Source organism: Lissotriton helveticus, chromosome 7 (genome assembly GCF_964261635.1).
Source record: "Lissotriton helveticus chromosome 7, aLisHel1.1, whole genome shotgun sequence".
NCBI lineage: Eukaryota > Metazoa > Chordata > Amphibia > Caudata > Salamandridae > Lissotriton > Lissotriton helveticus.
In genome coordinates this window covers 728876056-729164413 of record NC_136068.1, presented here as the reverse complement: position 1 = coordinate 729164413, position 288358 = coordinate 728876056, and the positions used below count along the sequence as shown (strand labels likewise).

Genomic DNA, 288358 nt, shown 5'->3' with positions numbered 1-288358 from the left:
AAACTAAGAATGCACTGAACTGACTGAGTAAAATAAGTTGTCTTTTGTTTTCACACGACTCTAGAGATACACTCTTGATTAGGGGAGAGCAAAGTTGTCATGTTCTATGGTTGTCAGAAACTAAATCCCTTCTTGTCTATCCAGGGAGGTTAAACTCCTCCTTGCCTATTCGAGAAAGTTTCTAGTGAACTCTGAGCTAGCTGGCAAAACCAAAAACTTTAAGTCTAATATCGTCAGTAGAAGACCTAGTTAACCTCTGTCCTAGGTCTATACTATTGAAGGTATTATTCCAATGCGCAGAGCCTATTGGGATAATAGGAACTACACTACATGGCGCCCAAACGTTTGGATAGGCGATAAAACTAACGCAAGACATTAGAGTAACTCAGTCGTGCTTTTTCACATAGAACCCCTTTTTTCCCATAATACTCCAAAGACGTCTGGAGTGGGTGAAAGGTCATATCCGCCAAACCTCGCAGGAGGAGACTCCTATGTATGGTTCTTGGTTTAGTCAACGTTGAAGGATACACTGTTCCAAAATATTGTGCATCTAATCTTTGTTTCCATAGAAACCTGATCTGCAAACAAACAGAATAACCTTCCTGTCGGTAAAATGATAGACAGTGATGAAGAAAGGGAGACAGCTAGAATAGCAGCTGAACTCCTAGTAGCAGACAATACTCTGCTGGAAAATGACCCAAATGCAATACTCATCCCAGGTCAACATAAGGAAATCTATAACCTTAAAACTTATAGAAAATGGACTGACACCAAGAGGTGGTACAGTCATATTCGTAATTGAGGCACACGAATATCGGCAGACAGAGGTATTGTATTCATGGATAAACTTTCCAGCAGCAAACGCTGTAACAAAAGAATTCCACTATTATAAAATAGAGGAACCACCGGATATCTACACTCCTTTCGAGGAGGTGGAAATACCACTCAAATTCCAAGAGCACCTGCTCTTGTTTCATGGCGCCCTAAAACATAATAATCACATCACCAGGCTTGGTCCACTAGGTAGACCAGGAGCAACGTGGCCGGTCCTAGCCGGATATACACCACATCCAGACATTGAAGAAATGCCTGCAGCAGAGCTTTTAATACAGCTAAAACAACTAATCAAAATACATAGACAATTAGTCCAATATGTAATGCGGACTTCAATAGTCCAACCAGCAGTTAAAATTCCACAGCTGAACCCTCATCAGGGTAACACAAATAAAATTACACCACAGAACATACAGTCCTGTCTGGGTAAAGTACCCGCAAAACGGGAACAAATACCCTTCTGGCTAGCACAAAAAATCACTCAAATAGAGGCGGTGTTTCCAGACACCACCCCGGTAGAAAAACACAGGATTCTGACTATCTGTCTTCCAATGGGAATCGCACCACACGTGGAAGACTGTGACACTTGGGGTACAGTCTTTGCTTCCATATACACAAAAACACATGGTGTACCATCCATGTCAGTAATACCAGATGTGCTAAAACAAATTCAAGATGAATACGGTCCAGAACCCGCTTTAACTCTCGGTATGAAATTACTGAAGGACTTCAAGCAGGTCTCGGCTATATTATTAGCCAACATAAAGGGAGAAGCAGCAAACGTGGCGATCCGCCAAAGGTTAAAAGAGACAGATATAGCAGACCAACCAACTGAAATTGCCAGAATCATAGAGAAATCCTATGAAGAACTAGGAAGAGATAGTCTGGGTGGAATACCGGTAAAACCTCAACTGATTGAAAGTCCTGAAAAGATATTTATTAAAAATAATTTAAACACTCAAAAAAAGAGCTGGGATGGAAACAAACAATCCAATCCTAAAGAAAAAAGATTCCAGTCCAGAGGAAGGTCTCCTCGGCGGAGAGAAAGATCTCCGAACCAAGAACGCAGGTCTCCCCAAAGTGAGCCCTCTGGGAAAAAATACAACCTTAGAAATAGGGATATATAAAGAAACCTGATAGATATCAAGATATTGATACAGGTCCCTCTCAATCTTTTCAGACTTCCTCACAGAAATCGGAAAGAAGAGGACGATCAGAACACAGGGAAGAGCACGTCAAGTCCAAAGACAAGGAACCTGCTCATCCAAATAAAAAGTTACAATTTCCAAAAAAGAAGGTAGCCAGTATTAAAGTAATCAAAGATGCCGAGAATACTGAGAACACAGCTGAAAAACGGAGAATGTATTTACAACAAGGGGTGGTGAGGGACAGAGTCTCTGAATTAAGCAGAATACTCTCACCCTGTCAAGAGATCAGGGCTAGATCCAACACTGTTTTTTAGCTCACTGCACCATCCCAGTTTCAGAACCTGACTGTATGCAAATTAGTCTGTTCCTGTCCCAGTGCATGATGGGAACAGGGCAAACCAAACTACAAAAGCCAATTCTTACACTGGGAAGGAAACAAGCTTCCGGGGACCGGTTTCTGGCATTACAGCCGTCTTCGGCCCGGCTTGCTTGAATCCTGATGGTGCAGTGAGCAAGGGACTCATGTCTGAGTATACCCTTCCACGCTTAGGGTGGAAAAAAATATTTACAACAAGGGGTGGTGAGGGACAGAGTCTCTGAATTAAGCAGAATACTCTCACCCTGTCAAGAGATCAGGGCTAGATCCAACACCGTTTTTTAGCTCACTGCACCATCCCAGTTTCAGAACCTGGCTGTATGCAAATTAGTCTGTTCCTGTCCCAGTGCATGATGGGAACAGGGCAAACCAAACTACAAAAGCCAATTCTTACACTGGGAAGGAAACAAGCTTCCGGGGACCGGTTTCTGGCATTACAGCCGTCTTCGGCCCGGCTTGCTTGAATCCTGATGGTGCAATTAGCAAGGGACTCATGTCTGAGTATACCCTTCCACGCTTAGGGTGGACAAAAATATTTACAACAAGGGGTGGTGAGGGACAGAGTCTCTGAATTAAGCAGAAAACTCTCACCCTGTCAAGAGATCAGGGCTAGATCCAACACCGTTTTTTAGCTCACTGCACCATCCCAGTTTCAGAACCTGGCTGTATGCAAATTAGTCTGTTCCTGTCCCAGTGCATGATGGGAACAGGGCAAACCAAACTACAAAAGCCAATTCTTACACTGGGAAGGAAACAAGCTTCCGGGGACCGGTTTCTGGCATTACAGCCGTCTTCGGCCCGGCTTGCTTGAATCCTGATGGTGCAGTGAGCAAGGGACTCATGTCTGAGTATACCCTTCCACGCTTAGGGTGGACAAAAATATTTACAACAAGGGGTGGTGAGGGACAGAGTCTCTGAATTAAGCAGAATACTCTCACCCTGTCAAGAGATCAGGGCTAGATCCAACACCGTTTTTTAGCTCACTGCACCATCCCAGTTTCAGTACCTGGCTGTATGCAAATTAGTCTGTTCCTGTCCCAGTGCATGATGGGAACAGGGCAAACCAAACTACAAAAGCCAATTCTTACACTGGGAAGGAAACAAGCTTCCGGGGACCGGTTTCTGGCATTACAGCCGTCTTCGGCCCGGCTTGCTTGAATCCTGATGGTGCAATGAGCAAGGGACTCATGTCTGAGTATACCCTTCCACGCTTAGGGTGGACAAAAATATTTACAACAAGGGGTGGTGAGGGACAGAGTCTCTGAATTAAGCAGAATACTCTCACCCTGTCAAGAGATCAGGGCTAGATCGAACACCGTTTTTTAGCTCACTGCACCATCCCAGTTTCAGAACCTGGCTGTATGCAAATTAGTCTGTTCCTGTCCCAGTGCATGATGGGAACAGGGCAAACCAAACTACAAAAGCCAATTCTTACACTGGGAAGGAAACAAGCTTCCGGGGACCGGTTTCTGGCATTACAGCCGTCTTCGCCCCGGCTTGCTTGAATCCTGATGGTGCAATGAGCAAGGGACTCATGTCTGAGTATACCCTTCCACGCTTAGGGTGGACAAAAATATTTACAACAAGGGGTGGTGAGGGACAGAGTCTCTGAATTAAGCAGAATACTCTCACCCTGTCAAGAGATCAGGGCTAGATCCAACACCGTTTTTTAGCTCACTGCACCATCCCAGTTTCAGAACCTGGCTGTATGCAAATTAGTCTGTTCCTGTCCCAGTGCATGATGGGAACAGGGCAAACCAAACTACAAAAGCCAATTCTTACACTGGGAAGGAAACAAGCTTCCGGGGACCGGTTTCTGGCATTACAGCCGTCTTCGGCCCGGCTTGCTTGAATCCTGATGGTGCAATGAGCAAGGGACTCATGTCTGAGTATACCCTTCCACGCTTAGGGTGGACAAAAATATTTACAACAAGGGGTGGTGAGGGACAGAGTCTCTGAATTAAGCAGAATACTCTCACCCTGTCAAGAGATCAGGGCTAGATCCAACACCGTTTTTTAGCTCACTGCACCATCCCAGTTTCAGAACCTGGCTGTATGCAAATTAGTCTGTTCCTGTCCCAGTGCATGATGGGAACAGGGCAAACCAAACTACAAAAGCCAATTCTTACACTGGGAAGGAAACAAGCTTCCGGGGACCGGTTTCTAGCATTACAGCCGTCTTCGGCCCGGCTTGCTTGAATCCTGATGGTGCAATGAGCACGGGACTCATGTCTGAGTATACCCTTCCACGCTTAGGGTGGACAAAAATATTTACAACAAGGGGTGGTGAGGGACAGAGTCTCTGAATTAAGCAGAATACTCTCACCCTGTCAAGAGATCAGGGCTAGATCCAACACCGTTTTTTAGCTCACTGCACCATCCCAGTTTCAGAACCTGGCTGTATGCAAATTAGTCTGTTCCTGTCCCAGTGCATGATGGGAACAGGGCAAACCAAACTACAAAAGCCAATTCTTACACTGGGAAGGAAACAAGCTTCCGGGGACCGGTTTCTGGCATTACAGCCGTCTTCGGCCCGGCTTGCTTGAATCCTGATGGTGCAATGAGCAAGGGACTCATGTCTGAGTATACCCTTCCACGCTTAGGGTGGACAAAAATATTTACAACAAGGGGTGGTGAGGGGCAGAGTCTCTGAATTAAGCAGAATACTCTCACCCTGTCAAGAGATCAGGGCTAGATCCAACACCGTTTTTTAGCTCACTGCACCATCCCAGTTTCAGAACCTGGCTGTATGCAAATTAGTCTGTTCCTGTCCCAGTGCATGATGGGAACAGGGCAAACCAAACTACAAAAGCCAATTCTTACACTGGGAAGGAAACAAGCTTCCGGGGACCGGTTTCTGGCATTACAGCCGTCTTCGGCCCGGCTTGCTTGAATCCTGATGGTGCAATGAGCAAGGGACTCATGTCTGAGTATACCCTTCAACGCTTAGGGTGGACAAAAATATTTACAACAAGGGGTGGTGAGGGACAGAGTCTCTGAATTAAGCAGAATACTCTCACCCTGTCAAGAGATCAGGGCTAGATCCAACACCGTTTTTTAGCTCACTGCACCATCCCAGTTTCAGAACCTGGGTGTATGCAAATTAGTCTGTTCCTGTCCCAGTGCATGATGGGAACAGGGCAAACCAAACTACAAAAGCCAATTCTTACACTGGGAAGGAAACAAGCTTCCGGGGACCGGTTTCCTGCATTACAGCCGTCTTCGGCCCGGCTTGCTTGAATCCTGATGGTGCAATGAGCAAGGGACTCATGTCTGAGTATACCCTTCCACGCTTAGGGTGGACAAAAATATTTACAACAAGGGGTGGTGAGGGACAGAGTCTCTGAATTAAGCAGAATACTCTCACCCTGTCAAGAGATCAGGGCTAGATCCAACACCGTTTTTTAGCTCACTGCACCATCCCAGTTTCAGAACCTGGCTGTATGCAAATTAGTCTGTTCCTGTCCCAGTGCATGATGGGAACAGGGCAAACCAAACTACAAAAGCCAATTCTTACACTGGGAAGGAAACAAGCTTCCGGGGACCGGTTTCTGGCATTACAGCCGCCTTCGGCCCGGCTTGCTTGAATCCTGATGGTGCAATGAGCAAGGGACTCATGTCTGAGTATACCCTTCCACGCTTAGGGTGGACAAAAATATTTACAACAAGGGGTGGTGAGGGACAGAGTCTCTGAATTAAGCAGAATACTCTCACCCTGTCAAGAGATCAGGGCTAGATCCAACACCGTTTTTTAGCTCACTGCACCATCCCAGTTTCAGAACCTGGCTGTATGCAAATTAGTCTGTTCCTGTCCCAGTGCATGATGGGAACAGGGCAAACCAAACTACAAAAGCCAATTCTTACACTGGGAAGGAAACAAGCTTCCGGGGACCGGTTTCTGGCATTACAGCCGTCTTCGGCCCGGCTTGCTTGAATCCTGATGGTGCAATGAGCAAGGGACTCATGTCTGAGTATACCCTTCCACGCTTAGGGTGGACAAAAATATTTACAACAAGGGGTGGTGAGGGACAGAGTCTCTGAATTAAGCAGAATACTCTCACCCTGTCAAGAGATCAGGGCTAGATCCAACACCGTTTTTTAGCTCACTGCACCATCCCAGTTTCAGAACCTGGCTGTATGCAAATTAGTCTGTTCCTGTCCCAGTGCATGATGGGAACAGGGCAAACCAAACTACAAAAGCCAATTCTTACACTGGGAAGGAAACAAGCTTCCGGGGACCGGTTTCTGGCATTACAGCCGTCTTCGGCCCGGCTACCCTTCCACGCTTAGGGTGGACAAAAATATTTACAACAAGGGGTGGTGAGGGACAGAGTCTCTGAATTAAGCAGAATACTCTCACCCTGTCAAGAGATCAGGGCTAGATCCAACACCGTTTTTTAGCTCACTGCACCATCCCAGTTTCAGAACCTGGCTGTATGCAAATTAGTCTGTTCCTGTCCCAGTGCATGATGGGAACAGGGCAAACCAAACTACAAAAGCCAATTCTTACACTGGGAAGGAAACAAGCTTCCGGGGACCGGTTTCTGGCATTACAGCCGTCTTCGGCCCGGCTTGCTTGAATCCTGATGGTGCAATGAGCAAGGGACTCATGTCTGAGTATACCCTTCCAGGCTTAGGGAGGACAAAAATATTTACAACAAGGGGTGGTGAGGGACAGAGTCTCTGAATTAAGCAGAATACTCTCACCCTGTCAAGAGATCAGGGCTAGATCCAACACCGTTTTTTAGCTCACTGCACCATCCCAGTTTCAGAACCTGGCTGTATGCAAATTAGTCTGTTCCTGTCCCAGTGCATGATGGGAACAGGGCAAACCAAACTACAAAAGCCAATTCTTACACTGGGAAGGAAACAAGCTTCCGGGGACAGGTTTCTGGCATTACAGCCGTCTTCGGCCCGGCTTGCTTGAATCCTGATGGTGCAATGAGCAAGGGACTCATGTCTGAGTATACCCTTCCACGCTTAGGGTGGACAAAAATATTTACAACAAGGGGTGGTGAGGGACAGAGTCTCTGAATTAAGCAGAATACTCTCACCCTGTCAAGAGATCAGGGCTAGATCCAACACCGTTTTTTAGCTCACTGCACCATCCCAGTTTCAGAACCTGGCTGTATGCAAATTAGTCTGTTCCTGTCCCAGTGCATGATGGGAACAGGGCAAACCAAACTATAAAAGCCAATTCTTACACTGGGAAGGAAACAAGCTTCCGGGGACCGGTTTCTGGCATTACAGCCGTCTTCGGCCCGGCTTGCTTGAATCCTGATGGTGCAATGAGCAAGGGACTCATGTCTGAGTATACCCTTCCACGCTTAGGGTGGACAAAAATATTTACAACAAGGGGTGGTGAGGGACAGAGTCTCTGAATTAAGCAGAATACTCTCACCCTGTCAAGAGATCAGGGCTAGATCCAACACCGTTTTTTAGCTCACTGCACCATCCCAGTTTCAGAACCTGGCTGTATGCAAATTAGTCTGTTCCTGTCCCAGTGCATGATGGGAACAGGGCAAACCAAACTACAAAAGCCAATTCTTACACTGGGAAGGAAACAAGCTTCCGGGGACCGGTTTCTGGCATTATAGCCGTCTTCGGCCCGGCTTGCTTGAATCCTGATGGTGCAATGAGCAAGGGACTCATGTCTGAGTATACCCTTCCACGCTTAGGGTGGACAAAAATATTTACAACAAGGGGTGGTGAGGGACAGAGTCTCTGAATTAAGCAGAATACTCTCACCCTGTCAAGAGATCAGGGCTAGATCCAACACCGTTTTTTAGCTCACTGCACCATCCCAGTTTCAGAACCTGGCTGTATGCAAATTAGTCTGTTCCTGTCCCAGTGCATGATGGGAACAGGGCAAACCAAACTACAAAAGCCAATTCTTACACTGGGAAGGAAACAAGCTTCAGGGGACCGGTTTCTGGCATTACAGCCGTCTTCGGCCCGGCTTGCTTGAATCCTAATGGTGCAATGAGCAAGGGACTCATGTCTGAGTATACCCTTCCACGCTTAGGGTGGACAAAAATATTTACAACAAGGGGTGGTGAGGGACAGAGTCTCTGAATTAAGCAGAATACTCTCACCCTGTCAAGAGATCAGGGCTAGATCCAACACCGTTTTTTAGCTCACTGCACCATCCCAGTTTCAGAACCTGGCTGTATGCAAATTAGTCTGTTCCTGTCCCAGTGCATGATGGGAACAGGGCAAACCAAACTACAAAAGCCAATTCTTACACTGGGAAGGAAACAAGCTTCCGGGGACCGGTTTCTGGCATTACAGCCGTCTTCGGCCCGGCTTGCTTGAATCCTGATGGTGCAATGAGCAAGGGACTCATGTCTGAGTATACCCTTCCACGCTTAGGGTGGACAAAAATATTTACAACAAGGGGTGGTGAGGGACAGAGTCTCTGAATTAAGCAGAATACTCTCACCCTGTCAAGAGAACAGGGCTAGATCCAACACCGTTTTTTAGCTCACTGCACCATCCCAGTTTCAGAACCTGGATGTATGCAAATTAGTCTGTTCCTGTCCCAGTGCATGATGGGAACAGGGCAAACCAAACTACAAAAGCCAATTCTTACACTGGGAAGGAAACAAGCTTCCGGGGACCGGTTTCTGGCATTACAGCCGTCTTCGGCCCGGCTTGCTTGAATCCTGATGGTGCAATGAGCAAGGGACTCATGTCTGAGTATACCCTTCCACGCTTAGGGTGGACAAAAATATTTACAACAAGGGGTGGTGAGGGACAGAGTCTCTGAATTAAGCAGAATACTCTCACCCTGTCAAGAGATCAGGGCTAGATCCAACACCGTTTTTTAGCTCACTGCACCATCCCAGTTTCAGAACCTGGCTGTATGCAAATTAGTCTGTTCCTGTCCCAGTGCATGATGGGAACAGGGCAAACCAAACTACAAAAGCCAATTCTTACACTGGGAAGGAAACAAGCTTCCGGGGACCGGTTTCTGGCATTACAGCCGTCTTCGGCCCGGCTTGCTTGAATCCTGATGGTGCAATGAGCAAGGGACTCATTTCTGAGTATACCCTTCCACGCTTAGGGTGGACAAAAATATTTACAACAAGGGGTGGTGAGGGACAGAGTCTCTGAATTAAGCAGAATACTCTCACCCTGTCAAGAGATCAGGGCTAGATCCAACACCGTTTTTTAGCTCACTGCACCATCCCAGTTTCAGAACCTGGCTGTATGCAAATTAGGCTGTTCCTGTCCCAGTGCATGATGGGAACAGGGCAAACCAAACTACAAAAGCCAATTCTTACACTGGGAAGGAAACAAGCTTCCGGGGACCGGTTTCTGGCATTACAGCCGTCTTCGGCCCGGCTTGCTTGAATCCTGATGGTGCAATGAGCAAGGGACTCATGTCTGAGTATACCCTTCCACGCTTAGGGTGGACAAAAATATTTACAACAAGGGGTGGTGAGGGACAGAGTCTCTGAATTAAGCAGAATACTCTCACCCTGTCAAGAGATCAGGGCTAGATCCAACACCGTTTTTTAGCTCACTGCACCATCCCAGTTTCAGAACCTGGCTGTATGCAAATTAGTCTGTTCCTGTCCCAGTGCATGATGGGAACAGGGCAAACCAAACTACAAAAGCCAATTCTTACACTGGGAAGGAAACAAGCTTCCGGGGACCGGTTTCTGGCATTACAGCCGTCTTCGGCCCGGCTTGCTTGAATCCTGATGGTGCAATGAGCAAGGGACTCATGTCTGAGTATACCCTTCCATGCTTAGGGTGGATAAAAATATTTACAACAAGGGGTGGTGAGGGACAGAGTCTCTGAATTAAGCAGAATACTCTCACCCTGTCAAGAGATCAGGGCTAGATCCAACACCGTTTTTTAGCTCACTGCACCATCCCAGTTTCAGAACCTGGCTGTATGCAAATTAGTCTGTTCCTGTCCCAGTGCATGATGGGAACAGGGCAAACCAAACTACAAAAGCCAATTCTTACACTGGGAAGGAAACAAGCTTCCGGGGACCGGTTTCTGGCATTACAGCCGTCTTCGGCCCGGCTTGCTTGAATCCTGATGGTGCAATGAGCAAGGGACTCATGTCTGAGTATACCCTTCCACGCTTAGGGTGGACAAAAATATTTACAACAAGGGGTGGTGAGGGACAGAGTCTCTGAATTAAGCAGAATACTCTCACCCTGTCAAGAGATCAGGGCTAGATCCAACACCGTTTTTTAGCTCACTGCACCATCCCAGTTTCAGAACCTGGCTGTATGCAAATTAGTCTGTTCCTGTCCCAGTGCATGATGGGAACAGGGCAAACCAAACTACAAAAGCCAATTCTTACACTGGGAAGGAAACAAGCTTCCGGGGACCAGTTTCTGGCATTACAGCCGTCTTCGGCCCGGCTTGCTTGAATCCTGATGGTGCAATGAGCAAGGGACTTATGTCTGAGTATACCCTTCCACGCTTAGGGTGGACAAAAATATTTACAACAAGGGGTGGTGAGGGACAGAGTCTCTGAATTAAGCAGAATACTCTCACCCTGTCAAGAGATCAGGGCTAGATCCAACACCGTTTTTTAGCTCACTGCACCATCCCAGTTTCAGAACCTGGCTGTATGCAAATTAGTCTGTTCCTGTCCCAGTGCATGATGGGAACAGGGCAAACCAAACTACAAAAGCCAATTCTTACACTGGGAAGGAAACAAGCTTCCGGGGACCGGTTTCTGGCATTACAGCCGTCTTCGGCCCGGCTTGCTTGAATCCTGATGGTGCAATGAGCAAGGGACTCATGTCTGAGTATACCGTTCCAAGCTTGTTTCCTTCCCAGTGTAAGAATTGGCTTTTGTAGTCTGGTCTGCCCTGTTCCCATGATGCACTGGGCCAGGGACAGACTAATTTGCATACAGCCAGGTTCTGAAACTGGGATGGTGCAATGAGCTAAAAAACGGTGTTGGATCTAGCCCTGATCTCTTGACTGGGTGAGAGTACTCTGCTTAATTCAGAGACTCTGTCCATCACCACCCCTTGTTGTAAATAATTTTGTCCACCCTAAGCGTGGAAGGGTATACTCAGATGTGAGTCCCTTGCTCATTGCACCATCAGGATTCAAGCAAGCCGGGCCGAAGACGGCTGAAATGCCAGAAACCGGTCCCCGGAAGCTTGTTTCCTTCCCAGTGTAAGAATTGGCTTTTGTAGTCTGGTCTGCCCTGTTCCCATGATGCACTGGGCCAGGGACAGACTAATTTGCATACAGCCAGGTTCTGAAACTGGGATGGTGCAATGAGCTAAAAAACGGTGTTGGATCTAGCCCTGATCTCTTGACTGGGTGAGAGTACTCTGCTTAATTCAGAGACTCTGTCCATCACCACCCCTTGTTGTAAATAATTTTGTCCACCCTAAGCGTGGAAGGGTATACTCAGATGTGAGTCCCTTGCTCATTGCACCATCAGGATTAAAGCAAGCCGGGCCAAAGACGGCTGAAATGCCAGAAACCGGTCCCCGGAAGCTTGTTTCCTTCCCAGTGTAAGAATTGGCTTTTGTAGTCTGGTCTGCCCTGTTCCCACGATGCACTGGGCCAGGGACAGACTAATTTGCATACAGCCAGGTTCTGAAACTGGGATGGTGCAATGAGCTAAAAAACGGTGTTGGATCTTGCCCTGATCTCTTGACTGGGTGAGAGTACTCTGCTTAATTCAGAGACTCTGTCCATCACCACCCCTTGTTGTAAATAATTTTGTCCACCCTAAGCGTGGAAGGGTATACTCAGATGTGAGTCCCTTGCTCATTGCACCATCAGGATTCAAGCAAGCCGGGCCGAAGACGGCTAAAATGCCAGAAACCGGTCCCCGGAAGCTTGTTTCCTTCCCAGTGTAAGAATTGGCTTTTGTAGTCTGGTCTGCCCTGTTCCCATGATGCACTGGGCCAGGGACAGACTAATTTGCATACAGCCAGGTTCTGAAACTGGGATGGTGCAATGAGCTAAAAAACGGTGTTGGATCTAACCCTGATCTCTTGACTGGGTGAGAGTACTCTGCTTAATTCAGAGACTCTGTCCATCACCACCCCTTGTTGTAAATAATTTTGTCCACCCTAAGCGTGGAAGGGTATACTCAGATGTGAGTCCCTTGCTCATTGCACCATCAGGATTCAAGCAAGCCGGGCCGAAGACGGCTGAAATGCCAGAAACCGGTCCCCGGAAGCTTGTTTCCTTCCCAGTGTAAGAATTGGCTTTTGTAGTCTGGTCTGCCCTGTTCCCATGATGCACTGGGCCAGGGACAGACTAATTTGCATACAGCCAGGTTCTGAAACTGGGATGGTGCAATGAGCTAAAAAACGGTGTTGGATCTAGCCCTGATCTCTTGACTGGGTGAGAGTACTCTGCTTAATTCAGAGACTCTGTCCATCACCACCCCTTGTTGTAAATAATTTTGTCCACCCTAAGCGTGGAAGGGTATACTCAGATGTGAGTCCCTTGCTCATTGCACCATCAGGATTCAAGCAAGCCGGGCCGAAGACGGCTGAAATGCCAGAAACCGGTCCCGGGAAGCTTGTTTCCTTCCCAGTGTAAGAATTGGCTTTTGTAGTCTGGTCTGCCCTGTTCCCATGATGCACTGGGCCAGGGCCAGACTAATTTGCATACAGCCAGGTTCTGAAACTGGGATGGTGCAATGAGCTAAAAAACGGTGTTGGATCTAGCCCTGATCTCTTGACTGGGTGAGAGTACTCTGCTTAATTCAGAGACTCTGTCCATCACCACCCCTTGTTGTAAATAATTTTGTCCACCCTAAGCGTGGAAGGGTATACTCAGATGTGAGTCCCTTGCTCATTGCACCATCAGGATTCAAGCAAGCCGGGCCGAAGACGGCTGAAATGCCAGAAACCGGTCCCCGGAAGCTTGTTTCCTTCCCAGTGTAAGAATTGGCTTTTGTAGTCTGGTCTGCCCTGTTCCCATGATGCACTGGGCCAGGGACAGACTAATTTGTATACAGCCAGGTTCTGAAACTGGGATGGTGCAATGAGCTAAAAAACGGTGTTGGATCTAGCTCTGATCTCTTGACTGGGTGAGAGTACTCTGCTTAATTCAGAGACTCTGTCCATCACCACCCCTTGTTGTAAATAATTTTGTCCACCCTAAGCGTGGAAGGGTATACTCAGATGTGAGTCCATTGCTCATTGCACCATCAGGATTCAAGCAAGCCGGGCCGAAGACGGCTGAAATGCCAGAAACCGGTCCCCGGAAGCTTGTTTCCTTCCCAGTGTAAGAATTGGCTTTTGTAGTCTGGTCTGCCCTGTTCCCATGATGCACTGGGCCAGGGACAGACTAATTTGCATACAGCCAGGTTCTGAAACTGGGATGGTGCAATGAGCTAAAAAACGGTGTTGGATCTAGCCCTGATCTCTTGACTGGGTGAGAGTACTCTGCTTAATTCAGAGACTCTGTCCATCACCACCCCTTGTTGTAAATAATTTTGTCCACCCTAAGCGTGGAAGGGTATACTCAGATGTGAGTCCCTTGCTCATTGCACCATCAGGATTAAAGCAAGCCGGGCCAAAGACGGCTGAAATGCCAGAAACCGGTCCCCGGAAGCTTGTTTCCTTCCCAGTGTAAGAATTGGCTTTTGTAGTCTGGTCTGCCCTGTTCCCACGATGCACTGGGCCAGGGACAGACTAATTTGCATACAGCCAGGTTCTGAAACTGGGATGGTGCAATGAGCTAAAAAACGGTGTTGGATCTAGCCCTGATCTCTTGACTGGGTGAGAGTACTCTGCTTAATTCAGAGACTCTGTCCATCACCACCCCTTGTTGTAAATAATTTTGTCCACCCTAAGCGTGGAAGGGTATACTCAGATGTGAGTCCCTTGCTCATTGCACCATCAGGATTCAAGCAAGCCGGGCCGAAGACGGCTGAAATGCCAGAAACCGGTCCCCGGAAGCTTGTTTCCTTCCCAGTGTAAGAATTGGCTTTTGTAGTCTGGTCTGCCCTGTTCCCATGATGCACTGGGCCAGGGACAGACTAATTTGCATACAGCCAGGTTCTGAAACTGGGATGGTGCAATGAGCTAAAAAACGGTGTTGGATCTAGCCCTGATCTCTTGACTGGGTGAGAGTACTCTGCTTAATTCAGAGACTCTGTCCATCACCACCCCTTGTTGTAAATAATTTTGTCCACCCTAAGCGTGGAAGGGTATACTCAGATGTGAGTCCCTTGCTCATTGCACCATCAGGATTCAAGCAAGCCGGGCCGAAGACGGCTAAAATGCCAGAAACCGGTCCCCGGAAGCTTGTTTCCTTCCCAGTGTAAGAATTGGCTTTTGTAGTCTGGTCTGCCCTGTTCCCATGATGCACTGGGCCAGGGACAGACTAATTTGCATACAGCCAGGTTCTGAAACTGGGATGGTGCAATGAGCTAAAAAACGGTGTTGGATCTAACCCTGATCTCTTGACTGGGTGAGAGTACTCTGCTTAATTCAGAGACTCTGTCCATCACCACCCCTTGTTGTAAATAATTTTGTCCACCCTAAGCGTGGAAGGGTATACTCAGATGTGAGTCCCTTGCTCATTGCACCATCAGGATTCAAGCAAGCCGGGCCGAAGACGGCTGAAATGCCAGAAACCGGTCCCCGGAAGCTTGTTTCCTTCCCAGTGTAAGAATTGGCTTTTGTAGTCTGGTCTGCCCTGTTCCCATGATGCACTGGGCCAGGGACAGACTAATTTGCATACAGCCAGGTTCTGAAACTGGGATGGTGCAATGAGCTAAAAAACGGTGTTGGATCTAGCCCTGATCTCTTGACTGGGTGAGAGTACTCTGCTTAATTCAGAGACTCTGTCCATCACCACCCCTTGTTGTAAATAATTTTGTCCACCCTAAGCGTGGAAGGGTATACTCAGATGTGAGTCCCTTGCTCATTGCACCATCAGGATTCAAGCAAGCCGGGCCGAAGACGGCTGAAATGCCAGAAACCGGTCCCGGGAAGCTTGTTTCCTTCCCAGTGTAAGAATTGGCTTTTGTAGTCTGGTCTGCCCTGTTCCCATGATGCACTGGGCCAGGGCCAGACTAATTTGCATACAGCCAGGTTCTGAAACTGGGATGGTGCAATGAGCTAAAAAACGGTGTTGGATCTAGCCCTGATCTCTTGACTGGGTGAGAGTACTCTGCTTAATTCAGAGACTCTGTCCATCACCACCCCTTGTTGTAAATAATTTTGTCCACCCTAAGCGTGGAAGGGTATACTCAGATGTGAGTCCCTTGCTCATTGCACCATCAGGATTCAAGCAAGCCGGGCCGAAGACGGCTGAAATGCCAGAAACCGGTCCCCGGAAGCTTGTTTCCTTCCCAGTGTAAGAATTGGCTTTTGTAGTCTGGTCTGCCCTGTTCCCATGATGCACTGGGCCAGGGACAGACTAATTTGTATACAGCCAGGTTCTGAAACTGGGATGGTGCAATGAGCTAAAAAACGGTGTTGGATCTAGCTCTGATCTCTTGACTGGGTGAGAGTACTCTGCTTAATTCAGAGACTCTGTCCATCACCACCCCTTGTTGTAAATAATTTTGTCCACCCTAAGCGTGGAAGGGTATACTCAGATGTGAGTCCATTGCTCATTGCACCATCAGGATTCAAGCAAGCCGGGCCGAAGACGGCTGAAATGCCAGAAACCGGTCCCCGGAAGCTTGTTTCCTTCCCAGTGTAAGAATTGGCTTTTGTAGTCTGGTCTGCCCTGTTCCCATGATGCACTGGGCCAGGGACAGACTAATTTGCATACAGCCAGGTTCTGAAACTGGGATGGTGCAATGAGCTAAAAAACGGTGTTGGATCTAGCCCTGATCTCTTGACTGGGTGAGAGTACTCTGCTTAATTCAGAGACTCTGTCCATCACCACCCCTTGTTGTAAATAATTTTGTCCACCCTAAGCGTGGAAGGGTATACTCAGATGTGAGTCCCTTGCTCATTGCACCATCAGGATTCAAGCAAGCCGGGCCAAAGACGGCTGAAATGCCAGAAACCGGTCCCCGGAAGCTTGTTTCCTTCCCAGTGTAAGAATTGGCTTTTGTAGTCTGGTCTGCCCTGTTCCCACGATGCACTGGGCCAGGGACAGACTAATTTGCATACAGCCAGGTTCTGAAACTGGGATGGTGCAATGAGCTAAAAAACGGTGTTGGATCTAGCCCTGATCTCTTGACTGGGTGAGAGTACTCTGCTTAATTCAGAGACTCTGTCCATCACCACCCCTTGTTGTAAATAATTTTGTCCACCCTAAGCGTGGAAGGGTATACTCAGATGTGAGTCCCTTGCTCATTGCACCATCAGGATTCAAGCAAGCCGGGCCGAAGACGGCTGAAATGCCAGAAACCGGTCCCCGGAAGCTTGTTTCCTTCCCAGTGTAAGAATTGGCTTTTGTAGTCTGGTCTGCCCTGTTCCCATGATGCACTGGGCCAGGGACAGACTAATTTGCATACAGCCAGGTTCTGAAACTGGGATGGTGCAATGAGCTAAAAAACGGTGTTGGATCTAGCCCTGATCTCTTGACTGGGTGAGAGTACTCTGCTTAATTCAGAGACTCTGTCCATCACCACCCCTTGTTGTAAATAATTTTGTCCACCCTAAGCGTGGAAGGGTATACTCAGATGTGAGTCCCTTGCTCATTGCACCATCAGGATTCAAGCAAGCCGGGCCGAAGACGGCTGAAATGCCAGAAACCGGTCCCCGGAAGCTTGTTTCCTTCCCAGTGTAAGAATTGGCTTTTGTAGTCTGGTCTGCCCTGTTCCCATGATGCACTGGGCCAGGGACAGACTAATTTGCATACAGCCAGGTTCTGAAACTGGGATGGTGCAATGAGCTAAAAAACGGTGTTGGATCTAGCCCTGATCTCTTGACTGGGTGAGAGTACTCTGCTTAATTCAGAGACTCTGTCCATCACCACCCCTTGTTGTAAATAATTTTGTCCACCCTAAGCGTGGAAGGGTATACTCAGATGTGAGTCCCTTGCTCATTGCACCATCAGGATTCAAGCAAGCCGGGCCGAAGACGGCTGAAATGCCAGAAACCGGTCCCGGGAAGCTTGTTTCCTTCCCAGTGTAAGAATTGGCTTTTGTAGTCTGGTCTGCCCTGTTCCCATGATGCACTGGGCCAGGGACAGACTAATTTGCATACAGCCAGGTTCTGAAACTGGGATGGTGCAATGAGCTAAAAAACGGTGTTGGATCTAGCCCTGATCTCTTGACTGGGTGAGAGTACTCTGCTTAATTCAGAGACTCTGTCCATCACCACCCCTTGTTGTAAATAATTTTGTCCACCCTAAGCGTGGAAGGGTATACTCAGATGTGAGTCCCTTGCTCATTGCACCATCAGGATTCAAGCAAGCCGGGCCGAAGACGGCTGAAATGCCAGAAACCGGTCCCCGGAAGCTTGTTTCCTTCCCAGTGTAAGAATTGGCTTTTGTAGTCTGGTCTGCCCTGTTCCCATGATGCACTGGGCCAGGGACAGACTAATTTGTATACAGCCAGGTTCTGAAACTGGGATGGTGCAATGAGCTAAAAAACATTGTTGGATCTAGCCCTGATCTCTTGACTGGGTGAGAGTACTCTGCTTAATTCAGAGACTCTGTCCATCACCACCCCTTGTTGTAAATAATTTTGTCCACCCTAAGCGTGGAAGGGTATACTCAGATGTGAGTCCCTTGCTCATTGCACCATCAGGATTCAAGCAAGCCGGGCCGAAGACGGCTGAAATGCCAGAAACCGGTCCCCGGAAGCTTGTTTCCTTCCCAGTGTAAGAATTGGCTTTTGTAGTCTGGTCTGCCCTGTTCCCATGATGCACTGGGCCAGGGACAGACTAATTTGCATACAGCCAGGTTCTCAAACTGGGATGGTGCAATGAGCTAAAAAACGGTGTTGGATCTAGCCCTGATCTCTTGACTGGGTGAGAGTACTCTGCTTAATTCAGAGACTCTGTCCATCACCACCCCTTGTTGTAAATAATGAAAAACGGAGAATGGGCTCAGACAATGCTAGACAGCGCAGCAGAAGTGAGCATAGCTCGCAAAGTCCTTATGAATCATCTGGAGACAGTGGACACGAATGAATACATTCAGGTGGAAACTGCAGACACCAGAGTTAGCAAACCTCATAAAATATATGAAATTACATTGCGTATAGAGGGGGATAAGACTAGAAAAATAAGGGGACTATTTTGGGATAATCTGTCCAAGGGCTATGACATCCTTCTAGCTGAACGAGACTGGCCACCAGAGTTTGTCAGGGAGTGTCCTCATGGCGAAGAAATAATTATGCCTGCCTTCTCAAATCACATTCCAATTCATAAAAAATATACACTTGCTAGAAAGTGGGCAGTAGCTCAAGCTCCTGCTTTATATAAAAATCATGTAGGATGGGATGAGGACTCTCCTCCCCACAAAATCCAGTTAAAATCACAACCTACTGCACAGAGGCAGTACCCAATTAAGCAAGAAGCTAAAAAACAGGTAAAAGAGATCCTAGATCAACTTGAATACCAGGGGGTGATTGAAACTTGCACCTCACAAATGAACAATCCTTTGTTTCCTGTCTCCAAACCAGACAACTCATATCGTCTAGTTTTGGATTACAGACACCTTAACTCATGTTGCAAAACCTTTGCAGTGCAAAACTCGCATAGTGCTGCACTAATGAATAACATAGTGCGCAAAAAATACAAAACAACATTAGACATCTCTAATGGGTTCTTTTGTCAAAATATAGCACCAGAGAGCAGATATTTGACTGCGTTCTCGGTAAATGGCTCGCAAAAAAGCTTCTGCCGTTTACCCCAGGGGCACAAGAACAGCCCAGGATTATTCTCAAAGAGAGTAACAGAATTACTACAAACATACGATGACGAGGCATTATCATATGTCGACGACATTTACCTAACAGATGATGACTTGGATACTCACTTGAAGAGAGTGAACACCATAATACTTGGGTTCGCAGCAGAGGGTTACAAATTCAACTTTAAAAAATCAAGAATTGCCCATCTAACAGTCCTGTTTTTAGGATATGAATTATCAAGTGAAGTCAAGTCTGGCTGACAATTTCCTAGAGAAATGTGCGGTACTCCAAGCTCCTAGAACACTAAAAAACTTACAATCAATTCTAGGCTTCCTAAATTTCGGAAGAACATACATTGCAAATTACGCAGAAAGGATCAAACCCCTTTATGATCTAATAAAACCAGATTTTAAAAGAATCAATTGGACTCAAAAACACACAGAAATTTTGAGATCTTTACAAACAGACATGTTAATTAAAACAAAATTAGAAACACGTGACAACACACGCAATCTTTAGATTCGAGTCATCCCAGGAAGATGCGGATTCACATACCTGACCTCTAATGAGGGAGAAAAGGTACCAATTGCATACAATTCACACTTGTACACAGAAGCTGAAAAGAAGTTCAGTATTAAAGACAACATTGTTCATGCAGTTCAAACTGCTATAGCAAGAGAAAAAGACAACGCTGACGGTAGACGTATCACAGTCAGAACAGCGGAGTCAGCCTTTGAGGCATTAACAACCCCATGTAATTTACCAACAACAACGTTGAATCCAGAATGGATACAATGGGTGAATTCAATTACAACGGACAGAGTAAAATACTACTTTGATCCAGAATTAAAGGAATTAAAATATCTAGAATATGAAATGACATACCCTCTGCCAATCGACATTCTGCCTTTACGACAGTACGCCTGTGTAATACATACAGACGGGCATGCTCAACCCTCAGTTTGGGGAGAGCTGGCTTACAAGGCCACATGCGAAATTGTAAAAGAAGTGTGGCGCGGAGGTAAATTAAGACCTCTACTTACAAAAACACACTCAGTGGAAAATAATTCAGAACAACAAACTGAAATAATAGCGTTAAAAATGGCGCTAGATAATGCCGATCGCGAATTCCCGACACTTATTGTGTGCGATTCGTATTACTGCGTCAAATCCTACAATAACGATTTACAGAAATGGATTCAAAACGGTTACAAAGATGACACAGGTGCAACAATAAAGCAAAAAGTGCTTTGGGAACAAGTAGTTCTATTACAGAAAGAACTACCAAAAACTCACGTGATACACTCACTGAGTCATCAGCATGATGGCGTTCACGTTGCAGGGAATTCATTGGCTGAGAAAGCCACAACGGCAGCAACTGAATCGGCTTCCGTAGTCAAGAAAAAGCATACAGTAAAACACATTGACGGTGAAACTTTGCTGGCGGTAAAAACGTCATCAAAAGGCGACTGCTCAGCACTACCGATCAATTATCCACTCAATTATACATACATAATCGATGCAAACTCAGTCCCTTTTGCTCGAATCCCTGGAGTGGGGGATAGAGTAATTCCAAACACGGACAGGAGAGGCTTGTTAATAGCAGACGCACATATGGGTGAGGGTCTCAGACACCTCAAACTAAAAGATTCTCTGGAAGAATTACAATCAGTGTACTGGTGGCCAGGTATGAGCCTGCATCATCACATCTTTGTAAAGAACTGCCCAGACTGCAATAGAGATTGCAGTGGCGAGAGAAACGGTATATTAGCATGGCGTTTCACTCCAGAATTGATCAACAATAAAAATTAATGCGTCCAATTAACATATAAAGACTAGTTTCCACTTGTGATGTAGACCCCAGCACTCGGCTGACGTCTGGACTGTTATAAAAAGATTGCTAGTCTATAATGGCATATACGCTAGAAGCATGCTACGTTTGGCTGAATGTTTTTTCTTCTTGCCCTAAAGCGTATGAAAAACATGGCCAAATGAGCATAGCATAGCGGGACTCTTCTCACTTCCTACCTGAGGGAACGGGATGGTGTAAAGAAAAAACCAAAGGCATAAAGCAATCTATAACAGCAAAGGTATTAGGTTCGGGAGCTGGGTGGGTCAAACATCTAATAAGTGTCCAACGTAGTCTAAATAACCTGCCAAGAAATTCTCTGAGGGGATTCAGTCCGTACGAATTATTGTTTGGAACTAGAATGATGGTCTTAGATCTTGACAGTCAGACTTCAGTGGTTAAAGAAAAAAGCTTTGATATCAAAGATCGTTTGGCTATTTTGCAGGACTTAAACGAAACAAGGAAAGACCAGGGAGTGGTGATCACGGCTCTTAAATCAGCCACAATAGTGCCCATTTTAAAGAAGCCTGGCGCTGACCCCTCTATCTCAGCAAACTACCGCCCCATCTCCTTGCTACCCTTCTTGGGTAAGGTGCTTGAGCGCCATGTCACCTCGGTACTCAGCGCCCATGTAGAGGCTAATGGAGGCTTAGCTTCTCGCCAGGCCGGCTTCCGTCCCAGGCACTCTACCGAATCGGTCGTGGTGTCGGTCCTGGACAACCTCAGGGAGGGTATGGATCACGACAATCGTCAGGCGCTGGTGCTCCTCGATCTCTCCGCCGCCTTTGACACGGTGGACCATACCATCTTACTTTCACGTGTCAGGGCGGCGGGGATAGAGGGCTCAGCCCTGGTCTGGATCTCCTCCTTCCTGAGGGACCGCACCCAGGCGGTTCGGCTGGGGGATTTCACTACTACACCTCTACAAGTCACGTGTGGTGTTCCCCAGGGTTCTTCTCTTTCTCCCTTACTGTTTAACCTCTATATTTTTCCTTTAATCTTTGCTCTCCAGCAGCTGGAGGTCACCGTGTACAATTACGCGGATGACCTCCAGCTCATCTTCAATCTTTCTTCTTCACCCCTTTCTATCTTAAATTTCCAATCTATTATGATTTTCATCAGGGACTGGTTGAACCACAACCATCTCAAACTGAACCCGGACAAAACCGAGTTGGTTCTCACTGGTGGTTCTTCAAGTCCCTGGAATTCTCTTTTCTGGTCTTCCTCTTTTGGTACCTCCCCCACTCCTTCTTCTACAGTTAAAACCCTGGGTGTTAAAATGAATAACCAACTTACTCTCCACTCACAAATCAGTTCAGTTGTCTCCTCTTGTTTCCTCACTCTTCGAACCATTCGCACTGTCTCCCGTTTCTTTTCCCCCCAAGCACTTAAGCTGATCATGTCCGCACTGGTGATTTCGCGGCTGGACTATGCCAATGCCATATACAACGGCATCCTTGCATACAGCCTGCGGAAGCTCCAGATGATCCAGAACCAAGCGGCCCGGTTGGTGTATGGTCTCCCCCGCTTTCACCATTCTACACCCCTCCTAAAGGAGCTTCATTGGCTCCCGGTCAAAGAACGCTCCCTTTTTAAAACTGGCTGCATGGTATTTCAGGCTCGCCAGGGCACTGCCCCCGCTTTTATTTCCTCTCTGATCCACGATTATGTCCCGATCAGAGAGCTCCGCTCCTCCTCTAAGTCCCTCCTGCAAATTCCACGCTTCAAGCGTAAAAAGTGGGGTGGAACCAACTTTTCAACCTTGGCTCCCACTTTCTGGAACTCCCTCCCTGATCACCTGCGCTTGGCCACACAATATTCATCTTTCCGCAAAGATTTAAAAACGTTCCTGTTTCGACAGGCTTTTCCCTTGTAACCTGTCCATTCTCTTTTGCGCCTGGTTACTCTACCCTCAGTTGCTGGTCCCACTACTATAGCGCCAAGAAACCGTATGGTGAACGCTGCGCTCTACAAATGTTTTAAATTCCAAATTCCATACCTGAGCAACATAAAGTTGAAACAACAGCCAACGACCACTGAAGAAAAACCACCTGTCCCAGCAAGAACTGTCTGGATTCCAAAAGTCGGGGATCTAGTCAGAGAAAAGATCGCGGTAAAGAAGGAATTTGGGCCTTCTTACAGAAAAGCAGTTCCTGTCTTGTTTATCAACGGGACAAGATCAGTAGTACTACCGCCCCTTGCTGGTAAAAAGGAGAACAGAGTTGTATCAATCGACCTGATAAAACCACAATCATGTGGCCGATAACGAACAGTAGTCCGAGTGGACTCCCGATAAGTAGTAGAACACCAAGGTTTGCTACAAACACAGAGGTTCAATCTAAGAGGCTACTCACATTTGAAATGCCAACAGAACAACAACAAGGACTATGCAACAATGCTATGGAACTTAAACCTCTAAAAACCCAAATAAAAACATTTAGCAGAGACACACCAATCTACAATGAAGTAACAAATGACTATGCTGCTGCAACAAAACACAATAATAAAGCAAACAGCAATCCTGAAACAATAGGAACAATAGACAGAACGGCATCGGGTTACTTCATCAACTTCAATGATTCATCTGAAAACCTGAGTGAATCAAAGGAACAAACATCAACAAAAACCTTTAAAGAAAAAGCTAAGGAACTTTTTCAACATCTGAAAGAAACCTATCTGATTTCTCCGTGGATTGAATTCTGGGTGGCCTTAGGTGCACTTATCCTCATACTTTGGCTCATCATGGTACTATGTTTGGGACACTTCATTGAGGGAAAATATGCTAAAATGGACACAGCAAGCCAGAAAATCAACTTGGTCCTCAAACCACACACGTCTTCACACGTCGAGAAAAGAGAACTTTCTTCAGTCAACTTCACAGCCAATCCTATACCCGGTGGGGTAGCATGGGACAATACTGATTATGAAATCTATGGTCCGGTTGAAATCCTGAAGTATCCACATCAAATCAAGATCTCATTGAGTGACTTTGTAAAACCAAGCTCAGTTGCTGATGATTGGGACGTTGAAAGCATTAATAATATGATGTCTGACCTAGTGATGTCTGCTAAATTTACAAAACATGATTATTTGCAGGGTTCGTCTAATTATGATAAAATGTTCTGCTATAATCACTATAGTAATCATTATCTGCATAAATCTGCACAACCAAGAAATGTTTTAAATTATAATCAATGGGAACACTGTGCAACCCCTCCAAAAGGTAGCTCAAGAACTTTTTATGACAAATATTCATATTTTTCAGGGTTCAACACAAGTAATGCAGAAACATTTTATTTCAAATTATCAAATAAGACAGGTACAAAGACCATGCTTACAAACACTAAATTGATATATTCAGACTCATTTTTTGAGCAAATGAGTACATTTGGTTTTGATTACTGGGACAAAAATGTTGAAGTAAAAAGTGTTTGGGGTACAAAGGAATGGCAAGTACAAGGTATAGAATCATTGTTTAGAGCCTGCATGATCCCAGAACAAATTATATTTTTGAATGACACTGTTCAACAAACTACCTGTCTTGGCCTAGCCAAAATCAAAGACTTAAACAAACCGTCTATTCCAAAGCCAATAATGAACGGTAATATATCTTTAGATGAGGAGATAGACGTAAAACATATATTAAACCAAAACAGAACACATCCTGATTGGAAACAGTGGTTGATCTGGCCCACAGATACTAATAACTGTCAAGACAGATTCCTGAACAAAATCCAGGGGTTCAAATTGACAAGGCCAGACCCTAGATATTCCCAAAGACAACACCCAGGGATAATTACCACGTACAGTGTGGGCAAGCTCTGCTTTCAATGGCTACAAACATCCACACTGGCAGAAATTAAGCAACACCTGACTTTACTTACTGATGGTGCTGACTTGCGTGATTTCATTATGGGACCGCGCAAACAGCGTCAAAAACGCTTCATAGCAGCCTCTGTATATGCAGCTTATAACGAAGCCTGGAAAATAACTCAAATTGAAACATCAGAGAGAATACGGGAAATTGACCGTATTAATTTGGAAAAATCACTTTCTGTAGTGGACAATGGGTTAATGACTCTGTCCTCCAGAATATACTCTTTGGACAGCATTGTGTCTTCAGCAATCGACATAATATCGCAAGACTTACTGTTGTTACAACACGGTCAGTCCCAATTGCGTTCTATTGTACAGCTTGGCTGGACGTTACAAAATCTGCGTTCAGGCTATGTGCCTTGGCGTTTAATCAACACAACGTCACTATTCAATATCTTTAACCTCACTGATAAACAAATCAGTATGGCACAGAAGGGTGCTGATTATACAATCCTGAGCATTGAGAAACTCGAGAGATTACCATTGACAATGTCAGAACGACCTGTCAGTGAATGGATAATACATGGAATAATTAATATTCCAATATCTACTTTCAGGTTTCAATACTGCCAAAAATATATACAGGCTGGCATGTACGAAAAATTGGGTAAAGGGTACATTAAGTCAACATGGAACTTGCCCTATTCACATGCTTGTGTCAGTAATAAAGGCCGGAAAGTGTTTCTTAGTGGCAATAATTGTGCCATGTCACTAAGCGGTACACTTCTGTGTAATGGTATTAGTTTACACGGAGCCTGTGAAGGGTCCTCGAATAACCTTTCATGTCACCAGCTAGGCACACCTGCGACACAAATAGAACCATTCTTTAGGAGACTATCGAACGGGAGTTACATTATAATTGTAGACCGCAGATGTTGTAGCTTGGTGCCCGGAATACCTTATCTCATAAGTACGACTGCGAAGGTCATGTGCTGTGAACGAGTATTGTTCCCCAGCGCAATGCCAGACAGGGAGGCAAGGTTATGGCCGAATTTGAAAATTGCTTCCATTCGAGTTGATACTTTAAGCAGAATGAAAACAGTGCTCCTTGAGACGCCGACCAGGCTCACGTCATCAAAAGAAACGTATGATCTCCAAGTTGCAAGGACAACGGCAGAGTTTCATTCATTGTTATCAACTAATTCCCCCATACATTTCGCAGAAATCCTGAACGAAATCTTAAATATTTCTGATACCAGTGGAGTCTCAAATGTATTTAAGACAGTGTTTTCGGGGGCTTTAACACCATTTAAAGCCATTCTGGGTATTTTTCCGGACTTTGTCCATTCCATCTTTGGTGGACTTCCTCTCCTTTTGGGACTAGTGCCAGGAATCCTATTTTTGATTCTGTTATTTCGCTATGGCAAACCGTGTCACAGACAAAACACCTGCGACAAGGGAAGAAACAATCCTAGCCATTGGATACCGGGACCGGATATCTAAAATCCTTGGACTGTCCCGGCTTAGAGACCTGAACATGACTTGGTTTCTTTCATTTAGACCAATGTGGCAAAGCTGTGTTTTACCTGTATTAAGGTGCTTGCTATGCGGAGAAGAATGCGTGTTGGACACCTGTCTGACGCTACAATCGGATGCACCAATGGATGCAGAAACTTTGTTGGGTCCGGTCACGGCTCATGCATTGTGCTGTCCCCAGCGGCTACCAATCCTGATGACGGCATTCGTGGAGACTTCACCACTACGATTGAGGGGTAGTGAGGTTCAAGATGAAAGCAGCATCGATCAGGTACGACCTTCTGTCAGCTATGCTGATCGAAACATCAATGAAGGCAATCATGCTCATGAATGCATGGTAACATCTTTTTCCGAGTTAATGGAACTTTCACAGGAAGCTGTTGACAGCTTTTTCGAGAGTCTAAATGATATGATGTTCTCACCAGAGCAGAAATAATGGCTTTTGAGCAAGCTAGCACACGGCGTTCCCAACACCCTGAATTTGGCCTTCAACTTTGATAATAAAGTATTGTGAACAATTTTTCTCCAGTTTACGGACAGCGGAACATAATTTTTTCAGCGGCCCCAAAATATGTTGCAATTTTTCGGGACACTTATCTTCTGCTTAAAGTAGAAACTATTCTTAGAGAACTAAAATTCTATTTTAGGAACTTTAGAGACATTAGCTGCCCTCTGGCATGTTCAAATATATTTTATTTTGTGATGAAATGGTCTCGCATTTTTTTTCTTCTGTCTTAAGAGCCATTTCATGTGTAATTTTCATATTTTATTAATAATGATGTATGAATATGCGTAATTTATTTAGCATTGTTATACTGCTTGAGTGCATATAATGCATATATATATCTTTTCGTATATTTCATGGTTTCAAAATGCATATGGATGTATTTTGGGGTGGTACGGTATACACGTGCTCTACTAGTATATTTACTATGCCTAGATCTTGTAAATATGGACATAGTCTGCGTGGAGTGGGTGTGATGTATTCCTATAGGTTCTGTATCGATCCCCCTATTCCTGACCCTGTTCTGGTTAATAATTAACTAGCAGCCATCCCACGGTACAAAAAACCGTTATCTGATTAAGCCACACCACGGCACAGGAACGTGTTATCTGATTAGGTCATAACGCTTGCCATCTAATTAGGCAAGCACTATTCCTCCAGCCCCTGATAAGGCATACGGAGTTCTCAAAACAAATCAAACCTATGACAACCTGGGAAAATCCCTGCGGCCATTGTTTTGATTTCACAGAGAACTTCAGCAAAAGAATGTGCGAACGAGCCCGTTCATATGACATCCTTATTGACGTATCCATGTCCATCCTTACGTCAATCTCGGCACCTTACAGGTATAAATATTACCGACATTGCCTTAAGCAAACACACGCGGTGGTGACGAGATCGGAGCAGCGAGACTTGCCGAAGAGGCCAGCACAGAGCGGACCCCACTGGCGCTGCCCCGCCTTCCTGACACGCTGAGAACGAGACGCTGCTTTTCTCCTGCCGAGAAATCCAGCTCCGGCGCTTCCAAGCAGCCCTCGCAGGCAGCTGGAATATCAAGACCAGAGACGAGAGATACCAGCCCTCAACCATTCTAGATCTCAGGTACAGAACTGAATAACCCCTTGCAGAGAATTCTTGAGTCAGTCACTTGGCAAAACAAACTTAACTTAAACTGCTACTTATCTTCTCCCGCCCACGTATTAGGCTTAGGTCAGGTACACTGGGGTAGGCGTGGTTAGAAGCACCAGTTGAGTACGATTAGTCAAATGTATATATGTATGTATCTATTTTATCAGTTTTAAATATCATATGGCTTAGAAACCATATCAATGCTTCTGCAGTATTATTTTATACTTCTGCTTTTATTGTATGCACTTTACTTAACCATAAGTATCTCAATAATATCGATTCATTTCTCTTGTACGAGAAAAGAGACTGATCAATAAATAACATCTTTTATTGAACACGCCCGTCTCTTCCTTTTCTCTACAATCTGGTGAAACTAAGAATGCACTGAACTGACTGAGTAAAATAAGTTGTCTTTTGTTTTCACACGACTCTAGAGATACACTCTTGATTAGGGGAGAGCAAAGTTGTCATGTTCTATGGTTGTCAGAAACTAAATCCCTTCTTGTCTATCCAGGGAGGTTAAACTCCTCCTTGCCTATTCGAGAAAGTTTCTAGTGAACTCTGAGCTAGCTGGCAAAACCAAAAACTTTAAGTCTAATATCGTCATTAGAAGACCTAGTTAACCTCTGTCCTAGGTCTATACTACTACAATGCGCAGAGCCTATTGGGATAATAGGAACTACACTACAGTGCTAAAGTCGCATAATGCAATGAATGCCTTGTTAGTTACAGTTTATGTACTGGCAACTGAAACATTCAAGGTTTCAGTAGGTTAATAGGAGTCTCTGCAGGATAGGACTGCAGAAGCGGAGCTTCTTTTGCAAAATAATAAGTGCTGGTAGGATGATGGAGCTTGAGTCCACCATATGCCTTTTATCCAACAACATGCACTCCCTGCTCCTTTATTGCGTCATTGCAGGTTCTTTTTCATCCGTGTTTTCTTCCTCTGTCACTGTTTTTCTGCCATTCTCTTATTTCATTCTCCTGGCCTTCACTCAGTGCAGGTGAGGCCCACCTGCTACCACTAGCTCAAATTAAGCACAGTGCAAAGGCAACATAAGATTAGAGCGAAGAAATAAATCAAGGCTGGAAAAAATTAAACATGTTGCAGTGAAAGAAAGAAGGAAAAAAGACAAACATAGTATATTGTAAAACCTAGAAGGTACAACGAAAATAAATAGCTGTCCCATTTCATCTCTACCATAACAAATAATGATTCTAAAAATATTTTGCATGTGTAAATGCATGGCTAGAAATGCGGAGCATGCGGAGGGTGTTGAAGCAGGAGGAGGAGATGGCGTTGACTTGCTTCGTCATTGAGAGCGTTAAGTCAAGGATGATTCCCAGGTTGCGTGCATGTTGGTGGGTGTCGGGCTGCCCCCAGTGCCATCGGCCACCAGGTGTCGTCCCAGGCTGAAGGGTTGGAGCCGAGGATGAGGACCTCCATCTTGTCTGAGTTCAGCTTCAGGCGGCTGGTCTTCATCCAGCCGGCGACGGCCTTCATGCTTTCGTGGAGGTTGGCTTTGGCGGTGATGGGGTCCTTGGTGAGGGAGAGGATCAGCTGAGTGTCATCAGCATAGGAAATTATGTTGAGGTCCTGCTGTCGGGCTACGTGTGCGAGCGGGGCCATGTAAATGTTGAACAGCGTCGGGCTGAGGGAGGATCCCTGGGGTACGCCGCAGATGATCTCTGAGGCTTTGGAACGGAATGGTGGGAGGCGGATGCTCCGGGTTCTGCCGGAGAGGAAGGAGATGTCCAATCCAGAGCCTTGTCTCAGATCCCTGCGGCGTGGAGGCTTGCCCGTAGAGTGCGTGGCAGAGAGGTCTAGGAGGATGAGTGCTGCAGTCTCGCCGTTGTCCAGCAGGGTCCTGATGTCATCGGTGGCGGCGATGAGGGCAGTCTCAGTGCTGTGGTTGCTGCGGAACCCTGACTGGGAAGAGTCCAGGATTCTGTTTTCTTCGAGGTATCGGGTTAGCTGTCTGTTGACAGTTTTCTCGATGACCTTGGCCGGGAAGGGGAGCAGAGAGATGGGCTGGAAGTTCTTGAGGTCTCTTGGGTCTGCCTTAGGATTTTTTTAGTAGGGCGTTGATCTGGGCGTGTTTCCAGATCTCTGGGAAGGTCGCAGTCTCGAGGGAGAGATTGATGATGTTGCACAAGTGGGGTGCGATGGAGCTACTTGCTCTTTTCAAGACGTGGTGCGGGAATGGGTCTGACGGAGAGCCGGAGTGGATTGTGCGCATGGTCTCGATGGTGTCATCGATGCTCACGCTGGCCCAGGCTAGCAGGGGGTCATGGTACATGGTGTGCGGAGGGTCTGTTGTGTTGCTGTCTGTTGGGGCTGTCTGGGTGTTGAAGCTGTCGTGGATGTCTGCTAACTTGCGGTCGAAGAAGGTGGTGAGGGAGGCGCACAGGGCTTGCGACGGCAGGATGTCATTGGTGTTGGAGCTGGGTTTGGAGAGTTCCTTCACAATGTTGAAGAGATCCTTGCTATTGTGTGCGTTGTTGTCGAGCCGGTCTATGAAGAAGGTCCTCTTGGCCGCTCTGATGAGGTGGTGGTGGTTGCGGATGGCATCCTTGTGAGCTGCGTGGCTGTCCGGTGTTTGTTCACTGTGCCATTTCTTCTCTGGTTTCCAGCAGGCTTGCTTGGAGGCTAGGAGTTCTGGGGTTAACCAGCTGGCCCTCTTGCTGGTGTTTCTGTGGTGAGGTTTCTTCAGCGGGGCGAGGGTGTTGGCTCAGTCCTCGATCCAGCGTCTGAGGCTGTGGGCAGCGTCCTCGGTGTTGGAGGGTTCGGTGGGTGGGCTGAGAGCGAGGTTTGCATGTAGCTGGTCTTCGGTGATTTTGCTCTAGCAGCGGCTGGGGATCTGTTGGGTGCGGTGGTCTGTGGTGGGCTTCTGGAAGGCGAAGTGGATGCAGCGGTGGTCGGTCCAGAGGAGTTCAGTGGTGTGGCTGACGGACACGTACAGGCTTGAGGAGAAGACGGGGTTGAGCGTGTGGCCGGTGGAGTGGGTGGGCGTTGTGAGAATTGCTTCAGTCCGAGGTTGGCGAGGTTATCGATCAGGGTTGTGGAGTTGTTGTCATTGTTGTTCTCAAGGTGAAAGTTCAGGTCTCCGAGGAGGATGTAGTCGGTGGAGGTCAGGGTGTGCGTGCTGATCAAGTAGGCGATGGAGTCGCTGAACTGGGGGCGGGGTCCTTGGGGTAGGCAGACGACGGTGCCTTTGAGGGTGGAGTTAGGGTCTGTGTGGATCTGGAAATGCATGTGTTTGGCGGTGCTGAGCATGTTGTCGGTGCTAGTCGAGACCCTCATGCTGTTCTTGTTGAAAATGGCGATTCCTCCACCGACTCCATTGGTGCAGTCTCTGCGGGTGATCTTGTTGCTGTCTGGGATGGCTATAGCGATGTCGGGTGTGGAGGAGTTGTTAAACCAGGTCTCTGTCAGGAAGGCGACATCCGGGGATGTTGTGTCAAGCAGGTCCCAGAGCTCGATGGCATGCTTGCGTGCGGAGCGGGTGTTCAGTAGTATGAATCAGAGGTGGTTGGGGTCTTTCTTGGCAGGTGGTTTGTCGGCTCTGAGGCTGGTGTAGCTGCAGTTCCAGCAGGTGAAGGGGCCCTGTGTGCGTTTTGGGGCGGCCTTGAAGCAGGTGTGGCTCCGTCCGGAGTTGAGAGCGTGCAGAGTGCTGGCGTCGTAGTGGCGGCGGTCATCGTGGCGGGTGTGGGGGCCAGGGGTTCTGGCGCAGGGTGCGGTCCGGGCTCGGACGGGCGCAGACTGGCTTGTCTTAGGAACGCCTTTGGCTTGCCAGCTGCGCAGGGGCCGGCATATATGGGGAGGTGGGATTGAGGAGCAGCTGGGAGGCGGGAGGTGGGGGCAGCGAATGGGCAGTGGGCCGTCAGGGGGCGGGGCCGTAGGGGATGCAGCGGTGAGGGACAACGAAAGTAACAGAATGCAAAAGGGGCACAAAAATAAGGGAAAAACGAGTGGCACAGAGGGCAGAAGGGCTTAAAAAACGAGTGGAACAGAGGGCAGAAGGGCATGAAAAATGACTGGAACAGAAGGCAAAAGGGGCACAAAAACAAGGGAAAAAACGAGTGGCACAGAAGGCAGAAGGGAAAAACGGGCAGAGACATGGGGGCAGCAAGGGGTACAGAAGGAAAGACCAGGCAGAGAGAGCACGGGGACAGCGAGGGGAACAGAGGGAAGAAAAAGAGGCACGGACCACGTACAGGCAGCGGGGGAAGACAGACAACAGCAGCCACAGACACAAAATGAAAATACAGACATGATAATAAAAGCAATAAAGCGGAGGATGAGCAAACCTACCTACGGCCTACCACTGGCCACCAGGGATGAGGTGCAGGTGGTAGCCTGCGGGTGGTCAGGTCCTCAAACTTCCTCAGCAGCGGCAGCTTGGGCAGGGAGACACAGGCGGTGCTGTGCAGAGGGGGAGTGACCTACCTGGTCCGGTCAAGGGTCGCTCCCCCTTTTTTCTTTTTAGAATAATTTAAACAAATCTTTGACGTAATCGGTGATTGTATTCACTTCTTGATCGATGGTTTGTTGGCCACGGTTTGCCTACCAGTCTTCACACTGCTTTTGAGGAGTAGCATGGATTTCATCTCCCTTTGTTGAGTAAGTTTACCTTTCAACTACTATGGGGCCCCCAAATCCAGAGATCCTTGATTCATTTAAGGCTTTTTGACAGACGCCGTATTTCTACAGGTGTTCATCACTCTCTCCCCCATCCTACCTTTCTCGGAGCCTCTGAAGCCCCATCGTCATTGACGACACGTTGCGCCTACAAGGCCTTTCCTTTAATGAGATATGATAAATATAGGGACTCATACCTGCTTGTGTCCTCGCCTTTATTAATTTTGGACCTGACAATCCCTCATTTTATTGTACCCTTAGGTGCCCCTCTTCTTTCATTCTCACATTTGTCCTGAGTAAGACCCCGCTAGTAAGGATTCGAAGAAACCTACAGAGTTTCAGGGGTCGAAACGTCGACACGTTACCGATGCCAGTCCCTTGCTCATTGCACCATCAGGATTCAAGCAAGCCGGGCTGACGACAACCTGAAATGGCAGAAACCGGCCCCGGAAGCTTGTTTCCTTCCCAGTATAAGAATTGGCTTGGTAGTTTGGTTTGCCCTGTTCCCATCATGCACTGGGACAGGAACAGACTAATTTGCATATAGCCAAGTTCTGAGCTGGGATGGTGCAGTGAGCTAAAAAACGGGGATGGATCAAGCCCTGATCTTTGGACTGGGTAAGAGTGGTCTGCTTAATTCAGGCACTCTGTTCATCACCACCCCCTTTTCTGAATCAGTATCGCCAACAGCGCATGCCGCACTGTGACTTTCTACTTTACATGGCTACGTAATTGATTGCAATCTATCTGATATGGACTGTGTTAGGAATGTGTGGCATTGAATAACATGCCCAACAATTTGATTGTGATACCCACTAGCATTGTTTGTCACTTGGCTCACTACCTCACTTAAGTCACCTTCCTCCCTCCCCTTCCACTTAGCCGGGCACACCAATGATGGTTTTTAGTGTTTTCTGTAAAATGTTTATTTGAAAAAGTTACATCATATGCTCAGTGTGATTAAATAACACTTGAGCACCATTTAACTTCTATTTGATTCATTGTTTTTGATATGATTTTATTGTTTTTATTTTCACAGTTTTGATGTAATAGTACTGGGACCACCACGTTCTATACTGTTCTACACCCAGGTGCCAGTGATTTTGGGTATCCTTCTCTATAACCACACGATGTACAAGGCGGAGTACAAATGCAGCTAATAGCAGTTCCAGGCTTCTAGAATTACCCTGCATTGGTTTTGCCTACCTTTGCAAAGTGAGGGCAAAAGAACAAAAGCTATTTGGAGATTTTGCTTCCATCGCATAGCAAGTTTCCAATTTTAAATGTTGAGGCAAGACTCTTTCAGGGGCCGGACCTCTCCCTGCTCAGCGGGTATAAAACATAAGGCATGAAGAAAAGAAATATACATCTCAAGCATTCAGCCTTCTCGGAAGTGTGAAAGGAAACGGAAATAATATAAGAACGCTCTTCGAGGCTTGCCATTCTTGCAGAGAAAAGAGAGTGTTGTATCACAGACCAGTATTAGCTGACTCTGTGGAGGCCATAGGGACATTTAGTCAGTCTCTCGTGGACTGGACTCAGGAGTGACTTTAGAATTGGACTAGATTACTTCAATCTTTTTGCTGACTGCAGGAAATTAGGGTATTAAAAATGTCCTTTAGGTGTCAGCAGCCTAATTTGAGGAGGAATCTTTGATGTTGTTAATAGAAGTGAGCCAAGACAATTACATTTTTTATGAGAACTATATAAATGGTCAATAATAAAGTAATGATGTATGGAGCTGCGTTACAAAATATCTAACCATAAATGATTGTGTGCTGGTATAGTGCCCAATCTGAATCCACTCACAACTAGGTGCTCACAATTTTAGCACCCAAAGAAAATTAGATAAATAAACCTCTGACTCTACAAGGTCAAAGACTGAGCTCAGCTGGATCCGCTGGTGGAGGGGCTTAGCAGTGGGCATGGCTAATGATCACTTTAAGGATCCACAGCTCGCAAGCATAGATGAAGGCCATAACCTGGGGGCTCTGTGGGAACAGGGACTTGACACTTGATGTGACCTGAGACCTTAATCAACACAGGGCACGAATAAAAAACCCCCACTACCCTCCTTCTCAAGGTTAGTGTCATGGCCAGGATCTGTGGCCTGAGCCTGCTTGGCAAGGCAGGAAATGGGAGAATGAGTAACAAGAACAGCGCCAGGCCAAGGTTGGACCCTGCACTTGAGTAAGACTATGGCAGGAATTACTGCATGCCAATACCTGTTGGCTTTTGAGGGTGAGTAATAAAGAGTAGGGCTTTCATCCTGTGTACAAGCTGGACATGGCCTAAGATTGAATCCAGTTGACTTTTTGAGGTAGGGTGTAGGGTTGGCTCAGTCTTGCCGGTGAAAATATCAATTGCAATGTGACATGTGATGTTATCGACCAGCCGCAGTCTGTGCAGGTAACATCGGTGAGGGGGTAGGGCCTGGTAAGGGGAGATTTCGAGGGATGATGCAGAGGGAAAATTAAATGAATAAATAATGTTCCCTCTGCATCGTCCCTCGAAATCCCCCTTTACATGGCCCCTCCGGCCCACCGATGTTACCTGCACAGACCGCAGCTATTTTGGACGATTTCATCTGTGATGTAAAGTGTGAGTAAATGATTAGTGTATTGGTTTATGGTTGTGTAGCTTACTATATTTGGCATATGTTTCTGGATTTTAGGTTTTAGACCATAACACTCTTCTACTACCAGGTTGTATGGACTAATCTAAGTATATATGTTTATTAATAGGAAATCACTCTGCATTTGCACGACTCATATAGTCTACATTTATTCAGAAGTAACTTCCAGACCTGGTCTCTTGGAAGTTGGAACTCGATTACAGACCAAGATATGGAGGATAGTGCGAAGGGCATCATTAGTGGAATAGCCTAATCCTTCCACTCTGCAGTCTTCACTTCATGTGCTGAGTGTAAGAAAAGCTATTTTGAAACCATATTATGCATAATTAATCATTCTGCGAACTACCTGATGAGTTGATGTCTGTGCCACCTCTCCAAAATGAATCAACTAGATATGCAAGGTAAGCCTAATTAGTCTAGCTCACAAAAAAATGCAATATCCGATTTTTAGAACCCAACGTGCGAAAGACAGGATCTGAGCTTTTAAATGTATTAGGGGAACAATTCTGTATTTAATTAGGCTTCATTTAAAGCAGGTAATCATTTTAATTTTCTTGCATAAACACAGGACACTGTGCTCCATCAGCAGACAATGTTCCTGATTAAGTCAGAGTGAGAACTTTAGACACAGGGGCAGAGATAAACTCTGAGGAAAGTCAGAACTGTGCCACATAACCCTTGGAATGAGATTACTTTTTAGGCAAAAGCGCACAAGGTGTCTAAAAATCACATTTATTACAATTCTTAGGTTACTGACAACTGCTTTACAATGTAGACGATACAAGGCAGGATTACATACTTTGCTCTAGATGTGGAAAAGGCTTCTGAAGGTGCTAAACAGTAATATCATTTGGCATGTAATATCATTTGGCATGGCTGCGTTTTTGCACATATTGCAAATGATTGCTGTATTATTGCAACGTGGACATACAGGTCGTTAGCTAAGGTGACATGGCCGTCGGTCTAAATAGAAACGCATTTGCAACATTCAAAGCAACGCTGAACTATTTGACCTTCAGAGAAGGTCAAGCGGATTTACACTTTAGTTGCAAGTTAAAAACACATAGCATTTGCAAGACTCCCTCTTTTCATCAATCTTCTTTTAGCCTCTCTGTGTGATCCCTTCAGTTGCCTTTCTCAAGATTTCCCTCGAATTATGAAATTCCCTCAATTTACAACTTTTTTGTGTAAGAACTTGTTTTAGGCCTTAATTGCAGAAATAGTGTTATCATTGAGATTGCCAGTTGCGGAAAGAAATAAAAATGAATGGAGTAAAAAAGTCAAAACTTTAATTCTGGACAACAGTGGCATTACTTTGGGCATGTTTTATACAGAATAAGAAGTTCAAATGAGCAACATTAGACCATTAGACATCAACAATATCACAACTTTCGGAGGAGGATAACATTTCATGTAAGGTAGAGAGACACATTTGACACCTTGGCTAGGACCTCTATAATCAGCGATCTTTTGTCATGTATATTTTGAGCACTACCAAGGTGTTTACAAATTCTTGCGTTCCTTATCATGACGGATCCATTTGATACCTAAATGCTACCTTTTTCAGGATAACCAAACAAACAACAAAATAGCAGAGTTTAGTGAGAGTTCCTCTCAAGTGTTGGACTTAATGTATGCTAAGATATCCTTCCAATAGGAGTAAATGTGTTTACCAGACCACCACAAAGGAACAGGAGCACTGCACTCACCCTTACCTTTACCCTTCCAACACCAGTCTGTGATGCTTAGCATCACATTTAGCCCAGATGGAGTAAGGTACCACCTAGTCATTATCTAATAAGCATTGCGATCGTGTGGAGTACAAATGGATGAGTATGCAATCCTTACCAAGTTTTGGCAAAGATTTAGATTTTTAGAACCCTGTCCTGATTAAGCATATAATTATGCTTCTAATTAGGTTGTGGAATACTGACATTGTGACTTAGACAAGAGATTCCCTTTTTTGTTTACTACAAAATAAAGTTTCCATTGGGGCCTTCTCTATTCTTGCTGCTTCTCCAACCAGCCTCACATTTGCCCTGTTCAGTAATTGTGTTAATGGTAATCGTCTAAATAGAGAAGGTTAAAGGACTAATGCAAGATTCTCTCCATAGCAATTACCATTGGTGAATATACTGCCCAACAGTTGTCACAACGTCTTTACAGTGATGCACATACAAAATTGACTGTATAAATCTATTCTCCGAAATCTCTTATTACTAAAACATCATCCAGAAAACAGAATTTCCAGATTTAGGTTATACCCGTGACAGCGAATGATCTGTCAGCGAAACCTTTGATGTACAAAAAAAAAATCTTAAAATGGGCTTAGAGCCCACTCATTACTTATCATTGGTTGGTTTCGACGTCATTCTTGTTCACTTGCTTTTGATTGGTCATTGTAGCTTTCTATCTGCAGACAGTTTCCTTCCACTGGCCACGCTCTCCTGCAGGTACTATTTTTATGCACTTGATTGGAGGGCATCTGTCTACAGCCCTTACCCACTACCCTAACTGTATGTCATATTGCTTGCTCCCTCTCACCTCCCAGCACCCTTGCTCTTGCCCCTCTCTCCTCCTCCCTACCAACCTTGTGTCGCTTGGCCCCCGCTCTCCTCCTGCTGTCCATTGTGTAGCTGCTCCCTCCCTCGGCACCCCAACCTCCTACATGTGGCTTGCTTCCAACCCTCCTCCCGCTGCCAGTTTTGGTGCAGCTGCCTACCTCATCCACTGTGCTCATCCCTCATGTTGATTGCCCCTCCACCCTCCACCCTCCTCCCGCTGTCTGTTATATTACTGCCACCCACCCCAACCACGTTTATCCCTGTCCCCTCAACACTACCATCTGCAACAAAAAACATTTATAAAGCGCATTGTCAAAAACCAATACATCTCGCATAGACGAAACTAAGGCAATGCATGTTTCCCTTATAATTTTTTTTTCAACACCTTATGCTTTTCTCTGCACTAAGACTTACAAACTACAAGGAACCCTACAATAGATGTATAAAAACCTGTCTCTAACCTTCTTGTTATATCTGGCTTCCATTTAAAGTTGTTTCCAAGAACACAGTGGAAGAATCAAGAAAATTCACTGCTTTGACATCAGGGCAAAGACAAATCGAGCCCCAAAACAATCAGCTACTTTCTCAAGAAAGAAGAGACCCAGGGTAAGAGGGGTAATGCAGTTGCCAACCCTGCTGCTCCACCATCTGACATCTCCCTGACTAATGCGGCTATGCACTGGTCTTGACAAGACATTCTAAACAGGTTGTATGACGGTGCAACGCTAGTAAAAACATTGCATGCCTCTAAAATGCATTTGTTACCCTGCACTTGTTTAGCACACATATGCTCTAATCTCGCATGCCATTACCACGCATTACTAAGGTAAGTTTAAATATGTATATAAATGTTTAAATCACAATACTGGGATGCTACAACATACAAACAATGACGGAAAATCTTGCGCTGTTTCTTTTAACTTCTTTATTTTTTTTCTTTAGCTGATTATATAAACACAGAATACAGCCTTGATGCCTCAGCGATTACAGCACAACAGCCAACACGTGTTTCTCGCACATTTGCGCTTCTTCAAGGGCTGTTAGACACAGAAAATCATATATCAAATTCAACACTCCCAGTGTTAACACATTAACATCAAATTTATTGAAATATAAAACATAATGTTTATTTTACGTGCAAATTACACACTGTTTACATATATCTCTAGATGCAGAGAAATTCTTTATTACATTCCTTACACAGGGAACCTTATAATAATCATACATACAAAATATACTCTTTTTACCTCGTCCCCAGAAGCAGAGTAATTCTATATGTACAAACTGTATACTGGGACCTTACATCCCTCGTTTAATTAAAAAACATTGTGTCCCCTTCATTGGTATCTATGTTGTTTATCGGTTTTATTAGGTTAATTTTCAGAGTCCTCCTCTTTACTTCAATGATTTTCTACAAGTTAGGATCATATAGATATTTACCTATTGAGTCACTCTACTTGTTATTTCATCCTCGGTTTTCTCTTCTCAATCTTATTCAATCAAATCTCGCTGTGTTCTCAACACTGTCTGGAGCGCATGAACATTGATTTAATTGAACCGTTGGTCATTCTACAGACAATTTTATTTGTGATTGGGTATTTTTATTATGGTAGACCCCTACTGACATATTTAAGACAAAATATTTGTCAAGTACCCCATGTTAAGAGGACATTTTTAGGAGTCAGGTAAGGAATTTAAGGAAAAGTATCAATTGTAGTTAATTTATCTTACCAAATTTCAAATAAAATGCAAGTTCTCTAATATTTTAAATCATTTGAACCTTCAGTATGGATTCTCACCTGTAGTGAAATTGCTTAACTCTGCTTATTCAAATATCCATTCTGGCATTCACTTGTCACACTGAATTGTATGCAGTAATCCTGAACTCCCCTTGATACAGGTCTGCAAATGAATGAGAGAAAAAAATATATATAACAAGGTTGGGATTGGCAGTAAATGACGTACCATTAATGCAGGATATGGATGCATTGAGATTAGAACAATCCATCTCACAAAGTGTACAGGATATACCAATCACCAATCTAAGCTGCCAAACCAAGTTCAAACCTCGTTCCACCTTCACACCACTGATGACATTTGATAACATTGATATTTTTCATGAGGCAACGACCAAGGAGATAAAGGACCTGTATGTTAAGACGCTTAAAATCAACAAACATAAATACAGACAAAACCAGAAATATTCTGATTTCGTGAATAAAATCCAAAAAGATGGCAACATGATTGTTCGACAATCGGACAAAGGCGGCAACGTCGTTTTGTGGCCAAGAAGTTTGTATACGGAGGAAGCACTCCATCAACTAAATGACACTAACTGCTACAAACATTGTGACGTAGGGGTGGTCAGAAAAGCTCAATCTGAGTTTTATTCCTTGCTGATGGGTTGGCGGTCATCAGGTCTTATCAGCATGGATGAACTAAAGTTTTTGAAGAATGATCACCCCATTACCCCAGTCCTATACCTCATCCCTAAAGTCCACAAGGACGCCATCAAGCCCCCGGGGAGACCTATTATTTCAGCATGTGGGGGGCTGTTAGAAAAGACTACAGTCTATGTGGACTCGTTCTTACAGGAGTACGTCTGTGGAATTCCATCATATATCCAGGATTCCAGCGATTTTCTAAGAAAGATCAGGGAAATTAAGTGGAATCCGGAATATTGGTTGATAACTTTAGACGTTACATCTTTGTATACGAGTATAGTACATGCGGATGGGGTACGAGCAATCCAGTTTTATCTGGGACAGAGACCGATTGAACTGCTAGAACATAACAAAATGTTGATTTCCATGATTAGTTTCTGCCTACATAACAACTATTTTATGTTCCATAATCAACACTACCAGCAGGTTAGGGGTGTCGCCATGGGGGACTGTTTTTCTCCCAGTTATGCCTGTATGCATATGGGCTACTGGGAGAGACAGGTCCTCTATGGCGAACACCATGACATCCGTAAGAGGCACATCATACGGTGGTATAGATACATCGATGATGTGTTTTTAATCTGGCAGGGGACACAGGCAGAAGCTATCCAGTTTATTGAAAAGCTAAATTGCAACAATTACAACCTGGCTTTTACCTCAGATATTAGTCAGAGCCAAGCTCATTTTTTGGATGTCACGATCGAGATCATTGAGAGCCATCTGGAAACAACTCTGTACAGGAAACCTACGGCTGGCAATACGGTGCTTCACGCTATGAGCCATCATCCGCCACACCTGATAAGGAGCGTCCCCTATGGGGAGATGCTCAGGATCAGGCGTGTGTGTAGCACAGAAGCCCAGTGCAAACTAGCTCAGGAGGCCAGTAAACAAAGTTTCCTAGCTAGAGGATATAGGGAAAGCATATTAGATGCGGCAATGGCGAAAGCAAATGCCCTATCCCGAGAGGCCGCCCTGGTTCATAAAAAGATGCTGAAACCCACTGTCAATGAGAACAAGCAACCAACCAGATTGATCTGGACCTTTAACAGGCAGCATGGGGCATTGAGAAAAATTGTGAACAAATACTGGGATCTAGTAAGATTTGATCCAGTTATTGGTGAGCATATGCTAAAGAAACCTGTGATCACATTCAGGAAAGCATACTCTATGCAGGATGCATTAGTAAAATCTAGTCTTGAAGTGATTGCGCCAAAAAATTGGCTAACAGGCAGTAAAGGTTTCAGGAAGTGGTCTAGCTGCAAGGCTTGCTTACATGGAGTTAGTAAGACCGAATATATTACTCCATTTTCTCCTATGCCCCGTAAAATCACAAAACAGCTGACCTGCAAGAGTGAGTAAGTGGTATATGTGCTGGAGTGTCCATGTGGCCTGCGATATGTTGGGAGTACCAAATTGCAGGTCCACAAGAGGGTGCTCCAGCACATAAGAGCAATCAATACAAGTGATGCCACGTACCCAGTTGCTAGGCATTTCAGGGAGTGTCATGGTAACAACAGTGCTCTCCTTAGATATTATGCGATTAACACAGTGGGTCCCCTGAGAAGAGGCGGCGACAGGGAGGGCATTCTCAGAGCTTTAGAGACAAAGTACATACTAGAATTGAACAGTAAGACCCCTTGGGGTCTGAATTCTACAGAAGATCTTTATACTTGTCTATAATTCCCCCTATGTAGCTCACAGGGCCTCGAACATATAGCGCACCTTTATTTTGCCTTATCATTCCATCACTGTTCTGGGCAGGTTTCTATGACGGATGTATGACGTTATAACGCATACTTTAACAACGCATACCTTTACAACGCTATTTTTACAACGCAGGAACCATTACACCGAATTACCATTACAACGCATTTTTTTACAACGCAATACTTTTACAACGCAATACCTTTACAACGTAAGTATTGGTAAGTATATAATATTTTTTTAATGTAATTAATTACATTTAATATAATTTATTTTAATTTATTATTATTTTTATTTTATTTGTACCCTGTATCCTTGTATTGGTAATTATATAATATTTTTTTAAAAATGTAATTAATTAAAATTAATATAATTTATTTTAATTTAATGTTATTTTTAATTTATTTTTACCCTGTATCCATGTACCCCAAAACCCAAACCTGGCCCTGAACCCTAAAAATACCCCTTTACCCAAAAACCCAAACTTAGCCCTGAACCCTAAAAATACCCCTTTACCCAAAAACCCAAAACTGACCCTGAACCCTAAAAATACCCCTTTACCCAAAAACTCAAAACTGACCCTGAACCCTAAAAATACCCCTTTACCCAAAAACCCAAAAGTGACCCTGAACCCTAAAAATACCCCTTTACCCAAAAACCCAAAACTGATCCTGAACCCTAAAAATACCCCTTTACCCAAAAACCCAAAACTGACCCTGAACCCTAAAAATATCCCTTTACCCAAATACCCAAAACTGACCCTGAACCCTAAAAATACCCCTTTTCCCAAAAACCCCAAACTGACCCTGAACCCTAAAAATACCCCTTTACCCAAAAACCCAAAAGTGACCCTGAACCCTAAAAATACCCCTTTACCCAAAAACCCAAAACTGACCCTGAACCCTAAAAATACCCCTTTACCCAAAAACCCAAAGCTGACCCTGAACCCTAAAAATACCCTTTTACCCAAAAACCCAAAACTGACCCTGAACCCTAAAAATACCCCTTTACCCAAAAACCCAAAACTGACCCTGAACCCTAAAAATACCCCTTTACCCAAAAACCCAAAACTGACCCTGAACCCTAAAAATACCCCTTTACCAAAAAACCCAAAACTGACCCTGAACCCTAAAAATACCCCTTTACCCAAAAACCCAAAACTGACCCTGAACCCTAAAAATACCCCTTTACCCAAAAACCCAAAACTGACCCTGAACCCTAAAAATATCCCTTTACCCAAATACCCAAAACTGACCCTGAACCCTAAAAATACCCCTTTACCCAAAAACCCAAAACTGACCCTGAACCCTAAAAATACCCCTTTACCCAAAAACCCAAAACTGACCCTGAACCCTAAAAATACCCCTTTACCCAAAAACTTAAAACTTACCCTGAACCCTAAAAATACCCCTTTACCCAAAAACCCAAACCTTGCCCTGAACCCTAAAAATACCCCTTTACCCAAAAACCCAAACTTATAACATTTTTACTATAATAATATACTTACCAATACTTACGTTGTAAAGGTATTGCGTTGTAAAAGTATTGCGTTGTAAAAAAATACGTTGTAATGGTAGTTCGTTGTAATGGTTCCTGCGTTGTAAAAGTTGCGTTGTAAAAGTAGTCCGTTGTAAAAGTTTCGTTGTAATGGTAACATACCTTCTATGACAGTCTCTGACTACATGTCCCAACCAAAATAGTATTCTCAGTAGGTTGGGTTGCAGCTTGTCAATCTTTAATCTGGTTCCTGGTCTTATATTAGGTCACCAACATCAAATGTGTAGGTTGGGAGCAGCCTACAATAAGACCATAAATCATTTGTATGTTTTTTAACTTTTTGTATTTTCATTCATTCACTTATCACGCATGAAATTGGACATAGAAAGTGTGTTTATTAGATTTTTTAGAAGATTTAGGCACATTAAGGAAAAAAGCAGATGTGTTGTTTGTATTTATACAGTCATTGAATGTTGGGGAACAAGGGAGTGGGGGGAAGAAATAATATAATATTTGTCTTTTCTCATTACTTCATCCCCTTTCTGCTTACACATCTGATGATAGCATGCCAATCATGTGCCATGAGGGGTTGGATTAGCTGGTGGCAGCTGATTGTTCATTTATGGTATATGGGCTTATCCACAAATTGTGTTATTTGTATTCACCTTGAAAATATTATCAGGGAATGAGCTTCCAAACTGCAATTTTTCATATCTTAAATTGTTAATGATGTGAATCAAAACGGATTTAACTAACTAGGCATGTGTCACTCAAATTAGAATGATGTGTTTTAGTTACTGGGATTATCCCAATATGTGCCTTGACAAGTCTGTCTTCCATGGTATTTTCCTATTCACGCTGCTGTCCAAACAAATGTTTTAAAATTCAAGCACTTGCACTTTAAATTTTGCCCACGCTCTCCATTGCGTCATGTGTCCAAGGCCTCTGTGCAGGCCGAAACGTTATGCTGGCGAAGGTGCTATTAAATTAACAAGCTCACCTGATTCTTGGGTCTCGTGTTGGTGCTCCGGAGATTGTGGACCTGACCTATGGTTTTGAACTTTTTGAACACATATATATATATAGGCGGGGTAACAAATGCGTGGTAAAGGCACTGCGATGTAAAAATCATGTTGCAGAGACCATGTCCCTTCTAAACATTGCTGAAAAGCAGCTCTTACAGTCAGTGTCACACCTACTGGTTCTTCGCTCTATATGTCAGTACATAGAGAGGGGTTTTGTGTTGGGACTGAAAAGGAATGTGCGAGGTCTGAAGGGTGAGTACTCTACCCATTACTTTTTTTTAAATATTGGAATTGGGTGTTGGAGGAACATTTCTGTGAGTGGCTATATTTCTTTTATAATTGATTTGGGGATGGTGTGATAACAAGAGTGCTGCAGGAAGGTTACAGGACAAGAGGCATTATTTTTGTACCTGAGGGAAGGTAGGGTTCCTAGAAGCGTCAGTGGATGCCTGGAAAGGGGGTTGGTGGGGTAGATGGGGAATGGATAAAAAAAAAATAATAACCTTACCTTCTCTACCGCACACCTCTCCTCCGTCCTATTCAGATCTGCTGCAAGCACCAGAAGCCCCCAGGCTTTCGGACTCTCCCAGCCTCTCCCTACCTCTGCACAGATGATCCATGAGTTCAGAGGGAGATTACAAGAACTGGAAACCCATGTACAGTGTGGGTTTCCAACTCATGTTTGGAGGCTGGTCACTGATGATGTTAATGCTGCTTTTGCTATTGTGCAACCTAGCCAGGACATTAGCAGCCGCCTCTGAAGCTTTTGTTTTTGGAGGGGAATCGGGGATCAGTTCTTGGCTCAAAGCCTGACTTCCTCCCCATGACCTCGCCCCCTTATGCCTTCTAAAAACAGTGAGCTTACATTCCCATCCCCTCCACAGACTCCACCCCCCTTAAGCCCTCCAAATCCTCTCACAAAGTGAAATGTATTCGAATGTTGGCAAACCTGCTCTCTGCAATGGGTTGCAGAGAGCCACTGCTGACAGTGTGGCCCCAGGCCGTGCTGAAACTACTCTCAAAAATGATGTCAGGACGGTAGCTGCTCTAGAACTCTGCTTTAGATGCAGAGTGGAGAGGAGGCACACGGGGCTGCTGGAGTGCGTAGAGAATACCTGGTACACATTTTCATATTTAGATATTGAGGATGGGCAATAAAGAGAGGAGTTACTTTTTATCTACCTTCTTTCACCTCTCTCTCTCTAGTCTCTGAAAACCTAGGCGAGGCAAGGGAATAAAGGCAGTGCTCTGCTGCCACCAATCACCGTTTCCTGTCCAACCGCTCTCTCTCCTGTCCGCTGCAGGGTACATAGACCCACTGCCAACAAGAGAATTCCAGGCCCAGAGGGAGATTGGGGTGAGAGGCAGGACACCTGATATTTAGGTATGGGGGTGGGGCAATAAAGAGATGTTGGTGGTTGCCAAGATACCACATATTTAAGCTTGAAATATTTGGAAGGGGAAATTATGAGGTGATGTAGGGAGATGGCAGGATTGCTGAGGTATATATTTTGTTTGTTGGCTGCTGTAGAGGAATAGATGAGCTGAGGTAAATGGTTGGGGGGCAAAAAAGTAGATATTCTGAGGCTTGGGGTGGAGCCAGTTAAGACTATATTTTGTGTGGTCTCTTAATGACTCTTCAGCTCCAACACTGTTAATCTGAGCCATGAGAGAGAAACAGAGGGGGGGGGGGGGGCATACATACCGACACTGTAGATGCTCATCTATGAATCGAGGGGATGTTTTCACTTTGGGGTGCTGATTGAACTAAAAGACAACTCTAGCTTTGTTCTTGCTATGAAGTTGATTTTACCCAAAACCACTTGGTGAAAGGTATTCCTGTCAGTTACAGTGATTTATATATAAATATCTTTATCATATATGGGATTCTGCAATCCCTGTTTAAAAATGAATCTCTATTTTCTTTATAATAGGCGACTTGTGACACACTCAGCTGCCTACTTTAAGGAAATTAAAAACCCACTCACTCTTCCTGTTGCCACAGAGACTGCAGCCCGGGGGAAAGGCAGGTCAGGTCACAAAGCCTAATTAAAGCAGCTGTTAAAAGAGTAAAAACGAAAACTGGCTTTTCTTTAATTTTCTCCATTTTTCTAGATGTACAGTGACAAGCAAAAGGGATATATTTATGGCAACATGTTTATTTTTCGAACTCCTTAGGTAATTACAGAAAAATGTAAATCTTTCTGCACGTTACCTCATATTTTGAGTAACCCTGGGCGTAGTTCGCGTAGCCGCACTCCGCGAAGCTACGCGAAGACGCACTTGCACTCCGCGAGCTACGTGTAGCTCCGCGGACATGCGTAGTAGGTTGCTAGACCCGTTCGCGCGCCGTTTTTCGTCTTCGGGAGCGCGGTGCGCGTGTTCGGGGCGCTGCCTGCATGCTCGCGATAGCTAGCGCGCTAAGTTACTCAATGAGGTTTGTCCCGCCCGCTTGCGTTCCCTTATTTCCGGTTCCGGGTCACAAGTAACGTGTTCGCGTTGTGTTAGACATGTTCGGGAACTCATCTTCTCGTTCGCACTGCCAAAGTGCGTGATCGCGTCAAATATCGCGCGAACTTACCGCGGCGGTCGCGACGGGCAGAGCCATCTTCGATTTCACACTCTGGCTATGGTTTTGGGCCTACTTCAGCATCTCACTCCTATCTCTTCCATCCTGGTCTTTTCCCTCAGTTTTTCTAACTTTCTTTACTTCTTACCTATTTCTGTCTGTGCCTAGGTTTATATTTCTCATTTTATTTTTACTTTTACCACTTTTTTTGCAACTTTTCTCTTGTTTTATATTACTTCCTTCTTTTATCTTTCTTCTTTCTTCCCCTAACCTTTTTGTCTTCAACTTTCCTTCTCCCCTCCACCCAGAACCATGGTGAAGGGTGCCAGCAGAATCGGCGGCTCAAAGGGCAAGGCGGCTGTGCCTAAAAAAAACAGGCTGCCTTGCGGCAGAATGCGCCCGGCAGGAGTGACGCCCCGCCAACTTTTTGGGGAGGAGGAGTTGGCCGCCCTGGTCTTTTTTATCCAACGTCACCTCCCCTTGACTTTGGCAGCAGGCGGCAGGCCCGGTCCGGATACCAGCACATTGAAGAGCGTCTCCGGCGGTGGGCGAAGGTGCGCCGTGCAGTCTTCCGCTGCTCCGGTATCCGGCGTACCCACCATCAGCTGTCCCACCGCTGGGCCGACATTTTGGACCGGGAGCAGGACCTGTTGGACCTGCTTGGTGTGGAGGTTGTGGGTCTTGGTGAGTGGCTACCCCAAAAATAAAGTGTGTATATATATATATATATATATATATATATATATATATATATATATATATATATATATATATATACATATAGATTATATATATATATATATATATATATACATATATAGATATATAGTTGTCTAAATATTGTTATTGTATCTTTGTAAATATTGGCTGAATAAGTAACGCGATGACTGTTGCCCCTAGTTACATTTGCGATGTATTCCGGTATATCTACTGTCATTGTATGACAGTGTTCTTCTTCTTCACTGGCTCTTGCGTGTTGTTTCAACTTGGCGCTAGCTGTTGCTGTTTATTGATGTGAGATTTTCTTTATTGCTGAGAACTGGAGTTAGTTAATGCTATTAATAGAGTCTTGTCCTTCCTTTGTCCGTCAGTGAAATAGCGGTGGATGGATAATTATTAATTGTACGTTGTTTGCATATTGTAGCATTTTTTTCACGGCCTTCTCTTCTGCATGAATGGAATCCTTTTCTTGCAAAGAATGCTAACGTTACTTTGTTCTTCTTACCTCAGCCAGGGCCGGCTCTAGGGGGCATGTGCAAGCTGTGCAACTGCACAGGGGCACCAAACTTCAGGGGCCACCGCACCAATAGATATCCTTAATGTAATAATACTCTAAGGATGGATACATATTTGCGTTGCGGCCCCTGGCATGGATTTGTTGCCTCCGGCTCTGTTCCACTGTAGCAGTGTGATTTGCAATTATGTCTATGTTTCACATCACTCAATGTATTTATCTATGTTTATTATTTTAATTTTTACATGAACCACAGAATCCAGGGGCAAGCAGAATACAGGGACCGAGTCGGCGGGTGAACCACCAGTTACACAGAGCTCCTCTACTGAGGATCCTGCTGCTGTCCCCAGTAAGTCCAACAGTGCTTGTTTTTTCCTCTGTAATGTGTCTGCAGTGCTTTGTCAATTGACAGCAACCAAGTAGGCATCCAGAATGATGTTTGTCTAGTATTTTTGTAAACGTTAGTATACCACTACTAGTCTTGTGGGTATTCTTCTATCTCCTATGGAGTTATATACATATTACACAACTATGTAACTATGCACACGAAAATTGGATGTTGTTGGTACTGATAGGCAGGTTGGACCTTACTTACACCTCAGTCACAGAACTCTGAGGAACGCACAATTCACTGAACGTCAGCCTATATGGCCTGAGTCATTGGTCTATTGTTCAAATCACACTCCTGAACCCCAATACCAAGATGCCGAATGCTTTTAGGACACAAACCGTTACCTAAGAAACCCCCTTTTGCTCACTCACTCGTGTGAGTCTCTAAGACAACAGACACTGAAAATAAACTTCAGAGTCAAAGTGGTCATTCAAAAGCTTTATTTTGTTAGAAGTAAGTAAGTAACATCAATGTTTTTAAGTGCTTCCGTCCAATACGTTGAAGGGCCCACCAGAAAAAATCCAGAGTTAAAACAGGCATAATAAAGTAATCAACATTTGTACAGCTACTAGTGCACAATAGGGAAATGTGGCAACTATCGGAGACCTCTCACCAACGTATACTGGTCAGATATTCCTCTTTTTTTGTAAGCTATGGAAATGTCCGCTTCGTAGAAGGCAATCTTCTCACCTGCCGAAAAATAATGACAAAAGTGGTGCACGTTAGACAGTATTAAATACATTTATGCCAGTTTTATGCAGCCATGCTAAAAAGAAGTTGTGTAACCTGTAAGCAAACTGTATCCCACAATCCACATAGAAAACTTAAATACGGGCCCTTTTACTTTCCCACCTCTTCAGGTGTATGCATTGAACAATGATGTGTTGCCCCAGAGCGTCTTCTCGTACTGCGCAACAAGCTGCGAGTTAACACATGCGCAAAACTGGATACATTGATGTACAAAGGTTACATAGTTCACTTCCAATTTCCAAGGACTAGAGTAGCAGGACAGATGAGATGAGCTTGGGTACCATACCATAACAATGAATGCTAATAATATGTGTAGTGACTCTGCTGTACTATGCAATGTGGACTCATACTGATTACGTACGTTGGACTTAACTGTTTTGAAGAACTCCATTCTTGGTGAACAAGTACAAAGGGGGCTGTGCATCCATCTAAAAAGGCGTACTTATTTTTATAGGTGCAGAACCCTTACCATCGACCAGTGCCGACGGGGACAGCGGCGCTGCTTCAGCGCTCCCGGCGGGGACAGGAGGAACAGAGGCACCTACACCAGCAGCAGTGGGGGGGGAGCCAACAGCGGCGGGCGATGGTAAGTTACATTCAATAGTGATCTGCATTACTTGGTGGGAGGGGAAAACTTTCTCACTGTACTCTACTGGAAAATATATGTTACCTTTACTTGTCATTAGCATGCTAAGCATTACCACTACAGTAATGCAAGTGCCTGATAGCAGTCGGATGCATGGGTTGTTGTTAAAGCATGTAAAGGGGAAAACACAGCTGCCAGCGTGGTTGGGAGACACACCCAATACCGGTGGTTAGTGGATAGTCTCAGCAGCTGCGGTGTTTTGGGCAAACCCAAAGGCAAGGGAAGGAGGGGACGACTGGGTGCATGGGTCGTTGCTGGTGAAACACAAACCAAATAAGGTTTGTTGCGCGGTATAAAGTATTATAGTCTTTACTAGACATGTGCTACTAGCTGCCCCCTGTTAATTAATGTTACTTTGAGAGTGTTCCCGCCTTCCCGGAACAAAAGGAGATATGTAAAAGACAGGTGTTCGTTCTAATGTGTGTGACCGTTGAAGTACACCCATGCTAATAGGGCAGACATAAAGCCGTGACAAAAAGTCCGAAAAATTAATAGAGGCTGTAGAATGTTCAAGATAGACGCAACACTATTTCTGGTACTCAGCTTGCTTGCTAGTGCTACTGTGCCGCCCACTATGTGTTGAATCAATGTTGTGTTCTTGATTTGCGGGGAGTTTGGATTAACAATTCTGTTTCTTTCTTTATAGTTACTCCTTCCCAAAAACCAACCAGGAAGGAGTTGGCAGTCCGGGCCCGGCAGCGGAAACTGCAGGCAATTGTAGAGGCCTACCGCCGGCTGGTGGATCAGGCCGAGGAGGAGGAGGAGGAGGCGGCGGCAGCAGCTGCTGCCTCTTCCAATGCCCCGGGCCCCAAGCCTGCAGGACTACGTCGCCGTGGTCAGGCAGCCGCCCGCCGCCGCATTGTTACATCTTCGGCGGCCCCCCCACAACAACAACAACAACCACATGCATGCAAGTGTAGGTGCCGTGCTTTCAAAGCAAAGATTCTCCGCCGGGTAGCGAAGTTGGAGGATGAGCGGAAGAAGCAGGAGGACGGTCTAGAGGAGCGTGTCAAAATACTGGTGGACAAACACCTGAAAGCCCGCCGGCTTTGAAATGGACCCTGTTTTTTGCCCCTTTTTTAATCCTTTTGTTGGTGGGTGGGATGTGGGAGTTGGGGTGTACATTTGGGTTGAAATTTGGTTGGGGTTAGGGGAGGGTAGGGAGGGACAGCTCTGGGTCAGGGGGTTACATTTGTTATATATTTTATTTTTCTATTATCATTATTAAAATATAAAAATAAAACAAAGATATTATTTTCACAAGAAAACATTTGAAGTTCATTTGTGTTTGTTGGGGGGGTGGAGGGGGGACTGTTTCACCAAATAATGTACGTTGTGCAACATGAACATGCACTACGAACGATAAATTAAGTACTGACTGCACCTGTAGTAGTAGGGTCACAAGTGCATAAATAATTTATATTATTAAATAACATGGGAAAATTGCCCATCACGTGAGTCTGAAGTTACTACTAGCATACTTTAATTCCATGCACATTTGCTCAGAGTCGGCTAAACAATCCTATGCAATGCATTGCATCATTCCTTTAACATACCTGTCCTAGTTGTCAGGGAAGAGGAGCTCGTCCTCAAACTCTGTGCGTTCAGACAGAAGTAGGTCATGTAACCCAGTAGTGAGGACGTCTTCTTCACACTCGCTTTCTTCATCCGGCGGTGATTCACGTACTTGATAGTCTGGTGGTATGAAGCGTTGATTCATTTTTATCATTGTCAGCCGCTCCACGCTTTTGGGGGAGAGACTAGTCCTTTTCGATGTGACAATGGCACCAGCAGCACTGAAAACCCGCTCAGAGGAGACACTGGCTACAGGACAAGCCAGATACTTTATCGCCAGCCTGCTCAGCACTGGCCACTGTCTCCTTCTTTCATACCAATAGACCAATGGGCTTTGCTCCATGAACACCTCTGTTGTGTCATCCAGATAGGCCTGAACCATCCGCTCAATGTTCATTGGTGCTCGGCTTTGCTGGTCCTCTTTTCCCTTTGCAACAGCAACGGACTTACCCATCCCTTTCTGTATAAAAAAAGCAGTTATGCTTTTGGTTGGGTCTGCTGAATCAGATCGTGTAGGTGCTGCTTTTGGTACTGTTGGTGCCTGCTGGAAAGCAGACGCACTGCTCTCACGCTGTGAAGAACTTGCGTCAGGAGTACTTGGACTGGCCTGGGCTGGCAGTGGCAGGCCTTTAAGTAACAGCCGTTCAGTTTCTAACTCATTAGCTTCCGCAGCTATGGAAGTTTTGTACTTGTCAACATCCTCATCTGAAAATGGAATTACTTCGTTACTGCTGACAAATAATTTGTACCGTGGATCCAAGATTGTTGCAGTTATGTAATGTTCACCTGACACAATATTGTTGAGCCTTACATTTTCACACAAGCGGTTGACTAAGCCCTTGGCTAAGGTATATGCATCAACTTTTTGTTCGTCACCTTCGTATGTTTCACAGACCTCCTTCACCTGTTGCTCAAGCATGTACAACAATGGGATGGCTTGGCCCATAGTACAGTCCTCCCTGCTAACTGCACGTGTGAAGACCTCAAAGGGTTGTAGCATCTCTGTGATGCATTTAATGAGGTCCCACTGCCACATCTCAATGGTCAGGGCTTTAAGATTAACAGTAGGATCCCCTAATCTTCTTGACATGACATAAGCATTCAGTGGGATGTACTGCTCAAAGAGACGCTCAAGCATGAAATAAGTTGAGTTCCAACGTGTTGGGACCTCCTGTATCAGTGCTTTGACTGGCAACCTATGCTCTTGCTGAATGACCCGTAGCAGCTTCCGTCCTTTGAAAGAATGGTTAAAGTGCGTGCATATTCTTCTGCAGATGGCCATTATGTTGCTGACTTTGGCTTCATTTTTCAGAAAGTCTTGCACGACTAAGTTTATGCAGTGTGCCAAACAGGGTACCCTGAAATAATGTCCTTCTCTCATTGCCTTCACTACATTACTGCCATTGTCGGTGGAAACAAAACCAATCTTAAGGCCTCTTGGTTTCAGCCATTCAAAGACCTTGTCATTAAAGTCAGACAAAATGTTTTCAGCAGTATGACTTTTGTCCATACCAAACATGGCTATAGTTGCATGTCTGCGCGTATCATTAAAAATTCCAGCAACGTCACGGAGGCCTGAAGTTAACTTGTCTTTAACACCTGCAAAAGAGATCCAGTGTGCGGTGATGCACATGAAATCTGTAGCATCGCAACTGCTCCACATGTCTGTTGTCAGGTGGATACAATGGACAACACTCTGTTGTAAGGCTTTCCCAATCAATTCCAGCACATCGTGGTGTAGTGCTGGAACAGCCACTCGGGCAAAATAGTAGCGACTGGGAACGTTCCATTTTGGGCAGAGGGTTGCCACTAATTCCAGAAATCCAACAGCCTCAACAAATGAAAATGGGAGAAGGTCCAGTGCTAACATTTTCGCAAGTTTGGCATTGTATAAACGTGCTACTGGGTGGTTCCGCTCGTACTTTCCCTCCTGCCTTAACATGCTAGGAATGGTAAGCTGCTTTGCATGTCTTTGAGTTGTGCTAGACGGACCACCTTGCATCGCAGACTTTGCACTCCTTGGTGTTTCCAGCTGACTCTGGTGCCACTGAGAAGTTGCAGATGCGGAGGATGTGGTCTTTACCACTCCAGTGCTGGCGACAGGGGTCGATTGTGTACCACTCCTAGATAGAAGGTCATCGTCTCCCTCTTCTTCTACCTCCTGATCAACCATGAGTGGACCTTGTACCACTGTATCCCCACCAACACGAGTGCTAACATTTTTTAAGCTTGCAAGGTGGTTCTCCCACCTGATCACGTGTGTTTTTTTCAAATGGGTCGTTTGGCCTCCAGTCCCATAGTTTGTACCAAGCTTACCACGACTAACATTGGCATGACAAATGGTGCATACAGCAATGTTCTCCTGAACTGGGTGAACCGTAAAGAAGTCCCACACTGGGGAGGTAAACTTTTGTCTCCTGCCATAGGAAGAGGAGGACCCACTGCCAATGCCGGATGGACTGGAGGATTGTGGAATTTGACTATGGGACAGCTCAGTCCTAGTACTGCCACTACCTCCTTCTGTTGAAGTGGCGCTTCTGCTGGATGTCGGATGCTGCCGGGCCTTCGCTGTTGAAAAAATTGGAGCTGGTGTTACTGTGGGTGTTGAGTGTGTAGGAGTTATGCGTGGTACCTGCTCATCAGTCATTGCAGCATTTCTGGATAGGGTGAAAATGTTTGTCTCTACATCCTCTGCACCAGGAATAACGCTTGTGATGATGACAGTGTCAGACCCGTCTTTATCACCAGCAGTATCCTGCTCACCTACATCGACCTCCATAAGTTCAAGCCTGCCTGGAAACTTCCTTTTTCCTAGCATGGTCTTCTTGGGATGTCTCTCCTTTGAATGCGCAGATAGTTGTGGCTGCCAATCCGTATCAAGGTCATCGGAAGGGATGCTTTGCGAAGAACTCGATGCACTAACCCTCCTTTCCCTTGGTGAATTCGAAGGAAATAGATCACCTACAGAAGTGGCTTCCTCTTCTTCTTGCTCGGAAGGAGGCTCTACTTCCTGAACTGCCCCGACTTCGGGAGGAACAACTACTACTATTTGGTGCGGAGATGGTGGTTGTTGTTCTTGAGGAAGTACTATTGCGGGCTGGGGTTTTTCAACAACAACTGTTGCGGGCGGTGGTTGTGGTTGTTCAACAACTGTTGCGGGAAGTGGTTGTGGTTGTGGGTGAACAACTCCTATTGCGGGCGGTGGTTGTGGTTGTTGAACATCTACTGCTGGCGGTGGTTGTTGAGCACTTCCATCTTGCGTGGATTGTGTACTACTTTGAGACAGCGATAAGTTTAGTTCTGGCTCAGTATCACTGCTCGCAAGCAGAAGGCTGGCTACCTCTTCGACCCTCATCATGTGCTTGGCCCTGGGATGCTGGCTTGCCCCCACTAATGCAGATGTGCTGGTCCCAGCTTGCACCCCAGACCCCGCTGCTGCAGGCGTACCTTTTGGGGTGCCAAAAAAGGTTTTGGGGTCCATACCAGACTTAAGTGACACTTCCTTCTGCTGTTCCTTCTTCGCAGCAACTTTCTTTGTGGTGGAGGACCTGGTAGCTTTCTTAGGGCCCATCTTCTTCTGATGTCAGTCAGCTCACAGCAGCACAAATTGCAGAGATGTCTGGTCAGATGAGTCACACACCACACGTGGCGTCCAACTGAAGGACGTCCGTCTGGCGGTAGAACGAGCGATGGATGAAAAAACAACCAGCACCTCCTCAGTCTTTTTTGTGCACCTACAAGTAAAGAAGGCAGAACAACATCAGTCAAACAAGCAGTAAGGCAACATGAACAATTGAAAGACACACAGGTCAATGTATAAAAGACAAAACAGAAGACTAATAATACCAGTCCAGCAGCACCACAGCTCAAAGGCCACATGAAGTCCAGAAAGAACCAATAAAGTGAAGCAGGCCTATAGATACCAATATGGACAGAAAAACGAGGATGCCTGCTGCACATGACAGGTTAATGTGCAAGGAATAAATAATAGCCCATGGCTAAGACAGAGGTTGTAAACATAACACCGCAAAAACACATACAAAGAAACCCCTGCCCAGGCTCCCAAAACAACAACCAAATGACAAATTCTGTTTTTTTGGGTGCACAAGAAAGACCTGCAACATTTTTGAGAAACTTTTATGCAACTCGGGACATATTGTCCGCGAGAATGCTAAATCGGCATGTTCGGCAGCGCGAACGGAATAAAAAGTCGTGTTCGCGTTCCCGAGCAAGTACATTGAGTGCGCGAACACGACAAAAAATGTACGTTCACGTGCTCACATGGTGCGAAGTTACCAAAACTACCCAAGCTGTATTCCTAGGGTTACCTAATGGCAGAAATTGACAGAGTATTTAAAGTTTAAACACACCCAAAACCAGAAATACCCCACACATAAAAATAAGATTTTCTATATCAATCCAAGCCATCCATGATTTTCACATTTAAGGGTACACCACAAAAACAGTTGATTAACTTTCATGACCCTATGAGTAGTACCTATGGCCTACTGCCAGAGTAGGCCACAAGGTTGGAGGCCTATGCCTATGGCAAAAGCACAAAGGAAGGACACACAAAATGGCCGCCGACATAGGGCCTGGCCACCAACAACAACATGGCAAAATATATCACAAAGGAAGCATACACAAAATGGCCGCCACCACGTGGCCTGGCCACCAACAACAACATGGCAAAATCACAAAGGATGTAGATACAAAATGGCCTCCACCACATGGCCTGGCCACCAACAACAACATGGCAAAATATATCACAAAGGAAGCATACACAAAATGGCCGCCACCACATGGCCTGGCCACCAACAACAACATGGCAAAATCACAAAGGATGTATATACAAAATGGCCTCCACCACATGGCCTGGCCACCAACAACAACATGGCAAAATAAATCACAAAGGAAGCATACACAAAAAGATCACCACCATAGGGCCTGGCCACCAACAACAACATGGACAACTTTACAAAATGGCCTCCACCACATGGCCTGGCCACCAACAACAACATGGCAAAATAAATCACAAAGGAAGCATACACAAAATGGCCGCCACCACATGGCCTGGCCACCAACAACAACATGACAAGAAAGAGAAGACAGACAATAATGCCTATGGCAAAGGGACAATGCTTTGCTTCAGAAAATGGACACACCACACCACCGCCCAAATTGGTCACCCCACCCCAAAAAAAATAAATAAATAACAGAGGAGAGAAAATGGAAGTGGTCCATGCTCCAAAAAGAGAAAAGTACTACCAAAATGAGAACATAACATAAATGAGGAATTTTTAGGTGCACAAGAAAGACCTGCAACATTTTTGAGAAACTTTTATGCAACTCGGGACATATTGTCCGCGAGAATGCTAAATCGGCATGTTCGGCAGCGCGAACGGAATAAAAAGTCGTGTTCGCGTTCCCGAGCAAGTACATTGAGTGCGCGAACACGACAAAAAATGTAAGTTCACGTGCTCACATGGTGCGAAGTTACCAAAACTACCCAAGCTGTATTCCTAGGGTTACCTAATGGCAGAAATTGACAGAGTATTTAAAGTTTAAACACACCCAAAACCAGAAATACCCCACACATAAAAATAAGATTTTCTATATCAATCCAAGCCATCCATGTTTTTCACATTAAGGGTACACCACAAAAACAGTTGATTAACTTTCATGACTCTATGAGTAGTACCTATGGCCTACTGCCAGAGTAGGCCACAAGGTTGGAGGCCTATGGCAAGAGCAAAGTGGCTGGAAACATTAAATGGCCGCCAACACATGGCCAGGCCAACCACAGAAAGTTAATAAAATGAACTCATGCATGCCTACACACTAACTACATGGGGTACTAGCTACTAGGGTCACATATTGGCTTAAAAATTAGAAACATTTTAAATTCCACAAAATGCAATGTTAGAAAAAATTTACAATTTGGGACCTCATGAAAGTACAGGCCTCCATCAATAATTTAATTCCAGGATTGAATACTGTTGTTAAAAAAAAATCAAATCAAACAAGCACAAGTCTACATCACTCATACATTACACAAACTTACTTGAAAAAGAGAATTCCAATTCAAAAAGTCCTCATTAAATCCAAGGTAAATCAGTAATGCAGCCAACACAGACAGAAAGTGATCCTTCCAGCTCAAAATCCAAAGGAAAGTGAGCACCACATGGACAAAGCACTGGGAGGAGCCTGGTGGACAGGAACAGGAAGTTGTAAACTCAAGAGCCCTTCCTCCTTACTCTGCAAAACAAGAGTAGAAACAAAAAGAGGGGTCCTTCCCCCCTAAAAATAAAGCCAAAGGTACAACTTTAAGGTTTTTTGCCTTTTTTTTCCTAACCAAAATGGTAATTTATTATGGTTTTAACATGCTCGCGAGTTATTCTGTGCAAGAATGCAGTTTCTGCGTGTTCGGCAACTCGATCTTACCAAAAAGCATCCTCGCGCGTCCTTATGACGCTATCTCGCATCAAAATGACGTTATCGCGTTCGCACAGTCGCACGGGACTGTGCGAGAGTGTTTCCAAACATGGTGGCACAAGCGACCAGGAAAAAACGAACGCAGAACGAAGGTAAGCCATTGCCGCGCACGCGATAATGTTATTCAGCGCGCGAGAACTACGCTACGCACCGGATCGCGGAGTTATCGACAGCTACGCGTTCTCCGCGGAACGCGGAGCTGCCGAAACTCCGCAAGCTCCGCGAACGGAGCGTAGTTCTTCGCCCAGGGTTAATTTTGAGATACTTGTATTAAACAGATTCTAATATCTCTTTGCATCAAATATCTAACTGTGTTTTTGATGTGTTTAATTTAGCACTAGAGATATTTTTATTCTTTAACGTTTGCAAACATGCTTTCATATGAAAGAGCTATGCACCAAGGATATTAATGGTGTGTGGTGATGGAGTGACCGTATGTTCTACACAATAAGGTACCCTCATACATCACAAGGATATAGCAAGTCACCTTCAAGTGCAACTCTGCCTTCTTCCTCATTTCTCTATGTGGTCCTGGAACTAATCAGTGACTTGCAATATCTATAAAATTTACAGCAGGGGGTACTTTATCCCATATTTTTCTCTCTAGTTGTAGGATCAGTGGCCACCTTTAATAATAAATTGACTTGGCTATTTTTCTGCAGTAAGTCATCACAATTGTTTTGTGAATCAATATTGCCTTCTGCAAGTGCCACCAGGCATTCTCCAGGATAGATCACAGAGTAGAATTACATCTCCTGTTTAACCACTTATACCCTGAATATTCATGAATGCCATTGTTCTAGAACAGAAATATACTATGGGCTGCCCTGCTATGATCTATATTTCCATGAAATTCAAAAGTCACCAGTGGACAAGGAACCATATGTGCAAGTGAGTTCTTTTTTGCACTGCTGGAGTTTATTTCAGGGAAGTAGGAATCTCTCCTCATCTTACCAACCAATCTCTTCTACACTCGTTTTCCAAAGAGACTTACATCAAAATGCTTAAAATGTTTTGCAATGAATTTTAAACTTCATTATGGAGTGGCTATTATCGTACAAACATTCCATCTCTTTTGCATGAAAGATCGTGAGGCCAATGATTTGATAGATTTTGGAAAAAGTGACCATGTATTTTCAAGTAATGGGGAATGCTGGGAGATAACGGTATTTGAAGTCACCTCAGAGTACTATGACCTTAAAAAAGAAATCGTTGCACTTTTTTTATTTTATGTGATTTTACACCTCAATCACTTTGAAATAGGACTTTCCATATCCATATAATGTACAGTAGGTCGTGCTTTCGGCCATATATAATTGCTTATAACATTTTCAAAACGTTGTACGTTGACTAATCATTATAAGAATTACATTAGTAAGATTAATTTTCCTCTTTGTTCAATAAAAAATATATTTTGTAAACATTATGGGCTGGATAACATAACATGGGTAAAGTCAACTATAAACCCTACACGTGTATGCCTTTCTGAGAAACTCAAAGGTGGGAAATCGTCTGACAAATGTATGTTGACAAATCAAACATTATCAAAATGCAACAAAAAAGTGTTTTGTAGATGCACAATTACTCAGAAACAGTATTTTTACCGACAGGGAGGGGGGCGTGGCCAGCCGGCTAAGATGGTGGGAGCGAGCTTCTAATGCTCCGTGAACGCACCCGCAATTATCCTGTTTAAAGCCGAGTAACCCCACCACATTAACCTATAACCTATATCCTACCTCTTTTCCTGATCGCAGAGAGCCCACCTGCGTCAAAGACCTTGAATGTGCCCAAGCTCAAGCAGGTGAACACCCAATGAAAAGCAGCTGAGGAGACAATGAAGGAGCTGGCGACAGGCCCGAGAGCACAGCAGGAGATGCCTGCCCAGAATTGGTGGAGGCTTCAGAGCGAGTCTGGGGCAGCGATGTCATGAGTGAACTAACCCTGGGCGTAGGACTACGCTATGCTCGTGGAGCATGCGTAGTTTGCGCAACATCTCGCTACGCGATTTGCACGTAGCACAGTGCAAAAACGCATAGCGGGTATTTTCTGCTTCCTCGCGGTCCTCAACGTCAAGTTGGCGACCACGAGCGAGCAAAATACCATCCCGGCGAGACTTTTTCCTCGTTCGCGATCAGCAACATCAAGTTGCCAATCACGAGCGTGGAAAATAAACCTCCTGGCTAGATTCTCAACGCGGGGAGGTCAGGTTTCTCATTGCGAGTGGTCGTGTATGCTCCCGACCTCTCGAAATGAGAAACTATCAGTCTGCGTTGAGAAAGCTGTAGCTCGAGTACAAATCTACTCGAGCGGCAGAAAACCACTGCTTGCACTGTGCAAGATGTGGTTTGTAATTATTGCACAGTGCGGTCAAGCATCTGGCACTGAGCAATCAGTGAGAACAGCATTTAACCCTACCGCACTAAGCAGTTCGTGTAGCTTGCGTAGTGCGAAGTGCACTTCGCTTGGCTACCCATAGCGCTACTACGCGAACTACGCCCAGGATTAGAGTGAATGCTGCCCCTGTGTCACTGGGGAAGAGTCAGATGACCGGGCCTGTTGCATTGACAGTCCTGAATGCAGATACTCCACTCGCTGCAGAGGCCATGGACACACTTGGGCTCGAGCAGGTGGTAAATTAACACATAGTTGGAGTGGAGTAGGGTTTAGAGCCAGACAGGCCAGAGAATGCAGCAGGAGAGACCAGAGGCTAGAGATCAGGGACACTGCCCAGAGCTGGCGGGAGCTTGAGAGTGGACTTGGATCCATGTGGTGGCAAAAGTGCGCTACCCCTGTGCCTCTGGAGAGGGATTGGTGTCACTCGTCTGCCGCGCCAATGGACCCAGAAAAAAAATGAGGAAGTGAAGACATGGGAGGCGGCGATAGGCTCAAAGGCGCAGAGGAGAGGACGAAGAAACCAGCGACGGGCCCTGGTACACAAATGGAGAGGCCTAAAACAAACAGAACTGCCCAGATCAGGTACAGGATTCAGAATGGGACCGCGCAGTGAAGCTGAGGGCACACCTGAGCTCAAATGGGTGGAAGCTCAATGGAAAATTGGAGCAGAGGAGATGCGGGAGTCAGAGACGGGCCCATAAATACAGAAGGAGAGACCAGAGGCTGGAGGCTAAGGATACTGCTCAGATTCGGCTGAAGCTTAAGATCGGGACCAGAACCGCATGGCTGCAAGTGAAGGATCAGCCTTGCAGGCCTGCCACATCGGCGGCCCCAATCATGGTAAGCCCGCTTGTTTTGGAGGCCATGACTGCACCCTCCATGAGGGGCATCATCCTCCTAATGACCGGTGAGAGGGGAGGGGCTTTACATCGGCCCATGAGGATTCTTATGGATGTGGGGGGGAGGGCTGCACAGAGTTAATGGCAAATGGTTACCGGATGTTTCTAACTCTGGATCTACCTACAAGGTCAGAATCCCTTGCCTGACCCCAAGATGGCTCCCACAATTTTCCCTACCACCGAAATCTGACCAGACCTTGAGCCCATCGGCCTATATGGTAGCCCCAGCTCCCTCTCTGGCTTGTTTTTACTCCCTTCCTCTCCCACCTCCATCTTCTACTTCTATCATTGTAGCATATGGATCGATTCAAAACTGTTTCTCCAAAACTTTGAGATTTGAGCAACATGGCTGATGCCCGGTGGAGTTGCTAGACAACTAATGAGACGATTAACCCTGGTTTACCCCTCGACCGTTCACCTACCCAGCTGGACATTGGACACAGTTCTTCCACGTCTCCTTGCTATGGCTCCCTCCTCCCCTCCTTTCATAACAAATTCTCTCAACCTCATTGTTTGGTTACTGTAACTTACTACGCTATTATAATTGATGTAATCTGTAATGCAATGTCCCTTTGTTATAGCACTCTGATACCTCTTGTTCTAGCTAGCACTATATAATCCTTTTCATGTACCGTTTAATGCAACGATCCTCTGGTTAAGCGCTCTGATACCTCCGGGTCTAGATAGCGCTATATAACCTTCGCAATTCAATTAACTAAAACTAGTTTCCTGAAAGCTGAGACCTGAGCATTATGGCTGATGACCGGTGGAGTTGCTAGACAGCTAATGAGGAGATTGGCCCTGGTTTCACCCTTGACCGTCATCCACCCAGCCGGACATTGGGCACAGTTCCTCATCTCCCTGCTATTACTCCTCCCCCCTGCAAATTCCTGAAACTTTGTTGTTGTGTACTGTACCTTACTACACTCTTGTTTCTGATGTAACTGTAATGCAACGTTCCTAATGTAAAGCGCTCTGATACCCTTGGGGTCAAGTTCGCAATATATAAAACTTTATAAATAAAATAAATACTCCAACGGGGGAAATCTCAGCAAAAACCGGGGAGGAGAAGATGCAGGAGATAACGGCAGGCCCAAAAGCACGATAGGAGAGGTCTCTAATCAGCGGCCTTGCCCAGAGTTGGTGGAAACTCCGGAATGGAGGCCGGGTCGGGCACATGGTGGTGAGTGGACGTTACCCCTGTGCAGTCGGGGCATTACTTGCACAGAATGGCCATAGAAGATTCGTGAGCGAGCACAACTGGGCCACATAAAGAAGCACGCACATGTACAGACAAGCGACCACCGGCTGGACAGCCCTGCACCTAAATGAAGCCTGAAAAATCCCAAAAGACAAGCTCCGGTGCCAGAACATAAGTTAAGATATGAACACTGTGGAAGAGATAGGCCTCGCTGTAGGAAGCTGACCCTGTATATACTATACCAACATGAGGTATAGTGTGGACAGAGTCTAGTGGAACCCCAAAGGTAGGCAGAGGTAAAAGTAGACAGTACCTTACTCTCTATTTGTGGTAGTGGGGGCGACCAGTAAGGGTTTATCAGAGTGTAGTGTTAAGCATTTGTTGTACACACTCAAAGACTGAGCTCAGACCAATTTTGTTTGTATAAAAATATTATGTCATTTTATTTCTAGAACCATGCCAAGCCTTGCACAGGTAAGTGAAATAAATGATGTGCAAAATATTATGCAGTGTTTAAATGTGAATGAAAGTTCAAATGCAGTTGTTTGAGATACAGGTAAGTCAAGGTACTGAAATTACTGTACAGATTACTTTTAAGTTACTTTTTCTACTCAGTGTGATATGTCTAGAAATCACACTGGGACATTTCCTAGAGAAAAGGTAAACTTATGGGCCTTCCACTTGAACTTCTAGAGCTGGTTAGGCGTCTACACGAGGATAATTTTGCCCGTGTAAGATGGGGGAAGCAGGGTCAGGTAACCGCCAACTTCCCTGTCGAACGCGGGGTTCGGCAGGGTTGTGTGTTGGCACCCACGCTGTTCCTCCTATTCATTAATCGGGTGGTTGCCTTCTTCAATGAAACTCAAACTGATGCACCCACCCTGGGGGGGGCCAAGTACCCCATGTTAATATTCGCCGATGATACCCTGCTCCTCTCTAGGACTCGGAGTGGCCTCCAGGCAGCTTTAAATAGATTTGCAGAATTTTGTTCCGAAAATGACCTTCAGATTAACGCTGATAAAACGAAATTTATGGTTTTTAACAAAAGCAAACAAATTACAAGTTCATTTTTATTAGAAGGTGTCCCTATTGAACAGGTCAAAGTCATGTCCTATTTAGGCGTGACTCTTGACCATCAACTTAACTGGAATCCCCAGCTGGAGGTTTTAATTCTAAAATTTGTCCGCCTCACTGGCTGCTTGCTAAAGGAACAAAAAAAAACCTTGACAAAACGCATTACACCAGCTTTAAAAATTTATGAGGGCAAGGTTAACGCAGCCATTTTGTACGGTGCGGACATTTGGGGTTACAAAAGCTTGACAGCATTGACCATAGCACAGAATAGGTTCCTTCGGAGCCTAGTTGGACTTCCGCAATCGACACCCATAAAACCCTTGCTTTTGGATTTGGGCTGTAGACCTCTGGATGAGATGGCACAGTACCGGCTTGTCGCCTTTTGGCGACGACTCTGGACTACTCATGAGCTTAGCCTTTTTGCCCACGAATTGTGTGAAATTAGATCATTGTGGGGTGCCATGAAAATCCCTTGGTTGCGGGAGGTCAAACAGATTCTGCACTCCATGGGCCTTTCTGAATTATGGTTGCATCCGGAATGTGCTAGGTTTCCCTCCAAAGTGGAGTTTAAAGAGCTATTTTGGGCAGCTAAGAAATCTGCTTTGGTTTCACTCTCATCAGAAAATAGCCTAACGGGATTGTTCTTATCACATAAGATTATACCATCCCTTGAGCCTTTTTGGGATTTGATATGCAAAGCTCTTGACCGCAAGCTGTACTTTCAGTTTCGGGTGGGAACGTTGCCGATCAATTCCTTTACTGCAAGATGGACAAAGTCTTCTACCTCCAAGTGTCCTTTTTGCTCTGATCAGGTTGAGAGTATTGGCCATATATTTTTTGCGTGCCCAGCATATCGATTGCCCCGACTAAAATGGCTGCAACCAATTTGTAAAACTTTAAATTGTGTAGAGAATCGCACTGCCCTGTTGAAACTACGCGACATGCGCACTGAAAAATCTGTGATTTGTGTTGCTAAATTTCTGGGGTGGATGTGGCTGATACGTGCAAAGAATGTGTAACCCTGCTTTGATTAACTTGTATTCTTCTTCTTAACTTGTGTTTTTAAATTTTGTATGTTGCCTACGGGCAACCTTTCTTTTTATATTTGGGGTTCCTTGGAATATGCAAAAATGTTGATATCTTGTAAATATTTTTACTTCGTGGTCTTTTATGAATTTTATTCGAAATAAAGACTTATGAACTTAAATGATGTGCAAAATATTATGCAGTGTTTAAATGTGAATGAAAGTTCAAATGCAGTTGTTTGAGATACAGGTAAGTCAAGGTACTGAAATTACTGTACAGATTACTTTTAAGTTACTTTTTCTACTCAGTGTGATATGTCTAGAAATCACACTGGGACATTTCCTAGAGAAAAGGTAAAAAAATCAGTTTAGCACAATTGTAATTTTTCAGGTTTCCATACAAATCAACAATACACTTAGAACTTTTTTTTAGAGAAAAACAGTCAATGTTTTCCTATGGAGAGAAATTAAGTTATCGGTTACCAGGTACGTTTTGGCATTTGGGGTTGAGTTTTTGTGGGTAGAACAAGGGTTCCCCCAGGGTCTAGGATGCACTCTCAAAACACCCTCAGAGCCACTAGGGCGGCCGGAAGCAGAGTGCTGTGGGAGATAGGGGGGCTTCAGTTGGTGGCTGCTTACGAGCAGGCTACTGGGTTGTGGGAGCAAAGCTCCTGGTGTTAGGCTCAGGGCAAAGGGGGATCCAGTTTAGCATACAAAGTGCACACAAAGTGCACACGCAGTGGTCCAAGGGACGCTGGGTGCAGGGTGCTGTTTTGGCGTTGTGTGCCCTGTTGGTTTCAATGGGGATTCTCCGGTTTCAACAAAGACTGCAGGCTCGGAGACATAGATCTTCTGGAGGTGACCACCGGTTAGAGAGGTAAGTTGGGATGCCTGGGGATGCTGGGACACCGTCGGTTGGGCCACCCAAGGCCGTGGTGTTTCGGGTACAGGGGTGTCTTTAGGTGTCAGGTTTCTCTTACCAGCTCCAGTCACGTCGGGGGAATCTTCCGAAAGAGGCAGCAGGCTTTGCTGGGGGATTCAATGCAGGTCAGAGACCACCGATCCCGAGTCAGAATCGGCGGGGAGACCTTCTCGTGGTGATGGGCCACTCGAACTGTGGGAAACGGGTAAAGAGTGGTGAAAACTCACTGATTTGGCTGGTGCTAAAGTCTGTGGGTGAACAAATCAGGTGTTCACCCGGAGACAAAGTCTTTTCTTTGGAAGTCAAGGCAGGTCCTCGGGGTACTTTAGGTTGCTGCCTGCAGGAAACACCCGAGTTTCGCTTCTGCAGGTTCAAGGTGGGGATAGGTCAGTAGGGCTGGGGCCAAGTCAGTGGGCATCCTCCTTAGCTTCAGCATGGCTGTTTGGCACTTCTTTTCTTTTCTTCTTGGTCGTTTCTTTTCTGAGGAGGCAAGGTTCAGGGCTGCCCCTAAATACTATATTTAGGGGCATTACAGGTAAGTAAAGGTTGGGACCAATGGGTCCCTTCCTTGGGTGGGTTCACCCCCTATTTTGCCACCCTCCAGTGGGAGGGAGGCATATGCCTGACTCTGGTTGGCTGGGTTCCCCCATCTGCAAGATTGCGGGGACTGAGAGTTGTGCTTCACCTCGCCTCCCCCACCTGAGGGAGTTGGCAAAGGTGGGCACACCTCCCTTCCTCACTTAGTTTTCCCGCAGGTTCTCCTGCCAAAAGTTGGGGTCAGATCTGGTGGGGAACAGTTGCTGGAAGCAGCAAAAGGCCTAGGGAAGCTCACAAAGGCAGCAATCCTTTGAAGCTTCACCTTCGTGGACCCTGCCCATCATGGGGGAGGAGGCCTGGTACCACATCCCAGCATGTGCATTATTTCAGATCCCCAAGAGCAGCAGGCTCTCAACCCAGGGGTCCAGAATACATGTCTGGTGGTAGCAGCTGGCGAGCAGCCACTCAGCCTGGACACTATTGTTAAGTCGTTTTTCAAGGGGCATCTGTCAGGTTCAGATTGCGAACTCCCCAGGAACAGACGCTAAATCCCAAAACCCTGTAACCAAATCAGTGACAACTGATAGACATCTGTCTCTAGATTCAGCCAGGGGGGAAAGGGCAGGTGGAAGACAAAACAAGAGAGACTGACGCTGGATGCTGTTGCTTCGTATGGAATTTTCTACTCTGGTTCTATTCCTGTAATAAATAAACAACAATTAAATCAACCCTACTCTACCCTGCTTAGCTGTTGTTACTATTATCCAGTATTATTTCACTCTACCTTTCAATACCATATAACTAGCCCCTCTCAATAAGTTTTGTTGTTTTAATTTATTTGAACAGTTGGTAAGACATCGTTTAAGATAAATATTGAAGACAGTTTGAATTTCGTTTGGTCACTGTAAAGTCATTAATTCACTTGTCCAGATAAATAACAATTCAATAGATGGAGTTACTTCACAATTTCAAATTTAAAGTCTTTTCTTCACTTGCTCTGGTAACTCTCTGGCTGACTGACTTCTTTTGCTTGTACTCTGCCTTACATTGTCACACCTTGCAAGCGCTGATTCTGGATATCACTGCTGCTCCTCACAACTGCTGTTAAAGGCACTTGCAGGCATAAAGAAATAAATACCCTTGTACACTGCTCTCAATGTCACCAAATTACAAACGCTTATCCTGGAATTCGCTACTGCTCCTCACAACTGCTATTCAAAGCGCTTGCAGTCAAAAGAAATAAATATGCTTACTTGTTCTAATATATGAGAAGGCTTCTCTTCACAGAAGGCGCTTCTCCACTTCTTATGTTCCACGAGTTATTCTGCATTCACTTCACACGCCACCAACGAAAGACTTACTGTAACAAACTGGAACTGGCACTGTGAAGTGAACGGAAGGCAAAAGTTAAAGAAAGTTCCTGCGAGCGGTAATGTCTAACTCCGAATACATTCCTCAAGAAGCTGAACTAGGATCACAAGACGCGCTGGAATTTCTCCTCAGCAATAATTCTACAGCGCAGCAAGAAAACGTCCGTTGATGGCTTTTTTCTCAGTTGAAGTGCGCCGCGCGATACTCGCGCATGCGCATTATGCACTTGAAGAGTCTCGAGTCTTAGAACAACTAGACCGAGAACTCTCATAAAGACTGCAATGTCGATCTGCCTGAAAGGTGGAAGAAACTCTTAATCCAAGCAAAATGAGAGTTGTCTTCCAAGCTGGACCCAATTTGATCCAGCGTGGATATAAAAGAGGGGACAAATTATTAATTAAGCATTGTTCCTTATTCGTTTCAATGTAAGTGCTGGATAGGGGGGTCTTGACAGCATCTCTAAGATGCCCTCTGTGTGCATTTTTCATTTAATCCACACTGGCATCAATGTGGGTTGATGTGCTGAGAAGTTTGATACAAAACTTCCCGGTTTTCATTGAAGCTATTATGGTACTGTGGAGTTCGAGATGATAAACTCCCAGCACCATATACTCCTAATGGCATTACTGAACTTACAATGTCTACGAAATGGCTTAGACACTGTAGGGGTACAGGGCTCATGCACCTGTATGTTCACCACTGGTATAGTGCACCCAGCTAGAGGGGTGACTAACTTATGCCAAGGCATTGGGTTGTAGGCAGGGCACACAGGGATGTGTGCCATGTCGGCTCTTCACTATGTTCTGCACCAAAACAGGCAGCCTGCAAAGGAAGTGTGTGAGTGTGTGTAAAGATACAGGGCCTCTAAGGGTGGCACAATAAGTGCTGCAACCCTTAGGGGCCTTCCATGGCCACAGTGCCCTTGGTACCTGTGGTACCATTTACGAGGGACTGCCCTGTGGCCAAAGAGTGCCAATTGGGTTTTGACTTCAATGCAGTTAAGGGAAAGAACATAGGCCCTGGATACCTGTTTGGCAGGAGCCCAGGGCACACTCAGTCAAAGTACATCAGCAGTTTAGCAAAAAGTGGGGGAAACCATGCAGAAAGAGGGCACTTCCCTGCACTCGTGAGAAGCTGATAAAATACGCTCATGGACAAATGTACAAGCTGTGCCATCTCAGCCTAGGGAAACCCAGCCTACAGCACAGTAATTAGTCTGAGCCGCATACAAACATTAATTTGTCGAGATTAGACTGAAGGGTCTGAGGAACGCCCAAAAACGCGCCTGGTAGTAAATTTGCCCGTGGCATCCATATAGGCCGTTAGCTGCATTGCCCCATCAGCTCAAGAGATCTGGAGACCAGGCTGGATACAGTGAAATGAAAATATACTGAGCCCCACCATACTGCACCAAGTAGGAACAAGAACCTTAGGTACGAGAAGCCAGGGTGCAACTGCGACAGATCAGTGGAGCCTCAATGTAGCCCCAGAAGGGGATTGACACAAACTTCCTAGGTACCGAATTGGACCGGATAGAGGGGCCTCCACTGTACGACATCGAAGATACAAACAGTGAGGTACTGGAAGCATTGTCCCTCGTTAATGACTGAAGACGCACCTTACAATCAGGAGCTTAATAGCAAAGCAACAACTGTTAATAAACACCTCGCCTTCTCTTAGTTCCCAACCCAAAGATCCCAACAAGTTCACCAGCTCTGAAAAAACAGAACTAAGCACCTCTGCATGTCCTCCGCACAAAAGTTTGTCATGGGCAGACCACACACAAACACAGTCATCAATCACATGCCCGGAAGCGCAAAACAGCCCCCATTCAAAGAACGACACAACATCTGAAGTTGCACACATGATGGTTGCCACTAAACTGGATTCTGATTGGTCGCAGTAGAAAAATCGGAACTGTGCTAGAGCAAACGCGGACGTCATCAGAGTCCAGAATAGACTAAGTCACCTTGGATTTCAGGCTAGTGCGAGCTGAGCACTGCAACCTAATAGAGAAAGTCAAAGCTAACAAACTAAATATTTCAGAGCTGAAGCAATCATCCGCAGCCATGCAGACACTTTTCAGGACCTCCTGGACCACGTGAATACACTAGAAGACAAGTGCAAAGATGCAGAGGGATGTTCACGTTTCAACAATATCCACGCAGTGTGCCGCCCGGAAGGGGAAGAAGGACAAGACCGCATAACATACACCGAGGGGTGGCTGCAGGAGCTGCTCCTGAAAGGCACACTGTCCCCCCATTTTGTGGTAGAGCGAGCACACCGGGTGCCGGCCCGTAAACCAACTTCAGGAGCCAGAACAAGACTGTTCCTTTTTAAAGTGCTGAACTACAGAGACAGGGACGCAATACTGAGAGAAGTGCGCAAAATGCCGGATGTTAAGATACAAAACAGACACATAATGCTATTCCCAGACTACAACACGCTGGTACAAAGACAGAGAGGATCCTTCAAAGAAGTGAAACTCCAACTTAGAGAACTAGACATCTGCTACTCTCTGATGTTCCCTGCCAAGCTCAGAGTAACAATGAAGGGTAACACCCGTTTCTTCGACATGCCTACTGATGTCTGGGACTGGCTGGAAGAGTCAGGCCTTCTCACAAGAGCCAAGCTACCCGCAGACAGTGTGGCACCTTGGCAGAGTAGGAGGGCCAGTCGTCGCAGAAGGAGAAGAGGCCCTAGTCATGTAAAGTCATTGACGGTGGTCCCAGACCTAAAGCAAAGATTAATAGAAAGACAGGAAGCAATCCAAGTGGCTGCAAATATCCAATCCACATCTCAGAACTCTGATCACGAAGTAAGATCCACGCATTCATTATGCACAGCTGGGTCGACACCTGCCAGATCAGAAGACCTAGGGCCAGATGTAGGAGCCCTAATACCGGTCGGAAACGGCCGATTTCGGCCGTTTCCGACCGGTATTAGGTTTTCAGATATAGGGGGCTGAAAATTACAGAATCGGTATATTTACCGATTCGGTAAAATTACCGATTCGGTAAATTACCGAATCGATAAATATACAGATTCTGTAATTCCAAATGTAGGTGGCACAGTTTACAGTGCCACAGGCCCTTAAGAGTCGGTATTTTACCACACAATCCTATTGTGTGGTAAAATACCGAATTCAGGTGTGCATGCACATCTGTGCATGCACACCTGTGCAATGTGACACACAGACATGCCCTTAGGGCATGTATGTGTGCCACATGTCACACAAGCCTGTACTTGGGGTGCTAGAGGGTGTCAAAGTGACACCCCCTGCACTCTTGCAGGAATCAATGGGCAATACCGATTCGGTATTTACCTACATCTGCCCCCTTCCCATTTACAGACTCTTAAATACCGAATCGGTAAAATTCGGTATTTAAGAGTCTGTAAACGGGAATTACCTACATCTAGCCCCTAGACTCTATACACCAACCATATGTTATCCCGCAGACAACGGATGACATTATATAAACATTTATAGAAAAACAACTGAGGTGGCAGCTATGGGATATTATACACATGACACAGGGCCGGATGTAGGTCGGTCGGTAACGGCCGAAAATCGGTATTTTCGGCCGTTACCGACCGGTATTAACGAAATGGTATGTAGGGCCACATATTTTACAGATTCGGTAAATTTACCGATCGGTAAATTTACGGAATCTGTAAAATACCGAATCGGTATTTTTACCTATTCGATAATTTTGATATGTAGGTGGGACTCTTCTGAGTCCCACAACCCTTACCGAATCTGTATTTTACCATCAAATATATTTGATGGTAAAATACCGAATCCGGTGTGCATGCACATGTGTGCATGCACACCTGTGCCATATGACAGGCAGACCTGCCCTTAGGGCAGGTATGCCTGCCACATGGCACCCGAGCCTCTTTTGGGGGTGCCAGAAGGTGTCAAAGTGACACCCCCTGCACCCTTGTGGAAATCTGTATTTACCGATTCGGTAAATACCGAATCGGTAATGCCCATTCATTCCTATGGGCTGCAAAGCCCATAGGAATTAATGGCCATTACCGGTCAGTATTTACCGAATCGGTAAATACAGATTTTTACCGATTCGGTAAAAGGAACATCTGGATGTTCCTACATGTCCCCCATTCTTATTTACCGATTTTTAATTACCGAATCGGTAAAATTTGGTAATTAAAAATCGGTAAATAAGTCCTACCTACATCTGGCCCCAAGTGTTTAATCTGTATTTGTTGCCGCTATAGACACACGCTTGACGAACAGACAGATAAGTTAGCTCTCTGCCAGTCAGGAGGACCATGTGGGGCCCACCATCCCCATGGCCCGGGCTGAACACGCACTCATGTCTGTAAAGCAAGTGGGAATGCCAGAGCGCTACTTCCACTTTTCACAGTACACCGAGGGAGGGACAAAACTAACCCTGGGCGAAGCACTACGCTACGCTCGCGGAGTTTGCGAAGTTTTCGCAACGTCGCACTACGCGAGCTGCACGTAGCACAGTGCAAACATGCGTAGTGCAGCGTACCGTAGTGCAGCGGTCATTTTTTGCTTGTTCGCGGTCCTGAACGTCATGTTCGCGACCGCGAGCAAGCAAAATGACATCCCGGCGAGATTCTCAACGCGAGGAGGTCAGCTTTCTCATTGTGAGTGGTTGTGCATGCTCACGACCGCTCTCAATGAGAAACTACCTGTTCGCGTTGAGAAAGCTGCCGCTCGAGTAATAATGTACTCGAGCAGCAGAAAACTACAGCTCGCACTGTGCAAGATGTCGTTTTCAATGCTTGCACAGTGCCGGATGCTTGTCCGCACTGTGCAATCATTGAAAACGCATCTTGCACAGTGCGAACATGCTACTACGCAGCTCGCGTAGTGCTACGTGAAGTTTGCGTAGTGCGAAGTGCACTTCGCGTAGCGCTACTTCGCGAACTACGCCCACCCTTAGACAAAACCACATAAGGCCACACCGCGCACACACACAAACAAAGATGCGCTAACATAACAGTTGCCACAGTTAGGCATCTTACTTTGAACAAATCTCAACTTTGAATTCGTCCTCATACAGTTATGAATAACATAGTTAAACCCCTTACATTACCCCTAGGTGCTATAGTTGACCTACTGTTCCCCCTCCCCAATTAGCCAAACTCCAAGGTAAAGGCAACGTAACTTAACCATGACACAGACAAACATACTTACGTGGAATGTGAGAGGAATGCACACACCAACACGCAGATACTCCATCTACTCCTACCTGCAGTGCAGATCTACAAGCATAGCCCTCTTGCAGGAAAAACACCTGACCCAGATGGAAACTAAGCGACTTCGTCAACGATGGAGGGGGCAGGTATATGGTACTACTTACTCTTCCAGACATAAGGGACATTAATATGGATAACAGCTGGGGTCCCTTATGTGAAAGAAGAGGTGATAACTGATATGTGTTTGTTAAAGGTAGGTTAAATGGCCTAACGCTGCTCATAGGCTGCATATATGCTCCTAATGTGGAGCAAACACTATTCCTCAACAAGTTAACCAGGGTGTTGGCGAGGTTGAGCAGAATGCAGTCGCATCTAGGCGGAGATTTTAATTCTGTGCTAGATGTAGCTCTAAACAAGTCCTTCCCACCTCTGACGAGATCCACAACGAATTGTAACGTGCAGGCACTAACGGAATGGCTTACTCACTGATCGTTGACCGGCATTTGGTGCGCCCTCAACCCTAACACTCGTATTTACTCATTCTACTCCCCTCTTCGTGGATTACATGTGAGGCTAGACCGTATAGTGGGGGTCACAAGATCTCTCACCGCTCATCAAAAGGGTTGAATACCTAGGGCGCACACACTCCGATCATAACCTTCAATTGCTACAACTTACATGGGAGGCGGCCCCCCCGCCTCCCCCCCCAATCCCTACACGGCAACTCCAGCCAGCAACACGGGAGGACCGGTGTTCCATTCCTCCATGGGAACAGCCATCCTACAATTCTTTGAGGTAAATGAAAGTACCACGGATGACACATGCTAGAATGGGATGCCTTCAAAGTAACCATATGAGGGCACTGCTTGGGGGCCACCTGGAACATACACAAACAGCTGAATGAAACACTGAGTAAGGTAGAGAGATAACTACTATGCCATGAGACAAAGGGAGAGGGAGACTCTGAGGATGCCCAGCATCTAGAGGACCTGTGCACAGAACACACTGACTTACTGGAAAGGCTTCAGTGTCATAACTATGCAGCATATTCTGCAAGCACACATACCACAGCAGACCAGGAGGGACGGATGTTGGCATGGCTCCTGCGTCAGGAACATCCATGCCAGCCTATATGCGCTTTACAAACAGAGATGGGGAACACACTATATACACAACATGAAGTACACGCGGCTATGATGCTTCACTAGGCTAAGCTTTGTCAGTCATCTAGACAATGCCACAAACACCACCTAGCCGATTTCCTACACTCAGTACATCTGCTGAGAGCAACCCCAGAGCAGAGAGAAATCCTAAATGAGCCCATTTCACTGGAGGATATTCTAAGCGTGATAGCAGCCCTAGCAATGGGGAAAACACCGGGACCGGATGGGTTCCCCGCTGAGTATTACAAGGCATATCCCACGCTGTTGATCTCACAGCGATTCAGAAAAGGGGGTGGTGATGAACAGAGTGTCTGAATTAAGCAGACCACTCTTACCCAGTCCAAAGATCAGGGCTTGATCCATCACCGTTTTTTAGCTCACTGCACCATCCCAGCTCAGAACCTGGCTACATGCAAATTAGTCTGTTCCTGTCCCAGTGCATGATGGGAACAGGGCAAACCAAACTACCAAGCCAATTCTTATACTGGGAAGGAAACAAGCTTCCGGGGACCGGTTTCTGGCATTTCAGCCGTCGTCGGCCCGGCTTGCTTGAATCCTGATGGTGCAATGAGCAAGGGACTCACATCTGAGTATACCCTTCCACGCTTATGGTGGACAAAATGATTCAGAAAAGGGGGTGGTGATGAACAGAGTGTCTGAATTAAGCAGATCACTCTTACCCAGTCCAAAGATCAGGGCTTGATCCATCACCGTTTTTTAGCTCACTGCACCATCCCAGCTCAGAACCTGGCTACATGCAAATTAGTGTGTTCCTGTCCCAGTGCATGATGGGAACAGGGCAAACCAAACTACCAAGCCAATTCTTATACTGGGAAGGAAACAAGCTTCCGGGGACCGGTTTCTGGCATTTCAGCCGTCGTCGGCCCGGCTTGCTTGTATCCTGATGGTGCAATGAGCAAGGGACTCACATCTGAGTATACCCTTCCTCGCTTATGGTGGACAAAATGATTCAGAAAAGGGGGTGGTGATGAACAGAGTGTCTGAATTAAGCAGACCACTCTTACCCAGTCCAAAGATCAGGGCTTGATCCATCACGCGTAGTGCAGCGTAGCGTAGTGCAGCGGTCATTTTTTGCTTGTTCGCGGTCCTGAACGTCATGTTCGTGACCGCAAGCAAGCAAAATGACATCCCGGCGAGATTCTCAACGCGAGGAGGTCAGGTTTCTCATTGTGAGTGGTTGTGCATGCTCGCGACCGCTCTCAATGAGAAACTACCTGTTCGCGTTGAGAAAGCTGCCGCTCGAGTAATAATCTACTCGAGCAGCAGAAAACTACAGCTCGCACTGTGCAAGATGTCGTTTTCAATGCTTGCACAGTGCCGGATGCTTGTCCGCACTGTGCAATCATTGAAAACGCATCTTGCACAGTGCGAACATGCTACTACGCAGCTCGCGTAGTGCTACGTGAAGTTTGCGTAGTGCGAAGTGCACTTCGCGTAGCGCTACTTCGCGAACTATGCCCACCCTTAGACAAAACCACATAAGGCCTCACCGCGCACACACACAAACAAAGATGCGCTAACATAACAGTTGCCACAGTTAGGCATCTTACTTTGAACAAATCTCAACTTTGAATTCGTCCTCATACAGTTATGAATAAGGTAGTTAAACCCCTTATATTACCCCTAGGTGCTATAGTTGACCTACTGTTCCCCCTTCCCAATTAGCCAAACTCCAAGGTAAAGGCAACGTAACTTAACCATGACACAGACAAACATACTTACGTGGAATGTGAGAGGAATGCACACACCAACACGCAGATACTCCATCTACTCCTACCTGCAGTGCAGATCTACAAGCATAGCCCTCTTGCAGGAAAAACACCTGACCCAGATGGAAACTAAGCGACTTCGCCAACGATGGAGGGGGCAGGTATATGGTACTACTTACTCTTCCAGACATAAGGGACATTAATATGGATAACAGCTGGGGTCCCTTATGTGAAAGAAGAGGTGATGACAGATACGTGTTTGTTAAAGGTAGGTTAAATGGCCTAACGCTGCTCATAGGCTGCATATATGCTCCTAATGTGGAGCAAACACTATTCCTCAACAAGTTAACCAGGGTGTTGGCGAGGTTGAGCAGAATGCAGTCGCATCTAGGCGGAGATTTTAATTCTGTGCTAGATGTAGCTCTAAACAAGTCCTTCCCACCTCTGACGAGATCCACAACGAATTGTAACGTGCAGGCAGTAACGTAATGGCTTACTCACTGATCGTTGACCGGCATTTGGTGCGCTCTCAACCCTAACACTCGTATTTACTCATTCTACTCCCCTCTTCGTGGATTACATGTGAGGCTAGACCGTATAGTGGGGGTCACAAGATCTCTCACCGCTCATCAAAAGGGTTGAATACCTAGGGCGCACACACTCCGATCATAACCTTCAATTGCTACAACTTACATGGGAGGCGGCCCCGCCTCCCCCCCCCAATCCCTACATGGCAACTCCAGCCAGCAACACGGGAGGACCGGTGTTCCATTCCTCCCTGGGAACAGCCATCCTACAATTCTTTGAGGTAAATGAAAGTACCACAGATGACACATGCTAGAATGGGATGCCTTCAAAGTAACCATATGAGGGCACTGCTTGGGGGCCACCTGGAACATACACAAACAGCTGAATGAAACACTGAGTAAGGTAGAGAGATAACTACTATGCCATGAGACAAAGGGGTAGGGAGACTCTGAGGATGCCCAGCATCTAGAGGACCTGTGCACAGAACACACTGACTTACTGGAAAGGCTTCAGTGTCATAACTATGCAGCATATTCTGCAAGCACACATACCACAGCAGACCAGGAGGGACGGATGTTGGCATGGCTCCTGCGTCAGGAACATCCATGCCAGCCTATATGCGCTTTACAAACAGAGATGGGGAACACACTATATACACAACATGAAATACACGCTGCTATGATGCTTCACTAGGCTAAGCTTTGTCAGTCATCTAGACAATGCAACAAACACCACCTAGCCGATTTCCTACACTCAGTACATCTGCTGAGAGCAACCCCAGGGCAGAGAGAAATCCTAAATGAGCCCATTTCACTGGAGGATATTCTAAGCGTGATAGCAGCCCTAGCAATGGGGAAAACACCGGGACCGGATGGGTTCCCCGCTGAGTATTACAAGGCATATCCCACGCTGTTGATCTCACAGCTGCACGTACTTTATGCCAAAGCCCTGACTGTGCGAAAACTCCCCCCGTCGATGAGTGAAGTGAACTTGGTGTCCCTACTCACAGCTAACAAAGACCCCATGGATCAAACCTACTACGGACCGATAGCCCTTGATTGTGTGGACTATAAAATATTAGCTACAATTTTGGCAGACAGATTTGTGCAAATAGTCCCGGCCTTGGTTCATGCGGACCAAAATGGGTTTGTGCCTTCCCAAAGCACCTTCTTGAATCTGAGACGCTTTTTCAGAGTCGCAACTTACTCTGTGACTAACTGGCCACAGTCCGGCTGCCTCATATTAGACCTCAAAAAAGCCTTTGACTCCCTGGAATGGGTCATCCTATTCACTGCTCTGGCAAGATATGACCTAGGAGACGGGTTTATACACATGGTCCGACTACCATACACTGCACCAACAGTTCGAGTGAGAGTAGGCCATTATATAGATCTGACCCAATCCTAGTGGGAAGAGGGACAAGACAGGGATGCCCTCTCTCCCCCCTCCTTTTCCTGCTGGCAATAGAACCGGTAGCAGTAATAATTCGCTCTCAGATAAGCCATGGCATCCCACTGTGAAATACCACACATACGATATCGCTATATGCAGATGAACTGTTGGTATACATTAGAGACACTGGTCAGATTCCTCAACAACTGGCACATATCCTGAGAGACTTTTTCTCCTTTTCAGTGCTGAAGGTCAATGCCGCTAAATCCTGTCTTCACCCATTTAATGAAGCAAGTAGAGACCCGGGCTATGTCCTCAATGTGGTGCGTGTAAACTGGCACGCTGACACAATCAGATATTTATGCATAAGGATATATAGGCAATCAACGGACCTACCTGAAGGTAACCTAAGCAGGGCACCAACTGGAGTAAGCTTCCACTGTCGATTACAGGTAGAGTTGCTCTCACTACAATGGTGATACTTCACGGTTCCTTTACTTCTTCACGAACCTGCCATTATATATCCCCCCTTCTTTCTTCTGTCCACTGGACAAATTGATTAGAGACTTTATATGGGCAGACACCCAGCACTGAGTAGCGTTTAAAAACTCTGCCTGCCCACAGATGGGGAGGCCTAGCAGCTCCGTACTTGGAGCAGTATTACCTGGCTGCCCAACTGCAGTGGGTGGCCAGATAGATGGCAGATTGTTATAGTGAAGACACCGCAACTACACACCTGCCCAATACCCTGGCAAAATTGCGGCAAGTGTTCCACCCTTGTGCGAAGACTAAGCCGCCGGAATCATTGTTGCTTAATGTAGCATAAAGATGCTCTCGCAGGAGCCTATTTCTTACCTGAAATGTTACACCATATGCACGTGCGTTACCATTGGAGGGCACAGAATCACACTCAAAAAAGGGGGAAGAGGAACTTTGACCTCCACTCTAAATATCCAACAACACACAAAAAGAAGTAGTAGTAAACAATGTATTGCGCTAAGAAACTAGCGGCAAAGGTAAAGTAAAGTCCACATTTGTAAAGCGCACAATCACCCGTAAGGGTCTCTAGGCGCTGGGGGGCCGTCGGGAAGATTAAGCGAGCTATTGCCCAGAGTCACATGGTGCTGGGCTAACCTGCCGCCGGAGCCGGGGATCGAACCGTGGTCCCCAGATTCCAGCGTCAGTCGCCCTGGCCGCGGCGCCACACCTCTCCCACCAGTAATATGTTTGAAAAACAGCCCTCACCCACAAAATTGTGAACTCCCAATGCACCTCACTGTACAATATGTGCATGTTATGGGACAGGGAGGTGATGTAAATTCTGTGGCTCACCGATTCACTGCAACACCATACAGCAGTCAGCCTAACACCCCTTCAACTCTGCTGAAAAGGAGATAGCAACGCCAATTCACAGATTCTGAGTGGACCTCAGTGCTCCAAAGTCTTGTGCACATCCCCAGAAATATGCACTTACGTCAAATACAGTATTATGGCATAGATGCATCAAGTGAATCTGCGATCACAATCGCTGCGAAACATTGATTGCTATCGCAAATTCCACTTCCGCAATGCAATAAGTGGAAAAGGAACAATTCGCGAATTCGCAAAACAAAGAATTACTAAACCCATAGAAACCCCCACTGCGATTCCTTAAAAGCGATTCTACACATATTCTGTGACTTTAATAGCGAATTCGCAGTCAAATAGCGAATTAGCAAACAAATCGCTATCCACATGCATCAGCAATCGCAAATAGCGAAAACACCATATTTCGCAAAATACGAGTCACAATTTAAGGAGAAGCTAAACCAGATGGTAACCATGAAGTCAAAGTGGCAAAAAAAAAAATATGTTGTATATAACAAATAGGTGTTGGCCAAATCAAACACACTTAAGGAGACTCATTAGGAGCATGAGGAAAGTCACAATGGCAGGTGTATACATCGTGCCAAGGCGGCTGAGGCTCCAGGCTGCAGCCCAGAACAGACACAGGATCCATGAACGCATCTTCCGGCTGCGGATTACACTACTGGGACAGACTGAAGATGAGATCTACTCCAAATACAGGCTCAATGGGGCAATGATCCTGAAGCTCATCAGAGACCTTGAGCCCCTGATGCAGCACCCAACACTGAGGACCAATGGCGTGCCCACCCATGTCCAGGTCCTGTGCAGCCTGCACCTCCTGGCCTCCGGCAGCTACCAGGGGATAGTTGGCAGTTGCAGGGGGTGTATCCCAGAGTACACTTTCACGCTGCCTACAGAGTTTCCTGGACGCCATCCTGAGCCGGATCCATCACCACATCACCTTCCCAACAACCCAACAGGACTTAATGCAAACTAAACAGGACTTCTATCAAACCGCCCATTTCCCCAATGTAATTGACTGCATCGACTGCACCCACATACACATCTGTCCACCCGCAGAGACCGAATACACGTACCGGAACCGCGAGTCATATCACTACCTCAACATTCAGGTGGTCTGCTATGCGAAGACCATCATTACAGACATTGTGGCACAATACCCAGGGACCATGCATGATTCATTTATCTTCCGGCACAGTGGCATACACACCCGCTTGGTCAGGGGTGAATTTCGGAAGGGACATCTCCTAGGTAAGTACACATGCCCACATACAGTATGTTAAGACCATGTTGCCGAGCCCAACAGGCACTGACTCTCTGCTCCTCCCTTCAGGTGACAGCACCTATGCCCTCCGTGAATACCTCCTCACCCCATACCTCAACCCAGCAACACCACAGGAACGGAGGTACAATGGTGCGCATATGCACACCAGAAATGTGATTGAGCGAACATTTGGCATGGTAAAGAGTAGATTCCGCCTCTTCCACAAGACTGGCAGGGCCTTCAAATACCGGCCCGAGATCTGCTGCTGCATCATGGCCGTGTGCCCCATGCTGCACAATATTGCTACCAAGAGGTGGATACCTCTTGAGGTGTCTCGTAGTGAGTCGTAGGGGGGCGATCTGCCACCTGCACATGCGCATCATGCACACGGGTAGAATCCTGCTGAAGGTCACAGGCGCCGTGCGCACATCACACAGAACTATTTCTAGTGCATCCATACCCCTCACACAACACTGCACTCATGCAAGCCACATCAGTGAATGACAGGAGGAAGATTTGTTGTCAAAATAAAGCTTTTGTTTATTTCACAAGGTCTCAATGGGCTTCCATCAGCAACAAATAAGGGTACGGCTTTTAAACATCATGTAACCTGAGCTGGCGTGCATGGTTGCCTCACCACGGCACAGCCTGAAATGTAATGCAACTAGCGCCTCCTGCCGCACGCACCCTGTCGCCTCTCACCCTCCACGTTAGGCTGGTTCTGTCAGGATGCAGTGTTGGGCCGGGCACTGCGCCTCCTGTCTGTTTGCACCGGCACAGGCTGCTGAGGCTAGATGCCCCTTCGCAGGCATCATCTCCCCTTGCATTGCTATGGTCTGCCGCCTGTTGGTGCTCCACAGCATTGGTGACCTGCTCCAGGGCCCTTGCTACGTCAGCACAGCATTGGACCATCTGAATTTGCATGGCCAATAATCTTGGCGAGAGCTGGGATGTGGCGTTCCCGATTAGGTGATTGGAACGGGTGTAGGCTGACAGCCGTGTGAGCAGCTGCCTGTGGCGTCTGCGGGTGACGTCCTGCTGCACTACCATACGCTGGTTGCTCTCCTTCACCGCCGTGGTCAGTTCCTGCACACTCTCTGTGAGGAGACTGATGTTGCGTGCTGTTTTGTATAGCTGCCATGTGCTGTGCCTATTTGCGGTGCACACGCATCATCTGAGCCTCAATGCCCAGGCCCACGTTTAGTGCGAGTTGCTACATGGCTGCTGTGGTGGGCACGGAGCGCTGCTGCGTTAACCTGCTGCTGGCGTAGGCCCACACACTTGCTGTGATTCATGTCTGCCTCCTGGGTGGGGGTGGGGTCTGCTCCACTGCCATATGTACCGAGACGTGATGTTGTGCTCCGCCGGTAGCTGTAGGGGTGGCCCTGGATCTCGGTGCAGGCTGCCTCTCCCCCTCCGTCTCTTCAGGTGTCTCCGCGATGTGGAGGATGTCACTGTCGGACGTGTCAGTATCCGCAGCACCTGTGATGTGGATGAGTGCAAGACTACTGATATGATTCAGGCACCTGGGATGTTGCAACATGCATGTAGGCTCACTATTGGTTAATGTCTGCATTCCCTGGCTGGCTTTAGGGGTCTGTGTATCTTGACTATTCTGGCTGTGTGTGGCTATCAAGGCACATTTACACACTACAGGTTCCCCAGTGCATTTGGTCGTTTGGGAGGAGCAGGGACTGGAATACTGTGGTCACAAATATGGATTGCCCTGGGGGCATTGGCATTGTTAGGGTACGGGGTCGCAGTAGCATGCCTCTTACCTTGAGTTCGGTGTGTGGTGCGGGAAGTGTCCAGTTGGGTAACACCCACGCAGGCTTTAGGGTGTCTGGTGTCCTCCACTAAGTCCTCCATGGGGGTGTTTTCAGGGACTGTGGAGTGTCCCCCTCCCGTAACCCTTGTCTCCCCCAGTCTCTCAGCTATTCTCTCCTTGGCACGGCCTCTGAGGTTGTACCACCTCTATTTTAAGTCATTGATGGTCCGGTGGGTGACTCCCACCGCGTTCACCTTTGCCTTGATGCGCACCCAGATGCGCCTCTTGGTTGCCTCGGGCACCTTCCGGGACAGCTTCCCGAAGAGTTGATCGTGGTCCCTGCTCACTCCTTCAATCAGGTACTCAAGTTCTTTTTTACTGAACTTGATTTTGCTCCGGCTGGGTTTTTCACTTGGTCCTGCAGCTTCCTGGGACATTGTGGTTTGATTTCCACTCCTGTAAGGGCACTGCAGCGTGTGGCTCCTGGAGCTCAGTGCACTGCCTCCTCCTGTATCCAGCTCTGTGGTACGAATGACGCATGGAGCAGGCTACTTCCTGGTAGTGATGTCATCATTGGCCTCCAAATGCAACTTCACATTTTTGCGAACTCGCAATGTGCAAGATCGCTATTTGCGAAATTGGTAATTGCGGATTCGCAATTAGGGTGGTTGGAACAGCCGACTGCGATTTTGTAGGGATTTTTGCGGAGTCGCATTTGTCGATTGCGGGAGGGTGCAAATCGCAGATATTTTGCGATTTGGATGATGCATCCCATTCTGCGATTTCTAAATAGCGATTCATTATTTTTCGCTATTTAGGATTCTCAGAATGGATGCTTGATGCATCTATAGATATGTCACAAAAAGGGCATATCTTACACACGCTAAAATCAATAGATATTTGAACCGTACGGATGCTGCCTGCCCCCGCTGCTCCCTTAGAGACGCAGAGCTAATAAATATGCTGTGGGGCTGCCCACGCTGGGTGCCTACTGGGAGGAAGTCGCAGATATACTGACTCTTTGCACAGACCGCACTGACTGGCACATCTACATCCTGCATCTCTATTGCAGAAGCCGAAATAATAAAGTGACCTCCAGGTTTTTAGACTTGGGAATGGCTTTCTCAAAGAGCCTGATCACAAAAAGATGGGATAAAACAGACCCATCTCATAACTGGCATGGAGCCGATCCATGCACACATGGGCCAAGGCCGAAAGCATTGCACTTCACCGAGAAGACACTATGGGTATACGCCAGATCCCACTTGCTGCAAGCTGGGATGTGATGCTAATTGCGCTGCTACACATTAACAACACCAATATAGAAACAACATCCTCAGAAAGTCCTATAGCATAAGGAAGCAGACTCTCAGTGCAGGAAAAGAATGAACCAGGACATGGAGTGAACAGACACAGCAATAAAAGGGAGCATGCATCACCTAACACTATTCCATATACACATAGTGAAGTATTCGCTGCGTAAAACAATATACGAAACATGCCAAACAGGGGACTTGGTGGAATGCTTCAACATAGTTACGCACCCAACTTTTTTAATATTTTGAGTTGCCCTGCTACCTTATCAACCGTTTCCAAAATACATTAGAGAATATGTAACGAAGACCCATCGTACCAATACACACTGTATAAATGAGCACTACTGGCAGCAAGTGGAAACTAATAACCATTGTCAAGGACCTCTATATAACCATTTCAGCCCTATATATGTTGGAAATGACTGTTTCGGTCACATTTGCGAGTATGTTTGATATGGAATGCTCGCTGACACAATTTCCACTGCATGTCAACTACATAATGATCTGTTTACAATGTATGTGTATGCGGTTGCAGAAATTTTGAAAATTAAAAAATTTATAGAAACAGATTGCAAGAAAAAATAAGCATTGGCATAGCCAATAGGTCTCGCCTTGGGGACCTTATAAGTGCTTAGCCATGCAGCACATTATCACCAACAGGGCAGATTTCAATAATGGAATTAGTAAGTTTGAAAAGTGCTTTGATACCTTCATTCGCGCTACATAATGCAAAAACTAAAAAGGAATGAAAGGAGAAGTGCTTGCAGATTTCTGAGGTGGGGGAGCGAAAAGATGCACTCTGTAGAGTTACGCAGTGCCTATCTGCTGCAGATGTTTGCTTTTTCTCCACAACAATTAGGGTAAAATGCATAAGCTTTAAACAAGTTGCAGTTGAGTGGAGCCACTACATCAGCGAGGGGAATCAGGGCAAACGTTCCCAGCCAAGTGAACATTATTTCGAGACAAAATGAATGCCATTTGGATATAGTCAAGAATGAAGAGACATAGGCCAAGGGTATATGCATTTCTGGTCTTTGTTGCCATGGAAAAAACTCAACTTTTTTCCGCCAGAGAGAAGTGACAAATAGGTAGACGTGATACAGCTACTGGGGTGTTTTCTCAAGTTTAAGTAAGATCTGACTAGAAAGTCACAGAGGTCTCATTGATAATAAATAGATGTTTTCATATACATTCTAATGCTTATAGCTTATGCGAAAGGGCTATCGACATGTAGCAACAAGCATTTACAATGCAATGGTCTCGTCTTTGTTAACGTTAGAGCTATTGGCATTGCTCATGACATTATTTTTGTTTTTAAAACATATAAATAAATGGCAGTGTCATTTACAATGCCAATAGCTTAATCTCTCGCAAATGCGAGACCTATTGCATTTGCACCCACACACACAGAGCCACACACAGAGCCACACGCACCCAAACACACACAGAGCCACACACAGAGCCACACGCACCCACCCCACACACAGAGCCACACACACAGAGCCACAGCCACACACACAGAGCCACACACACAGAGCCACACACACAGAGCCACACACACAGAGCCACACACAAACAGAGCCACACACAGACAGAGCCACACACACACAGACAGAGCCACACACACACAGACAGAGCAACACACACACACACACAGACAGAGCCACACACACACACAGACAGACAGGGCCACACAAACACACAGACAGAGCCACACACACAGACAGAGCCACACACAGAGCCCAACACACACAGAGCCCAACACACACAGAGCCCAACACACACACACACAGAGCCCAACACACACACACACAGAGCCCAACACACACACACACACAGCCCAACACACACACACAGAGCCCAACACACACACACACACAGAGCCCAACACACACACACACACACAGAGCCCAACACACACACACACACACAGAGCCCAACACACACACAGAGCCCAACACACACACACACAGAGCCCAACACACACACACACACACACACAGCCACACACACACAGAGCCACACACACACACACACACACACAGAGCCACACACACACACACAGAGCCACACACACACAGAGCCACAAACACACAGAGCCACACACACAGAGCCACACACACAGAGCCATACACACAGAGCCACACACACAAAGCCACAGAGACACACACCCTCACCCCGGGGAGTCTCCTTATTTACAAATAGGTTATTCGAGGCCCCCACCAACTCCCAGAGCTCACCCGTTGCTTCCCTCAGTCTAGGTCAGCCACATGCCCATCTCTGCCCAATAACACCCCAGGGAACAGAGGCAAGAAAAAACGATCACAAGCAGGGAACAGAGGCATGTTATTGGAACAACATTCCAATGTCTATCCCACTACGTGGGGGGCTCATGTCAAGTTCAAAAGCTAATAAAAACATGGCTGCTTAATGTCTCTAAGTCTAGTGACTGTTCGTGCTAACCTGCTGTGCCTAGAGCCAAAATTCTCCCATGCAGGATTGCAAGTTTACATAAATAAAATAAGTGAGTCGGTCCCCATTTTTCAGACTCAGCAATTATCAAACAAAGAGTAACCTTTCTTAACCCCCCCCCCCTCAATCAATACAAGGACTTATTTTAATCTCAAAATGCTTCTCAACTACGATTGAGAGAAAACACTTCAGGTGCCCCCTGCCGGTGAGGCAAGTCCTGTTTACATTTACTTCCGAATATTTGATTCACACAGGATATTGCGTTTGTAGCTTTAACGCAGCTTGTCTGGTATTGTTCTCACTGACCCTGGTCCTCCATGCGAGTTCAGCTGCCAGTGGGTCTTTAACAGGTCATGAAAAGTGACCTACAGTTAAGGCAGGGACATTGCGAGGTTCAGCTCATAATGAAGCCTACCTACACAACCGACCCTTGGCCTCTCTGCTGCATGCACAGTGATGCACTCATGTACCTCGTCACTGCGAGCGTATGTTAGAGGGTGAAGAAGTTGGAAGCTCTTTAAATATTGACAGGATGAAAGTAGAAGAAAACGTAGTGCTCACAAGAAGCACATTCAAGGTGGGAGCTGCAGAAGATCAAACATGCAGATTGAGAATCAAACGCGGAGAAAAACATGTGTGAATGAAATACCCCAAAGACTACTTACTACCAATTCCACAGACCTTAGTAAAGTTTAATCCACAGTCACTACTATTAAAAAACGTGTTTCTGTTCTAGCTACTCGATACTGTTCCTCGTCTGATACTGCCAACAAACATTGGCAAAGCTAATCGGCCTGGCTTGCTGTGGCAGTGATGCTAGAACAGTTTTCAGAGTGCGGGTGCGGCCGCGGCCATCAGTGTAAATTCATTGAAGTCATAGGTCAGGAGTGTGACAAATCCCAAAACACAGAACAAGGGCAGCCAGTGAGCCATGCCCACTCAGCAGGACGCTGGTGCTTTTGGGAGCACGCCGTTGCCAATATAGATTACTGAAGCATCGTGCGGTAGCGCATCATTTACGGATGCGCATTTTTTTAAAAATGGGAACTAAATTTACACAGACCTACAGTTTAACTCCTACAATCTTACGCATCACACAATTGTGTGAGGACCTCGTTTCAGCGAATATTCATCATTTGCACACCTGACCACAATGGGTCATGATCAGAGCATAGGATTTACATCCCTCATCAGAATTACAAAAATATGCGTTTCATTTCTGCTCCCCCGACTGGGGATATATTTTGCAGATAGTCACATTTTGTTGTAGGCTAGAACAAACTAAATCCTAGAGCTGTTCCTTTCACACCCCCTGTACCCAGCAAGAGTGTCGTCCTTCACTTTAAAATCGCCCCACACTTTAAAGCTGGAAATAAAAGTGAGCACAATCCCAAAATAAGGGGGTGGGGGGTGGCGCCCTAGTTTACTAGATTTGGTCACGTTAGGGTTTGAAAAATAAGGCGCTTGTGTAGCACCTCAGCTGCGCGGCGCTTTAAGTGAAAAGTTGACGGCCACGTGAATGGTTGGTGCTCGCTATCCACGAAAGGGTGAAAATAGGCTTTGAGGGCAGGTTCAGCAGAAGGCACTTTAACTCACTACAACAGCTTTCTGCGCGTGAAAAGGCACCTTACATTTTACACATCTTGATGGCCGGCTAAAGGTGCATTACCTACTGAGCTAAGACAAGTGTTTGCCCTTTATCGAGCCATAGAGTAATGCATTTTACACAGAAAAGACGGATAAACCGGAATAAATGACCCCCCTGCTTTAGTCCAGGGTGGGGAGCTATTGAACTCCAACATCGCCCGAGGAAGGAGAAGCAGGGAAGTGTGTCCAAACCAGGAACCATCCAGCGTTTGTCGAAAGGAAGCAGGCATCACCCACAGGAGTGACCGCTGGCTCTCGCGTGGGTGATGGTACCCCACTGCAGTCAGAGGGATAGCTACATAGATTAATGGGGGGGGGGCAACAGGTCTCACACTCCACATCTGAACTCTGAGGGGGTGACTAGAATGTTGTCATGTTCCGCTGCGGCCGCAGGGCCTGAAGCCATCTTTCGTCCACAAACACAAGACACACACCGCTCGAGACCTGATAAACCCACAAGAGCGCAGATAGCGCCCAGATGCCGGCACTCACCTGCAGAGTGTTGCCACAGTCCTGCAGCGCACTCTGGAAGGTGACAGTGTTGTTTGCATTAACAGACTTGTATCTACAGAAAGCGCCCCCAGCAGGAGATCCCCCGGCTGGACCAACCGGCCTGTCCCGAAGAGATCCCGCTGCACGGTCACCACCATGTCGGCTTCCAGGCACTGCACAGCCACCGGGCGGTACAGGGGTCCTGTGCTTCCCCCCATTGGCTCCGAAAACCCCGCCCAGAGAGATGCCAGGCGCAGCAAAGCGGCTCCCCAGGGACTCCCAGGTCAGAGGGTTCTTCTTGAGAAAGGACTCCCAGGGGTTGGAAGTAGCACCTCAACCCACGAGGGAGGCGACCCACTGCGCTACTATTGCCACAAACCTTGCGTGATGCATCCTGAGCCCTGCAAACAGACACTTCAGGGAGTGATGCTCATACAGCCCATATAAGCCCCACGTGGACCCAAGCCCACCTGCAGGGTGACGGACAGGCCGCCCCTGGAACTTCCTTGCATCCTGTCCCCGGAGAGGTGCCCATCCACCCACCAATCCCTTGTGATGCACGCAGGAGCCTCTCTTACCTCCATGTCGCTGAGGATAGTTTGTCAAAGCCCCCGAGGGCGCTGCACTCCTCCATGCCAGCATCAATATTTCGGTAATCTCGGTGTATAATATACAGTGACTCGAGCTGGTGCAAAACTCAAACGCAGCTCCCCGCAGCTCTGCTCCCTTCAAAAATATGCTCCGCTCCTGCTTCCTGAACCGCTCGACTTCAGTCTCCCACCCACCCAAGGTATCTACTGTCCGCTGGGCCTGGCTCCTCCTGTTCTGGACTCCGCTCCCACCAAGCTCCGCTCCCTCCGCTCCCACTGGCTTGAATCTTCTCCCAGGCTCTCCAGCTGCACAGGCTGACACCGGCTCTGGGATTATACCAAAATGTTATAACGCGTTTACTTTATATCTTTCCACAGTAGTGCACCACGTGTAGTGTGATCTACGCCTGCACAGCCACAGGACCACCGGTGTCAAGTGTATTACCTTAACACAAACAAGGGACGGGGCTGCGGGAGGAACGGAGGAAGCCTTGCGGGAAAAACATACAATCACTCGCCATGATGTTCTGTTTTCGCTGTAAGCCCTGTCCTTTTCAGACTGGGGGGCGTGTTTTTCTTTCTCCCCTCTTCTCCATTGGCTGGAGGAGAGGAGAGAAAGAAACGGAAAAAACATGCCCCTCAATCCGAAAAGGACGGGGCTTACAGTGAAAACACAACGTCACAGAGACCTCTTCTCCAATGGCTGGCTGCCGTTTAGGAGGCCAGCCAATGGAGAAGAGGGGCGGGTTCAAGCCCCACTACTAGACATAAAATCTCACTAGCGAGACTGTGCAAGCGCAGCCTACGCTAGCCGAGACCTAAAAAGCGCTGAAAATGGGTAACAGACTTTCAAAACGTGCTGAATGAACCAATGGTAAATGTCAAATACTGCCACAAGAACTGCAGATTGGTGTCAAATTAGAGGGTACAACATAGTTCGAAATAACTAAGCTCTGCAATCTTTTGCACTCACCAAAGGGCAGCATAGTTCTCCTGCAGAAGGACAATGCAATTACAACATACGCACTTCTCCTTTTGCTATATGGACATGAAAAATGGTACAAATGTTGAAGGGGCAGGCAGTAACTATTATTGAAATGGAGACTGCTGGGCTCGACTCAACACACGTCTCCTCTTACTTTCACATGAGGTTTTTTCCCGCAGTCACGCAATTCCCATGTTGGACTGCAAGAGATGATACACAGTATAAAAAAGCAAATTCAGTCGGTATTCGCTCTCCAGCAAGAACTCTCCTCCCAGAGTCTATTCTCCCAAATAAAACATTTCCCTTAACTCTTCTCTACACGTAACTTCCCTTGGGGGCCCAACATGCACACCTACCTAAATGATTTGGAACTTTCCTCCATGCACATTTTCTCTAATGTATCCAACAAACCAAATATTTTATAATCCCAAGACGATTGCCTGTTAAAACAATTAGCAGATACAGACATCGTAAATACAAAGATGAATATACCCATGCAACCTCAGAACCATCTGCTAGACTCTGTGCACTGTGCATGACTACATTAGTATCTTATCACATTAAAGACAGACCAATTGTGTTTTTTTTAGGAATTATTTAAACAGTTTATCATCTTTTTTCCTGAATATATTTTACCTTTTGTGTGTGTCCTTTCGACTCGACACCCTCTTTGCCTTCCTACATTTTATAAATGATATGAGTTTAAACTTGTTCCAAATTAAACTTTTTGATCTGGCACCAGGTTTACTAACAAAAAGCCAACAAAAACACATTGAAATGACTTTGCTTTTTGTTGATTTTGCTTCATTAGATCAACAGTTAACAGATAAGTTTGTCACGCAATACATATAATACAACATTAATATGAACACTAATAGTTATGTTACAATTATGGGGGTGATTACCATGGCGGACGGACTGAAGTCAGTCTGCCATCATCTCCTATTTGGGACTGCCCGCCAACCATGCAGCAGTCCCACAAAAGGAATTAAGATGCAACTGCCACCGTGGCCGTCACATTAACCAAATTTAACAATGCGGCAGGTGCTGCTGGCTTCAGCACCCGATCAATGTTAACAATGGATGTTTTACATATCCCTGTTCTATGTGAGAGCACCATGCGGTGCCTGTCACTTGGAACAGGGATATGTCGGGGGTACAAACACCCACAGGAATTGAAAGGGGGCCCTCTACTGGCCCCCAATGTCCATACCCGCCTGCCTCTTCATGGCAGGTGAACCAACATGGAAAGGATGGCCAGGGATTGACATCATAATATGACCGGCGGTGCCTAACAGAAACTGCCGCCATTCTGGGCTAGTATAATCAATTGAAGGGGGGGAGAGAGAGATCAGATCCTTTCAGTCTCCATTGAGTTAGTCATAATCAGTAAGGGAAAGGATCACTTGTCCTGCGTAAACCAAGGTCTGCAGGTAGGTAGGTAGGTGGGTGTCTCCCAATAAAAAGACCCTCATACACGCGTTTGTTTCTGATTTCTCGTAGCGATATATGATGTGTCCCCGCTCATTTAAACACATGAGTGCGTAATCCTTGGGTCAGTTCTTTTGTGTGCACCCTCCGCCAGGAGGCTTTACCTTTGGTTAAGGCAGTAGTGATCGTGGAAAAGTGAGTGGGAAGTGGTGATACATTAAAAATTGTCCGGAACAGCCAGAAAATTAACTTTAATAAGTCTGGATTCGGACAGTTATTAAATTGATTTGTGCAGCTATGGAATTGATTATGAATTCTAGCGCACTTAATTAGTGTGATAAAAAGCGGTCGACATGTTTCAGCCTTAGTTGCCAATAGGTCAGTAGGCTTTCTCCAGGACCAATAGGAGGTGCAGTGAATAAAGTGAAAGAATAGGTAAACTTATAACCTGATTCTTCGGGTAGTAGAGGGTCGCATTGTACCTCTACGAATTGCAGAATGTGCTTCTTCAGGGAAGAGGGCGTACAGAGGGAGGTTGTACTCAGACCTTCACCTCTGGTCTCGCAGCATGTGCTGTCTCTGCCACTCTTCACCCGCAATTCGTAGAGGTACAATGCGACCCTCTACTACCCGAAGAATCAGGTTATAAATTTACCTATTCTTTCACTTTATTCACTGCACCTCTTTTCCACGATCACTACTGCCTTAACCAAAGGTAAAGCCTCCTGGCGGAGGGTGCACACAAAAGAACTGACCCAAGGATTACGCACTCACGTGTTTAAATGAGCGGGGACACATCATATACCGCTACGAGAAATCAGAAAAAAACACGTGCATGAGGGTCTTTTTATTGGGAGACACCCACCTACCTACCTACCTGCAGACCTTGGTTTACGCAGGACAAGTGATCCTTTCCCTTACTGATTATGGCCATTCTGGCCATTCTGGGCTATGCAGGTGGCCCGACTGGCGGTCAGATTCAATCCAACTGTCAGAACCGTGGCGGCTGGATTTTCCAACTGCCACTGATCCGAATGCCATCGTTATGTGGCGGCCGGATCGGCCCTTACGATTGCCGGGGGGACCACCACCGATGGGCTGACGGTGACGGTCCTCCCACTATCGTAATCGGGCCCTATGTTACTTCATGTAGAATTAATTGTGGGTTTCTAACGCGCTAGAATCGACTCCTGAAGGAGTATCTCTGCGCTATAGACCGCTGGGGAACCCGTCCTGGCTTTCCCTGTGAGATGATCCCTACTGGGTATCTCCAAGGTGAAACCAGGCATCCCCGGCGTATGTGGGGGGCCGTTGTGGAGATGAGGCAAGCTAATGCCCAGAGTTGCCAAGTGTGATCCCTGGTTAGAGTAGGCACCGAGGCGAGAATTATCGAGTCCGCTGACCCTGGTCCACGACCCTGCCGCGTCAGGAATTGAACCCTAGTCCCGGGCCGTCCTCTGCTTCCGGGTCTGCCGCCTCTAACCAGTGAGCCACACCACTCCACAGAATGGATTTGCTATTTCACATAATACTGAAATATTTCAAAACAAGATGAAAGCTATTTATCCATTAAATGGACCTATCGTGCAAACTTTTTGTTTGTTGCCTGCCTGCCTGCCTGACTTGTTTTTCACTGCAACCACAAACATTGCAATTTTATCTTGTGCACCAATAGCCATGTCATGTTGTCAGGCTAGACTACATTTGCTATTTCAAATTAGCTATAACTACTCAGATTTTACTCTTTTTCTGGACTCCGTTTTTGATGGAATTAGGACTCAGTGCTCTGTGACACTGCTAATCAGTATTTCAGTGCAGAAGATACGGCTCTAAAATCGGTATTGGAAAAACAGGTTTTATCCATTTGGCCCTAAAATCGGCCTCCCCATAAAAAGAAAAGTAATTTAAAAGAAATCGTACTCACCAAGTTTCTTGTCCGGGCATGAACTCACTTCCAACCCTCTGCCCAGATCTCCTCCTCCCGAGTCTAGAGCGCTAACTACCACCGACGTCTAAACCACCCATATGCGTGGTAAAGGCATATGTGTCATTTAGACGTCTGTAGTTACACCTGCGTTGTTAAGCCAAACGTTGTTCAGACTCAGTGGTTTAGGCTATTTCCCCTTCTAGATGCCAGGTTCCAGTCACAGAGGAGAAGATAATCCGCTTTTGCCATGTCAGGTGGGAGGAGAGTTCATTCAAATAATGGAGTGGCCAAAAAGCAGACAATAGTCCAGCGTGTTGGCAGAAGGCTAATGCCGTACTGAAACTGGGACTCCTGTGTAATGTCACAGTAAGACAAAGGAAATGTTGCAAAAAGAAGTGTGGGACTACTAGAAAGTAGAATTTGTTAGCAGGATTTCTTCAATCATTGGCTCATGCACAGGATAAATTTGACACCTCAAACATCACCTCCTCAGGGGACATTAGGCATCTGCCAGCTTCTCCAAACAGTCCTCTACCTGGGAAGACTCCACCTGAAGGTTGCCCTGCTACAAGAAAGAAGACTCCTGGCAGTGCAATAGCACTCACTCAAGGACCTCCAACTCTCTAGCACATGGAGAATGGAACTTCTCTACAAGGGTCAAGTGGCTGTCCTCCTGTTTACCTACTTTAGGGACACAAAAAGCAGGAGTCGGGACTCCAAGTGGGTCCAGGTGATAACAAATGACTGGACCCTGCAGGAACCCTCGGATACAGATCTGGTTTGAAATAGAGTTGGTGCCCAGAAGCCTGCTGTAAAAGATCTAGGTGCTGCAGGACTGACCATAATGAAAACTGCGACTTAGCAAATGTTTCCACCAGGACATGGTGCTGAGGTTTGCCCAGGAAGGTTGCACCCAAGGCAGGCAAGAAAATTAGGTTTTTCGCACTCTGAGCAATACTGCTGCACAAAAAAGGGGTTCAGATGGGCCTTTATTGTGTACACCATGATAGTCTTCATTTTAGTTGACATCTCTAATAGAACGTGTGAAGGTCCTAATGGCACATGAAAACATCAAGTTCATCATAGCTGCTCACTGTCTAAGCTGGCATGTTTTGTCACTTTGATGTTACCAACATAGCGCGTTACTTAAAGTTCCGCATGTGGATCGATCGGACATACTTTTTAACATGATAATTTAGTCTGGTAAGTGGTATAGTAATTCTGTGCTCTGTTTTATTTTCATAATATGAGATGGAATCAGTCATCAAGCCCTATTTGAACCCTAGGATTTGGCTATTAATTAGGAGAGGTCCTTGCCCCATAATTACCACCATAGGTCATGCCAGACTGCTTATAAAGCCACTCTCAGTCCGAGAGCTGATTTCTGACACTGGGAGCCATGCTGTCCCTGACTGACACACATTCTCACTCCACTGGCTGAGCTCTGAAAAGGAATAGAATAAACTAGCTGTTCAAGGTATAATGTGCGAACCATCAAAAAATCAAAAGGCAGATATGCTGTAGCTACAATTTAGCACAGCACTTACAAAATTGTTATAGGAACATCTCACTAACGTAGGAATGTTCAACTGGTTTTTACTGATCATTTCAAGCTGCTCTTGTTTTTATTAGGTCTCGTCTACGCAGCGCGCATGCGCTGCTTAGGAGGACCTTTTGCCATCGGTCTTCACTTTTCAAGCACTGCACTCGTGCTTGTGGCGGCATCCACCTTGTGGGAGCGAGCAGCGGCACGCCACAAGCATGAGTGCAGTGCTTGAAAAGTGAAGACTGCTCTCCCAAGCGCGTGCACCACTCGTGGGCTCACCTCCTGCTCCCCCTCTCTCTTCACGTGGCCACTCCCCTTCCTGTATGTCAGGCTTGCCGGGTCCGCGCTTGTTTGAACTACTTTTCTGGTTATTTAGACTTCAAAAACAATGTAAATGTCACCCATTGCGTTGTCGTGCTGCGTGGGCACCAAGACTCGCAAGCTGCATCCTGTTCCTCGCACGCTCTACAGTGAACGTAGAGGTTATCCTTATATCAGTGTTACTGTTTTGGTTAGTTAGCCTTAAAAAGCTATTTAAATGTCCTGTCGCGTTGTCGTGCTGCGCCCACACCAAGTCGTGTAAGCGGCATCCTGTTCCTCGCACGCTCTACGGTGAACGTGAACCATGGGAAACTGCTGTCGGTCGGAGAGGCGTATTTTTTGATTTGTTTTTTTTTATGCTGTTCCATCTTGTCCAAATTGTTGCGTCTCTTCTGCTCCATCCCGTTTCTTCTTCCTCGTCGTTTATGTAACAGCCTGCAGGCTGGAGGGACCGTGCATGGGGCAATTATTCAATAAACAGTGTAGCAGTTAAGTACCAGTCCTTGCATTGTGCCTCGATCGTTGCGTCGCTCATGCTCCTTCCCGTGCTGTCTTTCTCACCTTTGTTTATTTATTTAAAGGACTGCAGGCATTATGAAACGTGCACAAGGCTATTATTTCACTAAAAAAGATGGCGGCATTCGTCTCTGCTTACACTTTTGTCAGAGTAGGATGTAATCTACGTCCCTCTTGTCAGCTTTACCACTTTCCTGTTCTCTCTGAGTCCGTGTGATCTATGTGTATTATGTAACTATTTATTTAGTATGCTGCCTAACAAGCCTCTGCTCGTGATCTGCCAGGGAATGCACAGACCATGAAAAAATAAATCTGTTGCATTGATAACTTTTCAGAGCTTGGCTTGTTGACAAGAACTTCGTTTCCTTAGAGGTTTAAGTGGAATCAGTAGTAAAAGAACACACGTGGTCTGCATTTTCTAATTTGTGCTTCTTGGTGCTTACAAAACATGTTTTTAAACTGTTCGATTACTTTCCAAAGCATATGATGCTATTTATTATTGAAAGTCAATGAATTGTAAAGCCAAATTATGTGGATTGGTGCAAACAAGTAGCAGCAACTAAAATATTCTCGTGGAGTGCAGACTCCCTCCGTTTTTATAAGAATGCTTTTATAAACTTCATGCAGCTGCTCTCCTAAAGGAGGTGTTTGTCCTCTACTGTAATTAATTTCCATTTCTTAAAAAAGTGCGAAAGCAGCTATCCTGTGTAGACCACTAAGAAACAGTGGTTGTTTATATTGTTTTTTTTAGTATAGAGTTAATTTAAATAAAAAAAAAAAATCTTTACTCTGTAAACAACCACACTGCATCACAGCATGGATTTAGGTTTTGTAGATGGGTCTAGTGATTTAGTATCAGTGTATCCTCTTCAGGGATCCTCATGGCCAGAGATTCAAATCCCAGCTGCTCTATTCAGCCTTTTTCCCTTACAAGGAGGACAACAGGAGTACCACTGAATTGGGCAACAATTAACATCTGTCGTTCCTCACCGGTTAAACTGCCCTTTGCAAATATGCGTGTTATGTATTTTGCACAGCTTGTTTTAAATTCTTTTTTTTCCTTTGTAGTATGCAGTGACTTTGCGCCTAACGACCACTCCAAAACGTTTGCAGATACTTTTTTATTTTCCCTACATTTCGAAATAGATTTTGAGAACCAGCTGCCTGGCTCTCATCTAGAACCCCAATTGCAAGAAGTTCAAAGATTTTTTTTTTATTTTGCCCTTAAGTTGACTATTGACTAATGACCATTGTAGCTAGCGCTTCATTTATTCTTTATCCAGCTCCCTACAGTTTATTTCAGCAGGGGGCATAAGCCGAGAGCGGTGATCGAGAAAGACAATAGAGACACAGAATGGAGGGAAAGACAGAGCAAGAGTAACAAGGATCAGGCTGGTGTTGAACATTTTTACCAGAACAGCTTTTGGTTCCCAGTCTGCACCTGTATGGAACAAGTTTGCATTTACTACATCGCTTATGCTAGTTAGCAAGTGTTATTTACAAACGTGCTTCTCATTGTACTAAGAGCACTAGTTAATATTCAGCTTTCAGTTTCTCCATTGATCACAGAGGGTGTACCAGTTTCAGAGAAGAAGCAGAAAAATGTTTCCCTCAGTCTTACATGGAGTAGTTGTAGCTCATACATATTTGAGTTTGAATCCCACAGCCCCTCCAACGTGAGCAAGACTGTTTTTTATGGTTATTTGTCCAGAATTTCCGTGAGAGTTTCATTTTATACAACAGCTCCCTTTTGAAGCAGGCACATGACAAGCATTTTTAGGTCGAGCCTAGAGCAGCGCATGCGCTGCTTGCTTGACTTTTAGTAAAGAGGAAAAAAAAAGTGCTACGAGATGCTGCCATGGCCGGCCTAGAGCTTGAGTGCATGTGCGTGCGCTTTCCGTGCCTCTCTCCGTGCTTCAATTCCCTCCCCCTCCCCCACCAGAGATCTCCACTTTCGCGCGCACTCCCGTTTGCAGCCGCACGTCTTGGTTTTATCTACTTTTGCAAATTCACTGAGAGTGCATCAGTGCATGTGTCTGCAGTCTCCTTCAGCCCTGCACTCATCCAGATCTCCAACTCTGCATTGTTTTGATTCACGCCGATCCTTCTCCTGCTGTCTATTGTATTTTGACCCACACTCAACAGCGGCCCCCTTCGCCCCCCCTTTCTTCTTCTAAATCTGTCTGTCCTTTGACCTTGATTACTATCTGCTTTCCATTTCATCCGTCTCTCCCCGCTGCCTTACTGCTTCCTCCATCCTGCCCTCCCACACTCCTCACTACTCCGTCAGGCTCTTTTAATCTTTGTTTTCATGGTTGCTGTTGTTTTTCCACCAGTCTGAGTCCCCCTGACCACTGTCCTGGTTTTGCCCATCCATGCAGTTAGCTGGTCATGGCTGTGCACATTTTTTGTTTTTTTATAAGAAAGCAAAATTTGCAAGCTGGAGCTGACTTTGTAGTTTCAAGATGTTCGGGGTGGCGGGAATTCAACCCTAATCTAGCCAATCACATTGTCATAAAATTTGAAAAAGTGACTGACACGACGAACATGCGAGTTAAATGGCACAGCTATACAAAACAGTTAACCCATTAAAGCTCGCTGTAACCACACCTTTTTTTAAAAAAAGCAAATGTCTCAAAACCAAAAAGGATTTACACCAAGCTAAAAAAAAAGGCATGCTCTGAGTAAAGTTCTACTTCGAAATTGGTGTAAAATCGTGTAGATGTCAGGTGAGAGCAAAATTGTTCACTCTCCTATGACTTTTTGCCCCACGGACAGATCTTCAAAGATACTTAGCTGAACTAACTCGACTGCCAAATGTCAGGCAAATCCAGCGATGGGGTCAAAAGGTCTAGGCGAATTAAAGTATGCCTTTTCAATGAAAGGGAGACTCAAACATAACTACACAGTGGGTATCACCACCTTGAAATGCAATATACATGTATAGACAACATATAAATTGAGAGAGAGACACACGCAAATGTTTTGTTTTACAAAGAGAAGCACGTTATGATATTTTCTATATTGCTGTATTGCCACAGTTAAGGGCTCAAAGGAACAAACGGTACAATCTAGTTAGTTTACAGTTTCACACATAGGGTAATCGTCACCAACTTTGTTACAGAGTTATGAAAGAAATGTGATCGGTTCTGAACTCAAAAGAACCAATTCTGAGGAGTGGAGAGCACACATTAAGTTGGTGTCATCAGGCTGATTTGTGGGAGCAGCAAAAATACAGCAATTAGTAGGATGATTGGTGGGTTCAATCAAAGCACTGCTATGTGCTGACAAAAAGGGGATGCATTAAGCGTAAAAAAAGGTGATATGCTAGAGTCTAGACTATTGCTTTTTCATTTTAGAAATAAAACCAAATGTTTAAAAGCTACAACCTTCTCATTAATTAAACATTTCGATTCGTATACATTTTTGTTTGTTAATCAAATACATTTTCAGTTTGAGCATATGTATGATGTATCATGTAGATTTGTTTCTGTAGATGTATGTACTTTTTGACGTTCACATTGTAATATCTGTTTTGGCTTAGGTCCCCAGCTTCCAATAGTTATTCAGTGGGAGTCATACCAATCAAAGTTTTACGAACCGCTGCAGTTGGCTTACAGATCCACACAAGCACCCCAGAGGTGCTAAAATATACATGACATCATGTCTGCGTTCCTGTCATTTCAATATGTAGTGCTTTCAATTCCATCCCAAAACATCCTGTGAGCTCTTCATCGCTCTCTTCATTAGCTGATGAGTGAATAAGGGAGGTGGGGCAGAGACCATGAGTGCGTATAAGCATCATATAAAAGAGGCTGGAATGATGGGGGCCAAAGAGGCGGAGCCAAGGTGGCCTGACCAAGATGCTCATTTAATTGCACTAACAGATCTGCTGATTTTCAGGCTGGACTGGCCATTGTAAGTCTTGCAATGGAAAGCGTCCAGCCAAAGTCACATAGTGAATCCGATGCATTATAGGCGAGTGCAGAAAGTACAAACATGACCACTTTGGTTTGTGGAGAGGCGGAGATATCTTGCCATCACAAAAAGAGGTGTGGCAGAGCTCAGAATGAGAGGCGGTCTACCTTGATATCGGGACTGACAAATTGCAGCTGAAGAGATATGTGCAGTGGGAAATAGAGATCAGGTGTCCAATGTATACACCTGGGACATACCATAATATAAATGTTCATATAAATACTGCATTCCAAACTATTTTATATTTTACACGGTGGTCGGTTATCCCACAAATCCAACATGGCCATTGCATTTCATAAATTGACCTGAAAAACCCTGCTTTAAACAGCTGAACTAATTTGCTTTCTACGTTTAATATAAACACAGTGAATTGTGTGTAGTTTTCTAATTTTTGACATTTATCTAAAAGGAAGGAATTGCTCTTCACAGATTGTACTTTTTTATGCAGAACATTTTTCCACAGAGTTGACTGCCTCAAGTCACGGCCTCTTCTCACTCAAAAATTGTAATAGATAGTATATTACACTTGGTGCACACATACACACTTCTATAGCGAGCAGCCTCAGCCCGGTACAACCCTAGCTTAAAGAGATTACCTAACATTTAAACCACAAAACAATAGACGCCACAAAACTTTGCACAATGATTTTCCGAGAAGCTCCATGAGGAAACAAAGTGCAAAGTTTTGCACACCTTTATGGTGTCAGTATCACCTGCTAATCCTGTTTGCCTGCAAAATGCTAATGAAACCAATTTTTTTTAGGACAATGCTTCCATCCCAGTTGCCTGCAGTGATTTAGATAAAAAAAAAATAAGCTGAAAACGTAATATAAGGAAACAATCAAACTCAATCTTGCACTTACTTGACGTCCAAACTATTAGTATATTAGCCTTATTAGGAGCTGAAATACAGATAATGTGGCCGTAAGCAGCTGCACCCCCTCAGGTTTACATTTTCATTTGTGAATAATTATATTGAAATTAGTGAACATTACTGGGAGCTACCCTCACACCTAGGTCAAAAGTACAATTATTAGTAGAACACCCTTGCCAGGGAGCATGTGATCACAAGTGCACTACTAATGTCTAGACAATCATCCAATCTTCCTAAAACTTCATTTTAACAATGCATTACCATTTCTACCAGGACATTTTGTCTGTCGCGCAAAATATAACCATGAACGGTTACAGTCCTTTATTTTATGATGTGTTATATAATTATGCGTCTCAATGCCTATTGTGGTGAACCCTCCCCCCCTTCGTTGAAGACTAGTTTCAATTTAAAGCATTGATTATTTGCAAGATTACCTCAGACTAATAATCTGACTTGCTGGTTTCCCTGGTTATGACTGAAGGATGCCAGGTCCAAACAACTTTGCATTTAGTTAGTACTCGCAGAAGTGGAAGGAAGTGGAACTTTCGGTCTGAGAACATCTGCCCTCTAATGTTTGCAGAAACTCATCCATGGTCACCTCTGTGAGCTCAGGCTTCAACAAGTGAACCGCCCGGCAGGAAGGAGCTATTGAAGCAATGTGCGTTTAAAACTAGCATTGGCATAGCCAATAGGTCTCACCTTCGGGACCTTATTAGTGTTTAGCCATGCAACGGTTGATGTTGTTGCACCAAAGATATTGTTCTGCATAACTAAATACTTATGCTTCTGTGTGAATGATCTTTCGTTGTATCAGAAATAGTGTTGGTTGCTCTCTTCTCATTTAAGTTGATGCTTCTGACTTCACTATTTACCAGTTAGTGTCCATGAGATCATTAAATAAAGATCCAGCGAAAAAAACAAGACTGAGTTAATGTTTAGCTCCGTGAACCTTATGCTTTGGTTGTTACAGTTTAAACTATTCTTTTAGGTACAAAGAGAGCCTGAGGAAAGCAGGGCCAATGGCCAAGGTTGCTTTGCTGCTTGTTTGGGTATCGAATGCTGACAGCAGCATTGAGCGATCTGTGGATTTGAAGGCATGTTTAAAAATCTTTGCTCCTATATGTGTAATTAAAATGTTGTCAACCTATCATGTGTCTGCAACATACTTTGTTAACTTCCTCAGTTTGATCAGTATCAAGTATCAAACATCTGGAAAATATTTACTGAGAAACCCAGAACTGAACTTCTGACTAGCAGTTCTCTTGAATATTCCTAAAAGTTACATGTACTGTGTGCAGAAACAAACTTTATCTGTCAGCCTCTAAATAACATTTAAGGCCCTTCACCTCTACCTAACACTGTCTCAATGGGTCCCTGAAAATGCAGTTATTCCTGTTACTATGCCAAGCATTGGCATAGCCAAAAGGTCTCGCCTTTGGGACTTTATCAGTGTTTAGCCATGCAACACTTAATGTTGTTGCAAAAAAGTATATTGTGCTGGATAACTAAACACTTATAAGGTCCCAAAGGCGAGACCTATTGGCTGTACCAAAGCTTGTATTCTGTGTAGTTACTGTTCACATTGTATGCACGGAACCGAGGACTTTAAAATAAACATTTTAATCTGGTGTGTTATTCATAAATTGGTTTGGGGATTTTATTATGTTACTTTCTTTACTTTGAAATTGTTGCCACTGCTTGAACTTAACAAGCACTTCTTTGTGGTTTGCTTGTGCTATAGCCAGCAGAGATTCTCTCAAAGCTATGTTCTAACCGAACCACATTGTGTGTATTGAGTTGGTCACACCCTCCCAAGTTCATAACCCAAATTCCGACACCAATCAATTCAGTTTTTTTTGTCTGTTCTCTTGAACCCAGTGGGGAGGTGTTTCCCTTTTAAGACAGAAGGCTAGATGTATGAAGCATAATATTTCAGGGGCCCCTCAGGAAGTTGTGCATCTCTGTGCAGGAGACTATGCTTTACTCACACTCTAAGCAAGCGAACAACATAGCGATAACAGTGAGCAAAGTAGGGTAGCATGTATTAGGTACTTCACTAGTTAATCCTTACACTGACTGGGAGAGAGGAAACTGGTGGAGGTGCGCTGGTGGAGCAAACCCCCACGCATTCAAGCAACAAGACCACAAACTCAACATGCAGCAGAGTAGCTCGTCAAGCTTAGTTTATTAATTTGTACTATTTCGTGTGAGGGGGCTCACACAAGTATGATAAACATCATGTTTCAGCCTCTGTGAGTTTCACATGCCTAACACCACTTTAATACTTCGTGGTCAAAAGTGTATTACCTAGAGGCGGAGTGGTCTGGCACAAAAGAAGATGGCCGCTTGAATTGGAGCTCCACTCCCCAGCGGGTCCTACAGAGAAGCAGCAGACAATCGGGGCTGTGGGGGCACACCACAGTGACAGAACATTGCCCCCCCTGAGCTAGATAATTGGCAGGTGGGCCTGTTTCCATAACTGATCCCGCAAAAGCAGCAGGGCAGATACTCGGGCTGGAGCCCAAGCGGAAGGCCTGCAAGGAGAGAGGAAGCGCCGGCTGTCAGTGCAGGTTGGCGGCTCCTCTCTGCACTTCAACCCCAGGACGCTACCTGCCAGACCAGACGCCCCTGTCCCATCACGGCCACATAAGGCACGAACGCCCAGGGATCTCCACTGGCCCAACTGCCTTGAATCCGTGGAGGGAAGTGGTCCACCCCGACAGTAAATAAGCAGAGGCCGAACTAACAGAGTGAAGAGAGCCGGCTGCCATTTTAACACAGGGCCAGAGGGATCCGCCGCAACCCAGTGTCTTACCCCCATCTGTGGACGCCAGTAGGTGGTTTACCATCACCCCCCACATGCAAGAGGCAGATGGGGACCCACCACTAGTAAGTGCATGAACCTTGCAGGCCCGCCCCATTGTGACTAAGGCATATTGGGCAGTTTTATTCCCCCAGTGAGTGACCAGACCCCAGACTTACCCTCTCTCCCCTAATTGGTGACCCGGAGCCACAGTGCCTGGTGCTTCACAAACTGCGAGGGAGCCTGCACAGGCAACAGAGTTGACTGTCATTTTGAAATGCACCCTTGGCCTGGCGAGGACCACCATTGTTGTGCACACATGGGTCTGCTGGGGATGGAGGTATGGATGAATAGAGCCCGACCGTCATTTTGAGGCGGGCCTGTGACAAACTGCAGGAGATTAAGGGTGCAGCCTCGCACCAAACATAGTCAACAGTGAGAAATGCGTAAAGGTGCCTAGAGTGCACCCTTACCCCGCCCCCAACTTGCTTAGGGGCCCAGGTGCAGCACCTTGCACGTGGCCACAGATCAACTGAAGGCAGCCACTAGGGGCCAGCCCTGAAGCAGCCCAGGTGTTCGACGGCCGGGGGATCACTCTAGACCTGCCTCACTACCCTGATGGGGTAAGCGCCTGCCATGCGGCCTGCCACATTAACATGCATCTCTAGAAAAGGACTGTACTGGCGATGCCCGGCTGGGGGGAAGGAGGCGAGCCTTGCCAGTGACTCCTTAGGATCGCACTGCCAAGTCAGGCCACACACACACACTGGTCACTAGCCAGGGCCTTAGAGGAGAGAAGCAGTACCGGTGGAGGTCCCCAGACTGCTGCACCCCCAAAAACTCAAGGGGGTCCGGCTGCGTGATCCACACTGCCCACACCATGCTCTTGAACTGATTCCATCCAAATGAGAGGTGTCCTGCTCCCGACCCATGCCCGCCCCAGCAGTGACGATGGCCCCTTGCCAGGATGAAACACGGAGACGGCCAAGCTGCAACGCCCGATCCGGAGTCAGGGACCGGCTACCGCACAACCACAGGTGCAGCATCGGCCAGGAAGGAGGATGAGCCCTGCACCTTCCTGGGACCATACTGCCAGCTGGTGGGCAGCTCGAAGAGGCACCGGCATCCACACACCCTCAGAAAGTGGGGCCCCATCTCACTCCTCTTCCCTTGAGGTGCCACATTCCCCACGCTATGCCTTGGGCCTCTGATATGGAGAAACCCCTTGTCAAGACCACCAGTAAAACCACTCAACAGCTGCTCTTCCTGGAGGCTGTTAACCAACACTGCACCATGAGGAGTGCCGTCTGCGAGCTGGCCATTGCCCCTACCGGTTCGCAGAAGGAGATTACCATGGAGCGCATCCTGCAGGAGGTCACAGCCTTAGGTCACCGCCTTGAAGGCAAACATTCCAAAATGTCCAACCTTGTGCCAAAACCAAATCCATCCGCACGGACATAGCAGGATCCCAGGACCGGGTGGATGGGATGAAGCAATGGCTCACAGCTGTAGAGGATCGCCTCAACACCATTCTAGAAAGGGACTTGGACTTATACCTCTGGAACAAGAGTTCCAAAGACAATGTCCACTTCAGGAGTGCGCCAAGGTTGCGGACATGAGGGGTTTCCTCAAGAGCCTCCTCCCTCCCATCACCGGCCTGACTGTCACCCCAACCCTAGAACTCCAATGGGTGCATCGCATGAGTCCCATTAACCAGGACCAAATGGAGTGGCCCTGGTCCATCATATCCAAAATAAAGAGGGAGTTACCCTTTTACCCGGAAAAGGAATGGGTCAGTAATCAGAAACAACAAACTTCCTTTTCCTACACTTTACACAAAGATTTTGGTCCTAATGGGCTTCTGTCTCAAGACAGAGTATTGCTCAATAATAGTGGGTCTGGTCTCTGCGTGAGTTACCAAATTTACAGGCTTATAAATAACAGCAGGCTTCAACATAAGTATATTCAAAAGACATAAGTATTAAAATGTCACCAATTTATTAGGATTGTTGTTTAAAAACAGCAAAACTGCTGGTTATGCATTGTATATCATAATTCGAACAAATCAAAACACAGTATTCATAAAAATATTTATAAAAAAATACACCATTGCACAATATTACAAAAATTCTCAGTTTCCATCAATTTAAAAAGAACAAACAAACTGTTGACGCGGCGTTTCGGTGCCAAACACAATCTTGCACCTTCTTCAGGACTTTGTTCATTACATTGATATCTCATGAATCGTGATGACACCTCCAAGTGTCTGTCTCCTAGATGGACTTGGTGGGTCACGTCTGAGTTAAGCTAGGAATTATTTTTTCTTTCCTGGCAGAATCTTTTCAATCTCAGGATCTGTTTGCCTCCAAGTTAAAATTTGTATCCACTTCCTATGCTTTCTTACACACGGGTATTCAGTGAGGTCTCCTGGATGTTAAAGGTGGGACCCTCTCATATCCAGTATATCTTTATTAATCCTTATTGTAGTTGGGGGACGCCTTTGAGTGTAAAAAGTTCCCAGTGTTCTAAGTTCTCATCTTAGTTTAATTGGGCAACCCTCTTTAAAGTTCCTCCTTTCCTCTTTGTTAGGGTCCAGGGCCACTGGTTAGGACATATTTTGGAATTATTTCCAATGGGTCAGTGGTATCAGCTTGGCACGGCGTCCTCCTTCTCAGTTCCTTTCCGGTCCATCATAGCCTGCTTCCTCCAACACAAAAAATGCAGTATCTCTAAACCGTGCCACCTTCACACAGCCCCTATGACCATGAGGGGCAAGAAATCCACTTAGCCGCAGACTTCTCACAAGAGACCACAACCACAAAAAAGCATTCTTAGCCTCCGGCCCCTGTCCATTAAATAGACATCAAGCATGTACTGCTCGAACCAGCCTTAATATGGAACACGAAAGACGGCAGGCCCAAAATTCTTTTTTGACCCAGAAGCTCTGCACCTTTTTCTGGAAGCACTCACCTTTCATGCTATGGACACTGCCCCCCCTTGATTGAAAGGCCGTCCAACCGCCACGCTGCCTAAGGCAGCTGATAGCGCGACAGTGGGAAACAAGACAGTGGCAGAGATCCAGAGAGGGCAGCCCGTTCCCAGGACGAGAGTGACCTGGTCCGCAAAGCGTTGGCAGCCATCACGTAGAACCAGGGTCGAGACAAATCCTGCCCCTCCCAAGGGTTGAGACGTTCTGCTAGCTTTGTGGTTCACCATCTCCTTGCCTAGGGCGCAGAAGACTGGGGGCCACGACCTCCTCGCAGCAGATGTATGAGTACCATGTTGCATGCCTGTACTTCTTCTCAATGCCATGTGAATTGCAGTTATCGGGCAATGTTTCTTGTGCAGCTGTGCTATGTTTTGTTCTCCATTGTATTGCTTGATGTGCACCCGGATCTATGCTCGATTCCTTTGATGTATGTTGAGGTATATGATGCTCAACATTTTAGGGCCTGTTAGTCTACAGCTGACCACTGCACCCCCGGCGGAAGGGAGATCCTGAGCTACAAGATCACCACTACTAGCAGTACTCCCCGACCCCCCCCCCTCTCTTTAAAGGGCTCTCTAGCCTTTGAATGCACTCGAAACCGCCTGCTGGCACATGTTTCACCCTCCTACTGATGGTACCACCTTACCCTCATGCTTTACTGCCACAGAATGTACCACTGGCCATTGGTTAGAACCAGCGTATGCTCTGACCCGCTGCTACTTGGCCTTCCACTGCAGCCCTGCTCCCATCCTAGTTATCTTCAATCCACTTTCTGCCCTGCCCCTCCCTTTGGAATCCCCCCCTGGCACGCTAGAGCCGCAGGCCTAGACCGATGGTCTACAGTCAACAGCCCTTGAGGCCTGACCTCGGCTTAGAGGCGGTTAGTTAATACCTCCTTGTCCATCCTACCGTTCCTTCTAACCTCTCCTTTTTTACGCATTTAGCACCCCACCCAGGGACGTGTCCAAAAAGTATTGTATTCCCCATAACGTATTCTCCTCTCCTCTCTCTCCCCCTCCCCCCTCCCCCCCACCCTCATCATTCTTTCCAGGCTACATCTCGTCTCCTCGAACTCTCCCTTCGGGTCCTTGCTGCAAGTGTCACTGCCAGACCCAAGAACTGCCCTAATGTCCGCAATAGCACCTGCATCCTCTCCCCCGTACTGTGTCATCTCGTTGAACGGCAACAAGCTAATGCACTACATGAAGCACACGAAGGGGCTCTCCTATCTGCAGTCAAAATAGGTGGATATCGCCCTGTTACAGGAGACACACCTCACCAGCTTCGAATCGAAAAAGATGCACCAGTATTGGGTGGGGAGAGTGGTCCACAGTCATCCCCCCCCCCTGGAAATGTGGAGTTGTGGTTGTCCTCCGTAGGTCATTCCCCATCACTGTAGTCAAGTCTTTGTTTGACACGGACAGACGGTATGCTTTTCCCAAGCTTGGGGAACGGATGCTCTGCAAAAGCATTGTGTACGCCCCAATGGGCACAAAGTGTCCCTTCCTCCTCCAGCGCAACTTCCTCCTTACCAAGATTGGTGCCTCCCACTACTTAATCAGGGGCGACTGGAACCTAGCGCAGGACACAGTGCTGGACCTCCTGGGGGACGTGCAATCTGACCATGGTTTGGCGGCTCTCCCATCCGTCAGACAGGTAGCATACCTCCTCCTTGTTGGTACAAGGCACCCAATCCAGACAGGACTACTTTCTGGTCTCCCAGTGGGTGGTGGCCATCACTCGGAATCCCAGATCATAAAAGCCATGCTCTCCGATCATGCATTGTTCTTGCGGTCTCTGGACTTAGGTCTCGCCTCTCCGGGTTGAAAGTCATGGCGCCTCAAAATACCACGCTACCGCACCCCCAGGATAAAGCCCAACTGCGCATGCACGTTTCCACATACCTAGAAGACAGCAGGGGTTCAGTATCTACCCAGAGGATTATGTGGGCAGCGCAAAGATGACCAGCTGCTGCCAGCTAATATAGGAAGCAGCTCGGGCAAACGTGCAGAGTGACTCGTCACCTCCCAAGCGCATTTGACTAGAGAAGGCTGGCATAGACCTAAACACTTCGTACACATCCAAGGCTGATTATGTACTACGGTGGCTATAAGACCACCACTGTGAATGTGAGCAAGTCGAAAATGCGGGCCGCCTACAGGAGGCTGTATTGGTCATCCCAGTCATCCACTCCACAGACGGAGAGGTCCTCACCCATCCACAAGACAGTCCATGCAATTGCGACCTTTTACCAGACACTATATACCCCGAAGAAGACTGCTAGTGCTGACAGACTGGAGGCCTCCTTCGATGGCGAGCACCATCCTAATTTCACTGAGGAGGGATGGGCCCTTGACAGGGAAATCAGCAAGACCAAGATAACACAAGCTATCTCCAAACACCCGTCATAAGGATGCCGGGGACGACGGCTTCCTTGTGGAGTTCTACCAATGGGTGGGCAGGGATGTAGTTTACTCTTCATGCCGTCTTCCAAAAGGCTGACCAGACAGGCTCCCTGAGCTCCATCTCTAACAGAGCAGTGATAGCAGTTCTCCCCAAGCCGGGCACGGACCCCCGCGCCAGTGCGGCAGCTACAGGCCCATCTCCTTACTTAACGGGTACATAAAAATCCTCGCTGGCGCACTGGCAGCCCTCCTTTCAAAAGGTGATCCCGTCCCTGACACACCACACTCAGATAGGGTTCATATTCAGTCGCTCCTCCAAGAACCACCTCCGCGCCCTCACTCATGCCATGCCCTATGGGGGAACCAAGAATCTCCCTAAATGCTGAGAGGGCGTTCAATAGGATTGAGTGGAGCTACCTCTTTGTTGCCTTGAAAACATTTGGACTCAGTTTTCAATTTATCAGAACGTTCAGTTGGGTCTACGACTGCCCCACAGCACAGGCCAACTGTGGCAGCTTACGGTCAGACCCTTTCCCTATCCAGAGAGGAACACAACAGGGCTGCCCATTATAGTCCCTGCCTTTCTTGTTGGCCGTGGAGCACCTTGCAGCCAACATCTGCCAATTGCTGCTCCTCACAGGTGTACCTCTGCTGGAAGGGACGTCCAGGATCTATCTGTATGCAGATGACATACTCCTCACTCTGAAGGACCTCCATCGCTCCCTACCCGCCTTGTTGGACATCACTGACAGAATTTGTTCTATGCTGCAGGCCATGCAGAAATCCTGCCACCACGTGCATCGCCCCTTCGGAGTGGATCCCCTTCTCTATATGGCTGCCTACACATAGGAAGGGAGGTCCTCAACTGGGAACAGTATGGAGTGGCAGGGGGCCACAGCCTGAACCAGGTAATCCCAGAAGGGACGTCCAGGATCTATCTGTATGCAGATGACATACTCCTCACTCTGAAGGACCTCCATCGCTCCCTACCCGCCTTGTTGGACATCACTGACAGAATTTGTTCTATGCCCGTTTGATAAGCTACACGAGGAGTTTGGCCTATTGCCCCAACAGTTGCGTCAACATCTCCAACTGCAGCATTGCCTCTGATGCAGCATGGGAGTGCAGCCTTGGGCCCTACAGGCCTCCCCGGTAGTATCCTACCTCAGGACATGGGGCCGGTCCCGAGGGGTCATCGTGAGGCTCTACAACCTCATGAACTGCTACGTATTCTCAATTCCTGTCCTCAACAACCTCCTAACCAAATGGCAAACCCGGCTGTAGACAGAGTATGATGTGGACGATTTGGCAGAACTCCTGGAGGCATTTGATCGAGGGACGTGGGAAGATCGTTTGAAATTCTGCCTCTTCAAAACACTTCACGTCTGGCACTGGACACTGGTGAAGCTGCAAACAGCAGGACTGCTCCCAAGCAAACTGCTGGCGATGTCCGGCAACCCGTTGCGATCTCCGGCCACCCGTTGCGATCTCATGCATGTTTTATGTCCCTTGATCCAGCCCTTTTGGGACGTGAGAAGGACAATGCTTAGACCCTGCAGCTCAGGAACACTCTTGCCCGTACAGATTCTTTTGCATGACCCAGAGGCATTCATGGACTTCACCCACACGCAGCATCGCCTCTTGCACAGGGCCCTGGCAACAGCTTAGATGTGAATCGTCCACCACTTGCTCTACCTCAAAAGAAGAGTGGCTGGTGGCAATGTTTCAGTCAGCCTCGCATGAACAGATCATATATAACCCCTGGGACAGAGCAGAGATATTTTTACAGACATAGGCGCACTTCTTCTGGGACACCAAAACGTACCCCACTGGATGGCGGTGCCGGGACTAGTCCACTGCTCAGGATGGTAGGTCCCTCAAATTTGAGCTTCCCCCAATCTTCTGGACACTCCCCCACCTTCCCCTCTCTTTTCTACCATTCTGCCTCTGTTCTATCCCCCCTTCCCTCAGACATGCTATACCCTGCCCCTCTGTGCTACTAGTCATACCACTCTTCCTACGACCCCTGTCATTAACATGGGACCACCCCCTCCACCCCTGTATGGGAATGTGACACCCTCTGTTTGACACATATTGTGCAGTGCTGCCCCTTCTAGGTCAGTTGGATACACCATAACCCACTGCTGATGTGTAAAGATTGTGAGATCAATGTACGATGTGTTCCCTTCCGGCTGCACCCTCCCCTCCCCCTGCATTGCTCCTCTGTATTGCTTTTTTCGTATTCCAAAAAACAATTTCAACACATAAAACAAGCATTTGCAATGCATAAGGTCTCGCATTAGGAACGTTTGAGCTATTGGTATTGTAAATGACACATTTTTTATATATGTGTTGGTTTTGAAAATAGCAAAAATAATAGCTTTGTCATTTACAATGCCAATAGTTATAACTTGTGACACCTATAGCATTTGTAATGCAATATGTGTTGTATTCACGTGACTTAGATGTATTGATATTACAAATAACAATGGCTTTGAATTTTTTTAATAATTAATACTTAAATAAAAGTTATTGTAATTTATAATGGCAATAGCTTAAACTTTTGTAAATAACTTTTGTGAAGAATATGTTCAGTGTATTTTATTGTGACGAAAATCCAAGAACAGAAGTGAAATACTAACCTCTTTTTGTGACATTTGTAATAAAGCTTGAAACATTGAGAGATCATATTTGACCCAGTTGTTGGTAAATGGTTGCACAGATTGATGCTGTGGTGGGGCTGAGAGATGTTGTGGTGGCGACTAGTGATGCTGTGGCATTCAATGATCCTGTGGTAGCGCATAGTGATGTTGTTGTGCCCCTTAGTGATGCTGTGGTGGTGCTGAGTGATGCTGTGGTGATGCGATAGATAGAGTGAGTGGGATAGATAGATAGAGTGAGGGCGATAGATAGAGGGCGATAGAGAGATTGAGTGACCGAGATAGATAGATAGATAGATAGATAGATAGATAGATAGATAGATAGGAGTGAGGGCGATAGATAGCTAGACAGATAGATAGAATGATGGCGATCAGTATCTAAATAAATAGATAGAATGAGGGCGATAGATCGATAGAAAGATAGATAGAGTGAGGGCGATAGATAGATAGAGTGAGGGCGATAGATAGAGTGAGGGCGATAGATAGATTGATAGATAGAGTGAGGGCGATTAGATAGATAGAGTGAGGGCGATAGATAGATAGAGTGAGGGCGATAGATAGATAGAGTGAGGGCGATCGATAGATAGAGTGAGGGCGATAGATAGAGTGAGGGCGATAGATAGAGTGAGGGCGATAGATAGAGTGAGGGCGATAGATAGAGTGAGGGCGATAGATAGAGTGAGGGCGATAGATAGAGTGAGGGCGATAGATAGAGTGAGGGCGATAGATAGAGTGAGGGCGATAGATAGATAGAGTGAGGGCGATAGATAGATAGAGTGAGGGCGATAGATAGATAGAGTGAGGCCGATAGATAGATAGAGTGAGGGAGATAGATAGAGTGAGGGCGATAGATAGAGTGAGGGCGATAGATAGATAGAGTGAGGGCGATAGATAGATAGCGTGAGGGCGATAGATAGACTGAGGGCGATAGATAGATAGACTGAGGGCGATAGATAGACAGAGTGAGGGCGATAGATCGATAGAGTGAGGGCGATAGATCGATAGACAGATAGAGTGAGGGCGATAGATAGTTGTGTGTGTGGTTGTGTGTGGTCGTGGTTGTGTGTGTGGTTGTGGTTATGTGTGCGTGGTTGTGTGTGTGTGGTTGTGTGTGTTATGCTTTGTTTTTCTATGTTATGCTATGTTTTGTTGTGTTTGGTATGTTATGTTTTGCTAGGCTATGATATGTTTTGTTATGATATGCTATGTTTTGTTATGTTATGCTAAGTTTTGTTATGCTATGCAATGTATTGTTTTGCTATTCTATGCTTTGTTTTGTTATGCTATGCTATGTTTTTTTGCTATCCTATGCTTTGTTTTGTTATGCTATGCAATGCTTTGTTGTGTTTGTTATGCTATGCTTTGTTATGCTATGCTATGTTGTGTTTTGCTATGCTATGCTTTGTTTTGCTATGCTATGTTTTGTTATGCTATGTTTTGTTATGCTATGTTTTGTTATGCTATGCTATGTTTTGTTATGCTATGCTTTGTTATGCTTTGTTATGCTATGCTATTTTTTTGCTATGCTATGCTATGTTTTGCTATGCTATGCTATGTTTTGCTATGCTATGTTTTGCTATGCTATGTTTTGTTATGCCATGTTTTGTTATGCCATGTTTTGTTATGCCATGTTTTGTTATGCCATGTTTTGTTATGCCATGTTTTGTTATGCCATGTTTTGTTATGCCATGTTTTGTTTTGCTATCCTATGCTTTGTTTTGTTATGCTATGCTATGCTATGTTGTGTTTTGTTATGCTATGCTATTTTTTGTTATGCTATGTTTTGTTGTGCTTTATTATGCTGTGCTTGGTTATGCTGTGCTTGGTTATGCTGTGCTTGGTTGTGCTGTGCTTGGTTGTGCTGTGCTTGGTTGTGCTGTGCTTGGTTGTGCTGTGCTTGGTTGTGCTGTGCTTGGCTGTGCTGTGCTTGGTTGTGCTGTGCTGGGCTGTGCTGTGTTTTGCTGTGCTGTGTTTTGCTGTGCTGTGTTTTGCTGTGCTTTGCTGTGCTGTGTTTTGCGGTGCTGTTTTGCTGTGCTGTGTTTTGCTGTGCTGTGTTTTGCTGTGTTTTGCTCTGCTGTGCTGTGTTTTGCTGTGCTGTGTTTTGCTGTGCTGTGTTTTGCTGTGCTGTGTTTTGCTGTGCTGTGGTTTGCTGTGCTGTGCTTTGCTGTGCTGTGCTTTGCTGTGCTGTGTTTTGCTGTGCTGTTTTGCTGTGCTGTTTTGCTGTGCTGTGCTGTGTTTTGCTCTGCTGTGTTTTGCTGTGCTGTGGTTTGCTGTGCTGTGTTTTGCTGTGTTTTGCTGTGCTGTGCTTTGCTGTGCTGTGTTTTGCTGTGCTTTGCTTTGCTGTGCTGTGTTTTGCTGTGCTGTGTTTTGCTGTGCTGTGTTTTGCTGTGCTGTGTTTTGCTGTGCTGTGTTTTGCTGTGCTGTGTTTTGCTGTGCTGTGTTTTGCTGTGCTGTGTTTTGCTGTGCTGTGCTGTGTTTTGCTGTGCTGTGTTTTGCTGTGCTTTGCTGTGTTTTGCTGTGCTGTGTTTTGCTGTGCTGTGCTTTGCTTTGCTGTGCTTTGCTGTGTTTTGCTGTGTTGTGCTGTGCTGTGTTTTGCTGTGTTTTGCTGTGCTGTGTTTTGCTGTGCTGTCCTGTGCTTTGCTGTGCTGTGTTGTGTTGTGTTTTGCTGTGCTGTGTTGTGCTGTGCTGTGTTTTGCTGTGTTGTGTTGTGCTGTGCTTTGCTGTGTTTTGCTGTGCTGTGCTGTGTTTTGCTGTGTTGTGTTGTGCTGTGCTTTGCTGTGTTTTGCTGTGCTGTGTTGTGCTGTGTTTTGCTGTGCTGTGCTTTGCTGTGTTTTGCTGTCCTGTGCTTTGCTGTGCTGTGTTGTGTTGTTTTGCTGTGTTGTGTTGTGCTGTGCTGTGCTGTGTTTTGCTGTGCTGTGTTTTGCTGTGCTGTGTTGTGTTTTGCTGTGCTGTGTTTTGCTGTGCTGTGTTGTGTTTTGCTGTGCTGTGCTGTGTTGTGTTTTGCTGTGCTGGTAAGGGTATGTGAGGGTGTGTGTGTGAGGGGGTGTGAAGGTGAGGGTGTGAGGGTGAGGAGGTGTGTGAGGGGTGAGGGCGAGTGTCTCCAATGAATGTCACTGCTTGGCCTTCTTTGAAAATGTTCAGTGCTGCAAATAGAGCATGCCGCCCTAATTATCACAGCATGAGGCCCCAAAGATATAATTATCACAGCATGCAGAGAGCCACCCCACGCTGCTGGAGCACTCAACTGCACATTAATTATAGTTGAGTGCTCCAGCAGCCTGGGGCGCCTGTTGACATGCTGTGATAAGTGGGTCTCATGCTGTGATAATTGTTGCGGCGCCTGAGGAAGTGGAGACTCCTGCTGGGATAATTGGTCTTGTGGCGCCTCAGGAAGTAGAGTTTCATGCTGGGATAATTGGTCTGGCGGGCTTGCAGCGCCTGACGTCCAACAAACGTGCACAAGCTGCTCAACCTTGAAGCGCGTTCACAGACCTGGGTCGGCTCGTGCCCAGGTCTGTATCGGGCTCGTTCACAGCTGTTACTCCCTTGACAGGGAGGAAGGTGACTATAGTCTCGCTGGCGGGAGCGCTTCGCGCTCCAACGCCAGCTCGACCTAAAAAGGGTATTACCTAAATGACAGTGACCCCTCCTCACAATACCAGCACACTCTCTACATTGTTTTAATGGAAGAGGTTTTATATACTGATATAGGCAGACATGTAGCAAAGGGTTTAAAGCAATATTACATTTTCTGAAATTCTGTGGAACCTCCAACGATTATACGCATTCACTGTTCAACACAGATGTGTGCATTCAATAGTAAATAAATCCATCCCTAAGTATCTAGCGCAATAATGTACAAAAAAAGCATCTCATCATTTGGCTTATCGGTAGATGATCCTCAACTCTGGAATGAACGGCTCTGCACAATCCGAAGGGTTCCAATATTTTCAGAGGTTTCTCAAGACGAAATGTTTTGCTTAGCTCCTTAGGTGGCATCTAATAGACTCTGCAAAATATGGTAAAGAAGACGGTTTGAATATGGGCATTACTGGAGATGTGTGAAGCACGAGGAAAGCTACCTTCAGAAGCTCTTGAAGTGTTCATTTCAGGCTGGTGTAGAGAAATCAACATCCGAAATATTATTTCCCTCGACAGTGAAACTGCTTTCTGAGTCAAAGGGGATAAATAATACTCTTTCAAAATAATGAAGATTGGCAATTAGTGGACACACTCACGCAAATATGGCTTCAGAGAAGTTTTATGGTGATTTCTAGAAATCCATCAAAATCCTGCCAATTGTTTTTTTACATAACTCAGAGGATGCCATTCTAAACATTGGAGGATATGGGGTGCTGGGAATATTATGAAGCTGACGGGCAAGCCCAGCGTCGGAATATCATGCTTGGAAGATTTGTCTACACTGAGAAGATGTCTGTTGGATATAAAATTACAGTACTTGAAGATGATGTTATGGAAATTGGCGGACCAATGTTTATATCCTGCAACATGTCAAACATGCTTGAACCTTATAATACCAACAGTACATAATAAACGTTGGATGTTCTGCTTGTTTAAAGAAGAGACTGTAAAGGAATTTATAAAAATAACTTCTGTAAACTGATACATGTCTAACAGAAATGGCAAACTGGTACATATGGAGAAAGTATCATATAATCCACAAAGTCAACTGGAAATGTTCAAACTGATTTAGAATGTCTTTTTCTTTTTAAATAACCACTAAACAAAAGATCACTAAACAAAAGTTACATTCGGGTTTGCTAATTGTTAACAGTTACTGATCTAACTGGTTACTTCCCCCTTTGTCAAATACACAGTCTTACATGTTTTAGAACAAAGCTTTTCTATTCTTAGCCATTTCATGTTTATATGTAGAATTTAGAATCGAGCATTGAAGACAGAGATCTCACAAAACTCTTAGATGTTGTACTATTCGCCCTGTAATAAATATACTATAGTAATCAAAGCAGTTGACATTGGTTAATTGGGATTAAACACAAGTGTGCAAAACGATAGACGAAATGCTCCTAGAAAGGAGAGTTTTGTGCATTGCCCACGCTTCGATGGCCTAACCTAGGGTGCAGGAGCAATAAGTCAGAGATCCAAACTGTACATGTACCAAAAGGCAATTGATATCTTGAACAACTCGCATAAATACTCAATGCTAACTGAGAATCCACACAAAGGGTAAGACAATTACATTTGGAAGAGATACTACTTAGTCAAGAAAAAGTGAGGCGATATTAGTGATCAGAACTATTAGTTGTCTTTCAACTCATATTAACATCACCAGTTAAGTCAGTGTGCATTTAACTTAAATAAGACTCGTCTTTTTAAAACATTTTCATACTATTTTCCCTTTGTTAGCGAAGATGTTTACATATGGTACATTTCATTCAAATGCAAATCTATCAGAAATGCACAGCAATAATTAAATATAATGATGCAATATGTTTATTATGCTATAATCTTAACAGTAAAAACGCGATTTGGCTGTAGTCATCCACCATTTTGTAAACAATTTAATAACTACATGAAAAACACGTTTTGTCTTACGAACCAGCATCTCTAACTGTAGGAAACCACATTAAAAAGACGTCTATTATAGGATGTCACTAGATGGAGTTTATGGCACATGAATGAAGTACAAAAGCTTGGCAAAGTGAACAAATGCATTTCAGGAATTGGAGATGGACCGGGCCATTGAAGTTTACAGGCTACTGTAAGCTCTCACTACTTAAAGAGGGTTGTTAACCGAGTATTAAAGATCCTTATTTTTTTTTATTGTCCTCCTAGGTTGCGAGAAAATTAATGTCATAAGTCACGTTTAAAAATGACACTTTTTGACAAGTATGCTATATACAAACAAATACGAGTCAAAAGTAAAAAAACAGAACCCGTTTATTGTGCAATACAAAGAGCATGGATATTATTTCTTGCCAAGGGAAACACCACCAAACATTCAAATGGACACAATTTACCATTTTGTATCAGGAGCACCTATGGACGTCTTTACGGGCAAATTGCTACCAACAAGTAGCCATAAGTCACATGTTTGTCTTTCTCTTAAAATGAACGTTCCAACTGGGGAAAAGGGTGTTGAACCCAATATCACCATTTTAGATATTTTTTGGGGAAAACCATATTGATTTACCAACAACCCAGCATTTATTTCGCTTTATAATTGAAAAAAAGAAAAACATTAATATAGACAGCATTGAAAAAAACGAACATTATCTTGTATATAACTTTACTTTTGTAGTCAAAACACTGACACCCATCAGATTAATCGCTGGAAGTGTGACAATGTTAAACGTTTGGTAACAAAGGAGCTATGTGAATGTTGCTGCAGTTCTTATTTGAAACTTGAGCTCTTAAACGATGCGTGCAAAAGATCTGATTGCACCATGTTGGTGAGGAAAAGAATGTCATTCATGGTTCGGGTAATAGGCCACAGAATTATGTTTTGAGAAATTCGATCATTGACCTACGTGCAACCGAGAATGAACTCTAAATGCATTGTGTGCGAACCATTACACTTCTACTTCAAAGGCAGAGAATTTGAGCGATATTCCTAACAGAGAAACAAGTGACAAGATGGTGCTTTTGAGTGTGTGAAGGGGGTGCAAGTGTAAGAAGTCTGAAAGGCTAAAGGACAATCAACGGGTGCAGCTTAAGCCCAAGACTTAACAGTATATTTTACCAGCGTGCACATAAACCTGATTTTGAAACATTAAGTCTGACTTGGAAAAGGATGTGGCTCATACCAAAATACACTGAATCTATGTTCGTGAAGTGGAGTAAGTCAAACGTTGTGTCTAATGGTGCCAAAAGAAGCAATAGCAACGACATACTGTTTATTGCAGAAACTTATCAGAGAAATGAAGCACATGCACCAGAGGACCAGCTGCAAAATTCTGTTGTGCAAAGTTAGCTAGCAGACTAGATTATATATTGTAAGACGCAGTGACTGGTTAGACCCTTGTCGGGTACAGCCCATGAAGCAATATATGACAAATGATCCCACAGGGATTGGAAACGAAATCAGATACAAACACATTAGGTTAATAAATAGCTTGCTAAATTGGTAATGGATTGAAATATGAATGTGGAATTGTATTTTTATTGCTAAGCCTTGTTGCCGGACTTCTCTAGTGGACAATGATGTACAGAGAGCTGGGACATGGACAAAGTTTTTTTCCACTTGTGATAACAGGTACTTTAAATCACTACAACTCAGTGAAATTTTAAACCCTTGTAGTCCAGCTGCTGTCAGATTTCATCAAAATAAACCTGAAGCAATTTTGTAAATGCTAGAGCAATTTCTTCCTTATGGAAGTCTTTTCACAAGAAACAAAACCTATAAAAACAAAGATTATGTGCAGTTTTATGCACACCACAAAAGAAAATACTTACTTTAAAGCACAAGCATTTTATTAAAGCTAGACACTGCATGGCAATTCAATATTTTAAAAGTTCCGTAAAAAATGAACAGAAAAACATGTATTATCTGCTGACTCCAATGGTCAATGAACATTCACGCTACAAAGACGTCACAGCAGATGCCTGGTCCTGTTTAAATAGTTACGGTGGTCCCTCTTTCCTTTGGCCCACTGAATACCAACGCTGCAGAGTCCGAGTTCAAAACACAGATATCAGAGCAAAGACGCCATATAGCAAGGCGCAGGGATACGCAACAAGAAGCTGCTGTCCATCCATAGCCAGGGCAGAGATGAAGATCTTTGAGGCAGAGAAACTACACCAGCCGATGATTAAAGCAGTGAGAACAATGCCCATCATTCCCCTGAAAGATAAAAAAAAAAGATATATATTCAACTGAATCTTTGCCAAAAAAGAAGCTTAGTGAGATATTCCCCTATATATTCCTACGGCAGTAGCTGATGTGATCAAAACAAAACTATAATATGAAGCATTAACAAGAACCAGGCCTATGACTGACCGTGTTCAATTTCTATATTAGATATCTGGACCTTAAAAAGTTTGGTGTAGTTTTACATTTAAATGTAAGCCATAGGGTGTCGTCTGAGAACTTGTTAAATGAGGTAAAATTAAACTAGTATTCTTAGATCTTAAGTTTTGACACTCAATGTTTTTTACGTCATACCACTGCTGCAAACATCACTCTGGAGCAAATTAATACAAAGAATCTTAACATTGAATTCAATAGGCCTGTTAATCTCGAAAGTCAATAATACAGAAAGGTAAAATTATGGACCCATTAACTGCCTACTCAAAAGACACTCGTGCCTTTAATGTCTTGTTTAAACAGGCAAAGGTCATTGGAACAATCACCTACAATAGCCGGACTGCAGCAACTCGCTGTACAACCCTACAATTAATATATTGAAGATGCCAAAAAACAGTTTGCTAATTTAAAAAAATACATCTCATCTGTAGTTCTCCCACTTCAAGGTTAAAAGATTCACACAGACATCGAATTGAGATTTGAATCTAGTGTAACTTTTGGTGGCTTCGGCATAACAGCACTTGTAGCAGAGCCCCCTTTTACCTGAAGTATAGCACTAATCAATAGTTTCCCACTAGACAACTCTGCAGAACATTAGATTATGTGGGAAATCTAAGTGTACTATTTTCACTTTTAACACAGCCATTTTCTCTCAGATGGAGCCATGTTTTGAAAATGTATGTAAAATACATAAGTAACAAACTAAAACCAGTAGCAAAATTAGGATACTGAACACATTTTTACATGCTGGGAACCAATCATTATAAACACACCATATGCACTAATTCTCCAAAGCTAATAAACGCTAAAGGTCCTCAGTGGACCTTCTTCCCCAAGTACTGTCCACCAAGATTTGTAGGAAATGTCTTACTGAGTACGTGACTAAATAGGGCCTTTGACTTTGGACGATAATCTCACAAAGTAACAAGTTTGGTATACTGCTTCGATGGCACAGGAGGAAAAACCTAGGACGGCCTGTAAACCATACATTCTGTTTCTATTGAGCATGAAATGCCCACGGGTAGGTGAAAGATGACCCAACCTCTACAGATTTGCAGATCCTACTAACAACGGGGCTCTAATTTTGGTAAAAGGTTTTTTGAAAGTCTGCCATTCATATTCTGCCTCTGCCTTCTTAGAACGAAGCAAGTATAGTCGTGTTCCATAAAAAAGACAAGCCTGCAAATCTACCTGGGTCATATCTGCCCATATCGTTATTAAATGCTGATGGGAAGATCTACTCAAAGATATTGGCCACTAGGTTGGCATCAGTTATTACTCCATTAGTCTCTACTATGCAGCAGGGTTTTATCCCGCACCGTGGTACGACAAATCACATGAGTCAGGTAATAACTTTTTTTGATTATGTCAATATAACTGGGGAAGCGCTGTGTTTAATTCTATTGGATGCCGATAAGGCGTTCAACCGAGTCTCATGGCGTTTTTTTATGAGAGGTAATGAAGCGGCGGGGTTTTGGTTTAGAATTTATTACTGCGGTGCAGACATTGTATCAACAACCCGTACCTCGTATCTGCACCATGGGACTCGAGTCGGAGCCAGTCTCCATACAGCGTGGTACTAGACAAGGGTGCCCATGCTCCCCACTGCTCTTCTCATTATATATTGACCCGTTTTTAAAAATGTTGGAATCAAACACTATGATTCAATCATTGAAAATACAGAATTATCAGCAGAATTTGGGGCAGTATCCGGGTACAAGTTAAACACAGCTAAAACTCAGATGCTGTGTGCTAACCTACCGACTTATTCTGATCCAAGGGCGTGCCAGGAGGTTATTTACTTAGGCGTCAAGATTAGGGTCTCAGCAACTGCCCTAGTTAAAACAAACTGGGACAGTCTCTTGACGGGGGTAAGCCGACAGTTAGATCGGGCTGAATGCCTACACCTCTCTCTTGTAGGGAGATGTAACTTATTAAAAATGATGATATTGCCAAAAGTATTGTACTTTTTCAGATGCGTGCCCCTGGAAACTCCAAAGCCGTGCCTGGCACAACTCCAATCTATCTGTATGCGATTCTTGTGGTCTAGGGGGAAGGCCCGTCGGGCTATACGTTATATGGTTCTACCTAGATTGTCAGGGGGTTGGTCCGTACCGGATTTCACTTTGTATTACTATGCATGTATGATTCAAAGAATGAATATATTACTTACAGGGGTGGGCCCGTTGGATAATGTGGAATGCCCCTCCATATATCAGATGTAATTGGGAGTGAAGGTTAAAAATTGCTTGTTTTTAAATTTAGATTGGAGGTACTACAAGCGCACTAGATTTAAGGTTTTTGGGGCAGCATACAAAGTATGGAAAGTAATTAGGAAAATGTATGGGTTCGAGAGAATATCATGGTATACACCTCTGGCAGCCACAACATCTTTCCCTACAGTTTTTTGGGACCGGGTGGTTTATAATTGGAGATTAAAAGGGATAAGTATGGTGGGAGATTTGTACTCAGCAGAGGGCCTCAAATCGTTTGATCAACTTAGGGAGAACTATCAGCTGCCCAGGGAGGATTTTTTTAAGTATCTACAAATTCGGCATTATTTAATGAATGTGGGCGGCACTATTCAATCCAATCCCCTGGTAGACGCAAACAGTAAACTAGCAAGAATAGGCACTCTATACGGTTTAATGCTTAGTACCAAGCCTAATGATTTGGAAGAGCATAATCGTAAATGGGGGATAAAACTGGGGCGCCAGGATATACGATTGGAGGTCTCTATCAAATTGGCTACTCAATTATTTTTGTCTGCTAAACTCTCCGCCCAACACTTTAAATCAGTTTTTAATCTGTATTACACCCCAGATAAGGTCTCAATATGGAGTGGGGATCAAATGGGGAAATGTTTCCGCTGTGGGTTCCCTTCTGCAGATGATGTTCATATCTTTTTTGCGTGCCCATCATTAGTCGCTATTTTGACACAGCTGGAGAAATTTCTAACAGATCTTTGGGGCTCATATGCAATTGTCAGTTGTGCAGATTTTGTTAGGGGTGGAGATGGGACCGGGGGCGGTAGGAATACCAAAGGCACAGGCTTTTCTAATATTTTTAGTTACAGCTGTATTTAGACTGTGTATAGCTTCGCAGTGGCTTCAACAGGAACCGCCCACATTTGAGGGTTGGAGGGCAAGATTCTTTTCTGTGTATAATATGGAGCATAGTCTGTATGCCCTTAAAAGCCATCGTAAAAAGAAGGTAGGACGACAAATTTGGGGCACAGTATCGGATTATCTGGATTTGGATACTTAAAACAAGCGTTCTGGGCAGTCCCCCGACTGGTCTACATTTGTATATCTGTAGTTTGATATTTATGATAAATATTAGCCACACTTGTTTAATTTAAATGTATTTGCTGAAGCTACATAGATACGTTGTCAATATTATTTTTGTATTGTGTTCATTTGATAGATCTCGGAACATATTGATTGTATGATTTTGAGTTGAATCTACTGATTCATGTACTGTCAATAAAAAGATTTAAAAATAAATATATATATATATTCTGCCTCTGTAATAAATGAACATGCTAAAGGGGGCACGTGAAACGCACCAGACAAGCATACAATTCCACTGAGACACTGATCTTCACAAGGTACACAGCAGGTTCAGCTGATGGTTTCATCTCTTATTGAACATCTGACAGCTTAAACTGTATGCTTTAGATGCTATAACAGAACCACAATGGAACATAGTAAAATGATGGGGAATCTGGAGGTATGCCTCTCTTAACAAAGACAACCCCTTTCCGAGTTGTTATCTACAGCTAACAAGAGCCTGCAAATGAGCCCTGAAAGTTATTCGTGATTTAGTGAGATGAAGGGAGCCATCGAGCACAGCCCTACTGCAAAATGTGAAATGAGTTAAAGATTGGCTAAAACACCAAATTGCTTCAAAATTAAAACTACGTCATTGGGGCACAAACCACACAGCCTCCCAAATTACTTTGTATACTTCATCCAAGTTCTAGTTACGAGGCAGACACACAACGGTGAGAGACACTGGCCCAAGGTGAAAATGTCCATTTCCCACATACCTCACCCTGTCCCTAGTCATGAAGTTGAACCCAAATTTCAGCAAAAACATTGCAAAGGCTTTGAAATCTATGATCTTCCATGACATTGTCATATACACATTTCTTCTTGTGTAAAGTAAAAGTGCGATTTCGTGTTCAATATATTTCTGTCCTAATCTTAATCAAGAGATAAATGAGAGATACTCTTTTGTAGTAAATTGATATAGTTTTGAAAACCCTCTGCGACTGAATGATCATCTGTGAACTCTAAACTGAGTGACCCAGTTTGGGAAGCCTGCATGAGATGACATGCCTGCAGGCAGGGCGAGCAAACGTAGGAAAATATGAAATTACACACTTTCAACAGAAAAAAAAATGTCTTCGATTCCTACCAATAATATCTCGTGATTTTGTGAAGAAAAAGTCACACCCAAATGAATGTTACACATTGGATAGGTCAGATGTCATGGGGTGAGGAGGAGGGGTCAGGTCCACTACAGAGTATATGAATATCCACACACACATTTATATACAATAACACTAAAGTGAACACATCTACTGCATATACCAGTGAAACAGGAACATGTATCCTCAACTACTGAACTCTTCATTTCATACTCCCCTTCTTCTTTTAAATGTTCCAATGATATAAAGGTCTCACAAACCCAATTCAACAAAGATTCGAATTTGTAATGATTCATTTCTATAACCTTTGATAAACGAAATGCCAGAGTGTGTACTTTTGCAGAATTGTGAGCTGCCACAGGAAAATGTATGCAAGCTGCATACATTTTCCTGAGAGATACAGGGATTCAGTTAACTTTTTTGTCTCAAGTTTCCAAACTCATGAAAAACATGATGGCTGAGGTGCCACGGATTTGTCATTACCTATCAGAGCATCCATGGCAGACTGAACAGCAAGTTAGACATGACAGAGAAGAGGGACACCCTTAAACCCTGCATGCATTGATTTTTTATTAGGGAAGGCTCAGAAATTGCCACCATAAAGTAACAATGGACTGTTCCATCACAGGATTCCAAACCAGGCAAAGGTTCTATGGGAGCGGATTGAGTGAATCTGAATGAAACTAGGTCCGGATAAAACAAGCTTCAAAAGGTGTCATTACTGTCTATGCTTCCATTGCATTTGGCATTTCAGATTGGAGCAATCTAGTACCATACAGAAACTTGTGTTCAAGATCAGAATCAGGACAATCTATGTCAGTGTCCACTCTCGTGTGTAGTGAGTGACCAGACCTCTCTTAAAGACTTTGAAATGGGTCACAAATATTTACACAAATAGCCACATCAATAAAATAAAACTAGATGGGGCAGGATTTACTTAAGTACTGCTTCTGTTAGATTCGTAGCCAAACTGAGTAACAAGGATTGACTCTTACTTCTGCTGGAGACAATGCAGAAGACTAAAATCTCTGGAAACCCAGAACTAACTTGCAGTCTTCTTATAATCTAAAGATTTACCAGATTAAGGATTTCCCTAAGCAGATACCGTTACCTAATTTGGCACTGGTTTTGATTTTGAAACCTTACTCTCCAACCCAGCGAAGATAACTAAAAGAAACCCTTATTTTAAAAATACACATAGAGGATTTTGGGGAAAGGGGGCGGGGTAATGGAGAAACAAGGGAAAAGCAGCACAACTGAGAAACACCACAGATGAGAGAGTGAACAACAGGGAGTGCAGGATGCGGTGAGGGAAACAGAGATAATAGAGAAAGACAGCAGTGCGGGGTGTGTGGGAGAGAAGTTCACAGGTAAGAGAGAAAGAAACAAGGAATGGGAGGGGAGAGCAGCACACAAGCGAGACATCCGGAAAACACATGCACTTGTAGAGACGAGCAAAAAAAACAATAGACAGCACTAGCAGTGAGGGTGGAGAAGAGCAAACGGATGAGCAACATCGTGAGAAGAAGCCCACGAAGAACACTCGAAAACATGCGGATTCTCAGAGAGCATCAGCATAAAAAGAAATTAGTTACTCAAAAATTATCAGTAGAAGGACAAAAATAAAGGGCAATGCTCTGGGAAAGAGCAGCAACAAAACGGATGTAGCAAGCCATCGAGTATAAAGCAAGCAAATGAGTGACAATACTGCCAACCAATGGTAAACAATGGGCAGGCTTTAAGCCCAGAGCGATATCTAGTAAGCTGGCAATATATCTTTTGCAACCAGACAGCGCATCTACGACAGAAATCGGTATATTGTCTTGTGAACCACTGAAAAGGGGGAGCATCAGGAAATCTAATGCTATCTCTAGATCCAGAGCTAGAGTAGAAAAACCAGCGCTGTGTATTGCAGGGATGATGCATGTGTAGGGTTGGAATGGAGATGGTCGTATCCGTTGCTCAGGCTCAAAGAGGGAATTTAGCATACCTATAAAGTGCTGGCATCTTCTTATTTTTATGGAAGTTTTTCTCGTCATATCCGCTTGAGGAAACACGTTCTAACCAGTTGGGAAGGAGGGAATCGTATGGTGGCAGACTAAGGGAATTTTACAGTTCAGCAACAGCTGGAGTCTTGTATTAGAATGCACAGGTTCAGCGTTACATCTAGAAATATTGTAGGTAATAATTATGGTTATGTTACGTCAAATTGCATAGTTCAAATTATTACCAGTGAGGATATCTAGGCACTGGACATTCTCATAAGATGCATTACCAAATGTATGGAAAGGCATCTTGATGATTGCTCAACCCGACTTGTGAGTGCAGCACATGACTTCACGTTTTGTTCATGAATTTGGTCATATCTGCAATTTTTTGGAGCACTCCAGATTCAAGAGGTGTTTGGAACAGAACGAAAATGTCTGTAATTGCAGAGTGAGACATCTATAATACGGCTGCAAATATTTAAGCAAAAACATAAAGGTAGTACTTAAAATTACAGAACATTTATTTCAAAGTAGGAAATGTTATGACCTAGTAGCTTAGCTGTCTGTTGATTGCTCCATACGTCCGAAAGGGACTATACTTTCTTTTCTGGTCCCCATTGAGCTCAATCTTGCAGTTATCTCTCTTCTCAATGTGGATCTCAAGATTATGGCTAAAGTCTTGGTAGCGCGCCTGAGGAACCTTATTCCCCATTTTATTCATGACTCCCAAGGGCCAGGTCCCATATTTTCCTGCGGACCTTTCCCACTTCTTGTGGTGAGTGAGATATGCCTTGTCAGAGCTTCTGGCTCTCTCACTACACATAGAGAAAGCATTTGACCGGGTGGAGTGGCAGTATCTTTTCCAAGTCATGTCCTGTATGGGTCTGGGTGATTTTTATTTCACAGCCAATTCCACCTCTTGTAGGAGGATTTCTCTCCGACTCCTTCCAGACTGACTCCGGTACTCGTTAGGGATACACTTTGCCCCTCTGCTCTGCCTTCTCGCTATAGAACCTTTAACAGCATCCATCCATATGTAACAGCGGTGGAAGGGATTTACACTGAAGCAGGAGCCATTAAGGCCCTGCTTTATGCCAACAATAGCCTGCTCTTATTAACCACCCACGGTTCTCCACAACTGCCCGTCTGTCTGTAACTAATGATTTCACTAGCCTCTCAGGCTACAAAGAAAACGGAAGTATAGACCAAATATTTAACGGGGTACAGCTTAAACAGATGTTGATTCTGTGTTCAGAATATGGGCTCTGCACTACAGATCAATGGCATTATCGCCAATTGGTCCATTGCCTCATTTCTACTTGGAGCACCCCCTTTAGAGATGCATATGTCGGCTGCCCTCTGCTAATGCAATACAGGGGTGTGGTGTCAGTCCTACGTGGGGCTCTTACACTCACACTCACTTCCCTCACTCAATGCAACCAAACTTCTGTGGCATCGGCTCCTGGGGAAGGCCCACACAGGGAGACCTGGGCATCTGTGCTTCCAGATCGTGACAGAGTCCTTCGGGAGTCTCGACTCAAATTCTTCCATTTCAAAATCTTGAACGCCTGGTACTAGTCTTCTTGGAAACTCATGCCCATTGCGGGAGAAGCGTCGCTGATCATTATGTCTTTGTCCACATTCTTGAGTTCAGGCCAGCTCTTTCCGTCCATTCGGCGAATGACTGGAGGCATTTTCAACAATATAGCCCTCCCCCGATTTCTCCCAGTCCCCAGATCGCCATTCTTCACGATATATTGAATCTCCCTGAGATGTTGGGACAAGAGCATCGCCGGCTAAATACTTTGCTCGCTACGGCCAACTTGTGTAAATATCACCGACGTGACTGACCATCCCATAAAATCACGTGTGCAGGCACTTGGCTCATATGGCGATCTTCTGTATTCCTTTTGTGGCACTTACTGAATATAGATAGGTAGTAGTGGTTCCGGGTCAGGAGAATTACCCCACAAAAAATAGATAAAGAGTGTCAAAGCATACAACAATATTGTGTGAATCAATTGGTTATCCCTTTCTAGTTTGTCTGGGGTGCTCCCTTGGCTCAATCGCACCTACTACCTAAAGATGCTATCGGCACGTTAGAAACTAACGTGTGTACATAAATGAAAACATGGAGCCCTACTAGGCACTCCCTTTAGTAGTTGTATCAACCCAGAGTGTATAGGTAAAGAAACATTCCAAGTATCCTGTTCAAAATTTTACGTTGCTTCAATAGCAGTATCCTTGATGAGATCAAAAAATGTCTTTGTCTAAAATACACAGAGTCCCAAGCCATCCGATACTTCAACTTGGCATTTTTATTCTTTTCTTATTACTTCCAGCATGGAATCTGCCAATGTGCCAACGTGTTTCGTCTACTCAGACTTTTTCAAGGCGGTTAGCGAAAAACTTTTCCTGAATATGTCTGGAGTTCGATTACACCGACGTAGTCCCATAAATACTCAATGCTGCACAAGCATCCACGGAGGTCCTCCACCTAACAGCGGTCCTTCTCTCGGCACGCGCTGCAGACAGAAAGACTGTTGTTAGGTGGAGGAAGTACTCCTGCCTTTGTGGAGTGGAACTTATCAGGGTTCGCGGCTGAGATAAAGAATATTTACTTTTCCTGTACAGGGAAGAAGTAGGATCTTCACATTGTGGGACCTCCGTGGATGCTTGTGCAGCATTCTCCGAGAGACAGCAGATCAATCCCAGAAGTTTCTGTATGGGTGGGTTCTGTTCCTTATTAGGAAATGGGTGTTATTAAGTCAGTTGTACTCAGCTGGATGCCTTATTCTGCATTGGTATTCATGCTTATATTTTTTCTTCTGATTTTTATTGCAAAATAAAAACAGTAGTAGGCAAGGTGTTTGTTTGTTTTATCGTCTACGATTTAACGTTAGAGATGGTTTAAGTGCTGTAGCCTGAAGTACGCCGTAATATGAATTGTCCCAGAGTTTCACAGTCCCCGTTAGAAATGTGTTACAACAGAGCCACCCTGTGGCCGATACTAAAGTACTTCAACGGTGTTCGAGAACAGCTCCTTTGAGCAGCTATTAATTACAGTCTATCTACAGAAGAGAAAGGAATGTATGTTGGATGTGTTAAATAAGTGCAGGAATTTATAGGTGCTAATTTAAACAGAGCTAATATTATCTCTCAACTGCCTCTACCCTTAGTTTTGTCTCTATGCTGTAAACCTCACTAATCAAATTTTGGAATTTCTGTTAATGTTAAAAAAAAAATCTACAGTTTAATGTATAGTGCCGCCTCAGACTTGCTCTTATCCCCACGTTATCTGCTATGTGTAAAGCACTCTCTGTGGCACTGAGGTTAAGCATGCACTATATAGAACAAGTGTATACAAAACACATGACTTAAGCTTAGTCATAACACCTGCCACTTTCTTCATTCCTGCAGTATTGTATGATCCCAAATGCAGCAAAGTATTGGGAAGATAGAGACAGCTTAAAGAGGATGGGCACAGGGGGGGAGAAGTTTTACCTTGGAAATGGCTCTCTCAGTGGTAGGAGGGTGCCGACTGATGCTTACTCGAATGGGCTTGAGGGGGCTGTTTCACTGGGAAGGATAAGGGCTCACAACAATCGGCTGAACATGTTGTAGCAAAAGAAATATATTTTTTAAGTGCCGCACACCAAATGCCCCAGTGCGAGAAAAGCTGGATATCCGCAACGACTAGGTAGATATATCAATACAGGACAGCAAAAATACCAATTATAATCACCCTCAACATTCATCTCATTCTAGGTTTCCATAAAGGACGCTTGATTTCTTATAGACAAATTGCTATAAAAAATGATAGGAACATATTCAAAAACTTCAATCCACAGCAAAAAAGCTCCGTTTTCAGCAGAAACCTTCTGCCACATAACCCGAAGAATCCAATTCCCTGGCTTGGCACGCTTGAGAGATCGACTTCTGCCCAGGAGAGCAGTGAACAGCTCGGCTTCCAAAAAGGCCTGTGATCACTCCGGATCTGTCGCTAGATTTGCTAATTCAAGATAGTTACAGAACGACATCCAGCTGCGATGGCTAGCCACAAGTATGGCTCTAGTGCAGGACATCTTACTGGAGTTTAGCGAAGTTTAGGCACAAGCCTCACTCCTTACAAGGTGTCCGAGTGGATCTTCGGCGTCGGGGGCTCTCTGAAATGATCTTTACAAAGGCACTAGGGCGATCGACTGACCAAGGAGGTCTAGCATGAGAGTGGTTGGCAGGGTCCGGCTGGCCTACAGGGCAATCTGGAAGTGCCAGAAGGGCTGGTCTGACAGGTAAGCGTATGGGTCGTTATTTTGGGCTGTTTGTGGGGCTGTTTTATGGTGTGGTTGGTCGGTTTTTAAGGCCGATTTTCGTGATATTACTCAAACATTGCCCCAGTGAGCACAAATAGACAAAGTGTTCCATATTTTGCCAAACACGTATGCAAGTTCAAAATTGACCCGATTTTCAAATCTAGGTCAATATTTTGAGCTATCTGGTTCGCTAATGCGGCTACAATAATTTTTGTGGTAGGCTTATTTTCGGTCCTAGTCCGACCCTGAAGGTCTGCTGTACTAAAAGACGAGTAGAACTATCACGACTGCCTTTGTATGGACAAAACATATCAACTGTTCACGTTCTTTACTTTGAGAAATGTGCTCTTTTTTCAGGAATCCAAGAAAGAATTCTTCACTTTTAAGACTGGTGAACACAGCAAGCTTGGCATGGCCCACGCCTGTTCTCTGAAATATTTCACTGATGCAGGATCTTGTGAAACATGAGACTTTACATGGCACACTAGCTTGAATGTAAGGTCAGCTGAAACTAAAAAAGAGAAGTCAGGATGTAACTGAGAGGCGGCTGGAGTATCTAATTGAATTATTCGAACATAGGATGCCACATCACACGTATTTACAACCAAAATCACAAGAACATAAGTTGGTGTGCCCAAAATGACAAGATCTGTTGGTGAGTGTAGACAGAGGCATTAGAACGTAGGTATGTACGTTCGGTCTGGACCTTCATTATCAGGGCATGCAAATCCAGCTGCAGATTTACCTTTGAAACATATTTGCATTCCTTAATAAGTAAGTGCCCTCGTTTCCATAGGTAATCGTTTCTTTGCCATATTTCTGGCTTTTGCTTCGCTGCGCCGACCCCATAGCTGCATGTCCTTGTGTGTAGTTTCAGATCGGTGCTGGCATTCACTGCTACTTTCGTGAACACTCACTATACCAAAGGGTGATGGGGATGTGTCAGACATATTGGCATACTGCTCCATTGGACCGAAAAGCAGGAATATATTGCTTATAGCAAAAATGTCGTCTGAAACAAGTTAAATAAATATCACCATATCCAAGTGTCTATTATTAGTTTTGTAAAGCAATAAATGATTAACAACCCTGAAACAGGAGTGACCAGCTCGAGTAGTAATTTGATTTAAAAAATTTAAAGTCCATTCTATGAAGGAAAGCTGCTACTTCACTATCATATCCTATCAAATAATTCTAAAGTGTGAGAGGATCCCACTCCTCTAATATGGAAAACGTATATAACCAAAATTTAGGCAGGAAACAGACATTCTTACCTTCACAATACCTAATGTGGCTCTTGCCGTAAGTTTTGTCTACTTGTGTGCCACTTTTCCGACCAGCTCGCCCCTCCCCCTTTCCCCCACCGGAGTTCTTGATGTATTTATTTTTCTATTAGGAACGTAGAATCTGTTTTCTAGTTCGCAAGGTCAGTGCCATGGGCTCCTTGAAATTGTTTTCATAATTTTAACGTCGAGTTCACCCTCTCCACGCGCTAAAAGGCACCAAAAACATTTTAACCTAAAGTAAAATCAATCTTACAGCAAACGATTAATACAGAAAGTGCAGATGGAACGGATTAATCAGACCTGTGTTAACAAACTTTTTCGATATGGAGGCCATTTCACTTTTAGTAGACAAACGACAAAGAAAATGTACTAACCAGTTGCAAATAGTAAATGAAAAAATAATTTACTCTCCTACTTCACACTGGGCATGTAACAAAACTAAGTTGAGAGTAAAAATCGAAAAGCATTCCTTCATGTTACTTCTATGTAAATGTGTGGATACTTACTGTAAAGAGAAGATTACTGCAAAACCAGAGAGGATAATCATCGGAAGGAGACAGTATCCAAGGACACTGGACACACAGCCAAACGAAACGCCAGTCATGCTCATTAAATTCAGTAGGCAGAAGATTCCCAAGCAGCCAATGGCACTGATTCCGTAAACATAACCAAACTGAATTTTACCAGCCTAGGGACAAAAACAGGGGAAACGTGTTATTGAAAATAAAGTTAGCAGCAAATATGTGACAAGGCAAGTTACGACTCTTATAGCACAGCTGTCATAACGAGTTCACATGCTTACAAATGCTGGGCTGAATTCCGTGCACTAGCCTGTTTATTCAGCAACCTGCTGCAGGGTGGTAACCAAAGGACAAACTTCACCATAGAGGCTGGAACAGTGCAGTTCAACTCTAGAGACATAAAGGGGCTGCTTAGTCTCCATATGATTTCAGGCTTCTAAGGGGAATAATCATAATCAACTCCTGCCCAAAGGAAAATGGACGAAAAGACTTGCTGCACAAATGCCACCCTTCAAATCAAAGGTGACAATCATTTTCCATTACAACTGACCTTTTCATGTTTGAGACAGTACTCAAAAGGTGAACGGCATTAAACTAGTGTTTGAAATGGCTGCCTTTCAACATTCCAGGGAAAGTGGTCATGATGGTACATTTGCGCATCCATCCATCTGCTCTCTGACAGTCTTTATAACCTTCTTGTTTAAAATACTGCATAGAGAGACTTTCTCAAGTAGAGACATCTTTGTTCGCCAACATCTCCTGGTGCATCCTCGACACAGGCACAATACCTACAAACTCCCTCATAACTGATCCTCATATCTGAAAAAATATTTGATGCTTTTTTTACATTTTTAAAAATGGATGTTTTAACCAGCACGGCAGCACCTAATAGTTTAGCCGTCTGCAGAAGGGACAACAAGGGCCCCTGACTGCAATGTTCACTGCCCGAAACGACAACTGGAAAATTTAACGTTTTACTTTCATCTAGAACTCCTCGGCATCGGTGTTAAAGTTAGGCGACAGCTCCCCCAAGTGGTTAACGGTTAAGTAAGTCGTCATTACTTTTTGTAGGCTCAATGGGTTTCATTTATTCTCGACCGTGTATTTTATTGTGAGATCTTTACTCAAATTTGATCTTGTACATTTCATATCAAGTTATTTTATGTGCATTTCTCCCCTCCCCCTTCATTTACAACATGGGTATCAACTTTATTGCATCCGTATATCTGTATTTGCTTGAACCTAAAAAAGTTCTTCTAAACAAAAAAAAGTAATTTCCAAAGGCAAACAAACGTGTGTGAAAGCAGGCTTGTATGAATTGTGGTGCATCCTCCAGTACTGAGAGTTAACTACATCAATTTAGTACGGTTACAAAGAGTCACTGCATAGAAATTACTGCCACGGAGAGCACTAATTGTAACAAGGTGAGTGCTTGAGTGCTCGGTTTGAGTGACATAGTTAAAGTTAGTGTTATATTCAGGGCTATGGGTAGGGAAGATTACCGGTAGTCTTAGTCTTATAATTAGGGCTAGACTTTGGGTTGCGATAAGGTTTAGAGTTAGACTTGGGGTAAGGGCTGCACTCTCTCTCTCTCTTGTTCTTTCCTCATCATATAGAGTGGCATTCCCAGAAGTGGTATTCTCTCTAGCAGTAATTAGAGATGGTGGCATCTCAAAATATTTGTACTCTATGTACTGACACATCTATTTTTGAAGGCAATAACTGATATTATTCAGAATGTTAAAATTTCATTTGGATTTCGTGTGATCTGCATGGTCTTCGTTTTAGTGTGCACCACTAGTGCTAATGAAGCCTTTTCAATCTTCAGTTAAGTAGCTGTGTCCACATCATCACCAGATTCCCTTTGATGGCGGTCTCCGATCGCAAATCTAAAGCAGGCTAGGCTAACAGTCGGAGAAGCAACCATAAGAAGTCAACTTATGTTGGGATATGGTTGTATTTAAGAAAGGCTGATAGGCTGTGGCATTTTTTATAGAGGTGTAATAAAACGAAGACAGTGATTAATGGACGAAAATGGATATTATTCTAAAAGATATTTGAGAAATGTAATTCAAAGGTTCGGAATCAATTTCCGATAAAATGAGAAAAAAGAATCAAATCATGTTCTGGGAAGACTGCAAATTACAATATCACCGGACATCTGCGAACTTTTTGCCACTTTTATGCGATTGTCAACAGTTTAAAAAAAAATCTGTCCTGGTGAAGGAGACTCTTAGCTAAAATAAAGCCCAAACCGATTTCTTCCATGTCAAACGCGTTGTGTATTATTAATGTTCAACAGAAGAGGATGATAAACCAGACACTTTATAGAGCTTAATGAGATGGTGAGGGTATTTACTCCAGTACCAACTTTATGCCTTTTGGCACATTTGGAGAATGTTGATAATATGATGATTAATAAAGAAATATTAATTGTTGGCTGGACTTAGGTAGCACCTAAACTGTTAATTGCAACTTAATTTTGATCTGAAAAGAAATTCGGATTGTATTCATTTTGTTGCCAAGTGCCTCCGTATGTAACAAACATAAGATACATTTGGCCTCCAAAATGATAATCACCTTAAATACATCAACCGATATTAATGAATAATGTTCTTATTCTGTGCTACTGCTGTGGAAGAGGTGCAGTAGGTACTGGGATTGCAGGCTTGCAAGCAGATCAGATAGAGATAGCACCGTGTAGTAAGTAGTACAGTGCAAGATATGTGGCCGTGCGGGGCTACCATTGCTCTAACACTGTGGTCTGCCCCATTCTGAATCAAAGTTGAAAATCCCGAGATAGTAGACACCAGTATGCCACTTTTCTGCCCACCAAGTTGAGAGCTACGCTCATTTTTAGAGAGCGATACCATCACATTCTAAAACTAGAGACAGGCATATTTTGCACAATCACAGTAATGCACGTTCTCGAACACTTAGACACAGTTCATTTTTTTCTAGTAGGCCACCGAACATCTCCATGTGCGAATACCATTGGATTTTCTTTCTTACGGATTGTTTTCAGTAATCACGATTATTAGAATCGTAATCAGTCAAAGCTTTGCAAACTCAAAATAAATTAACCCAGTTTTCAATGTGTGCTCTGAGCCTCCATTTCACAATGTTGCGTTCGCAAGCAATAGTTTATGCAAGAATACATTTAGTAAATGATGTACTAGTAACTGCTTTGTTATTGTGATATTTCTAGGATTCCTTTAATTAATTTAGTGATCACGAAGCGTGTGTAGGGTTTACAGACAATGGATCTGTTTTTATCAGAGTATTATACTGAATCACAATTTTAATTGGGCATAATGTCCCTTTTTATGGTCCGGCTTGACACCGTAGCTGTTGCCAGACAAGTATGTGAGCATCACTAATGGGAGTTTTGGCGCCACCCACATGTTGGGATCCAGTACATAATATGTAAATAACAAGGACCCCCTGTAAAAGTAAATTTGGCACCTAGAACAGGGAAAACACAATGTGTATATAAAATCTAGGCATTCTATAACAAAAAGGGAATCAAAATTGTAATAAGAGAGAACAGCAGAGGCAAAGAAAGCGTTAAAAAGTTATATTATTTTTAATTTAAACATATATAAAAAAGGATTTGTTACATACAAATTCTACAGAAATCAATAATACACAATTAATTACATAAAATCATATACAACTTGAACAAATTAATCAATTTAAAATCAACTAGTGGCATTTATAGGTGTCTACGCGCGTTTCGGCGTCACGAAACGCCTTCTTCAGGAGCCACGAATGTTTTTTAAGAAATGGCAGGTGTTGCCCTCAATTGCCAAGAAGCTGTTTCTTTACAATGTTCGTTTGATTTCATGAAACAGAACTGAGCAGCCTTATTCTATATATTCCAATCTGCATCAACTTAAAATTAATCGGTCATTGTTTCTTTAAACATATTAAACTGGAGCAAGGCAGTCACGATTATAGATATATTTTCATCTTGGTGCTGTATTTCGTATCCTCCTAGTAATGTATCTTATTTGATTAGCCTTACAATGATATAGTGAGAATCCTCATGTGCTTAACTAGGTTGCCGGTAACGCTCGGTTCACTGGAGTCAAGTAATAAACTTTAACTCAAATACCGTGAGTGATAGTTGCCATTTTTAACCGCCGAGAGGACGCTGTAGGCTTTCTCCAGTCCAGGCTCGCTGAGGGTCTTATCTCGACCCGTCTACCTCGAACCTGTGTCATCCAACAGAGGTATTCCCGTCTTTTTATGTATATCGGTGTCGGAGCTATATGAAGAAATTGGTGCCGCTTATATCCATACTGAGAACTATCACTCACGGTATTTGAGTTAAAGTTTATTACTTGACTCCAGTGGACCGAGCGTTACCGGCAACCTAGTTGAGCACATGAGGATTCTCACTATATCATTGTGAGGCTAATCAAATAAGATACATTACTAGGAGGATACGAAATACAGCACCAAGATGAAAATATATCTATAATCGAGACTGCCTTGCTCCAGTTTAATATGTTTAAAGAAACAATGACCGATTAATTTTAAGTTGATGCAGATTGGAATATATAGAATAAGGCTGCTCAGTTCTGTTTCATGAAATCAAACGAACATTGTAAAGAAACAGCTTCTTGGCAATTGAGGGCAACACCTGCCATTTCTTAAAAAACATTCGTGGCTCCCGAAGAAGGCGTTTCTGTGATGCCGAAACGCGCGTAGACACCTATAAATGCCACTAGTTGATTTTAAATTGATTAATTTGTTCAAGTTGTATATGATTTTATGTAATTAATTGTGTATTATTGATTTCTGTAGAATTTGTATGTAATAAATCCTTTTTTATATATGTTTAAATTAAAAATAATATAACTTTTAACGCTTTCTTTGCCTCTGCTGTTCTCTCTTATTACAATTTTGATTCCCTTTTTGTTGTTATAGAATGCCTAGATTTTATATACACATTGGGATCCAGTACATATTTATCCATCTGTCTGATCTTGAACTTTTAAGGGCACGTCCATAACATTGCAATCCTAATAAAGTGTCTTAGATCACTAGATCATTTTTTGTGTTTTCTCTGGCAGCAGCACAGATGGGAGGAGGGCAGTTTTTAACCTAGATAGATGTTTAAGTCTGGCTTGCAGGTTAAAACATCCATCAACAATACTTATTGTAATTGATAATAAATTAAAAACAGTTATTCTGACAGTCAATAAAAACAACTTGAGGCTGGATTTGATCACTAGGAAAACATTTTCGATATTATAGGTCTGATCTATTTATTATGAAAAGTAATGATAAACATAGTAACCCTGATATATTGGTTGTAACAAGCATACATTAAATCAATATGCATTTAATGGTATATTGTTATTTCTCTGTATTAAAGGCTACAGATAGGTATTTTGCTGCCCGTAATGCCAGAGACTACCTTTGTAGGAACAAGTTTGGTGCTGGCAAATTCCTGGGGTTAAACATATGCACGCCAAGTCTTTGCTAGAACCCCTTTTTAGCTGTCTGGCAGTATCCTGTGATAAAAAAATACATACAGACATCTAAATATATCTATACGGAGACATTGAGGGCCTTTGAGTTAGCTCTGTTCTGCCACGGGTCTGTCGGACTACTCTGCACTAGTCATGGCAGCGTCAGTCCATATCAGTCACTGCCTCTTTGTAAATGACTGCCACTTCTGATCACGTGTTCATCCACCTGAAAATATGTGAGCTTTACGGTCAGGGTTGGTGGTCGTCCCTTAGTTTTCAATTTTCTAATTTTATAGTTCCCCTTTAATTTCTTTGCTTCCACTCTTTTTACTTTAATGTTTCTTAAGACGATACTACAGCTCTCCAGGCAGTGCTAACCAGTTGCTTACTTTCTATTAATTTAATCAGCATTCCACCACATCCCTCATACTCACACTCTCTAAATTAGGGGCCCAATGTGGAATGCTGTTGTCCACAGTGTATCACTGTGCTAGCATCCCATGAGGGCCAGCACGTTAATTCTAAATGTGGCGGCCAAGATAGAACTTGAAAACAACAATAGACTATTTACAGTACCTCTGCAAGACGGGCACTCACAGGTATGTTTGGTTTCGTTATTGCAAGGATATGCCCACCATGTTTAGACAGTGACGTTTTTTATTTTCTACTTGTATTCTTTCAATTTGTTAGGTCGAGTCTAGCAGCAGCAGGCAATCGCGCTGCTCGCTCTGCAAGGCATGCTGTAGTAGAGTATGCTGTGGAAGCCTCGCCTACTCTCCTCTCATATTTTTCATTGGCTGGTGTCATTGTGCTTGGGAAATGCTGGCTTCCGATTGATTATGAGGCCCCACTTTTTGGATCCTCCAATTCACCTACGTATATCTACCTGTATCTCCAGCCTCCTCTCATGAACCTACCTCTTGCCAGCACTTTGGAGTCCTACCTTTTTATCACTTACACCCCTCTAGATGCTCTCAAACGTCTACTCTCTCTGCCACCCTCTAGACTTACCTTTACATCTTTTAAACCCCTCCAGATGCTCTCTAAACCTCAACTCTCTCTTACAACTCTCTAGTCTTACCTTTATATTTTTTATACCTCTCTAGACACTCTACATATCTGGACTGTCTCTCCGCCCCACTCTAGCCTTACCCCTACATTTGTATACCTCTCTAGACACTGTCTGTCCACCACACTCTAGTCTTACCTTTACATCTTTTATACCTCTCTAGACACTCTTTAAACCATGACTCTCTCTCCACCACTCTAGTCTTACCTTTACATCTTTATACCTTTCTAAATGCTCATTAAACCTCAACTCTCTCTATGCACTCTGTAGTCTTACCTTTCTAGCCGTAAGGCCACATCCTCTCCCCTTTACCAGATATATTATCAAAGCTATCTCTTGCCCTCATCCTCTCTACTTTTTCTAAACTAGCCTCCTTTCTCAGTCTCTACCATACCGCTTTGTCTCTACATCACCCCCTTTTCTCTCTTTACCTCAACTGTCTTTCTACCCTTAACCCCTCTCTACTTTTCTCTATGCCTTACCAATATCTCAGCACAACTTGTCCTTCTATACTTCTTCTCATGTTCTTGGTCTGTACGCCTCAATGTTCTTTCTATACTTCTCTAAATATCTGACCTCTCTACCTGTGTCTGTCTCTAGCTGTTTCTAACTCACCTCTCTTTCTAGCCTGCCTCACCCATGCTCTACCTCTTACACTGGTGCACAACACGCGTCTCCCTCTTTTTACACTAACTTGACTCCATCTGTATTTCTCTACCTCTCTCATAAAACATATGCATCTCTCTAGCTCTATTTTACCAGCCTTTTTCTACCTGTTTGTACCTTTCCATTCGACAACCTCATCTTTCTCTCCCTCTGTTATGTCTTGCCCTACCTCACCTTTCTACCTCATATCAAACTCCCTCTACTCCATCCCTCTTGTTATACTGTCTTGTGTGTTTCTTTTAACCCTCTGTTCTTAATTTTCCTCACACCCTCACCACTCCTCTTACTCAGGAAACTTAGAGACCACTGTCTAGCCAGAGAACTGAACACATCAGGGGAAAAGAACTTAGGAGTATCCAGTCAGCTGGAGTATTCAGTTAAGAGACTCTTTTCAATGTCCTTTCAAAAATAAACATACTTGAAAGCCAAAAGGAGAGCAGTGCATTTGGGTTACTTTACTCTGCCTATAGAACAAATATTGAACTGCTACTCTGGAGCAGGGTCATTCTATTTTTAGGTCAAGCCTAGGCAGCACATGTGCTGTTTCTTTGAGACATTCTGTATTCATTCACTCTGTGAGTTTGCAGCCCACCCATTGCATGTTTATTCATTACTTCAATTGTCCTTTAAAAATGCTTGCTTGCTAGTGATACACGGGAATCTGAACTCTTCATTAGACTGGGAGGAACAAAGACTGCACCTGGGCAAAATCTTTGAGAAATGGCAGAGGGCGGCCTTCCACATCATCAGATGTGACAATCGAGATAGACTGAGTATAGCTGAGAGTAGACGGTGCCCACAAATGATCCCCCATGAGCGAGGGCCACAGCATACTGTGCTTTTTGTTGGTGGCTTCACATGGATAGTAAAATGTAATTTGTGTGTGACCACCATGTTGCTCTCACGTTGCACGAGCATAACTTGTATCACATACTTTTGATTGTTCGAAGTGCGCCACAAGCTCATTGCGTGCTTCATGCTTTCTCCAGCAGATAGTTGATGATAATCACACTGTTTTCATGTAATTATTTTAGGTTTTGTTACGCATTAGGTAAACTTAAAGTCATATTTTCAGGCGGTACCTAAAAAGAGTATAATCCCTCACCTATGTTCTGTTCTAGCTAACTTGTCTCATAGCCACATATTTGAGGGTCATTATTGCATTTTTTTGGAACTATATAAACTGTAAAACATTGAGTGTGACATGGAATTTGGTCTATTAATGCAGACCAATAACAAACAAATTAAATACACTTTTGAAAAAGCAAACGTCTCTTCTGATGTAAGTGTGTCTGTGAGGGAAGAAGAGAAACGGCATCAGCAAACATCTCACCAGCAATAATGTGGCTCCAAAAGCGAGGCAAAAAACCATAGGTCCAGCTAGGTCGGTCTCGTTCATGATGCTTCCATCTGCTACTTTCAAAGGGTGTAACACAGTCAGTGTTTTCTGCCAGATGTGGTCGAAGTTGATCCCAAGCTCTACAGCAATTTACAAAAGAAAACAAATGTAGAAAATAATTTAGTATTCACCCTGAGTTTTGCATGAATCCTCATTTGTGTTGTTGGTATCAAATGTGTGCTGTTCTAGCTTGCAGTGCAACTAATTTTAAACAGTTCTGTTAGTTCCTTATTTTATTTTTACAAGACTTTGTATCTCCTTAACTCCTCCTTTGTACCTCCTTAACTCCGTGCGAAGAGGTCGCTCCCCCACGCTCTCTGCCTGATCCTCGCAGCGCTTGGGTGTTACTGCTTGCCTGTCCACAGTTAATTGCTTGGGTATCGTTACTCCGACCATCTAGATACTTAATTAATTATAGCGCTTGTAAGCATCATACGCTGTACTGTCTAGATACTTAATTAATTATAGCGCTTGTAAGCATCATACGCTGTACTGTCTAGATACTTAATTAATTATAGCGCTTGTAAGCATCATACGCTGTACTGTCTAGATACTTAATTATAGCGCTTGTAAGCATCATATGCTGTACTGTCTAGATACTTAATTAATTATAGCGCTTGTAAGCATTATACGCTATACTGTCTAGATACTTAATTATTTATAGCGCTTGTAAGCATTGCACGCTAACTTGACTGTGCTCGCATATAATTTCAGGCGCTAGCACTGGTAGAGTTTAAAACTACTATTACTGTCTGATTGTGCTGGTACCTCCGCCCATAGCGCCAATCCATCTGTGTGCCCCAATCTCGTCCTGCTGCAGGTCTGCTTGTTTTCGCAGCCATTTTGTTTGTTGTGCCTCGTGGACAGCCTCCCCGCCCCGCTAACGCCTCCCAGCTGCTCCTCCCTCGCCCCCGCCCCCTCCACCTTCTGTATATGACAGATGCCCTCACGCGCAGCGGACGCGCCCCATGCGCGCCAAAGGTAAGCCCGTCTACGCCCGTCCGCGCCTGGACCGCGTCCAGCGCCAGACCCCCTGTCCCCCGCAAAGCGCACTCCACCCGCTTAACCTATGACGCCGCCACCCTCTTAGCCCTTAACCACGGACGCACTCCTCCATGTTGCGTAGCTGCTCCAGGACTCACCCATGGACCCTTCACCTGCCACGCCTGCAAATTTACCAGCATCAAGACCCATACCACTACCACCAAACGCAGCTCTGACTAACAACCTGAAATGCATCCTGCTGAACACCTGCTCGGTCCACAGGCACGCCACCGAACTCTGGGATCTACTCGACACCACATCACCGGACGTCGCCTTCCTTACTGAAACATGGATGAACGCATCATCAACACCCGACATCGCCATAGCTATCCCGGACAACTACAAGATCATCCGAAAAGACCGCCCCATCCAAACAGGAGGAGGCATCGCCATCGTCTATAAGAACACCATCAGAATCACGACCAGATCCGACGACATCCTCACAACCGCGGAACACCTTCACTTCCAGATCCACACCGACCCTAGGACCACACTTAGAGGCACCCTCATCTACAGACCTCCAGGAACCCGTAAACAATTCAGCGAATCCATCACCGACTTCATCACTCCACATGCACTCGCCTCCGAGAACTACATTCTATTGGGAGACCTCAACTTCCACCTGGACAAGAAAAACGACAGCAACACCACCACCCTTCTCGACAACCTGACCAATCTCGGCCTCAAACAACTTGTTGACACCCCCACCCATATAGCCGGACACACGCTCGACCCAATTTTCACCTCCAGCAAACACATCTCCTTTGATCACACCACAGCTCTCTATTGGACAGACCACAGCTGTGTTCACTTCAGCTACAAAACCACCTCGACCCACAACCACCCACAACCTATTCCCCGAAGAAAATGGAACAAAGTCACGACCGACCAACTCCTCACATCGCTCAACCTAAACCCACCCCCCCTCTCTTCGGACCCAAACCAAGCGGCCGTCAAACTCAAACAATGGATCACCCACAGCGCTGACGAATTAGCACCCTTGAAAAACCATCACACCAAACAAGACAGCAAAAAGGCACCCTGGTTTAACGACGAACTTAAGAAATCCAAGAAACTATGCCGTTCTCTCGAGAAAACTTGGAGAAAAAACCCAACCACCGACAACATGACCACCTTCAAGGCAACAACCCGCAAACACCACCAGCTGATTCGATCCACTAAGAAATCAGCATTCAAGAACCGACTCGACAACAACGCCCATAACAGCAAGGAACTATTCAACATCATCAAAGAATTCACCAACCCGACCGCAGCCTCAAACGACATCACTCCCTCCCAAGACCTCTGCGATTCGCTATCCTCCTTCTTCTACAACAAAATTGCAGACATACATAACAGTTTCGAAAACAGCTCCAACGAACAATACTCTCCACCCCCCTCAGAACACAAACCACCCTCGAACAACCTCAACGCCTGGAACACAATCACCACCGAAGACACCATCCGCCTAATGAACTCTATCCATTCTGGCTCGCCAACAGACCCATGCCCCCACCACATCTTCAACAAAGCTGACTCCATCATCGCACCCCATCTCCGTGATGTCATCAACTGCTCCCTCAACTCTGCTACCTTCCCAGAAAGCTGGAAACATGCCGAAGTCAGCGCCCTCCTGAAGAAACCCACTGCGGACCCCTCTGAACTTAAAAACTACCGCCCCATATCCCTCCTCCCATTCCCGGCCAAAGTCATTGAAAAAGCCGTCAATAGCCAGCTCGCTGCCTTCCTTGAATCCAACAACTCCCTCGATCCCTCACAATCAGGCTTTCGAGCCAAACACAGCACCGAAACCGCCCTCATCGCAGCAACAGACGACATCCTAACACTACTAGACAACGGAGAAACAGTGGCCCTCATCCTACTCGACCTCTCCGCCGCCTTCGACAGTCTGTCATAGCACCCTCACTCAACGCCTCAGCAACATCGGCATAAAAGAAAAAGCCTTGGACTGGATCATCTCGTTCCTAGCTGGGAGAACTCAGAGAGTCCGACTTCCCCCGTTCAAATCAGAAGCCACCAAAGTCATCTGCGGTGTACCACAAGGATCATCACTCAGCCCCACCCTCTTCAACGTTTACATGAGCCCACTCGCTTCCATCGCACGTCAACACAACCTTAACATCCTCTCCTACGCTGACGACACCCAGCTGATCCTTTCCCTCACCAAAGACTCCAACACCGCCAAAAGGAACCTTCGCGAAGGCATGAAAGAAGTAGCCGTATGGATGAAAAACAGCTGCCTAAAACTCAACTCAGACAAAACGGAAGTGCTCATCCTAGGTTCATCCCCCTCTGCCTGGGACGACTCATGGTGGCCTTCGGACCTGGGCTCAGCACCCATTCCAACAGACCATGCACGTAACCTTGGCTTCATCCTAGACTCCTCACTCTCGATGACCAGACAAGTCAACGCCGTCTCATCCTCCTGCTTCAACGTACTTCGTATGCTCAAAAAAATCTTCCATTTGATCCCCGCCGAAACAAGAAAGACGGTCACCCACGCACTGGTCACCAGCCGACTGGACTATGGAAACACCCTCTACGCCGGAATCACAGCCAAATTACAGAAAAAACTCCAACGCATCCAAAACGCATCAGCAAGACTCATTCTGGACATCCCTCGCCAAGATCACATTACCGGCCACCTGAAAGACCTCCACTGGCTTCCCGTCAACAAGAGAATAACATTCCGTCTCCTCACCCACGCACACAAGGCCCTCTACAAATCAGGACCCGAATGCCTCAACACTCGACTGTCCTTCTACACACCCACCCGCCAACTTAGATCCTCCAATCAAGGCCTCGCCGCAGTTCCGCGTATCCAAAGATCCACGATGGGAGGTAGATCCTTCTCCTACTTGGCGGCCAAGACCTGGAACTCACTCCCCACTAAACTCCGCCTTACACAGAACCACATCTCCTTCAGGAAAGAACTTAAAACATGGCTATTCGATAAATAATTATTCACACACCCCTCCCTTCCCCCCCCCCCTTCCCACCCCACCCCAACCCACCCCCAGCGCCTTGAGACCCTCTGGGTGAGTAGCGCGCTATATAAATTCTTGAACTTGAACTATCTCGCGGATATGTCACTTTTGAGGTGCTATTATTTGCAATAAGATTTTTTTGAATTACCACTGCAGATCAAAACCAACAGCCAAAAAATCGTAAACACTGATCAAAGTAGAACAGACAATGCACTCACTTAGTAGCGTTTTTAATTTCCAGATCTCCATCATGCTTTTCGCCGTCACGCCACTACTCGTCCATTACACGCTTAAGAACAAACTCTTCATTCTCTTTCCCATTACGGCCACTGAAACCATGGCAGACACAAGATCTCGGAACATGCTCAATTCTGTCAAGATACAGTGGTACCAAGATAAGTGACCGAAAAGTGAGAGAGATTTCAGAGCTAGTGGTTAAAGCTTGGAAAAAAGACCTCGAGTCTCATTCTACCCATTAAGCGTGCAGCATCCCATACTAGGGAGCTACTGCAAAGTTTTGTATCCGTCAATATTTTACAGCCACCCTTATACGTGCTTCCTACGCATGACACGGTTTCTTATCAAGTGTCCTGTTTCTTCTGGCTCCCTCATAATAGTCACGGGCTGCTGTTTCTGGTGAAACCGTGGAAAATCTTAATCAATGATAGTTGAGATCAAATTTAGGATGAGATCTTTCGGAAGTCTTACTTTTCACGAACAAGATCATCAAAGGCTGAACTGCACTTGTTAATCTGTCCTCCTCAAAATAACTTCAAAGAAACTGGCAATTGAAACAGAGTTGAAATCCATCGTCTGAGGTTGTTGTTTAAATCATAGAAGTTATATAACTCAAAAAGAACCAACACCAAATTTCACTAATACACATTCTGCCGAGTAAGGACATGAAAGAAATTCTGCACAAGGTGCCTATCACTGTGGCTTGCAGATTAGCAGCCCAGTTATCGAATTCAGTTGAACACGATAAACTTTTACAAATCAAAGAATGCAATTTAAGGAATGCACATCTATTTCTAGCTTATGGAGTTAAAATACCCTAAGATCACCATACGATCATTTTGTGACTTAAAACAAGGCTTTTTGCCCCATAATGCCTTTCCAGCCATTGTACAAACGTTTCGTTTAATCATTCGACTAATTAGAATTTGTCGTTCCGAGAAAAGAAAAGCATCTTATTAACTATTCCCTCGGTTGATGTCTAATAAGACTACACTACTGCTCACTTAACTCTAGACCACAGGCTGGACCGCAGTAAAGTTCTTAACTGTAGACCGAAGGTCGGACAGCACTAAAGGCAAGCTAACTCTAGGCCATGGGTTGGGCCCCACAATATCGCTTGGCTAACTCCAGGGCATTGAACTGCAATGCATTCAATTAGATTAACTTTAGGCATTAGTGGAGTTGCAATAATGGCCAGCTACCTCTAGGTCAGTGGCTTTTAATTGTGTTCCAGGGGCCCCTGGGGAGGTCTGTGAAGCACACTGGGGTGTCGTGTCGTGACTTCAATAACGACATACAAAGATATATTATTTATAGGAGCTTTATTGATTGCTTCCACTCGTGTCCCTGTCCCTACTCTAACTGCCCCCTTCCTGTACTAGCCCTTCCCCTTCCTCCAACCCCTAAACTCCGCCCATCCCATCTACTAGACTGCTCACATTTCTACATCTCCCCCTTTGTTAACAAAACAACGCAACTAGAATGTTTATATTTCTTTAATTAGTCTTTTAGGCTTGCGGATGTCTGTTCGAGGTCGGAGATCTACTCCACTGTCTGTGACCACAGGTGCCTGTTGGTGATCAGGTCTCTGTATTGTTTCCACTTGGCTAAACCCTTCTCATTTTGTTGATCAGGGACTCTGTCAAGAGCCTCTTTCATGGCTGGTGTGCATTTCTGAAAATGGGATACGTTCCGAGTGACTCGTCGATTCTCAGATTCTGCAGTAATCATGGTACCTTTCTGTTGAGTGATAATTAAAGGTTCATCTTTAAATCTGCAGTCTGTCTTCTTTGATTGTTCTTGTTTGACTACTACACAGTCTCCAGTTTCCAGAGAGGGAGACTTTGCCCTCCGCCTAGCGTCTGCATACACCTTCATTTTGTTCTTGCGAGCTTGATCAGTTGCCACTAGTTCCTGATGGACGCGTGTTGGAGACACCGGTCGTAGCGTCCCTTCCCAGGTCGGGATCCTTGTCCGGATGGGTCGCCCTAGCATGAGTGTGGCAGGGCACTTTCCAGTAGTGGCATGTGGTGTTGTCCGATACGCCCTTAGGACCTCATTGAGAGCCTCTTGAAGGTCTTTCTTTTCCACAGTGGCTTGTTGAAATGTCCTCTTTAGTGTGGCCATAAACCGTTCAATTGTGCCGTTTGCTTATGGCCATAAAGGTGTGACTTTCCGATGTCGAAAGTTCAGATGTTTTGCAAAGTCACTGAATTCATGTCCGTTGAAAGGAGGACCATTATCTGTTTTAAGCTCCTTAGGAACGCCCCAGGAGGCAAACACCTCATCCAGTACGGCAATCGTGCTGGACGCATTTGTGGAAGACACAAACTGAGCTATTGGGAACCTCAAATACTCATCCATGATAGCCACCACATATTTGCCTGACTGAAGAGGTCCATAAAAGTCCATGGCAAGTTCCTGCCACACCCCACTGGGCAGTTTGGTCATTTGAATGGGAGCTGGGGAATCCCCTGGCCTCACCAGTTGACATTGGGGGCAATCTTTCAAAGTTAATTCCACCATTTGGTCGAGTACCATACACGCTCCCGGAGCGCTCTTTTTGTTGCCACAACTCCTCGGTGACCCTCATGCGCTAAGTTGACGACCCCTTGACGTAGCTGCCTCGGGATGACAATCCGATAGTCCCTCAGTAGGAGCCCCTCTGAGGTGGCAGATAGCTCTTCACTTACGTGCTTGAAGGCTTGCATTTCCTGTCGACTTTGAGGATCACTCTGGTCATCTTCACTATCATGCCTCCAACGATGTGTGCGCAGTCGGCGCAGTACTTTCTGGAGGATGGCATCTTGAGCTGTGGCCTCTTGAATGGCTTCCAAAGGGACTGCCGATGGTCGGGCTACACCCACTACAAAGTGTATGTATTCGTCTGCTATCGACAGAGACGAAACCTGTGATGGTTGAATGTGTCGAGACATGTAATCCGCGGGATTCTCCCCTTTCCCGGGTTTGTGGACAATTGTGTAAGTATATTCCTGCAGGCGTAAACCCCACCTCTCAATGCGAGGAGGCATCTTTGCTCTGGGATTGCCAAAGATGGTGACAAGTGCCTGGTGATCCGTGACCATGGTGAAATGCTTGCCGTTAATGAACACATGAAAGTGCTCGCAGGCCCATACAACCGCAAGGCTTTCCTTCTCCGGTTGGGAGTAAGCCTTCTCGGTGTCCGATAGGCTGCGGCTGGCATAGGCCACAATGTGTCTTCGATCAGTGTCATTATCATATTGGGCCAGGATGGCACCCAATCGCACTGGACTGGCGTCCACCGCAATCTCCGTCTTTCTCCTGGGATTAAAATACGCTAAAGTGTCCGCAGACTCCACCGCCTGCTTAATTTCTCGGAATGCCTGTTCACACTGGGGGCTCCACACAAAAGGTTGACCTCGTTTAGTGAGAGCACGGAGGGGGTGGCTGATGGTGGCATAGTCTTTAATGTATCTAGCGCAATAGCTGGCCATTCCCAGAAATGATCGAATGTCACTGACATCTTGAGGGCTCTTGGTGGTATTGAGCGCAATTACTTTGTCAGGATCGGGTTTCATCCCGTCACCCGAGAATACATGTCCAAAAAACTTGAGAGTGGATTGATGGAATTCACACTTGTCCTTATTGAGGGTTAGATTGGCTTCGAGTAGAGCGTGGCACACTCGATCCAACGCTGTGTCGTGTTCTTGTGTGTTCGATCCGTACACTAGATTATCATCACTGTAGTTCAGTGAAATGGGTATGTGTCTGATTGTTTGTCGAATGACCTCCTGAAATATTTCCGCCGCAGAGGAGACACCAAAACTTAGCCGTTTATAACGAAACAGACCTAGATGAGTGGCAAAGGTCGTTATGTACCTTGATTTTTCATGTAATTCTAACTGATGGTATCCCTTATTTAAGTCAAGTTTAGAGAATATTCTGGCTCCATTCAATGCTGCGATCATATCACTCAGGTGGGGTCCTGGGTGACGCTCTCTTTCTATAGCTGTGTTGGGAAGCCTCATGTCCACACATAAGCGTACTTTGTCAGGGGTGCCCTTCTTTGGAACTATAACTGGTGACACCCATGGTGTGGGACCCTCTGTTTTTTCGATAATGTCTGCCTGCAGAAGTTCCTGGATTTCGTCCTCCACTGCTTGCTGCAGATGAAACGGTACTCTCCTAGGATGTTGAGCCACAGGGCGCATCTGGTCATTGATGTGCAGGCGGATTAGACACTTATTCATTTTTCCCAATCCAGTGAATAGTTTGGGGAACTTGCGGACTACATCCGGGTTGTCATTAACTCGGTACAGGATCTCCACCAATCGTAGACGCTCAGCTGTCGACAAACTGAGCAAGCAATCAGCCTCGGGGCCCTCGATAACATGGATGTACGCCGACACTGAAGTAGATTCATGCTTGAGTGTTGTTGCAAATTTGCCCAGACACGGAAGGGGTTTTCTCGCCATCTAAGTGAACACCCTTACATGTGCCGGACTCAGAGGGGTGATGGTTTCATCTTGTTATATTCAGTCACAGGCATGTAATTCAGGGACGCTCCACTGTCTAATACGAATTTGGTCGCATGTGTCCCCACTTGAATGTCTAGTGGAGGATACTTCTTGAGCTGGTCCGGGTCGGCCACCATGCAGATGTATTCATCAGTATATACTGACTCTTGGGACGTTGACCTCGATCTACTCGACGGTGACCGCTTCGGCGACCGTCTGGTCCATTGGGATCTGCGAGATTCCCTGCTAGAGTGTGACGAACTAGAGGACGATATTGCTCTATCTTGTACAGCTTTCACATGATGTCTCTTATTTTCTGAGTGTTGTGACTTTGTCGGCTCACTTTTTCTCTCTTTGTTGTAGATCCCGCACATTGCCTCAAAATGATTGTGTCGTCCACATTTTCGGCATTGCTGACCCATGGCTGGACATACATCATTATGCAGGAAATCGTATCCACACCTGTAGCATTTCCGTGAGCGCTCTGGTTTTCTTGTACGATATGAGTTCTTGTCTCTCCTTCCGGACTCATAATGTCTACCACCCTTTTGTTGATGACGAGAGGTTGGTCGCGACCTTCTTGACTGGTCTTTTGATTTCTTCCGAGTGTTGCTGTTTTGTGTCCAGTATGCGTGTTCTTTTCTATCACTGCGCCCTGTCTCCATGCTTTTAGCGTGCTCCTCCGCTTGGTCATGAACTCTCGTCATTTCCTCTATTTCGTCAAGATTGTGACTCTTCCTCAGTAGCCTCCTGCGAAGTGTCTGAGTGGCAGCCCTCGATGACTCTTAGTCGGATAGCATCTTCTGTCGAGAAGGCATCAAAATTGCAGTACTGAGACAGTCGGCGCAGTCTGGATATGAACGTGCTCATCATCTCTTCTTTGTCTTGACGGGCCTGATGAAACACATACCTCTCGTAATCCACATTTCTTTTGTGCACAAACTTCCTGTTCAGCGCATCTCGCACCTTGACATAAGTTCCTTGATCATCGGTCGGCAATTCTTTAATCACTTTGCATATCTCTTTGCCAACTAGGTTGCGTAATGCAACCACTGGCTCAAATTAAGCACTAGCAACACAGTCTGTTGCCTTCTGCTAGGGTTCTAATTGAGTTTCAGGTTAGAACTTTGAGGTATGAGTTCTGGCCTCAGCATTCAACCCCTTTATGAAAGTATAGTAAACCACCAGCTGCACAGGATTTAGGGCAAAACAGAAAAAACAGTTCACATAGATGATTTTATAGCTCCCAATCCAAACTACCAAGTAATGTTTGTATTGGCCCGTGTTTTATATTGCAGGACAAACATGTGATAGTATTTTCAAGGCACATTTTATTTGTTCTTTAAAAGCAACATACACGTTTTTTAAAATTAGATGAATATATTGAACAACATTCTGCCTGCAAAGATAATAAAGCCAGCATCCGCTTAAAACTTCATTTAAATAAATACGGTCCTGCGTTTTCATTTTTTCTTTATTTTGGGATTGAAACATAGAAGACCAAAATGTTCTGATTTAAATATCCTTTACCTTTTGGAAAATGATACAAATGGCTCGTGCCTTTGCGTCCTCAAATATGGAAGGTCTCAAGGTATTTCCATTTCAAACATATGACAATAAGCATCAATTGCCTAGAGCCAATAATGGTCTCACTCTTCTTTTGTTGCCTGCTTGTGATGGTGATAGCTGGTCACTGCAGGGTAACGACACAGTGATGGCTGGTGCCATAATGAATCCATACAGGGCAGGAGAGCTTTGGCCTATCATTGGAGAGGGTGCGGCACAGAATATTTAAAGAATTACAAAAATAAATCACCATGAACAGGAGACACAGGGAAGAGAGCACAATAAAACCAGTATGAAGAAAAGTAATGGATGGTGTAGAAGCACTAGATTATAGGAAGCCTAAAAGTGAATGTGTCCGTCCGTAATGCAACTGGTGCTTATGTAAAGCACTCTGGTACCTTCGGATCGAGTTAGAGCTATAAAAAATTGCCAAAGGCCCACAATCAGCTCCGCAGCCCCGCACTAATAAAAGAAATGCAGTCATCCCAGCCAAGTGTCACGCATCAGGCGTGAGACAATCGCATTTCAGTGAGGTGGTCCGCATCACCGCACTGAAATGGAAAGTCATGCATTATAGAGCCTCTCACAGCTGTCAAGCGGAGTGTCTATCTATACTAATATTATAAAGAGAGAGCCCAAACCTTTGAGGCGGGTAATCTCAGGAAACCACAGCACCAATCACAACACCCAATACAGCATTGGAAAGGACAGTTGCAGCAGATGGACATAGGCTATACAGCTGCCCACCATATACATTAGAAGGGTAAAAGAACCTTAGGGGCAAAGTAGTCCCTTGTGGGCGTGGGCGTTCTGCTCGGGGCGTTGTGCTGGGGGTGTGTGCATACAGCGATGGGCGCGGCATTCCGACATTAAAACGGCATTCAGAAAAATAAAGCCTTCACACTACTTCCTTATGGGCGTGTGCGTTCTGCCGGGGGCGAGGCCATACAGCGATGGGCAAGGCATTTGCGTGGCATTCGTGGAAAAACAAAGCCTTCACACTACTTCCTTGTGGGCGTGTGCGTTCTGCCGGGGGCGTGGGCATACAGCGATGGGCAAGGCATTCGCGCGGCAATCGCTGAAAATGGGCTGGAAATCCTGGATGCGTTCTGGAGCCGCCACACACCGTAACATATTGCTAGGGTGCTCAGGCGGGGGCTGAGGTGAGTCAGCGTACCAGCGGTGCTCAGGCGGGGGCTAAGGAGAGTCAGCGTACCAGCGGGGATAAAAAAAATAAACAGGCTGCTCTTTCACACACGCGCAGCATCGCGTGCACGCTGTCACGCACTGAACTCTCAAGAGGCTGAGGGGAGTCAGCGTAACAGCGGGGATACCCGGACAACGTCGGGACGGGCTGCTAGTGATGTATACACACCATGCTAAAAGCTGCGAGAGTGGTGAGCGATGCTCCCGGCATACTTAGGAGCTGGCTGGGCTCATCTGCGCTAGCGCTGCTACAATGTAACACTACAGCCGTCAGAGGAGTCATTGTCAGTGCGCCCAATGGCTACTGTGGAGACAGTGTGTGAGAATTTTAAAGAGGTCAGACTCATTTTAATAGGCGCGTTGCCGCGGTGCGAGCGCAGCAGGAGGCATCTGCAAGTTAATCATCCTGCAGCGCTTTGCGATAGCTACTTGTGCCGGAACATTTATAATTTGCAATATCCTCAAAGCTTATTACTTGCCAGGGCCACTACAAAATCCTCTATTGCCCACGGCAGTAACACTCTCATTAGGTCTCCTCCGTGTCACAAGTTGGCCCTCAAGGTAAAGAGGAAAGAGAATCTGAGCAGGCTGAGGTCTTGATAGAGCCTGTCTGGTGAATGCGCCAGGCAGGTGAAGCCAAATGTGCCCGGGCCACAACTGCCAGCCCTTGTTGGCACCCGGAGTAAAGGTACAGCCCGCAACATGAAAAGAGAGATGGGGGAGCAGTGATCAGCTCCGGCCCTGAAGTAGCAGCATGTGCGAGAAGAACACCACGCGGCAGCATTTGCTCAGCTCAGTATGGTTAATAGCATGGCCGCTGGATGCGCTGATGTCACCACCGCAGCGGCACCTGTATTATATTGAGCATTATGTATCCTGGACTAAGTCGACCCGGCCCCACCAGCGTCAACGGCGGATGTCTCACAGTCATGAGCCAGATCCACCCGGACCAGGTAGATGGCGTTGGTTACCCGCCGAAGTCCAAATCGCTGCAGTCTGGCTACGCAGGGGCCCCCTGTTGCCACGGACTCGGCACACCTGAAAACGTCAACCAACAAAGTAAGTGCCTAAGAGACAGAGCCGGTATAATAATCTTAATTAAAGACGTGTTGTGCTGTAACCCATCAAACATAATAAAGAACAAAAGTAGCAGTTTGTATTTTAATTTCACAGAATGCTTTTTTTCCTGGGTGCATATTTAACTTGTGCTTTGCAGCAGTTAAATTCATGGAGTTTCTCATTACTAAAATAGATGTTGTTTCTGATATTTGTATATTTCCCTCGTCTTCTTTGCTTGATTTAGCTCGCAAGAAAGTGTCACTCAGAGGCATAGCTTGAGCTTCTGGCGCCCGGGGCTATCCCTCAGATTGCCACCCATGGCAGGGTAGAGGGAGATGGTGATGGGGGGGGGGGTGTTTTTCACTTTTCATAGAAAGCAGGGATGCAGTTGGCACTTAGAGCCACTGCTGCTGGTGCAATACATCAGGGGGGCCCGCCGCCATTCTGTTGCGGCAATCGATCACACTGGTGTTCCTGCTCCCATCCCGCTGTGGCCGCCGGTGGTTCTCGGCGATCACTCTGACTTTTGGGCATTAGATGAGACTGACAGTGTCTGCATCATCGTAGAGGCCCGGTACAGATTGAGGAGTGCGCCCTACGCCTGTCAACAGTGGGTGCTCCTGGGGCTCTGGCGAGGAATCTATTCTTCCCTGACGTGACATCGCCACCGGTGGATGACTTCTTTAATTTTGTATTATCTTGCACAGTCCTGGTGAACTTGTGAGGACAGTGCTTCTTCTGGTTTGAAAAGTTTACTAATATTCAATAATTGCATTCATATATTTTGCAATACATTTCAGTGTTGACAACCTACCACACACTTTTTTTCCGCAAACATTATAATGTGCAAATTTGTTTTACAGCATACCACATTGTTTAAAGCTTTTATGATAGATTAGACAACAGTGAATATGTGCAGTGGAATTTTGTACCAACACTCCCGCATATCAACCCATGCAAAAGAGACATTTCCACCCACGTGCCACTACTGTGTTTGCTTCTTGGATCCCTGGTGCTGCAGCCCCAGTGCCGGATGCTGGGGCTGCCTGGCTGGCGCTCTTACAGTGACCCACAAGTTTCAGCCATGTCAGAATTGAGCTTTATCTGTCTTGTGGTTCATTACGAGTTTCCCAATATCATATTGCAATATTTTCACACCTGTTATTATCGTTACCATGGGGGGGTGGTAATTACTACAAGCAATATTACTTCATCGTTTCAAGCTTTCCATTTGGAACAAGGCATAATATAAGTGTGAATTGTGCACGGATTCCTACATGGTTCGCCTCTTTCTGAGCAGTTTTCTATGATCAAATTTTTTCACTTGTCCAATATCTTTAACTTCCAATGATAAAAGTTTAGGTGGCCACAAGATGTTGCCAAATCTCAGTATCTATTAAAGCAAATTGGCTGCATTTGGGGCAGGTAAAGACGTTCAAACATTTCTTCACCCACGCAGCCTCTGTTTGTTTGTACCTGTGTTTTTTAATTCATAGGCCTTTAATACGCATGAATTCTCTCAGAAGTAGTCTGCAGGCGATCTGATGTAGATTTAATGTTCAAGCATTGTTTACCTCTGGTTTTAGTTGCAATAAAATGAGACCTAAATATATGGTCATTGGTAGAACTGCATCTGGGGAATCCTCCAAATACTTGAAGCAAACATTAAAAATAATCAGCCGTTTAAATAGTGTAGAAATGATAATTTGTATCCATGCATATAATACATGTTGTGTTTTTAAATGTACCCATTACATTTTTGCTTTGATGCATTTTTATGGTGCAAGTAAAAAAAAAAAAAAAAAAAAAAAGGCACTGCCAAGGAGGGCTAACCAGTATGCCATTTGGGCTTAGTTTCTAATTGAGAGCTTATTTCGTGTTATTTCGTATTTTGACATTCGTTTTGATTTTACAAGTCATATTGTTTCTCTTTGGGGTTTTGCTTAGAGATTACTGAAAATACAGCAAAAAGTGTGTGAAGTAAAAAGCTGGCAATGAGCATCCTCTGAAAGCCTGGAATTTCTGACAGGCTGACAAAAGTACTAAATGTTCCCAAATAATCATGCTCACAACATATTGAGTTATTTAGTTGAATATGCTATCCGCCCCCAAAACTAGTGCTGTCTAGCTCCGACACTGGTGTACCTCCTAGTCATTGAAATGTCACTCATAATTCGTCTGAAAATATGACTATGTCACACATAGCAATCTGAAACCTTGGAAGCTATGCGCAGTCTCAAACACGACGCGTGTTTTCAGAATCCTGAAAGAACACGTCGTGCTTGTCGACTTTCTGCATTCCTTTTCCTAATAGTGCATGGCTGCGAGGCTGATTGTGGGCCTTTGAAATAGTATTCATGTTAACTGCAGCGCCCGTGTGCTCTGCAATTAACATGAATACTATCTCAAAGGCCCACATCAGCCCCGCAACAGAGCACTCTTAAGAAAAGAAATGCAGAAAGTCAAGAAGCACAACGTGTGCTTTCAGGATTCTGAAAACACACGTCGTGTTAGTTAACTTTCTGCAGTAATTTTCCTAATGGAGCGCGGATGTGGGGCTGATGTGGGCCTTTGAGATAGTATTTGTGTCAATTGCAGCACCATTGTAATCTGCAATTAACATGAATAGTATTTCAAAGGTCCACAGGCGGTAAGGGTGACACTTACCTGCCGCTCGTGTCATCATTGTCTCTTCCTGCCTACCGCAACCAGGAAATGACCGTATTACGCGCCACTCGCATTTTAAAAGCGGCGGCACGAACGGTCTTTCAGGGATCTGTGCGCGCTAGATTCAGGACACTGCGCACTCCGGGTGACCATGGTGCGCGCTCCGGGTGACCATGGTGCGCGCTCCGGGTGACCATGGTGCGCGCTCCGGGTGACTATGGTGCGCGCTCCGGGTGACTATGGTGCGCACTCGCGTGCACCTTATTGGGAACAGCGGTCTTAACCACGCAGATGCCCAATTTACGAGCTTTAGCGATCATGCTATTTTAACTTGTGAGATAACCCTGACCCCTAGGGAAACGAGTAAGCATCAGAAACTAGGACTCCCGCTACTGGCTAGGAAAAATGTTTATCAGCTAAAGTGGAGCCCAAACTGATGAGCACAAGCTCCTGATAGGGTCCCAAAAGACTTTTTTCAGGACAATAAAGATCTGTGTGTCCCTTTATTGACCGTTCAAAAATGAGACTGTGGGCTTTTTTTTTTTTAATGAGGTCCAGCGTATACGCCCGAGTTATAGACAAACAAAGGAAGTACGAAGCTTCTCAGTGGATTACCAATTTTTTTTAAATATAATTTGTCTTCCTATGTGGAGATAAAGAGGCAGGTGGTGCTCAAGGAGGAGGGGAATTCCTCCTTTTGGAACTAGGGCCCTCACACACCCAGCAAGCTAGGTGTCATGCTTCATCAAATCGGCCTGCTCCTCGTCGGGTCGGCGCTGCAATACCAGACGGGCTTCCATAAAGGGGCTCATTATCGGAGATCTTTTGTTCCGGCCATCAAGGTGCTGTGGGGGTAAGGTGCCTAGTATCGGTAGATGTATGTGAAAAAGTTCAAAGAGATGAGGGAATCCTGGGAAAGGACTTTATTCTAGTAGGATCCCAGTCTGATTAAAGAAAAACAAGGGTAGTCGACTATCAAGCTGCAAAGAGTCTAGAGGTGGTCAACATGTGTGAGAAGCTAGCCTGGCATATGTTGTCCACTATTCTAGTGGGTACCTTGCACCAGTCTAAACAACCCTTATAGTGATGGTTGTAAAGTCAACCTTATAGACCAGCTATCCTAGTGTTAGCATGGACAAGCAGTCTTAGGCTGAAACTTCAGAGAGCATGTGAAGCCAGCTGTTTTACCATATATAATCCCTTGAATACCAAATGAAAGGACACCACACAAGGTATATATCAAATATATATGTATTTATTACTAACACAACCCCTCTGCCCTCTTTATGAGGTCAGAGTTCGAGCTACGTTACAAGTTACTCATTAAGCATACTATAAGTTGCACAAATACAATTCTGCCCTAGGGGCCTCACGAACCATATACTAAGTAAGTGGTATACGAACCACTTCAGTAATAGTGAATAGGCCTAGGGATCGCTGGGGCTACACTACAGGACCAAAGATTTGGAAGTAGGAGACCCACGGGAGACGCATGCAGTGTGGAAACACAGACGCAAGTAACCATTGACTTACAATTGAGAACGAAGAAGTCACAAAGTTACTGATTAAGGACACTTCCGGGTGGACTACGGTGAAACCCCTTTAAACGAGTACACTTGGATAATCAATACCCACGGGAGCACCGGAGTACCCACGTTACCTCACCCAGGGAAGCCGGGTGCATAGGTGCCTTTTCATGTCGGGTTTCGTCGATGCTTTCAATGGAGACCTGCAAAAGAAGTGCTGCAGGCGGCCGAAGGAAGAGTGTCCGGGTGGATCCAAGGGTGGATCAAGGAGCTGAAGAACCTGAAAGCAGAGGAGAGAGAGTCTGGGGCACTAGCCAGTGACCAGGATGGAACCAGGTGTGATGAAAAAGCAGATTTTCCCCAGATATCCTCAAGCACTGCTTGGCGTTAGTCGCCTCTTATTCAATCGGTAGTTATCAAATAAAGAGGCGGGCGCGGGAAATTGGAAAGCAGGAAATGGATTTATTCTTCGAAGGAAAGCACGTCAGGTCAGACAAGCAGGGCGTCGTCTCGATGTGCTCTATCTGCATCTCTGTGGCCTGGCCTTTTATACACAGTTTCATCTCTTTATTGCAGTGTAACACATTCCTGACATTACTTTGATGCATTATAAACCATCTTTGGAATCCCCGCTTCAGGCCCGTTCCCACACATATCAACAGTACTGTGCCCCACCCCGGTTTCAATAGGTGATTGCTATTGCGCAGCTTGGCATTCCGGAAGGAGCTGAAATACGCGCAATCGGTCAGATCTCAAGGGGTTGTGGCATTGATTAATTCCGGCTCCTTTGATGGGAGGCGAAATCCTACTGTACGGGGCAATAAACTGTATCCTCAGGGGTTGGTTATGGCCTGGGATCGGTTCGAACAGCCAGGTGCAGGGGAGGAGATTATCGAAGGGCCTGTTCGTGCGCAAGGGATGAAAGGGCATGTGGGCTCGGCACGGGAAGTGGCTCCGGGGCAGGGTCGCGCTGAGGATGCTTTATGACTAGCATGTGTGCTTGGGGGCTGCCAGCGCGTGGGAATTGATTGAGAGGTCGGGGAGACGTGCAGGCGATCGGCAATGTTACGAAATGGCCACAGTGTCTAAAATGGCTGCAGCTTATGCGCTGGCAGAGGCCTAAGTGGGACAAGATGGCGCCGGTAATGTTCACATCGCATTCTAATATTTAACAGTCCTTCCTTTGAACATGCCTAGTCATCTTGTCAATCTATGTCAATGTTCATAATATTCTGTATCTCTTTGTCATACAATGCTTTCATATTTTCAAATTTAGTGTCTAAAGTCTTAGGGCATATCGAATTCATTAAAAGAGAGCACAAGGGCGGTATGCATTGTATTCCCAAGCAGCAACCACATATCACAAAAACTGGCACCAATATTATTATCAACAGTTTCCAGCCCCCGTCTTTCAAAATGTTCCAGAACCAGCTTCCAAGTGTCCAACCTTCTTGTTCCTGATGGATCTCTGATGTCAGTCTATGAAGGCGTTCTATTGCTTTGTAGACGGTAGGTGAGTAGTCTGGGACGAAGGTACAACAGCTGGCACCCATGATGAGGCATGCTCCTCCACGATCCGCTAGTACCACATAGCGCAAGGCGGTTCTGCAAAGCCACAAGGAGGACCGCCTGCAGCTGAGCTGTGTTGTTGGTGAGGATGCCAGCCATGATGTTCAAAGCTGTTTCGACTGCTTGGGTCAGATGTCAGATGGCTCGACTGATGGCCATCGGACCCCAAAAAGGGATGAGTCCTTTTGCTACATCGAGGAACTGTGATGCGGTGGAGTCTGCTTGCTCTGTGTCTTTCGAGCGTTTCTGTCTGTGATAGCCTGCTGGTGCTACGTACGTTGGAGGAAGGACAACCCCCTCAGCCTTTTGGGAGCCAGGTGTAAGCTTTTGTACCGCAGACAAAGTACATATTTGGTGATGCAACAAATGAAGGGGGATCGACAGTGTTCAGAGTCCTTTTTATGGGGCAGGAGCTGTGGCCCACGATTTTCGTTCATTTGCCCTCAATGGAAACAAGGCCTGAGACGTTCACCACAGATAGGGCCACAGTCAGAGTTGCAGCAGTCCGTTTTCGTAGATATGAGAAGGTGGGTATGGCTGGGTTGTTGAACACTTGCATTTCGATTCGTTCTTTTTCCGGGATGTTCATTTGAAAGGTTGTGTTTGAGGTCAGAGGGCAAAAGGGAGCAGAGGTTTTTCCAGTTTTGTTCAGCCAGAACTCGTTGTAGAACTGTATGATTGTTCCATCGGATGTAGCATTGTCTTTGTAGCTCTCTTGCAGGAGCATTAACCAGGTAAGGCAGGACCCATGAACAGAGAAGGGTGAAGGGATGAAGGGAATGGAATGTTCGGTAGCATGTGGTAGCATCCCACAGATCCAACAGTTCGTGGCATTGGCAGCAAGGTTGTGTTGATGCAGCAGTTGTACAAAGGAGTTGTTCCAAAATTCTTTGCGTCGTTCTCGGAGATGGGGTGATAGTGAGACCAGATAATGTTCTTTCTTCGTGGTGGGCTGCATAGTGGGTGATATTGTCCGGTGAACAGGAGCACTCTTCTATGATCCAGACTGTGACCATTAGCAAGAGGCAGATGAGGGATGCGATAAAAAGTACAATTGTCTTTGTGCTATGCAGCTTGGCAGTCTTGGGTCCTTTGCGGTGGGTCTTCGGTCGTCCGGGATCTTCCATCACCTTCAAGAGGCTCGGTGACTGGCAGGACCACATACTTTGTCTGGCGTCTCTCCTGGTAGCCTTTGTAGTGTTAGCTACCGCTCTGAGATTTTTGACTCAGTTAGTGGTCTGCTTTGTCGAGGCACTCTCCTTTCGTCGCAAGTTGTATCCTTTTCTGGATGGCACAGTGGGATCGGGAAATTCTGCCAATTCGAGTGTCTCTGATTCTAGGTAACAACTCAGGGCTGGTCTGTCTTTGGTCAGAAGCTCTTCTTGGGTGTCCACGTTTTCGTTCGTTGTCAGGGTCGGAGATATTCTTTTGCAATGGTGCTCATGGAGCCAGTTTTTCTTCCCTTCCACTCGAAGTACAGTTCGGGTGGTGATCAAGACTTGCCAGGGGCCCGTCCACCTGGGCTCCAGACTCTTCGATCTCTGAAAATTCCTGATTAGGACATATTCTCCAGGTTTGATGTCGTGTCCGGGGCCCCTGGGTGCGTCTGGTATGGCTTGCTGCACCTGTTGGTGGATAACAGTTAGTTCTTTGGTAAGATTATGCAGATAATCAGACATTAGGATGTCCGGGACATCATGGATGTAGGTTGACTTCGGCGCAGCTCTAATGTTCATTGGCCGGCCAAAGACAACCTCGTATGGAGTAAAGTGGTGTCTTGTTGGGGTGGAGCGCATTGATAGAAATTCCAGTGGGAGGGCGTCCGGCCATTTTAGTCCTGTGGTGGCAACTATCTTTGCTAGTTTTAGCTTCAGTGTGGCGCTGTGCCTTTCTACCAGGCCTGCAGATTGGGGGTGGAAAACTGTGTGGAACTTTTGTTTTACTCCCAACCCTTTCAATATGAGTTGGATAACTTCGGCTACGAAGTGGGGGCCATTTTCGCTCCATAAAATTCTACAAAGGCCGCAGCATGGGAAAAACTCTTAACAACACCTTTGCAGTAGTGGTGGCGGTATTGTCGCGGGTGGGGTAAGCTTCCATCCATTTGCTGAATGCGCACACAATAACTAGGACGTATTTCAGACCATGGCACCTTTCTAACTGAATGTAATCCATTTGGAGGATTTCAAACGGATGGTCAGGGACCCCAAACCCTCCCCGTGGTACTACGGCCTTTCCCTGGATTGTGTTGTAGGCATATCATGCATTGTTGAACTAGGCGTTTTGCTGAATCTGCTATCCTGTCATTATGCCATACTCTAGTGATCAGTTCGGTCATGGGAGCTGAACCTATGTGCGCCGGTAAGTGTGCCATGGTCAATATGGGGATCAGATATGCATTGGGTAACAGCCATTTGTCTTTGTCTTTTGTCCCCCAACAGCCTTCATCGTCTTTTAGTCCCACCCGAGCCCATTCAGTCCGTTCGTGTGGTGTACTCGTCAGTTGGATATCCCTGATAGTTCTCCTAGCATCTGTCCATTTCTCTGCTTGGGACCTGGTCACATACATTCGTGTCGTCGTTCTTTTTTCAGCTGTGGCTCGGGCAGTAACGTCAGCTAGTGCATTTCCCTGTCCTATAATGTCCGTTACTTTCTTATGTGCTTGGCATTTGATTACTGCTAGCTGTTTGGGGAGGAGGACTGCTTCGGTCAAGGCGGAGACTAGATCTCCATGTAAGATCGGTGTGCCATGTGAGGTCAGGAATCCTCTTTCCCTCCAAAGGAGCCCGAAATGATGAACTACCCCGAAGGCATAGTGGCTGTCCGTGTAAATGTTTACTGTCGTCCCTGCTGCTAAGATACACGCTCGTGTGAGGGCAATCAGTTCTGCCGCCTGTGCGGATCGCTGGGCAATTCGAGCTGTTTCAATAATGGTTCGGGCTGTGGTGACGGCATATGCGGCGGAGGTGGTGCCATCGGGGAGTTTGATGCACGAGCCATCTATCCATAGTTCTCTGTCAGGTTCTGGGAAGGCAGTGTCTCGGAGGTCTACTCTACTCTTTGTCTGTTCGTCGGTGAGGGTCACACGGTCATGTAGAGGAGTTACATTAGGGTTGTTTTCAGGCAGTGGTAACAATGTAGCCGGGTTCAGAGTGGTGCATCGTTTCAGAGTAATGTGTGGTGCCAATAGGGTCAACTCGTATCCGGTCAGTCGTGCACTGGTCAGGTGCTGGGTCTTGGTCTGATTCAGGAGGGTGTCAACAGCATGGGGTACTAACACTGTAAGGGGGTTGGAAAGCACAATTCCTTCACTCTGTCGTATCGAGACTGCTGCGGCTGCAACAGCTCGTAGGCAAGCTGGTAATGCTCTGGCTACGGGGTCAAGAGTGGTTGAGAAATAGGCGCAAGGGCGCTGTTTGGGGCCAATCGATTGGGTCAGGACAGATAATGCACATCCCTCTCTTTCGTGTGTGAAAAGGGAGAATGGTTTGGAGTAGTTTGGGGTTCCTAGAACGGGTGCAGAACAAAGGGCGTCTCGCAATTCTTTGAACGCGGTCTGACATTCAGGGGTCCAAGGGAGGGGAAAGGGAACATCTTTGGCTAGAAGGGAAAGTAGGGGCTTAACAATGAGACTAAAGTTCGGCAACCACTGTCGGCAGAATGAGGTGAGGCCTACCAGAGAGAGGACTTGCTTCTGGCTCTTAGGGACGGGAGTATCTAGGATAGTCTGGATTCTGTCAGGTGTGAGTTTCCTTCCTTCCTTTGATAAGAGGTGTCCTAGATATGTTACTTGGGATTTACAAAACTGCAACTTCTTCCGGGACACTTTGTGACCATTCTCTGCAAGGAAGTGTAAGAGCTGGATGGTGGCTGTGGCTGTGACTGCAAGTGGGGTGGTGTCGGCTGCTAAAAGGATATCATCGACATACTGTATTAACACCACTCCGTCCGGTAATTGAACTGCATCTAGCTGTCTTTTGAGCGCTTGGCTATAGATACTCGGGCTTTCGGTGCAACCCTGGGGTGCTCGACAGAATCTATACGAGCGAGATCTTAGGGTAAATCAGAAGAGGTAGCGGCTGTCTGGGTGAATGGGTATGGAGAAGAAAGCGTTTTTGAGATCGATGACAGTGAAGGTGGTGGCAGTGGACGGGATCAGGGTCAGGATGGTGGTGATGTTAGAGACTACAGGGTACTGTGGCACAACTATCTTGTTGACCTCTCGTAGGTCGATAATGAAGCGGTACGCTTTCTCATCTCCCTCTCCTTGTCTTTTAATGATCGGTAGAATTGGGCTGTTGCAGCTGTTGCTAACTACTTCTTCTACTCCTGCGTATACTATCGACTGTATTATTTCATTTAGTGCTTTCTCGCCTTCTGGTGATATCTTGTACTGGGGTACTTTCGGTAGGGTCGCGTCCTGTCGTACAGTCACATGCTCTGGGTCTATCATCATTCGTCCTAGGTCTGAGTCAGCTTTCGCCCATAAGTGCGATGGTAAGGTATCAAGTAGGGATATGTCTGCGTCAGCAACAGAGTACATGTGTCGTGGAGGGTAAGATCTGGGTAGGCTGGGGTTGTCCTATAGGATGACTCGGACTACGTTGGGCGAGCATCTAATAGTTGCTCGAAAATACTTCAGCAAGTCAAGACCCATAATGGACTCTGGGGTATTGGAGGAGAGGAGAAATGTCGTGCCAATGATATTGTCTTCAAGATCAAAAGGGATCGGTTTGGACAAGGGGTTGGTGGAGGGTGTACCATCAAATCCTATTGATGTCACGTGTGAGCCAGACAAGGGTGCCCTTGGAATCAGTCGTTTGGATAATGCACTACGTGTTGCTCCTGTGTCTACCAGAAATGGAGACTTTGTGCCTAGGACCTTTGCGGTAACATAAAGGCCTTGCTGGTCAACATAGCGCTCGACTGGATCCCTCTCTTGCCCTTGGCAGTCCTATGCATAGTCGTATGCATTGTCGCAGTCAGACTGCTGGTACTGATTCTGTCGGGGACGGTCAAATGTATTCGTTCTACCTGGCCTTTCGTCACTAGTGTCGTTTGTGTACCCTCATCCACGTCCTCTATTTCTCGGTCCATTCGCTAGTTCTCTTGTCTCTTTGTTCCTATTCATTTCTAACAGGACCGGACATTGGGACTTCCAATGCCCGTATTCTTTACAAAAAGCACATTGGTTCTCGCCTAAGTCTCTACGTCCAGTGTAGGGTGCGAGTGCATTGCTTCGGGGCGGTGGAGTTCTAGGGGTATTTTGTTGATAACCTCCGTTGTATTGTTCTTTCCCTATACTCACGCCTTGTAATTGGGCTATCATAACTCGTTCCTTTAAATCCTTCTTTTTCCTTTCGGAAGCTTTATCGCTTTCATTCATATGGTGCTCATAATACTGGGCCATTTGGAGGATTGCCGCGGGCTTTGAGGCCACCCAACTGCTTTCACTGGTTTGTAATTTTTGTGAAACTTCCGGTAACAGACCTTTAACAAAATTCTGTACAAACAAGTGATGTCCGGTTGCAGTGGTCATGTCCTGTCCACTGTAATCGGAGAACACCGTTTCGAACCGGGAGAAGTATTCGGAGACATCTTCTTGGGGTTTTTGGCGGCAAGCTGTTACTATAGACCAGTCTACCTTTTTCTCGGGGATTAAAGTCTTTACTTTTTGTACGATTTATCTGGGAGGTCTAGCATGGCTTTCAGGGGTTTCTGTCCAGGGTTTCGTTGCTTATCTAGATTGTCGAGTTGTTCCCAGGTATGCCCGAACAGGTCAGTGTGGTTGACTTTCCGGATTTGCTTCCACACGTCAGCTGGCAGACATAGCCCAAAGAATAAGTCGATGTCGGCAAGGGTCATGATTGTCGATCCTAAAGCGGTACCTAATTCCGTATAGAACGCGGTGGGATTCTTTCGCAAGTCCGGCAAGGATTTGAGGAACGTCAGGATGTCCTGTCTATCCCAAGGCTGATACACCCAGTTATAAACTAATCTACCATTTGCGTCCTGGTGATTTATGTTATCGTGAGCTCCCTGTCCTCTAGGGGGAACCCAATAGGGGGCAGCTTCTTTTATGAGCATCATACTGTCAAATCTCTCTATCGGGGGTTCAGCTATTACAGGTGTGACGCTCTTGACTATTCGTCCCTGTTCTATGAGATGGCGGAAGACTTCTTAAGTATAGGAGAAGAGTTCTGCTATGTCGCAATCACTCTCGTCCCCTGTGCCACCTTACTATATAGAGTCATGAGTCGGTCAAGTCCTATTTCCTTATGTGTTTCTTCGTACGCTGTGAGGGTGTGATAACAAAAACGCACGACGAAATGTCGTTTGTAATTGCCAGCGTACGAGCTACACGTGTCTGTAATATGTTCTTCACTTTCCTTCCTATCGACTAAGGTCTTAACTACTTTGTCGATGCCGGCCCGTTCAGTTTTGCTCAAACGGGGAATTCTCGCCGGTTCTTTCTCTTGGGTTTCAATCTTTTCTGAGGTGCCTTTTGATGAGGAGTTTAGTACGAGAGGCTCGGTCGGCGCGAAGGCCGTGGGTACCAAGGCCCTGGCACTACCTTCAGTAAGTTCTGGGGTTCTAGGTGCTGTACTAAGGGATGGGTAGGGGCATAAGGAGGAGGCATGTAGATGATTGGGGGACCTAAGAGTAAATCATCGTCCGTCCTTTGCTTTGATGGGAGCTCAGGGTAAAGCGCTGACGGTGTTCTAACAGGGCATTGGCCTGAGGTTTCGGATTCTCGTTCTTTTCTAGCGTTTTCCCTTTCCTTTACATCTTCCAACTTTCTACCGGCTAAGTGAGCTGCTTTTCGTAGTTCTTTATCGATTTTTGCTTCGTCTCTTTTCTTACGTTGCGTTGCTTCTTTGCGCCACATGCCGAGACTATCAAGCATGGTTGGCGTGGTTTTATTTTTGCGAAGGGCTATCTCTAGCGCTTCGATTTTAGCGAGGTCAAAAGATCCCATCAGTGGCCACTGACTTTCTCGATCTCTTAGTATTTTTATGCCATAGTTTACTGTAAGCTACGGCGACTAGTCAATATCTAACATACATGTCCTTATTAGGGGTGCCTTCCAGTGGAGCTGGATGATCTACCTCTAATAAATGGTCCGGGTTGAACCAATTTCCAATCAGTGGGAAGAAGATAGGCATGGCGTATATCGGACAAGTGAAGATCTCAAATAATGTTGGACAAAGGTCCGCACTACCTATCCTTCACTACCTGCAAAGACTAGACGGAATATTTCTATTCTTCGTTGTTTGCAAACAGAGAATATCTCAAAGAGACCCAATATGTCGAGAAGCAACGAAGGGTAAACGGACCAATAAATATAAGTAACCAATATGTTGAGTAGCAACGAAGGCTAAACGAACCAATAAATATAAGTAATAGTAGTATTTTCCAAACAATCAATCAATCAATCAAAAACAGTCGTGCTGCACGACCTTACCCGGACCGTATGGACTGTTTCTTGTCTTCCACTTCCAGAGCCCGATCGTCCTCTATTCTCCGTTGTTGCCGCGGCACTCCTGTGGGATCCCAGTCAGGACCGTAGATCACTCCAGAGAGGTCCGTTCGGAACCGGTGAAGGTCGGATGATCGGCTGCCAGACGAGGGTCTATCGGCAGGGAGCTCTTCCCGATCGTTGCAGTCGTTCACTCTATCGTCAGGACCTCTCTCACTGGACCCACGTGTCGCTGATGGGCCCCGCGTTGGGACGCCAATTGATGAAAAAGCAGATTTTCCCCAGATATCCTCAAGCACTGCTTGGCATTAGTCGCCTCTAATTCAATCGGTAGTTATCAAATAAAGAGGCGGGCGCTGGAAATTGGAAAGCAGGAAACGGATTTATTCTTCGTAGGAAAGCACGTCAGGTCAGACAAGCAGGGCGTCGTCTCGAGGTGCTCTAACTGCATCTCTGTGGCCTGGCCTTTTATACACAGTTTTATCTCTTTATTGCAGTGTAACACATTCCTGACATTACTTTGATGCATTATAAACCATCTTTGGAATCCCCGCTTCAGGCCCGTTCCCACACATATCAACAGTACTCTACCCCACACCGGTTTCAATAGGTGATTGCTATCGCACAGCTGGGCATATCGGCAGGAGCTGAAATACGCGCAATCGGTCGGATCTCACGGGGTTGTGGCATTGATTAATTCCGGCTCCTTTGATGGGAGGCGAAATCCTACTGTACGGGGGCAATAAACTGTATCCGTAGGGGTTGGTTATGGCCTGGGATCGGATCAAACAGCCAGGTGCAGGGGAGGAGATTTCCGAAGGGCCTGTTCGTGCGCAAGGGATGAAAGGGCATGTGGGCTCGGCACGGGAAGTGGCTCCGGGGCAGGGTTGCGCTGAGGATGCTTTATGACTCTAGCATGTGTGCTTGGGGGCTGCCAGCGCGTGGGGGATGATTGCGAGGTCGGGGAGACGTACAGGCGATCGGCAATGTTACGAAATGGCCACAGTGTCTAAAATGGCTGACGCTTACGCGCTCGCAGAGGCCTAAGTGGGACAAGATGGCGCCGGTAATGTTCACATCGCTAATATTTAACAGGTGATGTCTCAATGCAAACAGGTGAAGAGGTGAAGCTTGTCTCTGCAGCCACGAGGACCAGGAGCTGTAGTCGAGCTGTCTCACGAAGGCTTTTGACTGCGGTGTCGGTATCCGGATTGGAGCCAACAAGCCTTGGTAACCGCAACCCACGCAGGAAGTGAAGATTCGCTTCAGGTCAGACCAGCAAGGTCTGAGGAGCTTCTCTTTTGGAAGGATGCTAGAGCAAGCCCAGAGCAACCAGGCAAGCGTTGAAAATTAAAAGGATCGTCTTCAGGGGGCTCACTAGCCAACGGGCTAGCAACTGGGAAGACGCGTCGAGCTGAAATGCAGGAGCGGGCCCCACGCGGCACTCGTGGAGTGTGGAGGGCTGAGCTCTGGTGCAGATGTCGCTCAGGTCTGGGGCTTTTTGTGCCCCAATGCACAACTGCGAGTTACCTCAGGAGTCGATGCAGTTAGCAATTTGTAGGATGTCCAGGGAGTCTGGTCCCATGTCTCTCGTGTCCGCCAAGGGTCTCAGCTGTGCTGTGGATGTGGGTCGGAGTCCAAGAAGTCTGGAAGTCCAGTCCGGAGTAGCTGAGTCGTCTGGTTCCGTCGGGAGTGTCGACTAAGCAAACCGGCAAGTTACTGGTGGTGCCTGTTTGACAGGGTGGTCACTCCTTGACCACAAGGGAGATCTTCTTCAGTCTTCTAGTCAGCATAGAATGTCGAAGTCCAAGAGTTCTGTTTCGTAGTTTCTTTCCAGGGTAATCTGATGTCTTTAGACACAGCTCCTAACTTAATACCAAACTAAGGGGCTGGATTACCTGCTAGGTCCCTCCTATGGGTGGACCCTGAGAAGGGGGTGGTTACAGCCCTTTCTCTTTGTCCAGTTTCGCGCAGGAGCTGGGGCTGGAGTGCCCCAGCAACTGGTTTGAACCAGGCAATGCATGGGGCACCTTGTGTGCCCCAGGCAGTGTCTCATTTTGCAGCCCTCCCTGCCCCAATACACTAAAAGCCTGTCTGGGGAGGTGCTAGCACCTCCCAAGGCAGGAAACCTATTGTCCAGGCCTCCCCTGCCGGAGTTTCGTCCAGCAGCAGGAGGTCAGACTCGTGTCTGTGGCAGCAGCATCCATTTTGTGATGCTGAGGATCTGTTTAACTTTAACCGGGTAAAGAAGTAACCAACATATCTTCTCCCTCTAGAAGGGTGAAATGCTACCCCCGCCCCCAGAATTGGCGGGGGGGGGGGGGGTAGTATTCCAAAGTGTTTGACACCTTACACGACATGTTTTGATAAATCCAAAGCAAAGTTAGCATTAACCGCGAGGATTATAATGCACTTAAGAGTATATGGTATGGCTATATCATAGAACAGCAATAAGGACATGGTTCCGAAAGCTGCAGAGGGGCACCCTCTCACATAAATCCAAGCACTCTGCCTCCAGGATTGCTAAGGCCTGCCATAGGAGTGACTTATAGGTACATATGTGTCTATATATAAGGGTAGATATAGGTATACTATATCTAAGCAAGGGCTGATTACACCACCTTGCCCAGGCTGAGTGATCAGCCTGTGGTGTCAGTTTGGATGGCCAGCCAGGGGTGGCATAATACATGCTGCAGCCTCTGGTAGGCCTTGGATGCACCTATGCCCTGGGTACCTATGGTACACTATACAGGGGCTCACAAAGGTGACCCAATACCCAATCAGGTATGTACCTAAAGTACATGGTATCAATTTAGAGAAAGAAAAGCTGGGCTGTGGGTCTAATTAGCAGGCCCACAGCCACACTAAAGTCGAAAAAACAGAAAATCACAGCAAAAAGTGGGGGTGACCATAGGAAGCAGACCCTACTCTCCTACAACATGTTTCACGCCTTATTTAGTCAAAGTGATCTAGTGGCAATTCATCAGGACCTATGGTAATAACTATCGACAAATGTGGTATGGTGTAACCTACCTACCACTGTATGATGGTGCGGGAGTGGAACCCGAGTACTTCAGGGCACAACCTGCATAGGAAAAAGATCAATGCGACACAGTTTGTTTAAGAACAAGCGGGATCCCCCACACGTTCACTCAACATTCTGTAATACTGATACTGCAACACAATTCATGCCTACTTGTGTGCTGGAGAGATAGTGCTCACTAATGCACGTGAAGAGTGGTGGTTAAAAACTAAGTGAACAACAACATATCCAAGTGACTCCATATAAAAGAACTAATAGTGAAGAACAGGCTGGTAAAATAGTAAGTGGTGGTGAGCTAATTGTCATGAGGCAGAAAGCAATCACATTATGTGACTCACATAACTAGTTTGAGGTTTGCGCTTCATCAACTACAGCGGAATCTAGACATCAGAACTGGGATGTCTTAATAGGGTGAAAAGACACAAAAGGGATTGCCATGGTCAGAGAGCAGGGAATAGATTCAAAATGCTCTTTCAGCATCCCGTGGCTGCGCCAAGGATTAGGGTAGGACGATTTGTTATGTGAAGTTTGTACGCCCGTCCTTTCCCTTGGTATCGGTGCCCCCTTATATATACGGCGTGCTCCTAGGAATGTCAAGCTCCTCACCGGCTGCACAGCGAAACCCCCATGAGGAGGAAAGCCACAGTACACCCGGGCAGGGAGAAACACCCCATAGAGAACCCGAAAAGGAGGTCCTAATCAAAATGAAAAGAGTTGCGGTGTTCAGACCCCGACAGGGCATCCCTTGTTTTCAGCCCGCTTACCTCCGTCGTCGCCATAGACTGGGGTTCTTTTCAGAAACGCTCGAAATACTCCCCAGCTCCTCGTAGAAGCATCGTGCTGCACCTACCCCGTTCCGTTGAAGCCAGGATGGTAATCGGTCAAGGTGCAGGGGCACAACAAGTACTCAACCAAGCTTGGCGTAAGGGGAGGGGGGGGGAAGCGAATTGAGTTTAGCTGTGTATCGTCAGTTCGCGCGCTGTGGAAAAGACGTGAAACAAGTAGGCCATCTTGGAGTATGTAGAGTTACATAATAGTAGCCCACATGGAGGTCAGATTGTGGGATCTGCAGTATTTAATTTCGAGATGGTGGTCCACGGTGGCACACCCAAACTACTTGGAGGTTTTATAAATCACGGGCGGGCAGTGACGAAAACTCTAGATAATTCAGTCATTTTGGAGTGCATACTAATTAAGTAACAGGCCAGATTGTAGGGTCTGCACAGTTAAACTCTTGGAGTGTATACTGATTCAATAAAAGGCCACATAGATTATAGGATCTGCACAGTTAAATTCGAGCTGGTGGTGCTCGGTGGCACACCCAACCAACTTAGGGGTTCATAAAAAATACGGGCGGGCAGCACTGTTCCCAATAAGGTGCGTGCACCGCGGTCACCCGGAGCACGCAGTGTCCTGAATTTAGCAGGCAGAGATCCCTGAAAGGCCGTTCGCGCCACCGCTTTTAAAACGCGAGCGACGCAAAATACGGTAATTTCCTGGTTGCGGGAGGCAGGAAGAGACAATGGTGACACGAGCGGCAGTTAAGTGTCTCCCTTACTGCCTGTGGGGTTACGGAGGGCTGGCATTCACTTGCTGCATTCATTTACCTAATGGTGCACAGTTGTGGGCCTTCGAGATAGTATTAGTGTTAATTGCAGCGCCATTGTGCTCTGCAATTAACATGAATACTATCTCAAAGGCCCACATCAGCCTCACAGCTGAGCACCAATAGGAAAATTAAAGCAGCAAATCCAAAGCACGACGTGTGCTTTCAGGATTCTGAAAACAAACATCGTTGTTGGTTAACTTTCTGCATTTGTTTTCTCAAGAGTGCGCTGTTGCGGGGCTGATGTGGACCTTTGAAATAGTATTCATGTTAATTACAGAGCACAATGGCGCTGCAATTAACACGAATACTATCTCTAAGGCCAACATCAGCCCCTCAGCCGTGCACCATTAGGAAAATAATGCATAAAGTTAACGAACACGAGGTGTGTTTTCAGAATCCTGAAAGCACACGTCGTGCTTGTTGACTTTCTGCATTTCTTTTCTTTAGAGTGCTCTGTTGCGGGGCTGATGTGGGCCTTTGAGATAGTATTCATGTCAATTTCAGAGCACACGGGCGCTGCAATTAACATGAATACTATTTCAAAGGCCCACAATCAGCCTTGCAGCCGTGCACTATTAGGAAAAGGAATGCAGAAAGTCAACAAGCACGACGTGTGCTTTCAGGATTCTGAAAACACACGTGTTTGAGACTGCGCACAGCTTCCAAGGTTTCAGATTGCTATGTGTGACAGTCATATTTTTAGACGAATTATGAGTGACATTTCAATGACTAGGAGTGACACCAGTGGCGGAGATAGGCGGCACTAGTTTTGGGGGCGGGTAGCATATTAAACCAAATAACTCAAAATGTTGTGAGCATGATTATTTGGGAACGTTTAGTACTTTTGTCAGCCTGTCAGAAATTCCAGGCTGTCAGAGGATGCTCATTGCCAGCTTTTTATTTCACACACGTTTTGCTGTATTTTCAGTAATCTCTAAGCAAAACCCCAAAGAGAAACAATTTGATTTGTAAAATCAAAACTAATGTGAAAATACGAAATAACACGAAATAAGCTCTCAATTAAAAACTAAGCCCAAATAGCATACTAGTTAACACCCTCCTTGGCAGTGCCTTTTAGTTTAAGGTTGTTTTTTTTCTTTTTTTTTTTTTTTACTTGCACCATAAAAATGCATCAAAGCAAAAATGTAATGGGTACATTTAAAAAACATAACATGTATTATATGCATGGATACACATTATCATTTCTACACTATTTAAATGGCCGATTATTTTTTGTTTGCTTCAAGTATTTGGAGGCTACCCCAGATACAGTTCTACCAATGACCGTATATTTATACCGTATATTTATGTTTCATTTTATTGCAACTAAAACCAGAGGTAAACAATGCTTGAACATTAAATCTACATCAGATCGCCAGCAGACTACTTCTGGGCGAATGCATACTTAAAGGCCTATGAATTAAAAAACACAGGTACAAACAGAGGTTGCGTGGGTGTAATTCCGTGCATAAGAAATATTTGAAAGTCTTTACCTGCCCCAAATGCAGCCAATTTGCTTTAATAGATACTGAGAATTGGCAACATCTTGTGGCCACCTAAACTTTTGTCATTGGAAGTTAAAGTTAATCGACAAGTTGAAAAATTTGATCATAGAAAACTGCTCCAAAAAAGGCGAACCATGTGGGAATCAGTGCACAATTCACACTTATATTATGCCTCGTTCCAAATGGAAAGCTCAAAGCAATGAAGTAATATTGCTTGTAGTAATTACCACTCCCCCATGGTAATGATAATAACAGGTGTGAAATTATTAAAATATGATATTGGGAAACTCAAAATGAGCCACAAGACGGATAAAGCTCAATTCTGACATGGCTGAAACTTGCGGGTCACTGTAAGAGTGCCAGCCAGGCAGCCCCAGCATCCAGCACTGGGACTGCGGCACCAGGGATCCAAGAAGCAAACACAGTAGTGGCACGTGGGTGGAAATGTCTCTTTTGCATGGGTTGATATGCGGAAGTGTTGGTACAAAATTCCACTGCACATATTCACTGTTGTCTAATTATCATAAAAGCTTAGAAACAATGTGGTATGCTGTAAAACAAATTTGCACATTATGATGTTTGCGGAAAAAAAGTGTATGGTAGGTTGTCAACACTAAAATGTTTTGCAAAATATATGAATACAATTATTGAAGATTAGTAAACTTTTCAAACCAGAAGAAGCACTGTCCTTACAAGTTCACCAGGACTGTGCAAGATAATACATAATTAAATAAGTCATCCACCGGTGGCAATGCCACGTCAGGGAAGAATCGATTCCAGGCCAGAGCCCCCAGAGCACCCACTGTTGACAGGCGTAGGGCGCAGGGTAGGGCGCACTCATCAATCTGTGCCGGGCCTCTACGATGATGCAAACGCTGTCAGTTTCATCTAATGCCCAAAAGCCTGAGTGATTGCCAAGAACCACTGGCGGCCACAGCAGGATGGGAGCAGGCACACCAGTGCGATCGATTGCCGCAACAGAATGGCGGCGGGCATCCCTTATGTATTGCCTGATGTAGGGCACCAACAGCAGTGGCTCTAAGTGCCAACTGCATCCCCTGCTTACTTTGAAAAGTGAAAAACACAGAGAGAGCTGGTGAAAGGTATAAAAGATGTGCCTTCCTATCTACTGTGTAGCCTTGGACTGTGTCCTGTATGTGCATGTAACTTGCATGATCGAGGTAACTATTAGCGGCGATACTACGTGCCTCTCGGACCTCTTTAAAGTGCTTGCAGTCCTTTTTCCCCAGTAACCCCCCACCATCTCCCTCCCTCCCCCCTGCCATGGGCAGCAATCTGAGGGATAGCCCCAGGCGCCAGAAGCTCTAGCTACGCCTCTGAGTGACACTTTCTTGCGAGCTAAATCAAGCAAAGAAGACGAGGGAAATATACAAATATCAGAAACAACATCCATTTTAGTAATGAGAACCTCTATGAATTTAACTGCTGCAAAGCACAAGTTAAATATGCAGCCAGGAAAAAAGCATTCTGTTAAATTAAAATACAAACTGCTACTTTTGTTCTATATTATGTTTGATGTTTGACAGCACAACACATTTTTAATTAAGATTATTATACCGGCTCAGTGTCTTAGGCACTTACTTTGTTGGTGGACGTTTTCAGGCGTGTCGGGTCCATGGCAAAAGGGCACCCCTGTGTGTCCAGACGGCAGCGATTTGGACTTATGCAGGTAACCAACGCCATCTACCTGGTCTGGCTCATGACTGTGAGACAGCCACTGTTGACGCTGCTGGGGCTGGGTTGACTTAATCCAGGATACATAATGCTCAATATAATACAGGTGCCGCCGCGGTAGTGACATCAACGCGTCCAACTGCAATGCTATTAACCATACTGAGCTGAGCAAATGCCGCCGCTTGGTGTTCTTATCGCACATGCTATTTCAGGACCGGAGCTGATCACTGGTCCCCCACCTCTCTTTTCATGTTGCGGGCTGTACCTCGTCTCTGGGCGCCAACAAGGGCTGGCAGTTGTGGCCCGGGCACATTTGCTTCACCCGCCCGGCACATTCACCAGGCAGCCTCTATCAATGCCTCAGCCTGCGCAGATTCTCTTTCCTCTTTACCTTGAGGGCCCACTTGTGACACAGAGGAGACCCAATGAGTGTGTTATCGCCTTGGCCAATAGAGGATTTTGGAGGGGGCCTGCAAAGTAATAAGCTTTGAGGATATTTCAAATTATAAATGTTCCGGCACAAGGAGCTATCGCAAAGCGCTGCAGGATGATTAACTTGCAGATGCCTCCTGCTCCGCTCGCGCCGCGGCTACGCGCCTATTAAAATGAGTCTGGCCTCTTTAAAAAACTCACACACTGTCTCCACAGTAGCCATTGGGCGCACTGACAGTGACTTCTCTGACGTCACAGTTATCGTGCGGCTGTAGTGTTACATTGTAGCAGCGCTAGCGCAGATGAGCCCAGCCAGCTCCTAAGTATGCAGGGAGCATCGCGCACCACTCTCACAGCTTTCAGCATGGTGTGTATAGATCATAGACACTCCGCTTGACAGCTGTGAGAGGCTCTATAATGCGCGACTTTCCATTTCAGTGCGGTGATGCGGACCACCACACTGAAATACAATAGTCTCACGCCTGATGCGTGACACTTGGCAGGGCTGACTGCATTTCTTTTATTAGTGCTGGGCTGCGGAGCAGATTGTGGGCCTTTGGCAGTTTTACATAGCGCTAACTCGATCCGAAGGTATAAGAGTGCTTTACATAAGCATCGGTTGCATTACGGACGGACACCTTCATTTTTAGGCTACCTATACTCTAGTGCTTCTACAACATCCATTACTTTTCTTCATACTTGTTTTATTGTGCCCTCTTACTTGTGTCTCCTGTTTATGGCGATTTATTTTTGTAATTCTTTAAATATTCTGTGCCGCACCCTCTCCAATGATAGGCCAAAGCCCTCCTGCCCTGTATGGATTAATTATGCTACCAGCCATCACTGTGTCGTTATCCTGCAGTGACCAGCTATCACCATCACTAGCAGGCAACAAAAGAAGAGAGTGAGACCATTATTGGCGCTAGGCTCTTGCTGCTTATTGTCATATGTTTGAAATAGAGATACCTTGAGGCCTTCCATATTTGAGGACGCAAAGGCACGAGCCATTTGTATCATTTTCCAAAAGGTAAAGGATATTTAAATCAGAACCTTTTGGTCTTCTGCATTTCAATCCCAAAACAAAGAAAAAATGAAAACGCAGGACAGTATTTATTTAAATGAAGTAGTTGTAAAGCGGATGCTGTCTTTATTAGCTTTGCAGGCAGAATGTGGTTCAATATATTCATCTAATTTTAAAAAGCATGTATGTTATTTTTTTAAGAACAAATAAAATGTGCCTTGAAAATACTATCACATATTTGTCCTGCAATATAAAACACGGGTAAATACAAACATTACTTGTAGTTTGGATTTGGAGCTATAAAATCATCAATGTGAACTCTTTTTTCTGTTTTGCCCTAAATCCTGTGCAGCTGGTGGTTTGGATCGCGGCTTGTGCCAAACACTATCTATACTAATATTATAAAGAGAGAGCCCAAACCTTTGAGGCGGGTAATCTTAGGAACCACAGCACCAATCACAACACCCAATACAGGCTGCTCTTTCACACACGCACAGCATCGCGTGCACGCTGTCATGCACTGAACTCTCAAGAGGTTGAGGAGAGTCAGCGTAACAGCGGGGATATCCGGACAACGTCGGGACGGGCTGCTAGTATTTTCATAAAGGGGTTGAATGCGGAGGCCAGAACTCATACCTCAAAGTTCTAACCTGAAACTCAATTAGAACCCTAGCAGAAGGAAACAGACTGTGTTGCTAGTGCTTAATTTGAGCCAGTGGTTGCAGGTGAAGTCTAGGGGTTAAAATGTACTGGAGTGGTTAGGGTTGTCTTTACTAATAAGAATGTATTTCTACCCAAACCAACCCTTTTAACCATCATTAGTAACTCTTTAACCTATACCATGCAATTTGCAAGCAGCTCTTTGACACTTCATACACATTTTTGTAACAGCTATATTAACCCATCTGTACTACTTTATGATGAGTCAAAACTGCAACTAGACAAACAACTCTCTCTAGCAGACATATTAAACACGGGAAACCTCCTTTACTTCGCAATCTCAACAACGACCAGCCTTTGCAAAGCATTCACTACCCCGAGTGCGACTTTACCACAAGTTACTTTAACCCTGAAGTTGTTTACGACGACTTGCTGTAGGGGGCTTGTTTTCAGACTGGTGACAAACTATCTCTGACGGGAAAGCCAGACTTGACTCCGTAGCTTGCCCATCAAATTGTAAACATGTTACGTAATTTTGTATATACGTGATCTTGCACAGGCTCCCAACATTTCCCCACCCTATGAACAGTGCTCGAGTTGAGGATCTTTAGTTAAATGGTATTACGGTACCACCATTGGAGTCCTGTGCTTTTCTAAACCCAAAGTGTACTTGCCTGTGTAACCAATTCATGTCATTGCCTGTATATTGAAAACCTGCCTTAAGACACTTCATGTGGCACTACATGTGTGGAAATGCACTCTCTTTTCACTTTTCAAGTAAAAGTTTGGAGTGATATTTAACGCTGCACCCACACGCGCGGTCTGGTTCCCGGCGCACATAGCCTTAGTTGCAGCGCACAAAGACCTTATACTGCCGTACACAGAGGAAACAAATTAGAGGGAACATTGGCGGGCAATGGCAAAAACTGTAGATAATTCTTCGGCCATCTTGGTGTGTATACTAATTCAGTAACAGGCCAGACCCGGAATGTGTGTCAGGGTTCAGGGTCCGAAATATTTGTCAAAAATATGTGGCCTGCATAATTTATTGTGCTAAAGTAGGTGGTTCTAGATGGAGAAACCAAGGGGGCTAAAGGTGATCTTTGGATGCAAACAGGCTGAGCTAAAAAGATTTTTTTTGTTATGGATATCTACGCAGGAGGGAAAAGATCATTGCCACTCATGTCTTCTGTCTCTAAAGTAGGGTATGTAGCACTGTGATAACCATGAAGGTTTTAGGTCAGCAAGCCCCATGGGATTTCGTCATCGAGTCCCTGGTACTGTAGACCAAGACGATGTACCCATCTTTGCTCTATCCTGAAGAGGGCAGATTGGGTAATTTTAGGGTATGCTTCCAAGACCAGCCAGCTTAAGCTCTCAGGAGGGTGCTCCTGTTCTTTGAAGTGTGTGTAAAGTTTTGTTGTCAATTTCTAGTAACGGATATTTATTTTCTGAAATTTATACAGCGCATAGCTGCTCCAGTGACGAGGCGTCCCAGCGCTACTCACACAAATGCCACTCGACCACTCCAACCCAAGGAAGTAACCTACGCAGGGAAAAGCCAGGTCTTTATGGCCTTTCGAAATGCCAAGTGGTTTTGAAGTCCTCTAATTGAGATCGGAAGGGAATTCCAGAGGTGCGCTGCATGGACCTTGAAAGAACGGCCACCTGCTCTGGCTCTTTGAAATCGGGGATACAAACTGAGCCAGAGTTGGCTGAGCGCAGGGGGCGATTTGGCATATATTGGACCAGAAGATCCGCTAAGATCGGCGGTCCTTGTTGTGTCAGAATTTTGTGGGCTACACAAAGTCTTGATGTGAATTCTTTTAGATATCGGCAGCCAAAGAAGTTTAGGCAGAAGGTTCGCAACTGAACAAGATTTAGGAAGTGCTAGCAGGGCATGAGCTGCAGCATTCTGAATTCTTTGGAGACGAGAGATACAGGATTTGTTGGCACCTAGGTAAAGTGAATTCCCATATTCCAGCTTCGATTGAATTGTGGCTTGAAGAATAGTTTGGCGACCGTGGGTGAAAAATAGCCAAGTAGAGGTTTCAGCCTTCTCAGGAGACCGAAACATGATCCCGCTAAGGCCTTTAATTGTGCGTCAAATGAGAGCTCACTATTAAAAAAGCCTAAATTCTTTACTGCCTTTTTTGGCAGAGGTGCAGGTTTTAGTTTGTCAGACCAGAGAGCCCTGTCTCTTCCCATCACAAGTATTTCTGACTTGGCAGCATTAAGCTGTAAGCAGTTTGCAGTCATCCAGTCAGCAATGGCTAGGAGGTCCTCTTTAAATTTAAAAATATTATCTTGACACTCTTTTGAAAAGACGATAACTAATTGGGTGTCATCGGCATAAGAAACCAATGACAACCCTCTACTTTTTGCTAATAGAGCTAGGGGTTGGACATAGATGTTAAAAAGGATATTACTCTTATGTTCTGATATCCTCTTTATTGTTCTCATTGTCATCCCAACATACTTTTTATCACATGGGCACATAAGTAGGTATATGCAATGAGTTGTGTTGCAATTGGTATGGGTGGTTATGTGAATGAATCAGACATAGTTATCTCCTTTGTTGGTCTAGTTTGTAGGCATATGATGAAGCATGGGCCCATATGATGAAGCATGACACCTAGCTTGCTGGGCGAGTGAGGGCCCTAGTTCCAAAAGGAGGAATTCCCCTCCTCCTTGAGCACCACCCGCCTCTTTATCTCCACATAGGAAGACAAATTATAAAAATGTGGTAATCCACTGAGGAACTTCGTACTTCCTTTGTTTGTCCCTTTATTGACCAACATTTTTAACAATATAGCTGTAGTAGCCCCTCCTCCCTCCTGGAACACCAGCATATTCACCCCGATTAAAAAAAAGGGAGATAGGGGAAGTCACAAGAACTACAGGCCAATTTCGCTTATAGACAACAGCAAAAAACATGGGCCGACTTCTCCTTTCCAGGCTGGAGGCCTGGGCGCAAGACAGGAAAATATGAATGCAGCCTCAGTATGGGTTCCAGCGGAGAAAAGGCTACGTAGATCAGTGTCTGAACCTTTCATTAATAATGGACAAATAAACTAGAGCAAAGGGTGGGAAAATCTATCTCGCCTTTATGGATCCCTCAGCAGCATTTGACTGCGTGTTCCACTCCAAAGCTCTGCTATATAATGGAAGAGATAGGGTCGAACTGCCCATCATTCGTCAACTATATAACGATACCTCTACATCTGTATGATATGGGGAATGTAGCCGCCCATTTAAAATCTTACAGGGTGTAAGGCAGGGTTGCATCCTCACCCGCTCCTCTTTTCCATCTATACGAACGGTGTTGAAAAAGCTCTTGTGGGCGCAACCCTGGATTTCCCTGTGTCTGATTCCCATCAGTTGCCAATTTTGGCCTACGCCGACGATGCTGTCTTGATCGCCAGAACAGGGCTAGGGCTCCAACGTCTCATCAGCCTTTGCGTCTTTTATAGACTCTTTGGACCTGAAAGTCAACCAGACAAAGGCTTTTGCAATTATATTAGGGGTGGTGACCAAGATAAAACCCTGCATGGACTCAGAGAAAATCAAGGTGGTCGAGTCCTTCCCTTACTTAGGGGTGCTCTTTGACAAAAACCAAACGTGGTCACGGTTGGTTGAAGGCAGGGCAATGGGAATGGAGAGGAGCCTAACAGCGATAAAAACCTTTTCGAATAGGATGGGCGCAAAACCACTAGTCCCTGCTAAACACATTTACCATGCCAAAACAAAGTCTGCGGCAACTTATGGGTCAGGCATCTGGGTTATGGCACCCGTTAACTCACTCCAAACCATTGAGAACAGATTTTTAACGTCCTTGGTGTTTCTCCCGCAATCTTACTCAAACTCTATATTACATACAGAATTGGGCTTACCCTATATAACAGATGCAATCAGACTAGCCCTGACACTACTGTGCTCTCCATATTGGTAGGGATACAGTGACCCTGAGAAAAAATATAATAAGAGATTGCCTAAAAATGGAGAACTACCGTAGAATTGGAAGGTTGAACTACGTAGTACTGAAGTTGACTGCTATGGGGCTGAAAGAATTATTTAAGGACCCAATTGCCTGCCGAAAGACGCCAAGGCAGAGGCTGGTTGATATATTTACGCTGAGGGCCCAATACACCCGAAGGAAGAAGAACTATAATAAACAGTCGGTCCTGGCTTATCAATTAACTCCACCCCCGTTAGAGGGAGGATACTTTTACCTAGTGGATATCTCTTTACCGCAACACAAATTTATATTACTGAGATTCCATCTGAACCTGATACCTTTGATGCTAGGATTCCCAAAGAAAAGGTTTAAGCACCCGGAACTGACCCTGTGTCCCTGTGATATGCAATCCCCCCCCCAAACTGATCTTCACTTATTATTTTTCTGCGTTGTTTACCAGAATGAAAGAAAGGAATATATTGCACCAATTTTAAAGTAGGACACTATATATCCTAAAATCATTGCCTGATCCTTTAGACTGCTTTTTGGTAGCAACATTTCTGTGGGCTTGCATGAAAAAAAGGAAGCTCTTGGGCTCATAATTGGACATGGTGATTTCTATTTACCTTGCCATATCTTAATACTAGATAATTTGTATTTTAGCACATATTTTAAGCTGATATTTGTGTAAGTATACATGGAATTTTATAATGAACTATTTCATTTGGGTCTTTCGTAAATATATGAATTGCGACTGTATCCAGACTGTTTTAGTCTTTCACATGTCCCTGTTTTTATGTACTTTTATGATATTAATTGACAAAGTTTCAAAAGTAAAGTAAATCTATTGGTCTGTGCATTGAAACCTAGGAGCAAGAAACAGAAAATAGAAGCACGCTGCGGGGTTCTGGTGCAAGGTCTTCAATCTTCATACTCCAATCCTCATTCAAAGACTTTAATAGCGACTATCTGAAGCCATTTTAGTAATATGATGCTGGTTGTACGCGTTTGGTTGTCTTAGACGATGTACTTACTCTTAATCAAATACGGCATTCTGAAGAACAAGTAACATTTTAGTAAAAACAGACAAGGTTCTTCTTAAAGTGAGGACTGCGGTTGTCACTGAATACCAACCAGCTTTTTGTCTAGAGGCACTCAAAAAATATTTTGGGATCATGTGGTATAACTAAAACATTACCTCCTAAAACTGAGAAGTGTGCAACTCTTGAGTGGACATGCTCTGTTGCTGGATAACGCCTTAACACATAAAGACAGGTTAAAAGGGCTGTTGTATTAAGGCACAGAGGGACCATGTTATTCCGTCAAAATGACACACAGAAAGAGTATGAAAAGTGCCTTCCAAGGAGAACCAAAAGAAAACGTACAGTAAGAACCCAGACAAGGTTCTATTGTTTGGATAGCGCAACTAGATGCTTAACCCCTTCCGTGCTCCCGTCGGCCAGCACTACCTCGCGGGTGCTGCCAACGGCCGACGGAGCCCCGCCCGCTCTTTAGAACGCCCGCACAGCGGCGGAATAACCGCCGCGGTTACGGCGTTAAACCTAGTTCTTAATATGGAGGAAAAAAAAAAAGAAGTAAGGTGCAACCAGTCCACTCACGATAGTCTTTCAAAAGGTGACAAAAAGCAGTGCTAGTCACTCTACATCACTATTGAGCTCTAGATATGAGCAAGATGACAAGGCAGTCACTGCAGCCTTTAGAAAATGGAACCGAAGAATTAGTCAGTAGGCTTTCTGCTCAGTTGTCTGGGCAGTTTCAAATTTTAAGCAGGAGAAACTGCTTTTGACAGTGCAATTTTGTTTTCTTTTTCATTATTGAGAAGATTACGAGAACCACTGGGCTTGGTCTCAGCCAATTGTAACTCAAACAAGGTATTCTGCAAACAAGTGATTTGCACTTAGTATCAAAACGCATCAGATAAGTTTAATATACAAGATGGGCATGCTAGAAAACCTTTTTAGGGTGGATATATGTATAAAAAAGATAAAGATAGTCAAGTCACATTATGGGGATTATTACATTATGATCCAACGCACTAGAAAGGAACTTACCAGTTACATGCCTATTCAGGTTTCAAATGCTGTAATACTCTCCGTTGTAGGACTTCCGTCTGTTGAGGGAGTGTTTTATAAACATTTTAATTGCACTCCATTAATAAAGGGGTATAATTTTGGATGCACTCTTCCTACAGGCACTCCCTATGTTACTTGTTAGCTTTACTTATGTAAAGTTGTTTTTGGTTACATTATTATTGTTCTGTATACGGGTTGTGATCTATATATATTTTTTTATGCACATATAAATTATAGCCTGGGCAAAAACATTTCACAAGCAAAATCTTTGCCACCTTGTACTTCTGAAGGAGATGGGGCTTTGACACCACCCACATTTTGGGGGCAGGAGTACATATTTTAAGTGGGCAGAAGTTGTGTGCTTCCACAAAAAAGTGAATGCCTTACACGCAGCTTTGATTATTTTGTTTATTTATCCAGGTGCCCGAGATTTAACTTTTATGGGGCACACACATTGTTATTCTACTAAAGTTTTTTAGATAACTACATAATCTATGGTGTTTTTCTCTGGCTGCAGTACAGCTGGGAGGAGGGCGGTCATTAAGCTACATGGGTTTTTATGTTTGGCTCGATAGTGCGACTGTAACCTCACCTTTTAAACGACATCAATGTTATTCAACAGTGCCTTGCTCCTCCACAAATACAGATCCATTCTCATAGTATCTACTTCTAATGCATAACATTACCATACAACATTCTTTTAAAGGCAGACCTATTGGCTTGCCAATGTTTTTTTTACATATGTGGAAGGGGGCAGTATAAGAAGGTAGCAGCTTTAATTAATTATGTTTTCGCCAGTTTAGTGCTATGCTTAAAGGCAGGGAATAGTAAGGGGGTTCTCCATTAATTTGGAGGTATCAAAGCCATATATAAATATTGCCTTAACCGCTAGGGAATTTCTCCTTTCACAATGGACAATGTTCATATAAATTATATCTGGGCAAAACATTTTATAGGCAAAATGTAGATTTTTTCCAACCTTAATGGTCAGAAAATCTGGATTTTATTAAAGAAATAGCATAAGAAAGCTTCTAAAGGGATCATATTACTGGATTGTCAACATAATGCAAAAATACGCGAAACAATGCACAATTGTGACAGAGACATGCACACGGCTACCTTCAAGCAAAGGTGGCTCATCCTCAAAACTGCTGCCATAGACAGCCTGTGGCGAAGTCGGAGTGTATGTCGCTGCTGGCTGGTAAATTTGCCCTGTGTAGGGCTGCTGTTGATGCATCATCTCAGGGGGAACATACCCGGCTTGTTGCGGGTAGCCATAAGCACTGTACTGCCTAAAAAGTAAAGCAAAATCTCAATTAAAAAAGAAAAGAAAAGTGAAAGGCTTACAAATAAAGACCACATATTTAACCTGCCCAGACTTAGCAGATGGATTTTCGATGGGCCAAGTATTAGTGGAGAAAACAGTGACATGCACATTCAAGTAATATGCTTAGGATCCCACAGCGATAACTCCTTTAACACTTCACTGCTTCCCAACACATAGAATTCTGCTTTCAAACGTCCTGCTCGCCTTATAATATTCCAAAAGTAAAAAATGCTGAATTTTGGGCTTAAGCAACAGAGGCACATTAACTAGAGCTAACTTTACACATCTCTTCCTCTCTCCGATCAGAGCAACGTGGTCTGCTACCCCATCTGATGACCCACCAAAAATAAATCCACTTTTCCAAGGGGGAATACTTGGGTAACACTAATGGCAATTATCAATCAAACATCAGCAACTGCATTACCTACACATTAGTTTATCTCAATAGCATGAGAATGTTTAGTGTTTGGGGTGACAAGGGGAACAGAAAGTGACTATAATCAGAAGACTACTGCATCAAACGACTGCTGATGTGGGTTGGTGATGGCTCATCTTCCAACTGTATGCTCATTTTTATGGTCTGCCGTGACAGCGCAGCTTTCGTAAGACAATTATGTGAGAATCACCAGGAAGTAGATAGGGCTTTGGCTCCGCCCACACGTTAGGAGCCAGGAGTACATGTTTTAAGTGGGAAGAGCTAGTGTGCTTGCTCAAAAAAGTGCCTGCCATCCCTGCAGCTGTGATTATTTTGTTAATTTATTCAGCTGCCTGAGATTGAACTTTCAGGGGAACACACATGACATTGTAATTCTATTAAAGTGTCTTAGATAACTAGATAATGTATGGTGTTCTTCTCTGGAAGCAGGACAGCTGGGAGGAAGGCAATCATTAAACTACATGGATTTTTTGGATTGGCTCGACAGTGCAATTTTAACCTCACCTTTTAACCTTTAACTTCACCTTTTAACCTACACCAATATTAACCTCATCTTTTAACCTACACCAATATTATTCTACATTTCTTTGCCCTCACACAAATACACATCCACTCCCATATGATCTACTTCTAATGCTTCACTTTACTATACAAACATTCCTTTAAAGCCAGACCTATTGCCGTTGCCAATGATAGTTACAAACGATAAAAGGAGCAGTCTTAGAAGGCAGTAGCTTAAAAAATTACTTTCTCACCAGTTTAGTGCAATGCTTGACGGAAAGGAAAGTGAATAAATGAATGAATGAACAGAGTCTTATACCGCGCAACTTAGCCCAAGGGCATCAAGGCGCGAAAGCAGGTCATCCAACACATAGTCAGACACAGTCGGCTTTACAAGTACGCTTCAGAAAAGAGCCAAGTTTTAAAGGCCTTACGGAACAGAGCGAGCGAAGGTTGCCCTAAGAGCTCAGGGGGGAGAGAGTTCCACAGCCTGGGTGCTACAGAGGAAAACGCTCTACCTCCCCATTTCGCTCTTACAAACCTGGGGACCTCAAGAAAGTTTTTATTGGAGGAACGAATGGGATCTACTAGGGGAGTAAAGATGAACGAGTGACTTGATCCCCTCTGGGCCAGTACCGTAAAAAGCTCCATGAGAAAGACAAAGAATTTTAAAAGTGATCCTGGAGTGTATAGGGAGCCAATGTAAGTTCTCCCGGGCTGCCGAGGCTGAAGCAAATCTAGGGAGGTTCAGAACCATCTTCGCCGCAGCATTCTGGACCATTTGGAGGCGATGGATAAGGCTGTTGTTAACGCCCAAATAGAGGGCGTTACAATAGTCCAGCGTAGAGGAGACTAATGCCACCGTAGCCTGTTTCCGGTCATAAGGGGAAAGATAATTGGCGATCTTTCTGAGAACCCTAATGATGCCACAGCAGGTGGAAACGGCCCTATTGACCTGACGGTCAAAGGAGAGGGCAGTGTCCATTAGCAACCCTGAGTTCTTAGCATACTGGCGAGGAAGGGGGCATTCCCCAAGTGAGGGCGGCCACCAATCCCTTGACCAGATATCCTGATTGCCCCCAAAGATCAAAACCTCAGTTTTCTCCCCGTTTAGTTTCAGGAAGTTCTGCACCATCCACTGGGAGACAGCCTCCAAAGAACTCCTGAAATTCTGGGCAGAGTCCTTCACGGAATGAGTGAGAGAGACCATTATTTGGGTGTCGTAAGTATAGGACAGCTCCTCCAGCCCAAATGATCTAACCACCCTGGCAAGTGGGGCCATATAGATGTTGAACAATGTGGGGCTCAATGAAGAGCCCTGGGGGACCCCACAGTGCACAGGCTTAGGGGCAGACAGAAACTGGCCCAGTTTCACTCTCTGTTCCCTTTCGTTGAGAAAGGAAGCAAGAAGGCTCAGGGCAAGGTCTCCGATCCCTATCTCCCTGAGGCGAGACACCAATATCGATGGGGACAGAGTGTCGAAGGCTGCCGTAAGGTCTAACAGGGCCAAAAGAGTGGTATGGCCCCTGTCGACCTGAGAGCGAATGTTGTTAACAACAGCAGTAAGAGCAGTTTCAGTGCTGTGAAGTCTCCTGAGGCCGTGCTGAGAGACATCCAAGAGGGCAGAATCCCTGAGGTAAGAACTAAGATGGAGATTGAGATGGGACTCAAACATCTTTGCGGGGGCAGGAAGAAGAGAAATGGGCCGAAAATTTTTCAAAACCCCTAGGTCCAGAGCAGGTTTCTTCAGAAGAGGTTTTACAACCGCCATCTTCCATGAGGAGGGAAAAACTCCCTCCGAAATGGCACGGTTCATAACATTCATAAGAGGTGGAATAACCGCTTCCCGGCAAGCTTTCAATACTTTAAGCGGACAAGAATCTAAGGGAGAGCCCGATTTATTATTGTCCAGAAGCTGAGTCATCACCTCAGATGTTAAGAGAGGGAAGGACAGAAGACTGGAGAGCTGCTCACCAGGCAGACTCCCGGCCTCAGAAGAGGCAGGGGGAGTAGAAGGTCCCATACCAGAGTTTAAAGATTCAAGCGTGCCATAAATATCCAAGATCTTAGTGTGGAAAAAGGCAGAAATGTTATCGCACAGCTCTTGAGATTCCACTATAGAATTTACTACCTGGGGAGAGGATAGGGAGTCTATGATTTTAAAAAGGTTTCTAGGAGAGTTTAGAGGCAGTAACCTTAGAGAAATAAGCCCTCTTTTCCTCCACAATGCCTAACTTATATTCCTTTAGACAGAGTTTGTGTTGTTCCTTCTCCAAGGGATCGAGATAGGCCCGCCAGAGCCTCTCCTGTTTTCGATACCCTTGTCTCAGCTGCCTGAGTCTATCTGAGTACCAGGGAGCCGAGGGACTCTTCCTCGCTGAATAATGCTGTTTAGGAGGGTCTAAGGTATCCAATGACCCTGAAAGAGCATACGCGAGTTCAAGAGCAGCCAAGTTAACATCCTGCGAGTCAACAGACGCCAACCCATTCAGATAGGGAGAGAGTACCTCGTTATTGATAGATTTAAAATTCCTTCTAAGTTCCTGCTTCTTAGCATCTGGCAGAGAAGGGACTGGTAGGACAAATCTAGCGGTACAGCAAAGTGGTCAGACCAGGCTAAAGGGACCGGAGGTCCCACCTTCAGCCTAGGGTCATTGGAAAAGACTCCATCTAGAGTATGTCCTGCCAGTTGGGTGGGGCCTACCACCAGCTGAGCCAGACCGCAAGAGTCCAAGGTTTCCAGGAGAGCCTGAGTATTTCTGGATCCCGTATTCTCCAAATGGAAATTAAAATCACCTAGAAGAGTAATATTGGGCCTCTCGATAAACGGCTCTAGCAATTTGATCATATCCTGGCTGAAAGAAGATCTAGGCCCCTGTTGTCTATAAAAAAAGAGACCGGAAAAAGAAACAGAAGGACAGGAATTAATAGAAAAGTAGAAAGCCTGGAAAGGATCTGAGGAAGTAGAAAGAGACTCAGTGTGACAGATAAGAGAGTCCTTATACAGGATTCCTACTCTTCCTCCTCGGCGACCAACTCTGTCCATCCTAGTCAGAGCATAGCCGGTAGGAATGGCATCAACCAGGTCAGGTCCCTCAGAAAGTAAGTTAGTTGTCCATTCATTTGGATATATCCAAGCCATATGTATATCGTCCTAAAAGCTAAGGAATTTCTCCTTTCACAAGGGACATGTAATGCCAATTACGATATTCCCAACAAAATGTATCGGAGCAGGATGTAAGCTGATTGCGCCTCATTCCATGAAAAAGATCGAGCCCGATTCAACACTTTTTATGCAACCATTTGCAAAATCGAAATGGTTGTGTAAAATTTCCAAATAAAACATTACATATTCCAAAATTGTATTCGCTCTACTCTTGATTTCAGTGCATCAAATTCAATATGTACTGACGTTTACAAGTGAATCCACACAAGAATGATGGTGAGAATGGTTGTTTCAGTTTCCGTGAATGGGCCCGACGTAAAAAAAAGTAATTGCAACCTGTGTGTTTTAGAAGATCATGGGGATTGAGACCACACAATATTTTTTTCTATGTATAAAACCAATTTCAAGGGTTGGAAAAGCATTTCAGACTAGGAAAATGGGTTTAGTGAGTCATACCAACTCACAGTTTTTAAGGTGTATTCCTTCCTATTCACGATTTGGTATTGCATCGTCTTGGGACAGCTTCCCCTTTATGATTGGTGCTGGCAGCTTCTGGGAAAGTAGAAAGTGGTCCATGGCACCTCGGTCTTCTGTTTCCGATGCTTTGCCAAACATGAAACATTTTTTTTTTTAAACACTACCTGTTTTTTTAAGGAAAACAGGCTGCTTTAAAACTGAAAAAGATTTAGCAGGTGGAAATGCAAACACAGGGATGGTGGTCTGCTGCCCTTGCAAATCACTATCCTTGTGCTTGTAATCCCTAAGAAGAGGTACCAAATAGCGATATGCCTAACATTCATTTTGCAAGTCATTCTGTGATGCCCTGAGAATGGACATTTTGTGATTCAGCCTATTAATACTTAGGCTGCATTGTAAAATAGTCGCAAATAATCGGTGCATAGTTGTTTACTACAATTTTGCAAACGGTCTCCTTGTACATCAGGGAGTACATTTCTTGTTTCAGCCAGCAACGCAGTAAAAGTTGACACAAAATAAAACATATCATTGATTCATTTGGGCACATCTGTAGCAAAATGCCTTTCAATTCTACATGAATGTACTACCATGTTTGATTTCCCATGGTCCCATGGCAGTGGGAATTCCCACAAGACTACAACTTTATTTTTTACTGTAGTTTCTGTTTTTTGTGGCAGCGACATTATGTCTAAAATTAAGACCCTTTTTATCCGCCAGTTTTCGTATGCATCAAGTACACAATTTGCTCACAGTCCTGTCACGTCTCATCACACCCTGCTTTTCATATTCATCTATCTTTCCTACTCTTTTTGATGTTTAGAATGTTTTCAGCCTTCAAGTTCCCGGTATTACATTGAACATGTTGCCATACGTCCCGACATTACAACCCCCTGTTTCAACTTCGGTGACAAAAGTAGCTTAAGGCTGCTTATGTTCCTACAACTCATTATGGAGCTAGGGTGACCACATTCTCAAAATCAACAAGCATTTGCAATGCAATAGGTCTCGCATTAGGAAAGTTTGAGCTGTTGGTATTGTAAATGACACATTTTTTAATTTATGTGTTGCTTTGGAAAATAGCGAAATTAATAGCTTGGTCATTTACAATGCCAATAGTTTTAACTTTTGCAAATGTGACACCTATAGCATTTGTAATGCAATATGTGTTGTATTTACGTGACTTAGATGTATTGATATTACAAATAAAAATGGCTTTTATTTTTTTAAATAATACTTTTAAAAAGTTATTGTAATTTATAATGGCAATAGCTTTTGTAAATAACTTTTGTGAAGATTATGTTCATTGTATTTTATTGTGACGAAAATCCAAGAACAGAAGTGAACTATTAACATCTTTTTGTGACATTTATAATGAAGCTTGAAACATTGAGAGAACATATTTGAACCAGTTGTTGTTGAATGGTTGCACAGATTGATGCTGTGGTGGTGCTGAGTGATGCTCTGGTGGTGCTGAGTGATGCTGTGGTGATGCGATAGATAGACAGAGTGAGGGCGATAGATAGATAGACAGAGTGAGGGCGATAGATAGAGTGAGGGCGATAGATAGAGTGAGGGCGATAGATAGAGTGAGGGCGATAGATAGAGTGAGGGCGATAGATAGATAGAGTGAGGGCGATAGATAGATAGAGTGAGGGCGATAGATAGAGTGAGGGCGATAGATAGATAGAGTGAGGGCGATAGATAGATAGAGTGAGGGTAATAGAGAGATAGACAGATAGAAGGGTGATAGATAGACAGATAAAGTGTATTTATGTTGCATTGAGTAGAGTGTAAGTATGAGGTGTGTAATTTTTTTGGCACTGAGTGGTATTATGTGGAGTGTATTTACGTTGCATTGAGAAGAGTGTAATTATGTGGCATGTAATTATATGGCACTGAGTGGTATTTGGAGTGTATGTTGCATTGAGTGCAGTGTAAATATGTGGCGTGTAATTATGTGGCACTGAGTGGTATTTGTAATGTATGTTGCATTGCGTGCAGAGTAATTATGTGGAGTGTAATTATGTGGCACTGAGTGGTATTTGGAGTGTATGTTGCATTGAGTGCAGTGTAATTATGTGGTGTGTAATTATGTGGCACTGAGTGGTATGTGGAGTGTATGTTGCGTTGAGCGCAGTGTAATTATGTAGCATATAATTATGTGGCACTGAGTGGTATTGTGTGGAGTGTATGTTGTATTCAAGAGAGTGTAATTGTGTTGCGTGTAATTATGTGGCACTGAGTGGTATTGTTTGGAGTGTATGTTGCATTGAGTGCAGTGTAATTATGTAGCATATAATTATGTGGCACTGAGTGGTATTGTGTGGAGTGTGTGTTGCATTCAGTAGAGTGCAATTATGTGGTGTTTAATTATGTGGCACTGAGTGGTATGTGGAGTGTATGTTGCATTGAGTGAAGTGTAATTATGTAGCATATAATTATGTGGCACTGAGTGGTATTGTGTGGAGTGGGTGTTGCATTGAGTGCAGTGTAACTATGTGGCGTGTAATTATGTGTTACTGAGTGGTATTTGGAGTGTATGTTGCATTGAGTGCAGTGTAATTATGTGGCGTGTAACTATGCGGCACTGAGTGGTATTTGGAGTGTATGTTGCATTGAGTGCAGTGTAATCATGTGGCGTGTAATTATGTGGCACTGAGTGGTATTTGGAGTGTATTTTGCATTGAGTGCAGTGTAATTAGGTGGCGTGTAATTATTTGCCACTGAGTGGTATTTGGAGTGTATGTTGTGTTGCGCGCAGTGTAATTATGAAGCATATCATTATGTGACACTGAGTGGTATTGTGTGGGGAGTGCATGTTGTATTCAGTAGAGTGTAATTGTGTGGCGTGTAATTATGTGGCACTGAGTGGTATTGTTTAGAGTGTGATGTGGAGTTGAGCGGTGATGTGGAGTTGAGCGGTGGTGTGGAGTAGAGCGGTGGTGTGGAGTAGAGCGGTGGTGTGGAGTAGAGCGGTGGTGTGGAGTAGAGCGGTGGTGTGGAGTAGAGCGGTGGTGTGGAGTAGAGCGGTGGTGTGGAGTAGAGCGGTGGTGTGGAGTAGAGCGGTGGTGTGGAGTAGAGCGGTGGTGTGGAGTAGAGCGGTGGTGTGGAGTAGAGCGGTGGTGTGGAGTAGAGCGGTGGTGTGGAGTAGAGCGGTGGTGTGGAGTAGAGCGGTGGTGTGGAGTAGAGCGGTGGTGTGGAGTAGAGCGGTGGTGTGGAGTAGAGCGGTGGTGTGGAGTAGAGCGGTGGTGTGGAGTAGAGCGGTGGTGTGGAGTAGAGCGGTGGTGTGGAGTAGAGCGGTGGTGTGGAGTTGAGCGGTGATGGGGAGTTGAGCGGTGATGGGGAGTTGAGCGGTGATGGGGAGTTGAGCGGTGATGGGGAGTTGAGCGGTGATGGGGAGTTGAGCGGTGATGGGGAGTTGAGCGGTGATGGGGAGTTGAGCGGTGATGGGGAGTTGAGCGGTGGTGTGGAGTTGAGCGGTGGTGTGGAGTTGAGCGGTGGTGTTGAGTAACTCAGAAATAAACAAAAAAAAACTTTAATTTCAGGAAAACGCATGGAAACGTCTTTTCAGTAGGAGTGGTTTTGGAAAAAATAAGCTTAAGAATTCTTACGGCCTGCCACAGACACTGGGCAGTAACTGTATGTGACAAAAAAGACAGAAGTGGGGTTATTTAAAGTGCAGACAGCGTCGATAATCCATTCTATGTGGGCATCAATTGTGTTACATTTGGTACACGCTGGAGAGTGGGGGAAGGGGGTGCAGCCAACTCACCTTCAGCTAATGCAGGCTTTTAGGCCAATAGTATGTGCATGAATGAAGGATGAATTCATGAAATCTTCTTATAGGGCAACGGAGACCTCTACAAAGTATACATTGCATTTAGAGATTAGTTTGTGATTCCCGCAAGTATGTACCTAGGCTACAAGGTCTAGCTAAACAAGAGGTGCTGCCACCATATTTAAAATTAAAGTTCGACCCTGCATGAGTATTTTTTGTAAATATAAAGGGGACGCACAAGCAGCCATATAAGTGCCCCAACTGTGGTAAAAAAAAGCTCAAGCAATCACAGAAAAACATAGGAAAGGGACAGAAGGCATTAAAAACAAGCCGTCGCCATTGCGTAAATGTAAAAAAGCCTTTGATGCATCAGGGGGCGGAGGGGATCCCTTTCAAGTGAAGCTGCTGGCGGCACGCTGGGGAAGAAACAGATGGCTGGCTTTGATGTGGTGATGTGAGGCAGGCAGGCAGGCAGGCAGGCGGATAAAAGCGCGTTCACGAGAAGACCACATGCACTTCTGGAAATCCGCTTTTTGAGAGCTTAGTTTAGCCCCTATAGTCTCGCCTATTAATCCCTGCGGGATATAATAGGCGAGCCCTAAAAACCGGGACAGGTCATAGACATAGAAGTAAGACCGACAGAAGTACCCAGGGCTTTAAGTGGGATGGGGTTGGGGAATGTCTCAAGGGGCGTGGCCGATGTAATTAAGGGTGTGGCTTAAAACACATAAGCTAAAAAAGTCTGTGGCTTATTTACCAGGCCCTTGCATCACTTTTGCGTCATTTTTAACATGGGAAAAGTGAAGCAAAAGTGGTGCAAGGGGCTTGTAAATCTCACCCTCTGTGCTTAGTATAGTGTCCCGCCCAAAAAATGTGCTGCTTCTGCATTGTATCCAGATAAATAATACAACTAGGGTGACCAACTGGCATGATTGCAAATTCAGGAAGGTGAATGTAAAAATTCAGGACAAAGGGTCAAAATTCAGGACAGAAGGTCAAAATACAGGACAAAAATTCAAGACAAAAGGTAAATTTTACAGACACATCAGAGGAGGTCATGTAATATTACATAAGTAAATAGACAACCACAACAAGTACAAGTCAAAATAAGTTTATATTAGGTTGAGACAATCGTGCAGTTCATGGTTTTTAGGTCTCGCCTACGCAGCGCACATGCGCTGCTTAGGCAAAAGACCTTTAGCAATCGCTTCCGTTTTTCAGCCAAAAATGTGCACGCGTTCCATTGCCTACAATGGCAACGCATGCACATTTGGCGATTCCCTTGCGCGAGCGAGCTTGGCACCATGTGTTTGTAATTAAGTTACAAACACATGGCGCACCTGGCTCGGTCCCGCAAGGGAAACGCTTTGTGTGCGGTCGGCGGCACTCCCCTCAACCCTACCACTTTTGGTGCGCGTGCTTGTTATTAACTCGCTGAGGATTAGAGAATGAGCACAAGCTTTTAGGTGGTACATTTTTCATCGAAGTTATTTTTGAAGTGCATGATTTCCGAAAACAAGCGTAAATAAGAATGGGCTGCACTGAGGCCGCTACACTGCGTGCCGCTAAGACTTTTACTGGTAGGGAGCACTAGACGTTATTAGCAACCAATATATTCTGCAAGCAGTAACTTACAGTATCTCACATTCCTTCTAACCTCCGGTTTGATCCTCGCAGGAGGTTCCTCCGTGGCTCGAGCAGCACATCCAATGGGTAAGTAACTGAGAACAGACCATTTGCTTCTGATGATCACGTGACAGGAGCGCGAGGCCAGATCCGTGTGAAATTTCAGTGGTAATATCGCTTTCGGTTTCAAATTGAGTAGAAGTTTACCGAATTCAACATAGATCAAAATTCAATCAGTTTAATATACTTTTGAACAAGAACAGTTTCCTTGTTTTCTGCAACAGTCTCTTCTTTCTAAAAAAGAAAAGCATCCTTTCAATGGATTCCACTACGTAGGTGCAGTTCTAAATGTGCCACTTTGTTGATTAGCGCGGCACAAGCTCAACGTATTCTGTTGTAATGTAACAAGGTACGTGACGAAAGCATCAGAAAGACTGTTCCAGTGTTGTAACTTGTCAGCTTTTGGTGGCTCTTCGGTTGTGGGCTAAAGCTCTTCAGAATGAGTGATGAAGCAGAAGGACAAGCAGACAGTGCGTACTCATCACCTTATCCATTTCCTTCTTGGTTTCTAATTTAGTTGATGTGAGAGAGAGGAATGAAAATATTCTCCCACATTTGTACCTGTGAAAGTACTTTCGCTACATAACACTCTGGGGTGGAAGTTATTTGGTCCGAAGTTATCGACATGCACATGCAGAGATCGCACGTTATCAGGACTTTAAGTGGGCTGGGTCCGGTCAGTGCTCAGCACCGGCAGTTCTTTAAAGCAGGTGCTGAGACAGGTCCTTATCGGGCTCTCAATTGTTACCCTCACCCTCAGGTTGGAAAAGAAAATCCTTATCACTGCCTTTGATGTAACTTCAGAGAGACTCGTTACAGTTATTTCATAGTCTCATCATTTCAGAGCTGAAGCATTTTCAAAATGATATAAAGCAAAGCCATAGCCGTTGTTTATTTATCTTACGCAACTATCAGCCATTGACAAAGCCAATAATCCTGGCTTGTTGTAGTTGTAATGTTAATTGTTGTATTTTCATACCTGCCAACTCACACATGATATAGGCTCCAATCACAAGATCTCCGGTGAGGAGCTAATATCACACAGTGGCAGGGAAAACGAGCTGACAACCACTGTAAATAGTGGTTTTCAACACTTTTTCCGAGGCTTTGAACTGCAGACCTCAATTATGGGGTGTGAAAACATCCCAGGACATGGCACCAGCTTCAGCAAATCCAGTCTGGGCGGCGCATGCACTGCTCTGCGAGGCATGCTGTATTCAGATAGGGACCGGACGCTCCTCCTATTCTATGTCCATATTTTTTATAGATGTGTGTCATTGTCCACTGTACACTGTGGCTGTTTATTAATCAATAGGCTTAGTAGTCCCTCCTTAGTACCACCGTGTCTCATTTTGTAACTTCCCATGGCGATTGGAGACGCCTCCGGTTACATGTGTTGTTACTCGGCAGGCTTTAATTACAGCCTCTGAACACTATTTTCTCAAATAGCTTTGTCTTGCCTGCTATTGCAGGCAGGGCAAGCTCTCTCCTTTTTTTTTTTTTAATAGCACCAGCGCCGAATGCATTTGCAATGCAATCGGTCTCACATTTCCGAGATTTTAAGCTATTGCATTGTAAATGACAATGCCTTTTATTTATCTGTTTTAAAAACAACATATAAATAAAAGGCATTGCTATTTACAATGTGAATAGCTCAAACTCTTGTAAATGCGAGACCTATTGCATTGCAAATGCTTTTCCAACCGTGGTTTCAAAGCAGTGTGCTGTTAGAGTTCCTGTTGAGGCTTCTGTACTCCAGTGGTGCACAAATCTAATTGATCCAATTTTTTAAATTCTTGTTCATGCACTGCCAATACACTCTTGCCAGAGCTGTTAGACCCTTGCACTTTTGAGGACATGTGGCATGTGAAAATACTGCATTTACTCTTTTGGAAATTATCCCGTTCCCATGCTATGAACTTGATGACGATAACAGATATCCGCAACGGTAGTAATATTTTCGGTTTTGGGCGCATGCAGTGTTGTAAGTACAATCAGCGGGGCACGCTCCCGTGTGGTCAGTCTGGTGTGTGCGCTTGCTGGCTCGAGCCACGTGTTGCTCCCTTCCCATGCGGTTTGCCCTGCACATTTGTCATAGTGTAGATTTGTGAAAGTGGCCATTAGCTGTCTCGGTGGTTGCTCCATCGAGCCATTTTCTCCTGCTTTACTGCACCTCCTCTTGCGGGCCTTCGTGCACGTGTAAATCATTCTTGCTTGCCTCAGGTAACTGAATATTGGCCTCGAGCCTGGGGCGATGTCTGCCTAAGGGATCTGGGGTGGGTGGCATCTCACCTGGGACGCAGAGGGGCTTCTCCTTCCTTGCTTAATTGTCTGCCTAGCAAATCACACATCTTCCTCTCTCTTTATTGAAAAATGGAAATAGATGACAGACAGGCGCTGGCAATTTCCTGTCATCTCTTCGCGAACACATTCTACACCATCTTGGGCTTTGTCTTGCCATCTTCAGTAATTTTGCTCCGGTGTATGTTCAAAACAATTTTTAATCTGGATACTGTTGTTGGTCTCTGTATGCAGCTGTTAGTAGACAGTGGTCGTAGTGCATTAAAAAAACAAGCATTGCCATAGCCAATAGGTCTCGCCTTTGGGACCTTATAAGTGTTTAGCCATGCAACAGTGATGTTGTTGCACCAAGAAAATTGTGCTGCATAACTAAATACTTATAAGGTCCCAAAAGCGAGACCTATTGGCTATGCCAATGCTTGTTTGGTAGGCATTCAGCTTTGATCAGCTGTGCAGGTTTTTTGCTGTATTTCATATGATCATGATCTATTTATATGGTTACTGCACCGGCTTGTCCAGTCTGATATTTTGTTTACAGTTCATGGTCCTGAGCCGGCATGTTTGGTGAGAGAAGTGGGCAAGAAGATCTGCTCGAGTGGACATAGTTACTAGCATCTCATAGCTGAGTGACGTTGTGAGATGTAAAGCAGCATGCATAGAATATAGCTAATTGGGACCTGTAGTGCTGGACTAGAGTGCTGTTCTCCAAGTGGCCAGCCGTAGGAAAATGGGTTTCTACTGCAGTACTCCCACCTTCCCCCCACATTTTGCCATAGCTTAAGGTCAATAACACCTTTAAACTACCTTCCCTTTTTGTCCACAGTTGAACATAAATGTGTCCGCCTGCTGTATTTCACCACTTGATGAGTGCTGTCTACGGTAGTGCATAGATGCTGTACAGCACCTGCATCCAGCTGCACATGGAGGCCCACCTTAAGAAGCACAGACACAATAATTTTAAGTTCTAAAACAGTCAACCTCTTGCCGCACCCAGACCATCTCTCACCTCAGGGAACTACACTGGCTCTCAACAAGCGAACCTGATTCAAACTGCTCACACACTTACACAAAACCAGTTCTGCATACCTGAATATTAACTTACACTTCTACACACCGCCCAGAAATCTCCACTCTGCCAGACTCTCACTAGCAATCCGGAGGCCTTGCCTTCTCCCATGTAACCTCCAAATCATGGAACAACCTCCCTTTCCACGTCGGAGCCTTGTCTTCAATTCTCGTGTTCCGCAAGAAGCTGAAAACCTGGCTCTTAATGTCTTTGCAGTTTTTTCTTTACATCCTGGTATCTGTAGTTCACCATCCATAATGAAAAATAAATAAAAAATATCAGATTTAAATAAAAAAATGTATAAATGGATTGTTTACTTGCCTGCCCTGGTTTATCTTGAGTAGTCCCTTTGGTTTTTACTGTGGATCTAAATCAATATCTGGCCACATCAACAGGGCTGGACAGGGACAGAAAATGGGCCCAGGCATCAAGAATAAAAGTGGTTCCCATCAGAGAAGCAGATAGCCAAAAAACAGTGGTCCATATTTACAAAGCGGGACAGTTTTGATCGTCTGAAGAAACATCAGAAGAACAACATGCCCACCAGGCTTTAAAATAGGCCCAAAAGCAGATAGAAAACACTGATCTGTCAGGCCAGCCCTTCTCCAATGCCAGATTGCCCTGTAGGCCAGTTTGACCCTGCACACCAATGCCAGTCAGTCAGAATGGTTCGGCAAAAAGTGTGCGGCTAGGAGAGTGCTGACCTAGCCCACCCTGATTGAAATCAGGCAATAGAGAATTAGTGTCTCTTCCTGCTTGCGAGTGTGGGGCGCCATGTGGCATTATTGCTGCACCTTTACTGTAGTAATAGTGACATTCTTGAAATACACTTAAGCGGCACTCCCAACTAGCAATACTGCTGCCTGCAGCAGTCCTTTCATGCAATATGTAGAACTGTATGGCCTTTAACTATCAGGGAATCATGAAGGCACGTTTTTCTTTTAAGAACAGGTGATCTATTAGAGTTCTGGTGCTGAACTGTGGGAAATGCTCAGATTCAGCCTTGCAAGGAGGTCTGTGAACTCTGAAAGTAGAAAATGGCAAATATTGTAGGAAATGGACATCCAACACTCATCTTAATAGCTCCATGTATTGCCTTGTTATGCTTTGTTTGACATGCTGTATTGCTTTAACAAAGTTTGGTTTTCAGAATGTTTACGCTTATGCAGCAGCATGCCAAGAAAAAATCTCCTTTCCACTGGGCTGTTTTCAACCTGTCACTTGAAACATCCGGGAGGTTTGTGAAAAGCCGATTTGAAATTACTTTTACTAAACAAACTCTTCCTTAAACTTCCCTTTTTGGCACGGACCAAGGTGTATTAAGGGCATACTAATCTACAAAACACAAGCAAGAGGTGTGATGTTCCTAACACACCTCTTACAATCGCACTGTTTCATAAATGTTGCTAAAATATTCCCCTTTTTTTATTAATTTGTTTTTCACTTATTCACTTTGTTATTTTAAAATGTTTCTTTACCCAATTTCACCAGGATTTATCAATTATGGCTATTTTTATTCAACTGGATTTTCAATTGACACCAGCTACTAAACAAAAGCAGAATGCCATGCCCTAGGCTGGGGCAGGAGGAGACCCAGCAAGTGCTGTCACTGCAGGGAGGCCCAATATCATTCTGTATGTGATAATTAGGCTGACATACAGAATGATAATGGGCTGATAGTAATCTGTGTCAGGTTGGCGAGGGGGTGCTACAAACCACCGATCACAGGAGGAGGAGAGCTGGCCGCTGCAGTGTGTTACAGATCTCTCAGGATGCTTGCAGGGGGGGGGGGGGGGGCAGCGCAGATCACTCTGATGTCCGAAATTACGGACAAAAGGCGCCTGTAAAGGAATTCCTTATGGACAACAGACAATAGGCCCAAATAACGGGCGGTTCGTGAAATTTACGGATGGTTGGTCACCCTAAATACAACAAGTAACAATACACATACAACAAGCCTGGACTATTAGCTTTGTCAACTGTTGTTAGCTGCATAAGCTAAATGAGCAACAACTGTGGCTCTGTCGTACAGAACATTGAAAATGGTTCAGTTCTGGAATGACGAGACTGTGAAAGAACTATAACGGGTCTCTTCGAAGGCAGTGAATGGTGGCACTGCTGCAGCCGTAAGATTTTTTTTTCAGCGTGAGGGCAAAAATGGAGAGGCCGACAGAGACCCGTCTCAGCACCTGTGAGAAGTAAAGCAGGCGCACCGAGACACTATTTAAAAAACTGGACATTTATTAGTTTAACCCGGCACTGTGCAAAAACTGTTACATTTCTTTAATTTGGAGCAAAGTGTTTTCTCTGAGCCCCGGAGTCGAGCGTGAGCAAAGCAAAGCAGCAGCAGAGCGGAGCGGTGTGGCGCCATAACAGCATTGCGAGGCCGAGAAGCTGAGTTTGCGGCCGCGTGGAAAAAACACGTAAGCGCTACCGCACTGTGCCTGCTCATACCGCGAGTCGCGGACTGCAGAGCTGCACAGCTGAGTGCACAGCTGAGTGCCGGTCCCTGAGGGCTCCGTGGAGGAGGAGGTGACTGGAGGAGCGAAGTCAGCTCGCGGGGGCCAGAGTTGAGCAGCTTGGTGAGGCGAGCGGAGCATGAGAGGAGCGGATCGGAGCTCTTAACCGCATGCGTGCGGGCGGAATTCCGCCCGTACGCTGAGATTTACTTATTCGCACTTTACATGACGAGCTGGGCTCGTCATGAGCGTGCGAGGAGGCTACCTCATGACGAGCCCAGCTCGTCATCAGCGTCGAAGGGGTTAAGATAAGGAGGTGCTTCCTAGCACCCCCGCCCATAAGCAGGCTGAATTTCAGGCTGTTATCCTGCTATTATCCTGCTGAGGTCCGAGGACAAAGGACTGAGCAGGTCTGCCCAGAGACACACGCAGCAGAGGAGCTCAGTACAGGCGTTGCACTATTGAGGAGCAGCTGACACTCGTGACACCAAACCGGTATCTAGCTGGAAAAATCCACTTTGCATTGCGTAGGGGCCATCTTCCAATGTGATTTGATTTAGAAATAAGACCTCAGCATTAACCAGTGTGTGATGCAAAAGTCCACTTTGTAAAGCTAAGCACAGCTGGAAAAAAGATTTCAAAATTATATATCTGATTTGCTTATTTCAATAACTACCAGCATTAGTACTCGCTTCAAAGCTATACAGCTACAGAAGAGGGGAGGCCACGGAATTGAGAGGAACTTTTAAATTTTGCAGTCTTCAAGTGGTGTAACTGCAGACAGGGGAGCTTGCCGGAAATCGGGAACCTCTTCAAGGTTCTGTTGTGTGTTGACGACTTGAAATAGCACTGTGAGATCTGGGCGTGTGAGGGGTCAAGTGCAACCATCCTTTCAAGAACAGCTACAAAAAAGGCTAAGAGCGGCTAGGAAAAAACTAACCCACTCTAAAAAAAGAAATCCCCAAGAGGTGATTGAAACAGGCAACAAGAGTGTACCGGACAGAACTGGGTCAGGCCCATATTCAAGCCCGGGGGCTCCTAGGAAGGGTATGGGGGTAATTAGTACCCCATGCTCTATAGGAGGAGGGCCCAACTATTCCCAGCTTTGTATTAAGGATTTATTTATGCAGAAGGGTATCATCAAATATGAGAGTAATGGTTATGTCAATTAACCCCTCGTATTGGAAACTGTGAATAAAGACCAAGCAGAATTTGAGGTCTCTATACTTCCCGAGGAGCTCAGAGTCAGTGGAAATCAACTTCTCAACCCTATACAATCAACACAACAAGTTCAATTAAGCCAAGATGTATCTGTGGCGAAAAAAATCAACGCACAAAATGGCAGTCAATGCCCAAGTTCATGCTGCCCCAACTAATGAGTACATAAAGGAGGAGTTACAATGGAAGACGCAGCCTGGTGTAAAGGTGGATCAGTCAGCGGTCATTTCTTTAGACTTATCAAGCTGCACTATGCCGTTAAATGTTAGTGATGCATCTGTTATCTGTATGAGGGATGTGCAGGTTAACAAAGTGTCCCAAGACCTTTTGATAACTGGGATGCCAATCTTTGGGGCTGATAAAAAAAAGGTGAGAATCTAGGAATGCCGATTTTAGAGATAATAAATGATAAGAATATGTTAAGTATATTTGGTTCAGAGAAATGAGGTGATGATCAGGTACCGGTCCAGTTACTGGATGACCGGGCACTTTTAATTCCAGTAAAAATGGATAATATAAACAATCTTCAGGGTGTTCAGATCCTAGGACAAGTTGATATTTCATCGAATGCTGCAGATCCTTTTCTAGGTCAGCCTGATAACTCCCTGAGCCCTGCGGATCTTTCATTTTTGGATAAATATGACGTTTTAGCAAATGTCGATGGTCATGTTACAAAAAACGAAAATACAGCTGACATGGGTGTATGGAAAAGTTTGCTTAATACCATGAATGTTATAACCGGTGCACTCGACTTCCATTCAAATAAACTTGAAATTCAGGTTGATTTGTTAAATACTTTAGCAGTCTATGTGGCCGGTATTGACTCGAAATTACAAAACCTGACAGGTTTGGTGGTTAAGGCCCAGGCTAAGGTTAATGACCAGATGTACATGTTCTCATATGGTGTACAAAATGTCTGAGCTCCCAGAAATCTTAGGCTCTCTTGTGAAAAAAGTTTTTAAAAAACAGCAGGAAATCGGTTTTGGATAAAAACTTGGTTTGTACAAAGGAAGGGGATGATAGTGTATATTTTGAAAATAAGAAGCTGCTAGATGTTGAGGCGAATGCGGGTTGTGATAACTCGGGTCTGCGAATGGAGGTAGACAGGGAGTCCGTGGTCAGTAAGTGTCTAGATGTACATGTAGAGGATGGTCAGGTCTCCAATTGGCCATAAGGAAGGCAAACCACTATCCACAGCTAAACCCCTTAGTATAAGCCCAGGGGAAGGTATAAATGATTGTTCTCCGTTATCTAAACGTTCAAGGAAAAGGCTGCGGAAAGAGCGAATAAGGCCAGAAGTGCAGTTGCCTTAGCAGCTGTAGCAGCAAAGCCTAGGGATTATTACCCAATATTTAACCCAGCTGTTAAGAAATGCCCACCTCAGGACAACGTTGCAGCAGGTGGGGATTCTTCTATTGCACTGCCGTTACCTATGAAGGATAGTGATCAGAGACCTATAAATGGTAATAATATTGATGTTCTCAAACCAAATGGTATAATAAAATAGGATTTGGTAGACATCAATAAGGAATGTGCGATAAAACTTGATAATGAACCCCAGGGGTCAGGACCTTTGCCCAAAGATCATGTTGTTGATATACGGAATTGGTCAAGTATGGTAGAAATGCTAGAACCTACTATTGCCCAGACTCAACCCCTTTCCTAAATCTATTTTACCTAAAGAAATTAACTCCGGTTTACTAAGCCCCTTGTGTGGCAGACAGGACTATAGTTGTAAAAACAGGGACACCAAATTAGTAATGCACCCCTTATATGAATCTCAGGGATCCCAGGACAGCCTCAACTGGGGTTCACTATTGAAAATCATTTCAACTATCCATGACTTAGCATTTATTAAATCCTCTGATTTGGTGTCAGTACAATTTAGACAGGTACAGCCCAATACTCCTCGGGAGTCCACTATTACAACTTGGTCCTCGAGTGACATCGTTACTGAGATTTTAGGATCCAGGTTGAATTTTATGGACTGTGGAATCAAGGTCGAGATCTGGACCTGTGTACTATATCCCCCGATCTTGAAGGTACTGGCCCTTAAGATGGATATGGGTTGTAAAATTGTTGAAAGTAATAAGCCAAATCCAGAACTTAGAGGTGCAGTGGGTCCATCAAATAACCAATCTTGCAGCTCTGGTTTGTTGATTACTTATCCCCAGTCAGGGGGTCGTCTTTGTGAGTGGTTACCCAAAAACAATGTGCGAATGGTCTTGGTTGCCAGCATCATTAGCAAAGGTGCCCCGTGGAGACAGTAATTGAACAACCGGAGCTACTGAAGATAACATAAATTAAATAAAGTCTATGTTCCAGATACGATATCATTTTTAAATTCATTTGCATTTTTATTATTCCAAGAAACATGGTGTGAACAAATGACTCCTTTGTCCGGATTTAATGAATATAGTATTTCGGCAGTAAAAAACAATAAATTTGGCCGAGCAAAATGTGGACTGTTGTGCTATATAGTGGCTTATAGAGTAGAAGTAGCTGTAGAAGTAGTAGATTTTAATTTGGGTTGGTTACAATACCTTGTTATATATACCTCTGATTTAAGGTTAGTTTTTCTTAATGTGTACCTGAGTGCTAGTAAAAATAAGTCTGCACAGCTGTATATCCTTCGGGATGTACTGAGTGCATTAATACTCCAATATCCAGATGCTGGCTTAATAGTATCAGGTGATTTTAATTTGCAATTATTTTGGTATTCAGAATCTAACTATAAATCAGGAGGTTTAGCTAAGGATTGCTGTGACATTATGTCTGAGGCTGGAAACAGCCAGTTAAAAGAAAAATCTAGATCTACCCCCACATTTAAGAACTCTAAGCAAGGTTCAATTATCGATTATACATTTAGTTCAGACAATTTAAAATTACATTTGTCTGAATATAAGGTAATCGGCAGGCCAGAAAGTGATCACAACCCCGAGGTTGTAAAATTAAATTTTTCTGTAGAATGTCTTCTTAAATCGAAGGATCTTCCCAACACGGCCTGTTCTGCATATAATATGAAGAGGCTGGTATGGAATTTAGCCAAAAAGGAGGACATAATGCAAACAGCTGAGGCATTGATTAAGGAATGTGATCAGGGTATCCGGGGTGACATGAATATGATTAATAAATGGAATTTTTTCACAGAGTCTATCCTGGGGAAATTTTCAACTGGAAAGACTAGGAAAATTAACACCAATCTGAATATACAAAAAATATGGTTTTCCCACAAACTATTAAAGTTAAAGAAAGTACTTAATAGAGCTGTTCGTGAGGCATATGCCCGTAGATTTTGTCAGACCTACCTAGTGTATAAAAAAAACCTGAAGGAACTTAAGATCTACAAACAAAAAATATGGAAAGAAAAACTTAAATATCAAACTGGGCTATGGAATAGCTTACGATCCGCCACTAAGCAAAATAATGCAAACAAAATTTGGGGGTTATTAATAAGCTTGAAAGGGGAAGCTGTATGGCTTTTTCTGTAAATATACCTGAACCCAGTTGGGTAATGTTTATAACCAATTTGTATGGTGTATCGGTTCGGGTGGGAAAACACCCAGACAGGTTTGCTTTAGGTGAGGTAAATAATATATCAGTAACCAATGCGGGGAATGGAGAGTGTCTGGATGATCATGTTATTGATTCTAGTCCTGATCCAAATTTTGATTTAGAAATTCCAAGCTGTAATCAAGTATTGACCCCGTTACGTGGGCTGAGAGCAAATGGATCCCGGGATGTAATGGGCTACCGAATGCCCTGTTTTGTGTTAATAGTGATCTGTAGGCCGGCATTTTGCATAATTTATTTAGGGAAGTTTTGACATTGGGTGTTGTCCTGGAATCATGGCAAGGTAGCATAGTGCAACCAATTTATAAAAGCGGCCCGATGTCAAACCCTGATAATTATGGACTAATTTCGTTGACCTTTGTCGATGCAAAGGTGTTTGCTTCTTGTCTCCTAATATAATTGGAAGATTGGGCTATGAAGGAGAGTATTATCCCATTTAATCAGACTGTTTCCAGAAAGATCAATCCATTATCACTAATTTGTTGGCTCTAACCTTAATCTTAAGGCAGCCTTCGACACTGTGCCTAGAAATCTATTATGGAAAAAATTGTCAGATCTGGGAATCTCAAAGAAATTGTTGAAAGCTATTATACTTCTGTATACCAACACTTGGGTTCAAGTTAAGATTGGGAAGGGTAATTCCTTATCAAGGAAGATTAGAACATATAATGGCCTGAAGCAGGGCTGTGCTCTTGCCCCCTGCTTATTTAAATTATTTTTATCAGATATTTCTCAGCATTTGGATGTTGTTAATGGGCATGTTCCTAGGATGGGGGGGGAGTGCAAATTAGCTACCTCCAGGATGCTGATGAAACGATTCTAATGAGCCATACCCCTATCGGCCTACAAAGACTAATTACTGCCTTTGATGACTATATACAGCAGAATGGCCTTGAACTGAACGTTAAAATAACTAAAGTGATGAAAATTGGTGTAGTCAAACAGAAGTTTAATCCCTGGAAGGCCAGAGCAGGTACAATTGATATTGTTAAGAAGTATAAATACTTAGGGGTGATATTCGACAATCACATGTCTTTTAAATGTCATCTTAAAGATCTAAGGGCCAAGGCTGTGACATTGATACATGCTTTTAAATGTTTAAAAAAAAAATCACTGAACTGTCAATAATATGAGTTTATTCTTAAAGTAATCAAAGCCAAGTTACAACCTACCCTCATTTATGGTTCCCAGATTACAAGAGGAAAAGATGTGAAGGTGCTTGACTTATTGACTGTTAAGGTTTTTAAAGCAACCTTTTGAATTGCCAGGTCAGTGTGTCAAGCAGCAATTAGATTGGAATTCGGTCTCCAAAGACAGTGCCTGGTATCAAAAGGATCTTTCTTAAAATGTATTGTTGCATTGTCAACACCAGCCCCTGCATCTTTAGAGAATATTTGTTGGCAAGAAATTGATAAATCTGCTTACACGGCAAAATGGAGAGCTTATATTGTAACTTCCATACGAGATATCGGCCTGCAAATTGAACTGTCAGCTCTGAAAATGCCCAACTATAAATTAATTAATGTTAAAAAAGAATATTTAAGCTGAATTGTTTAAATTGGACAAAATTGCATTAGCTGAGAAAAACTATGCATGGTACGTGATCAATTCATACCAATCCCCGCGTGTTCAGCCGTATTTAAAGGTTTTCTTTTCTGTAAAGTTTAAAAAAATGTTTTTAAGGCTATGTATGGATATAAACCCAACAAAGGAGGGCACTCTATCTTGGATCAAACAGTGGCCAGATTCTAATTGTAGATTTTGCAGATGGCCACAGGAAACTCGTGTACATATAATATGTGTATGCCTGAAGCTGATTAATCTGAGACGTTTTGTTTTGAAACATTATTTTCTGATGAGCGGCGTGAGATCTGCCCGACAGGCATTCATCATGTCAATGTCTGGTGAATCGGTTCCATTACTATGTCAACTGGTAAAAATTTTAATGGCAGTTGAAAAATGTCTAATATAGGGCAGATCCCCTCTATTTTTATGGCCTTGGTGTTATTAGTTTTAACGGTTTATAAATTCAATTACTTAATAATTTTTGTTGCGATGGTATTCATTTGAAATGTAACAATAGCTGGGTTATCATCGCAGCAAATTGATGCATTTTTTGCACATTACCACTTTGATAGGAAGGGGAAATTAATGATTATTTGTCAGAATATTTCTCTGTTATATCAATGGAAATAGCATGGGCGGATTTTGCGGATTGGCAATCCGCGAACTTGCGTATTTACGGATTCGCAATCCGCGAAGATCCGCGAACTCTAGCGGATTTGCGGATTTTTCCGGTTTTTGTGTTGGCGCGTGTTCGCGCCGATTTTGGGACAAGTTCGCAATTGCGAACTTACTTTTCGGCTTGCAACGGCCGCGACTATGTTGTTTCTACGTCTGGTTTATCATCACAGGTTCACAGCACCCTCTGTTTCACCACTGCCACCCTCTGGGACACCCATGCCACCCTCTAGTACATCCTCACTGGCACCTATTAGGTTTATTTATCACTGTAGATTATGGTGGTTGAAAAAAGCAAGCACACCTGCCCTTCTTCAACTGCCATCAATTAATTTGTGTTTCATTAATGTGTCAGTAATTTTGAAAGTTCCAGTCTGGCTGGCACCTGCTTCCTTCCTTATCTGTAATTTGCTTTTTGTTGCAGTGAAATTTTTTTTTCACAGGACCTTTATGGTGCTATTCTATGAGCCTGCTGTTTGGGTCATAGCAGGGTCATAGAATAGTTGCAAACTCTGGAGGGGCCCATCAGGAAGCACTACCTTGAATGTTACTAATGTTAAGTTTGAACTTTTGCACCTGCTCATTGCTTTCAGTTTAGCTAAAATCGTTTTTTCTGCAATTTCGCGCGTTTTTTGGGGCGCGAATCCGTGCGAGATCGATTTCGGAAGCCGCGAATACGTGCGAATACAAAATTGTTTTTGTTGCGACGTGTATGTTCGCGTGATCTTGCGCGTGTTCGCGAGGCGCTTCTAGCTATACGTTTGCCAAGTTACCCTATCGGTCGTACACGGGCGCGGCCATCTTGTTGGCGTGACGTAATTCCGTTTCCGCCCGCTATGTGTAATCTCGCAAAGTGTGCTGCTCGCTAGTACAATTTCGCGCGTACTCGCAAGGAAAATCTCGCGCGAACTTACCCACGCGGTCGTGAACGGGCGCGGCCATCTTGTTTCTCATTCATTGCTATGATTCTGGGCATGCTTTCTCTATCCTCTCTCAATCTCTGCCATCCTTTGCTTGTTTGAAGTTTTTTTGATCTAATTTTACTTATTATCTAACCCTCTATTTTTCTAGCTCTATATTTTTTGTGTTTTCTGCAGCTTTTAGTTACTTTTAAACTACTTTTTTAAACTCTTTTCTTCTTCACTATTCTATTTCTTCTTTATCATTTAAGTTTATTTCTGCCCAGACCATGGTAAAGGGAGCCGGGAAGCACCCTGAGAAGGGGAAGGGTCCCGCACCCCGTGCCCGGCTCCCGTGCGGGCGTTTAAGGGGGGAGCAAGTGGTCCCGAGGGAGATCTTCAGCGCGGAGGAAGTGGCGGCACTGATCTTCCACGTCCAGCGCCGCCTCCCCAAGACGATCCTGGGAGGCGGCAAGATCGCGACCGGCTATGGCATCCGGGAGCGCCGCCAGCGGTGGGAGAAGGTGTGCCGGGCCATGTACAAGATCTCTGGGGTCCGGCGCACATATAACCAGGCCACCCACCGCTGGACCGATGTCATGGACCGGGAGCGGGACTTGCTGGACGCGCTCGGCGTAGAGGTCCCCGGGCTTGGTGAGTAGTAGTAGTAGTACATTTACTACTCTGTTTTATCCTGCTCTGTTATTTGCAAATCTTTGTTCTTTACCAAGAGCAATAATGCTGCCGATTACATTGAGGTAAATTATATTTCAAAATCTTCTATGCATTTCATTTTCAGGTGCACTGCTCTCCTTCTCAGTAGCCTTGCTTGCTACTATGCTTCTTTGTTTTGTATGTTGTGTTCAGAAGCATTTCATTGGCCTGAGAAATTATGTATGAGTGTACTGTAAAGAAAAGAACTGCGTAATGCTAGACAGTAAGGGTCATATTTTCAATTACCGGCGCATCCCTGCAAAGTAGCAGGGATGCGGCAGTAATTGTGTGCCATGCCACCACCACCCATTGGCCCAAAACGTCACAGAAGCCTTACGCATCTGTGCCGTAAAGGCAGCGCATTGCTGGAGTTGCGTGCCAACGATGGCGCAGCTCCAGCAATGCTCTGGGGTACCCTATCTCCCCAATGCTGCATCAAGCCGTACGTCGGCTTCAAGCGCGCAGGGTTTGAGTCATGCATCATTGTCCTAAAAGTGACTGATTGACATCTTGTAGATTTCCCTCAGCCACTTTTAGGATTCGTTCCTGCGCAGGTACGCCCTCCCTTGCGCCGGAACGCCCCCTGATGGCGCAGGGCTTTACAACGTGATGCATCGCCCATATGCCCATATGTGTTTTTTTTTTTAATATATACGCCGCACCAACACCATGGCGAGTCTTTTGTTCTGCCGCTGCGTCAGAAAAGGCACGCAACAATGGAGGAAAATCAGCCGCAACTTCCGCAAGGGACTTATAAATCAGCCCCAACAGACTGAAGTCCAGTCCTTCCTTTAGACAGTCACATGGCTATCAGAAGAAATAGTGGCGGTGGTGGCGGGTGGATTGATAGTTTGAGTATTCACTGATCTGCAAGCAGGATGGACTTTGTCTGTCACGTGTTGCGCACTGCTGCCTGCAGTGCCAGGCCTAGGCAAACCTCTTTAGTAGTCTGTTTTTTGAATTACATAGGAACTTTCTAAGTCAACGTTCCGCAAATCAGGCAATACGAATAACGTAGTATACCACATGAGATAGATCCCGTGGAATAGTTGTCTATCTATTTGCTATTTTTTCAAAATATGTTGTTATTGTTCTTTTCAAATGTTTGATTTGGTTGAAAAATCTCATCCATGTTTTCTGGTTTTTCTTTCTTTCATGTTGTACATCAGCTCCCCCCAAGGGCAAGAGGACACAGGAGGAGGGTGCTGAGGATGCAGGCCAGGATCGGGCAGGCGAGGGCTCCTTTGCTGGCCCCAGTAAGTTTACATTTTAATAAACAGTACCTATTTTTTCCTAGCGTTCCTCATTCGATTTTTTCTAAATCGTCTTTGATCTTCTTGTAGACTGGATATAAATTCTTATCCTGCCTCGAATATGACTCCCTGTGGTATTACTAGACTATTCTTATTAGTCTGTCTGTGTAGCTAACTAAGATTGGACATTTGGCAATTCCATTGGACTCCCATTATATTCAGCAATACCTCTATGCACTGTCTCCTTACTGACTAGATAGTGTGGCAGAGTCATTCAGCTCCCGAAGTCACCGATTATAGATCCCCAATGATCTCTAGATTATCGTACGCAGGACAAGAGAGTAGTACGGAGTCACAGCACAGTCAAGAAGTGTCAGAGGCACTCATGCTTGCAAAAATTCCAAAACCTTTAGCTCATCCACTCTAGTCTAGAGGAACAAAAACCACAGAGTCTATTTAAGTGTAAAAGCTTTATTAAAAGTAAACACATTTATTAAAATCTACTTTGTCATAAAACTATTTAACTGTAAACGGAAAAGTGGTTAGTGCTGACGATTAATTGGACACATTTCTTGTGGTCGAGCCGAACTCTCACCTAGTTTGAACTTGATCCTGGTCGTGTTCTTAGGACTCAGGAGTCAAGCTTCTGTCTGTTAGGAGAAAAAGTGGTGCGTGTTAAAAATCAAAAGCAAGCATTCATCAGTTGTGCATAAAAGTGCAGCAAGACAACAGCCTTCCCTGGAAAATGGGACATTTTTACTATGGAGTAGACAGTCACAAATTATTACATTGTATTCTGTTTTTTTAACATTTCTCCTAGACCAAATATTATATAGTAGTGAGTGGTGTATTCTAACATTCTTAAATGTACTTTGTAGGTGTAACATCTGGTGACGGGGCCAGCGCGGAGGTGGCTGTGTTGGACTTGGACTCGGAGGCCTCTGGGGAGGAGGCGGCGTTAGAAGAGCTGGTGGCCGTTCCTGTGGGGGATCAAACGGTGGTGGCGGAAACAGGTAAGCTATATATTCCTTACTTATTGAGATTGAAGACTGCATAGTGTGCTTTCTGCACGGGTGTATTACAATTACAAATCAACCAGGTAGTAGCCTCCTCGAAATGTACTTCGACTTAGCTGTGAAGTTTTTGGTGAGAAGAATCCCAATAAGTTCTTAGACGAACGTGATGGATGGGATGAACGAAAAGCGAAAGAAGGGTGTAAGTAAGTGGGACGCGAACTTGTATGATGGCTGGCAAAGAAGAACGATATGTGTTTGCTTGGACCCAGAGGTGGCTGGGAAGGAAAGAATATGGTATGGTGCATGGCTGGGTCAATGATGAAGCAAGGATGGGTGGAAGGACAGCAGCCTGGGTGGGTGAAACAGAAACTGTATGTGTGCGTATACTTTGACTGAATGGATGCCTGGAGCATGGTATTCTCTGACTCTTACATAGCACATGTGTATCTAGAGAGAGTAGATGGTCGCCAGGTGAAGTAAGTGTTACCTTGAAGAGCATGTACCACCGCACCCGCACGTCCGTCCCAGTGCAGGGAAGGCAAGGAAAAGAAATTGTAAATGTGTCCAATACTACCATGAATAGTAGCAGTACTTTGTATTGCGTTTGCATTCACAGCATATATCTGGTTATTACGGTGGACACTCCGTACCTCTCTTAATAACTTTAGTTTACTTGTAGTACGTCATTCATGTGTGGGTGTATCACTGTTCACTCAATATTAAGCAAAGCACCTAAAGTCATCTCATCTGTCATTAAATACGTCCCATGTGAAGTGATAGATAATCAAATTAGTTAGCTTCTTCAGTTTCCTTTTCTAGTACTCATTTGCACTGTAGGGTGAAAGGTAAATTAATTAAGCAGTAGCCCTTGTAACAGAGTATTCTCAGTGCCACCCGTAATAGAAAAGTAATAGCTTCACCACCTGCATGTACTGGACCGGTACAGTAACGCAAGTCTGTCTCCATCATCATGGTGTGCAACTTTTTTTCTCGGGTGCAACTTCACTGTGCTGTGTCCATGTCATTCTGCCGGCTTGCATAAGATAACGTACCCATTTCCCTAAACAAGAGAGAAGAAGAAGAATAAGACTGGTGTACTGTCATAGTCGACTGTAATGGAAGTCCATAGTGGTCGTAGAATTAGTTCATTAAACTACCACTACTGTTAGAGCAAGGATGCAGAAGTGGGAGGTTACATAGATACTGTCCTCAATAGTTATGTACTGTGCTTTCAATTTGCTACTTGTACTCTGTGACCCAACTTTCGGCTCAATCACTTTGTGTTATTAATAAGGAGCATTGGTTACAGACTATGTCTTTCTTTCTTCATATAGTTGCTCCTTCCAAATCAACAACAAGGAGGGAGCAGGCTAGATTGGCCCGGCAACGGAGGCTGGAGGCCACAGTCGCCGAGTATCGGCGGCTGGTGGCCCTGGAGGAGGAGGAGGACACGCAGTCGAGCGGGGCAAGATCTTCGACTGTGACCACTGCATCCTCCTCCGTGACTAAGCCAGCGGGACCGAGCCGGGCTAAGAAAGCCGACCGCCACCGCCAAGCAACCGAAATACCAGCTGCCCCCCACAGGAGCTGCAAGGAACGCCAACGCCGCCTACGAGTCCGCATGTCCAACCTGGAGCAGGAGGTCCTGAGGTATAAGACCTTGGTTAAGGGCCTCCGCTCCGAGCTTGCCACCCTCCGCAAGGAGTATGATGCCCATGCCGCATCATGCACCAGCACCAGCACCCTCCAGTAGTGGAGTGTCCCTTGCCCTTTTTTTATAGACTTTTGGGGGGTGGGATTTGGGAGTTGGGATCGTTTTGGGACGTTTCAGAGACAATCGTTGGGGTTAGGGTGGGTGAGGGAGATTATTTTGTTAGGGATAAATAAATATATTTTTCAACTTTATCTGACCATACCTGTTTTTTACTGCTTTTCAGTCTGGTGGGTGGGGGGCGGGGGTGTAACAGTAACTTTGTTTTCCTGAACAGTCGTAGGACTTTAGTAGTACAACCGTCAATCTCTTGTCTACTCCGAAATAATACTCCATTATACTACCTCCCACCAAACGCTTATCTTACCTGTAATTTGTGTTAGAAATTAGGGCTAGGCCCAGGGCTGGCTCCAGGTGAAATGGGGATTAACGTTGTCATTCCTGGGCGGGTGACATTTCCTCATTGCGGTGGTACTAGTGGTGTGACACAGTGGCAGTTGCATGCCTATGGAAAAAAAGAAAACGAAACCTTGTTTGTACTCCTTACTGTAGCATTACAACGGTTACGGTACGATCGAGAAAATAGCAGGTGACAGTACACTAGAACAGTGCCATAATGTAGCCTAACAAATGGTAAAGTATTGCAAGTATAACTAGTACTTGCGTTGAATTTATTTGACATTGGCTACTACTACTAGAAGATATAGTACTGAAGCTGAGTAAGTCTAGAAGATATCCTCGTATTCCTTCACCAGCCTGTTGCTGCTATCACCTTATCCTCCCCAGCAAGTGTGTGGAATTATTGATGTCATTTTAGTCAGACATCAAGCAAAACAACACAGCCCGGGGGAAGAGGGTTAGGGTTTGTAAAATGGATGGGAATGGGGGTTTCTTTTTGGGTAGGTTTTGTTGAGAGAAGAAAAAAAAAGCAGAGCATGGACAAACAATAATTGAAGATACAGAGTTTACAGACAATCTTTGGTTACAAACTAAAGGTAAGCACATGCAGTCACACTCATAGAATAAAAGACAACAATGGATACTGTATCTGTATTGCGTATGTTGTTGGAGTTGTCCTGTTGAAATTGGTAAGTAAGTTGCATGCAGCAAACAATTCCTCTTATTGGCGGCACTCCTCCATTCCAGCTGACGCTTCGTCCATCAATGTGGTGGTGACCACTGACAGAAGAGACACCCTGTCCACTGCCTGCCTGGCGGATGTTGACTGAAACCCGGCCTGTAATTATTGAACGGAAAACAGGAAGTGCTATTACAATACCACTGATAAATAAATAAAAGGTATGTACGCTGTGTGGTTCAAAAAGTGACACTTTGATTTCCCTAATAGACAGTACAATATTTTTGAAATTGCGTGCTCTGTCTGAGTCACCTTTTTAAGGATCAATAAGTATGGCCAAAATATTATAGCGGATCTTTCCCCTCAAGGTGGGTGTACTACTGTGTTTTAGAACAAAATTTGACCTTCCCAGCAATGCTCCCACCAAGACCCTTACTAAAGCCAGTCGCAAAAATGTAGAAGAACCCAATCATATCTCCAAAAACGATGCCTAGCAGAAAAATGGTTACAAAACGTACTTTGAAAGTAACAGTAGACCCAAATACAGACCGTGGATTGTATTCAAACCACTTGCCTGCAAGCAAAAGTATCCATAGCCAGCATCGCTCCAACAGTGCTCTACAACAACAGAACCGCGTTGCAATAGAACCCCCCTAAACACATGCAATCCTGCTGCTAGGGCTAACCCTAACGAACCCTAACTTACAAAAAGTGCCAAAACTGGTGTTTCCTTATGGATTTTGTCCAACAAACTTCTAGCCGGTATTAGACCTTCCCAGGAATGCCCCAGGCAAGACCCGCCAACCCACCCGCAAAAAAACACCCGACACAACACCACCAAACAGCGAAAAAGCTAAATCTCATACTTACAATGTCTCTCGGCCTTCGGTCCAAACGCGGCGCTGTGCAGCTAGGTCGTCATCATCATCAATCATCATAACTCCTGTTTTCCACCACGGATTTCCTGAAAAGCAAATGCAATCAAGATTAGACTGTCGCAGCAGTGCTTCGACAGAGACCCCGGCCGCAACCCACCCACGAACAGCAGGAAGCCCCCCAAAACGCTACATTGAGCAAGATGTCTGAAGAAATGGCAAGAAAAAGGCTTTTCCTTAAGGATTTTGTCCAAAACACTTCTATCCGGCATTAGACCTTCCCAGGAATGCCCCAGCCAAGACCCGCCAACCCACCCGCAAAAAAACACGCGACAACACCCCCAAACAGCGAAAAAGCTAAATCTCATACTTACAATATCTCTCGGCCTTCGGTCCAAAGTAACGCGCTGTGCAGCTAGGTCATCATCAATCATCATAACTCCTGTTTTCCACCACGGATTTCCTGAAAAGCAAATGCAATCAAGATTAGACTGTCGGAGCAGTGCTTCGACAGAGACCCCGGCCGCAACCCACCCACGAACAGCAGGAAGCCCCCCAAAACGCTACATTGAGCAAGATGTCTGAAGAAATGGCAAAAAAAAGGCTGTTCCTTATGGATTTTGTCCAAAACACTTGTATCCGGTATTAGACCTTCCCAGGAATGCCCCAGGCAAGACCCGCCAACCCACCCGCAAAAAAACACCCGACACAACACCCCCAAACAGCGGAAAAGCTAAATCTCATACTTACAATGTCTCTCGGCCTTCGGTCCAAACGCGGCGCTGTGCAGCTAGGTCGTCATCATCATCAATCATCATAACTCCTGTTTTCCACCACGGATTTCCTGAAAAGCAAATGCAATCAAGATTAGACTGTCGCAGCAGTGCTTCGACAGACACCAAAAATTACACACAAACCCCCGGAACCCCGCCAAAGAGCACCTCAAAGGCAAGCAAGTCAGCAAAAACGGCAAGAAATTTCCACCTCATATTTGGTCCAAAACACTTTTGTCCATTATTAGAGCTTCACAGCAATGGGCCCAAAACCGTCAACTCACCCGCAAAGAAGTACAACACCCCCACAAGTGCTGAGTCTTTCTTCATTGTGCGTAATCCAGCACTCTGCTTGGAGGGAAATCGCAGTCTGGAGGAGGAGGATAGAGGAGCATGTTCTTCAGAACTTGTGAACCTGAGGAATGTAGACTGCGGCACCTTCAAATCAATAAGCAAACAAGTGAAGACAGTTCTGATGATGGTCTTGTTTTTGGGATTAGGTGATTAAAGTTTGAATTAAATTAACTGTGCAAAACAAAGAAAGAGAGACACAAAGCACACAGGAATAAAAGTGAATAAGGACGAAAAAGAAAGTTCTTGATTGATTGTCTCATTTTCAGGGCTCGGTGTCAGGGAATAAGAACAAGATTTCGTCATCATACTCTGCGAATTCAGGCTGGATGAGGTCAGTGGCACCGAACAGAGAAAAAATCCCCTCATCTACGTTGCTGTCCTCCTCGTCTTCATGCGGCGTGCTTTCTCGTACTTTGTAATCTGGTGGTATGAGGTGCTGATTCATCTTGATCATTGTCAGCCGCTCCACATTTTTGGGCGAGAGGCGGCTCCGTTTGGGAGTTACAATGCCACCAGCAGCACTGAAAACACGTTCAGAAGACACACTTGCGAGTGGGCAAGACAAATAGTTTATAGCCAGGTTGAAGAGCTGTGGCCACAATTGTTTTTTGCCATGCCAATACTGCAATGGCTCATCATTAAGGAAGACCTCTGTTGAGTCATTCAGATAGTCCTGCACCATCGACTCAAGGTCATCAACTGTTCCTCCACTTTGCTTACTTTTTGCTGTGCCTGTGACATTTTTTCGAGAACCATACCCCATCAAACTTAGCCAATCCTCCTCCCCAGCCACTGTTAGTGTTGTCATTGTGTGTGGTGCAGATGATCCAGTTGCCGGTGTCTTTAACGGCTGAGAGGTCACTTGTGCCCCAGCCACAGGTGCAGAAGTGGATTCTTGTGACTGCGGATGGCCTGCTGATGCTGATGCTGATGTACTGGCTTCTCCTTCAATAACCTGCCGTTCTTTTTCAAACCTCTTGGCTGACCAGGCTAACCAATGTTTGTACTTTTGAACATCTGCATCAGCGAAAGGAAAGAATGCGTTGTCTGCCAGCGCCTTTTTGTAGCGTGGATCCAGAATAGTAGCACAAATGTAATGCTGATCTGAGTTGATGTTTTTAAGACGTTCATCACCACGTAGGCGATGTAATAATTTCTCAGACAAAATGAAATGTTTTTTTTTTCATCTTTTTGAAACTCAGAAGAAACCGCCATCAGTTGGTGCTCCAGTATGCACAACAATGGGATAGCTTTTCCCAAATTACAGTCCTCCTGGCTGACTGCACGCGTGAAGAACTCAAAAGGACGAAGCATGTCTGTCAGGCTTTTAACTATGGCCCATTGCGCCTTACTCATCCGCAGGTCCTCCTTCTGAGATGTAGCCTCTGTCAAGAAATAGTGATCGAGTACCGTATACTGCTCATACAGACGCTCAAGCATGTAGAAGGTTGAGTTCCAACGTGTTGCCACCTCCTGGATGAGTGCTTTCACTGGCATTCCACGTTCAAGTAGCAGTCTCCGCAGATGCTTCCGGGCCTTAAAAGAATGGCTGAAATGGTTGCACATTTTGCGGCAGGTGGCCATTACCTCGAACGCTGGACTCTCTTTATCACTCAAGAATTTTTGAACTACCAGGTTGATACAGTGCGCCAAACACGGCACTCTAACATGGTCACCCTTCAACATGGCCTTAACTACATTGGCGCCATTATCCGTGGAAACATAACCAATCTTGCGTTTTAGGGGGGATAGCATTGTCAAGACCTTTTTGTCAAACTCTTCCAAAAGGTTTTCTGCTGTGTGACTTTTCTCCAAGCCAAACATGGCTAGTGTTGCATGTTTCCGAGCAGCTTTGAAAACTTGGTCCGGGTCAACACCTGCGTTTAGCTTTGCTATAACACCTGAAAAAGAGACCCAGTGTGCAGTGATGCACATGTAATCATCGCCTGGGCCACTGGTCCACATGTCTGTTGTCAGATGTATTGTGTGAACAGCACTCTTCTGCAAAGCTGCCCCAATCGCCTGCAGCACATCTTCATGTAGTGCTGGAACCGCAACTCTGGCAAAATAGAACCGGCTCGGAACCTTCCATTTAGGGCAGAGCGTTGCAACTAATTCAAGAAAACCTACCGCTTCTACAAAAGAAAAAGGTAGAAGGTCCACAGCTAGCATTTTAGCCAGCTTAGTGTTATACAGACGCGTCAGTGGGTGGTTGCGTTCATATGGCACGTCTGAAGTAAGCATTGTTCTAATGTTGCCCTGGACCAAGCATTTACGGGCTGATAATGACTTCGTTGACCCAATTTTGCTCGCTGGTGAACTTTTGTGCGTTGGTGTCTCACTCGCTCCAACACTCTTAGTGTGCCTCACATTGGGTGTGCTGCTGACAGGGGTACTGGGTGTAAGGGAAGTGTTTGACACGTCTTCTTCCTGCTCGTCAACATCAGATGAAACATCAACGTTTCCTTGATTTTGGCCTTTCTTGATCGCAGCTAGGTGCGCAAACCATTTGACAGCGTGCTTTCTCTCAAGATGACCACTCTGGCCGCCGGTACCATAGTTGCTACCTGACTTACCACGACTAACTGCAAGCTTACAAAGGGTACAAATGGCAAACTTTGGATTTTTGGGACAAACAGTAAAGAAGTCCCAAACTGGGGACTTGAAGTGTCTGTGGGACCTGGAGGAGGCGGCGATACTGGTGGTGGTGGTCATGAAGCTAATGCCAGATGAAGTGGAGGATCTGGATTGCCCAACTTTTGTACGTTTTCCACTTTCACCGCCACTAATTAAGGTCGAGGTTGACGCAGGTCTCTTCTTGCCAGAAAGAAATATGGAAGCGGGACGAGTTGGTGTACTACTTAACTCCAATGATTGTGGTGTTTCCACTGCCTCCTCATCGACAACATCATCATCATCATCATCACGCGCAGCAGCTCTTCGGGCTAGGGTCAAAATGTCTGTTTGCTGCATGCCCGCTGGGGCTGCAGTGACCTTTATGATGACTGGGTCGTCGTTGGCAGAGTCTTCATCAGCAGCAGTATCCGCCACTTCTTGTTGAGCCTCATCACACTCCATAAGTCTGAGACTTTGGACGAGCTTCCTTTTACGCTTAAGTACCTTTGTTGGATCATGGTGTGCCTCACTCTCAGACGGCTGTGGTGCTGGTTCCCAAGTTTGATCCGTATCATCAGAAGGAGGTGTGCTTGAAGAGGATGTAGACACCACCCTTGATCTCTTCCTTGCTAGGGTTGTGGAAGACAATGAAGGATCAGCAGGAGGAGTGGCTTCCTCAAATGATACCTCGCCTTGATTGTCGATTTCCTGATGTGCCCCTACTTCGGGAGGAACAACTATTGTGGGCACTTGTGACCCTCCATGCACCTCTGCTTGCGCATCTCCTTGCGCTGCCTCTCCTTCCACATGTACTTGGGCTTGTACTTGCACATGTGATTGTTGTTGCGGCTGTGGTTGTTCAACACTCGTCAGATGAGCTACAACAACCTGTGTTGATTGAGGGACATTGCTGCTGCTTTCTTGCGATGAGCCAACATCACTGGTCGATGGTGATTGAAGAACTATACTGGCTGCCTCTGCAGCACTCAAGGGCTTGGACTTAAGTTGGCGTGGTGGTGGTGGTGGCACTGAGCCCAATGGAGCGGGGGGGGTGCTGCCAGCTTGGTCCCCAGCAGATCCCGCTGCTGCTGCTGCAGGCATACTTTTTTTTTTACTCCCAAAAAAAGGGGCGGGCGGCACACCAGTCTCCTTGGTAACTTGCTTCTTCTGCTCCTTACTGGCACCTTTCTTGCTAGAGGAGCTACGGGTTACTTTTTTTGGGGCCATCCTCTTCAGAGCAGGTCAGCAGGCAGCAGTTGCACGAGTTGCAGAGGGTTCTGTGTCCAGACGTGACGTCGCGTGACGTTATGCTGCACACACCGCTGCAGGACTTCTTCCTGGCACTGGTGGTTCTCTTGAGTCTTCTTGTGCACCTAAAAGCAATGGAAGACAGAGGAACATCAGTTCAGTTATACACCACAAAAATTCGACAAAACACAGAAAAATGAGCACAATCCCATGCCATCCTTGATGTTTACATTGAAGACACCCCACAGAAAGACTACGGACATGCAAGTATGCAACACTCACTACCCCTGGGCATAATGGATGAAAAGTAGGCAAAATAAGTGCAGGCCTCAGACACTGCCTCTCCTCAAAATGGCCCCTTACACCCCAGGCACATGTTGCCTGTACCAGCCAGCACTCAAGATGGCCACCACCACCACCCACATGGCCAGTCCACATCAACAGTACACCCCCAAAAAACAGAAAAACAGCCAGAAATCACCACAATCCAACGCCATCCATGATGTTTACATTAAAGAGAGTGAGACCACACCACAGGCACACTCAGTCCATGCACCACCCACCACCCCTGGGCAAAAGGCCACACCAGCAGCCCCCCAAAAACGACAAAAAACAATAAAATAAGCACAATCCCAGCCCATCCATGGCCTCAATTATGTTTAAATTCAAGAAGACACCCCACAGAAAGACTAGGCCCATGCAACACTCACCACCCCTGGGCAAAGGGCCCCACCAGCAGGCCCAAAAAAACGACAAAAAACAATAAAATCAGCACAATCCCAGCCCATCCATGGCCTCAATGGTGTTTAAATTCAAGAAGACACCCCTCAGAAACACTAGGCCCATGCAACACTCACTACCCCTGGGCATAATGGATGAAAAGTAGGCAAAATAAGTGCAGGCCTCAGACACTGCCTCTCCTCAAAATGGCCCCTTACACCCCAGGCACATGTTGCCTGTACCAGCCAGCACTCAAGATGGCCACCACCACCACCCACATGGCCAGTCCACATCAACAGTACACCCCCAAAAAACAGAAAAACAGCCAGAAATCACCACAATCCAACGCCATCCATGATGTTTACATTAAAGAGAGTGAGACCACACCACAGGCACACTCAGTCCATGCACCACCCACCACCCCTGGGCAAAAGGCCACACCAGCAGCCCCCCAAAAACGACAAAAAACAATAAAATAAGCACAATCCCAGCCCATCCATGGCCTCAATTATGTTTAAATTCAAGAAGACACCCCACAGAAAGACTAGGCCCATGCAACACTCACCACCCCTGGGCAAAGGGCCCCACCAGCAGGCCCAAAAAAACGACAAAAAACAATAAAATCAGCACAATCCCAGCCCATCCATGGCCTCAATGGTGTTTAAATTCAAGAAGACACCCCTCAGAAACACTAGGCCCATGCAACACTCACTACCCCTGGGCATAATGGATGAAAAGTAGGCAAAATAAGTGCAGGCCTCAGACACTGCCTCTCCTCAAAATGGCCCCTTACACCCCAGGCACATGTTGCCTGTACCAGCCAGCACTCAAGATGGCCACCACCACCACCCACATGACCAGTCCACATCAACAGTACACCCCCAAAAAACAGAAAAACAGCCAGAAATCACCACAATCCAATGCCATCCATGATGTTTACATTAAAGAGAGTGAGACCACACCACAGGCACACTCAGTCCATGCACCACCCACCACCCCTGGGCAAAAGGCCACACCAGCAGCCCCCCAAAAACGACAAAAAACAATAAAATAAGCACAATCCCAGCCCATCCATGGCCTCAATTATGTTTAAATTTAAGAAGACACCCCACAGAAAGACTAGGCCCATGCAACACTCACCACCCCTGGGCAAAGGGCCCCACCAGCAGGCCCAAAAAAACGACAAAAAACAATAAAATCAGCACAATCCCAGCCCATCCATGGCCTCAATGGTGTTTAAATTCAAGAAGACACCCCTCAGAAACACTAGGCCCATGCAACACTCACTACCCCTGGGCATAATGGATGAAAAGTAGGTAAAATAAGTGCAGGCCTCAGACACTGCCTCTCCTCAAAATGGCCCCTTACACCCCAGGCACATGTTGCCTGTACCAGCCAGCACTCAAGATGGCCACCACCACCACCCACATGACCAGTCCACATCAACAGTACACCCCCAAAAAACAGAAAAACAGCCAGAAATCACCACAATCCAATGCCATCCATGATGTTTACATTAAAGAGAGTGAGACCACACCACAGGCACACTCAGTCCATGCACCACCACCCCTGGGCAAAAGGCCACACCAGCAGCCCCCCAAAAACGACAAAAAACAATAAAATAAGCACAATCCCAGCCCATCCATGGCCTCAATTATGTTTAAATTTAAGAAGACACCCCACAGAAAGACTAGGCCCATGCAACACTCACCACCCCTGGGCAAAGGGCCCCACCAGCAGTCCCAAAAAAAAGACAAAAATCAGCACAATCCCAGCCCATCCATGGCCTAGATTGGTGTTTAAATTCAACAAAACAGTTGTATCATGCACCCCTAACCAACCCTGGTCCTACTGGATACTGTGGCTACCCACAATATAATTTATTTAATGTTCTGAAAAAGTTCCATAATTTTACTTGCAGCAACTGTAATGCCCCAAACAAACTTACTTGTGAAAGTTGATTTCTAATCCAAAAGTGATCCAAAGACAGTCAAAAAGGCCTCAAATCCAAATATCCAGCAGCACCCACAAAAAGTAATCCTTCCAGCTCCAGATCCAAATGAAAGTGACCAGGAGATGGACAAAGCACTGGGAGGAGCCTGCTGGACAGGAACAGGAAGTTGGAGACTGTGGGGCACTTCCTTCCTCCCCCCCCCCCAAAATGGACTCCTTGCAAAAAAAAAAAGCCATGCAAATGTCAACCTGAGGAGTGATTCTGATAAAAATCATAATTTTCTGAAGGTTTATCCTGTTTGCTGGTGATTTTCTTGTGCGAAATTGCAAAATCTCTATTTCGCAAGTGCGAGATTGTTCCTTTCCGCCGCAACTACGTGTTCGCAATTGCGAACTCTCGCGAGGTGTGCTGTGCAAGGTGGCAAGCCGCGAGTACGTATTCGCGGGCGACAAACTCCCGCGGGAACACGCAGCAAGATCTAAAATGGCGCGTCACTCGCAAAGAAAAACAACTCGGCAAACGCTAAAATGACGGAAAGTGAACGCCGTGCACCACGCCGCGCGCCGCAACCAAGCAAAAAATCCGCCGCGAGCGGATTCACGGATTTTCGACAAATTCGCGAGCGTTCGCGGATTGCGGATTTGCCGAAAATCCGAAAAATCCGCGAGCGGAGCTTACGCCCATGCTTACTGCACACCGTCACTTTAAAATGTCAAATGTGCAATAATATCCTGTGATTGACGCTGTAAGGTGGCTAGATTTGGGCTTATCGATATGTTTTTAAATTGTAGTTATGGGACAGTTTTTTATTATATTATGTGATGAGATGGTGTTTTGTTTGTAATGGAAATGTGTTTTTCTTGGAGATAGAAGATGCTGTGATTGCAATGATTTTATTTAATCAAGCAAAAAAGATTATATACTGACACCAGGACACTGCTCCAAAAACCGGGACCGTCTCGGGAAAAACGGGACGTCTCGTCACCCTATAGAGAGTAAGCAGTGAATTTGAAACTAAATGCTCTTTAAACGGAGGTGGTTGACTTTATAGCTTGAATGAGGGCTGGAGCAGTAGGTTGGCATCCTATTGCTCAAGTAAGCTAAACTGTTCCTGAACATAGGCGTTTTCTTGTCAGAGGACTGGCATGTAAAGACAGGTGCATGTTGTAATAATGAAAGAAAGAATGTCAGTACCGTGGAACGCTCTGTTACTTGCATCTCGCCAAATGTGCAAAGATTCCCCTTGAAGCTGGTCCAGAAAAAGGCTTTTCAAATGTTATAGCACATTAGAGAATTCCAACAAACGGTATCCATCCATTGTAATTTGCGCTGGCCCTCTGAGGCCGACAATCCTGTCACAATGCCCAAAATGATTGGAAAGAAAGGGTTTTAAGCAACTTCGAGAGCTAGAAAAAAGTCAGCCTAATTCAGTGAGCAAGCTGGAACACAATGCTTAGCTGTCTGCTTTGAGTTATTTACCTAAGATGAGAGACTTCTGCCTTTAAGGGGGAATGACCCAAGCATTAATTTGATCAGTAAACTTTGTCGGGCAGGCATTTCACTGATGAACCTCTTATGTCTCATAGATGTAATGGTCTTTCCACTTCTGCTCGTATAACATGCACATAAGTTCCATTATGGTACTCAGTGGTGAAAGATGCCATTATTACTTTCCACATTCATTTGTTTAAAAAATAAAAATAAACTTTATTGTGTTCAACTAAGTTTTTGACTTGTATCGCCAACAAAAAGACTTCGTGATGTGCAATATAAAATTATACTTCAAGGTCAAGGGGGAGGTTAAAAGAAGGCCATGGTCATCATTTATGTTACTTAATGTACTTAATATGTTCCTTGTTATCCCACGCAAATTGTGTTGCAGTTATTTCAAAGACTTTGTATTCAATTAAAAGATGCCATAAAAAGATCGTATAAAAGAACTCTTGGAGGTTATAGAGGGGCATCCATAATTTCAGAAAAGAAAATTGGTATATGGGGTGTAGATCAGGGTAGCCTAAAGAATGAGGATTCCCTCTATTGGAGAGTACACACTATCCACAACCAGTATTCCTAATTCACGGTTTAAACGCTGATTGAACAGGTTAGGTTTAAGAAGATTCTTTAAAACACTGGTTTGGCTGTGCTCTCACAAATGGGATTAAGAGCGCTCTATTGCAAATAGCCTATAGCCTTAAAATCTGCTGGTGCAGCCTTTGAGTTCTGACACTGAAATGTCAGTTTACAGATTGCCATAAGTAAGGATCCAAATAAGTGCTCGGACAGGAAGAGAATTGGAGGGTGAAGGTGCAATATACTGCATGTTTGAAGGTACCTCATGTCAGAAGGCTTAAAATTGTATATTGATCTTAACTAGAAGCAATCAGACATTGTATGACTAATTTCATAGTCTCTTGCTCCTTCATTGTAAGGTACAGTGTGTATACCTGCTTGGTGCTCTTAGTATTGTGAAGTGATTTTCGAGGCTTGCACAGGCTATGTTGCAGTAGCCCAGATGAGCCATGTTAAGGAACAAACCAGATATGTTTGCTTTGTGGGAGAACGATGTGCATTAAACACAATCAGAAATTGGTGTCTAGGAAAGATGTGTTTATTTAGGTTTGTGAAGCACACCTATGTGATCATGTAGAGAGCAAGGAAGACAGCAATGAACCTAGTGCCAATCCACTTTAGATGCTGGGGGACTCCAAGAAGATATTAGAGGAGAGAATGTGGCCAAACTGATAAGGCATGTAAAGTGCTCGGATACTTTCGGGTCTAGTTCGTGCTATATAAAACTACAAACAAACAAACAAACAAACAAGCACACACGCACGCACGCACACACACACACCCACCCCAGTGTGTCGTAAAGTGATTCATTTGCTAAGAGGTTACCTAAACCACAAGATGGGTCTCCCCTCTTTGGCATGTGGAACTTTAAAATGGCGGGGTAAAACATTGTGGTCCACCGAATTTAAAGAAGTTGATTCCCATCAGTGTGCACATTCTGCCCTATAATTGAAATTGATGGCTTTGCCACCTTGTTGTGCCTAGAACCTTTACTGGAACTCACTATGGAGGAAGACTCAGATTGCTCACGACTGCTAAGCAAAACTTTGTTAATTTCACATTTACAAGCTACGGTAAAATCTATCTGAGATTAGGTGAGGTTGACAGGAAATCATCAAAGCCTTAAAATAACATGTTTTCCAAATGGTTAGTTGCCTCTGGCTCTACTGGTGTTGTACAGTATTTCACCTCACAAATTCAAAGGTGGCTGTGTGCTTTGCTGACAATCCGGACACCACAGTTGATGACAACTGCAGTGACATTTGGGGTACTTGAGCAAGGAAGGATACCTATTCTTTTTTCACTGAACTTTTTCCCCCCCAGGTTTTCAAGTTATTCGATAGAAATTCGTCCATTGCAACTGGGACTGGAGAAATGTATTTGAGACCCCAAGGCAGTTGTGCTTAGATCTGGCTTTACGCAGCTGAGCCAAATTAAAATGTTTAAGGATAGACATCAGCAACAACAAGACATGGTCCGAGGTTGCACGTACAGAATTATAGATGGGTAACAGTGAGTTACAGGGATGTTTTTCACAGAGGAGTTCTGAGTGACATCAAACAGACAACGAGAGGGAAGCTCGAAGTTGTGTAGGATGTCACTCCAAGCCAGAGATGAAAAACATCCCGGCAATCAATTTTTTTCACATCTATAATTTTATGTAATGTATGGACCCAAAACCACATGCTCATCCTTTTAACTACTACCCTGACCCAGAGGAGTAACAAGGGAGCCTTGTATATAATATAGCCTCAGTTCTGTGCCCAAAATGTATATGTGTGTGTGTGTATATATATATATATATATATATATATATATATATATATATATATACATACATACATACATATATATATATATATATATATATATATATATATATATATATATATATATATATATTCCCTGAAAAAACCATATGTTTCAGGCCTTATATAGTTAGGAATTAGCATTTAAAAAAACCTTTAAAATTCACTCAAAAAACTATAAGTTTTAGGGGTGTTATAGTTAGCTGGACATTTCACTCATACAAAACCATTGAAATTGCTCCTATAGAGTTAGTTGTACTAACTATATTTCGCGCACCCGCAATCCACTGCTGATGATGTCACATATTACATTATTCATGACATGGTCAGTGACATCACTGATGACATCTCAAATGACATCACTGATGACATCACTGATGACATCATCCAGTGAATGTGGTTTGCTTCGTTATTTAAATATGCATTATATATATATAGCAATTTGCATTGAATGAGTGGATATATAAAAATAAATATTTGGATGGAGGATTTAGTAGCAGTGTAATTGACCAATTTATAGTGTCTCACTAAATATAGTGGATAGTGACTAAACTGTTTGAATATCTGTATCACTTTGTCAGTTGTTGTGTAAACTGGTTCTCCAGTTGGTTACTAGCTATGTGAAAGTCTGTATTAGTTATTGATTAGTTAACTGAGTATTTGTATGGGAGAGTGAATGTGTGTGTGGTTCGGTGGGGGGGTGTGTGACTGCCCAAAGATGTGTGAATAGTTGATTCACTAGATATATGAAGTTAAAACTACATGTTCTAACAGTTGTTTGGGTGAGTGAATATCTTTATGGGTGTGGCGATGAGCAAATATATTTCTCAATGGTACATGTCCAACAAACTAGAAAAATAAAAGGCAGTGTATGTGTCAGTTGTTGTATATTAATAAGTATACATAAGACTCAATGATTGTGTGAGTGACTGTATGGATAACTTTATACTTGTAATAATGATTTTATAATTCACTAAGTATGACTTACTATCTAAATGAATAGATGAAGTTGTGTTTGAATGTGTGTAGCTAAGTAAATATGTAAGTATGATCCATTGTTTGCATAAGTGAGTAGGATGACTTCATATGTGAATAGGATGTGTGCTGGTGTGTAATGTCGATTTAGGTGTATAAGTATTTTTGATAGTGTTCTATTGTTCATTGACAGCATGTATGAGTGAATCTACAGGTAAGTGATTAGATGTGTGTATACATCTAAAATCACAGTGGGTTTTTAGATACTTGTATTGCTGTAACAATGGATTCAAATATGATACTCTTTATTTTACAAAGAGTATGAAAGATTTTACTAGTGCATGAAAAGTTGTATGTGATTGTCACGTGGATGATGTCATCAGTGATGTCATCAGTGATGTCATTTGAGATATCAGTGATGTCACTGACCATGTCATGAATGATGTAATATGTGACATCATCAGCAGTGGATTGCGGGTGCGCGAAATATAGTTAGTACAACTAACTATATAGGAGCAATTTCAATGGTTTTGTATGAGTGAAATGTCCAGCTAACTATAACACCCCTAAAACTTATAGTTTTTTGAGTGAATTTTAAAGGTTTTTTAAATGCTAATTCCTAACTATATAAGGCCTTAAACCTATGGTTTTTTCAGTGAATTTCAAAGGTTTTTTAAATGCTAATTCCTAACTATACAAGGCCTGAAACCTATGTTTTTTTCAGTGAATTTGCAAGGTTTTTTAAATGCTAATTCCTAACTATATAAGGCATGAAACCTATGTTTTTTTCAGTGAATTTCAAAGTTTTTTTTAATGCTAATTAATAACTATATAAGACCTGAAAGCCCACCAGGAATCTCCAGTATGCGCCAGGGGACTGCATTGCAGAGAGGTGTAATGAAGCTACGCCCCTTTTCACACCTCTCTGCAACGCAGCCCCCGTGCATGTTTGAAGAGGGGGAAACTAATTCCCCTTGCATACTGGGGGTCCCTGGGGGCCAACTAGCCCACCAGGAGCCTCCAGTATGCGCCAGGGGGCTGCATTGCAGAGAGGTGTAATGAGGCCACACCCTTTTTTACACCTTTCTGCAACACAGCCCCCGTGCATGTTTGAAGAGGGGGAACTAATTCCCCTTGCATACTGGGGGTCCCTGGGGGCCAACTAGCCCACCTGGAACCTCCAGTATGCGCCAGGGGGCTGCATTGCAAGGAGGTGTAATGAGGCTATGCCTCTTTTTACACCTCTCTGCAACGCAGGCCACTGGCGCGTTTGCAGAGGGGGGACTAATTCCCCTTGCATACTGGGGGTCCCTGGGTCATATCTGCCCAAACGCCGAAATTCCAAACGATTGAAAATGACTTTTCTTGAGAAACATTTGGATTTGGATTATCATGTTCTATTCTTTAGAATTTTTGAAAGACTGACTTTGAGGATGCTATAAATTACTCAAGTCTGCCCGAATTGTGTGGGTAAAATTGATACCTAGTCACTTTGAATAAGAATGTACTTACGTCTCGTCTAACATTTGAAAGAAATATCTAGTTATATGACAACAGGATACAGACATAACTTGAAGGAAATAAGAACGCCCTGAAGAAGTTCTGTTGTACAGAACGAAACGCGTCAGCTGGCTGTGGTACATAAACTTAAGGAAAATAAAAGCATTTGAATATACGCCAAGATGCAGCGCTTCAATAAGGACTCTAAGTGATATGATTTGATTGGACTTATTGTGCAAGTGGTGCTGTGCCAAACTTTGGAATATTCTCCACTACTCTCTACTACTCCACTACTCTCTAATACTCACTCTCTACTACTCACTCTCTACTACTCACTCTCTACTACTCATTCTCTACTACTCATTCTCTACTCACTCCCTCTCTACTGCTCACTCCCTCTCTACTGCTCACTCCCTCTCTACTGCTCACTCCCTCTCTACTGCTCACTCCCTCTCTACTGCTCACTCCCTCTCTACTGCTCACTCCCTCTCTACTGCTCACTCCCTCTCTACTGCTCACTCCCTCTCTACTGCTCACTCCCTCTCTACTGCTCACTCCCTCTCTACTGCTCACTCCCTCTCTACTGCTCACTCCCCTCTACTGCTCACTCCCCTCTACTGCTCACTCCCCTCTACTGCTCACTCCCCTCTACTGCTCACTCCCCTCTACTGCTCACTCCCCTCTACTGCTCACTCCCCTCTACTGCTCACTCCCCTCTACTGCTCACTCTCTACTGCTCACTCTCTACTGCTCACTCTCTACTGCTCACTCTCTACTGCTCACTCTCTACTGCTCACTCTCTACTGCTCACTCTCTACTGCTCACTCTCTACTGCTCACTCTCTACTGCTCTCTACTACTCACTCTACTACACTCTCTACTACTCATTCTCTACTGCTCTCTACTACTCTCTACTACTCACTCTCTACTCTATTACTCACTCTCTTCTCTCTACTTCTCTCTACTTCTCTCTACACCTCTACACCTCTACCTCTCTCTACACGCACACATATACACATATATATATGCATATATATGCATATGCATTTATGTATGTGTGTATATATATATATATACATACATATAAACATATATAATCTGCATATCTATATAAATACAAATATAAATGCATGCATACATACACATATATGCATACATATGCATGTTACTTACATGAAAGTTTTAAAAACACTAATAAAAGCAAATCTAAAAAGCCACCTCATTACAAACAGAATGGCTTTAACTTAAACGAGGGCGAGATCTATTGCATTTTCAATGCTGGTTTACTTTGCTTCCATCAAGAAGGCATTCAGATGTGTCACACATGTGCCATAAATTCTGAATGTTAGCACTCTAGTTGCTCATTAGATCACTGTAGTAAAGCTACTGCTCACCAGGGAAGTCTGCTGCTAATCATACTTTCTATGGCAAAATGAACCCCCTCATTTTGGTTCTTTTTAAATTAAATGTTTTCAGACTTACCACTTAATTACAATCAAGATGGCTTCTGGTGTTCCATACTTTTGTCATAGGTAAGACTGTTAGCGCTCTAGTTGTTCTTTAGAACACTCTGGGACATTCTGTCATTGGGCTATACTTGGGCTACATCTGGGTGATATTTGGGCTCTTTTGTCTCTGGTGGCCATCTTGGGAGACTGCATGTCAGAATTTTTTAATGAAATAGAATAGGATTTGGGAAGTCACTCAAAATGCGCCCTAATTTTTCTTTCTGCAGCACTAATCATACTTTCTATGGCAAAATACACCCCCTCATTTTGTTCATTTTTAAATTAAATGTTTTAAGAGTTACCACTTTATTCCAATCAAGATGGCTTCAGGTGTGCCATACCTTTGTAATAAGTAGGACTGTTAGCGCTCTAGTTGTACTTTAGAACACTCTAGGAGGCTGCAGTAGAACACAAAGGAATCAACTGAGAGTCTCTGTCCTTGTTGGATGTACATGTTTTACTGAGAATGTCAGACTTCATGCTCACATGACTGAGAAAGATAATGTGAATTTACAGAAAATATGCTTTCAGTTTAGCTTATAGATCCCCTTCCAAACCACTGTGGGAAAAGCATGAGATAATAGTTTTCTTTCAAACATGATTCATGATATCCCAGCAGAAGGCTTTTTCACATGGTAAAATGACCTTAGAACACACCACAATTCCTAAAATGAGTATGGTACCATCAACAAATGATTTATAATGTAACTAAAGTCCTAAAAAACCCTCTATTAACTACAATGCTTTTTATTGAGGTGCTATCATGTATATTGGTCCCACGATGGCTGCCAACACTTCTTGGATGAAGTGCTGACAGCCAATCAGATCTCACGATGAGATGTGTGGTTAGGCTCCGCCCAGATATATATGTGTTTTTGAAGTTACTTTTCATAAAAACCACTGGAGCAATTGTCACCAAATATAGCAAAGGCACTTCTGCGTACCAGTCCCTACAATTTTGCCAAGTTTGGTGTAATTCCGTTCAGCGGTTCGGGCTGTAGCCTTGTCAGAACGTCCTATGGAAATTAACATGGGGAAAACACGTTTTGGGACCCCCCTTTTTTCTCTGCCCCCACTGAACGAATATTCCCGAAACTTTCAGGGAAGGAGCGCAGCGGAGCTGGCCAAAATTTTGGAAAATTACACGCAAATTCCACAACCGGCGCCAAAGTTATTCCCAATAGAATGTTGCGGATTTCCTATGGTAGCTAGGTCCTAACTATATATACCTACTGGCTATCGCCAGTAGGTAAATTTATTTATATATATATATATATTTATATATATATATTCACTGAAAAAACCATAGGTTATAGACCATATATAGTTAGGAATTAGCATTTACAAAACCTTGAAAATTCACTGAAAAAACCATAGGTTATAGACCATATATAGTTAGGAATTAGCATTTAAAAAACCTTATTTTACTCACACAAAACCATTGAAATTCCATATATAGTTAGTTGCACTAACTATATATCGCGCACCTGCAATCCACTGCTGATCATGTCACATATTACATCATTCATGACATGGTCAGTGACATCACTGATGACATCACTGATGACATCTCAAATGACATCACTGATGACATCACTGATGACATCACTGATGACAACATCCAGTGACTGTATGTTTCTGTAAAGTTAAAATATATCTTACATATTGAAGAATGAGTGGATGTATAAGTGTCTGGATGAAGGATTTAGTAGGTGCGTGACTGACTGTATGAGTGAGTGATTAAATGTGTCTCACTGAATGCATGGGTTAGTGACTAAACTGTCTTAATTTGTGCATCATTATGTCTGTTGTTCTGTAAACTGCTGCATGTGTTGATCATTAGCTATACGAGAGGCTATATGTGTTATTAATTGCTTGCCCAAGTATTTCTATGGGAGATTGAGTTTGTGTGGGGGTGGCTGGAAGGTGTGTGACTCTATGCATAGATGTGTGAACAGTTTATTCACTAGGTGTATGAGTTCAAGAGTGCATGTGGAAACAGCTACATGGGCAGTTGACTGTGTGCATGAGTGTATTGATGAGTGAATGGATATCTCAATGCTACATGTCATAGTAAGTACATATGTAAAACACAGTACATGTGAGAGTTGGCATATATAAATAACTGTGCATGAGAGCCACCGAATGAGTGAGTGGTTGTATCGATCATTGTGAACTTGTATCAGGGATTGTATAAGAGAGTAAATATGTGTTAGTATATGTTTCAATAAGTAAGGTGTGTTTAACTGTATAGTTGAAGAAATGGAGATGAGATTGTTTCTTTGCATGACTGACTGGGTGTGTGAGTAACTCCATGGATGAGTGGAAGTGTGTGAGTGTCTGTATACACTGAGTGTATCTAAGGTTATATTAGAGTCTGAAGAGGTTTATCGTATTAGCACAAGAATGATGTCAAATGAGATGTCATCAGTGATGTCATCAGTGATGTCATTTGAGATGTCATCAGTGATGTCATCAGTGATGTCACTGACCATGTCATGAATGATGTAATATGTGACATGATCAGCAGTGGATTGCAGGTGCGCGATATATAGTTAGTGCAACTAACTATATATGGAATTTCAATGGTTTTGTGTGAGTAAAATAAGGTTTTTTAAATGCTAATTCCTAACTATATATGGTCTATAACCTATGGTTTTTTCAGTGAATTTTCAAGGTTTTGTAAATGCTAATTCCTAACTATATATGGTCTATAACCTATGGTTTTTTCAGTGAATTTCAATGGTTTTTTAATAGCAAATATCATAAGCTGTCGAATGTCAAGTACGTGGTAAGTGAAAACATTTTCGTGTTTATGCACACTGATCTGCTTTGAATGGTGCCCCCCCCCCCTCATTTCTATTAGGAGTACTCTCTCTTTGCAGATAGTGAAAGGTAGTTAACGCAGGTCTTTGCCCCCATTGTAATCCGTCGTGCCTGCTTCTCTCTCCATTTGATTCATTGTTATCCAAGTATTTACTGTTTTAGAATTAGTTCTCTTTGGTTCATTCTCTATTTACAAACAAACACAGAGTCGCAATACTCTGTTTAGTCTTTGCAGATAACGAAAAATCGTGTAAAAAAAAAAAGAAAAGGAATCGAGCAAAATCAGTAGGCCACTAATGGGATCTCTTTTTGACCTCGCTAAAATAGAAACATTAGGAACAACCCCTCATGACAAATACAAAACTAGTGAGATGAACTGAACTCCACACAATGATGGCTGCAAAACAGCTCGGCTCCGCCACCCACCCCGCCCAAAATAACGATAAAGAACGGCTGCCATGATTGGTTGCGGAATGACCACGACGGAGCTACGAAATGGTGCTGCTCTCATGCTAACCCCAGCTTCAGTCTGAAACATCCAGAAACACTGTAGACTACCAATTCGATCAGTTCCGGTAGCGCCCCAATGTAACCCGGTAGAGAAGAACTAGCTCTCCCCTCTTTGACTGATGGTTCTTGTTGCCTGTCCCTTCTGTTGTCATTTAACAGAACTATTTAGCCTGCTGAAAGGGGTTGTGTTCCGACCGCTGGTTGGTGGAGACATTTTGACTATATTCTGTACCTGCGTTGTCGCGTAATGCGTCATATGACGCGCCGCGTTAGCGCATCCGGAAGTCATCCGGGGCGCGCAGCGCGTAACGTAAGCATAACAAGTCATGTGACTTGTTAATAAAACTTTTCATTGGTTCATTTTACTTTTCTTATTGTAATGATGAAAGGCTTGGTCATATGACCTAAAAATTACGCTTTTCATTACTTCCGAACATTATTTTTTCTTAAATATATGTTATAATGTTCCAGGCTAATGTACTTTCCCGGAAATTTTACAACTGTCCTGCAAGTAAAATATATTCTTTTTTCGAGAAAAAGAGCGTTTCTTCGTCCCATGACGGAGCCGTTGAGCAAAAGAGGGTCGACCTGCTGTCTTAGTCGCCGATACGCCTGAATATGAGATTCTTATCGATCACTTTATGTTGCAGGAATAGAAAACACAACAGCCCTTGACCATTTATCTTTACTGCGTTCCTTCGTATTATACCTTTTACCCTTCATGTAATTGGTCTGCTTTATTTCACTTGCCTTTTAATGATTCTAAAACAGTCACTATTATTAAAAACTTTACCAATGTATATACTACTACCATGTTTTCTTTTAAAAACCTTTATTGAGAAAATTTCATTATACAAATACGAGCCTATAACCACGTGGGCCTGCCACAGAGCAAACTGTAATCGTATATGATGAATAGACATTTACACTGTAGAGGAACGTAACGGGCGGGCCATTAGGTTGCAAGAACTAAGGTGTCTAACAGTTACGGAATCGGTGGACGTACATTTTATAATTAAAATACGACAGGGCCAGTTACAATAAAATTATCTAGATATACATTTGCGGGCAAGTACCATGGGTGACGTTAATTCGAACTTTCAACAGTACAGTAATCAATAACACATCAGAACTTAATATCAATAGGGATGTCGAAATATTCAATCAATTCTCGTCCCCGCCCGCCATGTGCTTCAAAACTGCATACGTATCTCGTGATTTCAAGGTTCTGCAACCAGTACACAACAAGGAGTTACGAGTCCCATTTATTCTGGCGCCATTTTGGGCGAGGACGGGCAGGTCCAGGATATAGTCAAAATGTCTCTACCAACCATCGACTATGATGATGTTCATATGCTGTATTTATTAGAGTAACACTCATCTGTCCACATGAAATTAATTTGCCACAATCTAAACATGTCATTTTAATCTTTCCAAAGTTCTTCTAAATATTTGGGACCGTTTCCCTTGCCTCTGAAGCTCTCAGTGCCACTTCTTTGATGAATGTACTAGCAGGTCAGGGGTTCTCCTCCAAATCTCTCTTTTATGCAGCACTATAATTAATTGGTGCCACCTCTCCATATGACGATGCATGGTATAGTTACCACAACTATATTTTTTTTCGGTTCCTCTGGAGAGTTCATCGTGGCAGATGAAGCGTGTAACGTACCGGGCATTTACCTTTTTTTGCATGTACAGGAAAGGAAAAAAAAATCGAGCGTCCGAGTTCTAAGGTGTCCCAGGGCCATTTTGGTGGACCAGGCCCAAATCCAAAGAACAGCTATCTCACAGGCTAATGGGGCGACCCACGCCGAGTTTCAACATTGTAGGATGACCACACAAGTACAGCAACTTGCTAGACATCACCTCGGTGCCATCCGGATCTCGGCGCCCCACTGCAGATGAAGTGCCTCTCAACTATGAAACCACCACGGTGACATCCGGATCTTGGCGCGTTGTGCTGCCTTCGGCCTATTCGCACATCGGTCCGCTACTGACGCCATCTCACAGGCTAATGGGGCGACCCACGCCGAGTTTCAGCATTGTAGGATGACCACACCAGTACAGCAACTTGCTAGACATCACCTCGGTGCCATCCGGATCTCGGCGCCCCACTGCAGATGAAGTGCCTCTCAACTATGAAACCACCACGGTGACATCCGGATCTTGGCGCGTTGTGCTGCCTTCGGCCTATTCGCACATCGGTCCGCTACTGACGCCATCTCACAGGCTAATGGGGCGACCCACGCCGAGTTTCAGCATTGTAGGATGACCACACCAGTACAGCAACTTGCTAGACATCACCTCGGTGCCATCCGGATCTCGGCGCCCCACTGCAGATGAAGTGCCTCTCAACTATGAAACCACCACGGTGACATCCGGATCTTGGCGCGTTGTGCTGCCTTCGGCCTATTCGCACATCGGTCCGCTACTGACGCCATCTCACAGGCTAATGGGGCGACCCACGCCGAGTTTCAGCATTGTAGGATGACCACACCAACTTGCTAGACATCACCTCAGTGCCATCCGAATCTTGGCATCTCAACGCCTAGTGGTATCTTCCATACAAAAAATATTGTTACGCTGCCTTTGGCCCCATTCGCACATCAGTCCGCAACTTAGACATCACCTCGGTGCCATCCGGATCTTGGCATCTCAGCGCCTTGTGGTGTCAGTCAGAAAATATTGTTGTGCTGCCTTCGGCCTATTCGCACATCGGTCCGCTACTGACGCCATCTCACAGGCCAACGGGGCGCCCCACGCCGACTTTCAGCATTGTAGGATGGCCACACCAGTGCGGCAACTTGCTACACACCACCTCGGTGCCATCCGGATCTTGGCATCTCAGCGCCTTGTGGTGTCTTCTACTCCGGAAATATAGTAGAAAATATTGTTGCGCTGCCTTTGGCCCCATTCACACATCAGTCCGCTACTGACACCATCTCACAGGCCAACGGGGCGCCCCACGCCGACTTTCAACATTGTAGGATGGCCACAGAAGTGCGACAACTTACTAGACACCACCTCGGTGCCATCCGGATCTTGGCGCGTTGTGCTGCCTTCGGCCTATTCGCACATCGGTCCGCTACTGACGCAAACTCACAGGCCAACGGGGCGCCCCACGCCGACTTTCAGCATTGTAGGATGGGCACACCAGTGCGGCAACTTGCTACACACCACCTCGGTGCCATCCGGATCTTGGCGCGTAGTGAAGCTGCAGCAGCTGCAAATAAGCTTGAGACAGTGTTACAACCGCTGCTCAGAACTCTCAACTATGACACCACCTCGGTGCCATCCGGATCTTGGCGCGTTGTATTGCCTTCGGCCTATTCGCACATCGGTCCGCTACTGACGCCGCCTCACGTGCCAACGTATTTTCTCCGCATTTTATACCCTATGCCGCATAACAGGTCATGTGACTTGTTTATAAAACTTTTCATTGGTTCATTTTACTTTTGGTTTCCTAATGATGGAAGGCTTGATCATATGACCTAAAAACAACACTTTTCATTGGATGAAAACTTTTTTTTTTCCCCCAAACGATGAAAGCCCCACCTTGTTTCTGGATGTTTCAGACTAAACTGGCGTCACCATGAGAGCACCACCATCTCGTAGCTCCGTCGTGGTCATTCCGCGAGCAATCATGGCAGCCGCTCCCCACCAGAAGCCTGCAGGAGTCGGGGCCCCCAAAACTTTTGATGAATTCTCAAGGCGGAGGGGACGCTTTCGAGAATGGGGTCCAAGACCTAGCAGACAAGCGTCCGATTTCCAAGGTGTCCCAGGGCCATTTCAGTGGACCACGCCCAAAAAGGAAAGAGCCTGCCGCCATTTTGAGAGTCCTGTGGCAGCCGCCTATCGCTGCACCGCAAGAGTGGGCGCAACTCAGCTGAATGGCGGATTTTGACACAGTGGACCAAAAGCGGACGGAATGGCAACTGAAACGGTAAAGGGGCGCCCCACTAAAACAGATGAGACTCCACCTGGAGAGGCCCGTTCACGCCGCCTCCCCCGGGGCGCTCCACGCCGTTATTCGGAGCAGCATTGTAGGATACCAAAACCAGTGCGGCAACTTACTGGACATCACCTTGGTGCCATCGTTCTGCTGCCTTGGAACTATTCGCACAACAGTTTGCTACTGATGACCCACCCCCCGCGACGCCCCACGCCGTTATTTGCTGGGTGGCAACTTACTAGACATCACTTTCGTGTCATCTAGATTTCGGCGCGTTCTGCTGCCTTGGAACTATTCGCACAACAGTTTGCTACTGATGACCCACCCCCCGCGACGCCCCACGCCGGAAATCTGGACGTTGTGCTGCGTTGGGACTATTCGCACAGCCGACCGCTACTTCGTTGTTTTTCTCTAAAAATGTTTATATGTTATTACTATTTTTGTTTTCTTGTATATATTTATAAATTATTAAAGTTTTATAATCTTACTACTTTGTCGGAGTGCTATATATTTTTAATGTGACACATAATTGTAAAAACTTTGATGTACAAAGAGTCATCCCTGGAATCTTCCGCTTCACGCTCGGTCCCCTCCCCAATCACAATACAGGATGGTTTTCAGATAATAGCAACGCTTCTGCTGTGACGGATCTCATCGAGTGTGGGCCTTGATCTACTATAACTCCTTTGAAGAGGGGTGATTCTTTACAGCTGTGGCCATAAACTACATCTGCAGGGCTAGCTGATAGCCTAGGACCGGCCTGGACAATCGGACACAGAGGAAAAGGAGTGTCAGAGGGTGCGGTAGTGAATAGGGCGAAAGGGAGGTGTCGGGCGGGCACAGGGTGTGATTCTCAGGGAAGAGCAGCGCAGATGGGGGGAGGTTTATTACCCATGCATAAGACAGAGAGCGGGGGTGACCACTGCCTGGGTGAGATGCTTGCGAGGGTGGGGAGCCATGCTAAGGATCGACAGCGTGCACAGAGTGGGTCTGGTCAAGGCATCTAAAATGGCTGCCGTGCACGACAAAAGTGTGGCATTTGAAAAAAGACAAGATGGCGCACACAATGTTTTTCAACAATTCCTGATTTCCTTCGAATCGAACGTTAACAGACGTTGGGGCATATTACCAAAGTTAAGCGATATTTATCCCTAACGATGCATTGCAAAGATTTTTTTACCGTCAGAAATTATCGCAGATAAACCTTGCTATTATCAAGGTTTATCGCAAATACGATAAAAAACGAGCGCAATGCATTAATATCGCTGAAAACTCCGCGATATTCATGCATTACCGAGCTAATGCTCTTAGCCATGTTATCCACCTCCCATTGGATAACATGGCTAAGAACTGCTCAGGGCAGCTGTTACTTTTTGGAGATATTCGCGCTTATCTCGAATATTTCCAAAAGTTGATAATAGGAGATAGCGATGTTAGCGACTGTTTCCAGTCGCTAACATCTTGGCATGCCCACTTTGCATGTCATTAGTGATAAATATCACTCACATGCAAAGTGGGACCCAAGATGGTCGCCATCTCCTACTAGCCGTCGCTAACTGGTGTTAGCAACAGCTAGGTAATACAGATATAATTTTATCTCCGCGAAGCGGAGCGCTGTTACAGATATATATCTTGTTTTTGAACGTTAATTTCTCAAAATGCACTGAAGCACATATATTGAGACATAGCAAAGGCACATCGGGCTACCAGTCCCTAATATTTTACCAAGTTTCGTGCAAATCCATTCAGCCGTTCGATTATTATTATTATTTTTTTTTTTTGCCCCGCGGGGCCCTTTTAAAACCTCCACATCAAACCTAGGGGGTCAGCGAGGATCTACTATGCCCCCTTATGGTCATCAGCCGTTCGATTATTATTATTATTTTTTTTTTTTGCCCCGCGGGGCCCTTTTAAAACCTCCACATCAAACCTAGGGGGTCAGCGAGGATCTACTATGCCCCCTTATGGTCATTTGCCCCTTCGCTTTGGCCTCCTCTTGTCTCTCGATCCTACCGAGAGACAAGATGGCGGCCGCTACGTACTGTTTGGAATGTTTACAGACACCGGAGAGCCAATCAGCTTCGCTTCGCAAAGCTCCGTAACGCGAAAAGTACGCGAAGCGGTGCGCTGTTACAGATATATATCTTTTTTTGAACGTTAATTTCTCAAAATCCACTGAAGCACATATATTGAGACCTAGCAAAGGCACATCGGGCTACCAGTCCCTACAATTTTGCCAAGTTTCGTGCAAATCCATTCAGCCGTTCGATTATTATTATTATTATTTTTTTTTGCCCCGCGGGGCCCTTTTAAAACCTCCACATCAAACCTAGGGGGTCAGCGAGGATCTACTATGCCCCCTTATAGTTATTTCCCCCTTTGTTTTGACCTCCTCTTGTCTCTCGATCCTACCGAGAGACAAGATGGCGGCCGCTACGGACTGTTTGGAATGTTGACAGACGCCGGAGAACCAATCAGCTTCGCTTCACAAAGCTCCGTTGCGCGAAAAGTCCGCGAACCAGAGCGCTGCCTGGTCCGCGCTTACAGATATATATCTTTTTTTAAACGTTAATTTCTCAAAATCCACTGGAGCACATATATTGAGACCTACAAAAGGCACATCGGGCTACCAGTCCCTACAATTTTGCCAAGTTTCGTGCAAATCCATTCAGCCGTTCGGGCTAAAAGTGAGGCCAACCGCCCTATGGAAAACTCAATGTTAAAAACACGTTTTGGGACCCCCCTTTTTTCTCGGCCCCCACTGGACGAACCCCCCCCAAATTTTCAAGGGCTGCTCAGAAACAAAATGTGCCATTTTCCTGAAATTTTCAGCCAATTCCGTCCACAAACGCCAAAGTTATTAGACATAGAATTTTCAAAAAACCCATAGAGAAAAAATCCTAACTATATATACCTACTGGCGACCGCCAGTAGGTAATATATATATATATATATATATATATATATATATATATATATATATATATATATATATATATATACACACACACACACATACATATATACATACCTAGCCTCCTGCCACCCACCCCTACTCTCCAGCACTGCTCTGACAAATTCATAGATGGCCCAGTCAGAGTAGCCGGAGTTCATTTATGGCTTGGCGATAGTGGGAAAATCCTTTTGTTATCAACTGTTGCTACATCATAGCAGTGAGTTGTTGGATTTGAATACAAGTATTCAAGCCGTTGGTTCTCTACTAGAGCCATACATAACAGATAGAATTATTGATGGGTATCAGTGAATTACAGGGATGTTTTTCACAGAAGGGTTGATTCTGAGTGATGTCAAATAGACAACAAGAGCAAACCTCGAGTTTTCTATGATGTCACTTACAACCCCGAGGTGAAGAACATCCCTGTAATTCACTTTTTACCCATCCATAATATTATATGATTGGCCCCCAAAATCGTCTGCCCCTGCCCTGCGTAGGGGCAGAGGATAATAGGAGAGCTATACATAACAATTTATAATCAGTTTTGCAATCAGCTGTTGTGGTATCGTAGCAAGATGGCATGACTATAAAAACTGTAATAAACAATAGAGGCTCCCTAATGAGAGCCATGCATAACAAACTTATAACTTTACAGGGAACTAGGCACGCTATGTGGCTTGATCCTGTTGTATGCTCTCCTGCTCCATATTGCTCTGCAGCAAATCTTGTAATAAAGTAAACATAAAAACTCGAAGTAGATGATTTGTAGCATACATTGTATAGGTACCTGCTTTGGAAATAGATGTCACTACATTTGACTAGGCAAGCTTTGGCTTTGGACTAAGTACATCAACAGATTAAAATAATTAAAAAAACATACTTATTGTATTCTGCAGCGTGGTTCTCATGGTATTGCGCCTGATCGTCAATGCTATAGCTTGTCTGGTAAAATTCTGTGTTAAAGTTGTCAAAGCCAGACATTGCAAACCTATACGAAATGAAAAACACAATATTAATTGTACCGGGATTTTGTAATACAGTTTAGGAGATTGCTATAGTGTTGAATTTCCCAATGTATTTTCATGGGAATAGTGCTCTTAGGGGACAACATACAAAGGCAGTAAAAATACTCTGGTTAAATATGCATGGGCAAAATGCATGTTGGTTTAAAAAAATGGAATCCACAAAACGTATTTAGGCCATTTTAAGACTCGTTTTGCATTCTATTAGCATTAACTAACATGTAGAATAAGACTCGAGCACAAAAACAATACAAACTAAAACGTTTAGTTTACGCTAATACAAAGATGTGCAATTTGCAACTGCTGGGGAGTTGAGAGATTTACATCAGACCCCGCACAGATTGTAATTGTCTCAGTCTGTGCCCGTTGGAGTGCAGGATTCAAGCCGTTACTTTAGGAAAAGATGTGCAGAAGGAACGCATTTCTAAACGTGCGCTTCTGGGATTAGGAAAAACAACACATTTAAAAAATATTCTCTATTCAAATGAATTTCCTTAAAAATAACTATTTTTTAGACATGCCATTCATCCGTCAAAGCTTTCACAGATTGGTGCAATCATTGTAAGTGCAGGTCATGCAAACACGACCCGTAGTTAATATTATGCTATTATTTAATTTGTGCTGAATGTCCTGGACCACTCTGATAATGCCCTTAGAACGCCACTTTAAAACATACACAAGTAAGTCACGAGTTGCTGGCATATTTATCTTGCTTTTACTGAAACTCTGCAATAGGTGCACAAATTCAGAAACAATGACTGCAAATGTTATCGGTTTGAATCTATTAAATACATTATTAAAACATATTACAGATATCAACCACTATGCACTCACAAGCAACCAGCCTTTAACGCAACATAACATGTTAATTTATAAACATGGAAGCAGCAAGTATCTCAACATTTGCAACATGATTTCTGCAAAATGGGAGCTTGGCCAATACTTGGATTTCTACCTGTTCTGCAGATCCTGTTGCCTATTTCAGGAGCGCTGCATGACGGAACAGCAAACCTATTCTACATGGGACGACATCACCAGTAAATTAAGATTTCTAAATAAAATTCTTACAATAGCAAGCCGGTGATTCGTTTAATTGTGACTGCTATAGCTATTTGAACAAATCTACCCAAACTGCCGCTCTACGCACATGTTCACATATGGGAGCACAGGACATTTGAAAAGTAACACCCAAAACCGAAGAGCGGTAGGTTGTAAGGAAATAAAAGTAAAACGTATTAACATGATCCTTCCACTCAAAATCAGGTCTTGCAATAAAAGGTTCTAAAATGGTAAATTATCATTGACACTCAAATACATAAAAAAGTAAACAAAAAAAATGCCACTTGAAACAAATATTTTGCTAAACAATTGTACAACTTTAACCCCTTCGCTGCGGCGGCAATTCCGCCGCAGCGCCAGGGGGGGTGGGGCGGCCGCGCAGTGCTCCCATGCTCGTGACGGAACCGCTCCGTCTCGAGCCTCGGGTGCGCTGTGCTTATGACGGAGCGGTTCCGTCACGGCCCCGCCCGCTCAATGGAAAGTCCAGCGCAGGCGCGCCGAGCGGACCGTGACGGAACCGCTCCGTCATCAGCACAGCGCGTCCGTGGCTGGTGACGGAGCGGTTCCGTCACCAGCATGCATGTAGTTAAATACCATTTCTCTGAAGCATATCTCAGAGGAAAAACCTAAGAAGGTAAATAATGCAGAATATATGTAAACCCATTATGGGCAATGATATGGGTGACATGACCGTGTATTAGTATATTAGGGGCCCAATTCTTAAAGGTCACAAAAAGGCACCCACAAAGATATGTTCTTGCACTGAGTTTGCAGAACCAGTTCCAGGAATTGTACCCTAGCAACCTTTTCAATATTAAATGAGCAAATATATGTGTACGTTTGCTCACCCAACAATCTGCTGAGTGATTGCGAATTCCCTTACCCTACGACCGTTTTTTCCCATCCTGGAAAAAAATACACAGTTCTATTTAGGCAAGTATTTTTTTCCCAATGCTCGCTGAGCAAACATTCTTACTGTAAATAATTCTTAACATGTTACTGTTCTAATTATGCCCTGGTTCTTTTTCGTACCTCAGTTTGTGAGGAACGTCTTGGGAATTGTTTTGGAGAGGGAAATATTTATACCAAAGCATTCAACTGACTTTAAAACGTAACTGTATATAAACTCACAGTACACTTACGATTAAGGAGATAGGTCACAGTCCGACCTTTTATACTTGACTACATTATGTAATCTTTGGCAAATGCGTTTTTCTCACTTTGTATTACTAGAGGTGTAGCTTGGTCAGTAATATTGGGGAGGTGTGAGCTTCAGATTTTCCGACAATCACTCCGACATATGAGGTTACAATATATTATAAGAGGGCAGGGTGCATGAGAGGACATTAAGGGGCAGTAGAAGGGGAGAAGAAAGCAGAATGGCAGGGGAACTAAGTGAGGAAAAACACAATATTTTGTAAACTTACCAACATTTTTTAAGACTTTTAAAACAGTGAAAGGCAGAGTGTTTTTGTTTTTGTCTTTGTGTATGTAAAAATCCCAGGTGAAATCCTACAATCACCTCACCATCCCGACTGAAAGCACCTGTATCCATCTATTTACCAGAAGAAAAAAACGTATTATGAGGGTGTAACACACCAAACATCCCCGTGAAGCTACACCCATGTGTATTACATTGCCTTGATTGTCAAATTTTTATTCCCACGTGCTTTATAATAGGGCTCCCGGTTTTATGGTATTTTTTTTTATTTTAACATTTCCGTCTGTATTTATCCCGATTTCTTTTTTTGCCATCTTATTGGTACTTATCCATATTTATTTTACGTTCTGAGAACAGAAGAGGTGATGTCTCGTATTTCCTCATTTATTAAACTGATAAAAGTGCAATCAAACTTTGATGCCTGTGTGGTTTTAGAGCATTACACAATATAGGGTGAGAAATAGGGCGGTGCACTGGAAAGAGTAGCAGAGAGGCCTGAGATGAGTCAGAGTTGAGGCAGAAGACACACTGAGGAATAGGGTGAGAAACAGGGCAGTGCACTGGATATGCAAGACCAGAAGAAAGCAACAAATATATAGATCCACAAGCACATGGAAAGTCCACATGATGCACAAACGAAGAAAGCACATGTAGATTAAAGGCACTGATAGAGGCATAGGGCGAGAAACAGGGTAGTGCATTGAATATGTTTTTCTCTTATCTTTTTCCAAAGGGGGAAAGCAACAAATACATAGATCCAAGTACATGGAAGGCACCTAGATGCACAAAGGAAGCAAGCACAAGTAGACTAAAGATGCGATTGATAAACTCCGGTCTTCAAGTGCTGTACTCAAAAACGTATTTATTCTTTTATTTTAACACAATTATTCGACATGTTTATACAAAGCAACACACATACATAGGCACATATCTATAGGTCAAATAAATGCCCACACACTGAGGGATATGCTGTATATTTCTGCCTGTGCACTGTGTCCGTGTGGGAAAGAGCCAACTTCTGAGTAGCCCTCCGAAGACAGGGTGGTTGACGGTGGATCGCTCGTGTGGGGGGGGGGGGGGGGGGGGGGGGGAAGAGTGCCACACCCTGGTCGCCTGAACACAGAAGGATGTGCCACCCATGGTTCCCCTCCTGTATCGTGGTATTTTGAGGTGAGGCGCCACTCCAGAGCAGAGGTCCCCATGATAAATGTGCTTGGTGACTCCATTCCTGATCAAGAGCGGTCCCACTTCATGCATCGCTCTGTGGGTGACACAAAGCAACTCAAAAGCAGATCACCCAGCAACCAATGCAGGGCCCTCAAAGCAGGGGAGATACGGTCCAGCGGCCCGACACGCAAGAGCAGTCTGTCAGCCGAGCTCCGAATCCGTTATAGTTCTTTCACAGTCACCAAAGGTGATCCGTGGTGGAGGCCATTGGCACAATCGAGCTTGGACAAAACAAGGGAGATGGGAGCCTGGACCCTGTGCGGACATCCCACTTGGGCATCCATCAACAGCCCGGAGTCCATGGTCACTCCGAGGCCTCCCACCTCCTTTGATACTTCAGGCGGCGACCCCAGTCCACAAGGCCAGGCGGCAAGCGAGCTACAATGCTTCCAATCGCCACACATGAGCACCTCCACCATGGAAGCACCCACCCGAGATGGCCCAAAGTCATCCACCGATCCACGGCTCCGAGACAACTAAAAACCGGCGAGCCTCCAATGTTCCTATTCAGGCCATCTCAGATGGCAAGCAGGGAAGACTCCGCGCGCCTCCACCCGGATGAAATCCCGCCCGCAAGTCCCAATGCATGGCATTGTCCTCAATGAACTGAGACATCTGGGCGAATACTGCTCTTTCTATCAGTTTGCCCTGGAAAGGTCCATGTACAAAGGGTCTACAGTTGCCAAGGTTCAGCGGGTCCAAGCCCGTACTCGTCAGCAAAGGACGCATGCATGCCCCACTGAGCTATTCTGGAAATATTCCGATAGCCAAGGAATCGCCAATGATTCCCCCCTCTGGACCGGTAGCAGAGGCTGCCAGAAAAATCGTCTTGAAAGCCTGCGGTGGGCACAGGTCAGAAGGGATGCGGGCAGGCCCGTCCGCCCGACCCCGTCCAAAAACTCACCGTGTGCAATGCACTGGAATGAACGGAGAGGCCGATCCAGAGCACTCCCGGACAGACGCCCCTCAAAAGGGCCAGTGCTGGTACTCTGCCTCCGCTCCAAGCACGAGTCCAACAGGTCTGCTCTGTCCATGCAACGATCCGCCAGTCTGTCCGCGAAATCCTGAGGAACGGGACGAGCTCCCTCTAGGCAATTTGGTCCACGAAACTCATTGAGCACCCCATATAATTCTCCATTTTCACATTCAGCACCCTAAATTCCATCCGAACAACAGCGCCCCCCTTTGCTTCCCTGACAGCTGACCGGCACAATCTGTCAATCCTCTGCAGGTAAAGTCCATCCTGCCTGTCCCCTGCTCCGAGCCAGGCATGTTGCAGCTATCTAATCTGTAGTTCCATGCCTTCCATCTCTGTATTTCTCCAAAGTGTCCCCGCTTTCCCCTGTTCTGCTGAGTGGTTTTGAGTGGTATCAGGATATCAAAAGCTTCCTGTAGCCACTCATATCGTTTTTGAACAGCATCCAATGCTTCCAGATCTGCACTGGATGCCAGCTGTGCCTCCAAGTGTTCCAAACTGAGTCTACTCCACGGTCGATTGGTGGATGCACGTAAGGTGGCCTCTGGTGAGTCGCCCAGTGTTGTTCGATGTTGGAAAGCAAGCAAACAGTGGTCCGACCATGTGACCGGAGCCACAGTCCGAAATGCAACCAGTTCGGTACCAGTAAAAAGCACGGCCCAGCGATGTGTGCGGGCCCATGGACAATCCGATGCAGGCTCAGTGCATCCAGGCCACCGACCACCGTTTTCAGATGGGTCATATTGGGCTTGCCAAACCAAACGCCGAGGTCACCGAGAACACATAGGTTAGAGTGCACGGCCATCAGGTCTGAAATCGTGTCCAGAAGTGCGCCTGGGAACGTCACCCCACTAGGCAGAGGCCTACAAAGGAGCAGGAAGCCACAGGACGAAGACAACGCAGGACCGCATCCCGCGAGAAGAGCCCCACAGTTGTTCATGTAAACATCGCCAACTCTAGCGACATGCAATGCCTGTCTGAACACAACAGCTAGACCACCCCCCTCCATGCCCACACGATTCTTGGCGATCGCCTGACAGCCCAGAGGAACGGCCCAATGCAGGACAGGAGCCACATCATCTACCAACCACGACTCAGCCATGAACAGTATGCCTGGTCCGGCATCGGCGAGGTCGTAGACGCGATGCCCGTCCCTAGGGAGCGATCGAGCACCTACCAGGGAATGTGCCACGGTGACAGCGAGACTCCGTTCTGCAGAAGAGCGATCAGCACTGGGTGGGTTAGCAGCAGGTGTGCCTCCAGCTCTGGCACCATCTGTATCATCTGTACCAGGATAGCAATCATGCAGCTGCTCTGCAATGAGTTACCCGTCCAGCAGGCCAGGAAGGCACCTCAATGGGTCCAGGTGGGTCCACGTGGAGCCAGCATTCGAGAGGGAGTCGGCGAGCTGTGCCATTACCACGGTGCAACCCCACTGTGCAACAGACATGGAGAAGCAAAGTTGTGATGTGTGGCACGCTGCCTACACCGCCTGCATATGTCTAGGGCAGAAGGCGTATGAGTCAGCGGCGCTGGTGCAGCATGTGGGTCATGTAGCAAGCTTCTAAATTGCCCAAACGACAAGAGGCGGCCGGAAGAGAGCCACTGCGCTGCTGCACTTGTGCCAGGTGTGGTGGAAGAGGGAAAGCCCGGCACCAGGGCCTGTTCCCGCGTGTAGCCCGAAAGGTGGGTGCATGATTGCATTCTGTGACTGCAAGTATCATGAGGTACTGTGCCTGAAAGATTCCGCCATGCTGATGTGTGCGACATGCTCCGCCCGTGAGGAGCAATAAAAAGAGGCACTGATGCACCTGCTTCATCCGATGGACCCATCTGTACACAATTGTTTGAGAGTGGAACCTGCAAGGCAAAAGGGGTGGCGATGTGCTCGCAAGTAGAGTGCATGCTGTGTGCAGGAGGGGATGAATCAGAGTCAAGACTGCTTGTTCCAGACCTGTCCACTGCAAGAGCCAAAATGTGTGGTGCTGTGGTATGCAAGCGTTGTGTTGTGTCACTGTGACAGAAAGAAGAGGAGGGTGCCGGCCAGACAAACGATAGAAGGCTGAGCATAGGCCAGTCAGTGACAAAAGGGGGTCTGCCAGGAGCAACCAGAGTGGGGAGTGTGTGTCTGTATGGGCTGCAGTCAAGCATGGCATGGATTTTGGTTGTGCTAGTGATGAGTGGATTGGCTGGTGGCATAGGACAGAACAGTGTACCGTCTGTAGGCGATGGTGGAACTGCCTGGCAGCTGGGACAGAAGGGCACACAGACGTGGCCCGCGTGGTTCCGCAGTGTATGCCGACACATCGACCTGTGCACAGGGCTGGCCTGTAGTAAGTGTGTGATGTACATTTGGTGCGAGTATGCCACTGTCTGTGGATGGTGTAGGGTGGGCACCACTGAATGAGAAAATGGTCAGCACTTACGGCCCTAGTCCCGACCAGTCTCGAACAGGCTCAAACAGGTACCTGCCCTTGTCCTCTCCACCCCCAGCCGAGACGCCCCAAGCCTTGGCCTTCCATAGACCCAGCAATCAGGTGAGCCCCTCAGCCAATGGGAACCCCAGCTCCAACCTCATTCAATCACAACACCAGCCCCAAAATCCAGAACCAATACAAGACCAAGACCTCACAGAAAATCCCAGCCCCAAGTCCAAGCACTCAATCAGGCACAAAAACCAAAATCTGTATATCCAATAGAGGCCCTAGCCCCAGCCGCAGTCCCAACCCCAGTCCCAACAACCAATCACACAGGAAGCCCAGACCCCACCTCCATTAGAAAGCCCAACCCTAGTCCTAGTCCCACACCTACTCCAGCAACCAGTCACAGAAGAAGCTCCATAAGTTACTTCCAATAGAAGGCCAAACCCTAGTCCCAACAACCAATCACACAGGAAACCCCAGTCCCAACCTCCAATAGAAAGCCCATCCCCAGCCCCAACAGCACATTGACTGAATCACAGACCAAGAAACCAATTAGAACCCTCAAACACCCAACCAAGGAAAACACTAAACCCAATCCAATTGAAACACCAAATGCAACCACCAATCAGTGCACACATGCAACAACCAACAGCAGACCATATAAGGTACCTGCAACCTCAGACAAGGTCTGCTGGCCAGGGAGCTGGAAGCTTCTCCTCCACTCAGAATCTCCCAGGACACAGACAGGCTCAATCCACACCCGGACCCCTGCAGGCAAGGCCCCAACAAACCCTGTACGCCAACAATACTGTCTGCACAAAACTCTACCCACTCCCCCAGCCAAAAACAAAGTGCACAATCTCCCCAAAACACAGCCCAAACAGCTCACAGCAGACCACCGCTGTCCCAGAGCACCCTCAGTTCTCTCTCTGATGTATAATATCCCAGTTGCTAGGGGGAGGGAACGAGGGGGCTGGTTTCACTCACCTGCCAACACAAAATGGGAGCTGAGGGTGGACTGCCCAACAGACAGGACTAAGCACGGAGCAAAGACGAAATTCGGAGGGAAAAACCAACAGCCACACGGAATGAGAGGGAAAAACTACAGAGCCTGGACTGCAAATCCCACAACCAAACAGGCGAAACCAACACAGTCACGGGCAAGCAAAAACCTCAGGTCCAAACACAAAGTAAGGGACAAACCATGCAATCACGGGCAGGACAAAACCCCAACTTCCAAACTGCAACAACCACAAGCAGAGACAGCCAAACTGAAAAATCAAGGGTAGGAAAATCGCCCCACAAATTCTAGGAAAGAGACAGCACCAGTCCGCCTCCCCACCACCTCCCGGACCTTGCTAGGGCACAGGCAAACTGCAACTCACAAAATAGAAGCGAATGTCCTGGGGCTCACCCAGCAAACCCTCAAGGGGCCTGAGAGGAGGGCACAGGGCCGCCCGGGACCAGGGAGCCAACCAGAAGGCCCAGGCCCGCCGCCGGCCTGGGGGTGGGGGTGGGGCCGGGGTGGGGACCTGATCCTCCATTCAGAATCTCCCAGGAGACAGACAGGCTCAATCCACACCCTAGACCCCTGCAGGCAAGGGCCCAACAAACCTTGTCCTCCAAAAACACTGCCTGCACAAAACTCCACTCACTCTCCCAGCCAAAAATGAAGTGCACAACCCCTTCACAACACAGCCCAAACAGCAGACCACCGCTGTCTCAGAGCACCCCCAGATCTCTTTCCTAAGTAGAACATCCCCGTTCCTGGGAGTGGGGGAGGAGGGCTGATTTCACAGGCCAACACAAAATGGGAGCTGGGGGTGGACTGCCCAACATACAGGTCTTGGCACAGAGCAAAGGAGAAAACTAGAGGGAAAAGCTGATTGTCACAGGGAATGAGGTGGAAAAACCACAGAACCCAGACCGTAAATCCTACAATTCAACAGGTCAAATGAACACAGTCACAGGCAAGCAAAAACCACGAGTCCAAACACAAAACAGGGGACAAACCATGCAATCATGAGCAGGTCAAAATTACAATACCTAAACTGTAACAACCACAAGCAGAGACAGTCAAACCAAAAAAGAAAAAATACATTTTGCAATCACAGGTAGGGAAAATCGTCCTTCAAATTCTAGGAAAGCGACAGCACCAGTCTGGCTCCCCACCACCTCCTGGACCCTGCTGGGGCACAGGCAAACTGCAACTCACAAAATGGAAGTGAACGTCCTGGGGTTCACACAGCAAACCCCCAATGGGCCTGAGCAGGTGTGAGAGGAAGGCACACGGCTGCCAGGGAGCTGGGAGCCAACCAGCCGGGCCAGGTCCGCTGGCCTGGGGGTGGGGCCGGGGAGCTGCTCCTCCACTCAAAATCCCCCAGGAGACAGACAGGCTCAATCCACACCCCGGAGCTCTGCAGGCAAGGGCCAAGCAAACCTTGTCCTCCAGCAACACTCCTGTACAAAACTTCACACACTCTCCGAGCCAAAAACGAAGTGCACAATACCTTTAAAATACAGCTTAACCAGCACACAGCAGATCACTGCCGTCTCAGAGCACCCCAGTACTGTCTCTGATCACGAACATTCGTTGCTAGGGGGTGGAAGGGCGGGTTGGTTTCACTCACCTGCCAACACAAAATGGGAGCTGAACTGCCCAACACACAGGTCTTAGCACAGAGCAAATGAGAAATTTGGTGGGGAAAACTTATAGTCACGGGAAATGTGAGGGAAAAACCACAGAGCCTGGACTGCAAATCCCACAATTCAAGAGGTTAAATGAGCACAGTCACGGGCAAGTAAAAACCACAAGTTTAAACACAAAACAGGTGATAAATTATGCAATCACGGTCAGGTTAAAACTACAATTTTTAAACTGTAACAATCACAAGCAGAGACAGTTCAATAATTAAAAAATTATGCAATCACGAGTAGGGAAAATCACTTTTAAAATTTTAGGAGAGACACAGCAGTAGTCTGCCTAGTTACAACCTCCTGTACTTTGCTGGGGCACAGGTAAACCACAACTCACAAAATGGAAGTTAATGTTTTGGGGTTCACCCAGCAAACCCTTAAGGGGCCTAGGCAGGTGCGAGAGGAAGGGCCTAACAAACTTTGTCCTCTAGCAATACTGTTTGTATAAAACTTTACTCACTCTTCTAGCCAAACACAAAGTGCACAATCCCTTTAAAACACAGCTTAAACAGCTCACAGCAGATTACTGCTGTCTCAGAGCACCCCCAGTTCTCTCTCTGATGTAGAATATCCCTGTTGCTAGGGAGGCGGGGGACTGGTTTCAATCACTTTCTAACACAAAATGGGAGCTGGGAGTGGACTGCTTAACATACAGGTCTGGGATTCTGATGAAAAGGGGGGGTGTTTGCAGACCTGAAGAAATCGAAATAAGAGTAGGTACCAATGCTACAGGTTGGGTCTTTAAGGTTACGTGTTCTCTCTCCTCTACTGTTTGTCCTGAAGGAGGGTGGCAAGCCACAAAACCCTTACTCGGATGTTGTAGAATGAATGTAAACCCCTGAGTCAATCTCATGCACTGCAGTAAGCCTCACTTTTATCAGTTCATTCAGATGTGCAGTAAAATAGTAATTTTCCTAATAAACGTTCACAGTCTACAGGTCGAATGTTCATTTTTTTTTTTAAAGGAAAGTGAAGGAAACAATTGACACATTGTGGCATGGGGCTTGAATAAGAAAATGTTAGTATTAGTTAAAACAGCCCTTGACCAACCTCACTGGACTTCTGGGTCCCATATAGATTTTTCCAAAATATTTTCTTTTCACCAGACGTTTTTCTTGGTGTTGCCCAGCCATGATTACATTCCACATATTTCAGAATATGGTGACAGGTAATATGGATGATATATATATGAATGGAAGAGGCAGCAGAAATCCTGCAGCACGTATGCTCTGTGTTGACTGTCAAACTTTTACGAGGCTTAGGAAAATTGGGCTTCAAGTTACAGTTCTAGATTGGACTGGATATGTTTTCAGACAGATAGGGCACATGTAGCAGGACCATGGTGAATACACCACATTTTGGATCCTGTGATTTAAAAAAAATGTATTTAATAAACAGGGGCCAAATCCGTAAAAATGAACCCAGACAAATCTGAAATCATTGTGGTGAACAGGTTGGCATCCTGTGGCCTAGTGATATGTGAGGTATTATAGGTAAGAAAAATGGAGTGGCTTGAATGTTTAAATTTCAAAGGCTGCATCGGTAACCAGCATGGCTGGATCACATGTCTTTCATTTGAGTATGAGCAGAAAGATATTAAATTCCTATGTTTGAGCAATTAGTCCAACCCATTATACCAGCTGCGCTGCGGGGGGAAGCTGCCACCTCTGGGGAGGACCTGACTGCCAGACGATCCCGTGCCGTGAGGGGAACGGCTGCAAACTCATTTGGCCCAGCAACCCGACCGCCGCGAGGGCAAGGGACTACATCCCCCAGGTGCCCCGGCGGTCGGGTGACGTCAGCGGAGCGCCCGGAGGCGCGGGACAAAGGCGGGAGTGCCGAGCGCTGCTGGTGAGCGCTGCGGGGGGAAGCTGCCACCTCTGGGGAGGACCTGACTGCCAGACGATCCTGTGCCGTGAGGGGGACGGCTGCAAACTCATTTGGCCCAGCAACCCGACCGCCGCGAGGGCAAGGGACTACATCCCCCAGGTGCCCCGGCGGTCGGGTGACGTCAGCGGAGCGCCCGGAGGCGCGGGACAAAGGCGGGAGTGCCGAGCGCTGCTGGTGAGCGCTGCGGGGGGAAGCTGCCACCTCTGGGGAGGACCTGACTGCCAGACGATCCTGTGCCGTGAGGGGAACGGCTGCAAACTCATTTGGCCCAGCAACCCGACCGCCGCGAGGGCAAGGGACTACATCCCCCAGGTGCCCCGGCGGTCGGGTGACGTCAGCGGAGCGCCCGGAGGCGCGGGACAAAGGCGGGAGAACCTCTCGCAACGCGAGTCGCGCGGGAGCGGCCGGGCTAAGGCCGGGACAAGGCGGGACCATCTAAGGCCATCAGCGGCCAGAGGAGGCCGGGACGGGCCACCTCCCCTGGCCGTGCATTCAAAATAGGTAAGACATCTTGTGCAAAGTCTTTCAAGTCCCTGCAGGTGCCTGCAGCTATTCACAACATGTCTTGTAAAGGGCCCCCGAAAATTCCTACTGGGTCTAGGGACCTGGCAAAGGGGACGATGGTTCAATACCTAATCAAGACTACACCGTCTACTGTCCAACAACCCGTAAGAATTGCACGAGACCGACTGTTCACCGACTGTTCCGATAGTGACATCATTCCCCCTCAGTTTGCCGTCTCATCACCAAACTTATCTTTCCTGGAGGAACTTAATAGTTTATGCCAATCCAAATATGCGGCCGTTAAGTCGACATCAGAGCACACTAATGCCTCCTTTTGTCCTACAGTCATCACAAGTCCCCATCCCAGTTCAGTATCCCCACCCTATGGAATCCGCTTGGGTACTTCTCTCTGCCCACCTGAAACAGGTAACACAAACCCCACAATGTTTTTCCAGGACCACTCTGGCGAAAGAAAACGATCAGCGGACAAACATGCAGGCACCCATGCTAAGGAGAATAAATTGCTTGAACCCCCAATCACACCAACACTCTTGGCCCAGATACAAACTATGATTAGTGCCGCAATACACCCGCTAATAGAAAGAATGAACGACCTTGGCGATAGGATCACGGCAATAGAGGAAAAGATCAAGACAAACTTGCTCCCCCTAAAAAACTTGGCAGACTCCAATCTATTACAGCCTTCACGTGATACTGTAAAGCTTTCAATAACTCCACAAAGTAGTGTCTTCCAACCCCAACGGGCAACCCCAGCTATGCCAACTCATCCCAGCGGGAAAGTTCCCATCAAAATAAAAACAATACCCAGCTGTTCTGTTCATTCGGGGCTGAACAACGTAACAATACCACCTAAAGGGCCACTTACCAAGATAAGGAACATGCAAAGGAAAACAAATCACATCCATCTACCACCGGAGGCTGCCCCGTTCGTGGGTGTCCTGTCTGGGGTGCCGGAACTTTCAAAGGGAAAAACTGAAAGTGAACAGGAGCTGAGAAATAAGGCACTATTTTGGCTTACAAAGAATAGACCCCTACCCCCTTACATTGATGGTAGAATACAATGTGTTAGAAGGGTGGGATGGTTAGGGCCGCTTCGAAAAGAGAGACCCGGTGATCTGGTGCTGATAAAGTTCATTAATTGCGATGTTGTCCCTTACCTCCAATCATGGAAACCACAAATAGGAGATGGACTAATACACGCCTGGGGTCTATCTGATTTTTATCCTAGAGAATCACTACACCCCTATACAAGATCATCGTAGATACTAACTTTTGGTTGGGACAATACAGCTCCAGGGTGAGCGGCTTTTAATACACAGTCCGTGATATGATTTGAAATGATTTGAAATGTAATTGTGTTTATATTTTGCAATGTGCTTTTATGATTTTATACCTAAATCGAATAAAGCTAAAGTTATATTATATATTATACCAGTTGTTATATCTTGCCTGAAGTTAAAAAACAGCATTGATCCGTATGGCCCAAAATATCCGATTCAGACTTTTCGGAGAATACAATGGCATATGTACAGCTGAGATTGAGTGCAAAGATCATATTACTGTTTCCCTTTTCATTCCAAGACCTGACGACCACTGGCATACGGTAATATCCAAATCCCACTGCACCTCACAGGTTAGGCTCATAGTTTTGAAAGAGATAATTAAAGAATACAATTTATCCAGAAATCATCAATTTTCCAATACGAGACCACTGATCATCCCCCCAAGGAATGAACGACGGTTTTGCATATACAACATTGGGGGTACAACAGATAACTGCAGATTTTCTTGCCTTTAGTCAAATGCTTAGAACACGCCTATTTCCATAGTCATAACTGATCTATTCTAACGTTTGTATGTGATTAGGATACAATCTCCAGGACTAAGATGCCAACCAATTTGCAAATGTTAATTTTAAAAGCCGCCTTAATACGGTTGGCGATTATCTTCTTATGAAGATATCAACTGAGCAAAATGTGCAAGTTCGAGAAAAAATCCCACCATTACAAGTTCACCCACGTGACAGGCACAATGCTGCCATCAAGCACCAATAAATCAACTATGTCAAAAAGCAAATTTGCCTGAGTCCCTTCTTCTTGACAAAGACCATCTTCCAGTCAAATATCTGCTGTTCTCATCTAACTAGATATACGAGATGACAAATTAACATAATTCTAATATTGCATTCATATGCACGGTCGTTCCTTAATCTCATCCCATCCAAGCACTGTTCACAGGTTTTCACATAATAGCCTCCTTTCTCCCCTACCTATTACACATATCTGAAATCCTCTAATCACTCCTTGAGGCACCTGATATACATACATTATATCTTTTTTTTTACAGCTGTTTGACCATCTTCGCCTAAAACAAATTACATAACTACACATTCATACACAGCAGCCAACAAGTCCTCCTGTCTGCTATATTCAGTCTCACTCACCTATTCTCTCGCAAACCTTCTGTTCCACTTTCTCAGAGGAAGTTTACATTATTTGCTTAGTGAACCTTTCCTGCTTCCCCGTTTAGGAGTATGTAGTGAGACAGGACTATTTAAAGCAAATCCTTTTTGAAAACAGGCCAAAAACTTCATGAGAATGTCCCTGTATGTTTGAGCTCCAGGATGTGAACAACCACGCTTTCTTCGTAGGTATGCACCAATCTTTTAGATTGGTAGATTAACAATAAATTGAACACCATTTACTTACACTAGACATCTTTCATTTGAGCAGGTCACTTTTAAGTACAGCAAGGAAGGAAGACAAGAGTACGGAAAGAGCCCCCTGAGTCTGCTGCTGTGGCTGCGCCCTCTTGTCTCCGTTCGTCATCCTGGTTTGTAACTCTCAATTACTGGGTCTGGAACATTCTGATTGCACAGTTTTTTCGCTGACTCTACCCCTCACTCTGTAACTCTGTCCAACCCACCTGTAACCAATGTGGCTCTTTATCCCTATTATTCCCACTCTGCATTTGACTTCTTCCCCTGTACCTTTATCACTGTTGCCTTCTCCCCGCTTGATTTTACACTTTTGCTAACATTTTCGAAGTATCTTCCCCTCTTCTCTCTCCTGTTACTTCTAACCATCTTTAAGTCCCCTACTCGAGTTACTTTCCTGTCCTCCGTTACTGTATCAGACGTTAAAACCACTCATTTACATATGCCCCCAAAGCCTCATAACTCTCTCCTCGCCATCAACCTCTTCTGTGTAAGATCCTCCAATCCCTCCCTATCTGCAACTCTCTCGTTGTCATTCAGAAATCCGTTTTTATCCTCACAACAGGGTATTGAAGATCGCAGTTTAGGTATGTTAGTAAGATTTATAGAGCGCGCGAATACCCGGAGGTGTATTTGCGCTAATAGGTAATACCTATTGGCATGCGTGTTTTTCTTGACTATACTTGCACAGGACCTACCCCATGCAGGAACCTCTCCAGTCACCCTGGTTACAGAACCTCGCTTCTCAGGGGACCCTCCCCTGCCACACTAGCCAGAGGATGTCTTCTTTGTGAATCTCACTGACCACACTAGATGAAAAGTTGGCCTCTAGACACGTCAAGGCAATACATGGCTTCTCTTTGTTTTCCATTCTGTCCATCAATTGTTCTTTAGGTTTCGACCTGGCGAAAAGCTGCGCCGCGCAGCTTTTCGGCGCAGGTCGAAATCTTTTGAGTTACACTGTGTGCTTTAGTTCAGCCTCTCTCTTCCATTGGCTAGCTCCATAAATGGAGGCTAGCCATTGGAAGAGAGAACTGTCCGTCATTTCCCGAGGCGATTGGTGGGCGTTCCCGACGATTCTTTCCCTCTCTGCAACGTCATGAAGACGTGGGCACTGTGGGCATGGACTTTTTTTTTTTTACACCGGTTTGTGTTCATTGTTGTCTTGTTCCCTGTCCCGCTGGCTGTTTTCTGACCACCCTCCCTCCCGCTGGCCGTGTGCCTGCCTGCCCCCCCTTCCGATGTCCGTGTAGCCGCCCGCCCCCCCTCCCGCTGTCCGTGTGCCCGCCCCCCCCTCCCGCTGTCCGTGTGCCCGCCCCCCCCCCCGCTGTCCGTGTTCCTGCCCGCCCCCCTCCCGCTGTCCGTGTGCCTGCGTGATATTATTCCCTGTCGCCTGCATGACTGAAGGACAATGACTGTTTCTATAGGAAGATGAGAGAATAGCGGAAAACGAACTCTTTAAGAATGAAAGAGAAATGAGAATCTAAAATCACTAATGCGGTCTTGCTTCACGAGCGGCTTTTATCACCTGTGTTAGGCACGTGGCCGAGGGTGCGTGTCCCTCGCACTCTGTGTGCGTTAAAGTACTTGTGAGAAAGAATGTCACTTATGCCACTGTGTGCACAGAGAATGCATCACTCTAGTGCGGGGCCGGCGCCAGTCTCTGAGCCGTCTGAGCCCTGCCAGTGATAAAGTGCTTTGCACAACTGTTGTATCATTTCTGTCGCTTTGTGTGTACAGAGTGCATCATTCTAATGGGGGTCGGCTCCAGTCTCTTGGCCGTGTGAACACTACATGTGATAAAGGGCTTTGCACAACTGCCTGATAAGCAACCTCGCGTGCAGAGGTAGGGTAGCCGCTACGACAACTTCAAACTCCAATCAGCAGCAACGTTGTTTGTCCAAAATTACTCACTGCGTCTGGTGTATGAGCTGAGACCCAACCCTCTCCCTCCAGAGCAAGGAATAAACGCGTGGGGGTGTAGGGGTGTGTGTAGGTCAAAGGGGGGCGTTCCGTGTCTGTGCGGTACACTTGGCCTCCTCGTGGGGTGAACCTGAACGCGTGAATGTAATATTATCGGCCTTGAACGGATGAAACGCAGAGTAGACTGCGCAGGACATGCACCAGTGAGAGTGGTGGTGATACCCAGCTCCCCGGAAGGGCTGCATTACCCCCACGACGTCATCTGTTCCATGCTGTGCAGGAACTGGGAAACAACATACTACAGGAGCCCAACCATTGGATGTCAGGGTGTGAGGGTGAAAGGGGCGGAGTCACGAGGCGGCGTCATGAAAAGCAGAGTCTCACAGTCCACGTTTACAATTTTTTTTAAATAATTGGTGTCACGAAGAAACATGAGAGTAAATTATAAATATTTAATTGGCCACAAAGAGGCTGCATTTTAAACTCTCCTGGGCCTGAGGTCCCGGCTGCGGTGATTTCTGAGTGCGCAGCAATTTTGAGGGGATAAAAACAACAGTAAGATATCTTTGGTCATTAATGCCCTTGCTGGAGGGATCTGTGTTTTGGTTAGTCAGAGTTTTGACTTTTAAAGTAGTGTAGCAGGTTAATGTAGATGCAGATCACAGATTTGATGTTATGGGGATAGGTAGGCGGGTCACTGATCGTGACACTGACCCTCTGGTTACTTCCGGTTCATAAGTTGCAGTGCTTCTAAGATAGCTCAGTGAGCTACGAACCAGCATCAAGGAGCTGCATGAAATTTGCAACGCTTGGGTTTAAAACCATATTGTTTTTCTCAATCTGTCATTTTTCACAGGCTGCTAAAAGGCGTTCCTTTGGTAGTAATAAAGACTCATCCTTACCACTGTGTCACATTGTACATCTCACTTTGTGTTGCTCCCGAACTTGCACTCTTACCTATAATGCCTGCGCGTAGCAGTTGCATGTCCTCCTGGCTTGTAGGCAATATATGGCGTAACCCTCATTGACTCGTGTAACACATTGTGTACATTGATGCACACATTTGTATGATATATTGTCTTTGTAAAATGTATGCGTGGTGTAAACCGCTCTGACATCCAACATGGGGATGATACCTCTCCAGCAGTCAGCGGGGTTGAGGCTGGAACTCACTCACCGTGTGACCTCCGGCGCCGGCTGCACGTGCTGCCCGGTGCTTTGGTGCAGAGCCAGAGTCCCTCTCCTTACCGGAGCGTTTGGGGGCGTGGTCTTCGCGGTCGGGCCCCCGTGAGGGCCACACTCCCCAGGTTTAGGAGCGTCGTGCGTCTGTACACATACAGATACGGGTCACATTTCCTATGATGATTAAAGATCGAATAACCATGTTTTCAGAAGTGTCTTGAAGGAGATGGGGTCTTAGCAGGAGCGAATGGGCGAGGGTGGCTGATGCCAGGGTCTGGGAGTCAGGAGAGGGAAGGAGCGGCCGCCACATCTGGCTGCACGGATCCCTGTGGGGTATAGCAGACATCATAGCTCAGTCACTGGACCTGAGCCTGGGTACCGGATATAAGGATGCAGTTTATTTTTAAGATTGCGCGTTCCCCTTCCGTGCAGTGATTTAAAGACCAAACACATACGTTTGAAGAGCGCACACTTTTTTTTATGGGAAACCAATGAAGGGAGCGTGATAAAGGTTCAGATGGGATCGCGGAGGAAGATTACAGACGGGGCGCGCTGCTGTATTCTGTTTATCACCTGAAGTATAGAAAAGGCCTTCACCGTGACTATAAAGTCTCTAACATATTTCCATGTCAGTAATAGAATCGCTATTAACATTTCACATTTTGCTTCAGCTGGCATTGCATAAGAGATTTCGTTTTTTCTCCATGTTGCGTTTCTACAGCTTTTCTCATGGAACATGTGACTTTAGTATAGTGCCTACATGAAGTTGTCTCTAGGTGTGAGTGTGCTGAGGTTGCAGGTGGGTGTTATATGATGGAGAGGTATTGAATGCTCTGAAACGAGGCTGAAGGCAGTGCACGTTTCTCACATTAACTGTCAGCGGGTCAAAAGGTGTGTATATGCACACCCAGTCCTTAGCATCTCTGCATGTCATAAGGATGCAGACTACGTGCACATCCAGTCCTTGGCCTCTCTGCGGGTCATAAGGTGTGCAGACTACGTGAACATCCAGTCCTTGGCCTCTCTGCAGAGTGCACAGAATGATGGTCACGTGTGTCAGCTCTAATTGTGGGGATGAGTGAGATGATGGAGTTCAGAAAGGTCTCACTCTTGAGGGGCCCCGCGCACTCTTTCACTCTTGAAGGACCTCAATTTCGTTCCGTGTCATTCTTGAGGGAGTCACTGTCCCTTCTGTCTCCCTCTTGTAGGAGCCCCCAATCCATTTCTCTCACTCTTGAGGGAGCCCACCGTTCCTTCTTTCACAGTCTTGAGGGAGTCCCCCTCCTCTCTCTCATTCGCCCCCCTCCCCCACTATTGAGGGAGCCTTAGTGGGTCTCTCTCTCTCTCTCCCAACACATAAATAAAAATGTTGTCATTTACAATGCCAATAGCTTTAACTTTTTCAAAGGCGAAACCGTTGTATTGTAAATGCTTGTTTTGCATTTCTGTTGAACTCTGACACACTGGCTGCACTGTCTCTCATCCCACAGTGAGCAGAGCCTAACTCAAACCTGACGCCATACTGGTTGCACAGTCTGTCCCTCTATCAAACAGGCAAAAAATGTGCCCCCCACCAAATCCCCACCTCCCACCAATCCCCTCCTTTCGCCCTGGCCGCACATACTGGCATACCATCGCACTGGCTGCAGAGCTTTTCTCTGGCTCTTCCTTGTTACCCTGGACGCACAGCATGGATCTTGAACTATGCCCTGTCGAGTTGGATAAGTTTATCAGGTCATACTATTATCAGCACAGCCACCTCAGGCCTATTTTCTCCTACGCGGCTCCGACTGGCTCTAGCTAGTCCCGACATCCGTCCTGTGAAGCCTGGCATCCAGTCACAATGGCACTGAAATCTGGCTTCGTGGTTTCAGCCCCGTCATTATAACTAGGCTGTGCAGTAATTAATGCAGATTATCTGGTAGACATTCCAGAATGAGCAAGTTCGAAACGGGAAGTAGGTTAGTGACTTTGAGAGTGTTACAAATGTTTTGAGGCCGTTCTTTGAATTGTTACATTGTACAAAAGTGTGTCATGTCTGTACTGTATATCATTATGTAGTCTTAACTGCTTAGCTACACTTGTGATAAAATGTCACTCAAAGCGTCTCACTTAGGGCATTACAATGTTACACATAAGCACACTCTAAAACAGGAACAGCAGACATACGCAGTGTGAACATTTGGCAGCTATAATATAAGAATAGTGTTTGGTATCCCTCGCGGCGATGTTCCCAGTTATTCGCTGGTCCTTCTTTGCACATTTCCCTGCGAGACCCTTAAGGTCATTTCCAGCCAACATAACTAAATTACATGACAAATTTGGGCCACGTACTTCACTATCTCAAGATTTTTCCACTGAACACAAATCAAGCGGGTGTTTTGACTGAGAAGGAGTTCTCCCCTGCATCTGAAAACGTAACCTTACATAAAAAACCTAACTGAATTTAACTATAGAGGTTTTAAATAAAAAATAAACAAGAACCTGGCTCTGGAACAAGGTGAAAAACGGGTTTCAAAAAATAGAGGTGAGTACAAGAAAATGAAGCCCTATCCTGAACCAAATTCCTTAAACTTAAAAGCAAATCGCGAGAATGTCTAAATATGCTTCATGAACAATTGACTCTTCTGCCTTTGGTCCCCTTCAATAACACCTCTTTATGACACAATCAACAGTCATTTGTGAGGAATAAGAACCGTTCTCCCGCTTGTTAACGTGCTGCGTATTAGGAGCTGCAATGTCCACACTCCAGTGCACCAAGCAGTCACATTCTAGGGTTTTCAAGAGATCTTTGAAGGTGTAAGTTACGTATAACTACAGGCAAATGTATTAATGCATGCACTTATTATATGTAGTGGTGTGCGCTCTAAGTTGATAAACACCGAATGAGTTGTGGTGTTTCTAATGAGATCGTGTGTGCGTAGGCTATGATTCGAGGCAGAAGAAAGGATTGTGAACAGCATAAATGGACCAAGTAGATATATACGACGTGCGTCAAAGTGTATAGGTCTCAAGAGGGCTGGAGAATTAAGTGTATGCGCAGCCAAGGGTGGTGGAGCTTAGGGAATGGCATCGGGTAATGAGGTTTTGCATAACACAAACATACAAGCTAGGAGAAAGGAACACATTACCGGCCAGACACCGCACGCACGCCACAGCCTTGACAATCCTTAGAGCACTCGCTCACTTTCTCGTTGCTACGTGTCAGGGAGCGAGAGCTCTCCACTTCCGGGTCACAGCGGACCTACACAGGCTGCAGTCGGCAAGGGTGCGGGACTAGAACTGTAACTAACTGAAACCAATAGGATAAAATTGCGACCATCTTGGTAGTAGAACCTTTGGCCGTTTGAGAATCGGGACGGGAAGGATGAATAGTTCGTACGCGGGGAACACGGCGTACATATCCTTCTGGCGCGCGCTTTGTAGGCACGCAACTAATGTGGCTTGAAAGTAGAGCTGCAGCAAAGAATTGTTGCATTAATGGTGGGAGGGGAGCAGACTTTGAAATCCAACTTCTATGCTTGTTTTCTAAACACAGAAGTAGGACTACAGATTTTCATTGACAGTGATGCGTAACATGATTTCAGTGACAGTGGCTATACCCAAAGGTAAACAAGCATTAGCAGAGCAAGTAGGTCTCGCCTATGCAAGCGCTATTAACTTTGCCAATGTGTTAGCCATGTTGTACACTATTGTGGCTGCTGTTCAGCATGGCTGAAACTAAGTGGCGTAGAGGAGTGTCGATGCGTAGCGTAGAGTGGAGTCCAGTGCAATTGAGTTAGGGTGAAGCCAAAAACCGGGACATTTCCTAAAAATAGAAGAAGGACTACAATTTTCCTTCAACTCAGCGCACAGAATGACAGCGCTCCTCAGCAGAGAATGACTAGAGGCAGTAAGAAGATCGATGCGTAGCGTAGAGTGGAGTCCAGTGCAATTGAGTTAGGGTGAAGCCAAAAACCGGGACATTTCCTAAAAATAGAAGAAGGACTACAATTTTTCTTCAACTCAGCGCACAGAATGACAGCGCTCCTCAGCAGAGAATGACTAGAGGCAGTAAGAAGAGGGCCTGCTCTGGCCCCGCGCCCCCGGGAGCCAGAGCAGCGCCAGAGGCTCCTCTCCACACCAGGGATTTATGGTTCTCTCTGACCTGCAGGATCACCATGCAGCCCCCATCGAGAAAGGTGAGCCCTGGCTGCGCCCCCTGGCCGCCCCACGTCTGCAGCACCCCCCGTAATTCTGGACCAGCAGAGAGGGCCCGTGCGGAGTGGCCCTCGGTTCACACACACCCCTCCCCAAAACAAAGCAGCGAGGCCGTGAAAACACCAGATCGATGCAGGCAGCAGCCCTGCAGCCACATTCGAATGAAAGAAATTACGGCCGCCAGCAAGACATGGTTCATTCTGCGGCGTCCTGTTCTCTAGACTGTTGCCCTGGAGCCTGTGTCGGTCTCCCTTCGACCTGGGGGAATAGATTGGACACTGTTGCCACTGCTGCCCCGGAACTGTGCTCACAGACGGCACGGCTGTGCTTCGGAGACCACCTGCCCCCCATTTTGACTGTCTGGCTCCTTTTCCCTTCTGGTTCTTTCTCCATTAGTTCGGCTCCCTGGTTTTCTTTGGACTTTGCCCTTGTAACTTTTTGACTGGAACTCGTGTGCGCCCCGCCATTTTGGGACCATCTCCTGTTGTCGCTCTTGTCCTTGGTCCACCATCTTCGAAACAGCGGACATTCTACTGCCCTCCCTTGGTGCTGTGACTGCGTCCCCTCCGACCCCACTAAATGGAACTCTGCTCTCCTGTTTTTTTTGGGTCTTGACCTGGGTGCATCTTGCCATGGTGAGATGGTTTCCATCGATGCCCACGACCCGGGTCTTCTTATTTTTCTTTTTTTCTTTTTACTTCTCTTTTCACTTTGTAAATATGTGATATATACTTGTCCAAGCCTAATCGCTGGTAAAATGGAATCCTGAGAAAATCTATTTGTATATATATATATGTACTAGCAGCCCGTCCCGACCTTGTCCGGGAGCAATCAGGCTTCAGGGCCCCCGCCCGCCCCGACATTGGTCGTGGGTCCCCCGGAGTATCAGCCCGTCCCGACCTTGGCTTCAGGGCCCCTGCCCGCCCCAACATTGTCCGTGGGTCCCCCGGAGCCTTACCTTATCCGCCGCACCTCCCCGCGCTCCTGAGTTCACCGGTCCGCCGCTCCTCGCCGCTCCTCCCCTCTCCTCCCCGCCTGTCCGCCGCTCCTCCCCGCCTGTCCGCCGCTCCTCCCAGCCTGTCCGCCGCTCCTCACCGCTCCTCCCCGCCTGTCCGCTGCCCCTCCCCGCGCTCATGTCCGCCGTTCCTCCTCGCGCTCATGGACGTCGCTCCTCCCCGCGCTCCTGATGTCAGCACGCACGTCGCGCCCGGCACTACTTCCATGGGACTACTTTTTTTTTTTCTCGTAAATTTTTTCAAAAACGTATATTTTTTTAATTTATATAGCCTATGTCCATCTGCACACCCTGACAATTTCAACGATGTATCGGGTGTGTGGATTGGCGCTGTGGTTCCCGAGTTTACCCACCTCAAAGGTTTAAAGTTCTTCATTTATAATAGTAGTATAGATTTCCACGCCAGTATTCTTTGAAATCTTGCTTCCCCTTCCTCAGTTTTCTACCTCATTTAGTAGGAAAGTTGTCTCTATTAGTTAAATAATCACTGCTAATGCCTGTTCCAGACTACAGGCCATAAGTTTGAATCCTACCAAGGCCAACACAACCTTCCATCCTTCCGAGGATAGTCAACTGAGAACCATCAAATCTGTGAAAAGAAGAACTCATTGATAACAGCACTTTAAAATGACAAAATGGTGGTATGGATAGCTAAATAAAAATAAGTTGGCATTATTTTCTCTCCCACAATCTCCTGTAAGGGGTTGAGCAGATTCTCCAAGGCCCCTCAACTCAGTGCCATATATAATAATGCTTTGGGAATGAGCGACTGTCACTACCAGTGTGCCCAAAATTCTTCAATGGGTGGCCCCATGCAGCCCAAAGACTAATGACGATCTCGATATCGATATGGGAGACTCGGGTGTACCATATCACATTCTGTAGGGGGGGCAATCATTTCGCACTACGCCACTGGCTTTCCTCAGGTGTAATTGTGTTGTGGGCTAAAGAGAAGATTAGTCCTTCCTGCTCAGTTGCAGCAGGGGGGCGAGCAACAGCTGTGACTGCATGTTAGAGTCTGTGGTTTGCAGTGTAACCCCCACACACAGAAAAGTGACAGGAAAGAGTGGTAACACCTCTGCTGCTACAGACGGGCATTATGAAGATCACACAGTGCTATAGTGTACACCTGGAAAGTGAATTTCGACCATGAAAATGTTTTCTTCGCCCCGATTGCTGCTGGAAATCAAAATGTCCGGGGAGCAAGTGGGACATAAATGTTCAGACATTTAAACATGCGCACAGCTGCCTGAGGGGTACTAATTCATTAGGCTCAGGGCAGAACCAGTTAATTATAATCTGGGTTAATTGAACTATGTGGCGGGGACGATCATGCCTCAGAGTTGACTTCATTTGATGGCAAGAAAAGGCAAACTATGCAGCATAATGCATCGCATTTTGTGATAGTATTACTTCGTTATTACAATTCTTAACATTGTCTGCGCGTTGGTTTTACTTCATTAATAAAAGTTTAACACCATGATATAGCAATATTCAAGAGAAATGTGACCAGTCAGACTTTGTGAGGGGCCTTCCATTACTGCAACTTGTAACCACACTTTTAGTCACTGTTGATCGGTGTGAGCTACAAACAAAACATTCTTTTTGTTAAAATCTTCAGAGTATGCAGCAGTTGATGGATAATGTGGCAAATGTGGCAAACGACACGAAAATAGCATGAGTGCAGTGACCATGATTATAAGCACTTGCACAGGAAGACTCTCCTCAGACCCCCCAAAACGCGAAAAGAGGTGTGCAGAGGGAGGCCTAGCTACGAACCTTACCCGAGTTTTGGAAAAAGAACAGCGAAGCACGTCTTTTCCTAGAAGCAAAACTCATGTGCTCTACTCCCATTCTTGTAGTGTTGGGTCAGGTAAGAGCAATGAGTGGTTAGATGACTGGATCTACAAATAATTAACGTGTCCTACACATTCTTCTTGCGCCATGAGTACTGCATACATTCAAACGGAGCTCCCGGTCTCTGCAGGAACCAACAACACGTCATTAATAATTACGGCGCAGAGGCACAGCACTGACGACAGCACGCACGTCACGGCCGGCGCTACTTCCATGGGACTACTTTTTTTTTCTCGTAAATTTTTTAAATAACGTATATTTTTTACATTTTTATAGCCTATGTCCATCTGCACACCCTGACAATTTCAACGATGTATCCGGTGTGTGGATTGGCGCTGTGGTTCCCGAGTTTACCCGCCTCAAAGGTTCAAAGTTCTTCCTTTATAATAGTAGTATAGATATAGAGATAACTCTAACCACTAGTATATGTAGTAGACCTTTTACTCACTATAATTTCAATGTGATTCATAGAGTTTATCCATTTGTATCTCTTCCTTGAGTGACTTTACAACTTGTACATTTGCAATTTTTTCTGTTTGTATCTCTTCCTAGTGGGACTTTACAACTTGTACATTTGCAATTTTTCTGTTTGTATCTTTTATGTAACTCATGTAATCCTAAGTCCTTATGTATCGCAACTGGTTCTTTTGTAAAGCGCTCTGACACCCTCGGGTAATGGTCGTGCTATATAAAATCGCATTAAATAAATAATTAAATGAATAAATAAATACATAAAACATAAAATTAAATTTTTAAAGCCAGTAGCGTGCCTGTTAATCAAAGTGCTTTTTAGGTCTCGACCTGGCAAAAGCAGCGCATGCGCTGCTCTGCCATGCAGAGGACTTTTGGAATCAATACGATTCCAGCGTGCATGCGGGGAGACAAACGAGACAGAAGATGTGCACGCGGAGATTGGATGCTTTACTGGCGGCGTGATACACTAGGGACTTTTTTTTCACCGCCAGTAAAGGCAGTCCCCGCGTGCACATCCTCTGTCCGTCCCAATGCGGGCCGCGCTTGTTATTTTTCGCCCCCCTTAAGGGTGCAGCTCAAGCAATATGCATCAAAGTGACATTTCATTTTTTTCCCCTTTCATGTTGGAACTTCTTATTTCAAGTGGCATTACCTCATACTGCAGCGCGCATGGCTCACCTTGCTGCAAAGTTATAAGGGCTGATATTTTTAGAAGTGCTAATGCGTGTGTGCGTCTGCGTGCCGGAGCTTATGTGCGTGTCAGCGTGCGCCGCATGCAAACGCGCCCGCCTGCAACATGTCACTCGTGCTCACCTTCCTCAGGATTTGTGTATTGCCCTCTTATCTCGTGGAAGTGCAGGATGCCTCAAGCTCTGCACTTGTTCATCCAGCACCTTTCCTTGCCTGTTTGCTTCGCCCACCGGCTCGAGCACGCGCTAAGTAAAACCGCAAAATAAATAAATAACACGCTGACCAGTGTCTAGCTCTGACATGCAAGGGGTGGTGAACAACAGCAGAAACTAGGGTGCACTGTCTTGTGGAGGTGTTCAATGCATGGACCATGTGGTAGTGAAGTGATCCTAACAAGTGCCAGGCCGGACCTATTTAAAGAGAGAACAGAGATCATAGAGCTTACAACAACCTTAACAGTACCTGCCAGTTTTTCTGCGTTCTAAAATCTATTTACAAAGCTTCCAAAATAAATGGAAGGGAAAAACTACAAACCCCTCAATGCACCTGGTTGCTTTTGGACTTTAGATTTGTTTAGTAACTTACCTTTGGGATAGTGTTCTAACCCAGGCAGTTGGGTGTGGTTGAGAAACGGAGGCTTGGGTTTGCACGGTTGCACCCTGCAGCGCTGCCAGACCCAGGCCAGTTCATCTTCATTCATGGGGCATGCGGGGAGAATTCTTAGAAATGTGTTTGTCTCCTCTGGACTGAAGGCTGGCTGTACTGGGAGGTGACTGAGTACAGTACAGCCCTGTGGGAGTGGGTGGAGTTTGCCTCCTGGCCTCCCCCGTGGCCTGTCCCTTACTTCTTGTTTTTGGTGGCAAGTACAGCCGGGACAGGAGTCTATTTACACCTCTGCCTCCACCTCCTCCTCAGTCCTCGCGCACCGATTCTCCTCATCTGCTTCCCTGGGATGGTCTAAGGGGCGGGGCTCCTCCTTACCTCACACACGCTACCTCCCCTGCCCGGAACTCCGTTCGGGATCTGCTCTCGGCCTGGCAGGGCCTGTGAAGAGGGGGCGCTACCTGACACTAGGAGAGGAGGTGAAAATTATACCACCCCCTCCCCTCCCCCTGTCTCTCCACCCCACCTCTGTCTCTTCTCACCTTCACTTCTTACTTCCACCTCTATCTCTCCTCACCCTCCACCCCTGTCTCTCCTCACCTTCACCTCTGTCTGCCCCCTCCACCACTGTCTCTCTCCCCATCCTCCACCTCTGTCTCTCTCCCCTCCACCAGTGTGTCTCCCCATCCTCTACCTCTGACTCCCCCCTCCACCATCTCTCCCCATCCTCCACCTCTGTCTACCCTCACCCTCCACCACTGTCTCTCCCCATCCTCCACCTCTGTCTCTTCTCACCCTCCACCTCTGTCTCTTCTCACCCTCCACCTCTGTCTCTCCTCACCCTCCACCTCTGTCTCTCCTCACTCTCACCTCAGTCTCTCCTCACCCTCCACCTCGGTCTCTCCTCACTCTCCACCTCGGTCACTCCTCACCCTCCACCTCGGTCTCTCTCTATCCTCACCCTCCACCTCGGTCTCTCCTCTCTCTCCACCTCGGTCTCTCCTCACCCTCCACCTCGGTCTCTCCTCACCCTCCACCTCGGTCTCTCCTCACCCTCCACCTCGGTCTCTCCTCACCCTCCTGTCTCTCCTCACCTCCACCTCACCGCTCCTCACCTCCACCTCTGTCTCGCCTCACCCTCCACCTCTGGCTCTCCTCACCCTCCACAGCGGTCTCTCCTCACCCTCAATCTCTCCTCACCCTTCATGTCTCCTCACCCTCCACCTCGGTTTCTCATATTAGCATCCGCAGTTGTGCCCTAACTGGAACTGAATTACTGTGCAAGTTGCTCATTCACCTACATCTGGGCAATGCCAGTCAGTAACAAGCGTTGGCAAAGCCAATTAGTCCCGCCTTGACAAGATGAATTGGCTTTTGTCAATGTGATTTTCATCCATGTTGCACAGCAGCCGATCTAAAAGTTTGTTACATCTAAGCGCTATTTAAAATCACTTTCAGACATGTTGCATAGCAGCTACTGTACAACATGGCAAAACAAGCATTGAAAATGCAATAGGTCTTGCCTTTGATTAAGTTAACGCCATTTGCTTTGCTATACAATACCATGAGCAAAGCAAATGGCTTTAACTTAATCAAATGCTATACCTATTGCATTTTCAATGCTGGTTTATAACAGTTGATAAATATCCCTGTTTTGCAAAACATAAAAAAACACCTCCCACCGTTTTCATCCGACCCTCGCTAAATACCGGGGCATGAGCTTAATTTCCAGAAATCTGCCGGGACAGCTGGTGAAAAACCGGAGACTAAGAAAAACCAAAGGTGGTGATGGACGGAGCGTTGACAATACAAACACTCACCCCCAGTCAACTGATCTGGGTTTAATCCATCACCATTCTTTAGCTCACTCGGCCACCCCAGTTCAGACATGGCCATATGCAAATCAGTCTGACCCTGTGCCTCATGGGAACAGTCCAGCCCGAACTGCCAAGCTATGTCTTCCCTGGACCAGAATCAAGCTTCCCAGGACCGGTTTCTGGCATTACAGCCGTCTTCAGCCGGGCTTGCTTGACTCCAGTGGCAAAGTGAGCAAGGGACTCACGTCTGAGCATACCCTGCCAACTTAGGGCGAACAAAGAAAAACCAAAGGTGGTGATGGACGGAGCGTTGACAATACAAACACTCACCCCCAGTCAACTGATCTGGGTTTAATCCATCACCGTTCTTTAGCTCACTCCGCCACCCCAGTTCAGACATGGCCATATGCAAATCAGTCTGACCCTGTGCCTCATGGGAACAGTCCAGCCCGAACTGCCAAGCCATGTCTTCCCTGGACCAGAATCAAGCTTCCCAGGACCGGTTTCTGGCAATACAGCCGTCTTCAGCCGGGCTTGCTTGACTCCAGTGGCAAAGTGAGCAAGGGACTCACGTCTGAGCATACCCTGCCAACTTAGGGCGAACAAAGAAAAACCAAAGGTGGTGATGGACGGAGCGTTGACAATACAAACACTCACCCCCAGTCAACTGATCTGGGTTTAATCCATCACCGTTCTTTAGCTCACTCCGCCACCCCAGTTCAGACATGGCCATATGCAAATCAGTCTGACCCTGTGCCTCATGGGAACAGTCCAGCCCGAACTGCCAAGCCATGTCTTCCCTGGACCAGAATCAAGCTTCCCAGGACCGGTTTCTGGCATTACAGCCGTCTGCAGCCGGGCTTGCTTGACTCCAGTGGCAAAGTGAGCAAGGGACTCACGTCTGAGCATACCCTGCCAACTTAGGGCGAACAAAGAAAAACCAAAGGTGGTGATGGACGGAGCGTTGACAATACAAACACTCACCCCCAGTCAACTGATCTGGGTTTAATCCATCACCGTTCTTTAGCTCACTCCGCCACCCCAGTTCGGACATGGCCATATGCAAATCAGTCTGACGCTGTGCCTCATGGGAACAGTCCAGCCCGAACTGCCAAGCCATGTCTTCCCTGGACCAGAATCAAGCTTCCCAGGACCGGTTTCTGGCATTACAGCCGTCTTCAGCCGGGCTTGCTTGACTCCAGTGGCAAAGTGAGCAAGGGACTCACGTCTGAGCATACCCTGCCAACTTAGGGCGAACAAAGAAAAACCAAAGGTGGTGATGGACGGAGCGTTAACAATACAAACACTCACCCCCAGTCAACTGATCTGGGTTTAAAACCGGAACTGCCCGGGCAAATCCGGGACGCCTGGTCACCCTAAATGGAGTGGTGTAGGATGTTGTGGAGTAGAGCGGAGTGTCAGGGAGTAGTACAGTGTGTCATGGAGTGGTGTAGAGTGGAGTGGTGTAGATTGGCGTAGAGCGTCACGGAGCCGCCCTGCCATGTACCACACATCAGACGTTAGACAAACGCATTCTGCTGGTGTCTGCATAACTGTTCTAAAATGCTTAGTCGCACATGCAGAGCTCCCTAACATCTTTGTTGAATACAATGCGCTCCTAAAAGCAGCCTTGAACACAGCACTTAATCTGCACATTGCTATACTGCTGCTGAAGCAATCTAGCCTGTCTGCAGGCCTGGAAACTCATTGGTATGGTTACCCAGCAAAGTCAACATTGTTTCAGCCAGGATCAAATTTTACTCCCTCTGGTGGCCCCACTAGACACTTTGAGACACGTGTAGATGATCCGGGGCAGCTGAACAGCTAAGTTCTGAGTATATGAGAGGCTGGTCCCGTTGTCCTTGTCCCATTCCTTACTTATGGAGATAACCATCTCCCTTGACAGAAAAAAGAGCAAAGGAATGCTGGGACCCCTAACCCCCCTCCCCCCTCCACGTGGAGTACTTAACCAGTACTTAACTAGCATTCTGCCAGAACTGGCAAGCCGCCAACAGGATGGCCATCCGTTCAGGAGGGAGTGGCGTAAGGAATGGGACGAGGACAACGAGACTAGGAGTAATGAAGATTACCGGTTAGTAATAGGGGATTACCCCCAGGTCCCTCCAGTCCTTGTCCCATTCCTTACTTATGGGGCATAACAAAGCCAGAAACCCGGCCTTCCGACCCCACAAGAACACCCAGGCCACCACACCAAAAAGCAGCATCCCAAGTGAAGCAAACGTAAGAACTACAGGAAAAACAGACAGGAGCACACAGCCAGCAACACACCCAACCAGCCCAAGGAGGCTACCAGTGGAAGAGGACACGAAACAATCAGACACACCAGCAAAACCAGGGACAGACCAATAGAGACACAACCAAGGCATGGAAGAACCAGGACCCCGGAAGGAGACGGCACCAATGGCACCAAAGAGGCAACCAACCACAGAAAAAGGACAAGAAGAGCACCCAGGCCCCACCAAGCCCAACCCCCAAAACCGCCAAACAGAAGGGAGCCAGCTCCGAAGGCGACAAGGCAATGACAACCAAAACCAAGGCCGGAGGCAAAAGGAGGCAAACCACAGAGACCCCAAGCCCAAATGCCAAGCTACAGAAGTGAAAGGTGGCCAAAGCAACCATGCCACCAGAACCAACCAGCACAAGGAGGTCCAGAACAGCAGCAGCACCCCACAGGGCAGGAATAGCCCGGAAGGGCACCCAGCGGGACAAAAGGCCACCATGCCCAGCACCACCAAGAAGACCCACAGACCCAGGAGCAGAACCAACATAGAGCGCGCCCAAGCACATAACGGGAAGAACACCCAACAAAGCTGAAAAGACCCACAAGGAACCTCAAAAAGAGAGCCGAGGGGAATCAAGGAAAGACCCAAAAATACTCAGCCCCAACCAGGTCAAAGGGTGACAGGGCCAACAACAGGACCAACCCCAACACCACTGGGGCGACCCACAGCAGACCAGGCAAAAACAAGAGTACAGGGTCTGCCAACAGGGCCAAGGCACATACCGAATGGACCAACCAAGGGAAGGGCCACACAGACCAAACCCGGAAGGGAGGGAGCACTGACCAAGAGCCAACACCCCCAACCTGACAGACCCAGCCAGCAGAGAGCCTAGAGGGCACAGCCACAGAAAACCCTCAGCAGAGGACCAGGCTTCAGGGCAGGAATGTCCAGCACCCACCACCAGCGTCAACACAGGACAACTGCCAAGGCACCCTCACCAGTAGGAGGAGCCAGGGCACAGGGACAGGCCAACAGACCAAGACCGAGGCACCCACAAAGAACACAGGGGACACCGTGACACAAGCCCGAACGCCACCCAACAAGGCACAGCCGTGGCCAGACCGAAGCAGGCCACATTACCACCAGAACACGAGCCGTCTGAATACCAACAAGAAGCACCAGGCAGCCAGAAACACAGACCCCACCCTAACAGGAAAGGAAGGGGGCAACCAGAGGCCGGAACCCTGTCAAGCACCACCCCCACCAAGAATGAGGCAAACAACAGGGCCCGCCCCAGGAAAAACAAGGGGTGGACACCAGCAGACCACTAGCCAGCCCAGGACACAGTACCAAGAGCTGAGCGAGGCAAACTCCAAAGGCCACCAAGACCAGGAGAACCCAAATACCAAACAGTTCAAACAGGGAAGACCCTGCCCCAACAACACACACCAAAGACAACACCCACAATTACAAACCCGGAGGTCGACCGGAAGTGAAAAAGACAGGGCAGAGAAGACCAAGCCACGGCCACCCAAGAGGAACCCTGAAACCCGGAGGGAGGAAACGCTCAACCAGGCGGCCAACCAACCTGGAGGACAAAGGATAACACAAAGGAATCACTGCAAGCGAGTCCCATGACCAGCCGCAGAAGGACCAAGACAAAATACCCAGCCAGCCCCAGAGCAACGGAGACGCAGACAGCCACTGGCCCCAGAGCAAAAACATTAAGAAACAAATACCATGCCAGGACCACAAGAATAGGAGAGACAAGCAGGACGGCCCACCACCCCACCCTGCAGACATCCCCACAGGCACCCCAGAACCAGCCGAGCGATCCACAGACACAAGGCCACCAACACGGCACCCCCACAGGCCCGAAAGGAGTGGCACTGAAGAAACTCATCTTCATTCTCAGGGGTCTCACTAATACAAAAGAAGAATCTGACACAGAAGCTGGAATATAAAGAGAACATTTTTATTAAACTCAAATGAGTGAGACTACGTCACACAGAAGCCTTAGCAACTGAATGAGGCAGTCTGCTAGAATGGTCTTACTTCACGTCTTATATACTGTTTATCCTACCCCAGGCATGTAAGGGAGTTGTACCAATTACATTCCTAAACAAATGGAAAATCTGGAGAGTCAGCAGGTGAGTAGCCTTTGGGGTTTTAGCAGGATATGAGCAAAACATTATAATTACATAGTTCACAAAGGTTAATCTGATTTAGATGGCACTGCAGGGCATGGCATGATTACATGTACAGTATCCCAACCCAAAAGTTAATTATTAGTAATGTCCCAAATTCAATCTTTGCAAGCCGGACAAACCTTTAATTGAAAGCATAACCCATTCAATGAAGAAACATAAAAAAGAAACAGTAACAGATGATGAACAAGATAAGGCATATGCAAGGAAACTAAAAGTTAACGATGTCCTGAACATTGATTGGCAATCTCAGACAAAGACTGATCAGGGAAATTGGCTTTGCGAGGTCAGTTTCAGGTGAAGAGGTCAGTTTCTTACAGTTCATTCCAGAGTCAGAAAGAACCCTGATTAATGTATACATGGACTAAGAAGGCCAGGCCACTTTGTTCGCCAGGCTAGCTTCACAGGCCTACGTGAGGGCAACACAAAATGGTGGCACAATATAAAATGGAGTCAGTCTCGAGAATTACAGAACCTCAGCACAGGGACAAATAGCCACAACCCTGAAAATCCCAACCACTGAGGGCAGAGAGAAAGCCTCAGGAACCAGCCACAACCAGGTCAATGAGGGAACAAAAAGCAGCAGAAAGCTGGGCAGAAGCCAAACAGTCCACACCTGTATCTCAACGCCATGGCCCAGCCCACACCTGGGGAAGGCAGGCACAGAGGAGAGGCCCGACCCCAGCCATGTCAGGCACAGAATCGCTGGACCACCGGGGCCCGAAGGACTCACACCCAAGCAAGGTGCAATGCAACCAGAGAAAGGGAAGCCTAAGAAAGGCTCCCAGGCAGACACCCAACAGGCGATCCCCAAGGCTCCAATGGCCCGAGCTGGACAGCTCCCGAATGAAACCCCCCACACACCCAGGAGGCCCAGAACCAGGAAACAAGGGCAGAGAACACACCACCAGCCCAACTGGCACAGGCCAACGAGGGCCCAAACCAAGGCCCAGCGCAGCCATGACAACAGAGGCAGAGCCAAAACCCCTCAACCAGCACATGGCGATAACACAACCCAAGGAATAAGTAACCTGGAGGGCACACACATGCACAACAAACTGAGGGTTCATAGACTAAAAGAGAGACAAGGCAGAAACCAGACCCAACCAGACACAGCAACAGCAGGGGCTGGAGCCACCAGAGGCACAAACAAAGCCCAGACAGCAAGATCAAGCCCCAAGCGGAAAGCGTCAGGACCCTGCCACCAGTGCACGCCGCCAGGGTCAACAGACTCCTGACTACCAAGTTTACCACACCAATGCCCCCACCAGCCAGCTCAGGCGCACACCACCAGCCCCAGCTCTGTGGCAGCAGACAAACAACCACACCGGATGCCAGACACCCCAGGGGCAACACCAGCATAGTCCCTGAGCTGCCAGCCACCCAAGGGCAGGGGACACATGGTCAGAGCAGTGGCAGCAAAAGGGAACACAAAGGGCCCACAAGCTTGCAACAAAAATAGACACATAGAAATGCAATGTGCAACACGCTATAATGGACTGGAAAGTGTAGAACACCAAAACAATTGGGGAGCCACTGGCCTGAAAGCAAGGACAAAGTGAGTGGAAAACTGCTATGCGGTACTCACCAATGGGACCGGCAGAATCCACACCACGCTGCCAGCCCCAAGAGGCCCCTAACAACCAGCCAGGTGCTCCCCACCAGCCGCAGCCACCTAGGCAGGAGGCCATCCAGGACCAATCAAGCCGGGAGGCACTTCAGGGTTACCACCGGGGCAGCCTCCGAGCCACCATCCAGCCATCGCAGTGCGTCTTCCACCCGGCCCAGCCTTTAGAAGACACGCCCTGCAACCCAGAACACCAGCTGCAAAGGGCTGGCCCGCAAAATCTGTGCCTCCCGGCAAGCACATCAGGCCGGGAGGCACCACTCTGCCTGTCAAGGACAGACCAGCTGCCTGACGGGATCCATCAGAAGACCTGTTAAAGGAGCAGCATCCAACACACTCATCCCAACTGGTGGCAGATAGGAAAAAAACAGGCGGAATTACTGGGTAAGTACTGGTTAAGTACTCCTGGTGGGATGGGGTGGGATAGGGGTCCCAGCATTCCTCTGTTCTTTTTTCTAATAGGGAGATTGTTATCTCCATAAGTAAGGAAATGAGCTAGGACTGGAGAGACCTAGTTGTAATGCAAACAGATTTCTACCTCTTGCATACTTGCAGGAGGCCTGTAAGAATTGAAAAACTCAACTGCAGCTGGCCAGTCAGTAAGACACTCTATCGCAAGGAGAAGAAAGCTGCCTGAGACTCTGTTTCCTCTGACATACCTTGAACTGCCGCCTGCCGCTGCCTCCAATCACCCTCTTCCCCAGCCCAGCCGTAGCCCCGAGACACGTCCTAGCTCAACAATGTAAACAAGCTGCTAGCCGGTGAAAAGCTCAGATTTGAGACATCAACCATGCACCAGGCACTACTGAATTGGCAGCAGCCAGGTTAGTCATGCACTATAACCTGTGTTCTTTTTATCTTTGCAACATGTGCTAATAACTGGAATAGTGCCCTACAAAGTGCAAAAGCGGTGTGAGGCTAGTTCTATGATGATTTCTTCACCTTTGGGCACACAAATCTTCAGTGCTGCATACTTAATGTTCTACTTACTATCTTGGACTCTTTCCTGTGTTTTCGGGGCACTTTTGTCATTTTAATGTTACACTTCTCTGAAGATATTAAAGATTTCACTGTTTGGGAAATCTGTGTTTAGTGGATGCTAATGGCCTTGCTCAGCATGTGACCTGTGGCTTGCTGCAAATGTGTTTTTTAAAATCCATGCTCGTGTGTTACAATCAGACAGCAGATGCTGGCTCAGTGAGGGATTCTGCTGTTTTTGGTCTCCTGTCCCACTCATGGAAGTGCCCATTTTTGGATACAGATCACCCCCTGCTCTCTCAGTGTCGTGCTTCAGTGCACAGGCTTGATGCGACTGCCTTCACAGTTTTATCCCACTCACAAGCTTCTGTCTGCATACCCTGCAGACCTTTAGAATCACTTCTCCTTCTCATATCAAACACCAAATGAAAGGCGCGTTTACCGTCTCCTCTTTTGATAACTCATGTTTTCATGTTTTAAAAGGAACAATTCAATTCATGCTCTACATGGCACTTCTGAATTCATACAAATGCTCAATTAAACCAAGAGGAGAATTTGATGTTGATCCATATAATCTATCTATAACATTTTAAGTGACATGTTTTTATTTTGGACAAATATGTAACCTTTAATCTCAGGGCCCTGTTATCATAACAGTTGTAGTTAAAACTGGCTTGAGTAATGCCACACCAATTACAGTATATTTTGTTGAGACAATTGTTATTACAAACGCCGATTACTAGAGCAAATGGTAGTGTACTGTGGTAATTTGTGAGATTCTGGGTAACAAAAGAATACCTCTGCTATCTTTAATGCCGTGTAATAGCAATCCAAACATATTATATCCCTAGTCACATTTAACATATGATTTTCACAATATCCAGCTGGTATTCACCTTTTCCAACAACCCTGCATTGGACCAACTGAAATTCCGGGCCGATGTTCTGGCCATTGCAGACTGGATGGCAAACAACTTTCTACAACTTAATTCGGCAAAGACGGAGTTGCTTGTGTTTGGCCGGGAAACTCACAAATGAGACTACCAATGGTGGCCCACGACCTTGGGCACTCCTCCCACACCAAAAAACACAGTTAAAGATTTAGGGGTCCTGATTGACACCGCCCTCTCATTCGAGCCTCATGCAAAAAAAGTGGCTGGTGTTCTAGATTAACACAGGATAGTAGATGGGTTCCAGGATACAAGTTTATTGTATAGCAGAACAGCTTAACACCCACAGGAAGACACACGTCTTCTTCCAACCGCAGCCCAGCATCAATCCACGAATCCCCACAGACATTCCTTTGACATCATAAGTTCTAATATGACATATAATGGAATACCACACACCTCCCCCCCTTTAAAAAAACAAAATTAAAATAAAACACAACAAACAAAACAAAAAGAACAAAAAAAACATAGAAATAAATTCAGAACCAAACAAAATCCTTGAATTTCATAGGAAGACATCTAACACGTGAACTACAACGTGAAGCAATTGACCTTTGATCACAGGCAGTAGGAGCACAAACAGGATGGTCCACGTTAACCAAATTGTCTGCAACAACATCCTGATCAACATTCACAGGAATAACATTCTTGGTTGTATTTCCACCAACAGTAGAAGCATTAAGGATATCATCATTGGTAATACTGTCAACATTAACATTCTTATTCAAATACATATGATCAAAGGCTTCATGAGTACCACAAAGCTCAGATTTGTCATTCACTATATGTGAGTCATTAGAGGGAGAAGAGCTCGGATGTGAGGAGGAAGAATTGTAATTGTGGATTTACATTCAGAAAAGTGTTTCAAGTCATCAGATCTACACATAGATATGCGTCTTAAATTCCAAATTTTTCCATCTTCCACCCTAACCGCTTTGCTGAATAGTTCAATAACTCTGAGAGGACCAGACCATCTGGGAGAACCTTTGCGGATTAGTCCACCGAACTTCACTCTCACAAAATCACCTACACTTAATTTGGGTAGACTCACATTACGTGCTGGTGCACGGGACATCTTAGCTTGGTATTTATTGACTCTCTCTCTGACAGTCTTCAAATCTAATTCTAGATAATCACCCTTTTCAGTCCGCAACCACCAAGGCATGAGCTTCGAACCAGGCTTTCTACAGCGCAACATTTCAGTATTTGGGGAAAAGCGATACGTCAATAAGGTAGCTTGGAGGGCTTTCCTCCATTTCAAACCACTACGCAAAGCTAACTGACAAGATTCTTTAATTACTCTATTAAAACGTTCAACTTGTCCGTTGGCTTGAGGAAAATAGTTGGAAACCCTTTTATGTTTGATACCACAACTAGAAAGGAATGATGAAAAAATTTCGCTTACAAACTGTGGACCATTATCAGTGACAAGTTCTTCAGGTAGACCTTCTCTAGAAAAAACTTCATTTAGAAAGTCGACAATTACTTCTGTATTTACCTTCTCTACAATTTTCAATTCCGGCCACTTGGAGAAGTAATCAACCAGAACAATAGCAAACATCTCTTTGCCCGACTGATAACTAAAAGGACCAATGATGTCTACACCTAGTTTGCGCCACGGACTTGAACAAACTCTACAGGAGTAGGACTCACAGAAATGGGTTTCACTGATTTATCACTCAAGGAACAAGGGGAACAATTCCTTACCCATTTATCAATCATGTTGTCCATACTAGGCCACCAGTAAAATTCTCTGATCCTTCTTTTAGTGGAAGACATCCCTAAATGACCTTCGTGAGCCAGGTTACAAATCATATCACGTATGCCTAAGGGAGGAATGATTTTATCATCTCTAAAAATCATTGCACCATCATCCATCAACTCATCCTTTACTTTAAAGAAAGAAGCCAGTTCACCACTAAGTTTCCTCTCTTCAGGCCATCCTTTGTTTAAAAACAACCTTACATCCTTCAGAACACCATCCTGTTCCCAAGCTTTAGTCCAAGCAAGCTGAGAAATCGGTTTAGACTGATTATCATTAACAATGATATTAATATCACCCATGGTAAACGCCACATCACATTCTTCAGAGTGATCCACTGTAGGACCATCTTTAACGGGAAAACGAGACATGCAATCTGCATGGACATTAAGGCGACCTGGAACATAGGTGACAACACATCGATATTCCTGCAACTTTGCGGCAAGCCTCGCTAGACGAGCAGTAAGAGTTCTACCACCACCAGCAGATAGCATAGTGACCAGAGGCTTGTGGTCAGTCCTTAGTGAAAATTTGGTACCCCAAATAAACTGACGGAAATGTTGGGTGGCCCAGGTACATGCAAGTAACTCCCTCTCTATCGTGGAATAATTAACTTCAGAACCACGAAGAGACCTTGAAGCATAGGAGACAACATATTCACCTGAATTGTCTTTTTGCATTAAAACTGCGCCTAGGCCTATATTGCTGGCATCTACACAAAGTATACATTCCTTATTGACTGAATATGGTTTGAGAAAAGGAGCACATACAATTTTCCTTTTAAGAACATCAAAAGACTCTTGCTGGTCTTTTCCCCATTCAAATTTTGCTTGTTTCTTGAGCAAAGAGCGTAAAGGGTGTACTAACATGGAATAATTCTGAACAAATTTCCCATAAAATTCTGTAAGACCAAGAAAGGATAGCAACTGTTCCTTGGAAGTGGGGATAGGAGCAGACAGTATACTTTTAACATGGCTGAGTTTGGGCTTAATACCATTCTCTGAAATTTCATGGCCTAAGTATTCAACCTTTGACTGTCTAAATTTGCATTTCGAAAACTTTAAGGTTAAACCTTTTTCTTGAATACACTTAAGAACAGAATACAGATTCAAATCATGTTCATCACAGTCCTTACCAAAAATCAAAATATCATCTTGGAAAGCCACAGCACCACTACAGTTCTTTAGTACATCTCGCATGAGTCTCTGAAAGACGGAAGCAGCACTGGCTAATCCAAAGGGCATTCTCAAGTATTGAAACATGCCCTCCGGAGTCACAAATGCTGTTAATTTTCTGGATTCTTCATGGAGCTCCACTTGGTGATATGCACTCGCCAAGTCTATCGTAGAGAATACGGTGGCACCAGACAAAGAGGAAATCAACTCATGAATGTTCGGTAAGGGATGTTTATCAACCCATATTTCCTGGTTCAGGCTACGAAGGTCCACACAGAGACGGAGATCTCCAGAATTCTTGAGAGATAAAACGACAGGGGAAACCCAGGGAGAAGACTCAATAGGTTCGATGATCTGCTTTATAACAAGATCATCTAAAATTCCTTTGAGCTTATCCCTGTAAGCTAAAGGGACATTCCTTACCCTGTGTCTAACTGGCACCGCACTCTCATTGAGTATAATCTTATGTTTGAAGTCTGTGTACTTACCAAGAGTATCTTTAAAGACATTGGGAAACTTATTTTTAATATTGCTTATGAAACAAGAATCAATTGTGTCAGAAAGTAAGTTCACCTCTGGTTCTATGAAACACACAGGAGGATTGGCATTAGGATCTAGTTTGATGCCTAATTCACGTTGGTGTGGCCATCCTAAAATAGCTACCCCTTTAGTGGCTACATACACTTTTCCATTTGTGACTCGATCTTTGACTTGAAGTTTGGCCCAGAAGTACCCTTCCAATTCTATTTTCTTGCCTGAGTAACCTCCTGGATGGATGTCTGGAACACAAAGTTCCCTATTGTTCCAGAAACTTTTAAACAACTCTAACCCAATGATGGAATATCGTGAACACGAATCCATCATTAGTTCAATAGACATGCCGTCAACCAAAATAGGATAAGAGGGAAATTCATCTAGTTCAACCTCATCTACTGAAAGGATGCAATTGAAGCTATTGAGAACTTCTTCTTCCTCTTGTGAAATATAATTTACTCTTTGTGTTGAACGACAGACATTGCCAAAATGACCTTTACGTTTACACTTCACACATACTCTGTCCCAGGCAGGGCACCCTTTATAATTGCCAACATGGTTGGGACTACCACAACGGTAACATGAGATATTTTTCCTTTGGGCAAATCTGTTATCTGGGTAAGTTTTGACTTCACTGGATTTTTTCTCGTTCTCTTTTCTCAAAACACTCCTGGAAGAAAAATTAGGGTTAGATTGGTTTTTAACTAAGGAAACTTCAGGCTCAGGAATGGAAGATTTGACATTTGAGCCTCTAATTTCTGATACAAATAACTCTGACTGTTCTATACCCTTGGCTATATTAATAACAGAATTAAGAGTGGTTTCCGTTCCAAGCCAAAGTCTCTCCTGAATTTTCTTGCTTTTCGTTCGCATCATAATCTGGTCTCTTAGAACCTGTTCATAGGAAATTGTTTCGAATGAGCAATAACAGGCTAAAGAGCGTAGTGCCGATACATAGTCTTCTATGGACTCATCTTGTTTTTGAATGCGAGAGTAAAACTTAAACCTCTCCATGACAGTATTTATTTTCCTGCCAAAACGGATTTTCATTTGCCTAGTTGCTTTTTCAAAAACATCAATGTCACCAGCGTCTTCAATCGGGGGAAGATTGTCAAATTCTTTAATTCCTGCCCCTCCCAAACAATGTCGCAAAAGAGCTAGTTTGCGTTTAGCAGAACATCCTTCCTTTTCTAGGACGTCTACATAAGCCATGAACATGGGAAACCATAGGTCCCATTCGATGTTGGGATCTCCTGCTGTTTGTAGAAAATGAGGGGGGGCAGCAATGTTCGACATTTCTTTTTCGTTTTCTTTCTTTTTTTTTTTTTTTAAATTAAATTATATGGATTGTTAAAGTATGTAATAAAAAGGTTTTGTAAATATTTGGTACTTATTTTTCGTTTTTGAGTAACTGCTCACTCGAACTGTGACTAAAATATGCAAAAAGGCAAAAACCTGTATTGTCCGAGTAATTTCCTGCTTGCTCCGATGAATTCCGATGAATTTCAAAATGGCGGCACGCCTGTGACGTCAGCGCCTTTGGGGTTGAAGGTTAGGACCCACAATGCCTAGCGTCTTGTTTCCGCGGCAGAGATAGACGAACGTCAAGAAATGACGAGATGGAAGTCTTCCTCGAGCCGCGCTGGAACACTCGGCCGTTTTTGAAAAGTTCAACGGTAAACAGGTGAGCGGGTCGGGTGAAAAGTTAGAAAAATCCCGCAAAACAGGTCAGGAAAGGTAAAAAAAAATCAGTTGAGTGGCAGTACGTTACCCAGTCCGGCGAGAAGCCGTTTTTTTCTTTTGAAGGTGGCAGCTACACATGTGAACGCTGTTCCGCCGTAATTCTGTCTTCTTCCATTCAATTTGAGAATTGTTGATCCGATCCCGATCGTCGCCAGTATTTGTGTTATAGATTAACACAGGATAGTAGATGGGTTCCAGGATACAAGTTTATTGTATAGCAGAACAGCTTAACACCCACAGGAAGACACACGTCTTCTTCCAACCGCAGCCCAGCATCAATCCACGAATCCCCACAGACATTCCTTTGACATCATAAGTTCTAATATGACATGTAATGGAATACCACAGCTGGTACCTGCTTCGGTCTTCTGAGCGGCTTAAAACCCATTTTAGGATTCTTTGACGCCGCTCCCTGCCAATGGATAGTCCAATCGGTTGTCCAGTCACGCCTGGATTACTGTAATGGTCTTCTGCTTGGCATAAATAAAACAGTTACTGCAAGACTCCAACCGGTACAGAATGCAGCAGCACACACTCTGTTTGCCCTCCCTAGGAAATGTCATACCTCCAATCTTCTTCACCGACTACACTGGCTGCTAATCAAACAGCAAGTCCAGTTTAGAACCCTCTGCATCACACATAAGATTGTACATGGCCAGGGCCCCCAAATCCTGCAGGGACTTTGCACCGCTTATGTTCCTCTGCGTACATTGCGTTCCACTGATATTCATCTGCTGTGCATCCCACGGGTCCGCCGGTGTAGAGCCGGGGGTCACTCCTTCAAATCTCAGGCCCCCGTATTATTGAATTCCATCCCACTGACTGCCCGCAGCACCCAGTATCACTGGGCTTCCAGGAAACTGATCAAAACCTGGCTTTTCACTTCCATCTAGCCACTTCTCTCCTGGTCACCTGCCCGCTAGCGCTGGGACACCTTGTTGCTGGGGCAGCCATGAGCTCTATAAATTTCCCTAACATAACATAACATAACATAACATAACATAACATAACATAACATAACAATAAATACATCCAACCTTGTGTTTTTGCATTGCTTTTCATAATAAACTGATCAGGGCTGTTGCCTTCAGTAAAACTGACTGTAATTATTTTAGAGAGCCAGCAGCTGAGCTAAAGTCTTTTGGAAAAATTACCATGTGCCTCAGCCTCTCACTCTCCTGAGGCTTGCCCAGTGCTGCGTCAGGCGGGACAGCGCTCTGATTCCATGAGTAAACTGAATGTAGTGACTCAGAGTGATTGTGATAATTTATTAGCTGGCAGCTGAGATCATCCATGCTGGGGTCTCTCACATCCTGGAACAAAAACCTAGGCAGACATAATAGTAGACAAACAGTATGTAACTGATTACAAAAACTACAACATAGTAGCCACAGTTCCTAAAGAAATGTCTTCTGATGGGTTTTGCATAGAGCCAACAAACAGAGGGAAACCAGCCGACATGTGTTTCGTCACGTGTGGAAAATAATTGTGCGACTTCCTCAGGGCTGTATACTGAGGGTAGTTGTCTTGGTCGTCGTCAGCCGGTAATAATTCCAACCCAGCTGGGCTAGCCGGTGTTAATTCCAACCCGGCTGGGCTAAACACTTAAGCAGATTTGTCTGACTCTAGGGATACCAATGGGCCGCTGAAATAGATCATCCAGCACGTTTGTTAATGTAAAGTAAATCCACATTTGTAAAGCGCACAATCACCCGTAAGGGTCTCTAGGCGCTGGGGGCCGTCGGGAAGATTAAGCAAGCTATTGCCCAGAGTCACATGGTGCTGGGCTAATCTGCCGCCGGTGCCGGGGATCGAACCGTGATCCCCAGATTCCGGAGTCAGTCGCTCTGGCCGCGGCACCACACCTCTTCCTCCAATGTCCTGGAGTAATTGACAAGAATTGTTTGTAAATGGGGTATTGGTAGTACTCCGTTTAGGCGCTGTGAGGGAGACTCTGTGTATAACGAAGATCTTTGGTAATGTAAATGGATATGAGGCGTGTAAGCCAGGACACCTCACGGCCGATCACTGTGTTCCTGTTTGGTACAGCCGGGTCCCACAGTGCCCTTCCATTTCTGGTGCTTTGCAACAATTTTAAGAACTTCTAGAGTTTCTTGTTGCTCAAATAGATGTAATTTCTAATATTTGATTGTTTTCCTCATCTTCAATGCTTGATTTTGCTTGCGAGAAAGGATTACTCATAGTTGTTGAATGTCACTCATAATTACACTGAAATTATGAAAATGTCACACATAAGCAATCTGAATCCTTGGCAGCGATGATGGAGTGTCGTGGAGGGAGTAGAGTGGAGTAGAGTGGAAGGGCATATAGTAGAGGGGCATAGAGAGGAGTAGAGTGTCACACAGTAGAGTGGTGTGGAGTGGAGTAGAGTGTTGTACAGTGGAGTGGCATAGAGTGACATACAGTGGAGTGACGTAGAGTCTTGTAGAGTAGAGTGGAGTAAATGGTGTGGAGTGACATAGAGGGAGTTGTGTACTGTGGAGTAGAGTGTTGTGGTGTTAACTGGAGCAAATTGTCATAGCGTGTCATAGAATGAAGTGGCATAGAGTATCGTGGAGTGGTGTAGTACGGAGTAGCATAAAATAGAGTGGAGTACAGTAGAGTGTTGTTAAGTGGCATAGCCACTAGAGTGCTACCTAATAGATCCATGGCATGGAAGAAGTATATGTGTATTCAGAACAATTTTCTTCGGCATCTCGTATAGATTTGTTCCTTATAACCAGGTCGATCCAGTGCCATGCAACAAGCATTAGGGCCAATGATTTCTCTGACCATTCTGCTATTTTGATTTCAATCTAGCTAAACACCCAGTGAAAAGATCGATCCAGATGGCAATTCAGTCTTGATTTACTTTGGGATACCATCTGGCTGGAAAAAACAAGATATTTTATTAATGAGCTTTTTAAGATCAATCGTGGCACCACTGATGATGTAATGGTGTGGGAAGGCTTCAAGGCCTCCTTTTCGTGGACACGTTATAGCTTACCAGGCTCACAAAAACAAAGAGTTTAATGCCCGAGTTTGCTTTCTGCAGGCGGCAGTGGATAGTGCTGTCAATATAAAAATGGCTACAGAAATTATAAAGGCGAGAAAGAAAGAGCTTGCCACAGCCAAGCAAGCGAAGCGTGGTTTTTTCTGAGTTGAAAAGATCAATAGCCACCAGGCCTTCCAACAAAAAAATCTTTGAAGAGACCCAGTACATTGACAAGTTTCTTGCTTTGCCCCCCAGGCTATGAAAGACCAAGCAGCTGAGTTATAAAATTGAAAATCCAGAGACTCATTTTTTAATGGACAAAAGCAGTGAGGTTGCTTAGATTTTTGTCCAGCATTATCATAATGTTAATGAAAAAAATTAGGCGGTTCCTGGATCTAGCTTAGAGCAGTTTTTTCAGCCCTTCAGCTATAAGGGACGAGCGAACAAAGCAGTGCAGTTTTGGAGGAAATACAGGTTGTAGAGTCATCTTGTGCTCTCAAAAGTATGCTAAATAGCAAGGCCTGTGGTAGCGATGGCATTCCCATGGAAGTGCTTAAGATTTTTGACAAAGATTCTCTACCCTTCCTAGTTGGTCTATTTAACCACTGTAGGTCTGGGAAAGCTCTTCCTCAATCCTTTAAGGAACCAATAATTGTCAGCTTCCTTAAAATGGACACGAGTGCCACCAATGTCAATTCCTACACACCAACTAGTCTTCTGAACTCCGATCATAAATTATTCTCAAAAATCTGGGCTTTGTTTATTATTACGCTAGCCAGTAGTTTAATATATAATGCTTAGTGTTGTTTTTTTCAAGGCAGACAAATATCTGCCAACACCAGCTTTTTAATCTAAGTCATTGACTACTTTTCTAGCAATAACGATATAGCTGCCATTTTATTGATGGGCGCCCAAAAAACATTTGATCTGGTTAATTGGGATACACTGTTCTTTATTCTCAGGAAATTTGTTTTTGTCAGACCAAGTTTTAACAATGCTTTGGAATCTTTAGAGGCAATGGCCAAAGTGATTATTAATACAAAGGATGTACGAATGATAAAAATTAACCGGGGTACACGCCAGGGCAGCCCTATATCCCCATTGTTTTTCACCATTTTTTTGAGCCATCAGCAGTTAGAATCTGCAGCGATGCTACAATAATTCCACCATTAATCAGGATGCCCAAAATCAAGCTTTTCGCTGATGACATTAAACTTTACCGTAAACCTGATACAGCAAACATTCACAACATGCTAAACAAAATTACAGAATTTAAAGGGGTAAGGGGGGATAAGGTCAATAAAGCGAAGATGAATATCCTCATGTTGAATGCATCCACTAATGATCTTCCTGCTAGTCTCCCGTGTCAATATTCACCTCACGCTAAATTAGATATCTTGGTATCTATGTATCACACAATTATCCCAATGATTTGAACTAAACTATAAAGCTACTGTCTATAAGATCAAGGCACTTTTGAATAGATGGAGCTCTCTCCTCTATCCCTAAGTGGCAGGATGGTCTTGATTAAAATGGTGCAATTTTTATTTATGGCGCTCCCTATTGTAGTCAACAGATCGTATTTTAGAGAAGTTAAACAACTATTTCAAAAGTTCATCGGGGTTTACAAACAGCCTAGGACTGCAGAATAGCATCACTATAGTTATTTTATTTATTTATTTATCATATTTGTAAAGCGCACAGCTACTCAGAAGAGTGTCCCGGCGCTAGCGGAAACAGAGCGAAAAAAAGAGGGAGGCACAAGTACTGGGGGAGGCCAAAGTTATTTATTTTATTTATTTATCATATTTGTAAAGCGCACAGCTACTCAGAAGAGATGTTAGATAAATCAAAGGGGAGACTTGCTCTACCTCACTGCCAAACACATCACCAACCTGCTCTTTTAGATAATATAGCCCAATATTCTGATACGTATGGCCAATGAGTCAGCAATTGAGTTACCGTTCTTCCTAAAAATAGCCAAACTTCCAAAGAAAGCTGGATATAAGTTGCTGTATGCAATAGAGTATCGTATGAGGAAATTTTTTGAAGCTTCAAGAGGTCTGAATTGTTAAGTCTTTATCTTGATAGAGGTTTGTTGACTCTTTTGCATAGTCTTCTCCAGCATTATTTTGGAACGTTGGCAGCAGAAGGGATTCACCAGGCTACTGATTTTTATAATGGAAAAATACTTTTATTGTGGGATCAAATAACCCTGCGTCTAGGGGAGAAAGCCAGAGGTTTAATATTTCGTGGACAGCAGCTATTTAGCCTACTCTCCTCAACCAACTCCATTATGAGCCCCAGCAACAGATGTGCTCATGCACCTTTTTTTTACATAAGGCATATAATTTCTGAGTGAGTATATTCCTGGCACTGGGATTAGCATTGGGTTTTATGCATATTTTGTATACATCCTATAGACGCCTGTTTATATCTAATATAACTCAAATGACACTTCTGCTTCTGATTAAATCTTATTTTATTAGAGAATGTTACTTCTTTTCTTTTATATTGTTTTATCTGTGCAGTGTTATAATTCTTATTTACAGTTCAAACAATTCAAAATTCATCACATACAACATTGTTGACCATAATTATATACAAGAAAAATTCCCTTCCATAATTGTATACAGAAATTGTCCTTCAACGCGTTTCGGCAAAGCCTTCCTCAGGAATTCTGTATGTATTCTGTATCATTGATAACTACAAAAAGTCAAAGAAATAGTGCCAATTAATTAAGTGTAATTTTTTACATTTATCAGCGTCAAACGGATTGTTATCTTTTACATATATCCTTAAGGTACATCATTAATTATACTCAACAATCAACAGACTATTAGGATAAGGTCTGGTCACTTACTTTAATTCATATTTATACC

The 288358-nt window shown here is 45.3% G+C and overlaps 2 protein-coding genes and 1 long non-coding RNA gene across 4 annotated transcripts; 1 reads left to right on the top strand and 2 right to left on the bottom strand.

The window, feature by feature from the left end:
- Positions 1–48578: 48578 nt before the first annotated feature.
- On the top strand, positions 48579–51633 carry LOC144769062 (uncharacterized). Its single transcript, XR_013598660.1, has 3 exons — positions 48579–48645; positions 49892–50023; positions 50730–51633. It is a non-coding gene; the product is annotated as an uncharacterized LOC144769062 (long non-coding RNA).
- Positions 49113–58266, bottom strand: LOC144769061 (zinc finger BED domain-containing protein 6-like). The gene is made up of 3 exons (XM_078653057.1): positions 57723–58266; positions 51640–55392; positions 49113–49377 (listed from the first exon to the last, which is right to left on the bottom strand). Exon 2 carries the CDS (start codon positions 55227–55229, stop codon positions 51645–51647), a length of 3585 nt encoding a protein of 1194 aa, XP_078509183.1. The 5' UTR covers positions 55230–55392; positions 57723–58266; the 3' UTR covers positions 49113–49377; positions 51640–51644.
- Positions 58267–116841: 58575 nt separating this feature from the next.
- YIPF5 (Yip1 domain family member 5) lies at positions 116842–261871 on the bottom strand. 2 transcript variants are annotated; one of them, XM_078653055.1, is made up of 6 exons: positions 261739–261871; positions 240407–240514; positions 183102–183274; positions 140040–140185; positions 131474–131655; positions 116842–118762 (listed from the first exon to the last, which is right to left on the bottom strand). In XM_078653055.1, exons 2-6 carry the CDS (start codon positions 240505–240507, stop codon positions 118600–118602), a joined length of 765 nt encoding a protein of 254 aa, XP_078509181.1. In that variant the 5' UTR covers positions 240508–240514; positions 261739–261871; the 3' UTR covers positions 116842–118599. The 2 variants fall into 2 exon arrangements, with proteins under 2 accessions (XP_078509181.1, XP_078509182.1); XM_078653056.1 differs by having other exon boundaries at positions 261759–261827.
- Between the last annotated feature and the right edge of the window lie 26487 nt (positions 261872–288358).

What these genes read in the sequence shown, in the direction of transcription:
- LOC144769061 (XM_078653057.1), bottom strand. Translation starts at nt 55,229, where the DNA reads ATGGGCCCTAAGAAAGCTACCAGGTCCTCCACCACAAAGAAAGTTGCT.
- YIPF5 (XM_078653055.1), bottom strand. Translation starts at nt 240,507, where the DNA reads ATGTCTGGCTTTGACAACTTTAACACAGAATTTTACCAGACAAGCTAT. An exon ending in CACGCTGCAGAATACAATAA is followed by an intron (nt 183,275 to 240,406) that starts GTATGTTTTTTT and finishes TTTACTTTTTAG; the next exon opens with GCAGTACAGTGCTTATGGCT. An exon ending in GCAGTAATCTTCTCTTTACA is followed by an intron (nt 118,763 to 131,473) that starts GTAAGTATCCAC and finishes TTTATCTTTCAG; the next exon opens with GGGAATGATGGGCATTGTTC.